General features: G+C 42.8%; 2 protein-coding genes across 3 annotated transcripts in view; one reads left to right on the forward strand and one right to left on the reverse strand.

Annotated features, from left to right (window-relative positions):
- Positions 1–272983: 272983 nt before the first annotated feature.
- Positions 272984–280026, forward strand: ARX (aristaless related homeobox). Its single transcript, XM_030021055.1, is given in 6 exon segments — positions 272984–273234; positions 274376–275102; positions 276304–276349; positions 278360–278584; positions 278586–278701; positions 279774–280026. Coding segments are annotated over 6 exon segments (1548 nt in total). The 5' UTR covers positions 272984–273041; the 3' UTR covers positions 280015–280026.
- A 4952-nt stretch (positions 280027–284978) lies between these two features.
- Positions 284979–288358, reverse strand: part of POLA1 (DNA polymerase alpha 1, catalytic subunit) — a 204317-nt gene continuing 200937 nt past the window's right edge. For both annotated transcript variants that reach the window (XM_030020516.2, XM_030020515.2), the window contains exon 37: positions 284979–286265. In XM_030020516.2, coding sequence (XP_029876376.1) covers positions 286093–286265 — 173 coding nt within the window. In that variant the 3' untranslated portion in view covers positions 284979–286092. The remainder of the gene's footprint in view (positions 286266–288358) is intronic.

Below are 288358 nucleotides of genomic sequence, written 5' to 3' on the forward strand. Positions count from 1 at the left end.
GCTGATGATGCTGCCAAGTAACAGCCCAGCAAAACTTCCTGCGTGGCAACCAGTTAGGATGCTTAATTACTGGTGTTTGGAAGGTCCTGTTCTTCATCTCCAGACTAGGCTTGATGTTAATGAGCAGATTAACCGATGTTCCTGGGGATCCTCTTCCTGCTTACTGTCACGGCTCCTGACCAGCTCATCTCACCACTCCAAGGGGTTCAGGACAGAGGTGTACTGGGATTACGTGGCAAGATTTTGGCAGCAGGGGGGCTGCAGGGGTTGTCTCTGTGAGGAGAAACCAGGGACTGCCCTGAGCTGGACACAGATGGTTCCAGCCAGCTCCAAAGGACCCACCACAGGACACAGCTGAACCCACCAGCAACACTGTGATAACATGTTGAAGAAAGGGCAAAAAAACGCTGCATAGCAGCTATGAGAGGAGTGAGAACAACGTGAGAGAAACAGCCCTGCAGGCAGCAAGGTCAGTGAAGAAGGAGGGGAAGGAGATGCTCCAGGCACCAGAGCAAGGATTCTCCTGCAGCCCATGGAGGACCACGGTGGAGCAGATGCCCACCTGCAGCCCATGGAGGATCCCAGGCAGCAGCAGGTGGACGTGCCCTGAAGGAAATTGCAGCCCATGGCCCACCGCAGAGCAGGTCCCTGGCAAGAACCGTGGCCTGTGGAGAGGAGCCCATGCAGGAGTGGTGTTTCTGGCAGGACCTGTGAGGGACACACACTGGAGCAATTCATGCCTGAAGGACTGTACCCTATGAAAAGGACCCATGCTGGAGGAATTCTTCAAGAACTGCAGCCCATGGGAAGGACCCATGTTGGAGCAAGTCATGAAGGAGTGTATCCCATGGGAGGGACCCTATGCTGGAGCAGGGGAAAACTGTGAGGAGTAAGGAACGATGAAGTTTTATGGACTGACTGCAACCCCCATCCCACCTGCGCTGCTCGTGAGGAGACAAGGTAAGAGAGTCAGGAATGAAGGAGTGAAGTTGAGACCGGGAAGAATGGGGTTCACAGAGGGAAGATGTTTTAGGTTTTGTCTTTGCTTCTCACCATCCTACTCTATTTTTAATTAGTAATAAGTTAAATTAATCTTCCCCAATTCAAGTCTGGTTTGCCCATGACAGTAATTGGTAAGCAATCTCCCTGCAAGCTTTTTCAACTCATTTTCTCCCTTTGTCCTGCTGCAGAGGGGGAGTGAGAGCATTGGTGGGCACCTGGCAGCCAGCTAAGTTTAACCCACCACAACGTGGTCAGCACTGCATTCACTCAGCTATCAACAGAAAGATTATGAGAGGTGGTGCTTCTCCAACTATACCGCCTTTGAGAGAAGCACTGGCTATAACTCAGAAAAGTCCTGGGCAAAGAAAACAGTGAGTTGAGTTCTTTCCCCAACCAGGGGGTCAGTGGGCAGGCTGGTTGCAGCCCCAGGGCCCTACAAGGAAGGGACATCTGTAATTGGGAATGTTTTGGAGCAGCTGTCTTGGATGTTCAATTATTCTCCTGGTCATGTTTATTTTAAAGTGTGGTAAGCGATAGGCAGTTCAGCGCCCAACTACTATGACTGGTTCAGAAGTATGTTTGGATGACAAAAGTTACTGCAGGACTCTAGACATACAAGGCAGCATATGGTTTTGCTAACAGATTGATAACTTTTACTGCATTAATATGTTCAATTATTATATGGCTAGATGAGGCAAGAATGATATTTTACCATTCCATGTTCCTGCGAAACACCGGTGAAGTCAGGCTGTGTTGACACCAAATATTTTAAGATATTTACAAGGCCTAACTTTTTGGTAATGATAGAGCAAACAAGTGTAATGGTATACAAATGTAGAAACAACGTAAATACAAATGCAAGTAAAAGGAGGAGTACTTTGAGATATTTGATCATATTCATGCTTACAAGGTATGTGAAAGCAAATCAAAACCTTTAGAAAGTCCCGCAAGCCTTCTAGAAAGACCTTTTCTAGTAGAGGATGGAGAAAGCATATAATAGCACCTTAGCCCAGGTTACCTTCCAGCTCAGACCCACTGATCTAAGAACCTGTCTTTAACTGCATAACCTTGTCTGGTTAAGTAGTAAACACATGCCACCAAGGATTCACTTGTTATTTTTATTCTTGATTTTTCAAGTTTACTTCATCTGTGATTTTAGTGCTTCTGCCAGGGATCTCAGATACACAAGAGTTTGCTAGTAAAAGCTGTAAGAACTTGCTGGCCATAAGGTTTTTTTGAGAGCCTTTCTTATTTTTGAGCTTTTGAGTATGTAAGCACTGCTGTAAAAGTGCCAGAGACCCTGCTTCAGGCAATCCTCTCTTCACTTGGGCACCAGCAGTGGCTCCTAATGTGAGCTGGAGGTGAGCAGGAGGAATGCCTCCCTGCCGCGGTTGTTTGAAGACCAGCTCAGTGACCAGGCGCTTGAACTACAGCTGTGGTGTGAGCCGACTGAAGGACAGTGCCCTCTCCCTCCCACACTGCTGGAGCACGGGAGAAAGAGGAGGGGTACTCTGCGTGTTGGGTGAGGGCTGGTTAGAGCCATGTGTGCTGGCTGCCTTGGGGAGGAAAAAAAATCTGTTGTAGGACAAGAGTATTTTGGGACACAGATCCAAAGTGCGAACACAAAATTAAAACCTCCTCTTTTTTTTTTTTTCCAACTGCTATTAGCAAAGTTTCTTCTTTTGTAAAAGTGCCAAGGCAAGAGATTATTGCTGGGTGAGTCATGTACTTTTTCTAGTTGTATACAACTACTCGGTAGCCTGCTCTCCACCCCAGCTCCTCGGGAGACTGTTATTACAATCACGTAGCTGCCATAATTGTGAGCCTTTATCTTTCCTCCCTAATAAAGGCAGTCCCAGGCGCAGCTAGCGGGACTACTCGCTCCACCTCCCATCTGCCTCTATCCACACAAGGGCTTCAGCGCCTGGGGTAGCTGGTGGACAGCCTCGTGCATCTGTCCCTGGCAGCTTGCTAACCTACCGGGCAATTGCAGGAACGCGTTCCCTGGGGGACGTTTCAGCCTGTGCCCTTGCCCACAGCCATAATAGAGCACGCGCGGTAGCTGAGCTTGGGCTTGAGGGTGTCTTTACGAACAGCCACAACAAGAACTATGGACAGAGCCAATGAGTCTTGCAGTTGTGGATGTCTTCTGCTTGTGGGGATAAACATGTGATGTTATTATAGCTACTGTTCTCTACCCTGCTGTGTTTTTATGGGAACATAAGGACAGCTGTACTGGGCCCAGTTAGCTCTATAAACCAAATAACTTGTGTCTGACAGTGACCAGTCACACCATTCTTGCATATATCTGCTCTCCTAGAGTTTCTCGTTTTGTTACATTTTTATGTACTTTTTTCCCCCCTTCTGCTCCCTCTCTCAAATATCCTTGAATACTAGTCACTTTTAAAAGCTGAATTTTAATATGGTGAAGGAACAGCAGCAAATCCCCCAAAGTGATGCTTTTCACAAAATCTGGCAAAGCCAGTGAAAAATAGCATGGAAATGTCAGTAGTTAGTGTCACAAAGTGTTCCTCTGTTGCTAGATAATTGTATTTCATGCCAGCTTAAAGGCTGAGATTATATCATTTTCTACTGGCGCTCTCTGTGTGGAGACTAATGGATCTTATGGATCATTGTAAAAGTCCAATAGGCAACTTATAAAACTTCTGTATAATGTTTAGTGAGTAACCAGGGGTCGGATTTAACAGCTGAGAAAATATGATGATACTTTTTATTAAATAAATGCACAAAGATTCTGTTCAGTTAGAGTCTGCTGAGGCTTCTGGAAAGATATAATTCACATTTGACCTGCTCAAAGGGTTACCAAAGCATTTGCCTACCTTGATCTTATTTGAGAAGTGATGCTATCACTATTTCTTTAACCTGCATCATTGTGTAAAGACTGAAATTACATGAAATGCAAGTGGTCAGCAGATCTTGCAACATTTTAAAAAGTGTATTCAATGGTAGTGATAGTTTATTTCTACCTGCATGTATTTCGCTGCCTTTTTTGGGCATTTGTTAACATGATTCATTGCCAGGCATCCACTGCCTTGTAGAAAAAGGTCTTCGGGCTTGTGATGTTGACATTTGTAATGGTTCTCCTCTTCATAACTATTAGTCTTGACGATTGTTAGCCATGCTGATGCTTCTCAGAATTTCTCTAATTCTCACCATAATTCTGTTTGTTTTCTCTCTAAAACCAAAATTTGATTTTTTTTCCCCCTTGGAATATTTGAGAATTATCTACCACATTCATTTCCAAAAGAATATGTATTTTCCACGAAATTGAAACTATCATTTATGTTATAGGTTCAGTGAACTTGCTAACTCATTAGTCTAGACAGTGGGTTTCTTCCTCTGCAGAAGAACTATTTTTGGTATGCATATCTTTTAGTTTTTTCTCAAATGTGCACATTTCTTACCTCTGAATAGCTGGAGAATACAGGAAAGTAAAGACTTGGGACTACATTGGCAAACAGCTAAAATTTTTCCATTGAAGATGCAGTCGATGAGGTAATGAATTTAACCGTAAGAGCAAGAGGTAGACATTTCTTACTTGCTTTTTTCCAGGATCCATAAAAATAATCTGTAGACTCGAGGCTAAAAATCACTGATTTAGCTCCACAAAACAGCTTGGTGTCGACTCTCTTGTCCCTAGTGTGAGATCATAGTTTTGAGATATATAGGTTCCTCACACAGGGGAGAGACTTAGGCTTTTAAAAAGGGATCCACAAAAGTTGAATGGACCAAACCCCACAGTTCTTAGGGACTATTTTCAGACTGCTGGAAGATCCATCTTCTGTCTTCCTCTGAGTAAATTTTATTAACTCATACAAAACAAAGCACACTTTTATATATTCACAGGAGCAGAGAGAGTGAAAACCTCTAAGTAGATAGAAGGTAGATCATCTGTTTACAATCAGAAGTGCAATTAACACAATATATATATATTTAACTGTTCAAAAATCAAGGTGACCTCTCCCTCCCTGTTAGGTTACATGAATAAAGCTTTTTTCAAATTAAAGCAAAGACCTGTGATGATTAGAGGAATGGTGATGGACCCAAGTACCCAAGCTGAAACCACTGAATTACTAAGATCATCACAGGACACTCAAGTATTGTCCCTTGTGCAAAACATGCAAACTGTGGGGGATTATTTCTTAACAGGTTATAAAACCTATTATGTGGTGCAGGGGTGGAAGAGAAATTTGGGATGAGGCAGAAAGACTTGTGGAATTGTATACAGCTTCCTTTGGGATGTTTAGGGGAAGGGGTAAAGGTAAAGAAAGAGAAGAATTGGGGAAGAACCCACATATGAAAATAGAAGAAAAAGAGAGGGATAAATGGGGCAGGTAATATTTAAGTAGGTGGTTAGTCAGTATGCTTGTCAAACCAAGCCCAGCTCTTGATTACTGCAATCATCCGATATTAAATCTCATTTGTAACTATCTTCTGTGCAAGTTCTAAGCCTACATGTGTGAACTTTCAGCAAATTTCAACTCCGCCTCACCAAAGAGTAGGGCAACGGGTCTGGGATCCAGGAAAGCCTCAATGTCCAAAGCTAGCTACTGGTGGAAACCAGATGAGACGGGCAGACCAACTACCCAACTTGAAGATGAACTAACAGTGTAGTAGGAGGACATCAGCGCTTTGAAAGACACAAGATCAGAGCCAGTGACTGAGTGAGAGGCCTGGGATCCAAGCAGGGATATTAGGTGGACTTAAAACCCATTCTGATATTTGGGAGACCCATGAATATGGGAAGGGCTGGAAATCAAGAGATTCGGGGCGGGGGTGTGTGTGCAGATGTACCACGAATACATGCCCACCCTCACTTATTTCAGTCATGGATCAGCATTATATTGCTCTGACAACATAGCCCTTGGCTGACTTAGAATGAGCTCAAAAATATCTGTGAAATGGTATGCAATCAATCCCCAACAAAATGAATTCTGAAGCAGCATCGAAGTAACATCTGAATTCCACGTTCATTAGTGACACTGTTAACTGGAACTCATTTGTTTCTTGCTCAAATATTATCCAAGCCTAAAAGTGGTTACCTCGCTTTGAAGCCACCTGAAGAGCATTTTTGAGTGTTTGAAGAAAGATTCATGTTACGCTTAATTATAAATAACATAAATGTGTCTCTCTTAATGGTATGTGACAGACTGACTTCCTAAATAACTATTTATTCTGAGTACACTGAGATCAGGGAAGACATAAACACTTCAGGAAAAAGGAGAAGAGGGAAGAAAGAATGTAAGGATGGGAGTACAAAGGCAAAGCCTCAGTTCCTAGTCAGTTCCCACTGAGACTTAGAACAATAGAATAATTTTGGCAGGAAAGGACCTCTGAAAGTCATGTGGTTTAATCCCCTGATGACAAAAAGGCCAACTTAGAGCAGGTTGCTCAGGCAGTGTCCAGTCAAGTTTTGGACGTCTTCAAAGACGGAGATCCTACAACCTCTCTGGGTGCCTGCCCCATGCTTGAACACTCTCACTGTGGATGAGGGAGACTGGTTTTTTTTTCCTGGTATCTAGTCAGAATTTCTAATCCTGCAAGTAGTGTCTGTTGCTTCTTGTTCTTCTCTTGCGCATCTTTTAGAAAATTCAGGCTCCATCTTCACTATAATCACTCTTGGATGCATAGTGTCTGGTCTCACAGTTCTAGGTATGTTCAGTTGCCTTAAGTGATCCATGACTCAGTTTTGCTCTACCATAAATAATATTTCACTTTCCCAAACTCAGCCACTAGGCACGAGGACAAGGCCAGAGAGCAAACTGTGCCAGTAAATACCAGGGCAAAAAAGGCCACAAGTAACTCAGCCTTTTCTGTGGTTTTGATCCTTGGGTCCACAGCTCCACTGAGTGTCGGAGACACATTAGCCATACTTTTACTGTTGATGTACTTATAGAAATTATTCTTGTTGCCCTTCATATCCTTTGCTAGTTTAAATCACTGTTGAGCTTTAACTCTCCTACATGTCCGGCCAAGGTCACTGTATTCCTGTCAGGTGAACTATACCCCTTCCACTTTCTGAACACTTCTTTTTTGTGCTTGAGCACAGCCATCCTAGCCATCTGCCCCAGACTTTTGATATCCTGCACATCAGGGTCAACCGTTCCTGTGCTCTGAGGAAGAAGACCGTGACAGTCAGCTGCCTTGGGCTTCCTTGACCTCAGGGAAACCTCCCATATGATCCCACCTACCAGTTTCCAGCATGACTGTACATGGACATATAATTCTTCCTGCTTGTTCCCTAAGCTGCATGTCTTTGCATAGAGGCTCATCAGATGGGCTCTCAGTTGTGCTGCCATCAAGCGAAGTGTGAGAGCTTCCCCATCATGTTGTGCCCTGGGTGTTTTCTCACTGATCCTTGTACTATGGGTTCTCCCCAAGCTTTGGTCGTCATCGCAGAACAACCTAGCTTAAAGTCTTCCTAATTAGGTTAGCAAGGCTGGTGGAAACGGTGCTACTACCTCCTCTTTGGCAGACAGGCCCCTGTCATCTTTTATGAGAAAAGAAAGAAAAGGGGCTAGCAAAGGGAAGGAGGTTGATTTAGAAGGCAGAATATATGAAGGAGAGTGGATCCTTTTAGCCAATATGGTAGAGGACAATAAAGCCTGAAATCTTTCCTCACTGATTCAGGCTCTGGTTTGAATCAACATTCTTAGAGTCAGAAGCTGGTAGAAGCAATGCATTGATTAGAAAGTGAAAGACAAAGGCAAAACAAACACAGTATCTTTTTTTTTTTTTTTTTTTTTTTTTCTGTAGAGGATTACTTCCTGTCAAGTCCAAAAGCCAAGAATCTGGGTTGTGGTGCAGAATAGAAACACACTGACCAAAGTCAATCATCTCATGATCCTACAAAGAGTGATCCTAAGTGAGACCCTTTGCCTTCTCCGGGATTGCAGCAGACTGTGACCCAGTATCCTCCACTGAGTTGGGAGGGCTCTAGGGTAGACTTCGTGAGGATTTCAAAGAGTAGATTTTGCGAGGATTTCCAAGATTGTCCGCTAATAGATGCTGATGAAGAAGAAGGGGTCAAAGATTGTCTGCTGACAAATGCTGACGAAGGAGAATAGTGAGTAATTCACTACAGTTAGATTTCGTGAAGTTTCAGAGATCATTTCGTATCAATGATTTACTACAATTGGCAAAGAGAGAAAAATTTTGATCGCAGGTTAACCTCTGTATCTGTGTTTGTGTGATTTGATTTAGGAAACTTTGTAGTGTTAATTATAGCAAATTTTATTAAATCACTCTGATAATTGGCTGATGATTAAGTATTGTTAAAAATCATATAACCTAATCTTGTGATATACCATAATAGTGCTAACAAATCTTAAATTGCTGCTACCTCAAAGTTGTGTGGGAACCATAATCACTCATTCCCCAAAAAATTGGCATAGTAATTCAATGGGAGGTTTTCCTTACCCTTTGTATACCTTCCATTAGACATAAACCATTGACCAAGTCTGGGACTAAGTCTGGATCCAGCTGCACCTAGACTCCTCTCTGAGAAGGAGTTTAGAAAGCGAAGGGATCCACTCTGAACCTCGTGACTCTACAGGAGGGTCTCCCTTGTGCTTTTTCATCTCTGGTCTCTGTGTAAATAATTTTAAATTGATTCTAACTCAATTTTCCTTTGTATGTTTCTTCCATGTAGTAAGTAATAGAGTGAACCCTGCCATTGAACTTTGTTAAGCCTCACTTTTACAAATTCACATTAGGAATCACTTTTGATAATACATTTGATGGTGATTCTTTAAGTGACCTAAATCACTCATTTGCAACATGGGTAAAATTGGAGGTTTGTGTTTCTCTTGTCATTGTATTCACTGGAACAGTTCAGCTGAAGTCAGTAGGGTAGAAGGTGAAAAAATGTGAGATTTGGGCCTAAAGTTTTGATTTCTGCTCAGGAACAGCTTGATTTCAAACTGGTGCCTGGGATCACTTGGGACAAGCTTGAGGCAGATTTTTGGTAGTGAAAATTCTACAGAAATGAACCTAAACTAGTTTCAGAGAAGCACACCTAACATTAGCAAAGGCAAGACATCATTAGCATGTCTGTTAGCAAGAATAATAAGTTTAACACTTTTTAGAGGTTTAAAGCTTAAACTAACATATTGGCATGTCTGTCTATCCCCCAGTTTTCCTCATAGACATGTAATTGGGCAAATGGTGCTGCAAGACCTTGCCCTGTATGGATGAATGACTAGTTTGGACAGTTAATGGTTACTGAAGTGTTCCTGCTCCTCTGATTCTCTTCATTTCTATGAAAAAGTTCTGTGCCAGGAGCAGAACCAGCCAAGCAGGTCAAGGAAAAGGCAGACCTCCTCAGGGTTCACAGCAAATGCTGATCAGTGGTCCATTCCTCCTCTTTTTGGCTTTTAGCAAGCTTGCAACCTTGCCTTGAAATACATCTCAAATTTGGGAAGGGAATATAGCCAGGTCAGAGAGATGCTTAGAGGCCACGTGAGTTAGACCCTTATAGGCAAGATAAGAAGTGTGAATCGTAAAGTGCGATGCAGAAGGCACAAAGAAGTGCCTCAGAATGGTTGATGACATGATTATAATGTCACCAGAATGGGACAATTTGGGGTTTAAAATTCATCCTTTCTAAAGAAGGAAGCTTTCTTTAAAAATAGCAATTCAAGAGAATCCTCTTAAATTAGGAGACAACTACTGATTGTTCAGCAAGGGACAAAATATACAGAGAGGGGAGAGTTTCCAGAACTACCTATTGTGCTAATAAGGAGGAGAATTTGTACAGCTAAGAAGATTACATATATACCGTACAGAAGCTAAAAACTGTAGTATTAAAAACAGACTGTGCATTTTGTCGTAAAGCAAATTTTGCTATGGCAATTTATTTTTCTATTATTGAAACCATTACTTAAGTGGCATACAGTTGTAAATGGTGCATGTCTTATGTTGCTGGTGTATATTGACATCTATATCACTGTAACAGCATAGCCATAGTAACAACCTTTCAGTATTATTAATCTGACTTCAATAGAAGCAGCATAAATATTGTAGATGATAACAAGCGTATAGCAATGAAGTCAGCATAAAGAATTAAGACTTCCAGGAGATATCATAGACTGCCGGGATGTATCTTTTTTGCCATTGTTATTGCAAACATACATAAAAGGAGGGAAATTAAATTTTAGGGAACAGGAAAATTAGTGAAAATTTAATTAACATTTTTTAGTTCTTATGTATGTGGTAAAATTCACAAAACGGTGTAAGGAACTTGAAGATTCTACCTACTAGACTGAACCTGGATTAGATTTGGAACTGAAATCACAATCTAAATGATACTATCCCAATGCTAGTATATATTTCAGCTATGGCCAAACAATCTTCGTTTGATTGCCATAGAGGTTGAAGCAACCACTTCCTTGTCTTTCACATGGATGTTGTTTAATATATCTTGAAACTTACATTGAAATAGGTACCTTAATAGAAATTATGTGATAATTGGGTTGTAGGGACACAGGCAGCCTGTAATGACTTTAAGATCATTGCAATGTTTTCATTCTTCTTCAGGAAAAAGGAAGAATTCACAGCTGGAGGGTGGCAGTGACACTCAGTACTGCTTAGGGCACTGTGGCTGCTGGGACTCATTACCAACAACCAGTTTAGTGCTGTGTCGCTGCTGTTTCCTGACCAGCTGGACGATTTTTTTTTTTTTTTTTTTTTTGTCACATCAATTGCAAAGAGGAAAGGAAGCAACATAGTTCCTGTGTAAGTCCACTAGACTATCAGGAAGAGGCTAATTCCTGCTACGGTCCTTGCTCAAGTTACATACACCCCAGTGTCAAACTGGGATTAGAAATCAACCTCTCCTCCCTTTTGAGACTGAGAGGCTGTGCCTGTATGTCACTGCGTTCATCCTGAGCAGTGGCAAAGGATCTCCCTGAGTTGTCACCACTAAACTGAGCAGTGATTTAGTTGACAGAACAGTTCTGGTGCATGTAAAACTGTTTCTTTTTCAAAGAAATTAAACAGGGCGATATGTTGCAGGGGGCACCAAGTCTAATCAAAATCCTGAAAGGGCACACAAGCAGCTTATCCAATAACTGATTTTTTCAACAGTTTTAAGTGTATGCATGATAGGGCAGTTTGGATCAAGGAATCAACATCTTCTTCAAAGTAGATTAAATCTAGTTTGAAGTAGAACACCTGAACCACAAATAGTGGAAATGTAGGGACCTCATTAACAATTGTTGGTGTTTACTAACCTGGTTTTTTTGCACCAAATACTAGACATAGCCTAACAAGTTTCTTTTTCAGGGAAAGAACAGCACCAGTTCTCTCAGCATCTCCTCATAAGTCAGATAAATGCTCCAGTCCCTTAATCATGCTCGTGGTCCTTCGCTGGACTCGCTCACTGTACTGGGAAGCCCAGCGCTGACCCCAGCACTCGAGGTGTGTCTCACCAGGAGTGAGTGGAGAGGAAGGTGTACCTCTTTCAACCTGTTGGCAACTTTCTCCCTAATGCACTTCGAGGTGCTGTTGGCCGTCTTTGCTGCAAGGGCACATTGCTGGCTCATGTTCAACCTGGTATCCACCAGTACCTCCAGGTCTTTTACTCCAAAGCTGTCTTCCAGCTGGACAGCCCCCAGGCTGTACTGGTGCCTGGGGTTGTTCCTCCCCAGGGGAAGAAGTTGGCATTTTCCATTGTAGTACTTCATGATGCTTCTGTTGTCCCATTTCTCCAGCCTCTCAAGGTCCCTTTGAAGGCCTCAACTACTATTTCATCCTTTCAGAGGTGGGCCTTCTGTAAAAAAAAAAGCTACCTCATAATTCCTTTTTTCATAAGCCTGTCCCTTGCCTGAGCCCACGCTTCCCTTTTCTCTAAATCTACCATTCCTTATTAAAGTCTTGGTAGCATATTTTATTTTCATTTTAGGGCACCCAATACACCTATGACATTATATGCTATGTGTTTATTTGAAATTTATTTAGACATAGGTCTACACAAATAACATCAGGTTGACCCAGTGGCTTTGTCTCTGAATATAGATTAGTCAGAACAGTAAATAAGATTGACAGAAAACTAAAATCAACTCTAAATTTCATAGCCTTGTCTCCAAAGGAACTATTTAAAAACAGAAACCCAGCAACTGCTTTCCTATATCTCTTGCTCTGGGAATCAGCAGTTACATGTCATTAACTGTACCTGACCAGAGCTAAATATTATCATCCTTGTACTTCATAGTAATGACATTTTAGAGAAAGTGCAAGTGGTGGGAGGCAGAAAGGGAAGGGAGAGATTAAGGGGAGGAAGATAGGGGGGACAAAGACAGAAAGTATTAACTTCCAGGACTTGTGAATTTCCTGTTAGATCTGCGATGGAAGGAGTAGCTCTGCTGAGGAAAGCCAGTAGGCAAAGTAAAAAGGCAAAAAGAGCATTTTGCTGCCTGCAGAATTCAGTCAGTACCCACAAAACTGTCTGACACCCTCCCTTCCTTCGAGGGATCTAAGGGCAGAAGTCTCTCAGAACATCTGTGGCTTGTCAGGCTTAAATCTCTGGACTAGCCAATATGGCTGTATTGCCCCAGAAGGCCTGATGATTCCCGAGTAGATAGACTCAAGCATTTGTCCTTTTGTCTTTCCAAATTTTATTTTAATTTAATCCAAAGATGTAACAGAGCCATACCATTAAGCATATAAACATTCTCAAGGAGTCAACCACGGTGAATGGAAAGACACACTCTTGCCTAAGAACATTAGATATTCTTAATTTATTCACTCTGATTATCAGCATTTCTCTAGCATTGATATATGCTTTGGGGATTACAGTTCAATCAGATCAGTGGAATTGTAAGTGGGGAAAATAAAAACAAAAGTGGCAGCACATTGCTATACTTACTACCATTTTGTAATTTGAGACGATAACGATGATTCTACTGTTAGATCAAAATATCAGCTAACCTCTCTAATATAGTCCCTTTCCTTTGCGCTGTGATATCTTGGATCTCAATAGTAAAATGTAATGTAATGTAAAAACAACAGCAGCAACAACAAAACGATGGCCTCCAGAGCTGATAGACTTCTGCTTTGTGTTGGCTCCTGGAGTTGCTGCCTATGCCCCCTGCTTCAAATAGGTTTTCAAAGGCAGCATCCAAGACAGAATAGGAAATCTTTAACCCCAACTGAATACTTCTCACTCCTTTCTCTTGAGAAAAAGAAAAATCAGAATTTAGATTGTCCTCTATAGAAGAATAAATGCATTTAGTTTGCGATTTGGGGAAATGAGTTTAGGTTTGGGTTTTTAGGAGTGAGAAGGAAGATCAGCATCTTTTTCTATTAATGCTTTTCCATTAATTAAATTAATTTTCTTCCTCTTTTTCATTCCCATGTCCACAAATGTCACCCATTTCTCATCTCCCCAGCAGGATGTCTAATCAAAATTTCCTTTCAAGAGTTGAAAGTTTCAAGAGTTGAGTTCTGGTGTCATATTCTTTGTTCTCCAGTAAAGCCAAAAGGCAAGTCAGCGTGATGTTGTCCAAACATTGAACAGTGGGCAGCTTCCAGGCCAAATAAACTTACAAGATAACATACAAGAGAGACAAAGTAAAGAGAATTCCCCAGAAACCCCCAGATAACTGCATGTTCTGAAAAAAGAACATGGAAATAGAGATTTAAGACCCAGAATTTTAAACATATTTAGCATATCTAGATAACACCCAAGTCAGTATTAAAATGCCCACACAATTTAATTCCCATCTTCAGAAACAATTTAGGCATATATATGTTATGATATTTCAAAAAGTATTTAAGTTAGGGTTCTGGTGATATTTTCAAAAGCACCTGGTCACTCAGCTCTTATTGAAAGCAAATACCTAAATGTCTGACTGTACGTTCCAAGAAAGTTATTGTGCAGTTTTTCTCATGTAATTGTAAATAGCTGCCATCTCAGCCGTGATATGCAGGGGCCCTCCTAGGTACCTTTAACTTGCAGTAACCAAATGGAAATATGGGTTTTCCACTGGGAATTATCAGAGATTATGTTGACTCACAAATTTTTTTCAGCTGCATCGTTTGTTTTCCTCTCTTTTTCATTAAATTCATCAGCCATACAAAGGTCCATATTTTACTGGGGAAATGTTACTCAGTTGGAAATATGGAATTAAAATAACTGAAGTACAAACTCTCAGAAAAATGGACAGATTTTTTCTGTGGGAAGAAAATAACAGGTTAGTGTTTAAAGCTGTACAAGATTGTTGTAGAGAGCATTCAAGATAATGATGGGGGAGAGGTGCAGTGGAGGCCCAGAAGTGTCATGGACAGATTGCAGTCTGCAGCACACAAAGCACTGCAAGTGGCTGAAAGTGCCAAAAGGATAGGATTTTCAGAAATGCTTGTTGAGTATTGAGAAGCATAAATAGGGCCAAGCAGAAAATCTCAGAGTAGGCTAAGGGAAATATCTATTTTGGCTGAAAATAGACCAAAAGGGAAGATCAGATAAGTCTAGGGAGTGTTGCTGAGGCCATAGCCGCGCAACAGGAAGGAAATTGTCTAGAAAATGCTCTTTATGTAAGACTAGAGCCCATGTGCATCTAATGCTTGAACTTTTGAAGGACCCAGTTGATGAAGCTTGCTTGAATGATAAGTAGCTTTGTGCAGCCATTGTTTTTAAATGAGTTTACAGTTCTAGAGCTTTCTCTGGGACTCATCACCATCATGCCTTGACACCTTGCCTCGTGACACCCTGCCATTGACCAGTACCAGCAGCGTAGACAGACGGCCAACACCCTGCCCCCTGAACGACATCAGCAGCGTAGGCAGGATGCGACCCACATTATTCACGTAAGGTGTGATTCTCTCAAATCACACCACCATCGTTGGAGGCAAGGGGTGGCACGACTCTTACCTGCATTCAAAAAACATTTGCATGGTTGGCTGTTGCAGACAGATGACATGGACACCAAGCGTGCCCGGCAGTCCACCAGAGTCCAGCTCAGAGCTGCTCAGAAAAGCAAGTTAATGTGCTAGGCACAAGTTAATATGCAAGTTAATGTGCCATGTTCTTGCCGTAAGTAAGGTATAGAAAAGAATGATCTCGGGTTTTTAATGCCATTTGATAGCTGAATGGCAATTTATATACGCATATGACAAGTTCCAGATTACATCTAAGGAGATTCACATTGTATGTGTGTGTACATGTGTTCTTTAAAAGTTATTCAAGCTTAACTGCAAATTCATGTTAACTTTATAGTTATGTCTGATGTGGACTGCCAGAAAAATATACTTTATGCTAGCAATGTCATAGCAGGCTTTCTTTGTTGTGTAAAAATCCACCATAGTTCCTTTCTGAGTCTCCTGCTTATTCTTTACTTGTTTTGGCTGATAGAGTCTAATGTTTTGTCAATTGAGAATGCTTAGTTACCCACCTCATCCCCGTTCACTACTGTCCATGTTTGGTTAACATCTGTACAGGTGTTTTCTACCAAACCAAGTATATCACGTTTTCTTCAGAGCAAGCAACAGTACATCTTACTTAAAACCACTAAAAGAGAAGTAAATAAATGGCCATTTTCTTTGTAATATATAGTGTGGAAACATAATATTGTAAAGTACCCTCATTTCATCTCTCCTCTCATGTTGTTTAATTTTTTTATCTCTTGATACAGTAGATCTGTTGTAGGCAGTATTTGGTCTGAAAAATCAGCAGGGATTATCCAGCCACTCCAGACACTTATTTTCCAGAAACTGCCTGTTTGCCATTAGCTGTCTTGCTACCGCTGCTTGATGAAGGCAATAAAAACAGTTAAGTTTATGATTCCTAGCAATATCAGGGATTTGGGATGTGAATAAATTACAAGACAGGAATATTGAAATCTTCAGTCAGGTGGCACATTTCTCACATTACTGGGACTCTGTACAGGGAGCCACAGCATTTATGCTCCATCAGTATGTCTTGTTTACAGACGTTTATGCCTGTATTTCGTATGCAGCTTTAAAAGACAAATACTGTTTATGGTTCTTGTTGCTGTTTGAAGCAGGTTAGGTTTTACTACTAAGAATAATGCTGGCTAAAAATCTTACTCGAGCTTATTTTGTTCTCCTTTGCTTTCAGCAAGGGGAAATGTTAAAGACTTTGTGTTACTCGGTAGTTTTACAGTCTCATTTAGTTTTTGACCGAAAGCCTGAACGCTAATGGCACCTTTTAAATTTTATTTTATTTTACTTTTTTGTTTCATTTTGTTTTGGTTTTTGCTACATGGATTGGATTCCTGTATTTCTTAGTTACCATTCCTTTGGTGGAAATGATTTGGACCTCATTTCTAGGATTTAGTTATCTGGAGTGGAAGTTAAAAAGCACTGTTCTGTCCCAGTGAGACAGCAGGGAGCCCATCAATATTTTCTGTGCTGAATGATTTTCAGGGCTGATTCAGTTCTCCTTCACATGGGTATAGATCAAGAACAGCTCCACTGGTATGAGTAGATTTATATTGCAGAAAGTAGATTTGGATCAGGTGGCATCTTCTAGTTAGCTTTTTTTCTCCTGATGGCTGTTAAGAAGTGCAAAGGCAAGAATGAAATAGCCCATCAGGCACAGAAGCCAAGACGGTTTCATATGGCAGCTCTTGATCTCTCCGGGTGCCCGACAAGCCTGGTTCCATGGCAAAGGTGCCCGACAAGCCTGGTTCCATGGCAAAGGTGCCCAAGAGCTCAAATTTTGCCTCTAGTCTTGTGGCACATATTTACAGCTCAGATCCTTCTTGCATTGCAGTATGAAGGGGAAAACTCCTACTGACTTCAAAGTGAGCATGACTGGAACTTGGGATAAAGCCAAATTCAACAAGCAATATATATTCCTAGAGTGACTCAACTGGATATGTCTCAGTGGAGATTTTTCAATCCTAAACTTCTCAAAATCAGAGTGAAGTTGCAATTTTGAGAGAATCTAAATCCCATGTTCTCTATAAGGCCCAGGCTGCCCACATCTCACGGACAGTGCAACTGTCTACACAAAAAGCTACGCACTCGACTCACGTCTTCATCAGGTCCTGAGGACCCGTCTGCACCTCTCAGCCAGACTTGCAGGGCACGTAGCTTGCCTGGGGCAGTAGATCAGAGCTTCCAGCTCCAGATCAGACACTTGAATTAATACGGATATACCCAGCAAGAGCAGGCAGAGAGTATGGAGAGTATGGCATTTGCAGTTCATCACTGAATAATGGGATATGAACCTCTGCTTCAGCTGATACCATCACACTTGCAGAGCTCCCCTTTTCCTTTCCCTACTTAGACAGTGATTACAGTCCTTCTTACAGCCTATTGTTAAAAGTTCAAAATCAGACTTAATCTCTGGCCACCACTTTGTCACTTCAGACATAGGAGCAAAAAAAGGGGTGAGAAAGAGACAAAGAAAATGAGCAAACTCGGCTTTGTAAATGGCAAAAGTAAGAGACTTGGTAAGAGCTAGAGAAGTAAAAGGTGACAAATAATATGAGAATAAACTAAAGACATGGAGTTAAACTGTAAAAGTGATAGAATTCAGGGTGTCAGACCTTCAAAGACAGGTTTTGCCAGACTAACCTGACAACTTCTCTGCTAAGATAACTGATTTTTCTAGAGCAGGGAAATGCAGTAGAACTCATCTATCAGTGCTTCAACAAAGCATCTGACATGGGGACATACAGGAAATAGTTCAGCTGGAGAAGATGGAGAAGAATACAGGATTTATAACAAGTATAAAAAATTGCCTGATAAGGAGGCAATAATGGTTATGCTGAAAGCTAACTAAAGCTGTTGGATAAAGGTTCACAATCCTGAAGAACCTGCCCTTAAAATGACTTGTATTTTTGTTAGATACCTCAGCACAACAAAGCAGGAGTGTGCTAAGAAAGTTGGACGGGAACATAGAGTTAAGAGATTCTGTCTGTGCAGAAGGGGATAAGGGCATCATATTGTGAGATGTGGATTGACTTTAAATTTGGATGATCTGGAATAATAGAAGTAGGCTGAAATTCACTTAAGGAATAATAAAAATAATGTCTGCTATAAGCAGAAAACTCAGAAGATGGAAATTATAATGGAGAAGAAATTACTGTATCTACAATTTGTGTCACTCACGGTCCTAATCAATGAATCCTACTTGGAACAAATGCATGGAGAAAAGCACTCTGTTCCCCTGACCATGCCAGTCTTTATCACATGAAAGGAGAATAAACTAGACTGACTTGCTAGCAAAACAGAGAGGATGTAACTGTTCTCTATGAACATTTGGGAAGTAGGGTACCTACCTGGAAAAGCACACTTCTGAATAATAGTGAAATGTCTTTGAGTAGCTAAATCCTTGAATGGATCTTAAATGCTTCTTGCCTTCTCTATTCAGTTGCTTCTTTTGCACAGACCACATCTGGCTTCAAAAGCCACAAACCTTACTATGTGCTCAACAGAGCAGCATTTGCTCATAGTCCAAAAGGAGACCCGGGTATAGTTAATACTTTGAGTCCCACAGCAGTGTGAACTAAGGTACATTCAACAAATTACAGCCCCTGAACATTTTCATCCTTATCTTGGCCTCACATCAGGTTAAGAAATCTGTCTGAGCTAATATTGAGCTGTCAGTTTACTATACCAAATAGACCCCATCTGTTCCTTCACAGGTTGTGACTAGTAGTTATCCTTGGAGATGGAGAAATTCTGCTCCTACAGTGGTGCTTTTGGCCTTAGCACCTGTCCAATACACCTGCCAAACCATGTTTTGAACAAGAAAGTATCATCAAAAATTGAGGTGCATTGCTGTCTGACTCTGCTAGCTGTAACCAGTGTTCTTTGTAGCAAGATGCAGCGTCCAAAAAAGGCACAATCTTTTTAAAGACTATTATGTTAGGAAATGTAGACACAGTAGTGGGGAAAAAAGCAGGAACAAAACTCATTCAACAGCTGAATAGGACTGAAAAAAAATTGCTTTTGATTTTAGGAATGTTGTGTATCTTTCTCTCTTTCATTTTGGTGAGGAATCACCCTTGAGAAGTCATCAGTGTAAAGAACCAATATTTGAGAGGAAGAAGCCTTATTTTCTCTACCCAGATATCACATCCTGATACTTCTTAGTTTCCAGATTTGCCTTTATGTAAAAGGTCTGATTTGGGCCAAGAAAACAGCAGTGCATGAAGATGAACAGGGACGAATATGAAACTGATGATGAAGAGCTCCTCTTAAAACATTTCACATACTGAACTTTTTGTGATTCGGGTTCAAGTTTCTTAGCAGAAAGTCCTTTCTTTGCCTCCATTGAATTTAAATATCCAAATGTAAACTCTTTTTCACTGTCATTTTTCATTAGTTTACTGTCTAGCTATATATTACCCACTGTTTTTGATTCTTTAGAGTAACTCGAAACTGTTGGTGCCTAAGGATTTAATTTTTAATTTATGTAACTTACTTGAGAAAATATGCTGCCTTAGGACTCTTCAGTTTACTTGCAGTTTCCTTTTTTAAGTGTATATTTTATTGATGTTCATGCATGGGTATCATACTGCATATGAACAGGTCATTTACCCCAAAAATGTATATAAACCCAAATATTCCCAAGCATAAATATTCATTTAAGAAAGTTCCTCTAAAACACAAGCCTTTGAAAAAGTTAAACCTTTCATTATGCCCTTCGATAAATTCCTAGTTTTGTCAAATGTTTATACAAAGGTTGAATCAAGCACAGTCAAGGGCTTTATGATTATAAAAATCTGCAACAACCACCCGGTGCTGAAATTGGGAACATTATTTCCATTATATTATAATTTCATCAGTGACAGTCTTTTAGGTATTTAACACCAATACAGCTTTTCACAGGCTGAAGTGAACATCTTGAAATTTTTCCAGAAAGCAATATGAAGCTCATGCGTCTGGGAAAGAGCTGAGGTAATATTTTATAGCTAATATGATTAAGTAAATATGCAGCTGTGATTTCTATGAGTTGTAACATCTTCTTGGGCTTCAGGGTTAGCCCAGTGTAGAGCAGATGGCTGTACTCTGATCTGATAAGGAGGCTTAGATAATTGTAATGGTAAAATAATTTTTTGAGAGGGCCATTAACAAGTACCTAGCCTGACACAAATGTAAGATGGCATTCTTGGATGATCGTGCCATCTGAGATCCTCAAGTCATTAAAGGATCCAAGAACAACTCAAACTGCAGGGCTTTGGAGTGAGAAATGGAAAAAATGTCCTGCTACTGGGCAGAAAAAACATCTTGATAGAACCTCAGTCTCTTTCCTTCACCTCACTGCTGAAGATTTACCTTGCGTTCCAGCTCTTTTATATCCGTTCACATCCTAGTATCTAAGGAACGGTGTGATAGGAGAGACATTGCATTTAGTTTCCATAAAGGTAGGACAAAGAACTTTGAGTCGTCCCTGCACTGCTTTCCTGAAGTCACACCCTCCTCCAGAAATTTCAGGGAAAAAATATACTTGCTTCTAAACAGTTAGACAGCCACCCCAGTAAAAAATAACGCCAGGCTCTCCACAAAATGGCCAAAGTTAAGTAAGCTGAAATTTCTTTGGTAGAAACTGAAATGACCAACATAATCCAAATGTTGTTTCATTCAAGGAAAATTTTAATGATTTTTTTTTAATTTAGTTTAAAGAGGAGAGCCTCACTGTGGGGCCAAGGAGGGAGGTTGGCTTTGAGGGTGTTTGGTTTTTGCAGCTTTCCCATTTCTGACGAGTTTGAAAGGATGGGAGTGCTGTACACGGGGACTGGAATCTCTTTGGGGGATCATCTATGTGTTAACATAAAGAGTGTCTCAGACTGTACCCGGCTCAAAGACACTCCTAACACTACCAATCCTTAAGCTTCTTTGCTTCAGTCTTGTCATTTGACACAAATTAGAGCAGCAGAAACAAGTTATTAGCCTGGAGGAATGGTTTCTCAAAACTATTTCAAGCTTCTTCATACCTTACAGAGTAGCTTTTCTTTAGTTTTTAAAAATGGCAGTAATATAAGAAATGCATATACAGTGTAGAAAATAGGTCCCAGTTTTGCTTAGTGTCAGTACAAAGAGATTTGATTTGAGGTATCGTGTAGCTGTTGATAATAAAATGATACCTTAGGTGGCATAGCATGCCAGTCTATTGTGCTTTGCACTGGTATGGTAAACTGGAACAGCTACTCACCCTCATAGTACGGTTTCCCTCACCAACCTCTTCTGGAAACAAAGTGGTGAAGGGACCCAAAATATTTCCCTAATTGATGGGACCAATTGGTAAATGGCAGTGGCCTTCAGCTGGTGTTGGTGTGCCACAGTGTCATCAAAATGAATGGTGACTATTCCCCTTTTTGTCTATAAGCAATGCCTCTCAGCTACATCTGCAGACTACGGTGGTCAGAGACATTCAAGCATGAAGTCTTCAGCACTTTGGCAATGCCAATCAGCAGAAAATCTAGCAGCACCTTTTCCTGTTTAGAGATTAAACGCAATGCTCTCTAGAAAGTATATGACAATTTTGAGAAGCGTACAAATCATAACAGAGCAAAATATGAACCAGGATGAGCTATTGAGGGTAGTTTATGGCTTAAGCCATTTCAAAAGTATTGTTGTCTCAGACTTTGACTGTTGCGTATAAAATGCTACTGCTGACTGAATTTCTCCTTTTAACTTTAATAGCTGTGGCACTTCATGTAGCTCAAACTTTCTGCACGGTTCTGCTGCATGTGCCAACTGATGCACATTTTGTCCTTTCTTATGCACACCACTATCTAAGATACTTACTTTCTAAATCTAAGTGAAAATGTGACCTTTTCTTGATTATTCCTGGTGACGTGTTTTGATTACTCTTGTCTTTCTGTCTCGCTCCTCATAACGCTTCTTTTAATTATGTATATACATCATGCACAACCTAGAAACTTTCCTTGTTATTCTGTACAGATATTTCTTCCTGAGATATCTCCACTGCCTTTCCCATTTTCACCCTTTTAATTCTATTGAATCACCTCACTGCTACTTTTCTTGTTTTGCCTTTACCATTTCTATTTATAAAGCTAATAAAATACCAAGGAATCATTCTGACCTTTCCAGGTAATCAATATTAAGGATAGTCATCTATCAGCAAATATTGTTTCAGACAATAATTATATATTGGGATAGAGTTAATTTTCTTCATAGTAGCTAGTATGGGGCTATGTTTTGCATTTGTGCTGGAAACAGTGTTGATAACACAGGGATGTTTTCGTTCCTGCTGAGCAGTGCTTACCCAGAGCCAAGGGCTTTTCTGCTCCTCACCCCACCAGCGAGGAGGCTGGGGGGGCACAAAAAACTGGGAGCGGACAGAGCCGGGACAGCTGACCCCAACCTCCTCCTCTGAGGAATGTAGGAATATCTTAAGTACCTGAGATTTTGCTTCAGAAACATCATTTTTGACACATACCCATTAGCTGGGCTTGGTTGCGGAGAGTGTCGGCTTTAAAGCAGAGCGTTGGCACTATTAGCAGAAAGTGGTCCGTTCTGTCAACTTTCTCAGCGTAATTGCTCCATGGATGACAAATGACTGTTCAAACTACCAGCACAATGGTTTATTGTCTTTTTGCAATGGTGGCACTTCACCGAAATTAAAAGTGAAAAAATGCTATTGGATTTCCAGCTTATTAGCAAAAGAGCAAGGAGAATTTGGGGTGAGAGAAAATGCCTGCTGTTTAGTCTGGAGACTGAAGTATTTCGGAAGCATACTGGTGTAGAGGGAATTATAGTGAAGTGACGAAAATTTCAGAGCAGGAAGCATGGGATTCAAAACAGAAGGGTCATGCTATCCCAAGGGACACTTCTTAAGGTTAAAAGAAACCATTGGTTCTTCCTATAGGCTTCTTTTTTTTGTCTATAAATAAAGATGATGGAGGGAGAATAATATTCAGCCAGCTGGTGTCCTCAGATGCTCCCTAGAGTGGAACAGAAAGATAACCAATTACTGGCGAATAAATGACAAACTACAATTACTACTCAGAGAATGAAATAGATGTCCACAAACGTAAATGGTCCATACTTGAAGGGCTGGGTGGTGGGGTGGGAGGTGTTTAAAATGTGTGACGTGAAAAAATAGAAGGCCATTAAGAAAATTGGTATTATCAGATTTCAAAAGTGCCTGGTCCCTTTGAATCTTAAATTATTTCAACAAGCCTGTGTTTCTGCTTCTCTTTAGCCTTGTATAAAGTCTCTTTAATTTTTACTAGGCTTTCCTGACTCCAAAACTGATTCCTCATAGCTGGCTATATTTTCCAGCTTAACATTTTCTAAACTTAGCTCTAATTGAAAATTAGACATTTTTTTTCTTGAGGAAAGGAAGAAGACCTGGGCTCAATTACTTTAGAAATTCCGGTCTCTGGCCATAATAGTTGATAATGACAGAAACATTTCTGTTGTAAATGCAAGTTGTGTCTGTAAGCTACCTCATACACAGAGCTCCTTTGCCAGGGATGTGAATCCCTCTGCTAATACAGAAGATACTGCAGGAACAAGGCCTTGATTCCTGCTTGTCAGGATCTTTAGAAGAACATAAATATGAGACACGTGAGAAAGCCAGTGAACCTTCTCCACTTTTAGCCATTGAGAGCAGAACTGTGAAATTATTATTTGAAATGCTCAGTGTCTGAAACCTTCAATTTAATTTACCTGCACTGCAAGGTAATTATGATATCTAAACAAAGGTGATCAGGTAAATAGATTCTTCTGTACAAAACAAGCAACAATTCATTTTGCACTGGTCGTGGACTGAACTGGCAAGTGTCATCTCACCAAACTTTAAATATCTTCAAAGAATACCTGTACATCTGAGCTTATCACACAGCAGAGCTCCCTTTATAGTTAGTGCAGAGAAATAGGTACTTGTAGGCCTGAGTCATCTGACCAGTTTTAGAATTTTTCTCCATAGGGCTGTAACAGGAGCCTGGTGCAGCAAGTCTACATGCAAATGTCTACAACATCTACATCCAGAAACAGTCTAAATGGACTTTGCCAGAAATACCAATGAAAGGAAATAAAATGCCATCTAATGTCTTATACTTTGTATATAGAGTTTAAATCAAATTTAAGATGAGAATTGGGTAAGCATCCTCACCCTTTTTAATAAGCCACATAGATCATTAGAAAGAGCCAATCACAAAGATGTGCTTCCCTTAATGCATGTCAACGTGATTCCAAAACAAAAAGGTTTGCTTTTCGTTAGACTGTTGCAATAAATAGATGCCAAAATACACACAGAGACTGAATGGAAGAATCATATTTCTGCAGCAGCACCCAAACTGCAAACTATAAATTATAGCTGAGATTTGCAAAGTTCATCTCAATGGACAAAGTAAACCTGACTTGTTCTGAATTCAGGGCACTTAACACATACACAGAGAACATCTAGGCAGAATACGTGCAGTTAATCCAATGTATCTGTCATTTATTATCTCTTAAGCATTTGCTGTGCAAATGTTCTCTAGTCCAACAAGTGGCCTTTCCTGTACCTGCAGGTCACCTGCACCACATGTATGCATTTGATCAGTTAGAATCGCTACATTTAGATTCATGCTGTATGCCCACAGACTAATCAGAGCAGATTCAAAAATCCAAATAAGCTGTCAAAATCATGCTTTTCCACCCAGGCTAAACTTCTATGCTGTTAAGGGGCTACACAATAACTATAAATAAATGAATCTGAACAAGTTCTTTAAAAAGTACTGAAAAATGGCAAGGTAATTCATATTTGAATCAAGTACATATACTTGCATTAATAAAATACACAACAAAACCTACTCCGAAGTGATGTTCACTGTGCAGCACAATTATTTCTGAGGTAGGCAGGTTTTTTTCCCCATTCTCCAAAAATCCAACAGAATTTGCCATCACTTAAGAAGGCAAAATGCAAGGAAGTATACATTAATGTGAAAGTATCATGAGTAGTGGATGAAGAGAGATTTTCTGTTAAGTATTTTTGCAGTTCATTTTTTGTTGATGCCAACATTTCTTTAAACTGTTTTGTTCAGAGACTATTTGTGGTTCCATTATTGCCCTCAGAGGCACATCTGAACCACAGACTGAGGGATAATGGTAGCTGCAAGAATTCTGGATTTTGAAAGAGGCAGGAAACTTGTGCCTTTTTTTTAACTAAAGCCAAAAGACATCTCAGTGTAAAGTCAAGATAATAACCTACAATCATTGTTACCTTATGCAGCTGTGCATAATCTGAACTTTCAGTTCTCATCAGAGAAATACTCTCACTGAAGACAGACTACTGTAGTAGTTTCTGGTTTCATTTTATTGATTTTTTTTTTTTTTCTCTCTATCTTACAAGTTTTATCCCCTTGTCCATCCTACAGTATGAGTACCATTCGTACGATATTGGCAGTAAGAGCAAAGTCCAGCAAGACTCTGGAACTTCTTTTATGGAAGCAAAATCTCACTTGAAAGTTATTTCTTCTCAGCTTCACAATGTGGTCTCCAGCTTCACGTGGATAAAGTACCCTGTGCTAGCGTTTTAGCAGAGCAAGCACATTTTCATCCATCTCTGCTGGACACCCCCCTATCCTTTGTGTGACCCTCGTTCAGAATCAGAAGCCTTAGGCTGCTTTTTCTCTGCAACGTGAACGTCCTGTGGCGAGGATAGAAGAAGCTGTTGGAGCATTGTGTTTCATAGTGGGCTTGGTTTGCTTAATGTCACACTTTGATCCAGAGACACGTTCCTGCTGCAATATCTGTATTTTATCCATTAGCTATGTCAGAGGTTTCCCTCCCAGGGAAACTTTTTTGGACCTGAGAAGGTTCCACCCCATTCCAACCTCAACCCAGTTTTAGAGCCAAAGCATCACACCAGACTGCCAAAATGCCCCACCGTGAGCTCCTGTTGAGTGGTCTCACCATCCTCCCGGCTGCATGACTCAGAATATGTCGTCTCCTTGATGAGACTTGAGCAAGATGAGAGGTCCTCTCCGAGAGCCAGACCCCCAGGCAATCAGGCCGACAGCAAGCCTTTTCCCGGATAAACACAGGTTTTCCACAGGTTTTGCCACAATGCACAGAAATACCCACATTTGCTCTCACACCAGAGGCTGTATAGATGCCTCTGTGGTGAGGTAAAACCTCTGCTGCTCAGCAAGGCGGAAAGCTGCGCTGATCTGGTAATGCGGGCGATGGGACCCAAGGCAGCATCTCCGCACTGTGCTGAGTCCACCTACCGGTTTCTCCGAGCCAGCCTGGGCATCTGTAACGCAGCACTGCAGAATAATTCGTGAATGATAGAGTCTGTCTGGGCTCAACTGAGATCCCTTTTCCACTGCTCTGCCATATCACTTACTGCAAAACAAACCTGCCATAAACACCCTCACTCCCCCGCACAGCCCTATCAAGCAGATGACAAGATAATTTTTATTTTGTTTCGTATTTCAAACTCTTGAGGAGTATTTACTTTTGTTTAAAAATTTAGGACTAAAATTTTAGGTCTCTTCTAGTATTTGTTCTGTCTTGTTCAAAGTTGCTTTTCGGTTTACAGACTTTTCATTTATTTTTCAACATGGTACACTCCAAGGAATTAAATTAATGCAGTTGTCATAGAGTAGTATGGATTCTTAAGCCTTGCTAAAAAATATTTTAATCATATTTTTTCCTGTATTCTTTAACCAAAAATCTGTTATCCAAGGTATAATTTTATCTAAATTTAATCTTTAGTATAATAGGTAATTAAAAAGAATAGATAGAAAAAAGCTTAGAAATAACTAGGACCCAGGAACTGAGGTAAAATATTGTTCTGTTTTGTTTATAAGATGTTTATAAGACTAAATCACTCTCAGTCTACCTCCAAGATGCTACCTGAGATGTCACGTGGCCTGTAGCAGAATCAGAAAACCTATAAAATCAGGACTATATTTATCAGGTCATTCAGTCAAGGGGTTTCCACATCCTGGATAATAGCCTGAATGGTCCTGAACAAGAGATATTCAAAACTGTAAGACTTCTACAAGCAATTTCTGCAGTAGAAGAAAATTCACCCCCAGTGCCTTTACACATAAACTCCGTATAAGCCTGTAAAATATATGTAACATGTATAGAGGTATATAGAGATACCTACGGTAAACAAGTGTCTAATCACACATTGGATGGCTGGAAATGAAAGTTCAAAAGATTTAGGAGTCAGGAAAAAAAAAAAAAAGGCAGCATAAAGATATGGCTAGTGTCATAGTGTCATAAACTTCCATGCAGCATGATTTTCCAATGGTATTTCAGCTATTTGGTGCTTCACAAAAAAAGTTTGCTTCGTTAAATTCTTTCTTCCTCGTTTGAATCTTTATTTTTATACAGCCTAAAATGAACAAAGTGGACTGGGTGGTAATTTCTTCTTTTAGGGAGAGAAGCTTGTATGGGGAAAACAGTGCAGAAAACTACAACAAACTTACCATCTCTCCTGGTATAATAGGAAAATTGATAAGTTGAAATCTCAGTTACCAGAGAGGAACAGAGCATCAAGGGGAGGACAGCTGCTAAAATGGGCTGGAAATATCTATACGTCAAATGAAATGCACTGGATTTAAGGCCTGGGAAGCAATATTCCACCAGTCTTGAGGGATGTCTTGTTATTTCCATTTTTGCAAGCAGGCATGGCCTCTTCATGATTTTTATGTCTCTAGTCTCTGGCAGTCTCCCTTGCTAGGCAGCAGCAAAAGGAAAGCACCATTTACATATCTGTTTTGGAAAGGTATAGTATAAAAGAGCCAACTGGTGTCTAGATAGCTTAAGTTAAGTGCTGTAAATAGCAACCGTGGGTTGCCGAGTGAAAGGACAAAGGACCATTTCCATCTCCTAAATCACACACTTCTATGGCCATGGAGCATGTATTGAGCAAAAGTGAGATGTTAGCAAACACCGGGAAAGTTCGGTGTCAAAAGTAAAGCAGGACATCACAGTTTTTAGTTCCAGCCTTTGTACTGTTCAAATGCACAGTAGACATGACCAGTCTTCCAAAGTCAGACTGCACGACTCTCCAAATGCTGCCACCTGCAAGTGTACAACAGCTTGGATTAAATCACAGTTGTGAACTTGAACCTTGCCTGCGGCTCAAGTGCAGCAAGGATGTGTCTCAAAGAAGTATTTTATAATTGCAGATAAAAGGGTACAATTTTGGTACAATAGATGAAACTATCAAGGCCTTCAAACTTCATACACAACTCCAAAAAGAACAGTGCCGGCATTTATGTTCACAGAAGAGTCTGATATTCATACCTGGGAAGCCAAACACCGTATATGGAAGCAGAACGAATGGGAACTGTCAGCACTCATACACACTCACACAAATTTTCACCAACCTCCCTACTCCTAACATGAAAAACTACTCCACCCTGTGGTAAATGTAATTCTGCTACGGAAATTGCTAGCTGGCATCCAACAATTTTTTATCCCTTTGTTCAGGGCCATTAAGCTTTTTTCTCCGGGATGGGACAGCTCACTGGATGAATGAGCAATAAACACTACATGCTCTAGTCTGTTGGGAGATGCTGGGAAAACTATTAAGGCTTACTACACTGCTCTGAGAATAAATAAGAATACATGAAGTACCGCCCAAGTTTCGGTGTCCGTCTCAGTCTTGGTGGCGTTCCTCCTTTAGACAGCAATGGCGTGGCAGGAAGCTAGCGAAGGGTGTGATGGTTTGGAGCCAAATTTCCTTTGGCAAGTGTTAGAGTCTTTATGGAATTGCAAGTAATTGGAAAATGGGGGGAAAGGCATGGGGGAGACTGTGACCATGCCAAAGCTGCTGTACTGTACTTTGTGTTTTTATTAGAAAATTATTCAGTAAGCCGACAGTGTTACCATATATTACTCTAATCTGTACTTTGCTCTGCATAAACGCTTCCTCCTCTCCCTCCCTTCTCTTTCTCCGGTATCCTCAGCCAGACTGCCTGGTGCAGTGCAGCAGCTATGTACTGGATTACAGCTACAATTTGCCTGCTCCAGGGGACTTTACCCTGGCGCGCAGGTTTTTGCCTGCTCAGCTGGGGACCCACACACTAAACCTTCCTTTTTACTGGCGCAGATGGGCAAAGGAAAGGCCTATTTCTGGCTATGTTTCCTGAACACTCAAGGCTTTGCAATATCACCCCCCTCAAGATATGAAAAATCAATCATATGTTGAATATCGAATTTTCTTTAAAATAGTTTTATGCTTTTAGCTAAGCTACTCAAGGAAGTGAAACTAGCATCTGCCTGCCCTTTTCTCTGTAAGCCTCTCAGTATCCTTCCCCATAGGTGCTGAAGTCATTAGCCAATTTCAACAAATCTGCCAGAGGAGTAGGGTCTCAAAGGAAATATTGTCACGAGCATGGGCAGTTGAATAGCGGAGCACAAATTAGCGCCTCATCTACCATAAACTTTCCCACCCAAATTCAATAATTATCTATTTTCTTCGCCCTGGTGGCAACTCAGCATAGACACAGCGAGCAGCTGAGCACAGCCACGACCTGGGGGTCTTGGTCCACTGGTGACTAGAGAACAGAGGAGGCTGCGGAGGGGGTGGGGGACACGGTGGGGGACCTGGGTGAATTGCAAGAAGGCAGAGGCATTCAAAAGCCATACATCCACAGGAACTGTGTTTTCTTAATGCCGTTGTTCGCAACAAAATGGTGTTTTGTAGCAGCTCCCTGTAGCCTGTCTTCCGATAATCTTAACTCAGCCTTTGTACTTTGATGGACTCTTTGCATTAACTGCTACCTCCAGGCGTGTGTAACCTCCGTCTAGCTTTTATTTCAACCTCTCTGGCCCAAAGTCCACATTAATTTTGTTTATCCAACATTTCTCTTACTCCAACCCATTTTTATTTCTTCTTTGCACATCAGTCCTTGATGTCTGTCTGGAAATCAGAATATGCAAGTGGTTTCTGAACTTGATAAAACACAATACCTCATTGTTGTTTTTCCTAGAACCAATTTCACTTAAACCTCAGCTGCTTTTTTCATTATTTAAATTAATTTTAAGGTCATAACAATTTTTATTGTCTCTAAATGAGAATGGAAAATAGGATTCTCTGGAAAATACCCTGATAATAAAGTTTTATCTCCCTAGTAAGTAAAAGGGTTGGGGTTTTTAATTTGTTGAGAAACAAACCTTAACTCTTTCAGTGCCATGTTGGCAATGTGGAAAACCTTGGGAAATTATATAATTAAGAGCAAGTTAAGTAACAACTGTTCTTAATTATGAGTATTTTCCTGGAAGGAAAAAAAAAACACATCATTTTATCTGTAGATTCTTCCTTATGCTCTTCTGCAGAGATTTTCTGAGGGTGGCCTACTGTGTTTGAGACTGTAGTCTAAAGAAACTAGGAAAAGAAATTAACTTCATCCTATTAAGATAGCAGCAAGCCCTCTTCCACTCCATCATACATCACTAACATCTTCTATACAAGGACAAGAGATATTGGTGAATCCCATCTGGCAAGTAGAAACAATCATAACTAAGCTTTATCTAAATGAAGACAGTTTTACACCTCGTTTAAAGGTAAATCATCTAAAGAGCAATCCTCAAACTGTCACAGAGATATTAACAAATTTTAATTCATGTTAGATTTCTTTCTGAAGGTTAGATTTTGCCTCCTTTCTAGGAATTCACCGTCAAAAAAGTTTGGAATAGAACAGGATGATCTGTTAGTTGCTTGGATTACAATAGAATTTAAGTATCTGAATATATGCATTAAGAGGCAGGGTGGAAGATTACTTTGGCAGCACTTTTGGGAACTCCATCTCATCAGTGATGCTGAAGTCCCAGCTCTGTCTTTCATGTTACAGAAATAACAGAAGTTGGGTGCTTGCTTGATGTTAAAGCTCTGTTGGCATTTGTGTGCAAGGAGATGTGGAATATAAGGCTATCTGATTTGTAAAGATATTTATCTGGTGAACAGCTGTTCATTATAAGAGGCAAAGACAGAAAATGGGAAAATTAAACACACAGACATGCAAACTGCAATGGTCGGGAGAGTCTCAAGGTTGGCACCTCTCAAGTCACCAGCTGATGGCCCTGGGAAGCATCGCCAAGGGCAGCTGTGGGGACATTCAGCACAAATTTGTAGCTGATAAGGAGGGGGGAAGCAAGATTACCATGAAAGCAAACTCATGGGGGATTTGGGACCGTGTAAAATTTCTTATGGGATGTTTTAAGGGGATATGGGAATCTGTGAATGTGTGTCTGTCTGTAAATCCAGAGAGTGAGGATGTGTGTACTTGCCACTAGCAACCTTCAATCATGGTCAGATGGAGGGGAGGAAGAGTATGTGGCCATCCATGTTGGTCACGTCCATGCAGGTGAGCTTAAAGGTCTGACGCCATAAGCTTCAAATCCACACTATTCTTCTCCTTGGTACACCTCCTTTAAAACGCATTTGTGTTACACAAAAATTTCTTCTCAGTCACAAAAGTTTTTTACAGAGTTGTTTCCTTCTGAAGTAAAGTTAACATCTCTGCCAAACTTGCATCTGATGTTTTAATTAGGAGAAATGTATGCTGTTCTTTGTTAAAACACCACTTGATTTGATTTTCTTTTGGCTGTACACTTAGGAGTTACAACCTTCCCTTTGGGTATATTTACAATTTTCTATTAAAAAATGTCATATTTCAATGCAAAGAACAAATTGTTCTAGCATTTGTTTATAGCTTCAAAAATGTTGTGATACAGAATGTAGTCTAAAACTCTTAAATGTTTAATGTTTCTTCTTTATTTTTCGGTCACATTCAGGAGTAATAAATTTAGATTACTAGTTCAGGAGGTGTTATTTTCCTTGACATTTGAGAACTGTCCATGTTTGACAGAACTCAAATTCTATAAGCTTGAACATTTCACCTAACTAAATAAGCAACTAAAATAAATGAGGTCATCTTCTGTAACCACTATATCAAAAATGTATGCAATTCTTAAAATTCAGCAGGGGCAAAACAATCATACAGTGAAAATAGAGCCTTACAGAGTTACAGTTCTCATGAATCTTTTTTTCTGAGATCCTGGCATTTGTGTCTCTCTTTTTGCAACAGCAAACATTATTTTGCTAATAAATTGACAAGGATTTTTCATTTATTAATGAAAAACTCGTGATGCAGACATCAGACATCCTCTCAGTATTAGCTGGAAACAAATTAGTACAATCATAAGGGCAAGTGTATTTCTTAATTGGAAGGTCATTTGCTTACTTTGCACCATTTTCCCCAGAAAAATATGCTAATTACATCTTAGGTTGACTCTAGAAGTTGAGCTTTATTAATCTCTCCCTCGTTCTGCTTCATTGATTTTACTGGTATTTTGACAAGCTGAGAATAGCACCTGTGTTTGAGGTGAGGTGGTGCAGAAGTGTTGCTATGAACACTAACTACCATTTGCCTAAAACTCTGTGACCAAGGTGTTGGAGAATGAGTGAGATGGACCAGAGTATGACTTGCATAAGAACTTAAAATCAGGTAGTGGCACACCTGGAAATAGAACACAATAGCACCATCACAGACTTTCTGCTTCTTTAAACTTTACCTGCCTTAAGGAGGTGAATACTTTAATGGAATGGAAATGTTGAAATATGACACCTTTAGAAGTGCAGAATTCCCATGTATATATTAAATCCCTGAAGTATAGTGGAGATAGTTTGGGGGGTTAGGTATTTAGAAATATTAGCCAGCTATTGCAAAACACAGAACTAAACCTGGATTCTGAATCTCTTTGAAATTTCAATATATTCATATTGCATGGACAAGTTGAATTATTGCATGCAAAATAATTATCCCTACTTTATGATTCATTGGTTGCACTCTGGCACCATCCTTTTTTTTGCTTTTTCAGGAGATAGGAAAGTAACTATTCCCGGAACATGTTATAACTAGATACGAGTAAATCAACACTTCAGAAACACTATTAGCAATAATTCTTCTCTTAAGCGGAAATCTTCCTCTAATAATTTAAAACATCAGTGAAGGCTGCCCACATCTACACCCTTTTCCACTTGCCAAACCAATTAACTTGAGTGGAACATCGCTGCTGTGAGCATTGTTTCTCACCAGTCCTTATTTCTTTCTACCACGCTGATCACTTGAGGTAAAGTGGTGGTTCTTTGCTGAATGAATGAAAAAAATGTTCAACACAAATATAGAGAGGTTTTTCTGAGAAGTAGGGGTCAAGAGGGTGGGGGACACATCTCATGGTTATACTCACTGCAATTCCAGATAAACAGAGCCCATAAGGAAGCAGCTGTTGAATGCTGCCTGTAAAACTTTGACTTCTAACTACAGAGCAGGATTAGGTGCTGCAGAGAAGAAAGCAAAAATCACCACACCCCAGACAATCTATCAGGGAGGGAAAAGCTCTCACTCACATCAGAAGATGGATGAGTTCCAAGTTCAAGGCCATTGCCTACGGTTTTTGGAAGGAGGAACAGCACATATAAACCTCTACATTTAAATGCACAGGAGCAGTGATCTTCCACTGTATCAACTTACTTAGACTGTTGCAGCGCTAGCAGATATGTAGTCCAGTCCCGCTGAGATATCCCAATTTTAGATGACAGACCAATGTCACGCAGATGCCACCACTGATGGGGAAGCAGAATAATACAAGGGATCAACAACCGTCTTCTCTCTTAGTGCTCCAGACATCCAAAACCATACGCCTGTGACGCTAAAGAGAATTTCATAGTATATCTCTCAGACCTCAAAATTAGTTCATATGTGATTCTGAATGTGAAAATTGAGAGAGACAATAATGGCAAAGAAAGAAGTCAAGCATATAATACACCATTTTATGTCTGAAAGTTGTACAAGCTTCATCTTGTTTCATAATTCAGCAGACAACACCTTAAGAATCAGCTCCTCACATACCACTGCTTGCTTGGAAACAAGTATTTGTCACTTTTCCTGGTTTCTTAGTTCTTCCTGGATCTCTTGATGGCTTTTCATATGGAGAAATTTGAGCAATTTTATGAGCATTGTTAGAAAAGGACCTGTACAAACCTAGTGTTTCGTTACTCAACAGATCTTCGTCCTGTGTGCACTGAATCTGTTCTGCTCATTACCTAACTAAAAAAAAAAAACAAACAAAACCAAAAAAAAACCCAACAACAAAAAAGAAAAAATCCTCACTTGGGCTTCTCTTGATGCTGCATTGCCAGTGCCATCACAAAGAGTGACCTGGATTCTCCTCTCTCGCGTGCACATGGAAGGAAAGAGTTGTTAGCCAGGCTTCATCTGCACAATATTTATTCTTGTTGATCATGAAGTTGATGGTGACAAGTTTAGAAATAATATCATTGGCTTTTGGATCTCTGGCTTAATATTCATGCTGCTACTCAGAAAGCCCATCTTCCTTCTTCTGCACTGCTGGCTACCAAGCTGCCATATGGAAATTCCTGAGTGAATAAATATTGAGCTGACTGAGAGGAAGAATTTATTCCATAGCTCCAGCTGTTTAAAACACATCAAGTCACAACAAGTTCAACATTACCATACCTTTCATAAGCAAACTGTGGGGGTTTTAGCCCTGACCCCAGATTCACAAAGAAAGGAATGCTGTTTAGATACCCACATTCATACATAGATTTCTACAGAAGTGAGCTCTAAAACAGATCAAAAATACAATAGTCTTCAAACAAGCAGATTTTTGTCTCTGCTGGTGAAGCCACAGTGTCTTTGCGATTATGTCAGGCTACAGGACGTGGCCAGCAAAAGCTAGACTAAAGCACGGGAAATCTGCCAGCCACAAAAGCTTTGCAGGCACTTTGTCCTCAACGGGAACCTCTGACTATGTTCAACTGCTTAAACTATTATGCTTGTAGAGGTAAACTGGCTTAGACCTCAGCCAATTTAGCACTTGAGCACTTCAAATTTTATATGCATAAAAATGCTTAAAGGCTGTAGGAGAGCTGTAAGTCACTTTGCCTCTACAACCGTGAAACCTTAAGGAGCTCAGGAGGGCAAAGCACTATCACTCTTTGCTAGTTTAAGCCTCCTAGCACAGAGGAGCCAAGAAATAGCTTCCCTGGCCTTGAGGCAGCCGGGATGTCCCTGATGCCACTAAATTCTTCAAACACAGAAGCAGAGCTAGTTGAAACAATCACCCCGTTAAATGCTTGCGTGCCTTTAACCACTTCATCGTTAATACGAGCGCCAAGTGCTATGCTGTAAGCTCCTTGAAAATGTCTCCCTCCCGCACAGTTCCTAAAGGGCAACAAAATGCAATGCCTCTGGAAGCTGGCTGGCAAAAGCAGCTTTCCATTTCCATCTCATCATGTTGCCTATGAAAATTAATACAAAATTCACTGCAAACACACTTTTTCTGTGATTGCCACGCAGGAGCTTCCTAAACCATATTCTCAGACATTGTTAGTGATAGAAATGCTTTTTTATGCATTTCATATGCATTCTATGCATAAAAATCTCATTTTTATGTCCAGAATTATGTCTACCATCTTTTCAAATCATATTCCATCAAAAGCGTTTGATGTCAGCATGGCGTAATGTGGTTATACAACAGTATAAGTGCAAGAAGATTACAAGCAAGCCACCACACAGAACACATCCACCCCTCTGCCCGGACACCGAGATAAAGCTCTTATCCAAAAGGTGCAGACTTTTACCAGGGACGAACAAGAAGTGGTGTAAGAGCACTCAGGCCAGCTAGTGTAAGCATCTACTGCTCCCAGCTCTGCCTCCAGCTCTGTCTACAAACTTTTCCTGAAGAGGGAAGATAACCCTCTGCTGTAAATTATCTTAACCGTATATATAAGCACTTTTGGAAGGCTGAGGCCACTTTGTTGTGCCATTACTTTGATGTGTTTTGACTCACAAGCAATGCTATAGCCTTAACTATAAGGCCTTATTCTGGGTAAGACTATTCAATTTGATTAATAGTTACACTGATTTAAGCATGGATTTTATACTAAAGCGCTTGTGTTTATTCAGTGCCTAGTGTAGTGTGTGCAGTTTCTTTGGCTAGCAAGCCCTGAGACAACATGAACAGTCACTAATAACTAGCTCTACCATGGATGAGGAGTCTTTTTACTGCTGATATTTGAGCAGATCTTTCAAGCGCATCTGTCAAAATTAATGCATAATGGAATGTTATCCAACAAAGCTGCAGAAAAATTGTGGCTGGATATGGACTATGTGAAGAAACAACATGGGCTGCAGCTGCATCACGGATTGTCGGTTCCCCATTCCCTGGACCACAAACAAGGCAGAGAGAGTGAGAAGAGACAGGGCCCAAAATAGCTGCTTCTTTCTACACAAGGTGGTAACATTTCACAATGCTGTTAAAAATGTCACCAATGTATTTGTAAATATCCAACATTACCGCTGCTAGGTAAATTTTTCTGAACTTTACTCAACTTTAGTGCTTAACTTGGAGACTTAAGACTATTTTTTTAACCATTTTAATGTATGCCTCTCTGCTCTTCATCAGCAAGGGCAAAATCTTCTCAAGCATTTCATTTTCTCTTTCATTATCACATTGAAAAACATCTCTGTGGAATCATAAGATTCAGCATGAAGTTTTACACCAGTTATGCAAGCAGGTAAGCACACACACTCTTACACCGGAGAGTTACTTTTACCAGGTGTCAGCTGATTGTAGTAGATCTTGAACTGTACGGATCTGCACGTGTGAAAGTATGCAATAAGTAGGATTCATCCTGGCTGCTTTATATATTCCTAGCTTTTAACATCAGGAAGGACAAATACATAGTGAATAACAGTACATATTTTAGGGTAGTTATTTCCATATGAACCTCTACTCTAATTCCATATTAAACATTAAAAAAAGCAGGCATGCAAAAAAACTCCTTTATCTTCTTTAAATCACACCAACACAATGCAGCATTCCTACCTGGAACAAAGAAAGGCAAAGTCAGTAAAAAAGGTGCTACTTGCTACTTGCATTCTATCAATATTTAAGAACCTTCTTCCAGAATATATTCCCTATTGCCACTCTGTTTTACAAAAAATCTAACACAAAGAAAGGTCTACACAGCCTATAATCTGTGGGATTAAAAAATAAAAATATATTACAGATGATGATGCTGGTAAGCAATGGATCAGAGGATAAGGCAACAGGTATTTATTCTGGTCTTATCGCCAGAGCGCGGTGGCAGCTCCTGCCAGCTGTAAGTGATACGGCTGTGGTACCTCAACAGCAAGTGAACCCTCGTACTGGCAGCGTTTATAAAGGCTCCTCTCCCTCCCCACACAAACACCATTAAAAACTTTAAGAATTATTTAACAGTAGATTATTTGCTCTTAAACAGCTGCGTAGTAGTAAATTCCATTATTTAGAAATCCCATGAATCGCATGGGAAAGGGATGTCCTCGGGGGGGAGCAGCCGGCAGAGCACCCTGCAGATGCGGCCGCAGCATCGTCTCCGGGACCGAGCGTGGGACAGCTGAGGAGCTCCAGGAGGGTGAACAGAGCCACGCAGGCATATCAGGCTGAGCTTAACCTATATATTCATCCCTCTTCCAGTTCCGCTGGGCACAGCGCCTTGAAGGCACGCTTCTCAAGCACATTGTAAGGGATGAAGAAAAATACAGTGCTGCAGCCTGTCTTGAAGATTTATTCACAGCTCTGTACGTGCAGTTGTGCACATCTGGCTTCTCTTTTCCTCCTGGCACGCTGCAGTAGGACACACACTGCTGGATAAATATAAGTATTACCTTTATTAGCCTTTGTTCCCTGAGCAAACTGAAAATATTACAGAGCTAGAACATATTCATTGTCTCCAAAAGTCTCATCCGTTTCCATGGTATTCCAAAGATATTTATTTTTAAGCGCACACGCCATCCAAAGCCTGAACTGTTAAACTGAAAATAAGACGAGCACGTCTCCAAAGATCTTTTTAACAAGGTAAAACACTCTTCCAGTGTTTTATCAACATTGCCAGCTCAAAACAGCTCAACCTTCTGTTTTCCTGTACTAAAACAAATTGTGTACAATTAAAGGGAAAGGTCTGGCAAAGAGCTGTGTTTTAGAGCAAAACACTGGCATCCAAACTGCCGTACGGCCAAATAATGTAGAGTACGACCCAAACCCATAAAGAAGTAGTCCACTATAGAAGGAAAGCAAGGAAATGGCTTCCTTCAGATGTTGCACAGGAAAGACGTGCCAGGTGTCTGATATCCGCTTGAAGCCTCCAGAGAAATTGTGCGTATCATCTTGTGACATTAGCACATGCTACCATGGTATCAAGCCCTTTGTTTGCAAGAGCTGTTATCTCAGAGCAGATTGTCAGTGACAATGATCATTTTTGCTTATTTTAGCAGAGTAACTGCAGTTACTGGCATCAGCAGGTATCAGACTATATCCAGCAAAGGTGTTTGGCTTCAGAGCGTTAATTTAGTTCATGTCACTGAGACTAGGAAATACATTTTTGTTTCCTGCAGTTTCTGGTGTGTATCAGGCTCTAGTTTCAGCCAGGCATTTTAGGGATTCTTGGAGCTGTGTAGAACTGCACATTTAATCACAGCCTCCTGCCATGACTTTGCTGAATGATTTGTCCAAACATTAAAAAGAGGATTATAGTTTAATGAATCAGAAGAGGACACTCAGCAAAAGAAACTGGCCAGCTACTTACACAATGAAATGCTCCAAACAGCAGTACTGGCCAAGTACCATCTGGTTCAGGTTTTTGGATGAAACATTAATTTTCAACTGGATTTCCAAACATCAGACCTTTGAAGGTTCATTTATAAACCACAAGTGAAACAAGCTGTCAGGAGACAACGTGCTGTCCTGGGTGAGTGCGGGCAGCAGCAGGCTTCCACTGACACCACAGTCTGCTCCCTCTTCTAGGACAATTGACTTCAGTGTTGACACAGAGACATTTAAAGATCACCCAGGCTAGAAGAGACATATTGCTTAGCCATGCCTTATTTTAGCCACTCTGTTACGGATCCTCTCTCATTACCCTCTACTACTCCTTTTCTTCACTCTAGTTACTCCTTAGCTGTGGTGGGTTGACCCTGGCTGGACACCAGGCGCCCACCAAAGCCGCTCTATCACTCCCCCCCTCAGCTGGACAGGGGAGAGAAAATATAACAAAGGGCTCGTGGGTCGAGATAAGGACAGGGAGAGATCACTCACCAATCACCATCACAGGCAAAATAGACTCGACTTGGGAAAAATTTGTTTAATTTATTACCAACCAAATCAGTGTAGGATAATAAGAAATAAAATCAAATCTTAAAACACTTTCCCCCATCCTCCCTTCTTCCCGGGCTTAACTCCAATCCAAATTTTCTCTCCCTCCTCCCCCCCAGCGGCACAGTGGGATGGGGAATGGGGGTTGGGGTCAGTTCATCACACCTTGTCTCTGCTGCTCCTTCCTCCTGAAGGGGCAGGATTCATCACACTCTTCCTCTGCTCCAGCGTGGGGTCCCTCCCACAGGAGACAGTCCTCCAAGAACTTCTCCAACGTGGGTCCTTCCCACGGGCTGCAGTTCTTCATGAACTGCTCCAGCGTGGGTCCCTTCCCCGGGCTGCAGTCCTTCAGGCACAGCCTGCTCCAGCGTGGGTCCCCCGCAGGGTCACAACTCCTGCCAGCAAACCTGCTCCAGCGTGGGCTCCTCTACCAACGGGGCCACAGGTCTTGCCAGGAGCCTGCTCCACGGGGTCCCCGCCTCCTTCGGGCATCCCCCTTCTCCGGCGTGGGCTCCTCCCCGGGCTGCAGGTGGAGATCTGCTCCCCCGTGGACCTCCCTGGGCTGCAGGGGGACAGCCTGCCTCACCATGGTCTTCATCACCATGGGCTGCAGGGGAATCTCTGCTCCGGTGCCTGGAGCATCTCCTCCCCTCCTTCTGCACTGACCTGGGGGTCTGCAGGGCTGTTTCTCTTACGTGTTCTCACTCCTTTCTTCTCTGGCTGCACTTTCTGTGCCGCAGCAACTTTTTTTCCCTTCTTAAATCTGTTCTCCCGGAGGAGCTACCACCATCGCTGATGGGCTCAGCCTTGGCCAGCGGTGGGTCCATTTTGGAGCCGGCTGGCATTGGCTCTGTCAGACGCGGGGGAAGCTTCTGGCAGCTTCTCACAGAAGCCACCCCTGCAGCCCCCCCACTACCAAAACCTTGCCACGCAAACCAAATACACTTAGCTCTTTTATTACCAATACTAATGCCTGAGTTATTAATCCTGTCACGTTTACAAACACTATTCTTCATGTGAAAGCAAGGCAAGAAGGAACACCCTGCTCACCTGAGGAGGCCCCAGCCTTTTCTGTACAGAGGGTCAAGAACCACCATCTGAACTGAAAAAACCCCAAACATCCAGGGGCAACACAGGATCCAGTTCAAGAGTTTTGCTGCCTCCTGAATGAATATGTGTTCGTCTAAATCAATGGCCTCAGTCATGCCAACATTCTGCATATGTTTAACTTGATGAACTTTGAGTAGTCCCATTGTAGTGCAGAATGTTAAGCATTTATTTAACATTTTTCTGATCACTTACACATATAAATAAATTATTATAGGCTGCATTAATTAGCTCTGCTGAGGATTCTAATCCAAGAAATGCTGCAAACACTAGAAGCAAAGAAGCAAGGATTTTGATGCAGCTAAGCATATTTTGAGGGTAATATAGATAGAGATTCATCATGGGAGAAGTGCAGCAGCTCAGTCCATAAGAAACATAGATGATGGGTCAGATGCATGCAGGAACTAAAAAAGACATGAGACAGGAGGTCCCAGATAAGACCTAAGCACACAATATTATAAGGGGGGCAGGGGTAGCTGGGTTACCAAGCACCACGTGTGGTGGGTGTAGTAATGAACTTCAACATATATAGAGATATCGTTGTTCCCCAACACATATTGAAGTTTTTTGGTTTAAAAAATAAAATCAAAGACCATTATTTTTATCTGCATTTTATGGATGAGGAAACAGAGGCACAGCAGAGTGCTCAGGAACATCTGAAGTGGCAGCCAGGGAAAGTGCACAGTTCCTATGCCACATGTCTGAAATTGGGCTGCTGTCATTTAGATTCAAGCTGTGTAGAATTTTGTAGTGATAAACTAAGGAAGAGGTCCAGGAGGCTAAGCACTAACATTCTCCAGTAGGAGCAAATCATGGGTAAGGGAAAAGAAACATCCTCAGGAATATATAAAAGAAATCCAATAGACTGCAACAAAGGAAAAACTAGATTTAGCATCCCGGAGAAAGTAGCTTAACAATCCTCTCTGACATTTTCCACTGAAAGAAATAATAAACAACGCATGACACCTTCTGTGAGGAATAACATTCGTGACGAAGCAGTACATAATGCAGGCATATTATGTAGTAGCTATTTTGTATATTTATTGGTTATGAGTCTGTCATTTCTAAGAAGGTCTCCAGCTCTAATTCCTGTGTAACCTGGAGGAAGTCTTCAATCTGTTTTCTTCCCTCTGTGTTTACATTTACTTTCCATGACCTATTGAGCCTTGTAAAAAGCATTTTATTAAAATGACACAATTAGTTATTTCACATTTGAGGCCTGACGGTCAGGAATGGGTTTTATAATTACAACGATTGTATAACACCGTACCGGCCAGAGGGATGACTCTTTCACGGTCTGTCACGCGTTGCCGTTTCCATCATCGGACTCAGAACCAAAGACCGTCCAGGGATCATCATCAAAGTCATCTAGGGAAGGAAAGAGAGAAGTAAGTCAGGGGTCAATTATGGACAACTCTACTGTTAAATAATCTTACAGAATGTAAAATGCCATAAAGGGTATTTGTTCTGCTTCCAGAAGCTCAGATAATGTCCTTTGAGAGAGTTAATACTGCTTCCATACTCAGATACTCTGTGACAGACTTTAACTGGGACTCATTCGTCTGGAGTGCTGGAACCAGTGCAGCTCTGGGCCAGCCTTTGGTTTAACCTTCTCCTATGCTGCAAGTTGTGCATGATAAGCTATGTATAGTTAAGTGAGCATTATTTTTTCAGTTATTTCCTCATATATCTCCTTTGTTATTCAGCAGCCAACTGTTTTGCACAGGCTAAACCTTATGCTACACTGTACCTCATCCTAAAAAGTTCATGATTACTTAAAAATATTATAAAAAAATAGCATGATATATATTCAGTCAAAGCAAAGACCTACAATGCTTTTAAAAAAAATTATAGCTTTAGTGGTGGCTTCTCGTCATATGCTTCCAGCAGGGATAAATGACTGATTATATTTTTGCCACACATAGAGGAACATTAGTGCTTAGGGGTTGCACACTATGGAAACCATGGGGCTTGTGCAGTACAGCCTTGGTAGTGTATTTGGCCCCACTGCAGGAACACCTTTTATTCTAATTACCATTCAGCACTCCAAGGCAAAAAACAGAGATCATTTTCAAACGAGCTTATAAATTTTCCACTAAAGCTCATTTATAATTAGTATATAACAGGAGCAGGTTTTTTTCCGCTATGTTCTCTATGATTTGCATTATGAGAGGAAGCATTTTTCCACGTAAATTAACTTAACCTTCCAAGAAATACCCTCCCATTGACACTCTGCCATAGACCTTCCTTCTCAAATTAACTCTGGAAAATTTTAAATCAAAAATATTTAAACAGGCATAGAACAAATCAACAGAGAAGTAAGCAAGCAAAGAGCAGCTAAAATATGGAACTAACTCCCCAACCACCTTTCTTGCTCACATTTTCCTGACTCATCCTCTGGTTTTCATCCTTTGTAGACTCATTCCTCAAGCCTAATTGTTAAGGTCTTGTTTTACTCCCAAAAGGGGAGAAACAGGAGTAAACGTGCCTTGGAAAGGACACAGCACCACCTAACACAGTGAAAACTCTTCCTTCCTAACAATTAAAATATGGACCAGCATTAAACTATTCTAGTTCAGGTAGTAGACCATTTACTCACTAAATATGCCTGAATTGAGTTATTTCTTGAAGCAATTGAAACCTTCTCAAAAGAGCAGAGATTCCAAGCTGACTTCCTTCTGCAGCCTGTTTATAGTCATATAAATTCCTCTCGCAGCTTGAGAGATGATCTACGTGTCTATTTTGCTCTCCTTTCATAACCTAACTACCTTAATAAAGGTTTCAAATGTTCATATACTCATACACCCCAGTTCTTCAAGGACACAAAAGCTGTGCAATACAGCACAGAATTCTTAGTAGGTCTAGACATGTGCATTTATAACCTCTTCCAAAAATAAATCACTTCATAATCCAGGTATTAGTAATACAGTAAGTACTAAGACTATGTTTCTATGCAGCTCAATCTGCATGTGATAGCCTGGCAAACTACTGGCCAAGACTGTTAAATGGAAATACCAGAATTAATCCCTTATCCCCATCAATAACTATTTTCTTGTTTCTGTAGTAATTTAATAAAATATGGGGTGTATGCATGGTGTACAGTTTACAAGAAATAAATGGAAATGGTATTGTCTACCAAAATTACAGCCCTCCAGGGGCTTACAGTTTTGGTCACTGTATCTGGAAATGGTCTCTGAGAAGGTCAGACTGTGTCTTCCCTATAGTATAAAACAGTACTATCAGTTAAAAAAATCAGTAGACATTTCTTGTTCTTATTGTGCACATAGGGTGGAGCTGTTACTGTGGTCTTATAGGGCTAATAAAAATCCTCTAGTATGAGACTCATGTATGATTAATTAGCCTCTCTACCATAGTCATTGTTGCTTGGTTTCCAAAGCACATTATTTGGTAGGGAACAGATGACTAGCTGCAAATATTGTAAATGTGTGCTGGGGGAATATTTGGATATATGTTCAAATTTGTCTTAAGATTTTATGCTGCTACCTATCTCCGTACTGTATGAGCACAAAGTTCTCAAAAGAGAATTTTCATTTTACTGTGTTTGCAGTTCTTCCCAAGTTCATTTCCCATAAAGATGAGGCGCTCTAGTTTCATTAATGCAAAAAACTTGCAAAAGGGCAGTATTTAGTTTAAGCTAGCTAAAAACAGTGTCAACTGCCAGCTTTTAATTTTATATCGGTTATGAATTTTGCAGCCAGCACAGTCCTGGGTATTTGTATGATTCATGCTCTGCTGTCATGTTTCCCAAACAGCCAGCACAGTGGAACCTGAATATTAGTCTAATTCATATTTATTGTCTATGTTCTTTAAAAAGGATGTATTTGTAAGTTAGGTTATTAGGAACTAATCAACAGGACCATTTACATAGCTCACAAACCAGGAATTACATAACAAACCACCAACACTTTGTGTAGTTTTCAAGTCCTGGCTGGATAATTCTCACTGTAATGAACACACCCCAAAATCGCATGTCACTTTGGGTTTACAGTGAATTTAATAATGTTTAATCTGAAGTTATTAAGCAGGAAAAAAAATAATCTGACTTAAGATATCCATTACAAAGCACAGGTAACAGTTTCCGGATATGAAGCAGTAAACTGAATGCCCATATTGAACCATTCAGGAAGAATCAATAGCTTTTGTAAATGCGTAAAAGTAATTTCAAATTAGAATTGTGAAAGCAGCTAAAATGGGTTTCAGCTGCCTCAGCACACAAACCCAGAGACATTCTGGATGTCCCCCAGTGTCTGACACATCTATGGGTGTTGGCGAGTATAACCCAGGACCCAGGGGGAACTTGCATCCTTCTGGTAGAGGCGAGCGGGAACACCCCTCGAAGATCTCAACTAGCAATAGGTGTCTGTGTTAAGGCAACTGAACCTCAATCTCGTCATCTTAGATGACAAGCAGTGGCAAAAAAGATGCCAGTTTCTCAAACTGTTAGTGAGAAAGAATCAAGCTTTACTATAGGTAAAATTCTCTTGGCAAATTCTAAATACAAGGTTAGATTTTAATATAGTAAAAAGTAGGCCTGCTCTTCTCTTCTTGCTGCGGTCAAAACTTCACCACTACGAGGACAGTGTTTTCTCTGCTCTCTTTACCTCTATTAACTGTTCATCCTTCTTTTATTGTTACCTGAAATAGAATTGTACCTGAATTACTCAGACTACAAATTGAGAGGATATAATGTGTTGAATAGTCACATTTTTAGAAGCCAGTCTTGAAAATTTGTATGCACGTTAAGTGACTGAAGTACATTTTTCTTAACGCTTCAATGTATGCAGACATCTGAAATTATTCTTCACAAGATCCTTTCAGGTTGTTACATTAGATCATGTCTTTTCTTTATGCAAAATTAGTCGTCACATCCGAAGTGCATTTTCCAATAGTTTGAAAGTTGACAGAGTATTATACTGTACTGAGTACAGAAGACTGAGTACAGGACACGTGAGACCATAAGAAACCACTGCCCTAAGCAACACGCTATATGATGCAAAGATTGGTGTAGTAAATATGTTTTTCCGTTGGTGTGTGGTGGAAAGCAGAAGGAAAGAGAGATGATTTCTTGGGGGATCTTTCAAAAACCTGGGAACTGTTTAAAGCATTAAACAATAGAGCTCAAGAGGGGAATTACTACAGAAAGCCACTGTCTACAAAATATATTAACAAGCAAGATGGCAAAGACTAGGATCCCAGTGTCTGTGTGATTAAATGTTATAGATTAGTGTAGAATGTGAACAATATAAATGTGAGGTGTACCTAGATGTGTGTAGGGAAATCTTTTCCAACTGATCCAAAAAACAAGTCAATTATTAAATTATGTGAGCTTGTTGGTTTAGTATGTCCATTAGACCAAGACAGAGCTCAGATCTGGATTGGAGCTCACCTCCTCAAAAACTCAGTGCATGGAAAGGTTGAGGTTGCTCAAGTTCATTCATCCCTAACTGAAGAGAAATATTGCAATGTTGATTTATAAAGGAAAAAGTGCTACTCCTCGTTTACACAGAGTTACCACCAGTAAAGAGCTCTATCGCATTGACTAACTGTCACAGTAATTAAATTGCTACAGTACATAAAAATGGCCTTCGCGAAGACAGTGAGTTATATTCCCACTCCCTGGATCTTCCTCAGTAGCAAGAACCTTACCAGCATCCTCCTGTCCCAGAGTGAGCGATGTAAAACTGCAGAAGTGATCTCGTAAGAAAAGGGGTGGGGGGGAAGCGAGTCTTACAGAGGTCCTAAATGTGGGTGCCCCAAGGAATGGATGGATGTCACTCCATTTTGCGTCCTTCTGCTGCCCTCTCCCCAAATGATAGAGGACTACAAGTGAGCAACTGGTGAGCTGCCACCGCTTTTGACCATCGGTCACGGAGGGATGTCCTGCCTCTGAAGGAACTACAGTGCATCCCCTTCTACAGCTTCCCTTAGACCTACCACCCTCCTGTCAAATGATACATCTCTCTTTTCAGTCAACTCATACTATTGGCCTCTATACCATCCTGTAGAAAACGGGGAAGTATTTTTAACAAACTTGCACAACAGCTATGAAAGACAGTCAGGAAACAGAAAACTATAATTTGCTCTTGTAAGGATTTGGAAGCACTTTTGTGATCTTGCTGCCCTGATTTAAACTCATTGCTACAAAGCCAGGATCCTGCCAGCTATAAAGGGCTTTGGTTTTATTTTTTCATGCACTTATCACGACCTCATTTTGTAAGTGCCAAGTGGATTTGTTCATTCATAACCCATCTTGATGCAGTGGATGGCAGCAGGGGGTGGTTTTGGGGTGGAGGGGTTAGTTTTAGTACATTTGATTAGTTTAATGGGACATAATGTTCCTTTCTATCTTTTCCTACTTTAAATATTTTAATTCATTCTATGAAAAAAAATCAATGGCAATCTGTCAAGGGCTGCAATTATATTTTAAATCGGGATGAAAAAGTGCGTGTGTGTGTGTGTGTGTGTGTTTGTGAGCAAGGGGAATCATTTACATAATAACTGATGGTAATAATAACTCTCAGATATAGTCTTTATACCCCATACTCTATCTTTTGGTTGTAATTTTCAGAGAGCTGCTTCTTTCTGTGCAGTACAACTGAAAATGAAGAAATTTTAATTCTGCAGTTTTTAGTCAACTATCAGACAGCAAATGCTGGTAGCAATTTTTCCTTAAAAATTTACACTGCTATCATCAGCTGCTATCTGGCAAGGTCTCCCAAACTGAGGGTGATTGAAAACCTCCAGAGCAAATCCATGCTTATGACTAGTGGTGGTTTTCTAGGCTTATGCTGTCTTCGTCAATTGGAACCAGAACGTGGATTCTTCTAACGAACATACAAATTAGGAGTGTTTTTTTCCTAATTTTTAATAACCATATCCAAATATTAAAGTTTTAGAGAGGTACAAATAAAAAACTTATTTTTTAATATTCAAAAGTTTAAATGTTTCAAAATCAAACATTTTACTTCAATATGACCGAAAATATTTTATTTGAAAACCAAAATGTGTTTTTAAACCAGAATTTCTCTTTTCAAATTTGACGCCTGTATAATAGAAAGACAAATGAAAAAACTAAAGTGTCTTAAGATCTACAAATTTTAGAAGTGACTAAAAATCAAAGGTTTTTTATTTTTCCCATTTTGCCAAAAGGTGCCCCCTAAAAATCGTTTTTGGATTGACTTTAAACACAATTTATCTCACAATATCGAAAATGCATTTTTCCTCCTTTTTAGTGTATAACATCTAGTTTGGCACATGACAAGTGTGAAAATAGATGACATTCATTCCTTTTGCCTTTCCAAATGCTGGAGTCAGGATGTTCCTTGGTAGGCCTTTCCACTGTGGGAAGCTTCCACTCAAGAAAGAACATAAGGAGAAGCAGAAAGTTAATGATTTATGCAAACGCTTTCTTTAACATGCAGGTGTCTTATATCCCATAAGAATCTCCATAATGGTTTTTTCCTCTGCCTCAAACTTTCATTCCGTTTCCAAAGATCCTATTCAGAGTCTCCCATATCAGTCAGCCTTCATGTTCACATATGGTTGGACTCGATGATCTTAAAGGTCTTTTCCAACCTAAATAATTCTATGATTCCATGATTCAAAGAACCATGTCTGGCTCACTCTGAACGTGAGTGATAAGAAAGTCTTCCCCAACACAGAGTCTTGGCCTCAGAGGATGTCAAATACAGGGCTTAGAAAGCCCATTTGACCTGGAATGACTGTTATCTTCAAGGAATATCCAACTAAAAGTTATGAGGTTAATGGCATGATAGAAGAGTTTCTTTTTCAGCTAGGCAGACAATTTACCACTGTAAGATAAATTGGACTCTAGACTTCAGCCAGGCATTTTGACAGGTAGTGTTATTTTATGGGACTTACCACAGTTCTGCTGAAAAGGCTGCTCAATATTCTGAGTAGCCAACCCTGCCTTCTTTCAGCTCAAAAATTCACCACTTCAGTTTATGTTAAAATAATTTTTGCAACAGTAATCAGCAGCCACTGCAGAAAATGAGTTTTATCATTAAATAATCACACCCTTGAGAGGCTGCGGGCACACAGCTGGCTCTCAGCTGGCTTCAAACAGCTGAAATGTAACTATTGCAGAGAAACCATACCTCTTGTCTTTGAGTATAAATTAAAAATAAAATAGTAACTTTTTTTCCACATTTATTCTGTAATATTTTGTATATGCGTAAAGCTGCATGCCCATGCAGCTACGTGATACCTCTGCTATGTGATAACTCTGGGGGAGTTATCAAGCTACTTGATAACTCTGGGGGAAGGAGGCACATCTCTCTAAACCTTCTTCTGTCCTGCAAGAAACCTTCTGCCACCTCTTCCCCCTGCGACAGCTCTCCATTCACCGGCTACAAGGAGGGAAGACAAGGTCAGGCGTCCAACGAGAGCGGAGGGCTCTGATGGCGTGATGCTTGTCAGGCTAGGAAAGCCTCTTGCTGCCTCCTCAGACGTAGGCTAAGCTGAAATCTGTACCCTGCACAGCTGCATACTTTGCTTTCTGGACCTCCTGGCTGTCCTGAGGAGCCCGGTTTATCACCGCATTTGAAAAGAGCCCAGCGTGGGCCACCAGGCGTGGGTGAGGATGAGGAGAAGGCGACTATTATTAGCTTCCTAGCCATTCTAATTTCCTAGCCGTAACTAAAGTTTCAGGAAGGTTTACCCACCGGAATGTGCCCTGAAAGTGAACCTCAGAAATTCACATTCCAGAGGCGAATAGGCAACGGGAGAGTCCGGGTTAATACTCCGAGTGGTAACACTGATCCATGGGATTTATGCAGCTCTGCTGTAGGTTCTGTTCAGCCTGCTGAACTCTATCTTTTCCAATATAGAACTACACAGTGTTGTTAATAATGTGCCTGTTCTGAAATTGCAATACGGCCACTGAAGGGAATTTGATTTATCAAGAGATAATCATCTCCTGGAGGGGAATAAAGGCACCTGGCTGCCTTCTGCCGTCAAAATTTAATATTAGCATTAATAACAACCCGTCTCCCTGCCTTACATAATGCTTACTTCATAATTTAATTATCCAGATAATCTTCATACACAGTTTATGCTTTTACCTCTAACTGGATGCCTAATAGAGCTCACATTACTGTTTATGGTAAACACCCAGGAGCAGCACTCTCTTTGCACTGCAAATTTCCCACAGAGGCACAGTGCCATGCTGCGGAATTTGCTTAACTGTGGAAACATCTATCTCACCCCAAAATGGCTTTGATCAAGAAGCACTGTCTAGCTACTCATTTAGGTTGCGTTCAGCGAGATATTTAGACTCATGCCCAGTGGTTAAGCCTTTGAAAAGTCCCACAGAGGTTCCCCTAACTGGTTAATGAAGATTAATTCAGTGCTTCAAAGGTACACTCAGAGCTCTTAACTGCTGAATTAGGACTTTGTTTTCTTAAGGTTCTGCCTTTTGGATGAGTAACTGTACGTGTTGTTATTGGGCGGGGGTGCTGCTCTGGCTCTGCGTGGGTGAAATGAGGACCTGCAGGTGTTCCTTCTGCCATGGATATAGATCTTAATGTTTTGCCATTAAAAATAAAAGAAATTCTTAATGACAGCATTTAGATCCTGATCCACCTCTTTGATATTCTCTGTTCTGACAGTGTGTCAAAATCTAACCCTTCAAGAGAAACAAGGGCCTGAATTGCATACAATGCAGGACTGATGAACAAAGCAATTGTATTCCAAAATTTCCCAAATCAACATAAAGATTACTTACAAATTGATCGTTTTGCCAGTCACATTTCTGCAACAGCATGTTTTTTACGGTGTAAATTGCTTATTTGCTTCCTCTGCTACACTAGGACATAAGTTTTCCTTCTTTTGCAAAGAGTCCTGGCCATTATCTCCAACCAAAAGAGTGCATTTGGACAATATCAATTTGTATGCTAATAATATTGCTTCCAATTGCACCTATGCTAACACACGAGACCAGGTTATAGCCAATTCCCATTTTTTCTCTTTTAAGACACTTGAAGAGTGATAGTTCTAAAGATTATGGAATCTCTTCTCATTTCCTTTCCTCAGCATTGCCAAAGTCTTTATTACCTAGCTGCTTCAGCTTATATTAAAAACTATTCAAAAACCTCAGAGACTCCTTGCACGCACTCATGAAATTTGTATCCAGCAAAAATTGTGTTTGCTTTAGGCGTAACATATGCTTCCTGTTTATTAGTGCAAGCTTTTAGTACTTTTGCTTCGTCTTGAATGATGCTGACATGTTAAGAATACACCTTCCTTTCTTTTTTTGCAGTCCAACCCACCAGCAACCCCACTGGTAGGGTTTCTTTCTTTGGTCATGGCATACACAGCCCAGAAAATACCTTGGATACTTTCACGGATAAGCCACGGGAAGCTGTCCAAACTTTACTCTGGGTACAGATACCCCATCACTGTCCTGGGAATGTGTGTCAACGCTATGTCTGTTCTCCTACAGTCAGAATAATCCATTTCAGAAGATGAAGAACTACTACAAGGATTTGTTTAAATAGGAACTTGAGTCATAATTCAGTGTGAACATGAGATGTAAAGCTGGAAACTGTTGAGGAGCTGGAATTAACTTCGGTAGCAAGGTTTCTGCCAGTGTAATAGTAGAGGTCTTACTGCTAGAAAATTCACCTGTAGAAGGTTGGAAAACATCCATATAGAATAAAATTTTCCCAGGAAGGTGAGGCTGCACTTGTACAATGTGTTGACTTTGTACAAACTTTGGACAGCTTTCACAATCACAGCCTATAAATGAATCTAATAGTAACTTAAATTATCCTTTTTTAGGATAATATTCCTCAGTTTCTGTGGCACCAGTCTTTCACGTAGAACACCTTTGACTCCCTCTCAGCCACCTGGCTCCACTCCCGTGGCAAAATCATGCCCAATAGCCATACTACAGATTTAAAAGATAAGTCTACTTTCATCATAAAAAAGATTTTTTTATATATATATATATCATCGAGAATTTCTCTCATTTTGATATTCACCAAGTTGCTGAACACAAACTGAGTACCAACTTTGTGTCTGCAGTAATAAGACACAAGAAACAACCAGAGCGGGAGACACGACGCTGAGGACCCAACATCCACACTACACTTATTTTGGGATTTCTACATCAGACTAGCTGTAGTCAATTCCCACAGGCTGACTGTGCATTAGTGGCAGGAGCGCATGAGGTGCAATCCTGTAGTGCACCAACTGGTCTGTTTTATCTGAAAGGAACTAATTTCTCTGAACCTGCTCTTAAATGTGTGAACAAAACCGCACAAAATGGACTCGATCAGATTTGTTTCAAAAGCACACTCCAAACCCAAATTAAAATAGCAGCGTAGATGCAGTCTTTGCAATCCAGAGGTGGTTGGTTTGGGGGAGCTGGGCAGAATTTAGGTGCTGCCCCTCTTGGTTTCTAGCCAGCAGTCGGTCATACATACTCTGGGTGTGCTCCACTTATTTTTGTGCCCTCCACTCAGCACACTGCAACTAGTGAAAAGCTTATTTAATTGCTAAAGGACTTCACCGTTCAACTCAGGGACAAAAGCGTATTGGTATCAATGTAGTACTTTATCAGGAGGGGTGCGATGCATAGAAACTAGTAATGGAAAGCACAAGGTTACATACATACAGAGAAAATGAAAATGTGTAGCATTTACATAGACAGATTCCTTTGCTGAAAGGGAAATCATAAACTTCTCTCTTTCTCCTGATAAAACTGACTAAAAATTTAGGATTTATTTCTTCCAAGCAAAGAAGTCTTACTGAAAACACATTTCAGCAGGAATCTTTGCATTTTTATCTAACACAGTCCTGAAAAGCACCAAAATAAAAAGCTTAGTGATCAAAACCGAACACAAATTTTTATCTTTAAAATTCCCCACAGATTTATCTGTAGTTAGCGGAAAAAATTAAAATAAAGTAAAATAAAATATTAAAACAAAGTAAAAAAAACCCTGACCCTCTGGGGTTTTTGCAGCTGTAATCACATAAAAAACTGTGATTAAGAAATTACATGTTTGAGGCTGAAAATGCAAATGATTCATATTTGTTTAAAGCGCAAATTCAAATGACACTGCAGTCTTCTTGCTATTTTATGCAGTACTTATGTTACTGAGTCTGTTTTTCCTGTCTCTTCTCTTTCTCTATTTTTTAACAGCTTTTTATTTCCTGTTCTTGCCTTGTAAGGTAATATTTTCATTGCTTTCTTCTGAAAGGAAACTGCAAGATGTTCACAGTAATCAAGTGTAATGGGGCATGTTCTTTGAACATTTAAAGAAGGAGCTAGCACAAAAGGAAATAGAAAACAATGACAGAAAAGGCTGATCAGCTTAAGCCAAACTGAAGATGAGTCAGCTGGGGCCTGTGAAATACTCTCCAGCATCAGGATCATCTATGTCCAAACCAGGGCATACCAAGAACCAAAATAAAGGCAATGCCTGCTGCCTCGGGTGGTTCAGGTACCTCTTTTCATTTTAAGGAAATTTTAAGTGAAACAGCACAGTCAGAATTTTAACTTTTTTCCTCTGCTTTTATTTGCACCACACTAGCATAAATATGTTCCCCAAGTTGTCCAGTCAACTTCAAACATCAAAACAACATCAACATCAAAATCTGACCTGTAAGGATATGGTCCGATTTCAAAATACTCGGTACTTGGCTCAGTAGCCCACAAAGTCATCTCTGGTGTTTTGTCAACCGTACATGGGCGCAAAACAAGCCCAATAAAACATCGCCTTACCCAGACATGTTAGAAGACCCTGGTCCTCCTCTGTTCCATTTACCATCACAGACATCACATAAATGAGCAGTTAAAAGACAGTCCAGAGCAAGCATGTCTTGCGACTTCAGACATCATAAAAATAACTCAAGCTTCTTTAAGCATAGCCTTTTTTGCTTAGTAAGTATTTTTTCCAATTTATAGATAATATATCTACCAAGTATTAAAAAAACAAGGCTGATATGAATTTTTATGGTAATATATATTTATTTATACATGTACTCAGTACTCTGCAAACATAGATAAGTGTACTTACCATTAAATCAATGGGGCTAAGTTTACCTTCTGGATCTGCTTTAAATGGTGTCAGGGAAGTTCTGTGCATGTGAGCACAATGACAGTCAAAAGTTTGGGGGTTGTTGTTTTTTTTTTTTTTAACTCTTATGCACTTACAGCCTTGATGTCTTTATTTTATTAGTCAGGAACACAACCAGAAATTAAACCATGCTTCCTTGTTGTCATGTCAGGTATGAGAACATAACCGATTTTAGTGTCATAGAGTATGTTTGAAATTACTTATTGTAAATGTCTGACCTTTGTGAGAGCTGAGTCATTAAAGTGTAGTTAATAGCTAGGGTGAAATGCACTTATTTTTGTTTAAAAAATACATTGAAGGACAAATTTTCAAGTTGAAAATTCAGCACAAAGCTTAGAGAAATTGGTATAAGCGTCTTTCAGACTATCCATTTCCAGCAACACTCTGTTGCTCCCCTTAAACCTCTCAGGTCTTCTAATTTCCATTAAAACCACTCCCGGAGGGGGCTAAATTCCTTCCTGCTACTTAAAAAAACTGAAACATATCCCCTTGCTCCCATGCTTCTTACGCTATTTGCTTTATTGCTCTTTAACCGTTGTCTTCTGGGATAATTGTCTTGATTCCAGTGGTTTCCTGACACTGATGGCATTCATCAGAGATGCCGACGGTATCTCCAGCCGGTCCCCTTCCAGTCTGCCTGCGTTTCGCGGCACGACCCAGCACAGGAGCGCAGGTCAGGGATGAGGCAGCGCGGTCCAACGCTGGCTGCGCTTGCCCGTCAAGGCAAAAGGCAGACCGATGTCATGTGCATGGCGTTGTGCTTGAAGCAGAGCTCCTTCCTTGGACTCCTGCACCTCCCCGGCTCTCCCAGCCATAGCTGAATTCCTTCAGTTCTTGCCCGCATAGGCATCCCTGTAGGTCCCATCCCACTGAAAACCAGAGTTAGCTCATCTTATCCATGTGGATGGTAAGGTGCGCGCGATTAGAAGTGCTGAAAGCGTGTCCTACGTCTCACTGCAAAGAGTGCAGTGAGTGTGATCTTTTTAAAAGGCTGGGGCTAAAATATAACAATTTCTAGATTATCCAGTTTAAAAGCAGTTTATCGGTTGGTGCTAGCAGCTGGAGGCTCCTTTTACTCTCTCCCTCTCAAGTTCTCTCTTCTAGCCTTAAGCTCCTTGTTGTAATACTGAAGGCTCATGATTACAGGCTCTGACACAGCCTTAGCCTCTAATCATCACCTAAAATGCTACGTGGTTCAAGAGGTGCAAGGTCAGGAGGCATGGTCCTAGCTGAAAGGACAAGATCATATGGAACAGATTGCTTTTATTATACCTTTTATTAACTTGACACAACCACCTCCAGCTACTTTTCCAAGACAAAATGTCCTATAGTTACAGGTTCCCCGAGTAATGTCAAACTGATGGCAAATTGTGTAAATACATGCTGGTGATTGAATCCTGTGCAAATTGGTCCTTAATATGAAGATTTTATGTTGTAGGAAATAAGAAAGAAAAAAGAACAGTCAAAGAATTCATATAATCAGAATCTAATTATTAGTTTCCTTCACTGAGTTTGAGTATCAGCTGATAAAGTGAACATCAGGCATACACTGGGTCTTTGGTCTGGGTGCTAAAGAAATGTGCAGTGTGGGCTTTGTCTCTGTTCAATGATTTTAATCGCTTCAATATTTAACACTGTATTTTTGAGGGTCGTGTGTGCTATGCAGTCAGCCTCAATGACAAGGAATGAAGGTGAAGAAAGTAACTTTCTTGCTAAATATCAAAAAGAACTATATTAAAATGTCAAGATGGGGAAAAAAAGGAGCTCATAACTGTGAACAGAGGAGGAATGAACAAGGTTAAACGAGTACAGATTTTTCCGGGTTTTTTAGCCTCTGTGTGCACACATGCATACTTACCAAAAGACTTGTGAAGAAGGCACTGCCACTTTTGAGACCATGGGTCGAGTTCAGTGATAGAGAAGGCAGAAAGATAGACGCTGCAAAAAAACTTACCTTAAAACTATCATACTCCGCCTACCCAAGAGGACTGGGACAGATGCCAGGAACAGACATAAACGACCTGTGGGAAGTTGGATAAATATTGAAGAAAAATAGGATAATGTCAAAAAAGGTTAGCATCAAATTCATTTGACAAAGTTTCAGTAGCAAGAGGGAGTTATTCCAGGCTTCTCAAGTCAGTGGAAAAGTGATGGAAGAGCAGTGGGAGGAGAGAAGAGGATTTAGGAATCATTCAGTCTGACGAGATTTTCTAAGGTGACTCTGCTTACTGTTTTGTTGGTCTTGTGGGTTTTTTGGTTGGTTTTTGTTTTGGGGTTTGTTGGTTTTTTGTTTTTGTTTTTGTTTTCAGAAAAGCTCTGTCCTCTTTTCTTTTCTGTTCCAAGCTCAGGCAAAGTTGTCTGAGAGCAAGGTCTTCCCAGTGGACACCATGCATGAGGGTTGGGCGTACGTGAGGATGCAAGATACTGTGCTGTACGCGGTCCTTCGCTGAGGAGTGCCGTTCGCACGTGGATGTGCAGGACACATCACCACATTGCATAGGATGGCCGCGCTTTCCCAGGGACCTCGTGGCCAGTGGGAGAGTATGGAGGCAACTCATTACCCAAAGAATAAACCAGCTGGGCTAAGAAGGAGAAAGAGCAAATGCTAACCTTCCTTTCAGAAGCCCTGCATGTTTATTGTCACCTACAGTTTTATTAATGAGCGTAACTAGCTGTATTCAAACACAGTGCTGTAAAATTTAATTGGGCAAACGTAGTGAGCGTTAGCTGGAGCTGTTTCCTGTCATGTATAATTACATGAAGCTCATACTTCAATAATTAGCAAGGCAAAATGAAATCACTTTACAATTAGAGAAGCTCTCATTTCACCTTTCCTGTCATAGATACTCATTTAATTTGGACTTTTATTTACTGACAGTCCCACTCCATTAGATATAGAAGACATTCCCTCACCCACCAGGATATTTTAAAATGAGGCAATATATCCAAGAAGACCTAAGAAAAGTGAATATGTCTCAAAACGTGTCTGGTTGTCCTGGGAATTTCGGCTCCAGTTTTTCCAACCAGTAGAAGATCCAAGCGGTAGAAGCACCTACTACTGGTGGAAAGCAAAATCCCTCTTAGGGCAGCCAAGGCCCCCCAGTGCTCTCTGGCATTTGCCAAGCTCCGTCAGAGTCTCTTGCCTCCTTCTCACAGCACAGCCAGAAGCCCCTTCCTCTTTTTTCCAGAGCCTGAGCTATGGGTGAAGATGTAGGGTAGTAATTAACACTTCTTCAGGTACCAGGCACAGAAAATTTGTTCTTCTCTGCAGCTACTCCGAGAGTCACACATACGTTGGTCATTGGCTCACTGTGGCTGAGCAGGAGGGCGCGTTGACTGTGACGGATAGGTTAACCTGGTTAACATCACGGTTTCCTCCTCATCCCAGTTCTAGTGAACATCTTCATCCCTGGCATCCCTTCCACTGCCAAAATGCCACACACCACAGTGATAGGCTCCTGCCCTTCCAGCAGTGCCACTGTTCCTCTGCCAGCCTGGGCACTTCTTCCCCAGCTCTCTCTGACCTTTCCAACCAGTGCCTATTTCCCTAACCTATCTCCACAAAGTAACACAAGATAAATAATTGTCATCTTTCATGAGAGCTAACACTTGCCATTCTTCTCTCTTTCTCCAAGACACTAAACATAGAATTAGCAAGTCCAAATAACATTTGAAATATTACCCAAACAGCAGAGGAATTAGAACATTGAAAGCAGGTGTTTTGGGTTTGTGTGGCAGGGTTTTGGTAGCGGGGTGGGGGCTGCAAGGGTGGCTCCTGGGAGAAGCTACTAGAAGCTTCCCCAGCTCCAAGTGGGAACCTCCTCTGGCCCAGGCCAAGCCCGTCAGTGACAGTGGTAACACCTGTGGGAGAACAGATTTAAGAGGGGAAACCTGCACTGGGGGAGGAGATTGGAATGTGAAACTCCTGTGCAGACGCCGAGGTCAGTGCAGGAGGAGGGGATGCCCCTGCAGCTCTTGGAGGTGAGTGGAGGAGCAGATGCCCCCCAAGATGGCCGTGACTCCATGGGAAAGCCTGCGCTGGAGCAGTCTGTGCCTGAGGGACTGCAGCCTGCAGGAGGACTCATGTTAGAGACATTTGTGAAGGACTGTCTCCTGCGGGAGGGATCCCACACTGGAGCAGGGGATGAGTGAGGAGTCCTGTCCCTGAGGAGGAAGGAGCAGCAGAGACAAGGTGTGATGAACTGACCCCAACCCACATTCCCTGTCCCCCTGCGCCGCTGGGGGGGGAGGAGGTGGAGAATCCGGGAGTGAAGCTGTGCCCAGGAAGAATGGAGGGGTGGGGGAAAGGTGGTTTAAGATTTGGTTTTATTTCCCATTATCCTTGGTTTGATTTGATTAGTAGTAAATTAAACTGATTTTGGTTTTTCCCTAAGTTCAGTCTTTTATCCGTGACCATCATTGGTGAGTGATCCCTCCCTGTCCTTGTCTTGACCCAAGAGATTTTCTTTATATTTTCTCCTCCCCATCCCACCCAGGGGGACGAGTGAGCTAGTAGCTTTGTGGTGCTTTGTTGTTGGCTGGGCTTAAACCACAACAGTGGGATAGGACTATGCTCAGAATTTCTGAGAAAATAAAGATACTTGAAATCATAGAAACACGAAATGGTTTACTGCTCCACAGTTTAAAACCATTCTGGAAGCACAGAAGGATAGTTGGTTATTTTTTATTTTATTCCTTCAGAGGCAAGCCTCTGTCTTTTTTTCCTGTTCGTCCTACTACACACCATGCATTCAAATCTTATTTCATTTTGTAAGAGTCATTTAGCGTCTCTTCAATTATTCTGAGAAAGTGTCACTGTAAAGTTCTGTACCTTAACATCCTCTTAATCCAGCCTAGATGACATCAACTATCTATAAGTAAAATTTCCCCTCCAAACTTGCACCACTCAAACTGTGGAAGTCAACAACAGAGAATGCAACACTCCTTCATTTTCCAGCTCATTCCTAGAACTAAATTAACAATGGTCTTGGTAGTGGGTGAGTCAAATTAGAGACGTTTATTATCCTAGTACTCCTCTCAATCTGTATTGCTAAGAGGAATGATAAAGCATGTGGAGGTTTGGGTGTGGGTTTTGGTTACTAAGACAGTTAATATCATAATTACATACATAAGCCCCTTAGATCAGACAGACATTAATTTGTTGTTTCATCCCTTCATTTTGACCTGGTGATCTTCAAGAATATGAATTGTTTGAAATGAGAAGGGATTACCCTCTGCATTGGGGATGTCTGCAACAGGAGATTTAGGGAAACAGTCCCACTAGCTTTGGCAAAGGCGTCTTGCTGAAGGAGAGCATAACGCAGCAAGGGCTATCACATCCCCCCTAATGCCTTTATATTGGACATATTCTCAATGGGTAATATGTGATTAATAGGTATTATTCCCTTATTTCAGACAGGAATATAATATTTCATGGATAGTGACTGCACATCGGTAGATGCACTTAAACCATGATTATAGAGAGTCTATTGACCCAGTAGGCACTAGCAACTGGTAAAATGCTAATTGAAAGGTCTATTTATTATTCATTTGTAGAGCACTTACAAATGAAACCTTGAAATAAAGTACGACTATCTTCCGTCACAGGATGTTAATCACCATCAGAGTTAAGATCCAACAGACATCTTCATGGCTGACAGTGTTTTGGTATTTGTATCTGCAGAAAGCCTTGAGTTTAATTTTAGTCCTGTCATAGAAAAGATACTACCAGCCCCTGTTGCATGTTCATGGAGAATAAATCATACTATGCCTGCCAGAAATTCTGTAATTTCTTTGTCATGGAGTTTAACACTGAATATAAAACACAGTTCTGTTGAGCTATCAAGTATGACTTAATAGAACATTACTGCCTTTATTGAAAATTATTTCTTCTGCTAATTGCTTTTCATTACATTTTTATTATTGGTAAGGGGACATTACACTTTTCTAATACAACAAAAGAAATCTAGTTTTCCTGGCTTGCTTTTTACTACCGTTTGGATCAATTCAGACAAGTCCCATTTTCCTCTGAGAAAGATGATGTTGCATCTCCAAAATGAGTAGTGTAATGAACCAATGAGTAAACTGATGCAAGTCATGAGCAGACCAATGTGATTCTGATTCACTATGAATGCCAAAGTAAAATCAAGAGGATGTTTTTTAAGAGAAGAAGAAAACTCCTCTAATATGACACATGAGTTTGTTGCAGCACTTCTGAAGTCAGCAAGCAATTGGTAGTCAGCAGGCCAAGAACAGCTTTTAAAAATTGCTGTGCTCCAGAAACAATACTTCATTTCCTCCTACTGTTGGTCAGGTCTGTGTTGCTGATATTACAAGATAGATTTTTTTTTTTTTTTATTTCAGTACTTTATACGATAAAGCACTTGGTGCATGGCTATACCAAAGGGTAGAGTTTAGATAATTAACTGGCATCATTAAAGAGTAGAACTAGCAGGAAGCATTTAGACTTAAATTACATTTGCAGCATGCCCAGTGTCCCCTTGAATCTTCAGGACTGCATACATTATTGTGAGAAAGTGACAGGCTACAGAAACTAGTATCCAAACAGCAAGCTTTAAGACATTTGCCGCTACTAACCAAAGTAGCTTAGCAATAGTTAGTAGAGAAATAGGGCAGTTCAGAGCAGGAGTCTTACTTAGGTGCTCCACATCACCCTCAGAAAAACTCCATCCTTCCCCACTGGCTTCTTTTGGGGTCCACTTTACCTAACTAGGTATGCAAGTTAAATGTCTAAAAATATCAGTCAATATCCCCATTCTCCCTTCGACATACTGTGGTTCAGCAGACACCAGACAAGTGAACATGGCTGAAGTTTGTAGCCTCGTACATCTCGGACACCTTGCCCTCTAAAAGGAACACCTACATTTGCTAGAAAGTCAGTGATGGAGACGGACACCTCTGAAGACCTCTGGAAAGAGATCTGGAACCAAGTCCACCAAGAGATTCCCCAGGCAGCTGTTCCTCCCTGGTGTCTGTGAGAACCAACGGACAACGCTGGGCACCAGCCTCAGACTCTGGCAATCCAACTGCTTCATCATCTTCTGAGAATAGACACCTAGTGGAACAGGGGTAGGTCTTTTTTTAGAAAAAATAAAAAAGGCAACAGAGGCAGCAATATCCTACCTGCATTTGTTTCATCATTTGGTGATTAGAATACTTATGTGGGAAGTAAGGGTCATAGGTTTTAGTCTTCCTCAGCTACAGAGTTAGGAGGAGAGGTAACACTCTAATACCTCTACAGAAGACATGCCATTATCAAGGAGGTAAGTCCTGGCCAGAAGTGAGCAAGCGTGATTCTCACTTTTATCGAGAAATGAGCAGAACTGGGATTTTCAGACCTGCTGCATGGAGTGTGTAGGCTTTTTAGGTAACACCAGCTGTGGGAAACATGCAGGGAGAGCCTGATCTGTGGGACCAGACCAGGTATCCTTCCTCCCTGAGGCAATAGACAGTCTCCTTTCATTCTTTCTCCTCCCATTTTCAGCTTATGCAAAGAAAGTCCATTTCCAGCTGCTAGATGTAGAGGTGGCTTTTACTCTGACTGCTCTTAAGCTGGGTCTTTGGGGTATTAGCATGTATTTTGGCAGCACTGTATTCCAGTTCACTTGTCCACAGAAGGCAGAAATGTCCACTTACACCCTTTACACCTGCTGAGCTTCAGTTGCAAAAGATGTCCCTATATCAGGTACGCTCTCCCCCCAGCATGGGCATTTCTTAGCGTGCATTGGCGACCCATGATCACCAACCACACAGTTTTCAAGAAAATAAGCTTTCTGTGCCTGTAACCAAGCCAGATTTCTCTGGCAACTTCTGTGTGTGTGTTGCGTTAAAGTGTAACGAAGTTTGGCAGAAAATAAACCCCCTTGCATTCCAGCTTGTCCTCAGATATCAGAGGGGCTGGGGGGGGGGCTAGGCTTAGGTTCTGGGTGATGGCCAATTCAGCACTATAAGTCCAGTCGCGTTCAATACATTGAATTATCATGATTATGGATGCACTAATAGCACACTGTACTTTCTATTTAGTTGTGCTCAATGAACTACCACGGCCAGACTTAAGGAGTTTGGTTGCATTCAATGAACTATGACGGCTAGATTTTAATGAATAGTACAGTTTATTAAAGCAACAGGAGTACAGGTTCTTTTGGATTGCCGGTGATAAATATACTGTCTGCAAAGCATGTGCAAATAATAATACAGTCGACTACAAGCCCACTAAATTATGGAAAAACTCTACAGAGATTTCTAAGTTTCTTGGGGAAGCACTCAGTATAACTGAGGGTTTGAATGTCACCAAAGAGGCATCCTTATGGGGGGAAGAGAGGTTCAGCCTGTCGACTGATCCCAGAAGTCAGCGATGTCCTCCCGACTTGTCTACAATGGTGTCTTCCCCAGCATTCCTCCTCTCTTAAGCCCTTTTATACTATTTTATTTTTAGGTAGAGCTTGAGTGACTCTAGTCATACATACCTTTACTTTGATTGGTATAAAGTTCTCTTGCTTTGCTTTTAAAGGTATACGCTAGAGAAAATTCAGAGCGCATGCTCAGTGAGGGGTGGTCGCACCTTGAAGGCAGGTAGTTTTGGGGATGGAGGTGTGTTTTGGTGTTATAATGAGATTATAATGAGCAAAGTTCACCCAGAGAACATGATTTAGCGTGTCACTACTCCAGAACTGGGCACTTAGAAATCAGAAATAAGACAATAGCGTTGACAGAACCCCCAATGTTTTACCTCCTTGCTTCAGTGGATTCAGTGCAGGGACCTTCCACTCTTGTTCCGGTAGTTCCAGTTCCCCATCCCTGTGGTGATAACACAGAACCTGGCTGCAGTGTCTCCACTCCGCTCCACCCTCCGTGTTGTTTCTCTCAGAGTCAGCATACCAAGCTCCCCTGGTGTTGGTAACATCTAATGTTGCTTAGGGTTACGTTGGTTAGGGAATTATTATGGAACAGATTCCTTGCATATCCACTGCGTTCCACCCTGGAGGTTTACCTTCCCTTAAGCTGGCGGACACACACACATATCAATAAGTCACCTCCAGCAATTATTGCACAGTGTTTTAAACGTGTAAATCTCAATCTAGCAGACTGAAATCTTCCAGCGAGTGTGCGAGCGATTGTATTATTGCTTGTCCTCTTTCTCTGAACCTAAGTGTGCAGTTTGTGACTCACACCAAAGCTGAAGTCTTTGAATTCCTTGGACTTAGCTCCAAGCCAGCCTTCATTAATTAAGCAGCTGATGTGGTTGTGCTACATGCCAACGGTAGACAAGAGAAGAAGTGTGTTGTAACAATTACACTTGTCCGCTCTTCAAACAGAATTATCTCTGAAGGGGATTTACCACTGAATTTGATTGCTTTCCACGTAAAATCAACAACCACAGTCTAGTGCCTAATAGGCATTCTGAAGTCTCTATTTCTCCCCTTTTTGAGGGCACAAGCATGTTGGTTTTTCCCTTGTAATTGTATTTTGTTAGCTTGTTAGCTTTATAATCCGGTTATTTTTTGCAATTTCTAATTCATTTGACTCAAGTTGGAGAAGGGACTGGAGATGGAGATGTCATTAAGGTTCAGTGAAGGCTTCTTAAAAATTAGACAAACAATTGCAGTCTGCAGAACAATTTCTGAGAAAAGTAAAGAAATGGAGTTCTGAGAAAGAGACTGTTTATTTAATTTCTATTCCCATTAGCAATTGAGAGTTTGCAAGTGATTAATGTTCCAGGAGACTAGTCAGAGCTCAGCAGTGCTCAGCAGCCTGTGGGTAAGTGCATTTTGATTTCTTCCTATGGTGGAAAATCTATATGTGAGAACATTAAGCAGTTCCTTGTCCATTTATACACTTACTACAATTCTCACCAATTGTGCTCGTAACTCTTGTTCTCTTTGTCATTTGGCTTTATGGTTCCTTTTTTAACTTTTCCTCTTTTATGATCTTTTAGATGTGGTTTCTCAGGTGCATAAATATCTTAAAAGTAAATAGTAAAAATATGCCCTAATATGTAATATGTAACAATTGCATTGAACTCTCACTGCAATTACCTTTTAATGTGCTTTACACCTGTGGCTTTTTAACAACAAACTTAGTTGAATACATTATCGATGAAAAGTCTGCTAGCATGCTTTAAACTGTTCTCTTTTATGATTTCTATTATAGCTCAGTGTACTCTAACTAGTCTAACCATTCAAGTGGATGTTGCAAGTCTGAACGTGAATTTTCCTAATATATCATAATTATAGAAGCACTAAATAATGTTTTCATCACCCACGGTGAAAGTAATATACAGTATTCCTGATTTCTTGTTTCTTACACATGAAGTCACAATATATGATTAGCTTGAACGAAATAGAGGCACATCCATTTTTGTTTATTACATTTTAACTGAAAACTTCTGAGAGGACTATGTTTGAACACTGCGTGCAACAGCATATCTACAGTAGGGTAACTTTTTCTACTGGCAGTGGTAGTAAGATGGTATTAAACCATAAGCAGTGTTAAGAGCTGGGGAAAGACAGCTGGATCAAATGTTCTTGAACTTTTTTTTCATTATTCTAGCAGTATCCCAACTTCCAAGATTTTCGCTTGCTCAATACCCTGCTTCAGAACCTTTCTCTTCAGTGAGTGTCCCCTGAACAAAAAAATGTTATTTATTAGAACCACTTTTCCCAATAATATATCCCACAGGGTTAATATTACTAACAGGTAGTAATTCTAGCTAAGTTTCTACAGGGTTCCATTTCAGAAAACCATTTATGCATGTGATTAATTTTAAGCAAAATGTGCCCTATGGAGGCCTCGTTCCTAAGGTTTGAATCATTCTCCAAGGTGAACGACTGCAATATTCTTTATCACAAAAGGCCTGACACAATCCCTTTTGTAACTTCTGAAAACTTCTCTAGAGCAGGTTTGAATTGATCTTTTTTTTCAAATACTGTAACTCCAGGCCTCTTGAATGTCACACACAGCTGCCTCAATTTGATTCATTTACCTGATTGGTTCTGTCTCTTTTCCTACATTGACATGATGGACCATACATATATTTATAAACGGATATAAACCAGTGTCTTTTTAGAAGAAAAATTGCAGTGTTTACTTGAGTTGATGTCACTTTCACTGATACATCTTTCCTTATCCTCACCTGACAATGTTAAGAAAATGTTTCCATTCAAGTTTTAAGTATCCTAAGTTTGAATGTAACAAATTCACACTTTCTCAAAACTTTTTAAATGGAGGAAACAACCTTGTTTGATCACTGACTTGTTTTTTCCATAATTCATACAGGCATTGTTCATTAGAAAGAGTTTCAAAGTCCTTTGCTGCACAGCAGATTTTGTACGTTTCTTGTCTTCCATTTTAAACATTTACTTTCTTATCCAATGAGCCCTTACTCCTTAGACAAAATGTCCTTGCTGGAAAAAAAAAAATCCACTAACAAACTTGTACAGTTTCTGGAATTCTTTTCCTTTTTAGGGAGAGGTATATGTATATACACATATACATATATATGTATTTTTGCGCGTGTATATATATACACATATAAAAGAGTGTGTATGTGTGTATGTATGCACATATATATGTACATGCACATAAATTACCTCCATTAAATTATTTTCTAAACTTTTCCTAACGTAAGGTAATTTGTTCCAGGACTATTCAGACAAATGATAATGTATATGTTTGGTTTAGAAAATTTAGATTTAAAAATTAAATCCCCTCACAGTGTTGACACCCTGTGAGGGAATCTGGAGAAGCCTATGGCTGAAGACAAAGACAGACTCTCTGCACATATGGTGAGTGGTAATGCTGTGAGATGAATTTGAATATTATCCCGTTTAGCTGAAATCACGTTGGGTTGAGGAACTAACATCCTTTCGGCATAGGCACAGGCTCTCTGAAGAGAACGCGAAGCCTCAAGTGCTTCAATTGAGACTGATGTAAAGATGCTTCAACTAAAGTATCTGGAGTCAAGTTTTAAAGGTAGAAAGGTAGCTGAGCAGCCAGAGATAGAAGTCTGCAGTTTTGAAAATCCTTTTTGCAGCTCCTGAATACTCTTTAAAAAGTATTTATAGCTTTACATAAATATGTGTGAGTCTTTTATTGACAAATAACATTTCTGAAGTCAAAAGGTTTTTTCATGAAGACACAAACTCACCTTTTCAGGAATTGGGTTTGCTTCACCTACACTTGTCATAGGAGAGATTTGGCTACCAGACTGTCAAATGGAAAACCCGTTCAGAGCCGATTTAAAATACATACAATGAAATGGAAATCAAGGAGGCTCAAAGAGACTTGGAGGTGGGTAGAACCTGACCCTGAGAATTGAGCAAGAGTAGCTAATAAGACAGCATTGGTGCTCAAAAGAAGCAAAGTCAGCAGATAAAATATGTGGAATTAAACTTTTGGTCTGACTTTTTTGAAGCAGTAAGTGCTAAGAACTTTCCCTTTTTTGTGCACAAAAATAGCTGTCCTCTTTGTTTCCTTTAGCTGACTTTCTAAGAGTTGGATCTGCAAGTATTCAAACTGAATCAAAGAAATATATGGATATGGATGGTGGTATAGATATAGATGATGGCATATATATATATATGATTAGATATAGATTAGATATAGATGTAGATACAGATAGATGTAGATATAGGTTTAGGCATAGGTATAGGTAAAACCCTAATAAAAAAGGCAATGAAGGATCATCTGGAAAAAAAAAAAAAAAAAAAGCAAGCCCTGAATATTTTACATGGTTGATTTTCTTAAGTGAAACCAAACCAATGGACAGTTCTTGACCCACAGATGCAAACTAAACCATAGATATCCTTTATTTTCTCCAATGAAGGAAAGTGAAAGACAGACATCCTAAGAAATAATTAAGTAACTAGGCCTCAATTCAGGTAGCTGAGTCTCTTCCACAGTACTAGATGGCAAGAACTCACAGATTTCTAAGTGGGATAACACCTCTTCTTGATAGATCCTGCCTTAATACTCTAATTTAATTCATGTTCTGAAAAGAAAGCAAATGGAGCTTCTTACCTCCAATGGGCTTTATATTCACTGAACTAGTTTTTCCCTAAACTATGTAGTACAGCAGAGCCCAGAGTATGACAGAATTTAGCCCCCAACTGTAATCACAGGAGGGAGTAAAGTATTATATTTGCAGTGATTAATGTGCACCCATCATTAGATAAGATAGATTTAGCTCACATTTTTTTTAAAAATCACCCTTAAAATCATTCTGAGACAGATTCACAAGCCCTACCTGAATTCCCATGCCCAGCACTTCTATTAGCTGGGCTGTTAAGAGGCACACAATAAGAGAATTGGATTAATTTTAGGCTGGTGCTGGTTTTGTAGGTGATTGCAGAGAGGTACACACTTACAGTTCAGGCCCAAAGACAGTAGGTAGAGGCAGGTGATGGATTTCTGTTACTGGGTATTAACTGTCTTATTTCTCCTCTGGCCTTTCAGTGCTCCCTGAGACTGATTCCTCCATCCGTTCACTTTTCCATTTCTAAGCACTGCCTTTTAGGTGTCAAGTCTATAATTTTTGACCCTCCATTATTCCATAAAAACATTCTGGTCATAGATCCCCAGAGGTTCAGAAACTTAGTGGTGGGACAGTAATTTCTAATTCCGCTTGAGAAAATTGTTAAGAAATAGATAATATTTGAAAGGGGCAGCAGTCTATGGCCTCATCCAAGACCTTCTGTGAGTCATGAGATCTGTAGAGTGGCAAGTCAAAAGAGGTAAAACAAGGAGATTTGAGGGTGAGATAATTAAAATGAGAGAGAGCCAGGCACAGATATTTTATGGACTATGAAAAGAGTAAGCTGATTATATATGTATATATGTAAGTATACTCTTCATCTCTTCCACTCACTCAAAACTCCCAACTTAGTACATAGCCATAGAGACCCCAAGGTATGTGATGGCAGAAGAAATGTTCTTTAAAACAGAGACTGTCTTGGACAGCTTCCGGTTGTGTGATTGATTGGGTGGGGTTAAAATACTCTATGTTAATGAATAGCTATATTAATCAATGAGAAATACAGGACTAGGTTTTTAATATTAATTGATAGGCCCCTTTTTAATACATTAGTTGTCTTTTAGCTGCTTTTACACATATCTAAGTCCCCACAGCGCCTCATTAGGAGATGTTTTTATGGTATAGACACATATGCATAGTGTTTTATATATGTATATATGTGCATGTATATGCACGTGTCTGTATAGAAATTACATGGTATTGTGAGGTATAACAATTGTGCTGGTATGAGAGAGCTTATTCACAGACTGTCAACTATATAGACCATCCTAAGTGAGTCTCCACAAACCCCTTTCCCATATCTCTTCTGTTACTTCAGTCCACATTCAGAAAAAGGGGAATAAACTAAGAGGGGAATTACTAAGAAAAAATAAAATCCACAGAAGATGGCTGTATTTTAAATTGTCACTGATGGTTGAATAGAAGCTTTCTCATCTTCTTGCACTGGCTGCTGTGCTCAGTCATTCACAACTCTACTTTCACATACCGCTTACTCTGTAAAAAGTAGGAGAATGGACTTGGGTCTCCCTGCGCTACTGCAGACCAAAGGCAAACTAAACCACCGAAGCAAGGGCCCTCGGGTAGGGGCTGCCTGTTACATGACAACATTCTTCCTTTCCTGCCATGGACAAAATATGTGGACACCAAGCGCATGGACCGCAACAGTAAAGACAGAAAGATGAAATGCAAAGTTAAGCAACGACTGCTTTCCACAGCACGTTGTGTTGGCGAATTCTTGGCTATTCAGACAGATATCTCCTGACGTGCTGGTGCTGGACCATTTTGTCTAGACCGTGCTTTTGCCAAGAAAAGTTGGACCAGATGATCCTTGAGGTCCCTTCCAACCTGGTATTCTATGATTCTATGACACGTGTCCCAAGGAGCATTAAGATCAAGAGAGAGAAGCCCAGTATGGTGCCACACAAAAGCATAAGACTGGATGATTTTATCCTTCCGCCATGGGAAAGGCCAAATGCTACTTCCCCAATGAAACTGTTTGCAGGTTAACACTATAGGTCAAACCGTGAGCCTTCTCCTGTCTTTTACTTGCAGGGGAAAATTGAGAAGGAAAAGTGCTTCCTTATTTACTGAATTGCAGTGAATGGTTTTCTTTTTCCCTACTTTGTGAATGATTCTCATTAGAGATGAAGCAAAGAAATCCACATATTTTGAACTGTAAATAAAAGGTGGCACCATCTTTTGTGCAATTAATGATTGAATGTAAGGAAAAAAAAAGAGCAAAAATAATTGGAAGAAAGTCAGGTATAGACTGCCCTCTTTTGGGCAAAAGAGGGCAAGGATGTGAAAGAAGCCAAAGAGATGTTTTTTAAATATTACAGTCACAATTTCACAGAACCTTTAAGGCAAATTCATGCTTTATTCATATAAAAGCCAAAATGCTGACTAGAAATCTCCAGTTAGTTAGAGATCATCCACTCACTAAATATTGTCTTATAGATTCAAACACAGTCATACTACAGTGCAGGAGGGGAATTATAAAACAAAAGACCTGAGCAAGGACTGCAAAAATGAGAGAAAGGAAGGTCAGCAAAGGCAGCAATAAAGCAACTGCCCTCAGCAGAGATCAGAGTAGCACTTACAGTGTCCTAGAGGTGTTAAAGAATTTTGTAATTAAATATATGCCATTATGCCATGTAAACACTTTCCCAAATGTTTTAGACTTCAAGATTACCAATTAGTTTGAGCTTTCCAAGGTCTTGTCAAGCTTGAAGATAGGAGTCATATTTCATTGGTTGTGAAGACCGCCAAAGAAAGATTAAGCACTATGATCAAGATATTTGTCAAGGCAGCTGTCACATGTCCAATCCCTCTGCTGTCAGGATTAATTGAGAAAAGGCAGTTGCTTCTCCCCATGGAGAGCCGAGCACCAGTTCTGGAGACTCACAGCTGTCACAAGCCTATTTCCATGCTCTCTGTTCCTGGTCAGTGGTTTGTGAGATAAGAAAAAGTTTAATTTTCTTGGTACACACATGGGTCTGTCCCAGCATCCATGTGCTCTAGCAGATCCCTTCAGCACACAGCAGGATGGGCTTTAAACAGTTGCTTCTAATGGCATGGGTTCAGAAAGGGATATATGTTCCTGGAATACAAGTCTAGCATGACCAAAACATGCAGTCATCAGACATTTGCTGCACTTGAAAGCTGTTCTTGGCATTGGGCTCTTAACGTGAATGGTGAGTGAGGAAAGAAAATAGAAGGCTGAATAAATGTAATACATAATGAGTATGTTAGAGGAAAATATATCAGGTTGGATCCAGCACCCTGACAGAGGTGAGGCTGCTGCCGCTCCATGTCCCATGGTCCAGCTGGTAGTGAGGCTGAAGATGTATTCCCAGCAGGGACATGCACACAAAGCACACACATGCACCACATATATACAGACATACACAAGTATATACGTATTTACATATATACATGGCCAGCCAGCCAGATCACAGACAGACACTCAGAGCACCTGCATGAACAAAGATGACACCAAAGGCCTCATCCTGCTTCCCTCTCTGGCTAAGCAGGATAGAAGCCCACTAGTGGGAAAAAAAAAAAAAATATGCACATGTGTGTGTGCAGTGTGGATCCCTCCAGTCTGCCAAGTAGCTGCCTGTTGATCCCAGCTTCCCCAGTTACTGGCACTCGGACATACAAAATGCTGAGGCTGCAACCCCATCACGCCTGCTCGCACACACACGCACGGAGATGGCTGGCTCTTCCCAAGTCCCGATAACCAGCCCGCTGCGCCCTGAGCCCCAGCCCTTAGAGATACCCAGGCACTCTAGCACTCAGAGCTGGCCCTCAGAGACCGGTTCACCCCCCTGCTCCCAGACCACTTCACCTGCTCACCAGTTTGGTCTTCGCCAGTCGTCACACACGCGCGCTTGCCGCAGTCGCTGGTACCACAGGCACGCAGGCGCTCCGACCCACGGTCTGAGTCCAGTTTCTGCACTCATGTACGCACAGAATAAAGAGCCACTAACCCAGGAAAGAGCTAGAAAGGAATTTAAGAGGGCAGGACAGACTGGGCTGATCAGGCGCAGGGCATGGCCAGATGTGCACGCTGACCAGCCCACTATTTACCCACAACCAGCCCTTTTGACCTGCTTACCCCTCTATTTTCCCACTCTTGTTCCTCCCCAAATCACCTGAACATCTCCCTTTTCCCACCTTTGGATCCTCCCCCAAGTCCTGAGGGCTGCCAAACTGCCTTTCCCCTGCATCCCATAACGTGTCCCACCCCAAGGCGGCAGCCCTTTTAGTCCAAAAGGAGATCCAGAGAGCTTCTCCCGATGATTCATGGTGATGGGTTTCACACCTGGACGCTGGGGCTGAGGGTCTGTTGGGGCAGCCCTGGGAGAGACCCAGAGAAGGTGGTGGTTCCTCAGAGATCCTCGATTTAGGTTCACCCCTGCCTGCCATCGTGCCCCTGTGCTCCTCTGGGCTTTGATGGGCTGATGGCTCCTGGGATGGGCCTGGCAGTAGCTGGGCAGGGTATTATTTGGGCTCCCCCCCTCCATTGCGTCTCTAAGCTTTTATCGCGTCCCTACCAGCAGACAGACACTCTGCTCTTCAGAAACTGCAGTTGCTGCTTTAGACATCACTAGCACCGAAGCGAACGATGTCTAAGTATTTCGGTGCGGCCAGTTCCTCACCTGAGGCATGGTAGGGACCCAAAATATCCTCTTGCTGCTCTCAAACTCTGAACGGGATTAGTCACAGTGAAAGCAAGTGCACTAAGAAGGTGGCAGAGACTTCTCTAAGTCCTTCCTATATCCTCTGAAATCTCTTTCTGTTCCCTTTCCTCTATGGCTCTATGTCCTTCCCTCACCCCTCCATAGAGCTGTCACCCAGTATAGACCCAGTCTACAACGTCACCAGTTTCCCAGAAGGCTAGAGCACACTGGTTCACCAGCACCCAGTACGGAGCACCAGCACCTCTCCACTGGGTTCGGAGCACGGCGCTGAAACAACTGCGGTTTTGCCCCAGTGCAATAGGCGAACGCAAACGGCTGCGTAGCCTGACTTAGCTTTCACTTGGCAGGATTCGTGTCGTGATTTACACACGTAAGATATATAGCATCAAATGAGAAAAATGCGTCTCGCAAAAAAGGGGCTGCTTCTCTTGCTCCTCTCTGATTGACAGCTTGAGCACTCCTCATTCAAAAAGGCGGAATTGAAACATTAAAATGCCACCTGCAGTACAACAAATGTATTTTTGTGATCTCCTCTTCTCAGACAAGCAGGCTTGTGCAGACTTTCACGCACACCTAGCTAGCTCCTTCGGCCTCTAAAGCGATTCGAACTCGCTTGGCCTTAAAAGCTCATTCACGGTAATGGCTGTTCTGCATACTAATCTACTGGAGAAAAAAATCACTTAAGGGGCTGTTTGTAGCTTTCTAATGTTATTTACTAACAAAACAGTCATATTTTCTATAACAACTGCCACTTCGTTGGGTGCATATGTTCTTGACTCAAAACTATGAAGCAGATTTAACTCAACACCATATGGCGCGATGTGAACTTATGTGCTTTTTTACTGTTTTAAAACAGAAATTATATTGCAGCAAGTGGGTTTTATTCTCTGACGTATGTTAGTCTCAGAGCGTATTTCACCCAACACTTTTGAACCCCCTTCCTTCTCCTACATTTATTTCCAAATATCAGCTTACTCCTTTGCTCTGTCAGGCAAATCCTGCCAGAGGAATACTATTTGGAGGAGGAAAGGAGGGTATGGTTACCAAAACAGCTGGTATGTATAGAACTATAGCAGTTGGGTTTGCAGTCATTCCTTTCCTGGTTTGTGCCTGCAGCAAAATGACAGCTGTACAAATGTATTAAGCGGTCCCTATTTTCGGGATGTGCTGAACTCATAATTCAGTCCTAATGAATATGTCATTGGAATCTAGCAGCCTGTTTAGATTACTGCTTCCTCTATTACGGAGGGATTGAATGCAGAAATGATAGTGCTTTAATTTGCAATGAATAAATATCATGTTAAGGGCACGGAAATGGCAGTGGGTTGGGGGCCATGAAGTGAATGTATGGATTTCCTGTGTTCTCTGAGAGCTCTGAAAACACAGATATAAATACACCTTCTTCATTTGTCGTAGGGTTTATATTTCATGTTGGCAAAAACATTAAAACGTATTTTTAACATTTTCAGTTAATGCTGTGCTAGATTAGTCTTGAGTATTGTGCAGCATGCCTGAAAAACTGCTGCTTTTGAAAGGATGAGGATTAAGCCAAGCAAACTGGAATTTCCAGGATGAAAATTAGTCAGGACTGGGAATACACATCTGCAGTCTTCAGTCACACTGTCTGCACTAATGACTAAATGCATCACTCTCCAGTCTGGAAATGAGGAGTGGGCCATTGTTTGCTCTCTTCATTTTTTGTAGACAGTCATGCACCCTTTATGCTTCAAATTCTAAATGTTATTGAAAACACAGTTTAATAACCCCAGGAAACAATTTCCACAGCTTTGCAGTCCACTAGTCATCCTCAGACCACACTTTGGAAAAATCTTATTTAAACCAGTTTTGATTAACTAAATAGTGAAGTGAAAAATAAGACAAATCTCTGGAGCTCTGCGAGTTAAACACAGGACTACATTGGAATCTAGCAGCCTGTTTAGATCGTCAATTTAAATACATATAAATATGGGGAAAATAGGGGGCAAAGTTTCTTCTAAAAAGGTTCCTTTTTGACCAGTGCAAGGGCAAAAGGTCTCTGGCTTAGACTATCCCAGGGCCCCCACAAGAACTGATAGTGAGTCGGAAATATTTATTCCATGGACACATTTTCTTGGTCACTTCTTCCATTATGCCCAGTCCAAGCACATACTGGTCATAATTAAGAAGTTAGAATACAGTCTGTTACTTTTAGTATGAGTTTGAAAGGCTGAGGTATAAGAGAAAAGCAAGGTCTAATGGCAAAAAAGAAATTAACTTCTTGGCTCCAGATGGGATTAAATTACATGTTGAAACGTCCCAAAATTATAGCACTAAAGTCACTCATAAACAGAACATGAAGGTGTCATCCATCAGCACAACAGCACAAGGCATTTAAGGTGCTTTATTTTTACTCCACTGCCCAAGCATCAAATCCAGGATTTGTTCGGTCATTTCTATATAGGAATTTTAGATGATCTTATACCTTTAAACAAGCATTGCCAATAAATAGACTTTTTATACAAAACTCATTTTGTCGAAGTTTTTCGTTTTGAAAAGGTCTCCTAACAAATTTTGTTCTAACTTAAATTTCTGTAAAGTCATATATGAAAGATTAGTTTCATGGGCATTTGTGCTGGAGAAGCAAAATATAAGTACAACACAGGCATCTGTCATTCAGACAGGGGTTACTTTCAGCTTGCCTCTGATCTAACCTCACATTGTTTTTAATGTTCAACTGTCACATCATAAAGGACTTGTATATAAGAGAAGGATTAGACAGAAAGGGCAAGTAGGACACAGGTAATTGACCAGATGTGAGAAGCTTCTCTGCTGAATTTAAAGAACCAAGCATAAACCATCACCGCTCCTCAGTGGAAGTCTGGAAGAGGAAAGCAATAGACAGTGCTTTGAACAAAAACGTTGGCTTTCCACTGAAAGACACGGGGCTACTTTTTACTGCTAGTCATTAGGGGGATTTTCTAAGACAATAGGCTGCAGTACCGTGCCCTTCTGTGTTTAAGAAGCCAAAAATACAGCTACTCAAAATCCAGCGAGTTAAACCACGTATATATCTAGTTAGTTATGTAGTTGTTGTTGTAGTAGTAGTAGTTGTAGTAATAGTAGTAGTAGTAATGATATGACAAAAGCTGGCAGAAATTAAAGAACAATTTGGCCCATTAGGGAATGAATAAATAGCTTTCCCAGGTATTCTGAATTCCTATGAAACAATTAGTTACCTAATATTTTTCTCTTCACTTTGAATTTTTTTACTGGTTGGTCATTTTTGAGTTTTGGTTGCAATATTTGGCTGGATCAATTCCTGCCCAATACCTGCCTCTCACATACAGCTCCTGCTGAATTTGATGGAAGCTCTGTATGCAGAACATTGGTATAAGCAAGCATGAAAGCTTCGCTTGAGGGCCAGTAAGCTTTATTCCTTGCTGGTTTTAGCTTCATCTTGTCTACACTGACTCCTAACTCAGGCAGAAAATAGGTCTTGAACTCACTGACTGAATTTTGTCTGCTTTTTACAGGTTCCAAAGTCTTTCAGATTTTGAGAGACGAAGTCCTACTTGACATATGGGACCGTAGCTCACAGGTAAGGCTTTCATTTTCTTGGAGACGGAGAGATGCCTCGGTAACAAGGGACAGATCTGCAGAGATGCTATGCTTTTATTTCTGAAATGTCATTCTGTGGGTGGTTGACTGAGTGGGGAGGCCTTGATTTAGAAGCGCATTTAAAAATGTCAGTCAAATAAGCACTGGGTCTTTATGAAATGCCATGCCCCGGCTACTGAGATCAAGACCAAGTTCTACTTGCTGTGCTGAGTGAGTAGAAAAGGAATAAACAAGCAGGAGGAAGGTCTCCACTTCTAGAGACAAATGCACTCGTAGTCCTGTACAGTTGAGCTTGTTCTGGCATGGGAAAATCTGTATTGCTGCCAAGACTTATGCCAACAGTCTATCTATAAAAGCAGGTCCCTGCATATAGAGATCTTTAAAGCTACATATATAAATACAAGACAAGACATTAGTAAGTCAAACAGGAAATTGCAACTATTGTGACAAGAAATGGAAAGTGTCCTGTCTCCACTAAGACTCCGTCACAGCAAGAGTAATTAGAGAAGCTGATTCCAATTTCTTTTGCCCTGGTACCGTACCTGGACAGTTGAAGGAAACCACAGAAGGAAATTAGGGCATGATTCACATCCTAAGCATAGACTGCTAATGCTATTTGAAATGTTCTACGGTATCCTGGCTAGCCTTCAGCTGCTACCCCAGAGTACATCTATCTCCCTTCTTTCTCGTGTAATATCTATCAGCCCCATTCAGATGTCAGGGATGCCCTGCAGTATCTCAAATGAAACTAAGTGCCAGTGTTTAGGCAACTCAACTGAGCCCTTTGGATCAAAATTTGGCAGCCATGATGTGTTTCAGAAGATCACATATTTCCTCAAAGAAGAGAAATAAGAAGCAGCCAACATAAATACTTAAACCCCAAGAGGAACAGCTGGCACTAAAAATAGTATATCCTAGAGCATTCGGTGCTAATCCAGCTCTCTCATAATTAAATGAAACTGATTTTTAATGGTCCTACCCGCTTCTGCAAATCCCAAGTTATATATTCAAAACACCTCCTGCAGGAATTTTTACATCTGTGAGCTGAAAAGCCAAACCAACCCCCAAGGAGTTTGATCCAATCAGCCATGAACAGAAATCGCGTGATCATGCCACTTTTTCACTGTGAAAGCTCCAATGCTGCTCAGAACAGCAGATATCTTGGAGTCAGGGTAATTTCAATGTCCAGTAATGCCTACTTTTCACCATAGACCATAAAGGGATTCAAGACGATTATCTCAGTTCTACACACCTAAATCACAGGCACGTGAAGCTAGGTGAAATGAATGCAGCATTTGACGTGCAAGTTACACCACTACCAAACCAATCGCGAGGTTCCATCTTGCGAAAACAATTACAGAAATACCCATAGTCTGGCATTTCCATTTTCCAAAGTACCTTAACTTTTAGTCCATGAGACATACACTTGCATGCACAGTCACTTCTCTGTGAAAAATTTTAAAAGAGCCATGCAAAGTAACAGCAGCATAGCCACTGACAATTGCAACAAATCTAGAGCATATCTATTTTTTTAGGCTTTCAGGCTCTAAATGCACCTATGTAAGCATTCCAGATCCTGAATTCAAACAGAAAGACTGAGACACAGGGCCAAAATTTTCATTTTCAGCTGATGTTAAATGATATATACATGTCTAAATGCGAACTTCGGAGATGGAGAAGTTCCTAACTCTGCCTTTAGCAGAAGACCTAATTACGACATTAAGGTAGTACTATCATTTAAAGAATAAATGCATTTAAGGTGAAGAACCTGGGGAAGAAAGGTCCTTCTCAGCCAGTTTTAACTACCAGTGTCTGGAATCATTCCGTTCTCTGAACTGAACTGATTCTGAGTCTGGCATTTATGGAAAGAAATCCAAATAACTTCTTAAGACCGATGTGGCAATGAAAGCAGTTGCCCTCCTCTTGTTAAGTGGGAAAAAAGAAAATATCAATTTGCAGTTCACTCCTACAGACCTGAAATTATATGTCATTTCTAAGACCAGCTTGTTCAAACTGTTATAACACTGCCTGTCTTTGATGCTCCAATATCTATAAAATAGAGCAAACGATCAGTGACTTTTAACATTGGTCGCTACTAACAGTTTGGCTTTATGCCAACGCAACTATTGACTGATGTCATAACTTACAAATATTGGTAGACTGAAGCATAGTTGGACCCTGATCTAAGGTATGTACTTTGCATATATGAACCAATGATCTTAAGCTTTATTTGAAGAAACAAAATGGCTGCTCCTTTGCTAAGAATATTCATGTTAGTTTGTTCAGTATGATCTTATCCGAAATCACTCAAAAAGAGAAATGCAAAGAAAAATATCATCAGCTGAGTTAAAGCCATGTTACATTTAATAATAATTTTCAGAGATGGGTTTTAACAGTAATAAAAATGGAAACAAGGGATTGGTACCATAAAACCTGTCAAATAAACGTAAAAAGGACATAAACCCCCAAAATAGCTTTCACATAAAATCTCACCACAAGATAAAATACAGCTTTTGGGCAAAAAGAGAGTCATATCTCTAGCAACTTCGATAAATAATTCAGTGCTAGCTTGTAAACAATAGAGAAGCACAGTATGAATGCCAAAGAGGGTCTTTATATGTCATAAAGCCACTCAAAAGTGCACTTGCTGCAGCAAGTCTGACTGTGAGCTTTGATGTGCTAGAAAAGAAACTGCTATGCTGAGGTCATCAGTTAGTAGAAAACAATTTCCCTCATACAGAGAAGCAGACTTACTGCTGGGCTTCTGACACAGACAGATTGGATTTAAAAAAAACAAGACTGCATAATACGGGCTTGCAGGGGGAAAGAAATCTTCTACACACCTTCTAAATGACCAAAGCTGAAAGAAAATATGTCATCTTCCTTTAAAGGCTATCAAAAGTTGACATGATAGTGTGGCAGGGTTCACACGCTGGTGCAGTCACACTTCAAATATGCAACTGGTCTGGTTCGCATCCTCTTTCTTAACTAAACTGCTTCCACGGAGAACATAAGCTGCTTTATTTGTGAAGCATCAGGCTAAATAATTCGAGCGACACAGATCTGGAGGTCATTTCTTATCACGAGTATGTTTTAAAAGGTAACTCCGTCTGTCATTTGAAAAACCTCAACACAAGAGGAAAGCCAAGGCTGTTGCAATAATGTCCCTTTCATTTCTAGACTGATACAGCAAGTGAGCGAAAAAAGCCAATACCTGATAAAAAGCTCTATAAATATTGAATGTGTGTACCAACACTTTTAAGACCTCAGTCCTCTGAAGTGATCAGCACAGCTGACACCATAACAATTACAGTAAAAATAACAGAGGAGAGAGGATGGGCGCTAGGTGGAGAGAGAAATGTAAGCTTTGAAATCCCAGGGAAGACGACAACAATGTGAGGATATATAGTGCATGTGATTCAAGGAGCACAATCAATGTGACAGGAGAGGAATAGGTAGAAGATTATTTCTATATTACAACTCTTGACTTCTTTCAGAAGTCCTCCACAATGCTTTGAATTTCCTCTGTAATTGCTCTGACCTACTCCTCCTCTCAAAAACTTGTGATTCATACTTTTTTGATATCGAAAGTCTTTCCAAAGTGGTTTTGGGGTTTTTTTCATGTGCAACTTTTAAATGCATTCAGAGGGCCAGTTCAGATTTTCCTTTGTTCACAGCTGAGAAACACATTCTCTGGCAAAGGAGCTGCCTTTTCAAAGGGATGGAAGAAAGAAACATCCTCATTTCAAGCAGTGAAGGCAAAAAGTGTGGGCATCACAGGAAGAGGCACAGAAACAATGATTTCCATAGTGCCATTTGGACTCATCACCTGGTTGATGTTTTAACAGAGTGATTGCAGAAAAAGCTCATTTTGAATTCAAATCAAACTACGCCTGAAATCATTCTAGGCCTTTGGAAAAGATACCTCAAACTTTTCTGTTGTCAGCTTGCGTATCTTATTTCTGACAGGAGGGGTAATTAAGACGTAAAGAAAATGCAAAAAGAACAACCACCACCAAAAAAGTTTCCTATTTCTTACCTGAGCCAGGCAAAATGTGAACTTCCACCGTCAAAACAGATGGCCAGTACTAACCTGCCCACGTGCAATCATGCCACCTTGCATTTTCATGTCCATTTGCAATGGAAAGGCTCTTTGTTGCAGCCAAGACATACACAGAGCAGCTCAGCAAGCTGGCTGGCTGCTGTCTTAGTTCCCCTCACGTCCCTGAGCTAGATGGACTTTCTCTTCCCAGCTCAGACCTTCCTATAGCCTTCGCTGCTGCAAGGGAAAAGGAAAGCTTATACCTATCAACGGGAGAGTGTTTGCTCAGCTGTGATGTCAGCAGGAGCTCATTATCACAAAAAAATAAACAAGCAAACATATAAACTTTAAAACGTTAAGAGAAGCTACTTTCAGCCAGCTGCTGGGAAGTCTCATCCCCTCCGCATTCTTGCGGGGTTGTACGTCTGAGATCAAGCAATGATGCTGGATGTGAACTGCTGAGCACTGGAAAGGAGCCTCGGGTCGGTTCCTTCCAGATTCAGCTGCTAACCAGTTGGTATGTGTTCAGTCTCACTTTTGCCCTTCCCTAAAGAGAATAGGAAAGCCAAAAAGTTCAGACCTTTCATGGACACAAGAAAGAGCCTAAGCATTTTGTTCTGGAGCCTCTGCTCCAGGCTGCGATATGTCATCTACAAGGGACTCATCACACACGATTTTCAGACCATGTCCAAACTGCTGCCTCTCACAAGCCCCCTCCAACAACCACATGCCTAAAAGGTGGTAAACATCTTTAAAAACCCACTGTTTACTGTGTTTGTTGTTTGCTGCCTCTGACGTAGTCTGCGCTATGAGACATTTGATGGCAAGAAGTCCATCCTGAGTGTCTTCAAATGTGAAAGGTATGCTTTACCTACCCCTGCCAATGGGACATCCACGCTCCACGTCTCCTTTACAGATATCCTCCAGGCTATCTGATACCCAGCCCTATCTATAGGGCAGACCTCAAACCCATCCCTGTGAGATTAATGCCTGTAAGATACTGCAGCCTTCTCTGGGATAAAATGAAGTCACTTGGACTTCTCTGTGCCAGAGTGAATAAACTTTCAGCCCAATAGAGCTTTAAAATCAACCCTGCTAGAAAAAGAATTTATCATTCACACAGTATAGTTAAGCTTGGCTCCTGGCATTTATTCACTGGGATGCTTCCTTCCTCTCAGACTTCAACTAGGAGAAGGTAGAGGCTCATTAAAGCTTGAAGAAGACTCCTAGACTATCGCCTTGCTTGGTGAAATGCAAGAGAAAAATAGGTCACAAGCCACAGTTTTAACAGCATTCCCTCTAATTTATTCAGTTCAGTCCCAGTTTAAAGGGAGTCCTGCCTCACTGCATTATCTACTCATACCTACCGTACCTGATTGCCACATTCCCGTGCGCACAGCCCAAAACCAGCTGGTACAGCAAAAGCTAACAGCCTTCAGGAGCAGACCTAGCTCCACGCCTCAGCGCAAGAGAGGAAGCCAAAACAAAACTAGTAACAAACTGGAAATAAATTATTTCAAGTGTGAAGGGTCACTTAAGGAAAGTGGTTGAGTTTGCATTTCTCAGAGAAAGTGTCTCTTCTTGAGCATGCAGTGTACATAAAACCATAAGTTCCCTCTCTCGCACCTTCTCTGTCTACCCTCTGATCCTTATTATTTTTTCTGTGCCTTACAGCAAGGCAATATTCAGTCAGCCCAAAGGGCAAAGTTCCAGATTTTGGACTTCCTTGCAGAGATCAGCCAGTCAGTTAGAATCAATGTAAGCTTTGCGACCAAGCATTGTCTGCACTTAGCACCAAAAAGAAAAAAATATCAGGATGGCCAAATTAACTCTTTATTAAATCTAGCCACTTAAAAATCAATTACTTCCTCACTGTTGCTATTTTACTAGCATTTGCATTTGCTGATTTAATCAGTTGTAAAATGACTACTTCTGTAACACAGAAAAAAGGCAAATGTGATCCTCTGATGAGGTTCAGGTGAAATATTTCAGTAACAAGGAAGCATTAGGGCTCTGTACAAGGCACTGCCTTGGCTTCATTTGCAATGCTTTCAACATCAGTGTTCAAAGAAGATGAACACAGGCTTCAAAGGACTAATGTAAGGGCTGCAAAGTTATTTGGGGGAATCAAAAGCCTATTTTATTAGATGAGAATAAAAAAGTGGGGTTTAGGCAAGTTTATAAATTTTGGGAGTAGATTTGGTTTGTGCTTTGTAAGTATAACATGCTTTGTGATAAACTACAGGAAGAAGTGGAGTTCTTTAATTTAACTGTCTCTGTAGGTGCATGAATTAATGAGTATAAACTGAGCATTAACATTTATCCAACAGCTCCATTAAGAGAAGAAGGCTCTATTCTTCAGCAAAGTGAGAGTGCAGAATACTTTCTTGAAGAATAATGCGTTCCAGCAAAACTAGAGAGCTTTAGCATAGGGAATGATGAGATGAAAAAATGATGTTATATAGTGTGGCTATCCACAGTAGCAGAGTCCTGAACTCTGTGACACAGGAGGCCATTTCCCACCATAACTCTCTTTTTCTCAGGATGATCAGCCACCACCAAGATAGTAACAGGCATTGGGGGTAAACATACAGGGATGCCTACAGGGTGAATAGCAATATCAGAGGAGCTGTGTGTTACTGATGGCTTCATATAAACAGTGACTAATTATCACCTTTAACTCAGAGAAATGCAATATGCCATTATTTTGCTTGACAAATCTCTCTTTAACAGAGCTATATATTCTCATTCAGAGCCAAAGATGCCAGTATAAGCAGGCACATACATATCCTCATCCTAAAATGAATGCTTTATGTGACCTAGTTCTAGGAAATATAAATCAAAGGCTTTTACTGATATATGTTGAACACTGTATGTCTTACTTTATATAAATTCAAATGTGTAGTACGAAATGCCACCTTGTGAAAATTTCTGTTTGCATAGGGGAATAATGTAGTTTGGAGGCAAGATATAATGGCTTAATATCTGAAACAGACCTATATAAGCAAGCTTCATAATAAGGATTTATTTTTGCATTTATTCATCAGACAGATAATAAGTGCATCCTTTTTTCCCCTGTCAAGCGTACTCAGCGCAGAAAAGGACAAGGCATTATAGTAGATTATTTTACATTCATTTTAATAATGTAGTTTAAATAAAGATATAAAACTCTTTATACAACACTGGCAGCATGCAGCCATCCTCAGAGGTTGCCCCATGTGCTATAATAGTTTCAAGGACATGCTCTTCCAACACGTTAAGAATTTCCGCCGTACCATTTCTGAAGTTTTCTTCTTGTTGCATGTCTGCTCTGTGCTTTCTTTTGGGGGGGGCTGCTGCCTTCCCTAACAGGGAGGGAAAGGGAATGGGGAATAGGGAGGAAGAAGGGCAGGGAAAAGCAGGGAGGAGAAGGAGGAACACAGCCATCCATATCCTGAGGTCGGTGAGATTGTCATCTGAGAAGGCTCCATCATTTCATGGTCATTTCTAACCCTGCTTCCTTCATCACTGAAACTCCTCCTCAGTAACGCCATCAGAAGCGAATGTTTCAGGATAAGAACCTGCCGTGGGCAAAACAGTTTCAGCATGGGGAATTGCACTTAATGTAATTTATTGCCAATTAACATCAATTTTTAATTACCGATTCAAGTATTAAGAAAAACAGGAAGACAAACAATTAAACAAACACTGAGGGAAACACCTCTCATCCCCCTTCCCGGCGTTCAGTTTTAGCCCACTGCTTCTCCTCCTGCCTTCCCTTGCTCTTACAGCACGCCGTGCCGGCACCCTTGCTGCCTGCGGGGGGACAGCGGGCAGCCCAGGACGGTGACGTCCCTGCGCAGCCGTTTCCTTGCACTGCGGTTTGGCGAGACCCGAAAAAAAAGAGATCAGGAAAGAAGGACATCTGTAACTCCTCCACCAGAAGATGGACCAAAATATGAAGCCCCCTGATTGCCATTCCAGCAAAAGGAAGGCTGCGGGATGGATCTCCGAGAGGCACTGCTCCTTCCCAGTGCCCAACAACTGGCTCGCTCCCTTGGTAACTCCAACAGTTTCCTCCACGGGCTATGAAAAAGAACAGGTGAAGTGTCTTACCCACCCCATTTTCTGGGATTTTCCTTTTCACTCAAAACACAATGAGCTGTCAAAGTCGTCTAGCTATAAAAAATGTCACCGCTCCGATTTTGTTGAAGAGTAATAACACAAGAACCAAAAAAGCAGGGGGTGAAAACTGTCTGGGTCCGTTCATATTTTTGTTTAGCTTTCAAACTCTTTTTCTAAAATTAGTTTTTTGTTCTTGATAAATATTTCTTTTGAGCCTGAACAGCAGAATTTTTGGTTTAGCAAATACAAAAATAAAATTAAAAACAACATTAAAAACATCTAAAAGGTTGACACGTGGAAACCACGTAGGAGCTCCATCGGCTGCATCAAGTTTTGGTGTCCACTGTCGCCAGCGGGTTCTGGCAAACACCGCCTTGTCTAAAAGTTTCTGCGTGTCTCCACTATTTTTTGTTAGTGCAGCTTTCCAGCAGGCACTGAACCTCCCGCTCAGAAGAGCCCCTCAGCATTTCCTACAAGATACTTCAGGGTAATCGCCCTGCCTGAACTGCCGTGTGCGCCTGAGCACCGACACTGGTGTCAACGTCCAGGCTTAGGGGTACCCTCTCTTTCTGATAGCTGGCTCTGAGAACAAAGTTCCAATGGTGCTTTGGTCAAATTTTTGGTTTTCCACTCAACAGGTTAGGCACACATTTGAAATAGTTTTGCACAGCCAGGGATCTGCAGGCAAGAAAACATCATGTTTTGAAAACCCTGCTTTTCTTTTCATCATTCCCTTTGCGTTTTTTTGCATCTGGCCTTGAGCAAAGTATAATATGTTTCCTAGCTATTCCTCAGGACTGCTCCTCTATTTTTCAGTTCATAAAATTTGGTAGGTTGGGATCATCTTGTTTTGTTTTGCATTTAGTATAGGTAGTCTAGATATAGTTTTCCAAACAGGCACTTCAGTGACATTGCAAAATCTCTGCAAAAGGACCAAGAATGCAATAAAAGAAATTGCAACCCTGTTGCATTTCAGTGTGTTACAATGGGTGGAATATCATCACATCAGTTTTGACTAAGTCTTTCAAATCATGACTTCTTAGTGCAGCCTTGTGTATACATATTGTTTATTCCCCGGTATTTTTTGCCTAAATTATATAGTGGACTCAGAATATGTAAAACCTTGTATTGACATATATATGGAGATAGGATGTTTGTGTGTGCTTTGGGTACAGGGGAGCTGTGTCGTCACCTGTTATTTCTTCATACACCAAGAAGCAAAACCAGCACAATCAGATTCAGAATCAGAGTGGACTGTCTGCAAACACCTTACAGCATGAAAGTTATTGTGTGAATGCTGGTAAACATATCACTTACATTCACAGAAATAAAGATCAATTCACTAACATTTTCAACTCAGATGTTAATTTTTTCACAACAAACAATTTAAAAATTTATCTACTGGAATTAAGTAAGGGATAGTGAATGTGATTTTCAGAAATATTTAATAATTTTAACTCTTTGGAGCAATTTGAAGAAGAGACGCTAACATTTTTAAATCTAGATCTCACTTATAGAGGCTACCTTCAAGGACGACATGCTTACCTTTCGTCCATTGTCACCAGTCACTAAAACTTGGTAACTGTTTTTCTTGATATGACACAACAAGACAGCATCAGAAAATGTTTAGATTTTATCCTTTCACAGCCCGATTTTTTCACTTTGGGAGGTAATTGTATTTTTCTGGAAAGTTCTCCGTCGTCATTTCATTTCTTCTCTGACTAAATGACCAAAAACTGTGCCTAGATGGTTTTAGTGAAACACAGCTCCAGCAGTGCTATCACTGCAACACCTCTAGTATTCATAAAGAGAAGATAATTTACCACAAGACATTCAAAATTCACTGAGGAAACTGTGCATGTTTTTTGTGCCTCAATTGCTTTTCTGCGGAGGCCTTCAGAGGTTTATCATTCCACTCACCTCTCTGCAGAGCAGAAAGCTCAATTCTACACTGCGCGTCAATTGTGTTTGCACAAAGTTGCACAAAGGTAAGGAGGGTGGCTCCTTTTTCTGAAGAGCTGCTTATATTTACTTATAGTGTTAAATAAGTTTCATGCTGCCATGACAATATAGCAGAAAGTGGTGAGAAGGACAAACAGTGGAGAGTTTAATTTGTTTCAAATTTGGTTCATTGTGTAGGTACACTAGCTGGCCTCTTCAGACTTGAGAAACGATCACATCAAAATTTTAAGCATCCATACAAATAAAAGACAAGAATGGAACAAACTGTATGCAAAAATATGATTTCTGCCAGGAAAATGACATCATGTTTATATGTAGGTATATTAAAAATAACTGTTATTAAAATAATAGCAGTTTAATATACATAATTCATGAGATAACATTATATTAAAGCAATCAAAGAAATACAAAATATTTCATTTAGATGCATCTTTCAAATTTATGTAGTTCAGAACTCCCGTATCAAATGTTGATTTCACATTGTTTTAACTATTATTAACAATGACTCCAAGGGAAAACAAGTTTATGTGCTTAAAGTTTAATGCTTAACATAAATCATGGCTGCACCAAAGGCAATGGAAAAGCTCTCATTATGTAGAAGTGGAGCAGCATTTCACCCATCATATCCACTCAGTGTCATAAGCCTGAACCAGTATTTAGCTGCACTGACTGAGCAAGACTGTAGTATGGGAGTACTCCCCCGTTCCTGGGCAGTTGTGCCCTTCAGTACGTTATTAAAAAAGCAAAGAGTTGTTTTGCTGAATTGGAGTTGGTGAAAAGTAGAGTATCCCTATTTACAGTTTGATTGACTTGCAGTGAAGAGAATCTCTGACTCCTTTCTACAATTTCATTTTATTAAAAGACAAAAGTCTGATCACCTAAAACCAGTAGATGTGCTTAGAGCTGTGAAAATTAACTCTCACTGGGCAGTTGGCAGGCATCAGTCTAAGAACCAGATCTGGGATTAATTACAGAACAGTTCCCAAAGCTTTCTTTGCCTTACCTCCTTCAAACCTGCCACCTTGTCAACCAAGCCTGAGCAAGGAGGTTGTCCTTGGAGCACAGCGAAACCCTCCGATTGTGCTGGTGGGCTGGCAGCAGAGCTGCTCCAAACCACGGCAGAGCCCTTGAGAAACAATGGGAGCTAGGAGAGGTCTGCAGGAGGCAAGGCAAAGCTCAAATAGCAAAAAAATGTGGGAATGACAAAGGATGTGAGACAACTGTTTCGGAGAGCACCAGTCACCTCTGGAGCTTGGGAATTGTCACAACCCCTTATTGTCCGTTGACTGAATATGGGTTGGATTACGACCAGTAGTCTAGCTCTTTTGTGATCATTTTTTATTCAGTTTTCAGCTGCTTTCCTATACTTAGCACATTCTAATATGCACTTCTCTCAGTTGTCCATAACCAGTCATGGGAGGGTAAAATGCCATCCTCCAACTACTAATTTACACCTGTATCATCATATTAGTAGCTGGCTGCTGACTTTTCAACTTGACTGCTGCAACACATGATAGTTACAAATCAAAACTCTAAGTTATAGCCAATTTAAAATGTGATGGTGCTTTTCTGAACATGAGAATAGACGAGCTTGGCGTTTCTGTTGAATCCTGAACCAGGACCGAGGCTTGAGTCCATTCTCTATGAGGGTTAGTCAGCGCAACGAAGGCATCTCTCACAGTGTGACATCTCTTACAACGTGAATGTACCCCAGGCAAAGGAAGAGTCACCTCCTGAGATCCGAACCTGGTGAGCAGCCCACAGCCATGAAGTTTTTCCCCAATGAGGCCAGAATGATCCTGCATCTGTGTAGCTTCACAGAAAACATTATAGCATCACACCCTCAGAGAGCTTTCTAAAGACATTAAACCCTCCTGCACACCTCCATAACCTCACCAAGGGGGTATGGAAAGATGAAGAACCTCATGTGTTTACTTTAAGAAAAAAACTTGCGTGGTGATCAAGTACTGGTAGCACAGGAAAAGCTCTTTTCTCACCACAAGCATGATAAATACAGGCACTGAGCCAAGACTCAGAAGGTGTAGCTTCTATTTCCAGCTCTGCTGTTAGTTCACTGCATAATTTAGGGAGTAAGTCACTTTTCTCATTCTTCTTCTTAGTTTTTTCTGACCTGGAAGATGGGTGCAATAATACATATGTGAAAGAGTTTTGTTAACAGCATCGAAGAGCTAGACCACCTTAAGACAGACAAGCAATCAGAAGCAACCGTACTCAGACAAGACATTCTGAATCTTTTTCCCTTCAAGCTTGTAGCTATTCAATTTACTTTATTATTCTGCTTCCTTCCATTAGAGTAGCAGATGAGCCTTCTATTGAGGATGGATCAAAGACAACGTGAGCACTACTGTGTCTTATAAAATCACTGGCTCTTTTCCCCTCTACACCTCAGAAGCCCTGTTTGCATGCAACGTTCTGGTTTTCTTTCTTCAGATGATAAGATACTTTGGAAGATTTGGTTAGGGATTTATATTCAGAGAGAAACCAGTTTGGAGTGTCGGTCTTGCTACAGTAAAATGGCTTTGTAAAGAGGAAAGTCTCACAGGCTTTTCTAACGGTGGTCCAAATTGAGATTTCCTAAGTCTCAGAAAGTTTGTAGGAGTTAGTATAATTTAGTATCAAATTTCAGCACTCCTTCACTTTTTAAAGGCTGTGTTGGTCTTCCTTTACCTGCTTAATTTACTATATCCTGCATGTGCAGCATCATGCAAGTCTGTTGACTGCATGCAAAATAATCTCTCTCATATGCTACAATTACCTTTGATTTTCTATCCTAATACATACAAGTCATGAGGTTTGAGATATAAGCAGGCATTTTCATAACATACATTCTGTATTTTTGCTGCTGACAGAGGCTTAGATTTTAAGAGAGGGATTTCAGTAACCAAAGGAAGGAAGATATGATTTGGGATTGGAATGACTATAATTGTGTTTACCATGCAGCTCGTCCCTCATAATTTCAGGGGGAAGGGAACCATTTGACTTCAATACCTTCCTCAGGAGTTTTTCACCACACTGTTGATCTGCAACATTAATTGCACCAGAACTGTATGTGCGGTCGTATCATAGACACTGATTATTTAATGAAAGAGCATACATTGCTATCTGCTCCCTTCAGTCAAGTTCTCCTGACCTGTTTTGGGTCTCTGAGGTTCATGGGGTAAAGGTACCGTGCAGCGGTTCCTGCATTGTTCAAAAGCAGTAAAGATGAGAAGAGAGAAAAAAGACACTGGCAGTATGGAGGGCCTGAACACGCTGCTCCCATAGCACCAGGACAAAGGTAAAAATGATAGGAGACAGCTGGGATGAGAAAGAACCTCACAGCGGGTGCGCTACAGAAAAAGGCAGTAAAGGAAGGGAAAAAAAATTAAGTTGGAGTGTGTGGTTGTGACAATGGCATATTCAAGGAAAGGGGCTAGAGAGGAGAAAAAGAAAGGAAAAAGTTTTATGTTGTTCCTATTAAATGACACATCTTCAGGAAATTTCAATAATATAACAATATCCCAGAAAAACCTTAGGAACTGTAGAAAATAAAAATAAAAGTGAAAATTCAAACAATTTGTTTGTTTATTTAGGAAACTGTGGGATACTATAGGATCCCAACCATGCTGAGCTACTTTGAGTAGAAAAAAAAGGAACATAAAAGAGATTGAAGATACATTTTTAAGAGCACAACCTGCCTACTGAATGATTTAAAATACTGATATCCATGAAATAATTTATCTAAGAGTTGGAGTGCCATCAAACACATTACACAGATGAAACGCCTGGGAAATTGCTAATCCTGCTTCTCAGTTTGGGACTAGATTGTGCAGAGCAGAACCTGGAAAGAGCTGCCATGCATCTGCTTGTCCCAACAGCATCAGGACACCCGTGAGTTTCCCAATATCCCCCCCTTCAGACAGCCTATGAAAAGCCTTAGTTTATTCCTCTCTGCTTTTTCCTCTGTTAAGGTGACAGTGCTTTCCATTTCACTTAATTAATAATCAATGTTTAATTTGATTAAAAGCTTATGGATTCAATTATGTGTATTAAATAATCCTTTATTTTGATCAGTTTTGTTGTCTTTAATGAGGTAATATTCTATAATTAAATCACTGGATACAGAAAGTTGCTGTATAATTAATAAGACCGTGGTCCTAAATGACTTAGAATAATGAACCCAGGCAAGACCCAGATAATTAAAAACGCTCACAACTAAAATCTGTGACATATTTCCTAAGCACATTTGGAGTGCAGGGGTGATCTTACCAACGACACATTGCAACAGGCTCTCTGTGTGACCTTGGACAAGGTATATAATCTTGCTGAGGCAAACTTCCTTATCTGTAAAACAGAAAACCTTTGTTTTAACAAGGTCTTCAGGTAAGCACTTCATGGCAAGGAGAGGCACTCGCTCTCGGAAGAAGGGATTTTCTTGGTATTATCAGAAGACAAATAATATGAGTTAGGGAACAAAACATAGCTGTAGCAGGTAAGAAGGGAAGTACACCTTTCTCAATATCCCCTCAAGGACAGCTACGACTGGCAGATGGTTAAGGAAATATTAAAAGGCCAGGCAAGGACTGTGTGGCATCTCTGCCTCTGTGTCCCCCCAACACCCTGCGGTTGACGGAATTCACGAGATGCATCGTGGTGTTTAATAGCTCACGCTCTCAGCAGGTTTTGAACCCAGCTCTACAGCTGATCACCACAACTTTCCCCCGTAAGGAGTGGTGCAATTTAATTACACACAGTGTAACAACGTTACTTCCTTTTGTTTATTTTCTGTCTCTAGCTGCTACTTTTACTTCATGCCTTTTTTGTAATGTGCTACGAAGACAAAAGAATAAACTTTCTCCGTACATCTTCTGTATGACATACATTATTTTATATATATTTTTATATATGTGTGTGTGTGTGTGTGTGTATATATATATATCTCATATATATATATATATATATATATATATATATATATATATCTCTCATATCATCCTGAGTCATCTCTTTTCCAACCTGTTTGCTTTTCCTGGAAAGAAGCCATTCCACCTCTGTGATTACATTCCCTTGACCTCTTTTGTTTCACTTTCCCTTTTTCAAGAAACATAAACAAGAACTATACACACTCGTCAAGATGTGGTATACCACACATTTATAAAGTGGCATAATTATATTTTGTTCTCATTTCATTTCCTAACCATTCTTACCATACTTTTTGTTCCTCTGACCAGTGCTGAGCATTTAACTGATGTTTTAATAGCACCAGCTACAATAATTTCAAGATTTCTCTCTTGAGAGGCAATAGCTAATTTAGGACCCATCATTCTGTATGTACAATTAAGGATGTGTTTCTCCATGTGCATCTCTTTGCATATATTGACCTTGAATTTCATCTGCCATTTTACTGTCCAGTCATTCAGTATCATGAAATCCTCCTGTAACTCCTTGCAGTCAATTTGAGAGTTGAATACCTTAAAGAATATTGCAGCTGCAGCAAATTTTGTCACCCTGTATCTACTTTCTTTTCTAGGTCATTTATGAATATATTGAATAGCAAACTCCCTGAACAGCAGCATCCATTGTAATGCCTCTCCTTATCTGTACCTTTTGTTTCCTTTCACATAATCACATAATCACATTTTCCTATCTTCACATTTCCTATCATATTTGCTTTTATTAAACCACAAGAGGAATTTATCTTTTATCTATCTCAAGACAGCTTAGTTTTCTTAAAACCTTTCGATGAGGGATCATGTCAAAAGCTGTTTGGAAATCCAAGTAGACCAGCTTGGTAATTATATTCATATATGACTGACTCCTTCAAAGACCTCTGGGTTATTTGTGAGGCATGACTTCCCTATATGAAAGCCCTGCTAATTCTTTGCCGTGTGTCATATTCTTGCGTCTATACAAGAAAGACTGCATTCCTGAATTCTGTTTACTTAAGTCTGTTATTATGTTTTTATATACCTAGTAGGAAAATCAAAGTCTAGTCTGTAATCCTCTATATCTCCTTTGTCACCTGCCACTTCATAGTCCCCTAATGTTGGAAATTATTTGGGCAACCACACTACCGTTGTCTACTATTCACAATTTCATTTTAAAGTTCTGTTCAAATGTTTGAAAGAATATCACCTGGTTCTTTTATTTATTACTATTCGTTTTATCTATTTGTCTAAAACCTTTTCAGCTTGAGAAATTTAACTTGACACTTCATTTGGAAATGGTTCCTCATGCTCTTTCTTTGTAAAGACTTCCCCATGTCCTCTTCAAGAAAACATCGAGGCAAGTAACTCATTTGGCTTTTCTGCTACAGACTGACCAGGTCTGAGCATTCCCTTTACGCCCTGAGATCTGTCTGTCCTACAAGCTCGCTCTCTGGTAAGCTTCTTAATTTCGATTAATTTGAAGGAAAAAAAAAAAAAAAAAAAAAAAAGAAGTGTTTATTTTACCCTTGGCAGCTTATTCAAAATCTTCTTGCTTATTCCACTCTTGCTTTTAATTTGGCCTAATTCACGCTCTATTAAAGACTTCTTGATAGAATACAGTTGGTATCTCTGACTGTCTTTCAGCAGTCACCATACCAACTGCAAGTATTTTATCCTTTTGCCTGTAGCTTTTAATCTCCTTTTAACAGGCTTCTTCCATTTTCAGTAACCATCATTATTATATAAATCATAATTCCTCTCAGTCCTCAGCTGGTGTTCAAAACTGAGAAATTATTGTGAGTACCTTATTTTGACTTGCTGAATCTGGAAGAGGCCTGACCGTCCCAAAGGGGATGGAGAGGAGTATCCCAGCCATGCAGTTACGCCTGTTCTAGAAAAAAGAAGTTAGCGGATAGGTTACAATGCCAGACACCTGGGAGGAGATGGCAGGTATGACCCAGTACTTACAGGAGACCAGTGCTTTTCGAAATGAGCAGCTGGAGGGCTGGCAAGACATATCAGAACATCTAAAATGGTACCTCTGTTTAAGTACCTAAATCACACAACCTGGAATTCATCTCTTTATCTTAACAAAATGGAAATTACATGGTAATTTGAAAGATAGAAGTGCCTAAGAGAAATTTGACAATGGTTTTTCCGTCTAGCTGGCAGTGATACAACAAGATGCAATAGCTGGAAATTAAAATTGTCAATATGTTATGGCAAAACTTCTGAGCTGTACTCAGAAATGTATAGGCAACCAGTCAGTGTTTTCAGTCTATTGGTGCAGTGAACATGTCGATATTGGACAATTTTAAATCTAGGTGGGATGTACTATTACACGATATTGTCTCCAGTTCCTGGCTTTCTGGAATAGTCCATACAGCTTACAGCCCATCCCAAATTGCCCACAAATGAGGGCGATGAGCTGGGAGTATCACCAGGCTGAGCACACCCGCACTAGGTGCAAGGGAGATTCCTCCGTTCAGAGAAGTCCTGGGGCAGTGCGATGTGCTGCAGGTGATCGCAGATCATCTCTTAAGGCCTGATGGGTGCTGAGTTTATGAGTATTATATATCATACAGTGGACAATTCTTTTTAAATTATCTCTTTAATAGTCCGCAAAACCATCTTCCTAAAATTTTGTTGCATAGGTCACTGAGGATATAACTACTATGAAGCTGATTACAATTAAAGCAATAAAATTACCGATGAGACAAAGAAAGGGTGGTAGTTATTTTTATACAGTATATAAAAATATCAGCTGCTACAGAATTTTCTGCAGTGCTGGCAAACTGATTCTTACCTTCTATGGTCTGTGAGCATCAGCACATTTTATTTCTATTCTTGCGGTCATTCTTCCTTCCAAAGGAGCTACTGTTTATTGGCAGCAGTTATTCACAACCTTTTTCTCGCTCCATTAATGTTGAAGTTTTATTTTTGTGTGGCTTTCTAGATGCCTAGGATCTGTCATATAATGCCCATGGAGTGCTATATTCTGGCTAGTCATAGGCTTCTTTAAAAATTTCTCGTGACTCTAGTTGAATGAGTGATAGTGATTAGTTTTCTAAAATAATTTCTGATGCTTGGACAGAACTCGCTGAAACTCCTTTGTCCATTCCAATAGATGCAGCCTGAGAGAAGGATTTCTTGAGGCAAAAAGAAATCTGAGGGAAGGGGTTGGAGAGTTTTTGGAATACAAGACTTGAGGCCACTGATAGAAAAAAAAATTGATGCACAAGTACTGGGCTGAAGTTAAAAATACTTTGTTTGAGACTTAGAATGTGGAATTTCAGATTATGAAAATCCATTTTTATAGACTCTTAGTGACAGCCTGAGAGTTTGCTGTTTATGTCATGCTAGATTAGAACGTTTTAAAGGAAAACTATATGAAATTGGATTATCAATGATTCTGTCACTGCAGCCTAGGTGAATCACCTTGCTTCTTGAAAAAAAAAAGTCAAGCCAATTACAATGATTTAACTGGTGGAGGAATGAGATGCCACTAAAAGATTTTCAACCCGTTTATCCACAAAGTTGGAGACAGCTTTTTTGTCATTCATTAGCAGAAACAGGTTTGGGTGACGGATTCTCATGTGCACATGGTGCATCCTGAATGTATTCCCTCTTTATCTTTTTGCAAAGAAATACCATGATTTGAGAAATCCCTGATCAAGCCATTTTCCGTTGTTCTACCTTTGATCAACAATGTTGACAATATAGATATTTGGTTACTTTACCTTATGATGGGATTCTTAGAAGTGGTGCAGGTTGAAGCCCGCACATACAATGTTTCCCAAAGTGTAATTCCTTTGCTCTAACACTCCCACACCTTTCTCGGACTACGACTGCAAACCATGAAACAGACTGAGTCTGCTTGGGATATATGAGCATTCCAATCTCCTCTCTATCAGGTGGATCTGCATGAAAAGATCTAGAGATAAAAGGTAAATGAACAAACCATTGCATAAGCCTTCAATTTCAGTCAACATTGTGGAGCTCGGTTGCACTGTAGGATTGAGGGCATGACAGATGGTGGGCTTGTTCTGTGTATTACAGAGACTCTTAGTACTTTGAGGAGGGGGAGATTATTTTGTCTTTTAACAAAAACAAAATTAAACACATCTCTGAAGACTGTTGCCCTTAGAGAGGAGGTATGTGCTTTGAAGTGTCATACTTTTGCATAGTCTTGATAATCAGTAATGAAGAGAGAGTGCAGAAGATTACAAAACAACATAATCAAGTGATAATAATGAATATTTCAACAGGCAGACATTTCGAAGTTTTAATTAAAATTAGTAGTGCTATTGATATTGTAATGTCTTCGGGTAACATACAGGCAAGCAATCACAGACCTCCCAAATGGACTGCATTACACATGCAATTAATTATGGAAGATGTTGCTGCTCAAACCACCCTGGGATGTCTGAGATTTAAAGCAAGTGCTCAAGCATTTCACTACAGAAGGCAGCTCCACTAACACAGCCAGCAGATTAACTATTATACTTAACCCAGATGCTGCATTACTGCGGTGCAGCTCAAATCTGTTCTGCTAGCAACAATCTTTACTCATCTTCTTTAATAACACAAATGGTTCTCCTTTTGCCTAAAGTAAAAGCTGATATTTTTAAACACAGACTGTGAGAGCTTGGGCAACAAAAAAAAATCCCACCTACAGAGATGTTCTTTTCACAAGATGCCCTCCCCGCTGCAGGGGAAGAAAAGTTTAATCAAAGTACAATGCTCGTTCTTACTTTTCTTTCTCTTTGACTCTGCCTCCACCCAGTGCTCCCACTCTGATGTTCTTTCAGGATTCTCATTTTTTTCTGAAGTTAATTTTGTCACTAGGGAGCAGGTCTGAAGGCTCCTTAACATAAGACGAGGGATTGTAATAGTACCTCCAATTCACAACATAATGGCTTCATTTAGACCATGGAGGGGTTGTTTAGAAACTGCCCAGAGTGTACTTTGACCTATTGCTACCTGTGGAACTGAACACACATTTTAAAAGATCTTCCATGCCCCTCAGTGAAATCAAATGATTATTTTGAGAACTGAATCTCATACTGAGCTATTCTGAATAAACCTCTCTGTCAGTTCAATCCACCTAAGTCCCAAAGCTTACTGTCAGGAAAAGTAAGAGTCTAAGAGCATGCTTGTTTATGGATTTGAGGCCTCATGCACAGCAGGATCAAATATATTTAAAATAAATGGGAGCAGGGGGGGAGATTGTAGCTCCTATGTGACCTTTTCAAACTCTTTTCCAGCAAGGCAAATGCTCCACTCTTTGCTTGACAGGTGCCTTTCTCCAAATGGACCCCTAAGCGCTTTCCAGATTGCTTGCTGGATCAAAAGCTACCAGGCAGTTCCTGAGCCCATTACTATTAATAGGAGTTCTGTTACAGGAGGGAAGGGGAGGATTACACCTAAGGCCTTCCCCCTTCTCCAGACTCAAAATGTTGCTACTGCTTTAGGCTGTTTAACAGACCTGATAGTGCTGGAGGGTTGTCGTGTCCTCAGCACCATAAGGAAGGGAATGGATATAGGCGTCACTTTGCAAACCAGAGAAATATCCTACAAGCCTATCCAGGCTAATTTTCTGCTACAGGATTGGGTCTGGCCACCACTGATCTCAGCAGCTGGTCTGCAGGACAAGGCAACTTGGCTAGGAATGTCACGAAGGAAACAACAAACTAGTTTGGAACATTTATCAGGGCTGTTAATGTAAGTAAACCCCACCTATTACATTGAAAAATAACATCATTCATCACGGCTTGGTAACTTTTAAGCTTTTTACATAGCTTAATTCACAGACTGTACCCCAGCCTCCGGGGCTTTCTTCATCCCTTTTGAGAGAACTGAAAAGCCTACCCTCATTCGTGTCAGGCCTTTGAAATGATACTGTGAGGGGATATGAGGACTGACTGCTCAAAAAAGGAGGAAAACACTTGGCTGCAGCCTTCCCCTTTCCAAATACGGGGGGAAAGGCTGCTCACAGCCTGTCCCACTACAGCGACACGGAGGTTTCACCCAGATCAACCATCTTTATCCTGCGGGAAGATGTTAAAGACCCATATGGTTTCGGAGAGGTCTCTGTTCTCCAATAAGACCGGTGGCAGGATTCAATTCACGTTGACAAGTTCTTTAGGCAGACCAAAACATTCAGACTAGGCCTGACTTTTAGCATAAAGTGAGGAAACTCCAGCCATATTTTCTGAGGGGAGAAACCACAGATAAATAGATTTGCTTTGAAAGAAGATAATGGTGATTTTTTTTTTTTTTTAATTTAACCAGTCTGTAAGTGAATTAGTTGCTACTGATATCCTTACAAAATTTAAATGCTTGAGTTATTGCTAGGAAAATACATAGACTATACTTGCTCTCCATTACGTTGCTGTTTTAATATTAAGCAAGAATTAAGGGTGGTACTCAAACATTGCATTAATCTGCATAAGCTGCTGAAAACTACTTTTCATTCTTCTTTATATTCTTTTTTTAAAAGCATGACTTCCCTCTTATGGAGCCCTTTAGAATGATTATTGGAACAAAATCTACTGATTTCAGCAGAGCCATTAGTTCTTTTATCACCAGTTCTCTCCACCGAAGCATGTTAATACCTGACACAGATGTGTTAGCGATCCCCAGGTCCATTAAGCCAATCCACACCTCGACAGAACACCTCTGACTAGTTCCAAAGGCACCATGAAAGAGTTTTTGTGAATGATTTCCAGGATACCCACAGTACTCTAATTCTATCCACGTTGTATTTTCGTACTTAATGAAGCTCTTCCTGCACGAATCAGTTGCATACATCAGATTTTATGATGCATTTTTTGTGTATTTAAAAAGCTAAGGTACTGAAATTACCTTTGTAGTAAATATGAAAAGAGAATTGCAAGACATTTTAGTCTGCTTGTTCAACGAGGAGTCTGAGCTCTTAGCTGTTGCCAGTAGTGGGAGAAAAATCCAAAGAGACAACATAGTAAAAGAGATGTGACCCACCAAAAAATATTGTTCCACCTCTTTGCCAGCTTGAGAATACACAGTTTGAAGTGAAACAGTGCAAGACATACAGCATACCAGCACTTTTTAATCTCTGCAGTCATTTGAGGTAAGATGCTGCAGTTATGCTTTGTAGCAAGTCTGGGTGTTCAGCTCAAGTCAGGCACCACTGCCTTTCAGAAATGCAAGATACCTCTGAGCAACACTGAGAGGCAAATTCTTCATGGTTTTCAACCCTGAATCATATGCCCGCTGGTTTTGCCCTCTAAGCCCCGAGAATACATGAGTTAGCATTATCCACAAGAATATATGTCTAACTCATGCTATTGAGACTCAGAGTGCTTGTGGATTACGGGTTGCTTAAGGAAACATCACGGGGGAAATGGCAGAGCACTACTGCAACTGAACTTCTCCTGCACGTAGCAGAGAAGAGAAACTGCCCCTGCTTCTAACTGCATGCTGAAGGCCAGAGTTGCTCAGACAGAGCTGCATGCACCGTGGGACACACTTTTCAAAAACAAATGCTTAAGCTTCAGCTCCTAAGTGCGCATTTAGTTTCCTAAATAAGCAAATTGATTTTTTCAGAAAGGCTTTTTATTTCTCAGGAACTGCTACCATTGTCAGTGACCCTACACTTGTGAAAATCAGGTGGGGTTTTTCGGTTTGTGTTTCTCACTCCCCCTTTACTTTCAGACTTTCATCCTACTTAATTGACTTAATACAGGTACAGAAACCTCTGTATTAGCAGCCATTTGCCGTTTCAGAGCCTGTAGTTCTTATACACACTGATATTCACTCTGGCAGCTCATTGAACCATCTCTTTACTATCCAGGTTTCAAAAGACAAAGATATGATTCCCACTACAAGGTTATGAAGACCATACAGGAAAATGGATTTTCAGCTTATTGGTCAAAATCACAACTGTCATACTGTTTATTCATTTTTCTATAATGAATACTACTACACCGCATATTAACGAACAACACATATGGTGCACAATTACCTTTCATCTCATTGAAGAACTTGAAATTTAAATGGAAAATAGGCTGCCTGTGAATGGCAAGCAAAGACACCCAGGCAATATCTGGCTTACTTGCTCCCTCTTACACACATTAGACTAGCAGTTCCATGAAGACAAAGCTGACACCAACATAAAGACCAAATTCCTTGTAAGAATTTGTTACTGAACAAATTTTGAGATAACTAAGTACAAAGACAAGAAACCAGTCAGGGATGATAAGAAGTTTAAGCACACAAACTGTATAATTTAATTCTCATGTGACCTCAGTGATTCAATAAGGACAAATAATTTTACAGGCTTCAGCGTGGAGGAAACATCCTTGGAGTATTTATGGGGAATAACTCAGAAGGAACATTGTTAACATCTCCTTTACGGTGTCTTCCTTAAAGGGCAACACATGTGTAGCTATATTCTTTCAATCATATTAACATTTGAAACTCCTGGGAGGCATTTTAGGGGAGATTTGAGATAGACCAGGCTGAGATAGTTAGTTACAAGGCATAACTTAAGTAGGATTGTCTGTGCCATACCAGTGTTTCAGTTTCAGCCAGAAAGTTCAGTGGAAAGAATTCAGATGAAAGCGTGAAAAAGTAAAGGGGAAAATAAGCTGAACTGCTACAGAGTGCTTACCATAAGCACTTTTCCATAGCAAATGGTCCTTAATGATATTTGCTTTACAATATTTCTGCTCAAGTGAGAGTTTGCCATACTCATTTAACACAGGATATCTCAGTGCCGAGTGCACTATTACTAGAATGAGCACAAGGTAAGCTGGGGGATTCACTTAAATAAAAGATGCCATTATTAAAGGTCAAGTTTTTCATTGTTGAAAACCTGAAGAACTGCACTCCTAGAAGATGCAAAGTATTTCCCCTACTGAAATGGAAAATTACCATTTTTCCCATAGTTTTCTTAGAAGGACAGATACCTGACATTTATTGTTAAAAACAAACTAGGTATCAGTGCATCAGGGAATAAGCATGACCTGTGTCATTCCACATCTTCTCCTGTTCTTATCTCCTCGGTGCTGTAAGAAAAATCTGTTGGGAGTTGAACACAAAAGGAGAGTGATCCGCACCAAAACCAAGAAATTTAACCATGCCTGCTTGTTCATCAGCCCCAAAAAAAAAAATAATCTTGGGATTATTTTGCAACATGTAGATCATCAAAAACTCATGATATGTTTTGTGTGCATGTATTTCAGCTGGCAGGCTGCACCAGTGAAACCAACAGCAAAAGAGAGTGGAAGCAATCCCCACAGAGTTCCCTGTTAGGAGGTACAAGTATAGTCTTGAAATGCCTCAGGGTAGAGAGGGTGACTGGCTGTGAGCATCTCCTGCTCTACCTGAGCATCCTACCGTTGGGTAGAGGGAGATGTCACTACTGTTTCTGGAATGATGCTTAAGTTATGATGCTCCAAATAAGATTGAAGCATTTTGCGTTTCTAAGATAACAGAAAGTCCGCTAGCCAAGGTATTTCATAGCCATAGATTGACTGTTCCGTTGACAGTTCATAGCAACATAGCAGTCAATAATGCCACTCTAAAAACAACCTTGGAAAGGAGCTGCAGTTTTCAGGGGCAGACATAGCATGCAATGCCACTGAAACAGCTTTTTTCCACTGCTGCTAGGCCATTCAGGTGTCAGAAATATTGAGTGTCCCTCATTTTTATGATGACATAACCCTCACAAAGTAAGAAAGTTCATATAAACATCTTGTCCATGTGTTACGGCTATCGTTACCCAAAAAAACCCTTCTATTAGAACAACATGCAGAAATAATCCTTGCAGTCTGTCATCAACAACTTTAGTACCATAGACCTCATAAAAGGGCTCAGAAAAAGTGGCTGGCAGAATAAGCAAAAATGCTGTTATATATTACCTATTTCCATATTTTAAAAAGTCCACAGGAAACCTTAACACACAGATTTTCTGTTTTGAATAACTAATTTCACAGCTCCATTACGTTCTTTATTACTTTTACTGAATTCTGGTAACATTCCTTGTTCAGCGCTGGAAGAAAGCAATTCTCTCCACCTCTCTTTGTCCTTGTCCTATGGCAGTCATTACTGATGTTGTGTCTGTCATATCAGAAATTGGACACTTTAGTAACTTTCTCTAACACGCTCAGAAAGTAAAAGCAAAAAAAAAAAAAAAATGGTATTATGAATAGATGGCATGGCTCTGAATTCTTCTGTGGATGACAGAGAGAATGAAGTGTTTGACAGGACCCAGCATGTGAATCCACTAAAGTCCTGAATTCTCAATTTAAGTGGAAAACATAGGGATATTAACGCCAGGGAACTTTTCCACTGAACAGAAGGGATTTGCCAATCTCTTTTTGGAAGGGGAAAAAATCCTCACATAATTATGTGTCTAAAAGCTTAGGTTAGGCCAGATTTTAGAAGTTTAGCTAAATAAAGTTAGTTTCAAGTTACAGGAGGTTCACTTCAGCTGCTTCAGCATCTCCTCATTGCATGTGCTTGCCCTTTCTATCCATATAATATGTACATGAAGCTATTTTACATGCATTTGGTTGCTAATCCTTTGCAGTCCTTACTGCATTTAATACCTTTAATGTGGAAGTCACACTAACATCCTTGTGAGGCGAGACTTTATGATATTTTTTGTTCTGCAAGATGTTTACCTGTTGTTCCCCCTTATTTATCATTTAATGATGGAGAATGGCAAAAGCAGGCACCCTAGGGTCATGTTTTCAAAACTGCCCAGTGTTTACAACTGCCTTCTGTCAAGATCACTGCTTCAGAGCTTAGCTGAAACTGCTAGGAGAGCACCTGAGGTCATTCACCCTGGAGCAAATATTTCACTGTTACTACAGCCTCTTTATCCAGGTAGGGCATCTTTTTCTTCTTCTGCAAACAAACTACTATGCCAAACAGTTCTCCATGTCCAGCTGGTTTTACTGCAGGCTGCTCCCACAAAAATCACAGAGCATTTCAGAAAGATGAATTTCCTAAAGAGAAAAGCTACAGATAGAAGGCACTAACTCAACCCATTAAAGCAAAGACTACCTGACAGTCTAATTCCTTTACTTTCAAGAGAGCTGGATCTGTGAAAGCTACTCAATAACAAAAACAGACAAAGAGAAAAAGAAAGCCTAGAAACTACCAAGCACCTTTCTTTTTCTAATCTAGTAGAGACAATTCTAAATGCCAGTAAACTGGACATTCACAAGCTGGAGACGTTGTCAAACCCGAGCAATGAAGGGTCTAGAAATGACAAGGCGAATGCACAGCAGGAATAGGACATAGGGAGCCTGACTCTCTTCGTGCTCCACCAGTTCAGATCCAGTGTGATCAGCCCTGCTAATGGACATTGATTTACTCTCAATTTATAGCAGAGCAGTTGGAAGCTGAATGAACCTCCAACTGGGGCTCACCTCAGAAGAAGTTACTAATCTTGGACTCCGCGCCATTCACACCGATAGAAGATGCAGGCTTTAGACTGAAAAAAGAGGTTGACAGGTGAAATATGTGGGGGGACCTCACGAGTGGGAAGAGACTCTTAGTTTAATCAATATTGCATTAATGTCCAGATGTCCCAAATGAATTGCTAAGGCATTCATTGCATTATACCATCCGTAATTTCTGCTTTATGAGAGCTAACACTTTTGGGAGGGAGAGGAAGAAGGGTGGCAAGCTTTTCTATGAAGGCTGAACCTTCCAACTTTAAATTTGGAGACACCTGGCTTGCTTCTGAATCATCTCACCTTTATAGTGTCTCAATTTAATGCCTCATATAATGTTTATGTACTGTAATCAAGCAGCAAACCGACTAAGAACTGAATCTGTCATAGTCAAAAACATACAGACCCTCTTTTTGCCTGCAACTTTTTAGACCATTTTGCCTTCCTTCTGTGACCTAGAGTGAAGATCTAACAAGCCAAGGCTTTCTGGAAGCAAACACCAATTGTACCTCGAAGTCTGTAATTCTGCCAGAGTCATCAACAGCTGCATTTGCTAGCAGAAACGGCAATGTCTTTAAGGTCCATCTACTGTTGTTCTCTCCATGGTCTCCATGGACACTGACTTGCTAAGATGAAACTCATGAAGTGGTTCATTTTCAGCGGCATTTAGTATCGGCTTATTACCTTATGTCCCCTTCTTCTTTCCACCATCTCAGAGAGAATGGTTTGACCCTGCTCAGCGTCTCTGTCAGGGATGGATCTCTTCAAAAAGTGCTGTGATCTAAAGGAAATACGGCTCTGCAGTCATGCTGATGCATATGCTGATCATCTGTACCACTGGTACTGACAAATCTGATCCAAAAAATGAATACTTCATAGCACAAAATAACCCAGGGACCTTTTTAAATCTCAGGCTTCTTTACAGCTATTATATGGCTTGACTCGCTCTCACTAAGCACACACAGAGAATGGCAATGTGACTACTGTGCTAGAAGCAAGGCTAACAGTATCCATGGGGATTTATTTAGCAGCTGCATTCAAGGGAATAGTGTATGAATTCACATCTGAGATTTTTCCTGGTTTTTATGTGACTCCTACACAGCCAAACTTGAACCGAAAATAACGTGACAAACCTAATCAGTGCAAATCTGTCCCAGCTGAAGAGATGTTTTCTCCTTCAGCAGGTCAGAAGATATTGAGGAGGTTTAAAAGTTTGCCCTGCAAAATAAATCCAACCCATGACTTAGTTTGTTTCTTCGGAAAAGCAGTAACCTGCGGAACTGTTATTTAGAATAGAGATATTCTTCTAACAGGAAGACCTTATTGTTACATGAGTAGTTGATCTGAAGTTAATATGAATCAGTGGCAGTGCAAAAGCACTGAAGAACTGGCTGTAGGAGAGCAGCTGTGGTTAACGACAGGAAGAAGCATTTACAACTCACTGGAGAACATGGATATTTTCCATTTTTTAATCCTATTTTTTTTAACAGCAAGCCTGATTAACTGGAAAAAAAAACTAGTGCAAAAAAATCAAGGGAGGGAGAAAACCTTAAAGAATTACCTGTATCTACAGTGGTATCTCACATTTTATAGGAGTATTTTAATGCTGTCTTTTTTTCCCCTGTTTATACCGAATTTAAATGGCTCCTCTGAGTTGGCTGCCTCATTGCATTCACTACCTTCTGCGATAAATTAGAGACTACCTAGCTAGGAATTTACAGTCCAGAAGTCTCATTCAGCTCCAAGAGAAAGGCATGAATTTCAAACTAAAAGAGGGCAGATTCAGACTAGATCTAAGGAAGAAATTTTTTATGCTGAGGGTGGTGAAACCCTGGCCCAGGTTGCCCAGAGAGGAGGTCGATGTCCCATTCCTGGAAACATTCCAGGTCAGGTTGTATGCAGCTCTAAGCAACCCGGTCTGGTTGGAGATGTCCCTGCTCGTGACAGGGGTGTTTGGACTAGATGACCTTTAAAGGTCCCTTCCAACCCAAACTATTCTGTGATTCTATGAATTTCACCCATGCCCCATGCCAGTGCCCCCAAAAACTGAAGGGCTGAAACACAAAGAGGCATACAGAACCGAATTCTCTTGATCCACACCTAGTGCCCTATCCAGTAGAACAACCATGAGGTCTCTCATATTATGACAAATATGTCATATGCACTATTCACTTTAATTAAATAATATGCCATAATAAATGACATCATTGAAAAATTAAAGTTTTGCATTTAAATGCTTTAAATTTAAAAGCTTTAAATTTAAAAGCTTTCTAATGACTTGTCAACCCAAGAGTTTTTGAAGTGGACAGTTCAGATGCCCAAGTGACATAACATCAGGACTTCTTTCTGCTTCCTCTTAAGTTTGTTATTTGATATCTAAACACCTAAATATATGGTATCTACACAACTTTCTGGACACTTCAGCACAACACAGGAATGTCCAAAATAGTTCATAAAACATGCTTAATGATGGAAATTTAAAAAAAAAAAAAAAAAAAAAAAGCAAAGCATTGGAAGCGCAAAAGAGGAAAAAAATGGGAAGAAATAACAGTATTTTTTAAATTATTTACGTGACTAAGACATCAAAGGACCATTGTGCAGACTAAAAGAAATTTAAAATAATTTAGCCTGAAGACTAAATAAATCCTGCAGAATAAATACCTAATTGATTTAGGAGCCTGAATCTAAATGTGGGAGCCTTTCAGGCTTTTTGACCTTTGCATTTATAATAGTATCTACACATACCCAAAGAAGTCAAAGGCATAAGTATTCCTCAACAGACTCAACTGCAAGAAGGGTGAAACCAGGAGACGGGAGCAAACATTAGCTCTGGTAGCCCACATGTTTTGTCTCCATGAGCAGACAACTCCTTATTCCAGAATTCCCAGTAAGATAGCTGGGGATACCCATGTAAATAACTGCCCACAAATAGGAATACTCTGGTTGGGCCAGCACGGTTGCACTAGGTGATTACACCGTTATTTATAGGTGCCTCGAAACAGTTTATTCAACATTTTACAAGAGAGATTGTGCAAGAGGGGATTCTGTTCTCATCTCAAGCAGCTGGATGTATAAATCAATGGATTTTACACAACATTGACGGAGATTCAGAAGCAACTTATTCGTACTCAGTTATCTCCTCTGCCCGTTTGATTCCCACCTTCACTTCTAGCTCTGTGATAGGCAATCACTGAAGGCAAGGAATACAACCAAATATTTTAAGAAAAAGAAATCAGAACTGCTCTCAATGTGACTGATGTTTTCAAGATTTTGTCTCTTAATAAAAGATACTGCTTTATTTCGGTAGTTCTTTCCACAAGATATACAGTGAGACAGTTTTTCTGAGTAGAAAACATGTTTTCTGGAAGAAGATTACTGAACTGTAAAGGAAAGTTGAAAGTCCAACCCCCTCCCATTTCTAAAGGAATGACTGCACCTCAGTTCTCTTACATATCTATCAGAAACACTTTTTTTGTGTTCTTGGCTGCTAGTGCAGACAATTTGCCTAGGGTCTTACATGAACTAAAACCTATAAGCCCAGAAGGCTTTGTTCTTTATGTAGGAATAAAAAAAACATATCAGATTTTTAAATGGAGTACAGCTGCAAAAATTGCTTCTGTCACCTCTGAAAAACAGCGACGGGTGCTGTGCACTGTGAACTATAGCTGCAGAAAGATGCCAGCGGGAGCTGCGTTCACTGCATTCAGGGCACTCAGCAAGGAGTGCAAGTCATGGGTTCTTGCTCCTACTCGAAAGCTTTGTCACTAGACAGTCACAGAATTAGAAAACAGGAGGAATTGCTTGAGCAGACCGGTTGCCAGCATCCTACTCCCTCTGTGATTTAGATCTCATCCGGCCTAACTGGATGATACACTGATGCCACGTCTGAACCATACACTGAAAAATTGAAAAGGAATTCACTGGTGTCGGTAGTCCTCCCTAACGTTGAATAATATCTTTATAAAGTTTTAATATATTGGAAATTCAAGGGGAAAGATGGCATGCAGTGCTCCCATATATTGAAATGTGAAACATAACCAGGGCGTTGTTATGCTCATTTCAGTGTAATTGCTGAAGAATTGTCCCATTAGTCTCTGGCAATTTGTGAACAGTGAAAAAGAGCCATATGAAGTGAACTGAAAATAACATCATCAAATAACCTACAAAGAAAAATGGAAGAAAAATGGTGTGAATACAAGGTCAGCGCTGGACAATAAACATCTAATGTGTGTGGCTGCAATATGATTGCTCACATTTAAATATTTATTTGTTTTAGGGATAATTCAGTCCAATAAAATTATAACTCTTTTGCAGTCCTTCTTATTTGAGCCATCCTTTTTTCCTGTGTCTATGTAAATCCAACAAGATGAATAAAGTTGATAAACAGCTTCTAGATGAGCTGAAATTCTCTGTGGACACAGACTTTCCTTAGGGCTTCATGGGTTTCATGGATCATAAAGCTGAGTCCTGTAAGCACTTTGGGAGGGAACTGCTCACGCTGGTGTAAGACTACTCCCCCTGTTCACAGCGAAAAATATCGCAAAGGCTATTCCTTCTGCAACGTGTTAAAAAATACAGACTTAAACAGCTCTTTGGAAGCTAGTTCCTGATCTACTCTTCTAACAGCCCCCGAAACCTCTGATGGTCCTAAGAGGCGATCACACGTAGGGTTGTGCTTTGCCACCCTTTTAGGGCACTTTATAAAGAGTTATATCTCTTGCTGCTCCAGCTCAAGTAAACACGGCAGGGTAGTGTTTTCCTCCAGTAACAGCAGTGCCTATATCAGGTTTGTAAGGTGGGAGAAGGGGAAGAGAAATGGTGGCGAGGATTTGAGACAGGAAGGGAGTGTTACGGACTCCTGTGGGCTTGCGACCATTTAAATTGTTCACCGAGGCCTGAAACAGTCAAATGATATTCATGGCTACTGCACTCCAAGTAATTACTGCCAGGCTGAAAGAGCTCATTGTTCCTACAATGCCATCCTTGATCGACTATAAATTTCAGGCCTGTTTTGCAAGGGTCGCGGTAACATTCAGCAGCATTTTAAACCCAGTGCCTTTCTGGAAGCCGGGCGCAGCACGGCTTGTAATGACGCGGTCAGGCACCGTTTGTCACCGCTCCGCCGTGCAGAGCTTCTGTGGCTCTCGGTCTCGATGGGCATGTCGTAGCTGAGCAGTGTGACAGCCTCAAGCACCTGGGAGCCAAACGGCGTGTTTGGTTTTTTTTTAAGTTTTGTTGTGAACCTTCAGCCTTTTGGCAGTGGAAAATGCTGACGCCGACAGGAGCTGTGTTCCTCTGAAGAGCACTCGGTCCAAGTGCTGTAGTTTTGGCAGCTCTGGCTTAAGGAGCTCTGAATCTCAGTGCCATACAACATCTTAGATGCTTTCGTTCCCCCCGTGCTCTCAATGCACATTTGCATCTATTACAAAGTGTTTCTTTCCAGCTCTCTGTGGAGAAGTCATTGTTAACTCTCAGTGAAGAGCATTAATCATTTGCACTGATTGTATTTATTATTTGCTTTTCCTCATGTTGTGAATGTACAATATTTTGCTGTGTTTGTCAATTACAAAAAAAAACTTGAAAGCAACCAAACCCTGGGCCCTTTCTTTCACCCCAGTGTGGCATTAGTTATCTAAACAATGACAACAACAATATATCCCATTAAAAAGTCATCATATTCTTGCTGCAAGCACTGCATTTACAGAGAAAAGGAAAGGGAAAAGTAGGTCTCCTTTTGCATTCAAGAGAACCACGTTTCTAATTATCGAAATGGGGTGGCCAAAAGGAGGGACATAAGCAAGTCACTTAACCAACCCTTCCGGATGAGCAATGTTAAATGCCCTTTCCCAGTAATTCAAGCCAGGGACTTTAAGGAAGGATGCTCCAGTATCTCTCGTCTGTGGAAAAGGGTAAATGCTACAAACACTGCTCTCAGTATGGGGGCAGGAATCAACTCTGGAAGGAAGAGTGAGGAAAGAAGACCGTATGTAAATGGAGAAATCATGAAGAAAACTTTAACCAAACTATGGACAATTTAAAAAAAATATATACATACAAATTTATTGTATTAACAAACTAAAATAAATGAAAATCATTAATTAAAAAAAAAAAAGGAGTAACAGGAATGAAAAGAACCCAATCTACTTTAGGGAAATATCAGTTTAAGGCAGCGATGCATAACTAGTAAGGATGGCTGTGCAGCAGTAAGGGCATCACCTCAGTGGTTTGTATCCAAAGCTTCCGACCCCTGAGTGAAATCTGCAAGGCATTTGTTAGACTTCAACTATGTCTTAGAAGCCTAGCAGAATGGGGTTTTAGTTTTTCCTAAGAATTTGTAACCTAACTTCTTAAGACTAGTCATGCTGAATTCAGCGGGCACTGCAGGTGCTTTAAGCAGGTCACTAACACTGAAGTGCCTGCGTATGTGTTTAGTTACCGTTCCGCTGGCACTCTGATTTGCTTAGCTTTTAAAAGGTCTTAGATCTTAGCGTCCTTTGAACTGGCACGAAAATGTAGCAAAGTTACGGAGGTGACTGCCGGTGCCATACCTACACCTACGTGTAGGGGCCGGAAGATACAGCACCTATAGATAACTGAGTACTCCTTAGGAGGAGAGTCCCCTCCACTTGTACTGTACGTAGCAAATGTCAGAGCTCCAGAATACGCTGAGTATCAGCAGTTGGGAATCACATTTTTTTCAAAATAAAGCTATAGGAATCCAGGCGTTCAGGAACTTCTTGGCCCTCCTTACTGTGATCTGAGCAGATGCTTAACAAATAAAGAGCTGAACTTAATTCTTCTGAAGAGTTAATTAATTTATCCCATTTTTAAACCCCTCGAATCATCAAGTTTATGCCAAGTTTTTACAAGCTGTTCCAATGCCCATTGATTTTGATATATATTAAGCTGTGTAAACCAGCGTGTAGAACCAGCATGTGTGAGTTAAACTTATAAACGACACCTTCCCCAAGAAAGTAAATGAAGATGCACTTGAAGCATCATTCAGATGTGCTGTTGAGAGTCACTGTTCAATGGCTGTTTCAAAACTGCCTTTTATTCCTCTTGCCCAGTGTTAAGATATCTCACTCGATCCAGGATCCACCTCTCTCTTTTTCTTAGCTGGCTGAAACTGTGTGTTGGCTTTAAAATGCACCCCCAGCTTTTAGAAGTGATAATTAGATAAGCTTTCAAGGAAGTCAGGATGTAATTTTGGAAATCTGGAACATCCAAAAAGCATGCTTCAAGATCAAAAATAGATAAAATAAAATATTCTTTTTGCTTATAATCATGCAGGTGGAAAAGCAATAGAAGGATTTTTTTTAATTTTTTCCCCTTTCATTCTATTTGTTCATTTAGTGTCTGAGGTTTTGCACTCAGTCACAAAGACCACAAATTCCTTTTTCTTCTTTCTTTTAAATTATTGTTACTATTGCTGTTGATTTTGTTTTGGTAAAAGCTAGGCTTCTCACAAAATCAAATTAATCCTCTGACCGGAGCTTTAAGAAACCTCCAGGGTATGAGGTCTGTTGGGGGAGCTGGCAACAATGGGAAGCTCATACAGAGAGGTGAAAATGAGATTAAAACAATTCTATTTGAAAGTTTCAATTAAGGTGTGACATGAAGATCTCTTTTTTTTTTTTTTTTCTTTCTTTTTTAAACTCAGAAATAGAAGGAATCCAGACCTTGTAGTAAAAATGTTGAGAGGCACCTGAAGTCACTACTCATGTGAGTGACTGGTTTAGAGAGGGATGGCTGTACTAGAAAGCAAATCCATTACTTCTATTTACTATTTCCAGTGAGTCAAAAATGGACAAAAAGATACATTTCTTATGTAACGAATTGTTGTCCCACAGATGACAAGAGCTACAGAGGCTTCCTATGGAATATAGGCATATTTATATTGGTAATTTAGATTTATATCATTTTTATCATTGCATATCATTGTTGGACAACTCAACAGGGTTAAAGAGGAGGAGATGGCAGAAGAAGGACCAGATGACACAGAGCATCATGTCAAGACAATAATTCAGAAGTATTCCTGTTACTCAGAATAAACAATTCCTGGAATAAGAAATATCATTTACTACAGACATATTTCCCTTTAGACTCAAAGTGTCTTCTGAACTGAGATCACTACCTCATACATAACGAGATTCATCACATTGCCAAGTAAATATCAAATAACAGTGGGTGACCTATATTTACACAACGTATGTTGGCATAATCTAATGTGCAGAGAAAACAGCTTAATACTTTGCCCAAATCTGGATCCTGCAAGAAGAGGCATTCATCCCAGCCTTTCCAAGATAGCCACTGTTTGTTTAAACATGTTGCCTCCTTCTTTTCTGTTTTTATTTATTAACCCCCTAGCACATTCGTGGTGTAATATAGGAGACAGGGAAGCTGTCTGGGGGAACGAGAAGCAGATTTCCAGCCGCCAGTTAATATTTGTCGTATGCACAATGGAAAATCAGCACTGATAAGAACAGAGCAAAGGCACTAGTTAAATCCTAGATGAAAACAAGAGGTTGAAGGGCACAACGGCATACTGATGACTTCCAGGTAGACCTGGCAAATATTTGTGATGTCACACAAGCATGAAACACTGTTTTCTTTATTGGACAGGCAAGAGGATTTATGGAGCCCTTTATCCACCACAGGTGTAGTCAACCCACAAAACACAAATATTTCTCTTTCTACCCACACAATGCCTCTGTGACACCAGGAAAAAGAAGCTGCTCGGAAGGCATCAATCCTTCTTTTTTTTTCTTGCCCTGCCTCCCCACCCCCTTGGAGAACACAATTTATCCTCTCTGTTCGAATGAAGGAGAGCGTAGGCAGACTTTCTCCAGCACTGTTCAATACCTTTCCCAAGACTGTTAACTTTTCCAGGCAAACGGCTGTTTTTCCGCAGGACTGCTGTGTGCTATTTAGATTACCCATGCTGGGCCAGGCTTGGGGCTTGGCGTAGGGAAGGCACTTCTTGTAAGCCGGCTTTCACTCCTATTTAAAAAGGACTAAAATAAAAATGAATGTAAGTCAGTTTGCTCATGTGCAGGTAGGGAAATAGGCAGATGACGGTGTAGTAGCATGTATAATGCATATTCGACAGTCTTTAACAAACCTTTTTAATAAAAGCAGCACTGTGAGACAGGAGCCTCCGCAACTTGAAGCTCTTTTTTTTTTTTACCTCTGGTACTTGAAGCACACATTTGCAAAGGTACCTGTGCTCTCATTCCCTCTGAAACACACCCAATAAATCCAGGGTCGTTGGCACCATAGCTCTGAGGGGCCAGGCCAAGCACACACGTTCGTAGGGTCAACTTGAGAAACCGCTTCAGAAAGACTGGGTTTGCACAAGGCAAAACGGTGGCCTAGGCCATAGTTCTCATTACTGTGCAAATTAAGTCCATGTGTTAAACAAAGAGCTCTATTACATGCTTGCTGTGCATAGGAAGTCATGACCTTGTACCCAAGAGCCTGCCATACCTTGCAATAAAAATATGTTTTCATCATTTAAAAATCCCTGCTCAACCAAGTAATACTCCTGCACGGGACTTCTGCATTCTTCTTCCAGCCTGCCTCTCTAAGTGCAATGTTACCTGGGCGGGGGACTCGCAGACTCTGAAAATGAAGAAAATAAACCAAAAAATACAAAACATCTTGTGTACATATATCCAAGAATTAATTAATCTAAAATATATGCATGCAAATTGACGGAGCTAAGAATGGTAAACAGTTTTGTAACATGTATTTATAGTTTATCATGTAAACGGGATCCTGGACAATATTAATAAAAAATGCATTTCTTGCTTCCTACATAAACAAATACTGTAATTTTACAACAGTCATGTGCTACCTAGAGTAATAATTTACAGTCTACAGAGTTTTCTGTTTTCCTATTCAGAATGCCACCTAAATGCCGATGGTAAATATTTAATTATTTAAGGTAAGTAATCAAGGAACTATTTTCTTAAGCTGTTAGACAGGGATCCAGTCCGCCCGAAGCTGAAGTGTCTATCTTGGGTGGACTGGCGCCCACCAGGGACCCCCCCTTCTGCCAGCCCCGGCCCCTGGTAGGGCTGCTGTGGAGGAATGGGCTGCACTGGGGAGTCTGGATCCCCCCAGCTGCTTGCTTGCTTGCTATTTAAACCATTTGTATACCTGATGCTTTAACCTAAAAACTACCTCAGAAGGGAACACGACGCAGAGGCAGATCTTCAATGGTTGCTTAGTGTATTCACATATAATGCTGAACTTCATGATTTTGAGTGCGTGATTTCTTTAAGATGAATGTGTGATTAGTACCTTCCACGGAGATTTTACAGCATATTCTGTTTTAAGCTTACCAATGCACACAACATATAAATGCCATTATATTAAAATGGTGTTGCTTTAGTTGTCGAGGACAATTTCCACATGCACATATTCTAAGTAATTGCGTGTGTCTTTTTTTAAATCAATTTTTCAAAGAGCTGAAATGTGGGTAAAGTTATTCAAAACCTACACACTGGGAAAAGGAGACCATGAAGAAGTAAACCAAAAATTAGTTATAATATTTAATTAATAGTCAAAAATTTTGCCTTTGTTCTAGAAAAAAACGACATACTTATTCATTTTGGACAAAAGTTATTAACAGCTAGAGTTGCAATGGTCTGAAAGTTTGGGGGCAATAGTTCTTATCTCTAAAGCATAGACGTGGAACAGATGAGTTAGGTCCTCTCCAAAGGGTCATAGTGAGCCCAGAAGGATGTAAAACTATACATGCAATGGAGCCTCCTTATATGTCTTCTGTTTATTTCCTACATTTTGTGTAATACTACTGTAGATTTAGATAAGGATATTTAAAACACTTTTCAGGGAGACAAAATAGAGTTCTGTATTTTGTCTGCTCATGGAAGGAGAAACAATCTGATTTTTGTTCTTTGCAGTAAGCTAGATGCCACAGCCTATTTACACTGCCAGAGACTCTCTGACATTGTATTTCTTTGATTCTTCCTCACTCAGGCTCACATTAGCTTCCAGCTCTGCATACACATATGTGCACGCACATATATATGGATTTATTTTATCTTAAATTTATCAGATGCCTTTTAGTACCCATGAAAAAATGCTCCACTAACTACAAATAAACATGAAAAATACATTTGGGAAGCCTGACATATTTTGCAATCAAAGCTGAATTTTTTGCCTGTGATCATAAGAGCTATAAGAAACCAAGTAGAAGAAACCTGTGAAAGAGATTAACCTTGCACTTGGGCACCTATTTCTTTTCTTTATTATGCAACATACCTGAGTAATGTGCAGTGAATTCTCTGCCTATTACATTACCTGGGACAGTTAATGCTTTCTCTAGAAGTATGAACAGAGCTAGCCTGAATTTTTTTTCCACCAAGGTTTTGTCAAAAAATACCAGTTTGCTGCTATCCAAGTATTTCAAATTTCAAGCATGCTGGGTTTAAAGCAAATATTACTAACCCTGAGCAAACCTTGAGACCACTCTTGTCTAATTGCCTCAGAGTAAGGGACCTAATGCTTCCTGGCTCCAGATTTCGGGACCAGCGCAACAGGAGCCTCCCTCACTCCCGCCGTCCCAGTAGCGCCGGGTAATTGGAGCTAGCACAGCCCCGTAGGGTGCAGGACAGAGGAAAGCCTCCCTCCCTACGCCGGGAGCCTAGAGCCTGGGTAACACACCCCAAGCAGACACCGGGGGTAGTTAGGACCTTTTATGCCTGCCCAGGACTCGGTTTGTGGTTTCACGACACATGGAAATGCTGAGGACTTGCCTCCAGGAGAGCTGCTTAACCCTTCCCACTGAAAGGAGAATCACAAGTCGGAGCAAAACTTCTCAGCTCAGCGGTGGGGCTCTCACCTGGGCTCAGGCCACCACGCCAGCAAATCTTTGCCAGGATCTGCCTGTATATTTTATCCAGCGGTTACGCTATGCGTTGTAATGCCAAGCGCTACCCCAGGCAAGAACCAGCAGGACAGACGTAGCCCAGCTTGTTCCCTCTCTTTCTGGCCCAGCCAGTTCTTCCCTCTCTCCTTCCAGCGTCACCGCTGCAGCCACGGTGATGAGGTGGCACGGTGGGTCCTCCAGGAACTTAGGTGACATGACAAATAAGACCCAGGTGCCTACAGATGTGGGGATGAGGGGGAGACGGTCCTCCTAAAAAGCAAGAACAGTTTATTCCTGTGTCTCGAGACACTGTCGGAGGAAAAATTACTGGACGCTCCAACCCCATAGCTGACACTGGTTACACCACTGCACAGGAGACTTGGATCCACCTCGTGCAGATTCAGGTTGAGCAGATTCAGACAAGTATCCTACTCACCGTTACATTAGAGGGTTTCCAGAAGGAGAATTCTTATTTCTTTCTGTAAAGAACTCTTCCACTTTTTAAGTAGTAATTAAATATTGATGCCTCCAGCGAAAGAGGCCAAGTGGCCCTCTAGTCCTGGCTCTTGCTGAGGAAGGAGGAGAGCTGCACCCTTCTAACACCAGAAATCACTCACTCCAAAATTTTCTATGGAGCAGGTAGGTATCCGTCCCAATTCCCATGACAGTGCTGGGTAGTCATGTTCTTTTTCATACCTGGGTGACTGTATATATAAAAAAGGGAATAGTTTCAACAGGGTGGACTGATCTACCATCCCACCACAGGGAAGAGCCGTCACACTGCTGCAGGATCGGTGCCTGAGAGATGGGCAACGTAAGCACGAACACGGAGAGAGGGGAAGCCGTCCATGCCCTCTGCGGCTGCTCTCTGACCTTGGTTACCACGTGACGTCTTAGGAAAGGCAGGAGCAGAATGGAAAATACTCATGCCTGCCCCGTATGTCATGGATAATTGATGAGGCATGTGCTGTAAATGCATTAAGGCAACAGGCAAGGTGGGTGGAATAATGCCTATTTTGTCCTCCACAAGAGAAAAAGACAGCTGCTGAAAGCCGAGGTGCATGTGGGCACAACTAGGAGCAAGAAAACTTAAATGTAAGAAAAGTAGGTGCTTTCAGGCTGTGGCAGTAATGGAGCATCTTTGATGCTCTGAGTTCTGGGTACAGACAATTAAAATGGCAGCTGAGTTCCCAGGAATAAATTCCTTTGTGTGTCTAGCTATAAAGCACAAATGGTGTTACTTGTCACCAAAAAGAGAATAAAAGTCATAGGTTTAAAAAAGCGACATTGTTTTTAAAAATTCAGTTTCAACTATAATTTTGGTTTTGTACACAAATAAAAATATTTTTTAACACATTTCTTGTCATACGCTTATTCATATGGCATCAAAGGGAGCAGAAGACTAAGTGGATATTAAGTTCTTCCATAAATATAACTTGTCAGAGGATGAACTAATGTAGAATTAGTTTTTGATGAAAGGATATGTAGGGTTAATTTACCATGCAAGGCTCATGCCTCCTTGAATAAAACAATAAAATCCTACTTGCACTCTTAACTAAGACACTCTCTGGCCTCATGAAAAGGCTCTGAAACTTTCTCTATAAACATGTTACTGGAGGAAAACATCAGAGGTCTGGTTTTCATAAGTGGCTGCTAAACTGCCCATATAATACACAGGGAATATTTGCTTCTAAAAGGCAAGTAAGCATGGATATTTGTAAAATCAGATGCTACTGATAGAACTACTTATTATTCCTTCCATACAATGTAAACATGCAGGGGAGGAGTATTCTGGGTACTAAAAGCATTAGAAAGTAATACAAGGTATTCTTTTGTCCTTTTTTAGAATTAAAAATTATTCCTACCTTTTATTGAGTAATTGGGTTTTACTGGGGGGGGGGGGGGGTAGAACACTACCCAAAACAAACTTACTGATTCAAAAGCAAAACAACTCATCAAAAGTTTTTCAAAGTTTCTCTGGTAACTGTCAAATGGCCAGTGAGGAAAAAAATTCAAATAACCCCTCATATTATTTCCCTGTAGCATCACCCTTCTTCTACAGTCTCCCAATTCTAGTCATGAACCTTAATTAATTTTAATTACTGACACTTTGAAGGATAGTTTAACACTCTGCATCCCCAATTTCCTCATCACATTATTATTTCTTCCAATCATCCTTTAATTTCCAGGTGCCCTCAGGACTGCTTAATAATTTAAAAGATTTAACAGATACAAACATTAAGTGCTGTTTTGCAACCAGACAAAACCAATTTAAAAGTTTGAAACTTTCCTTTATATGTAACTTTCCTGCTTCTTCGTAACACCCTGGATGGAATATTGCGAGGGAGAGGTCTGTCACTGCTGTCTGGGAACCTAGGACTGAAGAAACCTGAATTCCCCAAATGTGAACATTTTCAGTTAACTGGTAGAAATATCAAGAGACAGGGGAAGAAGGTAATTTCTCCTACCGCAGCCTAAATCCTCATGGTCACATATTCACGCTGTTCCTCAGAATAACAGGATGAAGGAGGAATGCCAGGGATGCAAGGACAGGCAACTCAGGTGAGCATCAGGGCAGAATCGGGGCAATGGTCTTAACTCTCCAGAGGACACATCTGCTGTCTTAGCTAGAGCTCATTAGACGTTATTTTCTTTTCCTGTCCTTCTCACCCTCCAAAAAATTAGAGGAAGTGATTTTTCATTATCATCTGTCTATAGTCTTTCTTGCCTCACAAAACTAAGACTGTGAATGTGTAGCCTATCCGTCCTAGAAAAAAATGTGGTCATAGCTGAAATAATACAGTTTGAAAATGCAGCTGCAATGCCTCACTGCAACTTTCATTCGAACTTCTCCAATTTCCATTCTCCCCTACATCCCTGGGTTTCCAGCCAGATTGCCTCTTCTGTGATGCACAATGTCTCCCAGGAGAGCTCCTGGTCGGCAGGAGAGATGTAGTCTAACTGGGAGTGTAAATGCATGGGGAAAAAAAGGTACACGATGAAGCAAAATTAAATCCCACAAGATCCCAGGGCAGTGCATCCAGCAGAAATACTTCATCTTTTCATCTAAAATACTTTAGCTTTGGGACTTTTTTTTTTTAAAACAATAACAACTTTCTGAGCTATGCAGATGCTTTTCATGATATGTATCCTTTTGTTTAATATTTTGTTTTCCTTTACAAAACAATACTTTAATGGAAAATGTTCCAGCACCCTTAGCTTGAGCCTCCGTGGGGAAGCCAAAGCCACCTTTGTGTGACTGAATGCTGTTTGGATACACATATCGTGGGGAAATCAGGACCAAAAAGGAATTTTTTTTTTTTTTTGCTCTGAAAGTGTCAGTGCGAACTATATGTCTTATTATAGCCATCTGCTCCTAGTGTGTATTCAGTAGTAGTATCTGTTTGCTTTACTGGCTGAAATATACTTTTATTACCTTTACTACTTCTTGTTAGCACTGCAGAGTCCCTTATGTTACAGGGGAGTGATGTGGTTTTTAATCCATCTTGCACACCACAAACAGAATTGCTAATGCCCAGAAAAGTGCATTACTGTTAGTAAACTGTGAATAAGAAAGGATGCATCTTGACTTCCACCTTCTCAAACTATGTGTGTAAGGTTGGCTGACAGAAGAAAAAAACCCCATTGTTTTATTTAGGAATTGAGCAGATGAGGTTTCTCATTACTGAAAATTCTCACGAAATCCCCGTGAGACCATTTCTGCAGAGTAATTTTTTTTGAGTTGAACTTTAAAAGGTAAATGGCCCACAGGGACTGAGCAGCACTGTTACTAATAGAAGATCTTTTCAATTTGGAATTGAGACTCAGGGGCTCAGGTGTTGAGAAGGTGTTTGTGGGAGCTTTCTGTTGCACATGTGAGGTCTGCACAGCATGTAGGTCTCCATTATTATTCTCAAGTAATAAATGCTCTTTTTTCTTGTCAAAAACTCTTTTTTTGTCTATTGAAGAAGTAACAGAAGTTTTCAGATAACCTTGCTGTAACTTCTGTTCAAGAACAGAAAGGCATATATGTGATGATAGTAGTGTTGACAACCAGGTTAGCCAGAAACTTGGCAGAACTAAATGGATATTTGTTACTTCCACCAGATGCATATCTGAACATTTATATCAAAATTAATGCAGAAAATTACATGCTTACTTGGGCAGGAATAAAAAGGCAAAACTAACATTCTTCATTACTGCATTTTAAACAAACATAAACTTAATAATGTGTCAGCACATTTATACTTCCATCTTCCATCTGGCAGAGCAAGTTGATCAATAGGCAATAAAGGTGTCATCGTCGAGAAAAATCTAATGAATCATTTTTCAGACAAGCCCCTTTATCATTCATACCAACAAATTCACATACCCACGTAAGGCTGTATGCGATCAGCTGTCCCATAAAACATGTAGCCTCAATGCTACTGGTGAATTTGGCTTTGAACAGTTTGCTTTGCCTTAATTTACATTCACATTATTTCCACATTAAAAATATCATTTGGATCACAGTGGCTTCACAAATACCTCAGCAAAATTATTTTGGTCAGAACATCCCAACCTCTAAAGCATCTATCAGGTCTCCCTTGTCATTTGAGTATGTTTCAGTCCAAAGGATTTTTGGCCGTGTTACAATTAAAGCAATTAAAATCCAAGTGCTTTCCTGCATCAAAGATAAATCATTTCTATTCACATTTCTTTTATTTCTGCTAACAAACTTGTCAATCAGCTGGGGTGTTCAGGAGCCCAAGTTCTTTCCAGGTACACTCTTCCAATTACAAAAGCTTTGATACGGTCAAAGGTGTAGAATGGGATCCAAATTTGATTGCCATGTGGGAAAATAATCATGTAAACTGTAATGAGCTGCTTTCTTTCCCTTTTTTTCCTTCCCTAAAAGGCATTTAGAAACATTTTAAAGCCCTTCTTATAGCCCTTTGCCAGCATATAGGACTGTTGCTAATGAGGATGGTAATAACTCCGTGTTCCGACCCAGGCTGGAGGTGTGTGTCGGCACGCCGTGCCTTCAGCTCCCCACCACTTGGCATGGTCCCGAGGGGGGAACACCGATGTTTTGAGGGAACTACCGAGTGTGACCGTGCAGGATTTCCTGACCTTGTCAGAAAAAGGTATGGAGAGGCTGCAAGATCATTCCAGCAACTCCCACGTACAAACCCAAAGCACAATTTTAATGTGCAGAGGTTAAGAACCTTGCTTCCTGAAGTGTTTTTTAATAGTGCTTGTATTTTGCACTGAAGTAAAGGAGGGAGTATTTTATTTCTCAAAGAAAACTAGGACACAGATGCTTCCAGTCCCAGAGGCCTGGGGTTTAGCACCGGGTGCCCTGCTGCTGCTCTTGTCTTCCGTCCCCTTATGAATTCCCCCAGCCTGTGGCACCAGGACTTAGAGAACAAATTCTACCGTTCTGAGGCAGAATTACTTTGCCATGGGTAAAGGCAACTAAGAAGCCTCAGAGTTTTGTTAGACCCACCATGACACTCTCAAGGACCACAAATTAATTCAGGCTTTGTCTATAACAGAGCAGATAAAACAACAGTAATGTTAAAGTTTGACATAATAGTGGCAGAAGACTAAACATGTAATAACTGCTGTGAAATAACATATATTGTTTCATGGAAATTCTGGTAACTAAGTAGCAACTCTGTGAGAAACAGAAGTATTAACAGGGTAATCTACATTAGTGCTACCCCCTTCTTTCTTTAATAAGTGCACAATTAAGTCCTGACATTACTGTAATAATGTTTCCCCATAAAATCAATAATAAATTCCACTTCACTGGAAAACAACATTAAAAAATTAGAGTGATAATTATAGCACCCACTTTTCCTTTAAACACATTTTCTGTTCTTGGATCAACGACTGACCAAGGGAATAACAGCAAAACTGGACTGTTAATAACTAAATTTCTTTTGCAAATACAGAGATTTCCAAGGTCTTCCAACAAAATTTCCAAAGAAAATATATTTCTTCTTGAAGTCTATTCACTAGAGTCATCACCTGCAGCCCCAGGCCCAGCCATAGGTCCCCCCCCCATCCAAGCAGTGTTGTTACTGTCTGGTCAAGGTCACGAACATGCCATTAGCCTCCACTAACTTCCCATGTCCCAAGCGCTCTCCACCATCTTATTTTCTTTTCTCACCACCATTAATCACTGGTGGGAAGATAAGGTGAGTGATGGGAAGAGATCATGACTAAAACAAGTCAATTCTTGTTCTGACTGCTGCTAATAAATCTAAACATTTAATGACCCAGTTATTGGGGTGTCTGCCTTAAGAGACCAGTAAGTCTCCTGCACTCTGGCCGGCAGAGCGAATAAACAAATTGTTTTACAAGGTCTCATTTAACATAAATAATTCAGTTGTGGTACAACCTAGAAGTAATCATATCAATAAAATTAGTTATGAAGAGATGCAAGTTCATATCAGTGATTTTTCCTCTTTGGGATGCCAGCACTAGGTTTCACCCCAGCACCACAAGCTATAATTTCTGGTCTAAAACAGCTGGCTGGCCAAACCCAAAATTACAGAGCTGGTTTGAAGGTCCAGAAGTGAGAGACGGGAGGATGCTGAAAGAGTCTCAAAATGATAACCAGGAATAAGCTTTGTTTTCAACCATCAGTTTTCAGTAAAAAGACGTGTCGAATCCTACCAAGCCTAATTATAATGCAAGATTTTTTCACTGTTAATACTTAGTAGTCTACAGCTAAGGAATGGAGTTCAGGGTCTTGTAGGAAATGGTGCGAAACTCATATCCTTCACTGAAATCATGGCCAGGCAGTGTGTGTGTCAGGGGAATTGCTGCTCTTGGACAAAGTCTTGCCAGAGAATATAATACTACTTCCTACACTGTTCCTACATTTTATATCAGTATAATTCCCCTGGTCTCAATGCAATAAAAAAGGCTTTCTCTTCAAAAAACTAAATTAAACTTCCCATTTGTAAATGTGATGATCTTCATATTTTGCATAATTTTCATTAAAACTTAGCTGTAAAACAATGCTGATCATACATTAAGGGGCATTCTTCAATATAGTTATTTCAAACCTGTAATTTTTCTGTACCATTCATGTTCAGGGTTTTTTTATTGTTTTGTTTAATGGCTGAATTACTATTAGATGAAGCCAATCTTTAGTTCATCAAGACAGGTGCCGTCTTCAAACACAAACTTGAAAAGCATTTTCAATCAAAAGAAAAAAATCTGAAAACTGATTTTTCATCACCATTTCTGATTAGTTTGAAATCTTTGTACTCTTTTGCCAAGGAATCATTTTTCCTTTCTAATGGGGTCACTATCAGGAAACAGCCGTAGAAGTCTGAACACTTAAATCTACACTGCACATTTTCACTTAAACCTGCTAGTGCAGTACAAGAACGCACGACGATAAAACCCAAAGGTTTTCCTTGTACTACATGTCAGAGTCATGCACACAATAGTAACACCGGGGTGTATTTTGGATGAGTAAGCAGCAAGTGTTACAAATTCCCCTTCCCCTCACTGTGGTCACAGAAGTCATTATCTCTCGGGCCCCGCGCGACAATGCGGGCTGTGCTCAGAGAGATGTAGTGGCTCTATGTACACACAGTGATAGGTTTAAAATGGATGAGATTTTCAGGAACATAAAGTTCTTGGAAAAATAGGGCATGATCTTTGCAGCCATGTGGAAACATAGGCAGAACCTTGTAATAGCTTGCTAATTGCCCTGAGTAAAGTAATTTGTTTTATCTGTCTGCCACTTGGTTTCCTGCAAAGTGCAAAAAAAAACTATTATGGGATTTTACTGAAACTAATTACTACTATTTTATCATGAAGGCTGCTGAAGCATAATCCTCTCCTTTCTTTCTGTGTTTCTCTCACACACTATGCCTCCCCCTCCTTCATCCTGAATTTAAAATCTTGTGGAAAGTCAAGAAGTATTTTAGTCATCCAGTATTGTAATAGATCCTGCTGATATTCAGCCTCCCTCTATAATAATATGGAGTGATAGCACAGTACAGCAATGTAAACTCTAGTACACTGCATCCACCACTGCTTATTTGTTCGTAGGGAACCTGCAGCCCACAAAATATGAGATGTGCTCTGAGGGTATCGCCTGTCTCCCCGCAGTAATTGAGTGGCACAAGCTCCTGAATGACAAGCTGAGCGGAGGATTATTTGTTTCCCTCTTTTCCCAGCCAACTTACGCGTGCAGGAGCTCGTAAGTATTTGTTTTAAATACTGATGGCTTGGTGAATAGTGACAGTGTACCCCGCTATTAATGCAATATCTGGTTTATAATCATAATTTGTTAGAAACCTTGAACTATCTCATTTTGATCATTAGCATGAAATCCTGCTAATGTTGAGATACCTCATTAGAATGGTTGGCAACTTGTCTTTGATTGAAATTATTATTCTTTTGAAATGAATGACACTGCCTGAATGTGTTCTGTCAAATCTTGATAGTTAATTAAATTGATTTTATCAGAATAGTCAACCACTCAAAATGCAACCCATTAAAGAATGTATTTGACAAGAAAATAAATTGATCATCAGGCTCTCATTGATATGAAGATGAAGTACAGACACTATCAGCATTTCTAACCCATTATAACCAGTGACAGTTCAACAAGTGTTGATGGTACTAAGGAATTATGCTGCACTTTAAAAAAAGTGCCCTCCTGGAAGGTTAATTTTTCTGTCCAGCAAAGTAAATGAAGATTGATAGTTACAAGGCATAGCAGCAAGAGGATCTTGAAGTAGGAGGCAAGGTGAAGGTTTTCCTTTTCCCAAAAAAAGAAGTAGGAAGAAAATAATAAGTTTTGCCATTGAATTGCTGAAAATGTAAGGTCAGAGCTGCTCCTAACGGGAAGACTCTCACTCATACAAATGTTTTACCTACCCAAATGCATGTGCCTTCAGATATCCTATGGAAATGACACAAAACCAACGATAGTCACAGATGTGCTATGTATTACACTTTCTTTTTCACATTTCTTGTGGTTTCTTACCAAGTATGTTGTGGTTTTTCAGTTGTGTTCCACATTGGCATGAGATCCAACCCTGTGACATTCTTGCTGGCTGACTTTGAAGGCAATGTTATTAAAGAAGATCTGAATCGAGCCTTCAGTGTGTTAAGTATTCAAGCCCATATTTTTCTGACATTTCTAAGTCTGCTTATTGTAGGTAGGTGGATACTTGACAGAGCTGGCCAACGAAGCAAAAATATTCTATGAATAATCATTCGCACGTATGAACAAATGCACTTTCACTGTGTTTCCAGTTATACGGTTCCCTCCCCAGCAGCACACACACCTTAGGAAGACAAAACCAGACAGACTGAATCAGATCCCCGATACCTCTGTGGCAACGGCCAAACCCAGCACCTTCACAGAAGGAGCCTAAAGTCCATATCGTATTTAAAAGTCGCAAGCTACAGCCCATAGGTACTCTCTTGGGGTAACGTCTTCAAAAGGGCATCAAAGCAGATTTTTTAAAAGTAAACTTTCAGATGCACATATCAAGGAGAATTAAATCCTGCAGAAGACTTTTTCATAGTGCTTCTTGCAAAAGGCAACAGGAAACTATCTGCATATTTAGGCATCTAAATGTCTTCTTAAAGTCTGCCGTTAAGTAGCTTAACTGCAGTTCCTCTCATCCAAGTCACTGGGATTAAAAGCCTAAGCACCTCTGAGTGTCCTGACACTATATCCTATAGACTTAATGAGAGAGAAGCTCCTAAATCAATTGTGTGGGGTTTTATTATTTTAAGGGTGGTCTGTAAAATCAAACAGAGCAACATTATGACTTTTCTTTAGCCACAGGAAAAAAAAAAAAGTTACGATAAGGATGAAGAAGTAACCTTGTGCTCTATTCCCTAATCACCATTACTGCTGTGATCACGTTACCCAGGTACTGACTGCTGCTTGCTCTCCATCAGGAGCTGAACGTGCAGTGATAGACCGGAGCCAGCTTCCCACCAGATACGTACGCGGAGCTAACATGGTTCCAATGATGAGTAACTTGTACCTTGCCACCACGCTGTGCCCTGAAAGAGGGGTACTACACTGAGGGTGCAGGCACGGGTGGCCCAGGCCTGTGGGACTCGGGCAATGAGATACAAAGTTGTGGAGATACTGAGTGGGAGTGACACCAAATACATGTTTCTGCCAAACATCTTAATTTTTCAAGAATGCTCCAGCATGAGTTCAACCCTCAGCTGTCCCCCACACTGGGCATGAAAGAGAGCAGCAAAAGAACCAGAAAAAAAAAAAAGAAAAAAAAAAAAGAGAGAACCATACATGGGAAAACAGGCCCAGTTCACACCACAAGCAAAAAGCAATTAGAATAAATGGCTAAAGAAAGGACAATAGCCGCTTCCTTTTCCTAGGCAGGCCCTTTTAATCAGCATCAACAATGAAGAGAGAGGAATGAACCCAGATAACTGAATAAATAATGACCACAAAGCAAAGCAAAGTTTTTAACAGCACCGAAACCAAGGAGCATTTCCTAAAGTATAGTACAGATCAACTACGTGGTGTTTGAATGAATAAGATAGTCATTCAGTTGAAAGAGCCTTCTTCATTCTCATGGCTTATGAAGAGCAGCAGAGCCCTGAAACTGAATTATAGCTTCAGTGTTCACTTTGGGACCTTAGGCTGATACCTTAATATGGATTAAATTATTCCTGCAGGTTTTTTAAACAAGTAAGAAACAGATGCCTAGATCACACAGGACTCAGCAAGCGGGGCATCACATGCATGAACCAGCCAGGGAACCATATTTCAAGCAATTGGAGATTGTGTCAGGCAGCTACATCTACCACTGTGGCTCCTAAGGAGGAGGTAAACAGCAGGGGGACCTTTGAGACAAAAACACAGCTTCGATCATTAATCTTATCATCATTCTTATGGTATAGATTGAATGCAGATAATCATGGGGTTTCATTTTCCCTTGAAACGGAATGCCAAGGAAACAGCTGGCTTTGACAGATACACTACCTACTGCTCTGCTAGAATTCGTCTCTTAAGATTTGTGAAGTCTCTGACTGAAACATTACATGATTCCTTCCTTCCTGATCACATTTTACACCTTAAATCGGGATTTCTTGCACAGCGCATGGAGACTACTGTATCTACCACTGTGTAAGTGCAGAAGAGGCACTGTCCTTAATGTCTCTAAAGGAACCCTGTCCCATTCCAAGATGATATTGTGAAGATTCAGAGTCTTCATTTAAACCCACTGATGCAGAATATGGGTTATTGAAGTGAGAACTATCGTGTTAGCAATATAATAGGAGTAAAATGTCCATGTTTCTGATGTAGAAACAAAAGGATTATTCTTTGGTAATGTTAAATAAGGATTACAACTGACATGAAGCAGAAAACCTATTAAGTGACTAATGAAGGAAGAGAGAGTTTATTTCATTACCAACGTACAGTAGGTCAGGAAAATTCATTATTTTAGTGATGTACTAGGGCAATTTCACTGTGCGGGTGCACATTACAGAGGCCAGTAAACTGAATCCTGTGACTATACATTGTATGTCACCTTAATGGACTATACAGAGTCCGTATAGAATTAGAGTCAAAAGGGGAAAAGCTCTATTTCCACAGCCTGAAGGAACATCATTGCTAACGAGTTGGTCGTCTTTTGCAGCTCCTCTGCCGAGCCTCTGCAGGGTACAGCCCAAATGAGTGGCCAAAGTGGGTAAGGGGCACTGCTGGGTTGGTAGGAAGAGCAAAGGAAGAGTTGCTTCTGCAATATCGCTGAACTATTTGTCTTCAGGCTCTTAAGCTGGTCTGCTATTTCTGAGCTTCAAACGCCATCTGAAAAGCCAACAACTATTGGAAGCAAACGAATGTACATTTCTTGTCTGGAATTAACAAAAAGTTGTCGCAGTTAGACCGGACTTGGAGCTGATTTGCTGCAGGTAGCTGTACCTACCATGGAGGTCCTACAACCTGCTCCATCTGGTATAAAATGCAGTAGTCTGCTTAAAAAGGTCACAAACAGGCTGAGCCATGCTGTCATTCGCCCCAGCTGAACGCTGCCATACCTGATACCATAAAATAGCAACTGATACTGCTGCTGGATGACTACAGCGATTAATCGCTTAGAGAAAAAGCAGGGAGGGGAAGAGAGACCAGATCCAAAACCATGCTGAAATCATTTGGAGGCTGATGTCACCCTTCAAAAGAAAAATGAATATTTCCCTCCTCCTTTGTCAGACATGCGCTCTGTATAGCTAATGCTGAAAAAATGTTGGTTTTAAATTAGAACCATGTTCGTTTGTTTACCTGTCTCTGCCACTATACACATTGACCTAACCACAAAATGAGTTGTAGCAAGGTGCTCTGGGAATTGACAGAAATAAAATCTCCCATAATTTCACAACAGCTCTCCCAGTTGCTCCTAGATTTAAAATCATGCTTTAAAGAAAGGGGGGGAGGGGGGGGGGGGGGCCCTGTATATTTTAATATAGGGTTGCCGAATATCAGTGTGCAGGCAGGTGGAATGAGGTAGCTTACAGGCAGCTGTGAGCAATATGCATTTTTTCTCACTGCAGAATTAATGCTGAAACATAGTGAAGGCAATGTATGTGTAAGAAAATCAAAGCACTGATGACTGCAGCTTGTGCTCCAAGTGAGTGATCTTACGCATTGCTAGTGGGCACAAAGAGGACAGCTGGGAAATCTGGAAAATCTGACCTGATACTTTACAAAAGATGCTGGTAAAGGCTTCTGAGCAGTTGCTAGATGTTCTCTCCTCTCGTCCTCCTACTGACCTCCCCATGTGCAGTTCCTTACTGTAGTAAAATAACAGCAGGAGTTCAAGAGTGATGCTCAGACTGTGTCCAGGGAGAAGGGGAATGCAGTGAAAAAGTCAGATTGGTACTGCAACGTAACGTGCGCGGCAGACAGTGCTGGTCTAGACACAAAAGCACTGGTTCCTGGCCCAGAAGAAGCTTACCTGATCCATGGCCAACGTACATCGTAACCGCCCCTGTTTCTCAGTGCAGACCTACGTGGCAATGTTGACAACATGCAGGAAGGTAAAGGGATCAGACTTGTTTGTCTAAATTATCATCGTATGCTCTATTCAGTTGGACACATACAGCACTGCGTTAATTGGTAGTATGAATGTAACATCACATGAAAGCATCATCATTTTTAAGGTCCTTTTCTTAGGAAAATTCTCATCACCTTACCTGGAAACAAAAGCTTTGTATTACCATTGTTTCCAGCTGTCGTTAATATGTCTCAGCAAGCTCCTGATGAGCCATGAAATATTATCACAAGATGGAAATCATATTAATGGAACTGCTTAGGTTTGCGGTGAAAAATTAGATAACCTAATTTGTACTTCAATTTCCAAGGCACCTATTTGTTAGCTAAGTAATTTACCACCATCTTTCATCATTTAAGTCCTTTTCCTCTCTGAAGATTTAATTAGTTTCCTTCTCTGTCTCACAAGCGATTTTCTTGAACCATTTCAGGCAGTCCCAACAACCCCCCAACAAATGTTCCTGTGAGCACAGAGGAGAAATCAATAACTTCCATGCCTGTTCAGTAAAAGAACGCAGCATTTTCTGATAGCTGCAAACAAGATGGGATTTAAGCCACAAATGTTTCCCAGTCAAGCATGAAAACAGCATTGGTACCTGCTGGTGAGCAGCCCTGCAGCCCTAGATTGACCAGTGGCAGAACACATCCAGGTTCAGGCCTTTTGAAAACGATTTGCCCTGAAGAAAAAACATAAATAATCTAATGTGGAACAAAACCGTGCATTGCATCTCTCATAATAAGCACACAGCATGATGTGAGAGATCAGTTCATATCAAACCGCTTCCAAGATGAGCTCAGTTCAATAAGTTCCCGCTTATTTATTTGTCTGTGGTTTCTTTTTCTATTATACATTATCAAGTTTCATTAAACTGCCTTATGAATATGTCTCTAAATTAACCTCAAGTCTACTCCTACTCACTTTCACAGAGGTCAGCGTAAACCTGTCATTAAATTCAGTAGGGATAGGTTTGGGTCCAGAATGAGTAACCTTTCCTTACTTTCCTTGTTTGCTATCTTTATTTCACCTTGGTCTAACCTTAATTACACAGTAACTTAATATTATCCTTCCTATTCACACAACCAAGTAATTGCCCTCTTTCTGTCATCTCTGCTATTTTTAACACACCCTTTGTTGTTTTTTGAATACTAATACAAACATTGATACCAATCACAGAGTATGCAAACAGGCTACTGGGCTTGCACTTAACAGCTACTAGAGGAGGACAATAACTGGGGACTTGGGGGACAAAGTGTCATTTCCTACATCTTTACATGGTACTCAGCACTCCTGGCCCCCAGTGTGATGAATGCTAACATCTGTGCCTAAGGGATTTTTTTTCAGGATTCCCATTATTTTAGTCTGCGAGCATCTCAGGATCCTTTATAGATTGTTTCCTGTCTGTGTGAGCTAAGGAAGTTACTGCTGTTCCCACTTTATACTGAAGACGTTACATGGAAACTGAAATGTAGGAATGTTTCTTTTGACTTCAGAGCAAGAACCATTTCTATCCCATTTATATCTTTTCTTTCCACTGGAAGAAAATGTTGGTAAACCAATTAAATGAAGAGTCAAAGTGAGTTTGACTCTACACCCAGCTGTGGGGTAGCACCGGGTTATGGCCCCTTCTGCTAGGACTGCTTTACATTTACCCATTGCACCCATCAAACATAACAACGGTTCTGCATGTTGCCCCTTTTGGAGCTCTTAAGGGAATGCTTAACTCTCCCTTGGCAGATAGAGGAAGCTTAGGCACGTATATTTGTTGCATATATTACGTTAGGACAGATAAACCAGGTCTGTTCAAGCATCCCTCAAGCTCATTCTCTGAGGTTTGCTGGAGCCTCATGCTTAATGAGAACAAGGCATGCATGGAGTGTTGCTTCCATCGTGCTCTCACTCAACATTCAGAGGATTTTGGACTGTTTCTTAGAGCCAGGCATGTAAAAGACTGTTGTTTTGGCATAGAGTACTAATGTGCTTAACCCTTTCATCTTGGGTAGTTTTGGTTCAGATGGTAGGAAAACCTTACAGAAGCATGAAACCAGTACTCAGGGCGGCTTGTGACCAGTACACTTGAGTTGCAGGTGCAGCCTGCAGGGACTTGCCCAGACTCCACAAGAAGTTGGAGAGTGTTGGTCTACTGACATTCATGTCCTCCTAACTGCTAGCCTCTGAGCCCTGCTACAAATTAAAGAAAAGTGAATGGCAGCTAACAATAAATTGCAACTTGGAATGGAGCTATGGTCATTATGGCAGGTATCATGGCCGATGTAGAGCAAAGGATTTTGGTAAGGGCTGTAAAACCTTCCCCCTCAGGAATGCTCAAGCACTGTACTGCCATCAACATGATTTATGGGCTATATTAGCACTCCGCTCATGAGCCTCACGCTCCCCCGAAACTTTTGGAATTGGGAGGGTGGAAAGATGCTCATAAAATAACAATATATTTGACATGCTGTTCAGTAGGATCAGAAAGCAATCTGCAGAGGTCTGACTGCTGACAAGGAATGCTGTTTAAAAAATCACCGTAACTGTCAAACTTACTCCTTCTACCATCCAGGATACAAGGCCAATTTACAAAAAGACCTTGAACAGTCATCCATCACCCAACACATCTGACGGTCACATCAACTGTATAGCCTGGGCAAGCATTTCATGTCCTCGGAGGCAGCTTGATGGTTCAAGCTTCAGTAACACAGGGGTAGTTAGAAAGGCTACCAATCTCTGCAAGAGTTAGAGGTTTCCCTACATGTCAGGTAACAGCTCTACCTCCTGCTTTTTCCTTTTTCTCCCTTCCAGTCTTCTAATACATCAGGACTCAGTTGTGACTTTGCCTCAAGTCCCAAGGAAGGTATTTATTTGTCACGTCTGCATGTAAAAGAAAATGTCTCTAGAAAGGCTGTTCTCCCCAGCATGCTGCATGTGATATTAGAAAGTCCTAGGGAAGTCTTCAGCCATTTCTGTTGGCCTCTGCAGGGCTGTGCCACAAACATCACGTTCTTTCCTCGGTCAGCACAGAGGCTGGTGTGGTTTTGAGCTAGCCAAAAATAAAATGCTTCCTTGGCATTTACCTCCAGTTGGAGACTGAATGTCACATCCCACATTTGTTAACCTTCACAATGGCTTGCTGCTTTTCTTTTTCTTTCCCAGTTCGAACCACTCTTTTTCTTTCAAATTGTAAAAACAAATTTTGCCTAAGAAAATCCACTTTCATTGTATAAGGCATTATACGGAAAGGGGGTATATCCAGGGAATAAAGCCATTCCTGCATCTGAGATCATTTCACTAAAGCTAGGGAACTCATGTGAATCCCTTTCCAACTCTTTTCCTTTCTTTTTTCTTTTATTTACTGCTTTTCTCTGAAATATTACTGCCATCACTTATGCAAGCTTCACAATACTTTCTTTGGTGCACCTGCTCTTAAACCCTTTTCCTCTCTCTGGGACTGCTTCTCCCACATATATCCAGCACAGGACAAAAGCTCCCTGTAGTACACAAGCAGGGAATGCCCCAGATCTCCTACAGTATTCCTAAATGCCGCTTGCAAACTCACATGCATAAAGCCTGTTAGTAAGTTCTCTTTAAACTTCTTTTGAAAATGTCCTTATATGCAAGACAGAAGCAAATGTGTCAACATACACTGGGCCCAGAAAAATTGATGCCAATGACTTGCAGATTTTGGAAAAAGTCCATTTCTCCTTCCCTTTTCTTTATTATGTTCCCTCTGAGACACCTGTACAAAGCTCATTCTCTTTAACTGTCTCCTTGCAGTCTTGGAAACACTTTTTCTCAGTCCCCTCACAGTTCCTGATGTATGAGCATCTGACAGTGTTCTCAACACACCTGCTCCAGCAAAGAAAAACCATTTCTTCACAGGGGGAGATTTGTTCTTAGCTATTTCAGGTTACAGCCTCGGCTAAGCTCTGTATCACACTTGGAAATAAAACAATTTTCTAAAAGGTGGGGAGAAAAAGAAAGCTGTGCCTCCACCCTTTGGGATATACCTTCATTTCATTCTAGGTCAGTAGTCTGACCTGGACATACCTCTCCACCTTTCACTTCCTCTTTGCCTTAGCAATATGGCCAATATATTACAGCATTATTTTTCATCCTCCCATTTAGTTACAAAATGTTGTCCTTCCTCTGAAAGGTCACCAGCACTTACTAGCAGTTACCTCAGAACAATAGCAAAGCCAGAGCAGTATTTTTCTTATACCTATGGTGCAAAATTCTCATTCTGAGATGCAATGCCTAAAACCCGTGTGACTTCAAGATACTGTGCCCTCATGATATTTTCTGACATTACTGTGCAGCAGGAAAGTCTGTCCTCCCCTGGACAGAGAGAGGTATGCCCACACACGTGTGCACATATACTTGCTTTTAAATAAACTCATTACATTTTACTTTCCTTCTAAAATACAACAGTCTTCAGGTCCGCTCTGCTCTTGCTGGGCTAATGCTTATTGCCAGAAACTTGAAGTAAGCACAATTCAATCCATTTTTCACAAACAGAAAGGTCAAGATCTGCTTTCTGGCACACAGCTGCTGCTGCAGCTACCACAGATATTGCTGCTGAAAAGGGGTAGGGCTTTGCCTGTGACTATAAGGGCAAGAATAGCTGCTTTCCAACACCACAGCATTTCTCCACAGCTGAAAGGCTAGTTGTGCTTATTAAGACAACTATATCTCCCAAGGAGAGGCATTTGAAAAAGTGTATACCTGCCTGGTTTCTAAAGAGGCTGGCCAGTTTTATTCCAGTACACTGGTTTTACTTGGGCACAAGCCATCGCTTTCTTCTTGCATATATATATCCAATACTGACGTATTGAAACATGCGGAGGGCAGGTGTCAATCTCATGTGAAGATGCTGAGCCATGATTTGCTTGTCTCTAATATATGATTATATTGTCATGTGAAATCTCACAGTATCCGCAGAAAACAATTCCAAAATTGACATTTCATCAGCTCACTTGACAGGAATAGAGACAGGGAAGGAACCAGGTGCGTCGCTGAGTTGTGGCTTCTACAGTCATATGCACAGCATGCTTAATTCAGAGGTGTCTATACAGCCTTTTGGCCCGGAATACCTATAGGGCCTAGTTCATGCTTTTCCTATAGCTCTTCCAATTTGCAGAAAAATCTAAATTGTTCCTGGAGGGGTATAAACCATACCCAGAAAATGTTATTTGTAACAGCCACAGGTACTTAGCTGTTGAGAAAAATAGAAGCACTCTCTTGGTTTTGTCTGTATTCTGCATATTTCCCGGCTCTACCTTATTGGGCTCACATGAGACTTTCCATTTAGGGTGTCTGGGCACGACATTCTCATCGCACAGAGATCCATCAGCAGTAAATTTATCATTAGCTTGGTATCAGTTTTCAGCTGATCAGAAAAGAGATATGAACATTGCTACCATTTCTCAAGAAAAGTCATAAAGTCAATGGTAATTTTTACATGTGCAAGGCCATGCACTCTAAAAACACAGCATTTATCATATCCTGAAAGCCACCAGCCTCTGTTTTACCAGGAGGATGCCTATGTTTTGAAGACTGCAGGATATTCAAGAGAGCTTTATAGGTTAATATTTTGCAAACTTAACTTCTAAAGCATCTGCACAATTCTGTGTTTTATGAACAGTTCAGGAGATTAGAAGCCAAAAGAAAATGACCTTTGAACAAGAATTTCCAGGTGTAAGGACCATCAGAAAGAATGAATTTCATGGTACCTTCAGAAATAAGAATTAAATTTCCATTCCCTGTCTGGGTACCAGCCCAATTTCTACAGCTGTATAGTAGCAACTACTAAGAAGTGTCTCAGGCAGCTTAACAGTGAATTTCCAGCCTCTCTTAAGCTCAAAGAGATAATTATTCATAACATTAGAGTTGCTTTTTGAAAGCCTCTCTCTTCAGTCTTCATGAATTATGCCCAAGAATATCAACAGGCTTGAGTTTCCCAACAGGTTCTCTTCCCAACCTCTGCATTTCAGCAGACAGTTTTTTGTGAGGTAAGGTCAAATTCCTCAGCCTACACATCAAAGTTTCCAATAAGAAAAGATAGCTCTACAGCAACATTAGTGGAAACACATAAAACTACACGGCCCTTTACAAAAGAAATAGCTTTCTGGGACCAATGCAAACATAAAGGGCTGAAGATCTGGTGCAATTTGCAAATGCAAATCAGGTTGGCAACAGAGATGCCAACTTTTTTTGTAGATGTATCCTTCTCCTTTATGCATAAACACCTCTTGTTGTACTGCTTTGTCTTCAGTACTCAATAGGCCAAAGCCTCTTTCAAGTAATGTGAGTTCTATGTTTTTTCACTAAAAATATCCAAAGTTTCAGAAATAGAATGAAAAATAAATATTAATTTTTTTTTCATTATGGAAATCCTGTTCTCTGTCTATCATAAAAAATACCAATTGTCTTTCATGCAAAACAGCTTTCTTCAGAAGAAAGATCTGCATTGCCCCTCCAGTTTTTTTTCTTTCACAGTATTTGGCAGGCAGAGGATAAAACTTTACCGTGTTGCTAAGTAAGTAGGTGCTTGCCCAGGTAGTGGGCAAGAATTAATGGCATTGTGGAACCACCTGTAAAATCTTAAAAGCTTGCATAACCTTTTGCTCATTTAAATTGATTAGAAATAGCAATAACTGATACTAGTGATGTGGTTTCAGAAGAACATGACACAGAAGTTTCCTCTCTGTGGTTTTGACTACAGCACTGCAAGCAGTGTTATACTGGCTCCAGTCTACCTCATTTTATTTTGGCTGCAAATGCGTCAAAATGAAACCACTTCGTCTGAGAGAAAAGCAGGAGAAGATAACTAAATAAGCAGCTAATTTTCTCATTCCGTGGAGTAAATTCCAATAAGACCTCCAGAGGCAAGTCCGTCAGATGTCAACGGCAGATGTCAATGTCGATGTCTGCCTCGCTCCTCCAGCGCAGGGAGCCAGGGAGAAGTACTGGATACCTGCTTGGAATCCAGCCCTCCTCCAAGGAGAGGCGACCCATGGAGCAGCACCGCAGGACAGAGCCAGACGGCTCCCCAGCATCTACTCAACACCCCTTCGCGCAACGCAGGCAAGAAGAGTGCTGCCTGTTTCTTAGGCCTTTCCTCAGGTTGCAAAGGTTTGACGTTGTATCTACCCTCTTAGAAAGGCATCCAATCTAGTCATCTACATCCAACCTCTATGAGAGCTGCACCCAGGAACGCAAGAGCTATGGGTCAGAAGGTGAGCAGATCAAATGGAGTTTGACCCTCACCTGTGATGGGCAGAAGGGGATACAGAACCCATTCCCTAAAATGTGCAGGCATTTTACAGTAGAGCAGTATCAGTTTGGTTTTTTAAGTAATTGAAGGAGCTGTAGAAGCTCTAGGAGAGACTAGAACCAAAGATTTTCCTTCTGCCCAGCTGAGTGTCCTAACCCCGAAATTAAAGACAAGCTGGCTGTTCTCCTTCAGGTCCCATGATGTTTGCTCCTTTAAGCGCACAGAAGCCCAATGTTAACAGAAAGCATAAAGAATGCTCTTTGCAAGGTAGTGAGGACCTCACTGGCTAGGGCATCTCCCTGAACCATGTGTTGAGACACTAATGAGCTCCCAAAGGAGCTCTTACCAGATGTTATTATACAAAAAGCGGGCATCCTTATTGCCAGTAGTAGTCGTAGCTATAAGTAACTTCTCCAAAGGACTGTCTACCCATATCTGACTGAGAACGGATCTTGTAGTCCATAACTGGGCATGCATAGCTGCCTCACCAGAAACATCTAAGAAACTTTCAGAACAAGACGGAAAGTGTCTTGTGAATTTATGAATCTAGAGTTTTTCTCAAGACATCCAAAGGGAAGCCTGTCTGCCTCTGTCCACTGAGGAATTGATGAGAAATACCAGATATCTGCACCAAAATCACTGCAGAAAAGTTGATGAGCTTTACTGCTGTCATAGGTTTAGGAAGCATTTTTTTGTGTCTCAGTCACAATTCAGCACAATTTATACAGGCTCTCTCCTTCTACTGGGTCCCGAGCCCTCTGATGAGGTTCAACAAGAATGTTAGTCGAATTCTGCTGCAAATCCACTGTAATGTCTCTGCTGCTGCATCACATTCCGGAATGATGTGACCATGATTGTAAAACCATTTATAAATCACACTGAGGAGAATATTTTAACAATAGAATCTGAAATATATAAAACCACCTATACACACATGCATACATGTTTACACACCTGTACAGTGACCACCAACATTTACAAACAACACCCATGACATTTCAAATGGCAGAATAAGCTCAGCCTGTCTCTAGACTGACATCTCATGAAGGAATTACTCCACTTCTGGGGTGCCTAGGAGAATAGGCTAGCAAAATAGAGACAGGTACCAGTGGATTAAATAACACCCGGTTCCAACACTGTCTTACAGCACAGATGTTACTGACTTCTTGTCTACAATTGCTTTTGCTTTTTCTAGAGCTTTATCCTATGTTCAGTGCCATCTGGCGCACACAAGCTGCTCAAGGCAAAGCAAGTGACCACCTATAGAAGCCAGAAAGAGGACAACATCTTTCCCCTAAGAAAAACCTCACTTAGACAAACTAGAAGATAGACTCCCTTGAGAGGAGGAGTAGGCACAGCCAACATAGTTTCTCCAATGAATGATGTATAGCCAGCTTTGGAGAGAGAAGTAGTTTCCATCATTCTGAAGCACAAAAGATCAGCCATTGTTCCCAACATGATATGGTGGGTACACTGGTCTATTCATGCCTTGGTGGCATTGAGTCTGGTGGCACTGATGTCTTGGCTTTGTGTGCCCTGTCCATGTGCTCACAGCTAATTCAGGCAGAGATGGGGAGTTTTTCCCCTGGCATGATGAGAGTGTTGGAAGAATATTTTTGCCCTGATTTGCATGGTGAGGAAACTCCACTTGCCAGGATCACCTAATATTTCATCAAGGCAGGTCCTGTCACTGCAAGAACCTGGGACTTTGTCCTTGACCTTTTCCTGAAGCACAACTTAGTTGTGGGGGTTTTGTATGTTAGTCCAGGTCATAAGCTTGTAAAGAATTTAGGGAAATGTTTTGTGGCCTGTTGTGGGTTGAACAGACATTTCTTGGTTAGATATTTGTTCATGATTCTTCACAATATCTTGGGACTGGATTCAAGAATTAGGAAGCCCCATAAGTTTCGTTTGTGCTTTCTACTCCTTGGTGCTCGATTGGTCGATCTCCCATACAGCAATCCCACAGCCTGCAGAGCAAATGTTACACTATCCTCAGGCTTAAAGCAACCTCTTCAAAGTTTTTTCCAGAAGGAAAATGGCTGCAGGCTACATCTGATCTCATTTACCTCCCCCCAAAAGAATCTTTGTGCAGGCCATAGAGTACTGAGGAGCTGGATAGCATGCTTTCTAAAATAAAACCATAATTCTTGCCCTTCCCCACCTTGATGTCTGTACGTCACGAGTGCTGCTGCAGACCATCTTCTCGCTACTGACTGAAAGAACCGGATCAGTGTAAGGATCATTCCTGTGTCATTCATACAACACCCTTCAAGGTCTCTGAGTGATCAACACAATGATTTGAAAGCTTCTGAGTAAGAGGACAAAAGAATATTTCAGCCACAACTGTACAATATTCAGCAAATAGCAGGTTTCAATCCTGGACCATCTAAGGGAAGAAAAAAAAAAAAAAGCAAGCAAGCAAGCAACAGATGTAGCATTGGATAATAATGATTCAGAATTATTTAATGCATTGTTTTGACAGACTTCACATCATAAAAGTAAAAGCAGACCTTCTTAATAATAAAATATAGATAGAGACAGAAACACAGCAGAGCAACAAAGAATGTAATGGAAGATATTTGAAGCTATTTTGACATTTTTTTTTCTCTTTAAACAATAGAATTTACGTAAATTTGTAAACTAGCCTGAATATATTCATGAGATGTGGGAAAACAACAAGAAATAATGTTAAACTAACTCTTTGAACAACTTAACACCAGCACTAATTGAACAAGGACATGAAAATTACTGTATAGCAAATATCGACTAATGGCTATCATGAGATCATCAGTGTTGGTGGACAGCATCCCTTCAACTTCTGTAGGATGAAGATATATTTGACTAGCTGTGGGGTGCTGGTGTACTACTTCTACTAGAAAAGAAATTTATTTATATTTAAAGATGATTGCTATGAAAAGTCTTGGAACTTGAAATACAGCTTTCTGAACACAAGACTAGATGTAAAAATACAAATTCAGGGTGACTTTAGTCAGCTAACATTTACATCTCAAACTGTGAGGCGTCATAAGTACCTCCTGTTTAACATCCAAATTCAGAAGACACCCCAATATATGCATCTAAAAGTCCATACCTACCTAAACTGCCCATCTTGCAGATCTGCAGGACTTACCATGCTGTCCGCTGAATCCTCCGTTGACCCCCTCTCCACTTCTTGTGCCAGCCAGCCAGTTGTTGCCCCACTGCCTGGGGAGCCCTTAATGTTGCCCACCTCACCTTAGTTATCCCAGCCAATGGCTGGAGAAACTACACTGCTGGGAAAAAATGGAGCAACTGGGATCCCCTACCAGTATAAAAGTACTTATTTATCCCACGCTTGATCTTATTCAAGTGTAGGAAAGGACACACAGTCCGTTTGGCATTCTGTTTGCCAGGAGCGTGTAACATTAGGGTGGGAGTTAGGAAAGATAAGAATGAGAAAAAAATAGTATGATTAATAGGGTTATTATTGAACAACAATAAGAATCTGCCCAGGGAAAGGTTGAGCAAATATTAGTGAGGAAGGGCCAATAAAAGAATGACCTGAGCTACAGAACCAGGAGGGGCAACAGGCAGAGAGGGAACAGGCAGGCAGAAACGCATACAGGTGAGGACAAAGGCAGATCTGGGTAGGAAGCTCCCATATTCTCATCAAATTCATACAAGAGCAAGGGGGACTTCAGAGGAGCTGTGGGCGCATGTCTGAGAAGACAGTAAAAGACGCAACATCCACACATCTGTGCTCCAGCTGCCACGATTGTATGTACTCGTCCCACATCAAGCATTGCCTCAAACTGATCCTACAGTTTTTTTATTCTTGGAGATAGGCTGGACCCAGAAATGGCACTGATAGTAAAACCATGCTTGTAGTTTGCATGAACACTATGCTTAGCATATTAACAGTTGTTTTCCCCAGTAGATCTGTCCTCTAAGTCATTTTAGTGCTTCCAGGATCAAGACAGAGGTGTGGATGGTTTTGGACTGCATATGGAACAGTTTAGCAAGTTCTCAACCAGTTCATGGATCCAAAGCGGCTGTAGTGGCTGTGCTACACGGCTTGAAAAGATGAAGCTGGAGATCTGGAAGGGCCAGTGACAGCAAAATTTGGATATCAATTGAAGTGGCTGACCTGGCAGTGAAGGGAGAAGTGAGCAGGAATTTAAGACAATCTGAGTTAAAAATGCAAAGTACAACTCTCTCTGATATGAAATAAAGGACAGGAAAGGCTAACAAATGGAAGGAAAGCAAAACACAGGTTCCATAGGATGTCCTTTAAAACAGTTTCTGTGTCTGCGCTTTTGGGTTCAAAGCAGACCACGCTAAGCAGCAAGAGAGAGAGCACTGAGGAGTGCTGGACTGCAAAGGCTTTGAGAGCTTGTGACTCTTCCCATCATTTTCAGACTTTCCTGTATCTCAGAAGAGGGCACTGTGGGATGGAGAGCTACTAAACATGAGAAAATTCAGCCGAGTTCTCAACAGGAATTGCTATCACCATGTAATTTGCAATTAATTACTTCTTTTGTTTTTATCCAGAGAACCGTGTGATCTATTTGCTCAAATGCATGAGCATTCAAATGCAGAGCTTGCTCATTCTCTGATGTTAGAGGAAATTCTCTACCATTTTGACATATCACCATCCCCAATTACAGAGAGGTTTACAACTGCCAAGGGGTTTTATTTCCAAGGAGAACACCTTTTTTTTTTTTTTTTTTTTTTTTTTTTTTTTTTTGCACTTTATTTCTTATTAACTACATACAAAGAAAATGGTCTTTATCCTTGCTGAGACATAATGTCTCTTTAGCAATTAAGGTGAAAGTAGGTGAACTCTCAAAACAGATGAATACCAGATATAGTGCATGGACAATTAAACCCAAATTATATGAATTCTACATTTTCATGGATAACACAAATATTGTACCTGCTTCCCTACTGCCTTGCTCTTTATGTAGCTATTTACACCTGTACTGCATGGATCTAAACAACATTCTTAATTGTACGTGCCTGGTTTTGTGTATGTCTGGGTATCTTATACTTTCTGTCCATAAATGTAAATGAATGCACAGTAGCAAAAAGCAGTCGTAAATCAGTCACTGGGTTTTTCCTCTGTGATCTTTCCTTCACTGAATCAATAACAAAGCTGGTCAGTTCCTGATGAAGCAAATTTCCACTGCTGATAAGTTGAAACTAAATGTTTTGTAGAAACATAGTTATTTCTGTGAGCATTTGTTTGGGTAGGGAAAACAGAATGCTTTTAAAGGAAACATTTTGATTTTTGTTTTCAAATTGATCTTTCATTTCATTTTACTTATAGCATTGTAGAATGTTTCGTTATATCCTGTGGCACTGTAAAAATTAATAATGTAAACATTCACCTGAAGCATATCAATCAAGAGGAAACAAATGCTGAAGACTGTAGTGTTCCACAGAAACTTAAAATTTGGGATGTTTATTCCATTTCAGAATGGAAGATGAATATCAATAACAAAACTGGGAGCAAGACATGCTGATTTAGAACTAGCCAGGCCTAATTACTAGTCCACCATAAACTACTAGGACCCCTCTGATAATTGGGGGTCTTCAGCAGGTCTTCCACTGTCCCTGTTCTGTTTCTAGAACATTAAATTTCATTTGTCTTTCTGATCTCGGGAATGTACGTTCTACTTCATTTCTGGCTTGCAGCTTCTTATTCAATTATATTTTTTTTCTTTCTCCCTCCCTTATAATTTTTAGTTTCTGATAAATCCAGCCTGGATTTCTTTCATTTCTTTTCTATCCATTTTGACCTGTCTGTCATCTTACTTCCACCTTAGCCCACCAAAAGTGATTTTCTTTGAACACTTAAGCTGCAGTTATATCCTACCTACTTATCCCGTAGCTGTACAGTCATACAGAGGTATATAGCTATAGCAGTGTTGTGGGACCAGTGGCCTCCTCCTTAGTCCATCCCTGTCGCTCTCTCCTCTGGCCTTACCCAGGTTTGCTTCCCAGTAAAGCAATGAAGGCGCGCTGGAGGTGCTGAGCACCTGGGTCCATCCCCAGCACGGAACCAGGAAGACCGCAAAGATTTAAAATTGCTTGTTGCATCCAGACAGTTAGACAAAGCCATAATGCCAATTCCCAACATTTCAGTTCTTGGACCAGAGGCCAGACCCGGGTGATGGGCGCGTGTGGCAGACAGGAGCCGTAGACACCATAAAAATGCATCCACCAACCCCAATGAGCTGAGTTTTTTTGGTGGTGTGCTCATGCTCCTCTCTCCTTCCTCACCTTGAGGCTTCTAAAGGATCAGTACCAGGGGCTGATCCGTGGGGCATGATGTCCGATCCAGCCTCCCGGGGCTGGCAGGCGAAGGATCACCCAGTTTCTGGATCCCAACAAGGGAAGCGTGTGCCTGTTTGACACTGGCCCAAGAAGTGGCTTCAGAGTTTGGAGAAGAGTAGGGGTGTCTGCGAGGTGGCCTCTCAGAGCAAGCTCTTTGGTACTTGGGGACGAGGGCAGCAGAAAAACAAGGCGTGAACTGGGAGCGGGAGGCCTCAGTTAGTTGTTCTTTCATGAACAGCAAGAGCCATAACTCATTTCAGAGCCTGCTGCCTCTCCACAGAAGATTCCCTGAGGATGCATGTTAAAATTGGAAAAAAAAAAAAAAAACAAAACATTCTTGAGTTTTACTAAAACCGGGAAGCTTGTGTGATAGCATAAGTGTGTAATGAATGCTGTAATTAAGGCTGAGGGCTGCTGCTGCTTTGGATAATTTATGAGAATTTCTTGCGTGGAGCTGTTTTTTGGAGCAAAATGGACAAAGCTTAATCACACCTCATATTAGGGTCCCATTTATAAATGGTTAAGAAAGAATGAATAAATGATTAAGAGATCTTTTTGTGAATGTTCAAATAATGTTTAAACCAGTAGGTCAATAGGGGTTAGATCTACATGATGTATAAGTCCAAAACCTCAGGCTAGCATCTATCTAAATTAGCTTTTATTTACATTTCTCCACATCCTTGCATCCCTACCCATAAAATTCCCCCGGTACATGATTTCTGCCAGTAGGTATGCCGACCGTCACGTACGCCTTGACAGAACCGATCATCTCAGCGTAGCCCGGCTCTGCGCACGAACAAGAGTGACAGTCTGCCAGATTTCAGCTGCAGCAGCAGCTCACCTGGAAAACGTCCTCAAGCTCCTTCTAAGCCTCTATCAAAGAGCAGAGCCTGCTCCTACCTCGTAACCCGGCTGGCAAAGTACTTGCTTGGGAAGCAAGCAGACAGGTTGCCCTCCCAGCCCTGTGGGAAGCAAAACTAACCCGCAAAACCCAACCCCAAGGGATATTGGTGGAGGAAGAGCTGCCCTCTGCCTCAGGAGGAGAGCTCTCGGGGTGCGGAGGTGAGCAGACTTCTCCAGAGGACTGGAGCTTCTGGGAATGGGGATTCAGCTCTGAGGCTCAGGGGAGGGCACGGCAGTACAAAACGAAAAGCAAGCCCAGGAGTTCGATGTGAAGGCAGCAGCCGAAGGAGACGAGCACTGGGACTCTTTGAAAGGACATCCACCCCTTCTTAACTGTCCTGGTTTCAGTTGGGATAGCGCTAATTGTCCTTCCAGTAGCTGGTACAGTGCTATGGTTTTGAGTCAGGTATGAGAAGAATGTTGATAACACACGGATGTTTTCAGTTGTTGCTAAGTAGTGTTTAGTCTAAAGTCAAGGATTTTTCAGCTCCTCATGCCCAGCCAGCGAGAGGGCTGGAGGGGCACAAGAAGTTGGCACAGGACACAGCCAGGACAGCTGACCCCAAACTGGCCACAGGGGTATTCCATACCATGTGATGTCATGCCCAGTATATAAACTGGGGGGAGCGGGGTGGGGGGATCGCTGCTCGGGAACTAACTGGGCGTCGATCGGTGGCTGGTGAGCAATTGCACTGTGCATCATTTGTATATTCCAATAATAAAAGGTTATTATTACTATTGTCATTTTATTAGTGTTATCATTATCATTATTAGTTTCTTCTTTTCTGTTCTATTAAACTGTTCTTATCTCAACCCACAAGTTTTACTTCTTTTCCTGATTTTCTCCCCATCCCACTGGGTGGGACGGAAGTGTGTGAGTGGCTCCGTGGTGCTTAGTTGCTGGCTGGGGTTAAACCACGACACTTAACCTACATCTTTACTGTTCTCCAGATCAAACAGTCTATATTTACTGTGAAGCAGAATACAAGGCTTGTTCCCGGCCTGGTCTGTACGTGGTGTTTAATCCTTAGGCTGTTACACAGAGGAACACGAAGGGCAGGATTTGCAGGCAGTGTCGCTTTTTAGACAGGGGTGCTAGGTTACACTTTGCAGAAGTAAATCATTAGTAGCCTTCATCTAATTATCTGCATCTTGCTAAGCAATCTCCACATTAAATGCCTTTGATCAGATCTTCAGATGGTTTAATTAGCAGACTTCAGGAGCCCATGTCAGTTGTAAGATCTAAAATTCTGCCCTTTACTAATCATTAATAAGTACATCCTTCTGCCTTCCTCCATCACACCAGAGTTACCCTTCACTGCACGGAAAGAAGAACGGCAGCTGAGCCATTCTAACCTACATGCATTTATTAAGCAGCATCTTTTCTGTTGCATGGGTTTTGTCTGTGTTAGGTGGCATTAAAAATAAATATTTAACATATGCCAGGAAAGGTGCCAGTGAAATAATAAATATGATCTTCCACAACCATAAGTCTATGCTCATAAACCTGCCTCCCCCACCTCTATACTCTCATGTCGTGTGTTTTATCAGTTGGAAATGTGCCAGGCCAGTATTTTGGATCTTCTTCTCTGTAAGCTGGCTTTTTTGTCTCTAGGTGACACTGAACACAATGCCACTGTATCAGATTTTAGCGTTTCAACCCAAAGTTGCCCAAAAGTGGGATTTGGAGGAAGATAGATCTGTTTTACCGCTGTGGAAATGCTTCCTCTAATGCGAGTATCTAATCTGTGTTTGACAGTTAAACTCACAGAGGTTTCGTCTTCCCCCTTTTATAGGCTATTGAGAGAATTTAAGCTCCTGAACTTGATCCCTCCAGGCCAGATCCAAAGCATGGGACCCTGGAGCGCCTGCCAGGGTGTGCTCACAGCCAAGGCGAGCAATGCAAGAAACCCTGGAGCAAATCAATTCCCCCTCATCATCCATCCCCTGGTTTTGCAGCAGGGGAGCTGCCATCCTCTCCCACAGATCCCACGGCCTCGACAAGAGGGCATCAGACCTCTAGAGAGAGCCTGCCCCACAAGTTAAGCTGAGTTACCCCTAAATTAAATCCCTGGCATTGTGCAACACAGACGTTTGAGAATTCCATCCTGCTTCCTGCCTATAGTTTCTTTTTATCCTAGCGTTCCCCCTGGAATTGCACACTGTCACCAATATTTTTTTGTTTTGTTAAATAAGATTTAAATCAATAGGCCTATTATTCCCTTTGTGCTTGTTCATTAGACAGTGTGGGAAGTTATGGCACACTAGTGAAATCACAGTCAGAAGCAGATTTGTGTCTGCAGGTTTTATCAACATATATAAAACTGACATTCAAAAGTGTATCTAACTCTTTTATTACGAAAATCTACTTATCTTCTCCCTTCCTCCCACATACAACAACAACAACAGGGAAGAGGTTTTCTTAGTCAAACAACATTTGACACTCCAAAGTGCAAAATGAGCTTGTGAATGATACTAATTTACCCAACAATCACTGCTCAGGCAGTTTTACTTGCCAAGGAAGTGTGACAAAGAAAATGCAATTGTTCAGGGAATTGTGCAAGCAATAAAATGTTATTTTACTGTACTTAAAGAAAATTAACAAGAGCAGGCATAGAATAGTTACACTGATGTTTTTAAAATTACCTAAGTGCAATAAGTGAACAGGGATTGAGGTCGGGAAAAGAAGGACTCTTTAAAGTTGACTACTCTGATGAGCAATTTTGTTCTTCAGCCCATTTGTTTTGGATAAAATGTCTGTATCTGCATCTCTCTGTGTTTTGCTTTCCCATATTACAGAGATACACTAGCACTTCTCTAGCCTCTTTTGCCAGGACAATATGTTTTGGCGGATGGAAGACATTCCAGGGTCCTGCTTTTTAAAATGCACCGTTCAGCTCGGCAGCGCGGTGCCCAGACCTCAAACTTGTGGGGCCCACTGCCTCCCCGGAGTTGTCAGCCCCAGGACAGGCTTTTTGTTTCCCAATAAAGCGCATGCAAGGAAAGGAAAATCCAGATACTGAAGCAGAGCCAGAGTGTGCGCCGACGATGTATCAGTGAGGATGAGTGCCTGCCAGGGACTGAGCCCATGCCTGCTCCCGTTTAGATCAACAGGCAAAGCCTCCGACACCGCCGGGGCATACAGCTGAGCAACCCTCTTCTGCAACTCCATGCCTCTTGATGCTGTTCTCACACTGCCTATTTGTCACCCACCCCTCCTGAGATCATCTAACCATTAAATGTCCCACATGCCCATGCGCTGGCATGTGAAACCTGTGATCTACTGGACCGACAGCTGAACTGTATTAAGATGAGGGTTTAGATTGGAAGAAATTCATCTTTAATTTAAGTGAAGGAATTTGAGACTGCACCAGAACCTGCTTTTAATGTATAATTTTAATGTATTTTCTCCCTTTCCTCCCCCGGTCTGATAATGATAGAAATAACAAATATCTTCAAAAGTTGGACTGGTCGAAGGATAAGGCTTAAAAGGTAAATTTACTTGCCCAACTTGTCTTCCTTTCCTTCACTGGACATATCCTTAAATCATTTCAGGTAGTCCAGATCAGTGCGTTTATGCTAAGTATTACTAAATTTTCTATTTGCAAAGCCAAAGCAATTCTTCAGCATGTAATAACCAGTCTATTGTGTAGAAAGCAGCCAGGAGCCATTCTGATGGGTGAAAGAAATGAAGTGCTTTTGTAACTACGAAGGGTAAAAAAAGAGACATGACCTCTACGTTCTGATTTTCCTAAACCTGAAAGGCTGCCTGCTGATTCCAGGTAGCAGCCTGTTCTCACAATCTGGACAAATATATTCTCTTTCAAGTGATTGTCTCTGAGAAAGAACAAAATGCTCCTACTCTTTAACAACATATATATATATATATAAAAAATATATAAATATATATAAATAATCCTTTGACAGAGGACAACTATCAGCTATTATTTTCCAGGTACCAGCACTTCATAAATGGCAGAATACTGGGCACCGCATCTCTTTCAGACAGGACAGAGCTGTTCACCTAGTATTTGCAGAAGTGTCTTTACCTCTGCACTCTTTTTGTAGGCCCTCTGATATCGTAGATCTTGGTATAGTCATCTAAAATACACAGCTACAACCACACACTATATCCCTGACATGTTTTCTGGCTGCTGAATTCTGTTTTGCCTCATGAATTGCAATCAGCTTTCAAGGATTTGCTACTGAGAATACAGAGCTCCTTGGGCTTTGTATTGATGGCACAAGTGCTTCCCTTTCTCAGGGACTTTCCCATCTATCAAAGCCTCCAATTTCTCCCCAGGAAAGAGATGCGCATAAAGGTACAATTTGGTTCCTCGGTTCCATTCCCATTATTGTTCATGTTGGGAGCCTTTCCTCACCTGGAGCCACACTGGAAAACCTCTCTACCCCCCCAGCCCCAGTAACAGCTTACCTACTCTGGAGATGCAGCAGAATAGATCCTCTTCTCCTCATTGTAGTGTCCCTTCTCAACCTTTCCTTTGGGAGCTGTGCTGGGTCTGGCTGTGGTGGAGTTCACGGCAGCCCATATGGTGATGTGCTCCACAGCCACGGCTCAAGGCACTCTGTTACGGTGGCAGTCTCCCCAGGAGGCGTGGGTTTGCATCCCACTCCTGAAAGGCATCTCTATCTTGACCCCTTTTCCTGTGGATCCATGGTGCCAGGCCATTGGATCCACACTGTACCAGACACCAGTGGGCACTGGTGGCAGGGCACCCTAATGCCATATGGGTATGGAGGGTAGAGTGCTGTACTGGACATGCTAGGACTCCAGTATGAACTGGAGTCAGAGGCAGCCAAGCGGTATGCCACAACTGACATTTCCAATGTGTTTTTCTCAATCCCTTTGGCAGGAGAGTGCAGGCCACAGTTTAGTCTTACATGGAAGGGTGTCCACCATGCCTGGAATCAAGTGCCCATGGGGTGGAAGCTCAGCCCTACCATTTGTCATGAACTGATACAGGGTGACTCCCCTGAACATCTGCAATACATCAGTGACACACTGTGTGGGGCAACACAGTGCAGGAAATATTTGAGAAAGCAAAAGGAATAATCCAGATCTCTCTGAAAGCTGGTTTTGCCATAAAATACAGCAAGGTCAAAGTACCTGCAGAAAAGATCTGGTTGTTGGAAATAAAATGGCACGGCAGACGTCCACCCCTATGGAAGTGAACGATAAGATATCAACTATGTGCCCACCAGCTTACATCAAAGACACAAAAACTTTTCTAGGTATTGTAGGTTTCTGGAGAATGCATTTTCTGGGTTACAGTCAGCTTGTGAGCCCTCTCTGTCCAGCAGTCCCAAAGAAGAACTACTTAAGGCAGCATTAAGCCTTTGAACACATCAAACAGGAGAGAGCTCATGCAGCAGCTCCTGGGCCTGGACCAGCTTTGAGACAAGCGCTCTACGCTGCAGCCATGGAACATGGTCTCACCTGGAGCTTCTGACAGAAAACACCATGACAAACACAAAGTCAACCTCTAAGGCTTTGAAGCCAGGATCTGAGGCCCACTACACCCCAAATGAAAAAAAAAACCAAAACCAGTGATACTAGCAGCATATGAGGGGGTTCAAGCTGCTTCAGAAGTTGTTGAAGCACAGCTCTTCTTGGCATCCTGACTGCTATGCTGCACTGGATGTTCAAAGGGAGGGTTTCCTCTACACATCATGTGACCGATGCTACGTGGAATACCTGGGTAGCATTGATCACACCGGGGGCTCAAATGGGGAATCCCATTCCCGCTGGAGCAGGTTTTCTGGCAGGACTTGTGACCCCGTGGGGGACCCACGCTGGAGCAGTCTGTGCCTGAAGGACTGCAGCCCAGGGAAGGGACCCACGCTGGAGCAGTTTGTGAAGATCTGCAGCCTGTGGGAAGGACCCACGTTGGAGAAGTTCGTGGAGGACTGTCTCCCGTGGGAGGGACCCCACACTGGAGCAAGGGAAGAGTGAGGAGTCCTGTCCCTGAGGAGGAAGGAGCAGCAGAGACAAGGTGTGATGAACTGACCCCAACCCACATTCCCCATCCCCCTGCGCTGCTGGGGGGGAGGAGGTAGAGAATTCAGGAGCAAAGCTGTGCCCGGGAAGAGGGGAGGCGTGGGGGGAAGATGTTTTAAGATTTTGTTTTATTCCTCATTATCCTACTCTGATTTGGTTGGTAATAAATTAAATGAATTTTTCCCAAGTCAAGTTTGTTTCACCTATGACAGTAATTGGTGAGTGATCTCTCCCTGTCCTTATCTCGACCCACGAGCCCTTTGTTATATTTTCTCTCCCCTGTCCAGCTGAGGGGGGGAATGATAGAGTGGCTTTGGTGGGCACCTGGTGTCCAGCCAGGGTCAACCCACCACAGCTGTGGAGGCACATCTTGTGGATGCTTACAAACCCACGAACCGCATCACCAAAGAACATCAAAGCAACAAGCAGGTAGACCAGGCTGCCAGAATTGAAGTGGCTCCAGTGGACCTGTGCTGGGAACATAACCGTGAGCTATTCATAGCTCAGTGGGCCCAAGAAACATTGAGACATCTAGGGAAAGTTGCAACATACAGGTGGGCTCATGATCAAGGTGTAGACCTGACCTTTGACGCCATCGCACAAGTCACTCGTGAATGCAAAACACGTGCTGTGATCAAGTGAGCCATGTGAGTAAAGTCTCCCTGGAACAGAGGGCTGTGGCTGGGTTATCAGTATGGTGAGGCTTGGCAAACTGACTACTGTATCGCTGCCACAAACCCACTATGTGCTCACCATGGTGGACACAGCTACCAGTTGGCTGGAAACATACCCTATAAACCATGCTACTGCCCAAAACACCATCTTCGGCCTTAAAAAGCAGGTTCTGTGGCAACACGGTACCCCCAAAAGAATTGAGTCAAACATCAGGACTCATTTCCAAAATAACCTCATAGATTCCTGGGCTGAGAAACACAGCATTGATTGGGTGTATCACATTCCCTATCACCCACGAGCCTCCAGAAAGATTGAATGAAGACTGTGCTGGGAGTATTGGGCACTGGGAAATGAAAGCAATGGGATGTAAATTTAGCAGAAGCCACTTGGCTGGTTAACAACAGAGAATCTGCTAACCATCCTGGTCCTGCCCAAATGAAGCCCCTACATATTGTGGGAGCAGATAAGGTCCCCATAGTGCACAGAGGGAAATGGCTGGGAAAGGTACTGTGGGTTGATCCTCCGGTGGGAGAAGGCAAACCTATTCGTGGGTTGTCTTCATTCAGGGACCTGGGTACACTTGGTGGGTAATGAGGAACGGTGGGAAAAACCAGTGTGTACCTCATGGAGATTTAACCAGGGGGGAAGGTAATGCATGATTTGAACTGTATAGGAAGCACTATAGCAGGAGGCACTTAAACCAACAGAGAATGAACCTTGTTGAAAAAACTAAAAAAATAAAAAATACTAGCTTTTCCAAACAACAGTATCTGGAACACTGCCAGAGAACAAGCCAGGCTGAAAAGTCCTACTTATATCTAAAAGGAGCACGCAAGGAAGATGAATCTGAAGGAGAAAAGCTAAATTAACTCTTTCCCATGGTATCTCTTCCGTACAAGCCATAGGAGTCACTGACACAAGAGCCATTCTTCATGGGAACGAGCCAAGGGAACAATCCCAACCTTTAGTGTCATAAATAAACAGAAAGAATCATAAGAAACTGAGATGATCAGATGATCTTCCAGGGTGAAGGAGCAGAGGCACAGCACTGCTAAACTATGAAGTTTGGTAGCTTTTAATCTATGGTTTACGTGGGAGTCTGTAGAGGGGAAATAAAAGGTAGAGAATCGGACCACGATTTCTAAGAGCTACACTGATGGTGACAGCTACCGTGCAGTGAGCCTGGATGACATAGTGAACTGAACAGTGTTTAGTTTTGTAATAAATAACACATAGATATATTGGAGAAAAGTAAGATCCGACATGGCTTTTTAAGGGAAAGAGATGCTTCAAAAGGCTATTGATGCTCTGCTAAGAGATCAGTGAGCATGCGGAAAGGAGTGACATGGTTATATCATGTACTTGAATTCCCAAAAATCTTTTGAAAATTTTGGGCACTAAAAGCTCTTAAAGATATTAAGCTGTCACGGAAGAAGAGAGAGGGAGCCCACTAATTAATAATTGTTACTTTAAAAGCTGAGCAGTCAAAAATTGTGGCTCGACAGTTTTTACAGTGGAGGGAGGTTACCCCCCAGGGAGTAAGTTTCAGGGCTAGAGCCAGCTCTGTTCACCATATATTCATAAATGAACTGTACAAGTCTGTTTGTTACTATTAAGGTAATGAATCTCTTTTAGTGAGGTGGCAAATTTTCAGCCGGTAGAAAAGTGTTCAGGAAAATCAAACCTAAAACTGACCTCAAAGACTTGCAGAAAGCTCTCATGATACTGAATGATGGGGTAATAAATGGCAGAAGAGATTCAATGTCAATAAATGCAAAGTAATGCACATGGCAAAATAACAATCCTAACTATACATATGCAATGATGGGTTCTACATTAACAATTCATGAAAGAGGTCTCAGAATAACTCTGGATAATTTCCTGAAATGTCAGCTCAATGTTCAGTAGTTGGAAAGGCAAAAAGACAGTTAGGAATAGAAGGAAGAGAATGAAAACAAGCACAAAACATCACTACGGCATAGCGCAAAACCACCATTCACCCACAGATTCCCCGACGACTCCATCCCAAAACGAATGGGGCAGACCCAGGAGAGGCACAGAGCTGTTGGAGGGCACAGACACTAGACACCATCGGCCACGTCTTGAAGGAGAACAGGTCTTTCCTTGATGCCTGGGCCATCCCAGCTGAGCTTCTCCTTTCTGCTTCCCGTGACAAAGAAACTCATCTGCTATGTTCAAAGCAAGGGCAAAATAGTTAAAACGTTAAACTGCAAAGCCATTGCTCGTGGTTTTAGTGCCCTCAGGAGCTGTGTTGTAAAGATAAATCATCCACCAGAAATTTAAGTAATCAAGAGTCACTTTCACTTGGTGAACTTGCTATTCTAGTTTTGTCCTTCATAATCTTTCATGTTGAGACTGAAGAAAAAAGAGACAAAGAGAAGTCACAAGTTAATGGGAGAGGCTAATAAGATAGGAATAACGTTTGTATGCTGTATATTTAAGAACTGTAAGGCCTTTTCTAGTTTTAACTTACATATTTAAATTTTATCCTGTCACCCTTGAAGTAGTTCTGAAGTTATCTGCAAGTTGTGAGTTAATCTTGTACCTTTACTCTGATCTCCTTCTACTGCAGATAGTTGCAAAATATTAGTGACCGAGTGACAGAAAAGACTTATAACAACATAATCATCATCCAAAGTTGTTGTTTGCTGAATAAATACAACAGTAGTATGCAAACTAGAAAGCTGATCTTGAAAAAGATCTTGGCCGAAGAATAAGTACCTGGACAGTCCATAAAAATTACAAGACATACAACTACATGAGAGGGACCAACAAGGAAAATATCTGTTGCTGAGGTCTGTAAGTCCTGTTACTGGGTAGATAGCAGTGCTGGTAGGAATGGCCAATGTACATATAGAGGAGGATCATGGAATTGCCTCCATCAACATTTCAGGAAAGTAAAGCCAGAGGCAGAAAGGAAAAGGACTAATATTTTCTCTTTGTTAAATGACAAAAATTTATCTATGCTGTTCACAAATGCATTTCTTTTCCACTTCCTTTCTCCCTTCTGGTCACACCCAAATACCAGCTATTTTGATACTGAACATGAGAGAACTGTATCACAAACAGCATTGCCAGCAGGAGCAGGGAGGTGACCGTCCCCCTGTACTCGGCACTGGTGAGGCCGCACCTCGAATACTGTGTTCAGTTTTGGGACCCTCACCTCAAGAAAGACATTGAGGACAAAATTTCTTCACCGAAAGGGCTGTCAGGCATTGGAACAGGCTGCCCAGGGAAGTGGTGGAGTCACCATCCCTGGGGGTATTTAAAACCCGTGTAGATGTGAGACCTAGGGACATGGTTTAGTGGTGGACTTGGCAGTACTAGGTTAACAGTAAGACTCAATGGTCTTAAAGGTTTTTTCTAACCTAAACAATTCTATGACTGAAAACATTTATAATTTCTGCATAAATGTCAGTTTTATTTCTACAAATTAACCTTTGTGCATCTGAACAGACTTTGTGTGCTTACAATTCACACAGCCGGGTGCTGCTGCACAATTTCTGTGTTTACCTAGTCCACAGGTTTGTCTAACCCCTCAAGAAAAAAATAAAAACTTGCCTTCTGGAGACTGAGCAAATAACCTACCCTTAACTATGAGAACATTAGCACTGTATTCATTTCCACATGACATTTAAGACTGTAATCCATGCTGTGCGGTGTCTGGGGGATCCTCCTTTCCCGGTGACTCATTTTACTTCCTGCTTGGCCTCTGAATCTAATTGACTCTTCTAGCTAATTTCATTTGGATTGTCATTATGATTATGACATTTAACAAGATTCCTTTTATGTTTAATACATTTAAATAGTAAATTAAAATAAGAGCTAGCCACTAGTGACATTTGCAGAATGTAGGCACTTGCAGTTATATTTTCCATGCACTATGAATTCAGAGGGTTGGAGAATAGTTTTTGGCAGGGGGAAAGTACTTTGGGGCGGGGGGCTGTCATTTCTTATCTACTTTGTCTCTGTAAAGAACTTACAGGCAAGACATGAGACTAAAGCTGAGATGCCCCTTGTGCAATTTGTTGACCTCCTTAATCACTGAATTAAGTGATTGAATCTATTTGATTGCAATTACAGACTCTCCCTCTCTCTCGTTAATCATGGCAATAAGACCCTGATTTTCAAAGGTATGGGGTGACTAACTTTTTCTGAAATCAATGGCAAGAGTCTTCTATATAATTTATGTGGGCAACTTTAAGATGTCGTTTTGTTTTCACACAATTCACATATAACCCAACAGACACAGGGGTTTAGCTATGGCTTACTGACTCTGCACAGTTGAAGAAATCCAAGGATTTATGCATGTGTACGGATGAGAGGCTGAAACAGAGAGAGAGAGAGAGAGAGAGAGTAACTACACAAAACATACGTCCTAAAATTGCTTCCTCTCAGGAATAACATTTTGACTGCTAGATAAATTACACTGAGTTTGCACTTTTGTGGAGCAATCCTGACATCCAGTGGGCATCCCCCTTACTGCAGGGCACCAGTACCTTGACTTCACCACAGCAGGCCAGGTGATGGGTCACGAGTGGAAAATACCAAGAAAATCTCCAGGGGAAGAAGATTTTCATTTCTTTTTTTCTTTTTTTTTTTAATGCTTTCCAAGTATTCCTCGGATACATTTCTAATTATTAGTCTTGCTGATTGCATTAAGTGTCAAACAGTATTTCAAGATCCTAGGATCACAGCACAGAAGGCTGCCTGGCATGCTGAGCCCTATGGACTGGTACTTTTGCCACAAGCTTGGAGTAAAGGGCAGTCAGTGCTGCCCAGAAGTAAATCCAGCACTCACAGGGCTCTCACAGGTGGTCCGTGATATTCTAGTTTGCTGTGAGCTGGCTGTAATAGCTGCTGACTTTGTACTGGGTATTTCTCGTCTTTCACTAAAATACTTCAGTGAACTCACCAGCATTGGTGCGGGGGCAAGAAAAAGAAGAGGATTTTGCCTTCTGCTTGGGACAGAGGGTCACCGTCTCTATGGGAACAAAGATTTGGGGCATCAGGCATCGTAATGAAGAATCCATCATATCTTGTGGCTGGCATTGCTATAGCTGAGGGATAAATTAAACTGGGTGTGGGTGAGCTGGTGAATGTAAAGGCCTTTAAACATTAACTTTTTTTCTTCTGTAATTTACAGCACCATTTAACGCGTGAACACATTTGCCCATCTGTAGCTGCTTCTACATCCTTCACTTCCTATTCTTTTCTTGTCCAAAAGTTCGCCTGTGTTATTGCCACCCCTTCAGTAGCACACGGGTGTCTGCAGTCTGCTGGCCATTCTGCGACAGATTCTTCCCCAGAGAGAAAGACAGCCATCTCACTCCTAGGTTTTTGCATTACTATTTTGGTCAGGGTCAGGTCTGGAGCGAAGCACCGGGCTCAGCTCGAGCCCGCCGCCCTCCCAGCCTGACCGACTCCCTTTGAAGTGACTGAGGCTGTGCTGGGGAAAGTTATCACTTCCATAGTCATCAGCTGGTTTCAGCTTTAATTCTGAAAGCAAAGCGACTGCGCACGCCTCTCAGATACAGCTCAGAAGAAATTCCCAGGCTTAATGCAGCTGAGGATCCACTCAGAAGTGGATTTGACTCATTTTTCTGCCATCTGGCAGACGCCCAGTTTGACATTGCACTTTACTGGTTCCCGTTCAGAAGGTTATCTTCCCAACCAGTCTTAGGCACTTCATTAAAAATGTTATAGCTTAAATCCTGAAGAAACTGCTGGGTCCACCAGAGAGGTGTTGGCAGGAATCACAGGGCACTGGCTCCAGCTAATCCCTGCGGACAAACCTGCCTGCTGGATGCCGCTTAATTGGGAGGACGGGCGAGCCTTGAAGGGGAGAGGAACAGTGACGGCGCGGCGGCAGAACGTGCGAAGCCCATTCATTTCTCCCGGCCCGCTCCATTTCACCGTTTCACGCGGCCGGCGGTGGAAGCCCGAAGGCCACGCGAGCAGCGACCAGTACACCCCGCACGCGTACCCCACCACCGCGACACAGCCCCGGGATGCTCGCACGCACGCTGCGTGCGTAAGGAGAACGATAGCGCTAACTAAAACCTAAATTCGGGGGCTGTCGTTTCATCAGTAACCAAGCAGCAATGGCAAGAGACACCATCCCTCCTCTCCGCTCACACCGGATTAAATGACTGTGCACCTTTCCAGCGCTCAGCATTACTCTAAAGCCTTCGGAAGAAAATGAGAGTAACCTTTTCTTCAGCCTGCCAAGGGACTATGTAACCTTGTAATTATCCGGCTTTAGATAGAGGAGATACATTGTAATTGTGTACAAAAGAGGTCACAGGTTTATGCATCCTCTGACAGACCGCGGGAAGAGAACTATGGCAAAACCTCTCCAGCAGACCTTTTCAATTTATTTTCCCCAAGTGCATTAAATTTTAATGTCATCTTTCTGACCTGTATGTTAGCATATTTATGAACATGTGATTAACTGGTACCACGGCAGAAAGCCCAAAGTGTCAAAAACTGTTTGGTTTTAATTGATTTTGGCTCTCTTTTCTACAAAATCAATATTGCACAAAGAAAAACAGATTACAGAGTTGAGAAGGAAGTCAAACTTAGATGAACTCAAATCAGTGACTGACATTCAATAAAACCAGAGCATGGTTAAAAACCTATCAGCTTCCCTGTCAGTAAATCAAAGCTGTTATTTTTGTTTTACAGACCCAGCTACGGAGCAAGATGTACAGCACAAACACGAAACAAAAAAAGGTGTTTTCCCTGCCCCTCGGAGCAGACACCAGAATAACACAACACTTGTCATGCGGTGAGTGGGATCATCCCAGACAAACTATCGTCTGTGTTAGCCCCCACCAAGTTTTGGTGGGTACCCAGCACGTGGCAGTGCTAGAGAGGAGCTGGAGGCACGTACTGTGGTGGCCTGAGATGACTCGAGAGAAGCCAAAGTCTCTCGCAGGCTCACCACCTTCAGAGGAAATTTCTGCTGGCGTACGGAGGAGCAATGCACTGTACGCTCACAGCTGAACCTCGGGCTGCACCACAAGTGAAACGGGTTTTGGTGATTCCCTTCCAGCCCACAGTGAAGACTTGTCTTACCTCTTAAGATAGGGCATTTCTTGTTCCCCAGGAAAGAAGCAAATCCTTCCTTTGCTAAGTGTGCCACTTGTAACTGCATGGTGAAAACAGTTCTTCAGGATACCTGCTGAAATGGCCCTACCTGAGACTATACCCCAGGAGCATCCTCATCTCAACCTACAGGGGACTTGGGGAGAGGAAAGAAGACTCTCAGTCTTCCTGCTGAAGAAGTTTGGACACTCGTAACTACATACAGATTCACAGGGCCACAAAAAAGGAGAGCAAGGGGACCTCAGTGGGTAAAGCTCTTACTAATTTTGGATTTGTATGAAGCAACCACTGCTTAAAATAACCAAGCAGGCATCAGAAGAGGTTCTCCCAGTGATTAACTATACTTATATAAAAGGACTTTACTGAGAGAACATCCTTATCTATCTACTGGACAATTTTTAACAAAAAACATATCACTTCAGGACTTCGCACTTCAGAGATGCGACCACTGACAAAGTAAAGTGATCCAGAAGCATCATAGTGACTCCAAGTTTTAAGGAGGTGTCTCGCTGAGAATAAGAGCCACCCTTAAATTAAGTCTAAATTCTTCTCCCACACAAGAAGGTGTATCAGAGGTCTCGTCAGTCCACATGAGACCAACAAGTTCTTGCAGCAATGTAAGGCTAAGGACCAACTCCAAACCATTTGAACTAAAGTAGACTTCACTCGTACACTCTTGTAAGTGCGGTGAAGGGAATGGGCCTCCTCTGTGCTCGTGTAAGCTGTTCTGGGCACTATTCTTAGCAGATACTGACAGCAGGGGAGAAATAGCTGAAGAACCCGTAGAAGGCTGTTAAATGTGTGACTGGAGGACCAAGCAACCTCAGCCAGAAAAGACATGCCCCGGGCAGGCACAGACCAGAATCCAGACGGCGAATGCTTTTGTAGGGACAGAGTTTCAAAACAAATTCCTCCCTGCTCTCGGTGCAAGTCCCACACGCTGGACAACTGAGGTGCTGCTATCCTCTCCAGTCCTATTTTAAACCTCTCATGCCACCTATGCAATTGAGGTATGTCCTGGAAAGAGGTTCTAGAAAGGACTTTGTTCAGTCACTTGCACTGGCTAACTAAGAATTAAGAAGATATTTCATTTAAGTTAACAGCCTGTTAATAAGAGCTACATAAACTTTTGAATCTCGATTCTTTTACTTTTTCTAGAACTCAGAGACTGAGATGCTGACACTTCAGTATTTGTCATCAGCTTAAATTAGGATGAAAACCTGGAGTTCTAGTTTTGCCTTTAACAGAAATGGATTCCCTGTGTTAACTGTGGGGGGAACATCCCTCCCCACCCTCCTCCTCCCTCCATCCACCTCCTCCCCAACCCTGCCCCATTCATCTTTTCCCAGGTGGGAAACACCGAGGGCCAGGTACTGCCCACTGCTCTCCATTTGCTGCCCTGCAACTCCCACGAGCACAGAAAAAATACATTCTTAATATACTGTCCTTTAATTTACCTTTGGAGGTGTGTTTAAATTACCTTTAAACAGATCAAAGTGGCCATGGAGCTTAGTAAACCTGTCAGAAGTCAAAGCCTTCGCAAGCAGCCTCTGGATGCTCGCAACGCGGGACCGCTTCACCGCCTTCCACTTCCGAAGCCGGAGAGCAGCGTCAGCTCCTGGGTGGGGGAAACCGGGCAAGCTGGGTGAGTTGATAAACTCTGTGGGCCATGGGGAAAGAGGGAGGGCTGGGCTAAAGAGAAAAGTGAGGCAAGGGCAGAAAAATCCCCTGTGGAGAAAAAAAAAATCTAATTGCAAGGCACGGTCCAGGCTTGCCATGTCTTTCTCTTTTCTCCTCCCCCCCCCACCCCAGCATGATTTCTCTAACAGCTGGGTTTTCAAACACCTTTTTTTATGTGCCTACAGCAACATTTTCCTGCTGGGGAAAGTGAGAGAGTAAAATGTGCTAAACAGCATATACACAGCTGCCTCTCAGGTAAATGCCCCCTGTATAAACCATCAGGAACAAAACAGCAGCTTCTTTCCCCTTCTTTTCCACTCCCTCCAAAAAAAATCCCAAACCCCCAACATTAAATTCAGCAGGTGCTACAGTGGGTGCGCTTCTTCCTTCTTGTACAGGCTATCAAGGCCTTTCTGCCATGTTTGCTTTGTATGTGGTGGGGAGACTGGGCAGCTACGGGGAGGTGAGCGTGTCCTGCCAGCTGCCTCCAGGGAGACGAGGCTGGGGAGGTTTAAACAACGTGTAAAAAGCACCTTTGCTTGCTTTGAAAACCTCTTGTATAGTCTCCTACTCTTGACCGTCCAGCTTCCTCTCCTAAGCTCCAGAGGTAAATTAGGGTTTAAATACGCTTGACGAGGACAGTCTGATATGCCCCATGCTCTGATTCTCGAGTTCTGACTCTGTGGGGAGACGCGCCTTGCTCCTTTGCAAGGTCTGTGCAGTGGGCGTTATCGGATGTTCCTCAGCCGGCAACAGCCATTTCCCACAGCCATCTGGGAGACTGAGAAAAGCAAACGTTTCCAGCTCCAAAGCACCCTTGGTCAAGGGGCAACCATCTGATCTTCGTGTTATTTGGGGAGTGTGAATGCAGCACACAAGAAAGAGCCTTCTCGGGAAAGTCTGGTGAGAAAGCGTAAGTGCTGGTAAGAGCCTAGCACAAAGGAATGAGTGGGGAAGATGGTCCAAATTTCCCTTTGTGCCTAATCACTAATCAGAAGAAAATTTCTCCAGCGCAATTTTCTCAGTGGTTAGAATAAACAAGACGGAGAAGGGTAAGTGATCATGATAGAGAGAGGCAAAAAATGTATTATAGCTCAGATTGGTCTGGTTTTCAGCAAGAGAATTGGCTTCACTTCTGCCCCCAAAACAATTTGGTCGTTTCAGGGGAGACAATTTTGCATTCCATTATCCTCCTGAGCCGGGGAAAAAAAATGTAAAATTAATGCCTGAAAATGGAAGGTCTCACGCAGGGCATTTGAGGGAGTGGGAAGATGAAGGGCAGGAGAAACAGGGCAACATTGTACTGCAGCTGGGTCTCAGCCAAACTTCTCTGCTTGTTACTTTTTTCAGAGCCTCAGGGAGTTTGCTTTTCTGGCTTTATTGTCTAAACTGAATTGTAAAAAATAGATTATTTAAAGTTTTATCTCCTTCTCTAATACTATTCACTCTGAAGTCTCTTTCCCACATATAAATTCTTAATTTTTTTCACGAGATCTTCTATTTAAAAATAAACAAACTGTATGCGAAAGGTGGCTTTGCTTTTGACTTTAAGCCTTTAAAAGGCAAACCAAGTCTGCTAAGGTCTTCTCTGTTAAAATATGGAAAGGGTTTCTACTTTTTTCCAACAATTTAATAAAGGTTCCTCTACCCTGCTGGGTGCATTTGGAAGTAAAAAGAAATTATATAGAATATATTATTGATCATTCCTGGTGGAACACCAGCAATGATAAATCATATGGAACTGCACAGTTCATTAGACATTGACAGGGTGAGGTACTGCCCTTCTGGAGCATGTGCTGCAGACAGCAAGCAGATGCATTATAAAATACCCTCTTTTTTATTTAACTCTTCAGAGGCCCTGAAAACGCAAAGGAATTGCTTTCAGAAAAGTTTCACTTTCTTTAGTTTGATCAGGCACTTGTGCTACATACACTGACGACTAGGGGAAGCTTTGCTTATGGAGGGAATCCACTAGAAAGCAAAGAGCTCACTTTTCTGGAAAAACTGAATTGCCCTGTATTTACCAGGATCATTCCCTTCCCGTTTAAAATCCATCTATACCAAAGCGTTCAAAGAAACAATAGCGCAGTTTAGAAGTTCAAAATCTGATGCTAGCGTTGAAAATGGAAAGTCACTGTTGGCTGTGATTATTTATACATCTAATAATGCCATTGTCGGCATTACTGATGTCATTCACCAGTAATTGTTACTTGCTTTTCCTGCCACTACACAAACAGTAGAAGCAGGCACAGGCTCGCATACATCACTGCAGCATGTGACGGCCACAAATGGATTAATCAGCTCTCATTAGTTGCTAGGTAACAGTGCCTTGACCTTAGTGTCTCTTTAGCCAAGGAGGGACGGGGATGTGGGGATGCTTCGCATGTGTGCTGCGTGGCCAGACGCACATCGGCACCGCATCTGCCGCTGGGCAAGCTGCACGGCTCGTCCCCCTGCGAGTTGCGCTACACCGCGAAATAAATTAGAAAATGAGATGACTGTTCACATCGTGGCATTTCTTACGATTTCTGTCGACACATCTTGCAATCCTCTGCATCAGAGTCGGTGAGACGCAAGGCTCCAGGGTCACTCCTGGTTTTCCAGTTGAGGAGTTATTCTGGTTCCACCATATCTGGTATTACCTGTTCTTAATTACACAATTGCTGTTACTGATTTGTACCACACAGCCCTTCAAGATCCCAACCAGCACTGTAGAGATCATAAATGCAGGTGAAAAATTGTCTCTGCTCTGACACATTTACATCACAAACAGATGAAACATGTAAAAGGTGAAAGGAATGAAGTGACATCCCCATTTTACCTGGGTCAAGAGCAGGCAGTGAGGCACAAGGAAAGGAAGACACTTGTGTGGACTCTTAGGATGAGCTATAGCAAAGCCAAGAACTCGGTTTCTGCTTCGTTCCTTTGCCATAGTCCAGAGGGAATATTCATGGTCACCATCTCCTGACCCAGAAGCTGCTTTTTCACACAGAAGCCTTTACATGGATTGCATGTAGTCTTTGGAGTAGGACCTCCAGATAGAGTAATGGGCTAAGAACAATGTAATGGACTCTGTTTATTTTAGTAAAAACCACAAAAAATATTGGGTAAGTCAGTTGTTGGCTCAGGATTAAAGCCTAATCTGTTATATTAAAAAGATACAGCTCTCTATACTTCCATGAGTTTTATTAGAATGAATAAAGACATTAAAATTCAGCAAAGACGTAACCACATCTAAAACTACCACTCTCCTTTTTTTTTTTTTAAACTAAACAGTCTTTAATTCAATAGTGACATCAAGATGTCATTAAAATTGCATCAGGAAATTAATGGAGGAACATTAATAATAGGTTAAGCCACCAATTAGTCAAATCACCAAATTAATGCAGCAGGAGATTGAATCATGAGATTAAAATAACAAAGAATCTTTACTTGCCAATTCTTCAGACTGAGGGGAAGTAGCATGTTTGCTTTAGCTTAAACCCACAACTAGACAATTTTGCCCAAGGCAATAAAAGTAATTAATTTGGTCTTAAGGAGTTACAAAAATCAAATTATGGTTTATTTTGAGTGATGACTTAGTGCTAACTCAAGAGTTTTCCTTGAAGCTCACCATTGTCATGATGACAAATATTTCCTTTTCCTACCCACACTCTCAAGATGTAGATTTACCAGCTTATTTAGAAGGAGAAAGTTTGATGAATGTAAATAAATAATTTAAATCTTGTGTTCCTTTTGCTAACCCAGGAAAATACCTCAGTGAAGTATACCATGCTAAAGCCAAGATTTGTTTTTAAACACCTTCCTTACATGCACTTTACAGAGAGGTACACAAGGACAGTCAACCCATGCCCTAGTACGTGAAAGACACATTTCTTTTGAAAACCAGTATAGAAAAGGAAGAGAAAAAGAGAGAAAACATGATGGGTTGAAGCTATCCTGTTTTCTGAATGTGCACCAAGGGGGAAACACAGCTCACAGATATGACTTGCAGCTAAAAGAACCTAAAGAAGACCCTTCATCAGAGAGGATCTTTTCGGACAGCAAGAGTCCAGTCAAACCGCTGGCTGCTCGGGCTCTTCACCAGCTCCCTCCTGCTCTACCTCCACAAGCCTCGTGGCTGTCCCTGCCAGCCCAAAAGACTTTGTGGGCCTTGTACTTTGTCACCCTTTTTCTCGCTGTGCCACTCTCCGTGCGCCGGGGACAGCCCACCGGCTGCAAAGAGCACGGCTCAACCTGGCTGAATGGGAACAAGCTTCAGTCCATGGTCCACCACAAAATTCCCATCCAAGGCTCCTGTTGTCTGGAAATATCTGCCCTTCCAGTTCCAGGCAATGAATCGGTTTCCCCGATCACGGACTCGGAGGGACAGTCCCTTGACTATTCTCTCAGGCAGGGGCAAGGAGATGCCGTACGGCACCAGTGTCTGGAAACCAGCCTACGCGTGTCACACGAGCGGCTGGGGCCCCGGCGGCATTCCTGAAATGGGACAGCTTGTCATCACGTCATTCCTCAGCCCACAAGATAAGGGAAGTGAGAAACGTGACCATATCTGTGCAAATATATCTGTCTTCTAGTGACTTCCACAAAGAAGTGAAAGCATCTTTGATGTAAATACCAGCTGAAGGTTTCTGAAGAGCAAGTTTCACCAAACCATGCCAGGAGATCACTAGGTAAACTGAAGTATTTGTTAAACTCTTTTCTCAGAACAGCCATTTCTGTAGTGTACCCACCATCTGCAGCAGTCATACTGAGTTTCAAAAGGTATTATGAGGATAATTTCTGATTCAATATTTTCATATAAGTCATTTTGATTTTCCTCTTTTCTACGGGCAGGATCACTCGCTAGGTCTTCCCGTGTCTATTTTGCAAAGTGCTGGCAGTTTTTAATCACCATCAGGACAAACCACAAGGAGCACAATTGCTCTAGAAAGAAGGAAGCTTGCAGGGTGGGTTTGTTTGTTTTCTTACTATAAGTCAGATACACCTTGGAACTTGGTAATATGTGGGCAAGTGATCAAATGAATTAATAGAGAACAAATACTCCATTGCTGGACAGAACTGTTTACTAATGGGGTTTTTAAGATGCTGGAAGACTCTACCTCAAGGGACAAAGATAAGACTAAACAGATTTGATTTAGAGAAGGAAGTCAGTGAAAAACAGAAGGAGAAAGGTTTAAATCTCTTTGGTGTGCTTAAAAATAAGGATAAAAGTCTAGTTCATTATCTCCTTAATATAAAAGTCTGGGAAAACAAGAAGCTAGATTGGGGAAACTAAATCCAGCTAGCTCTCTTTTTTGTTTTTTAAGATGCCCTAACAATAATGCAGCAGGGTGAAAAGATCAGGACCACTTTATACACATTGTGCTAATTACTGCAAGTACTTAAAGTTGTAATTAGCTTATTATACTGCAGAGAACCTAACATGGCATGTCTTTCAAAAAAAATTTCTCTCCAGATCATTAGTGGGAAAGCTAACAACATCTGCTTCAAATAAAATCAACCAATTAGCGCAGGCAACTTCGCATAGTTTGCAATCAGAGAATTATATTGTGCCAAGTGCTAATTTCAATGTGAATTCTATCTCCTTCTTATATCCCACGCTTATCTGCCAGCACAGCTGGTGTTTAACACCACTGACTTCAGTGAAGTCTCCAAAAACTTATGTTAATTTGAAGTAACCTAATCAGAAGTGTGCAATACAGACTGGGCTTGATCTCAGCTTAATTAAAACTGACCTTGTCATTTCACTGCATATAGAACACCAGAATCTCACCATTTATCACTCAGCTATGATAAATATGCAGCTTATGTAAGAATCAAGGAAGACAAGCTCCGTACCAAAGGAGCTATTTTCAGATATCAAAGCTTGATTTTAACATACTGTAAAATGCCACTCGCCTGTGGCTGCCAGCAAATCATTCAAGTAGCTCAGAAACCCCAAAATAATCTCTAAACATCCTTCCAAAATTCCCAAACAGGGCACCATTGCCAGACTTTCTCTTTCGGTTCACTATCCGAATCACACATCAAAAGCTGGCTATTGTCACTGACAGTAGATGTGAGAGACAGCTTGCTTTTTAAAATGAAGGTTGTCCTTGTTCAGTTTTGATGTTACAGTTTCCCAAGCAGATGAGGTGAAAAAGATGAACCTGAAAATGAAAACAAAGGGGTTTAGAGAGAACTTAACATAGCAATCAGAAACCAACTTGTGAAATAACTGATTTATTTATTGCACTTTATGTTTTAAATCAAATAATGACAATTTAGTGTACTTGACAGTGTTTATCAGTTACGCTTGCTGTCAGGTGGACATGGTTGCCAGGCTCGAGCTTTAGATATCCAATATTATGATTCCTGTGGAGTTAACACTGGTGAGTAAGTTTGCAGTGCGTGTTTTGCTTTACTTTCTGAAGGAACTCTTCCCCTCATCCCTCGCCCATCGGATGCCTGATGTTCCTTGACTCCCCTGGGATCGCCCCAGCAGATCCCTGCAGTGATGCCTCCACGGGCCCCACATCAGAGCCTGCACGCAAGCCCAACTACAGGGACAACTCCTAGCATAGACTTAGCTTATACCAGCAAAAAAGCTAAACTACTTTGCCACTCTGGCTGATATTGACTCACGTAGCAGAAAAAGTAGTAATGGAAGCACTTTTCCTGTCAAGGTAACTGCATCAGGGCTGGGGAGACACGACAGCTCGCCTCGGTGGAACACTAGTGACCAGCCATGCGTGCAGGCGTAGCCCACTACAAATGCAAAGTAAATTACACTAATTCAAACCTTTCACCGAGACTGCAGGCAATATAGCTGACCTCATGCTTACTGAGGGCAAAAGTAAGCACAGCCAACTCCCAAAGCTCAGCTGAGAGTCATTGGATCCAGCGGAGACACCTTCAGCGTGTGCTGGAGACGTCGGCAGGAGCAAGGTGCTCACCGCGGGGAGCGGAGAGGAGGGGGCACAACCAGAGCACCGCTCATCGTAAAGCAGACACCTAAACCGAGCAGGTAGACTGAACTCCAAAAATGCCTCTGATGTGAAGGTGGAGCTCAGTGTGACTGACTCGAGTAGATCCGTCCATGCTGTGGCTGGCGAGGTGAGGTGCACCCAGATCTTACGTTGAGCAACTTGTCCTGCCTGCCCCAGCTACGAAAGCAGTTGCCAGAAAAAAATAGACAAAAAACCAAACAAACCCCACCCTTACTCCTAACTTCTATGGCTCTAGCCTGAAGGTTTCCAGTTAGGTCTGGTCTAGTTTGCTAATTACTGTGGTTCAGTCTCACCCATTTATAAACTGCTCCCCCCATACTATGATCTTGTCGGTGGGTTATTTCCTGCTTAACAGTTCATGTACTTGCAGAAGGTTAAAGATAGTCTCTTCTGGGGATAGCTATTCAGCTTCCCATTTCAGGTGAGCTTTTTTTGACTTGCCAGCATGTCCAGAATCAGTCTTTCCTCCTCCTCTCTCACATCATGTTGCTCTTGAAGTTGCTGGTTTAGCATTGGAAAAGGCAAGCAGCCTAAGTGACTATGCAGGAAGGATAGGGACTGTCTGAACAACCTTGTCATATGCAGCAACAGGAATAAATAATGAATAATAATCATGACCAAAGATACTGTGCTTCCCCTTGGCAGCATCACAACGGTTCCTTCTCATCCTTCTGTCTCCAAGCCCCTGTGAGTCTGTATGCATACTAATGCAAATGTATATTTGTGTGTGAATATATGCACTCATAGGAACAGGTATAATTCTATTACAGTATGTATCTGTTCTTATACATGTAAATTTATCATCCCAGGTATTCAATCTATAATAAAAGCTCCCTCTAGAACAATGACTCACACAAAGCAATTGAAAACATATCCAACAGCTCTTTTGAGTGAGGCTGCATATTACATAGACAAGTCAAGTAGGTAACAGTTTATGACAAAACATAAATTAAATTGATCATCATGGACTCATTGTTAGGACTAGATCACTTAGAGAATAAAGCCAAGAACAATTCCTTCCCAAGTTAGACTTCACTGAATACTGTAGGTGGCAAGATAAAAGCAGAGAAACCTGGAAACCTACTTCTAATAAAGACTCTGTAAATACTCTCACAAGTTAAAGAAGCAATAAAAGAAGCTCTAAAGCTACTTAATATGACATACTGCAATATCAAAGCTACATCCTAGTCAAGCCTTTTTATGAGGTCGGCCTGGTACAAGCCCTGTATGAAATGGCTGTGAAGCCCAATGGTCCCAGATTTAACCTTTTTTTAAGAAAGCCTTATTGATTAGAAAATATTCTGAGGGGCTTCTTTGATCTTAATTATGATTTAGCAGATGCCGCCTTCTTCCTGTACACTACACAGTAATGGGTTTGAGCTAGAGAAGCCCAAAGGTGTTTGCTATCATTTACCTCTCCGCACAGGACCATACAAAACATAGTGCCACTCCTAGCCCAGAGGCACTTGTTCAACACTGAAGTAAAATGGCTGTAATGAGGTAAGACAATAGTTTCAGAGTTAAATAAATTACCTTTTGGCTCAAAACAACACCTCAGACCATAATCAGGGGCAAAAATTTAATGTTACAAAGCTTTTTATAGACTGCTAATTATTATTCTTTATTCATTACTTCTTAAGCAATGGCTACATAGTTGGGTTGCAGGAAGAGTGCACATCTAGGCGAGGTTGTACTGTAGGCCAGGCAACCAAAATAAGGGTGAGAGAAGCTTAAGAAGTGGCACGGATAAAAAGCATGAAGAGATGAACAGGAGAAATAAAAAAGAAAATGTTTCCAAAGAAAGTTAAAGTGGAGCAATGAGGGAAAGAGAAGCAAGAAGGGAGTGGTAGGAAATAGAAGTGGAGATGGAACAACAGTAGTGAGGTGGAAGGAGGTGAAGGGGACAATAATTTACTACTCAGGCAAAAGAAAGTTAAGTTAATTCTCATGGTTCAAAGAGCAGAGAATTAGCAAAATTAACAATTAAAAAAAAAATCTACAGCTTTGCCAATAACTTTCCCACCTCATCCACAATTATGACCTCTACCTCATCGAGACACTTGTACACAGCAGAAAATCTGTTAACAGAAAGTCAAGTAAATGTTGCATTTTTCTTTTTAAATCTAATTACCTCACAGAAGGACTCAGCTGTCATCCAGTTGCTGGAGCAAATCTGGACACTTGACCAGAGAAATCTAAAATAACTTAAGTATCATATGAGAACTGACCCTGGAAGGGGATAAAAGTAATGAGCACAGAGGTGTCTTGCTGACAAGAATAGGAAGAGACATATGACTGAGGGAGTAAAATTCAGGACAACACTCCAAAACTGACACCACCAAGCTCATCTACCCCTTACACACCCTGTTCTTCCTCTCCCCATATTTGCAGACTCCAGCAAGCCAAGAGATTTGTCTGGATTCAGATAAAAAGGAAAATAAGCAGACTGTTGGCACTGGTGGAGCTGCCTCACGTCATGTCTCCTTGGTTTTTTCCTTCATATGGTGGATTGCAGAGGAGAGAAATGACGTCTTGCTAAACGTATTGTTTTCTACTGCTTTGAATGCGTAATGGAAGAGAGAAATTACTGCTAATCATATCTATAATGATTATAGACATATTAATCCACACATTTTAAAAGATTAAAAAGCATGCATCCCATTTCCAAAGGAAAAAATACAGCCCAGATGCAAATAAAACTATATTTATATTTTTATATAATGTATATGGAGATTAAATATATTATACCCACTATGTTTTTCTGGCAGGCAGAAATCCTTTTCCTGCCTTTTAAGCAAGTAATAAAACCACTGTGTCATGCATCTCTCTTCCTCTTCACCTCCCCTCCATATCGTCTAACTTCAAAGGAAAGAAATGGCACCACCATCCTGCGCCCTCCCATTGAGTTTTTTGGAAAGCCTGATCCTAGGTCGTACATTCAGGTAATACCTACCAGTCTGGAGCTACACAGAAGATAAGGGTCATGTGCCCTGTTTTGTAGATCCCATCAAAGCTGGCAGCTGAACTAGGTAATAATACAGCATTTGTCAATTTTACCACTAAATACTTAAAAGCCTATTTCTAAACAGGTGAGTAACTTTTTTGAACACATTACCTTCAAGTTTGTACAGCTGTTACTTTAGCCCAGAAAAGGAAAGGGCTTAATTTTTTATTCGAATATCTGCAACAGACAGTGACTTAAACTGCTGTGTCTTTGTGAAAGAATGGTTTTCATTTCTTGCAAACTGGCATCATAGTCAACTGTGTCCCATAACAGAGCATTACGAGAACGCTGCATTCTAAAATCAAGTGCTACATTTACTTGAACTATCTAGCCAGAAAATTAAGCCTATTACACAATTTTCAGAACAATAAAATTAAACTCTCTGTGAAATGTATATTGGCAAAACTGGCTATTTGCCAGTTAACTCCAGTTAATTAACTGGCAAGTAATATTGTTGCAGGGTATTAATGAGTTTGGGCAGGAAACAGATACTGAAGTTGTGCAGGGACAATGATGCTGAAGCCGGCCCATGTACTGGGCTTAGACACGAATTCTCGCTCCTGCCATCATGCACTTTGTCTAGGTGAACCCTTTTATCCTCAGCAAGGATGCAAGCCGGTGCACCAGCCAGCTTGGTCATCTGAGATGGCTGCGACATCCCTTTAAGATGCACACTTTTAAAGGAAAGGACCCCAACACAAGTTTTGAGAAGCACTGCCCTAGGACAGTAACCACCCTGAGAAACCAGGCTCCTCTGCCAGCTGCAGGACCTTCTCCAGGCTTCTTGTAAGACCTTAACCTTAAAAGTAGTCTGGTTACCCCCGGGTACCTGAGACCAGTAACTGTGAGGAGCATCCCAGCACGAATCAACACGACTTTCTGCCCAACCTTCCTGGACCAGCAGTGACCTCCCTGCCAGGTGAACATAGTGTGGGGAGAAGCAAGTGAGTGAGTGTGTGAGAAAATCAGGTGGGGTAAAAGTTGTGATCTCGTTTATTCTTAAGTAAACCCCAGGATCCAGCTCCATCTCACATATGGCAAAATCTTAGACAAAGTTTGTACCAAATGCACATGACTCCATGCAAATATAATGATGTTGGCTCTGCAGGTCTCCTTATCACATCCTTGCAGAGTGCTGAACACCAGAAGAGTTTGATCGCTGAGCAGCACTGTCATACTTCAAAAAAAGCCAATGCACCACCACGTCTCCTCAGCAGCAAGGAGACCATAAGGCTCACAGTGTTGTTAAGGAGTTACTTAGTGTGCTGAATGCCTTGAGTTCATCAGACTTATTTTATATGAACTCATTTTATATGCATTAGGCTTCAGCTTAATCTTGTCATGTGCTTATGAGCCATATGTTTTATTTTACATGGCTTAGCTTATTATAATAGTTTATATTTTGTTTATATGCTTTTAGTTTCTACATCCAAACATCATTTCTCAGCTGTGTGCAATCTAGGATGTCTTGGTTCCCCAAGAAAGTTTTTCACTGTCTCCCTCTTTTAAAGTGTTTCTTACTCTTTTACTCCATGATTGAATTCAAGTGGCTCTGGTGTCTTGCGATAACATGAAATTAGACAGGCAACGCTCACAGCTGTATAAAAATGTATCATTGACATTCAAGTATCGTGACATATTGAAAAGCTTGATGGAAATTATCAGACCTACCAACTCTTGGTTCAATAATACAACATGAAACTGTTCTCCAATGTGATATTGGAGTTGATGTACAAAACTGGTAGGAGAAGTCTAAACCTGTAGTCTTTTCATATAAATACAACTCAGAACAAGTTGAGCTCTAGTACATAACTGTTAAAATTGAGCTTCAGTCAGTTGCTGGCACATGCTCCAGGATTTTAAAAAGTACAAAGGCAATTCTCCAAATTACATACCTACTGACAGCTGACATTCTTGAATTATTCAAAAGCAAAAGCTTTTGGGAATCAATGCATCAATCTAAACAGAGTTTAAACGTACAGTACTGAAATTGTGAGATTTAAAATGTATGTAACCTTAAAGTGTATTGCCCCTGTGCCATACCAAAAATGCTTGATACAAAACAGTGTAAGTCAGTCAAACCGGGTGAGAGTTGAGGGCATCTGGGTAACTTCCAGTGCCCAGAGCACCAGCCTGAGGGTGGGCAGGATGGTGAGGGGGAGCTGTATACAGTTCTTCCTCAACTTTAGCCTGACTTTCCACTGGCTACCTTTATTTTTAAGAAATCCTTTTCAATGTTATTATTTCTCCTCCTACATTCACAGATGCTCAGTTTTATCCTTCAAGTTTTGGCACAATTCTGTCTTATCAGAAGCCATAACCTTCTAAGACAAAAAACATATGTTCGGTTAAGAGACATTCATATAGCTGAGCCCCCTGCAAAGGAACGTAGCATCTTGGCTTCCAGTCATACCATGTGAGGACAGCTACAAGAAAGATTGTACTTTAGCAGCACAGAATGTTTATTGTTACAATGTCATATCAAAAAAACAATTCTAATTGCCCTATAGTTATAGTAACACAGTTTTGACTGTGGAGATATGTAGCGTTTGGGAGGAGTTTTATTTCCTTTTGGTTACTGCTTTGCCCCCAGGTTCAAAGCTTCTCCAGTGTTTCATGTGACATTAATTCATGACATTTTAACTAGTCTGTGCTTTTACTAAAACTTAATCTCATTCACAGCATACATTTACAAATGACATAAGGAGTGTGACCCTGCAGTGATTCAAGTTTTACCCCTCTGGGACAGAAAACAATATGCAAAGAAGCAGCAGCGGCAACAAGATAGGAACACCACACAGTGGGGATTTACTTGAAGATTTCTTCCTTTTTCTTAAAATACTGTCATCAGGTAAATACATTCATTAATGGCTATATTTTCATTGATCTTAAAATACTTAAAATATCTGCATTATAAATGACTATAAATAAGCTTTGAAGGTTCTTAGGTTTGAAAAGCATTCACCCTAACCCTTTACTTTTCATCACAGAAATGGAATTGGAGATCCATGATCCTACATCTGGGTTTTTGTGTTCTCACAGTTCTATAAATCACTTGCTACCTGGAACTGCAACAGGTAAAAGGAGTGCCGTACTAGGACGATGAGGCAGTGCTCTGAGCCAGGCCTCTCAGACTGGCCAAGGCTTTTAAAAGCAGGCAGCAGCCCTTAAAATGCCAGCTCTCTCTTAGGTGACATCCCGTCTGCAGTGACGACTGCTGCTGCAATTCCAATTCAGCAGCAGCTGTGGAGCTGCCAACAGGTGTCCTGAGCCAAGTTCTCCTTGCATCTATTGTTGCTTAATGGGAACAAAAATGATTACAAAGGATCTGCCAACATGACAAAATGCTACAATTATCCTAACAGAGTAATACCTATAGGCACTTTAGCAAGGGAAGCAAGGGAATCATTCTCCTGAAAAGCTAACCTCAGTACATGATTTACATTTTTCTTTTCTGTGGTTGTTTTACGTATTAAAGAGAAATAGAAATATAAAAAGACTAGATTTCTCCAGAAAATAAGAATAGATGTACCACAAGGAAGACCAGCCCAAATGCAATGTTTCCTATTTCTCCTTCCTTCCTTTGTTTTAGGACCTTTACCTCCCATGCGTTATTTTCCTCATTCCTAAGAGACAAGATTATGTTTGGGAAAATATCCAAAGTCTCCCAAGAGACAAGATCATGTTTGGGAAATTATCCAAAGTCTCCCAAAGTTTGGGAATACCCAAATATAGACTTTGCCAGGATTCTTTCTGCATTCATGATGATTATATATACTAAGTATTATTTTAATAAAACCTGTTAATGGCTGCCAAACCCAGTAGCCCAATAGAGGCAAGGCTGCTGCAGCTTCATGCATCCAGATCCAGCCAGCAAGTAGCATGACCATGTATTCCCAGTAGGTACACGCGCACACACATGTATGTAGCACATATATATGTATACACCCAGCAAACCACACAGAACAATACAGACAGAAGTGCTCAGCACCCACGCAGACTCAAACATCACCAATGTCCTCTCTGGCTGATCAGGATGAAGGTCTGTTAATGGAAAATATATCCATATGTATACAATATGGATCCCTCCAATAGCTGGTCTTACACTCGGTCCATCCAGTACCTGGATGTTGGATCACAGGTCTCTCCAGCTGCCAACATGTGGTGTGCAAACCCCACTCTGGCTGCTGGTACAGACCCCTCACTTCACAGACAAGCACGTACACACATTCACATGCAGACACATCAGCCTCACAGTAGCTGGCCACACACACCCCCAGATGGGTCTCTCAGGCCATGGTCAGACCGCACGGTGTCCCTAGTATTTGTATTGGAGCTTCTGGTCCCTCCAGTAGTCAACTCTGAGCCCCTCTGGTCTCTCTAGTATCTGGACCAGACTTATGGCTTCTTCAATACCTGGCTCCCAGGCCATTTATCCATCTCACCAGGTAGACTGGCTTGATATTTGCTAGCGATCACACACTGACACATGCGTGCTCACATGCCCCATGTGCTGGCACCTTATGGCCTGTGGCCTTACTCCAGTTGCTGGAGCAGACCTACGCACACACACATGCATGAGGAATAGAGTCCTTCACCCAGGAAAATAGGTAGAAATGGAGTTTGGTGAGAAGACAGGACAGACTGCCCTGACCAGGAGCCAGGCATGGCCAGACAGCATACTGACCAGCAACCTTTTTACATGGAACCAGCCCCTTACCCCTCTATTTTCCCAAATCTTTTCCTCCCCAAATCACCTAGATCCATCCCTTTCCCTACCTTTGGTTCCTCCCCAAAACATGCCATAAAAATCTTGCACAGTTCCAAAATACTCCTCCCGGCTTCCCATAATAAGTTTCTTATCCCTGCTGTCCAAAAGGTGCTCCAGAGACCCTTTCCACTCAGTCATTGTGATGGGTGTCACCCTCAGACCATGGGGCTGGTTGCCTCCCATGACAGCCTGGGAAGGCGTTAGAGAAGGGTATTATTCAGGTTCCCCATTGCCGTCGTTCCTCTGTACTCTTATGTGTGTGTGGAGATGAGCTTTTTTTAACATTACCCAACAAAACCTATTAATGCCATGTCATCAGAACACATAAGGTAATGTAGGCTGAGGCAGAAAAGATGTTCAATACTGCCAGCTGTGTGATGAGTCTGTATTGATCCTACAGAAAGTACATCCATTATACAAGATGCATTTGGCTCCATGCTGATAAGTCATTGAGGAGAACGCAATGATATACAAGAATCAATGCATGCCCCTCTCTCTTTCCTGCATGGTAGCACAACAGTATCATACCCTCCCACACCTACTCAGCTCTCCTTCAGCCTCCCACCTTCACTTCCTAGGAATGACCTTCTCTTTTTCCTCACACACAATCCTCACCTTTTTTCTTTCTACTTTTCCCACATCCTTCTAAGACACATGCTTCACTTTGGCCTGCTCTGGGAGCTAAGAACTATACATCACTGTACCCTCCCTCAGTGCCACCTGCCCCTGTCTGATCACTAGTAGGTTTGTTTTTTTTCCATTTGTACTGTAGAATCATGTACAAACCTGGACAAGCTTATGGTATGTTTGGCTTTGTACCTAACAGCTATCAGCTTGCACCTATCAGCCTCTACCTCACGAAAAGACCACAATGTAAACATTTATGGCAAAGGTGATTGCTTGTAGGTTTACAGAACTGGTAAGCATGAAGCGGTCTTGACTTCGCAACTCAAACTTAAGAGAACAGGTAAGAATTTTAAGGTGTCTGGGGAAGGAATAATGACTACGATAGAAGATGACATCAGAATCCAGATTTTTGTTCAGAGTGATATAACTTCCTGAATAGGTCATTATGCACTGGTCACCATGACCCTTTCCTACTGATGAGACCATACACACATCATCCACATGCACCAAAATTCAGCTGTTACGTCACATAGTGAGAGAATCAGAGATTTACTGATTCAAATGAGTAAAGAATTTATTGCATCTGCTACATATGCTCTTCCCCAATCATGTTATAGGTGTCTGAGTGTTCACCTGGCAGGCATGAAGCAAACTCTGGTCTTATATCTACAAACAGTTCTGTATAATTCCAACACGTAAGTAGATATAAAGTCACATCCAGACAGTGGACAGAAGTGTTTTGGTTGTGAGACAGACACACACTTGATCATGTCATGAAGACTGTGATGACAGTGTTCAAGAGACAGACTAGATGATATCCTAACTAGGTGTTACTCTTTTGTGAAAAGGGACCACTTAGTTCTCCTTGGGATGTATTTTTAAAGATCTTTCTCCACATTTGCTCCTTTTCTGAAATAAAAATTTACTTTCTAACCAAGTTTAAATCAAACATTGATCAAGACACAAGTTTAAAATTTCCTGAACCAGGTCTTTCTTCCGTTGTCAGCCTCGATTCCATTTTAAACTAGTCAATGTTTCTCTCTCTTAAAAGAACTTGACTTCTCGTAAACAGTATGTTTGAAGGGGCACAGAGCTGACATTCTGTTCCCAGAACAGGCAGGCACATAGACAGGCATATCGCTTTGGGGGCTGAGAAAACTATTCCCCCTCCACACTTGTTCTTTCATTAGTTTTCTTTCTGTGACTGCCAACAACATTGCCAATTAGTGCTAATCATGCTATGGACACCTGTCCACAGGAAAGAAGGCTGAGAACAATTACACAGTCATTTTACAAAGCTCATGGAGCAGCTGTCAAACAGTAATGACTCTCAGTCACTGCTGGCTTTGGCTGTATTGCAACAGGTGGCCAGAAGGTGAAATACCATTTATGCCATTATCTGCTTTCTTAGTTATTCTAGCCTGGGTTTTCATTCTTGACTCTCCATTCCACAGCACTTAAGGTTGCAATGAGGATTGACAGCTATAATGTCTATAAATGTATATTGCATGCTCTTTTACTGAGCATAAGAACTTTGCAAATATGTAGAAATTTATATTTCCCAACACTTCAAGAAGATGAAGTGGTAGAGATTTAAGCACAGGGAGTTTGAAAATGGAAATTGGAAGTTGTAAACTGGAAGTCCATTTGAGTTTCACGGGAGCTAATTTTTCATAATCGCTACAGTTATGTAGCACCTGACATGTTCCTAGAATCCTCTTTTTATGGACATGTTCCAGCGAGCTCAGGTGGTGCTGCTTGTGCCAAAACCTCTGGAAATCAGGAATCACAATCACTTCAAATGTGGGATAAGAAAATGTAGACTGTCCAAGTAGTGGCCAAATGTGAAAATCCTGGTTTAAGCAATTTTCCCATCACTGTAGAGGAACTCTTGGGCAGATACTAAAAACCCGGTTCTCCATGACAGCACATCACCTGTTTCACATCAAGAGTGCCCTGTCTCTTCTTGCAGTCCCTTGCCTCAATTACTATACTTTTTTTGACTTTGACAAGTCCTACAGACAACCACTTCCTTAACATACCTGACTGATTGCCAGAACAGCTCCATGCTATATATTGGATGAGCAGAGATCCTGAGGAAAGATAATGTGCAGGAACAGTAGGAGAAATTAAGCTTGTGAATGAAGACTTATTGTGGCCTATGGTAACTACTCACTATTAATCTTTGCTAAGTTAATGTTCTTTCTGCGGAGTCTTTGTGTGTCATTTCCCATACTTTTAAAAAAAGTGAAACACAAACCCCTCTCTGCAGAAATCTGCAGGCAGCCACTCAGTGATCACAAGCAGGGTCAAAGCCATTAGCTGCACTGCACAGATCTCTGGAAATTTAGGGAATAGGGTACTTCTACTATGAATTATTCTCATGGAGTGGGATCTGCACCAGAGAAGGGTGAAGAAGACCCTTTGTAGGGTAGTACTGGATTCATTCCGGATCCTGAGGTCAAGTACCCCAAGCCTTGCTGCTGCACTCTCCCAGGCTGGACCCCTTTCAGCTCCATCTCCTCCGGTCTGGCCATATCCCAGGCCTATCTCTTTCCCATAACACAGACTCCATCAGGCAATGCCCACTCTCCGGCTGGCTCTGCCAGTTCTGTGCTTTCTCCAAGGCTCATCCCAGCCACAAAAAGACTCTTCCTTACAGTCAGATCAGCACCAGCGGCTTACGGGTCTGAGCAGTCATCACTTCGGCGGACAAACGATAAACAGCTGCCGTCACGTCTTGTTCGCAGGACCCGCCCGCCCGGCGCCGCTGGCGCTGTCCGTGGTCCTGAATCGCCGCCGCCGCCCCGGGCGCTGTCCGCGGTGCTGAAGCCCCGTCCCTCCGTGCCACCCAGCGTGACGCTCCGGCTGCCGCCACCCTCGGGTCTGAAGGCTGCAGTTGAGGCAGCGTGAGGCCTCTGCAGGAAAACCATTTCTGAAGCAGTTTCCTGCCCATATCTCTTTCCAAACCCATCGGCCAAGAAGCTGCGTGATATGGTTTTGCTCCAGCAGGAGAATGAGAACAACGGTTAACGTAAAATTTACTTCAGAAATGCCTCACCCACGTCCTCTCTTTCTAAGGCTTGATGGACTTCCAAAAGCCTCATTAAGTTGTCACTTCATAATCCTCAAGTAGCCCATCTGTCATTCAGATTTGGCTTGGGGTTTTAGCCATCTTTATCTCAGTGAATCTGGTGATTTCAGTCCTATTTGTTAGAGCTGGGCTGTTTGACTTCTTGACAACAGCGGTCAAACTACATTGCACCACCTTACTCAGGGGCAGGATTATAATCTGTATAAAAGTATTTCATGGCAGAAAAGGAGGTGGGAGAGGTGGCAGGAGGAATGACTAAACTTTTCATGAGGCAGATCTGATGCCTAGCTAATCCACAGATAGCTCAGAGTTTATGAATCACTGAGTAAGTCTTTACAAAGCAAACATGGTGAAAACAAAGATATTTAAACATCAGCATTAATGTTATCAGTTCTCATAAGTGCAGGACAGATGATTCCAACCAATACTATTTAGTTAGTTTGGAGTCTGGTAACTGTGCATCATAGCCTGCTGGTTATTAAGAAAATACTGGTACTATCAGTACTTCAAAATGATTCTTAGAAAATTGGCTTTACTTCACCTTAGATGTACATTCTGGTTGCCTATTTCAAAAACTACAGGTGAAGTCAGCATCGTTATTCCCTCTGGAAAAGAATAGCAGAGAAACTGACCGATTCTGACAATTAAAAATAGGAAGCAGATTCTTACACCTCCAGTTCCCTTACTGGATTGTTGGCCTTCAGAAACCACTGGACAAATGCACATATCAGAAAGCTATTTGCATAGAATACTACAAAAATTAATTGATGCCTTTAGACTCCACCTCAGCAAAGCACTCGGGCATTTGAGCAGGCTTGTTAAACTTAGCGATACTGCTCAGAAACTGAATACTACACCCAGGCCCAAGTACCTTGCTCAGTCAGGATCTTAGACAGGTCTAACTGACATAAATATAAACTCCATGATAGCCAATGTCCCTTTTGTACTTTCAGCAAAGAGACCTCTCCTAGAGGCAGCTATGCAGGTATTGTTAAGGTAGAAAAGTTTTCCTTCCTCTACCAAGTTAGTAAAAAATGGAGGATTTCAGTTTCCAAGGCTGCTAGTCTAACTCTGTAATCAAACCCTAAATTCCTTTTTAAAAGCATGTTGGAAACAACAGTTACTTTTACCATATAAAAGATTTCAATGTGGAAACATGTTTTTAAAGGAGTATATCTCAATTTGGCAAACCAATAGCGACTGTATGCCTTTAAATTCAATCAATTCAATGAAATTATCCAATGAGTTGGGGAAAAAATGAAAATTGCACGACAGTTAAGATGATATCAGGCCTAAAGCTTTCCAAAATGTGACTGTTGGCTGAAGACCAAAGAAAAAAGTTCTGACAAGCAGTCTGATTTGTTTTAAAAGTTCAGTTATTGCCTTTTCTCTAAATCCTGCTTTGAAACAAAACATTATCAAGCAGAAATAGTAATTTCACAGTTGGCAAGGCTTGGCATTCAGCAGCAGTTCTTATAGCACTGCAGCAGTACAGAATCTGACTCATCACTTGTCCTGAGGCAGCACAGGCTCATACTCATACACCCAGCAGCTTCTCCTTTTTCTTGGTTGGGTAGGAACATTGAGGATCTCAATGTTCCAATGTACTTGAGAATGGTTTATCAGTACCTGAATTTAGCAAAATTTCGACACTGAGACTGGGTGCACTCAATCATTCAACAACGAGTGGAAAACTGACCAGACACAAGAGACAGTGATTCTTATAGTTCATTGCTCAAACACTTCATGCCTTTTTCATACAGTAAAGTTTAGGAAGCAGGCCACTTGTTCGCAGGATAAAAAAAGGTCACTGGCATCTGTTCATGTGACAGATTTTTTGCAGTGCACAGTTATACTCCAGAAGGAATCAGCCAGGGAGTCAGCCAACAGAGCTTTGAACAACAGCCATATATCTAAAAAAAAAAAAGGCCTTCTGAGATCTTTCATCATCACATCATTTCATGCTAAATGATTTTGTCCTTTTGAGAGAGTTTCTCAGATGTTGGGTATTTTCACACACAGCTATGGCTACCTCTGGAATCGCAATGGGAATCTCTCTCTTCTGGGAAGGATGAGTTCATTTGATCTCTTTTAGGTCAGCTTTCACAACTATGGCATACAAGTGTGCATTTCTCACAAATGACAATCAGAGGTAGTTGAGGGAGAGCTCAGATGAAGACCTCAATGTTACAAAGTGAAGTAAAGCCAGATAGACAAATTCCATCCTGGGATCCTTCAGACTGGAGATGGTTTCCAACCAGATCTAAATCTGCAAAATGTAAAACACACTACAAAAAAAAATAAAAACATTTTAGATCACAAGAACACTACTGAAACTTCCCTTGTTAGTAGCGGTTCCACTCTCTGTACAGCTAGAGCACAAATATGATTATGCAAGGAAAGGCAGAAGCAATAGGAGAGCTTCTGTGCTGCTTACTTGCACAACATTGAGTGCTTGGCACAAATCAGCTCCTCCAAGTTGAAGCTATTCAACAAGTCCCATCATTCACATTAATTTAAGGGCAAAATTCCCCTTGTCAGTAAAGGTCACAAGAGCTGATCATTCTGAATCTGCACAGTTGTTTGGAAAAAATTAGTTGGCTCAGTGCATAACCAAGGAATATTTGAATCATTAGCAGCACTACCCTGGTAATAGAAATGTGATTCTTCTCTTTCATGCCTTCCAATACAGAGACAGCTTGCCCCACCCCCAGCTGAGAAATTCTTTCTAGCTTCTCCTGGTGATGTGCTAAGCATTTTAGTGTTAAAAATCTATGAACCTAAAATTGATTATATGAGCCAGAAGGACTGCTGTGAGCTCCCAGTTTGTACTAAAACTCAGCAGCTGAGCAGAGATCATTGGGACCATCAACATGGCTTTAACAAAGTAAAACAGACCAAAATGGAGGGGAAAAAACTATCCAGATCTGCAAGTTTGCCTGCAGAGAGCCCTGAAACGATAGCACATTGAAGCAAAGGATGCCTTTTTTCTTGAAATTACTGCAAGCTGGCCTTATTCAGAGTATGAGAAACACTGCAGAAAAAATAAAAAGATGGCACTCCACAAAATAATAACACACAGTACAGAAAATTAGGGGAGAAAACAGTTACAATCACATTCTAACCACATTTTCGTCTTTGATACAACAAATAACTTCCATTTTCAACAATGGGAGTTACTCACATACAACAAATGGAAAATAGGCCCCAGTCTGCTCAGAAATTGGTGTGAATGGGAAACACAGATTACAGGCAACAGTAAAATATATTTCTACTGATAGCTCACTTTTCTTCTGCTGTTCTGGTTCAGAGTCAGGATATATGTGTCTCTATCTCTTCTTCCCTCTTTCTTTTCGAGAAAAGCATATTTTCCAATTTTTCTATACTGAAATTCAAATCCAAAATACACACATTTGGCACCTTGCAAATTCTGACCTTTCAAATTTTGGACAGAAAAGTGGAAGATCTCAGCTTTTTCACAATGGAGCGCTAAAAAAGCATATAGGAAATAATGGAAGTCATTATCAGAATTCTTCACCTTACTGTTTATACTTCCAGAATGCAAACATATAAAATGAAAACAAACTATGCTTTGATAATACATTGTACGTATTTCAACAAAACTGACAGTTTCCATCAAATATTTTAATTCCATTTAAAAATTTTAGCTCTAGATTCAGTGTTGCCATGCATACAGTTCATAACAAATATTGTGATCTAAAGGGGCACAACTGAATTAAAAATCCTCGGATCAAAAATCTGCAGATTATTCTTGCATCTTCCCTGTCCCAGAGAGAACCCTGCCAGTCAGAAACATGGTAGCTTTCTCCCTAGGGAGATGTCAAAGTCTGGACAGAGCTATTCAGGAACAAAGGCAGCTCTCTATGGAAGACAAGTGTGTCAGCCAAGCTCTCCCCTGCGCTTGCTCAAGCTCTTACATTGTTTTTTTTTCAACCCCGAGCATGGCTACCCCCCTGAAATTGCTTCACAGTATAGCCAAGGAGACATCTATTCCCTGTCTTGGAAACACCCGGTTGATCTGCTCTGGTGAGGATGCAGCTTTGTCACTGCACAGTAAATACCAGGTTGAGAGCAGCAGATGAGACACACCACAGCCCAGCTATCAGAGCTGAGACTTCTCTCTGACCTAAAAGGACACAATTTTTCCAATGTGAATACACTTTTCTTTTTCATTTTAACTTTTTCCTTAGTCCCACACCTGTTTCATCTTTGCATGTAGCCAGTTATACTTCCTGAGTCTAAAGAAGTCATGTTGCGAAGTCTGTGGTGTCAACACAGCATGATATCCAGACTTAACTGAAGAATAAAATCTCCTTCCATTTAAATTAAAAAAAAAAAAAAACCCACACTTAGGAAATATTCCAATTAGCTTTAGGCATTAGAAATTTTCTCAGAAGTAACCTGAAATGTTGAGGCCCAGCTCAGTGCCTTCAAGTGTGTCACTTTTAAGGATTTATAATTTAAAGGTCCCCACAATCTCACAAGATTTAACCTTTTTGTTTTTCATTCAGACATTTCCTGCCTTGCATGGTGTTAGAGTAGACTAAACTGTCAAATCTTTTCTGGTCCCACTTTCCACTTTGCTTTATTCCAAGAAATGCTTAAGCATGTTATGACATGCCTGTGACCACTGATGTGATGAGGAAAAAAGGAGAAAGAATTCATCTGCTAACAGGAGAGACTAGCTCAGAAAAATAACCAAAAACTAAGTAAAGAAATCTGTAACAGAACAACTATAATTGAAGGGAAAGCTTTTTGGAAAGTTAGACATGAAGAACAATTTCTTATTCTGAAATTTTCCTGTTTCAACATCTCATTACTAGTCCCTTGTGGCTGTCCATGTAATTGCTTAGAGACCACACTTTGTTATCGCTAACTTGGCTGTTGGTTCAATAAATCATAATAATTTGATTCCAGTCATAAGCATTTAATATAACAGATTAAACTATTCCAAAAGCATATTGATACAAATATAAAGAAAATTATTTGTCATTTATACGTTTGCTATCAACTATAAAAGAGCTACAAGGGCTTTTTAAAGTTTTATGGCTGTTTTTAAAAAGATGCCATTGGTGAGCCCATATATCATACATTAATTGTGATCCCTATTTGGCCATCCAAGGTGAAGTGTTAACTATGGGTCTATGCCAAGATTTACAGTCATTGTCAACAAAGTCTGCGGATTACAGAGATTGGTGGAGTAGCAAATAATGAGGAAGATACTTGCTCTTACAGAAGGATTTCAATTGCATGGCAATTGAAAAAATATTTTGAAATATGACAAAGTGCGGAATGCAGATCCCACCTACTGGGTAGGAACACAGAATCCAGGGATGGTACTGGGAGTTGTTAGACTGAGCAGCGTAAAGGGTTGCTTCAGTCCTTGACATCAAAAAAGGGGGGGGATAGCAAACAGTAAAGAAGGGATTTTGCTGCTGTTCAGGGAGCTGGCCAGTTGGGAATACCAGGCCTGGTCCAGTTGTCCACAGTGATGTGGAGGAGCATGTTCACAGGAAGACAGGAAAAAGCACCAAAGGCTTGGGAGCTGAGTTTGTGTTCTAAGCCTTATGGGCTCAAAACATACCTTCTGGAAGACAAGAGAGAGAGGACATAGGCCTGAAGGGGCAAACAAAGAACGGACCTGGTAGAGGGCAACTCTTTAGCCTTGCCAACAAAGAAACTGTTGACTAGACACAAGGTCAGACAAATTCCACTTTGAAGTAGGATCTGACTTGCTGGCACCGAGAGGTAATTAACTATCAGAACAGTTTATCTTTAAAATGAGATGTGTTGGTTCTCTGTATTACATATTGAAACAAAGGCTGGGCTGAACATCCAAGGTGGTGCTTTCTAGTCTTGGCACTCGTGTTCATTCCCACACTTCAATGGGAAAATCAGAACCAACTGTAATAACCTTGCTGGGAAACACACACAAATGGTATTGTTGGACATTTTTAAGAGAGTTGTCCAAGCAAAGTACATAAGCAGGCAGCCAGGCAGGGAGAAGCAGGCAGCCTCAGCACTGTGGTCTGAGCTTGACATCTCCCAGGAAGCATTAAGAGCTTCCACATAAATTTTCAAATCACAGCCTGCAAGCTGAGGTATTAGAGGACCATATTCCAAGACACAACAGCAAGATATTACAAGGTCCCCAGAGCAAAGGTCCAAGGGTATGATAAAGTATCACTCCTGCTTTGTCCTCAGCATCTGCAGAACATTAAACCAATTGTTTCTAATCAAATCTTGTACTTCACCTGGATGGAACAGTCTTCTCAGCTTTTATCCTAGTCTTTTACACCTTCACAGGGACATTGAGGATAAATGACCCTTGGTAAACTTTTTTGAACTGAGTCATCTCAGATGTAACACTCTGATGCCACTCAGAATTTCAGTGAAGACATGAATATGAAATCCAAACTGAAACAGCATTGCTAGAGTTACAATACAAATTAATTTGGCCCAATTTTAACTTCATTTTTATATGTGGCATAAACAACCAAGGAGAGTCCCAGGAACATGATGCAGGTTGAACCATTATTGTAAGATCTTTGGGACAAGGATTTTCTTTTGCTAAAATTACATCCTGCAACCTGATAGTTGCCTTATGGCTGCCAGTCAGAAGACCAATAATAACACTGAGTCTCCCTTGCCATTGAACAACTTTAACTATTAACATGGTAAACTCTTCGCTGCAAGTAAGATTACAGAACTCTTATAAGCAATGTTCCAGAACATATGGGCTTAAAAGCTGAGCATTGTCCCAGAAATCATTTTTAAGTGTTCTCAGCTATCACACTTTTATCGCTACTGTGGATTACCTGGAAGATAGTCCCAGGAGATGACTGGCAGGGAGAGATGCATATGCAACTCTAACACAACATAAGCAGGTTTCTTATCTTCTGAGCAATGTTCAGGCAACGATCCTCCAGTTGGGATTCATCTCATGGAGCCTGAGATGATAGCTGCAGCACAGATGTCCATCCATCTCTGACCCACTTGTCCTTTCTCTGCAGTCCTTCCAGGACAAGATTCCTCTGATCACATGAAGTAGCTGCTTGACTCACACCACAGAAGTGCTTACTTTTCATTTCTGCCTGCAGAGAGCTGATGGTGATGGGTAAACACCATGTGTGTACAGTGTAAATGGCTGTATTTGATTAGATGAATCCCATGCCTTGTGACTTTCAGGTTTATTCTTTTAGATTTGTCTTTAAATGTGGTCCCAGGGCCAGGGGAGTGCAAATGTCACCAACCCAAAAAACCACAGGGAAGGCAGAGTAATTCTGAAACAGCTGTATAATAAATAATTACCCCAGCCATACCTGCTTCTGTTTAGGACTAGTATTTTCCTGCTGACCTTTCCCAACAGAAAACGTAACAAATGCTACCCTGGCTCCTCTGTGCTAGCAAATTTGGCTTGCACTTAGGTATCTCTATTTCTACGTCAAAGAATAATAGGGTGTTTTTTTTAAATGAGGACTATGCAAACAAATGTTCACAGTCATGAGTAGCATGGGCCCAAGAAGCCAAGTATTTAACACCCTGTCGTGGTTTCAGCCCAACTGGTAACAAAGGACCATGCAGCCACTCACTCACTCCTCCCGCCCGCCTCCGGTGGGATAGGGAGGAGAATCAGAGGAGAAAAAAGGAGAAAAAAAAAAAAAACAGAACCTCGAGGGTTGAGATAAGGGCCATTTACTGGGACAACAAAAAAAAAAAAGAGAAGTTACAACAATAACAACGGTACTAATAAAAGAGTATACAAAAGGAGTGATGCACAGTGCAACTACTCACCACCAGGAACCTGACGCTCTGCCACTTCCCCCACCAAAAGTCAAGAGAGCTCCCCCTAGCCCAATCCCCATTTATATACTGGGCATGATGTCACATGGTATGGAATAGCTCCTTGGCTGGTTCAGGTCAGCTGCCCCAGCTATGCCCCCCCACCTCCCAGGTTCCTGTAAAAATTAATCTATCCCAGCTGAACCCAGGACACACCCTCATCCTGTGACCTTCAGTGAAAATGAAAATGCTCACCACCTTGCAACAGATCCCAACCAGCTTGGCAATCCCCACACCACTTTTATTGCATTATTTTATTAAACCGAGAGTAGGGTTTAATAAAAAATGATATTTTGTTAAGGAATGTTTAAGCTGCAAGTAGGGTTTTATTTTAAAAACAATGAAATATCAGTGATCCAAGGATACAAAGGTATAAGGCACAATGCCCATGTCTTAGCAAAGGAAACAGGAACAGATGACACTAAATATGCTATAGGCTGTTAGTTAGAGAAGCGTGCCAACAGCATAATGTGTTACTACACAGGAAGCCTGAGTTCAGAAGCAACAAGAACTTGTTGAAACTGCTCAGCTGAAATGGTGTTCCACAGAAAACAGCTTTTTGACAAAACAGACCTTTCTGGAAAAAAACCCACAACTTTCATTATAAATTTAAAATACATCAGGAATGAAAAACTATTCTCTAAACAGAAAAGAAGCAGGTTTTGGTGTGCTGCCAAAAAACAAAGGGGTGGGGGAGTGTTGCATTTATTTGTTTCCTGGCTTGAAGGCTTTTCTTGTCAGTGATGCTACAGAAATTCAAAATACTACCATTTCTCAGCTTTTTATTTTTGGCAAGTTTCTGCCCTAGCAATTTGTTTTCATCACAACATTTCAACAGGAAGAGGTTAATTTTCAAATAGCTCTAGCAACATTCACATGGCTTCCTCCTTTCTCTTGTTACTGGATACCACAGTAGTACATAACACTTAAACCAGTAACAGCACCAAAGGAAAAATTCTGTGTATTGTTTTTCTTCAAACTACCTGCAATCATGGACAATTCCATATAGAATTACAAACAAAGCAGTCTTTAATTAACTACATTTGAAATATACCCTGCTCTCAGGAGCTCTGCTCAGCACAAAAAGACAAAAAAAGCCCAAAACCGGCATCTTCGTGTTACTTTGCGAGCCTGCCTAAAGTAACGGCGCACCTCCCGCCTCTGCATATATATCATATTTTCTAGGTCTTATACCGCATTCTGATATTCACAATTCCTCCAGAGGAGCAGCAGCTTGCAGCACCTTTATAAAGGCCGGTAAGGATAAATTTAGCTCCCCGAGCCAGCTTCCCGAGCTGGCTGGACCTGAGCCACCTCTGAATGAGGAAGAGGCGACGGCGGCGGTAGCGCGGGCGATGCGCTCGCGCAAGACGCGTAAGCTCAACCGTAGCATCGCGCCCACGGGGCTTCTGCATGGCAGCTGGCAAGAGCACAGGCCTCTCAGTTCACATCTGTGAAGAAATCTCCAAAATCAAGGGGTTTGGGTAGCTGAATCCAGCCCTACCCTCCCGTCATCCCATCCATGGGTGTCCAGCTCCGGGGTCGGCTTTGGCAGGGGGGGCCTGCTTTTTACTGCCCATTTCTCTACTCGCCTGCTCCCCTGAGTGTCAGAGAAAGCTTACTGCTTGACTAGAGATATTAATTGAGCATCACTTGTAAAAATATGGGAAATGTGTTTACTAACTATAGATAACTAGTTATAACAATGGAGACCATGTTTGTGCATCACTCTAATATATAATATGCTCAATTGTAATGTATAACATCTAAGATATTGAGGGGGTGTGTGTGTGGTTTTTCTTGGGGTTTTTTTATTTGAAACCTGTTGTCTAAGAGTATGTTTAATTGTATGGTAGCAATTATTCTGCCTGCTGTGGAAGCAACAAAGATACATTCAGATGAAGAGGCATTTATTTCTGAAAATAAATGCATTAACAATCTTGATTTCATAATCCTTACAATGTGAAAAATGGTAAGCTCTTAATGGCCTAAGTGCAGGTGAGAGAAAATTAATATATACAAAATAGGGATGGTGCAACTAGAGACAGTGTATCTAGTTAATACTTAAACCGAATCAGCAAAAACAAGATATAAGAAAAGCATTCTGACCTTCTACATTCCCAGAACTGTCACTACACCTGTGAGAAGATACTGCACTATCACATTTTTTTCCCAGTGAACAGCTGTGTCTATTGTTTCAGAAATAAAAAAAAGCAGAGTCAATAAGAAAATCTTACTTTTTTTTTTCATTTTCATAGATTAACTCTTTTTTTTTTCTTTTTGCAAAACCAAGAAAAAGAACTTTTTCTGTTGAAGAAGTCGTAAAATGATTTGCAAGCATTTCCTCAAAAACAATTTAGGAAAAAAAAAATTAAAAAATCAATCTGTTTGCAGGCTCTGATTAAGTTACTGTTTCCAGGGGCAGCATTTTCAAGATTAAAATGAAAAATGCCATTTGGAGCCCCAGCCATGACAGAGCTATGATCCCATTATTGTAGCTTGCCTGCCCCACTCAGGGCTCTAAATCACCGGTGTCTAGATTTCCTGCAGAATGCTAAATGATAAGGAGCATTAAGGAAAGAGGTTGCCAGTTTGAAGTCAGTTGCCTGCTGTTCCAGGATCAGTTGCTTGAACCTCTGCAGCATCCTTTTAACTGGGCCTAGGGTTTCCTTGCAATCCCTTCACCAGGAAAGTATTCTCCTTTTGATTTGTTAAGCCTACGGGCTCTGAAATTGCCCCCACACGTAGGATACCTCCTCTATCGTTGGGGGATGCCGAGCAGCCACAGCTCCTCTGCTCTTCCTGAGACAAGTGGCAGGTCCTTTCCATGGAAGGATTCAAATAGTGGACTTTTCCAATGTAATAGGATTATGGGATTTTTTTTAGTGTCATTCTGCGATTCTGTCAGGTATTAGGTGGAGATAGATACAACTGGAAAATAACTGAGCTTTTAAGCTGGGAATGTAGAGCTCTGACTTCTCACAAATATAATTACTGCATATTTATAAGATAGCTTTAAAGAAGTGAGTCAACAAAATCTATCCCCAGTGTGCTTATTATGATGGGCTGATTTTAAAAAAATGGGCTGAGAGACAATCTGAGGACTGGAAAGCATATTGTACAGAAATGAATAGGTCTGTTCAGACAAGTAGATGCAAGGTGCATTTGTGGTGATTTCCTTCTATTTGGGCCTAGGCAGGTTTTCTTTCCACAAAGAGGCATATATTCTTTTATTCTCTGCTTCATTCAAGTAGTTGTGAACCCAACTTGTCCTTAGTATTGTGTGACAACCTGCTGAGGAAATGGCCCCAAAATAACGAGGGATGGGATTCAGCGAAATATTGTTCATATTTATACCGCCATACAGATCTACACAAAGGCTCCGCAATAGCGGCAGCATTCTGCTGATCTACTGATTTTCTTCTGTGTAGACCCCGCAGAGGCACAATAACAAGAGAAAAATAATAAAGAAGCCATTTAAAGATTCGCGACCGTGCTTGGTATGAATGTTTCTTTAAATGAGGCAGACCATGAGAACATAATGTGTCCATACAGTGCTGCATTTCATCTGCTCAGACGAAAATAATTCATGAAGAGAGCATTTCAAATCTATTAAAATATTCCCACTTCCTCTTCCACCAGCTTCGGTTAAGAATAGCAAGAAAGGTTAAAGATTTAATGGATGTCAAGACTGAACTTGCTGTCCTTTTCAGACCCTCCTGAACAGAGCCAAAGGCCACCGCTCATGCTGTGCATTACCACTGTCTAAATAAGCTTCCTATATTTTACCTGACTTTTGGATAAACAAAGGCTTTCGGTTCCTAAGGCTCTGTATCCCAAAACATGAAAACATTGTGTTATTTTCTTGTTTTCAATAGCAAAAATACACCCTGATTTACTCCCCTCTTCAGCCTGGGGAGTTCAGTTTTTAAAAGCTGCATTTCCAGATTTTGCAGAATCGCGAAAAGCTCTTAGGAATACCCCTGGTCTGAACGCTGGTGTTCTTCCATCTCCCACCAAGGCATGAGATTCAATTGGAATGTGAAATTTTCAAGTTTTGAAGAAAATGTCAGCATGTTCAGGACTCTGAAACATTCCAATCTGAAACTTAAAAGCCGGATATCACTCCAGTGAGTTCTGGCTCCACAGAACTCAACAGACTGCTGTCACATTATCCGAACCAGCCAGGGAGACCAGTTCCACAGAATAAGGAGTAGAGCATCCCCCGAGCCCCCTTCTCAAGGCAGGTTTTGCTGGACTTCCAAACTCATGGCAATTCAATCTGGAGCAAATCCCAAAAGCAGAAACCTTCTGTAATTCACTGAGAAAGCGTCAAAGAAGAAACGCATCTGTAAAGCATTTAGATTTTACAAATGGGCATTTCTCAACAAAGACCTGCTTTGTCAGGAAATTCCTGGCCAGCTCTAATCAGGAATGCATCTGGGAACCAAACGTTTTGTCAGATCTATGGGCAAGATGGATTTAGCCAAGGAACGAAAGGGACATGACACTCTGATCAGCGATCCAGAAGATCAAAGGACATGGCAAATCAGAAGAGGATGGAATTAACCAGCAAAATTCGTTACTTGCAATTAAACAGATTTAACATCACATCTGATGAGACTTTCTACAAGCACAGTGTTTACCAGTGATAGGTACAGTTCTGGACGAAAGGGGCTGCAGTACTGGGAGCAGAGGAGACCTATGCAACCATAATCACAGTGCACAACTTGGAGTACACCCTACGTGTGCCAGAGGTAATGGGAAGAAAGCAGGGATTGTAATCCCTCCTTTTCCACTACCAATTCAATGCTCAATTACCAATGCGTGAGAATATTTATCCTCGGTAAATTTAAGTTTGCTTGCAAAGACAGTTTCAAAACCAAAGCAAACAAACAAACAGGACCCTATGGGTCTTGGGGAGCAGCCACAGTTCGGTTGGACAGTAAATTTCATTTCTCAAAAGTAAGGTTGTTTACATTAAGTCTCCGCATCAGCCTCTAGAAAAAATAGAAAATAGGAAACTGAGGTCCCCAGGGCATTATTTACAGGAAAGCACAGTGTCAACGGGCAATAGTTCAATTCCTCCTCTGAGCAAGAGGATTTAGAACGACATCTCCTCTTTCTCCAGCCACTAAGCGATTGACACTTCTGGCATAAGACTGAAGATGTGGTTTCAAACCCCCGCAAGCAGAGGAGGAACTGAACTTGGCTAGGTGACTGCCTGGCTACGTGACTGGCTGGGTGCCTGCCCTGTTAGCCAAGTTACTATACAACGGAGAGGATTTGGGCCCTTACTCCTCCAGTGGCACCCCAGCCCTGAGGCTTCAGCCACCTTCTCAATAAAAAAGGCTCCAAAACAACCACCTTCCCCAGCGCTCCCCCTGTCCCCCCCCACCACCAGCTCCACGGTCCCTGCTTTCGCCCAGTGCCGCCCAGCTCCCTCAGCCTGAGCCCAAGCCACCACCCAGCAGCCGGTTACGACAGTTTCTCTGTCTGGAGATAAATCCCTCTGTGGAAGTACTTACCTGAGCCACAGGATAAACATTCCCACCCAGATGGTTTTTAGTTGCCAGAAACTACTTGACTCAACTCAGTGACCCTGCCATAAATTCACAGGCTAGGGAATACCAGTCTGAAATTCTCCCCGTCCCACCGGTGGTGCGAGACTGGGCTTACACCAGCCAAACACTAGACCTACTAGTTTGGCAGGGAGGAGAGAAAAAAAACTTCATTTCAAGAGAAAACAGTCCATGCTTAAAACACACACTTAAATGTTTTCCCACATGGAACATCTGATGCACCAGCACTGCTGACACACCTGCAAATTTAAAAACGTTTCTTACCAAAAAAAAAGAATTCTGTAGACATGGCACTTTCTATTTAAATTGAGCATTCAACCAATTTTATCAATTGTTATGAAGACTTGAGGGAAGAGTGAGGTAGTGTGCGTTTTTCTTGCTTTTTTTCCCAGCCTTCAGAATGACACAATGTCCTTCACTACATTCTCTGTAGCTGGAAAATCCAGTATCTGAATTGCAAGGACTGGTCTACTTTTCAGCCAGCTATTTAGCAATTCTGGCACTCCAGGATCTTTCAGATCCCAGTATTCACAGGTACCAAGTCTCTGGTTTGTCACCTCTGGAACAAAGGGAGCTTTGTACTGAACTGGGTATGAATAATTGTAATACGTGACGTGTAGTAACGGGTAGCTGCAGAGCCTGTGCCACTTGGAGAGGCAGGGATTTACACAAGGTTTTTTGTGGAAGCAGAATGAAGGGAAATTTTCCCTGTAGGAAGAAACCTGAATCTGCACAGGCACGCAGGATTCAGATGAGCCTTGCAAGTGAAATACCTTATATGAATGTTTGTAATTAAGAGACTTAGTGCAGTACAAGCCCTCGCAGATACCGCTGTCACATACTCTAAGCTGGACCCAGTTTGAAGCAACACGTTCATGCTCACCTGCTGGCTGATGGAAATGACTGACGCTGGGAGACAGACAGTAAAATCAATTATTCACATCTTCTGTGTTGCTGCTACCCACACAGCTACCGGCAGACTTGGAAAACCAAGAAGGTTTGGGCTTGATTTTAACACGTTCATGTGGACTACCTTTATCTGTCACTTGGTAGAAAAACTTTAAAAAGAAAAATCACCATTCCAGTTTCAAAAACAGACTTACAAATAATGTTTAAATCCTATCAACATATCTTCTTCTGATGGCCTGTTTCTATTTATTGTACCTCCTTTCACCAACATTGCACCTCCTTTAACCGATACAAATGTCACTTGGGCCAACAACAGTCTGAGCAATCAGTACGTTAACAGATTGTTAATTCTGGTTGATTCCTGATGTATTTAATATCAAGCTACAGACCCTTTTTTGACTGCAAGGGGATTGGTTACTCTCCTGTTTATTTTACCTCTACCCTGGCTGAACACTGGGCATTGACAGTGAGCTGAAAATGAAAGATTGATGGAGACTCATCTCTTCTGTTCCTGCTCCGATGCATCTATCCCTGGTATACCTATTCCTATTAACACCCACCATCTAGCCACCTCCCAGAAGAGTGCACTTCTCTAGGGCACTGATAAAAGCAAAGGAAGTTAAAAAAGGGATAAGACTTTCTGGAGCTGATGTCTAACAGAAAGAACAGGTATCGAGACACCAAAGACGAATCGACTGTACTTCAAATAATGTTCCCTGGCAGAAAAGAAATGAGAATAAGGACAGGGATGCTGGAGGGTGGAGGATGCAGCACAGGCAGCTGCTGGCCGCTGCTCCCACCGCAGCCTCCCCTGGCTCCGTGGGAGCGTGGGAGAAGCCGCAAGGTGTGAACACGCACACCACCGGCGCTGCAGAGGGAAGGAAAACTACATAAGACAGCGTCAAGCGGAGATGCAATCCCTCCCTGGAAAGCCTGTGTGTGAAAAACAGCGTAGAGGTGTTTCTCGGTTCAGCACAGAGCTGGGGGCCTCTCGTGGTGTCTGCAAAGGGTGGCTGCGTTGAGAAACAGCTGAGAGAAACGGCGGCTGCTTGCTTTCATCGGTCATGGCTCACCGAAGGGGGCCAAGCTGTGAAGAAGCCAGCTCACAACACACACCGTCCGGGACGAGGCGCGCTTCAGCTCCCAGCACGTCATGGGGAACCGCATCGCATACTGGGGGGAATCGAGGGATTGAGGGACCACACGCTTGGTGCTGCCAAGCTGGGGTCATCCCTTTGTATCGATTGTCCGGCTCGTAGTTCACAAACGAGTTTCACCATGTCTAGTGCACACAGGCAACTCATGGGGGGATACAAAACCCCCCTTGGATTGCCCACCCAACCCCGCCTTGGGTTGCCTTGTGTCTCTGTCTCTCTGCAGAGACAACTCACGGGGAGCTGTGTAGACAGCTTAGCCCTGGGTTGTCTGATAAACCCTAAACTAAACAGGGCGGTGGCTGCGCCATTCAAAGAACCAAAACCTGAACTGAGCCTTGAAATCCCTTAACAAATAGTATGCCCTGAGTCTCAATCCAACCACTATTCAGTTGCCTGAGGAAGCAAGGTAAAAAAAAAAAAAAAAAAAAATGAAGGGTTTCAGGTTCAGTTTCAAATGACAACCTTGTGTATTCAAACAATCACAGGACCAGCAAAGGAAAGATAAGGGGAAACTCCACTCAGATATACATAATATATATACATAATCCGTTTAGGCATATATCATAATCCACTCAGACATAGTCATACACACCATTCCACAAGTCAGGGGATAAAAACCCTAAGATTCAGGTTGGAAATCGGGGAGTCACTTCTCCAACTGCACAGTTGGCTTGTGAAGGAGACTCTTCCCCCCTTGATTGGGACACCGGCCGAGGTAGCTTCCCTGGGACTGAGAGCCCTTACCTGGAGGGGTAAGTGAATATTGTTTATGCTTTAAGTTTGTAAACGCATGTGTGCTTGTGGTTGTCTGTGGATCGCTTGTGGTTGTAATAGTGTACTACTCTTGCTTTAAACATTGCAATAATGCATTCCTCCACTGTATCTGTAAAACCTGCAATAGTGGGGTGTCCAGCCCGGGGCTGCCCGGCAGGAGAGCCTCAACCAGCGCTTGCAAACCAACCTGCTGCCTCTCAGGCACACGTAAAGGGAAGCCGATGCTGATGACATTTGCTTATTCACAGCTGGGGGAGCTTAATCAAAAGACAACAAGAAATGCTGTTCAGTTTTGCTTTTTATTCCCTTCAGTGCCATTCCACTTACTTTAAAAATAGATGTCATAGCAAAGATTTATATTTAATGCTTTGCTTGTCACAGGAGGAAGGAGAAATGAGCTGCTGAGAGTAAAAAACTCTGGGAATAGGGAGGGGGATTTATCCAGGGATGAAGACTTTGGGGACTAGATCCGTCTTGAACTAATTTAACTAGAACTGAAGGTGTTACTCTATGCTCACTCAATGCAGGGATTGTTCCACACACCAGACCTTTTTCTGCAAGACTGTGGGGTGAATTCAGTCTCTGGAGGAAACCAGTTGAAGGGGAAGGAGGGAGAGTGTCCAGTTCAATTTGTCTTTAGGCAATTTTACCAGTGGAACCTTTCCAGTAGAAGGACATTAGGTATTTGTCCTGTATAATAACTGACAGCCATTACTTACCAGTGGCTTGCTGCTAATGAAATTCACATAGCAGTGTTATTAAAGTAACAGTGATTTTAAGCAATCCGTTAATAAATGCAAGCATTTTTAATTTCTGTTATGCACTTGAAGACCCACTCCAGTTCTTTTGCCCTCCCTTGGGACTACTAATGGCAATGCCCCTAACACAGTATGTCCCATCCAGCAAAAGAGGTCAGGCACCCTGATTTACGTAGGTGAAGACCGCTGAGGACATACTATTGCTTGCTTTCCTGTATTTATATATTTCTATTTCTTTCCCCTTGCATGCATTTTTGCAAACTTTTTCCCATTTTGGATTTCATCTCAGCTGCACACTGATGAGACAATATTTCAGTCCCCCGCCCCGTTCATTTTGGAGGTAATTTCCTTGCATTACATCGCCAGTTTCATCCACATTTTCGAGAACACGATGTGGAGCAGATTACCCAGAAATCTCCAGCTCTTGCCTCGGGCAAGGCTGGTCGTGTTTGTCACAGCCTACCTGTGAAGTCCAGATAAGCCTCTCCTCACTGTTCAGAACAGCACATTTCTTCAGGTACACTAATGCCCGACGACAGTTCACCTGTGGTTTATTTCAGACAATTCTGTCCTAAAATATATTTCCCACCGGCCTTGTTTTGACTCATACATGCCGGTTGCTACTGAGCCAGTGCTCTCTGCCAGCGTAATACTCTGAAACAGATACTGCAAGCAATAAAGGAGTTATGGAAGGCTTCAAAATAGAAGCTTTGGGAAAAGATCCATGGATAATGCAGGCTTTATAGAACCCATGAAGGATATGGTTTTTAATGAGATACCCTAAACTTAAGATGCTGACTGGGAAGCCTGTGAGCTCCCTGGTCTGGCTTCCATACCTATCACAAATGTTATATCTACCAAGGAGGTCGTGCTGTGCCTTATCCTCTTGTTCTGTCTGCAGGATTGTTGCTAATTTTATTTTAGTATGCTTCTGGGCTAGTTTAATAGGCAACTTGCACCTACAAAAATATGTATGAAGGAGCTCAAAGTGGCTAGCGTTCACAAAAAATAGGAAAAAACTACAATGTCGTGGTTTCCTTCTGATCCTCAGGAGTAGCACCTATTGAGTGTGACAAGGCAAGCAATTTAATGGGAGAATTGACCCTCACCTCTATTCAAAAAACAAATGTCAGTCTCTCTTTGGGTCATACTGCCTTTTTTTATGGACAGTTGTAACCAAGTTGCTGATTCCTCCCATCAGCTTGTGTAAAACAGAAAGTTGCAATATGATATTAAAAACTACCACAAACTGGGTCATTTACTGAACAGCAAGGGAAAAAATGCACCTTGTTCCCTAAGGGTACTGCATAGTTATGCGACCTGCTTTGTTTGGCTAGCTTTCACAAACCACCAAGTGACACCCCTTCTCTTCTCTGCGCCATCCAGAAGACTTTTATCTCCATACATCTCTCCTGCTGCAGTGGGAATAAAAGCAACTCAGTGGCACGAAGTCAGAATCCAAAGTTGAGATGGGCAAAGCACAGCCTAAAGCAACTTCACCTCTGTTTCCCTTACGACTCTGTGAAGCGCAGTCATCAAAGCAGCACTAATACGACCACCCGACTCGAGGCGTACGGCATGCGGCTCTACTCATGTGAACGCTCTGTGCTCTGAGACTGCACAAGGACGTGTCATCCGAGGACCTGAATGAAATGAAAATTGGGAAAAGATCCCAGCTAGCTCTGCTCATCTTCCTGCAGACTTGCATCCCCCGAACACTGAGCGCCCTGCCTTTGGGCTCTCCGGGAGAGATGTAGCTCCGGGGCACGGTTTTCTGCTTTAGGGCTTTTTCTTGTGGAAAGGCAGCTCTAAACTAAAACACCGGTGTTGTGGGACAGGACTGCCTGCTGAATCAGCCTCGGCCACCTCCTTTCTCTGGTTTCTCCTGCCAGTTTCTTATCCTCTCCCGGCCGCCTCCAGCCCCCTCGGAGGGAGCGGGGCTCACACCCCTCGCTCTCCATCATCTCTTGGGGCAGGGGAAGAAAAGCAGAGGAAGCTGAGCCCCAGACAGCCAGGGGCAAGGACCTGCTGCCAACACCCCGTGGGGATGTGGGGGGCAGAAGAGACATCCCCCCATTGCATCCAGTGGATGCGGTTCCCTGCCACAAGTCACTGTCCCCCCCCCCCAGCACCCGCAGGCCCCACTGTGTGCCCCCCCCCACCACCCCTCAAGGCATTCTGTTTTCACCAGGGCAACAGATCATGAAAGAATTTGAACTGTACAGTGCTGAGTACCTCGGGGCAGATGAATCAAAACAACAAAAAACAGGGGGAATTGCCCCACTCTCAGGGAAAATTCAGCCTCTCATTGGAGAATTAAGGCCAAGAGTAAGACTGGGGCTGGAAGTAAGGAGAGGAGATTTGGACACAGCCAAGGAAACACAGAGAAGCAAGTAAAACCACACCACCACTAGACCTTCCTTCAGCTAAAATTTTCCCCTGACCACCAAATGCCCCCAGGCCGCAGGGAACAGTTGCGAGCAAGTGGATCCCGGCCGTTGCAGAGAGCGGGGAGGTCCCGATGATAAAGTGTCTCTTGCTGAAGTGGCAATGCCCTGCGGTGACGGGACACCACTGCTACTTCTAATGGATGCCCACTTTGAACTGCACCTGCCCTCTGCTTCTGGTGGGGCTTAGAGCTGCTTTGCGGATGCTGTACCAACCTGGGCATCACCAGAGCACAGCTCGCTAAACTGCTGCAAGCGAGGTGGCTTGCTGCGCCAGCAAATTCTCATTGCTTTTCAAGATTAAACTCTGAGTCTCACCATCATCTTTCCTTGGGGATTTGGCTCAGCTCCCAGTCAGATTCTGATCTCTTATCAGCGCCTCAGCCTCCAAGAATTGCATGGTTGTGACTAGTCTGAGGTTGCAGATTCAAAGTCTCCATTTCCACCTTTTTTCTTGTCGTTTTTCTGTATTTATTTTTTCATGTGAAGTAAATGATTCTTCACATTTCCGTAATGCAGATGAATAATTCTTCTCCATCAGTTAGCTGGATTGTATTAAATGTTCTGTGCTTCAAAATCAGTGGCAGCCAGAAATAAAACTCCCTCCTGACTTTTTGGCTTGTGTTAAGACTTAGACACAGAAAAGACCAGTGGTTAAATCTTCTCCAGTCTTAAATCTTCTCCTCCGTATTTCCAGGAGCTTTTACCTGCCGCTTCTTCACCATTTTTTACCTCTTCAGTGTTTTCTTCTTTTGTTTCCTTCCCAATTCCAGGAATTCAGCAGTCTCCCAAATCTGATAGAAACCTGTATCAGTCATGTGAAGAGCACCCACTGCCAGTGCCACACACTACTGTACCTTAATGGTGAGGTCCCTAGAGCCTGCAAGCCCAGCACACCTGGGCGCTGGAGCCAAAGCACTTCAGAGGTGAATCATTCAGGCTCCTGGCCAGCCCATCTGGGACTTAAGGCACACAGACATCCCCCTGAAACCACATTTCAGATCTCAGAAGTGATGCATCTTTGGGCTCCCAGTGAACCACAGAAGACCAGAGAAGCTCCGGGACACATAACAGTTGCCAGCTCTTAGCTCTCACAAGGGCACTAAGCACCAGTGGCCCAGGGACTCGGGCATTTCCAAGAACCACTTGCCAAAATCCAACAGACTTCTACTAGAAGCTGCCCAGATTAAATGACAATTTCTTTCTGATGGAACAACCATCTCCCAGAGAAGTGCTAAGTTTGGTCAGTTGGGAAAATGCTGCACTAGAGAATTTATTACTAGACCTTCTTCTAACCAGGAACTCTTCCTTTTGTGCTCTGTTTTTACTCCTTCCTCCTCTGACCCTGTCATATATGCTTGCCTTTAGCATCCAAGGTTCCCTCTAACAGTCGACAAAGTAGGCTGTCAATGGCCCAGCAGATTGCTGGACATCGCAGCAGGCATGGCCCAAACAGCCAACTTCTGCTTTCTAGTTCTCCTGTATCCATAGCCTTCCTGTTTCAGAGAGGAGGGCAGAGTCCATGGGCTGGCAAGAGTGTGGGACAGCACAGGGACTTCTCCCACCTACAGCCCTCTCAGACCCAGCTGATTCCTGCAGGTCTCCTGAAACCTGTCACGATGTTTGCAGCCTCTCTTACCACTGACCTGAAATACCTACTGATGTTCCCAACCCTCTACCATGTCTTCAAATCCCCAGTGATTTTGGTCCACAAAATCCATCCTTCTGTGACAGCAAGGTTTGGTTTTGCCTTTACTTCTGCCAACCAAATGTAAGTTGTTCCTTTCAAGTTTTCAGTGGCACGGCAACCACGTGGATGTGTCACGATGGATGGAGCATCTGTATGTCCATTATAAGATTTCATATAACACCCCAGATACCCTCCCACAAAACACTAGGGTAGGATGTTCTCCAGGACAATCTCTTAGCTGCAGCACTTATATTAGATCCTTTTCATTTTCTTTTTTCAGGCCCAGCCGTAAACTTGCAACTGAATATAATAAAGATCATTTCAATGTCACTGAAAGAGCCAGATACCGCGCATACACGCACGGTTCTGCCTGAACTTGCTGCAGTGCAGAGCCCACACTCACAACACATACAACAGAGTCACTCAGTGGGTACACACCAGGTTAGATCTGCAGCTCCCACACAACGCCCAACACATCTGGCCTCAGCCATAGTGGTCCCAGGATGGGAAGCTCACAGCCTGACCCCTTCAAACCTGTATCTGTAGACAGGGCTGAATATAAAACAATATTGAAGAATGAAACACTCACAATGTGTGATACCAAACAGCTCAAAAAGGTGCTGAGCATCTTGAATTCAGTGACCCTTGCTTAGTTTGAGAAATGCACTTCCTTACCCTCATGAGTCTCTTTTATTATTTTAACTAAGAACTACAATAGTTACTAACTAGAAATCCTATGGGATACGCTGTAATGAAAACTCACCTGGTTTTTGTGCTTCTTGTGCCACCCACTGGAACAGGCTAAAAACCCAAGTAAAAAGAAGCATTCAGGAGATTTCATATCCAGAATATTTTAGTATGTTTCATGAATTAATACAACAACAGCTTGTAATATGCTCCAACAGTTGTAGTCAGTTCTCATTAATTCAAAATATCTCAAAAGAAGAGCCCAAGTTTGCTAATCTCCTGACCAAATGCCTGCAAGCCGCTAAAACAGTCTGACTTTGAGGAGAAAGCCAAATGCAGTTCCATGATGTATTGGTATTGATGAATTCTCCAGGCGCTAATGACATTGTACAGGGCACAGAGAATCTCTCATCTAACATAGTCCATCCACCTCCAGTCACCAGCAGGTGACAAAGCTAAACTGAAGTAGTTGCGGGGAAGCCGTTAATCTTAGGTGAGGAAGGAGGAGCTTACTAGACTAAGGAACTACAAGAACCTGTCTTGTTTAGTCAGGCAAAATGAAGGCTGAGTGAGAATATTCCTCTCTCCAAATACCTCATGGGTATATTTTCCAAGGCAGTACAGCCTCTAGGACAGTGTTCACTGTGATTAATAAGTGCTTATAAAATTAATCAGGAATTAATTTAAGCTGAATACCGAGGAAAGTTTAAGAGCATTGCAACACTGAGCAAAGCCCTCCATTAGGACAGATAATAGCAGACAGCTTTACTTTTTTCATAAAAAAAGAGCTCGAAAGACTTCTGAAAGCCATTGTATGATAGGATTGTTTGCAATAGCAAGATATCACATGTAGGGACACAGCCTCACATTTCTGTATTTTTACTGAGGAGGCGTATCCATCATCTAGAAAGAGTGCAAACGACAGGAAGAGCTCAGTGTGATAGCATCATTAAGAAAACAGCATTTGGGTTTTGGTTATTTTTCTACCCTAAAAATGAATATGGAACAAAATACAACAAAACCTGCACTTGAGACGCTCTTTAGTGCCACCCCCAAAGGGCCATTTTAAGTAACTAGCCATTTAAAGTACCCACTAGGTTTCCAGCACAATTTTATTTGACCTTTTAATGAAAGACTAACATGTATAAGGCAAATGATTTCAGCTGATCACCTGCATGACTGCTTAAAGCAGCCTTCTATATAACCTAACCAGCCCATTGTCCAAAGTGTAATGTTAAGCTTTGTCTTTCATAAATGTATGCCTCAAGTACATTTTCTGATTTTGAAGTTTGTCTTTCTGCCCAGTCTGACTGCTTACATTTTTTAGTGAACACACAAGGTCAGATGTTTCAAATACCTAATAAGGAAACCAAGTACCCCCAGAGATTAAAAAAAAAAAAAAAATTAAGATTACTGATTACTGAATATATATATTCTTCTATTTATAGAAAATATAAGGAACTCCATGAAGTTCCTTAGTTTCCAAAGGTAACATATCAGATATTGCTGGAGACCATAGCTGTTCACTTCCTATTATGTAAAACGATTAGGACCTTAATAAATCTTTTTCCAGTTCTTACTGTAACACAGAGGGCTTTATGTGTGTGTGTGCATTTATTATGACACATGAACACAATATGACTTCATAATAAAAAAATACAGCCGAAGAAACCGCAACTTCCCTTGTGCCAGAAAACGTGCCGCTCATTTTAACCAGCCAGGGAGCAGGAAGCCCATACCCAAGGTGCAGAAGACTGAAATGGAGGGCCATGATCTAAAGGGCACTGTGTGACAGACGCACTCAACCCCTTAACCAAACTAGCGTAGTTTGGTTCAGGTTCCAAAGGAGGTAAAGGCCTAAACCATAAAGGGGCCAAGAACTCTAATTTCAATCTGTTCTCTGAAACCCACAAAGGAGCAGAGTGACCCAGTGAGCACCAAGGCATATGAGCTTGGAACACCAACCATGCGATTAACACATGAATAGCGGCTGGCTTTTCCAAGACTCATTTATCAAGGAACAAAGAAAGTTGTGGGTACAAGGAGTCTCATGCATACCTTTTCCATCACATGTAATTTGGCTACATGCCAACCACTTTATTCCATAAATATGACAGCCTACGTGAGCCTTCTTTGAGCTTTCCCAGCTAAGCAGCCTGGCTGCGTGGCAGTGATCTCCCCTTGAGCTGGGACACCTCTCAAGGTTGCCTCTCGAGGCAGAGAGACCTTTTGCCAACAATAGATCTTTGGTAAGCGACCGATATCACGCATAACCTTGTAGCACGGTAACTTTGATTTGTGACTTGGTAACTTCAATTTTGTCTTGGTAACTTTGATTTGTGTCTTGGTAGTTTTGAATCATTGTTCAAATGATTGTCCCATACAGTAATAGAGTGGACCTTGCCATCGAACTTTGTGAAGTCATGCTTTTACATCATATTAAAACCACTTTTGCTAATACCTTTGACAGCGGTTCTTTAAGCGATCTAAATCACCCATTCACAACAAATTGGTGTAGTCAGCAGGATATCATCCACGAGAGCCTTACCCTTCATTTATGGCCAGCCAAACAGGCATGTGCTATGGAAATGACTGAGCTGCGGTGGGAGGCTCATGAGTGCAGAAGACAAAACTGCCACAGGAGCTAAACCCACCTTTGAAATAACAACTTTCCACACATCACTTCCCAAATTAAAAATCAGATTGTTTTTTCACCTGCATTTTCCCTCAGGGACTTCTTTGGGTGTATTAGCGTATCCACCGTCAGGCAGACACAGCACACAAAGAGCCAATCTCTGTGGGCAGGAAGTATCTCCACTTTGTAGATGTTTGACAACAACCATAAACAGTAGTAACAGGTATCATCTAGATTTACTGCCTGTAATTAAACGTCAGGGCAAGTGCCCCAGCCCATTTGTCATGGTCCTTCATCATCCAAATGAAGGGTCATACTGGCTGAACAGCACTGAAGCTCTGTCTACTTTAGCTTGCAGTGTGCCACAAAGATCTAAGGAGCAAACTGGTGGTACTGGGGACCTGATATCCACGCTACAGGTGTTTATAGGAGGGTTCATCTGGACAAGTGTCAGCGTAGTTGTGTGGACTGAGCATCCCTGAGCAGGCAAAGACCAGTGGAAACCAGGAATCTGTGTCCTGGAACTGCTCCCAGGGCCAAACCACAGCACAGCAAGGCAGAAATTTGGGAGATTTGCTTCAGAAGTGCTCTGCTGATCCAAAATTAAATGCTAACATAAGGCCACTCTGAAGCTCTTTCATGTCTCCCTGCTGTCTTGTGCTCACCCCCAAAGTAACTGAACTGCTCTTGTTGTATGAATTTATTCATTAGCAGCAGTAAATTTCACTGGCTGAACCAAAAGCCTGATTGCATTCACACCACTCCACCTCCACACGCATGTTTGTCTTCTGAGCTTGCGTTGTTTGAAGTAATGATCCCAACAATGGAAAAATAGGGAAAACCTAGAAGGACCAGAATCTTAAAGTCCTTGTTGCACTATAGGTCTGTCTCTGAGAGTTAATCTTAGCAGGATTAATTTCATTTAACACCTAGCCATGCCACTGCTGCCAAATTAGGTAAGTAAGTATATGAATTCAACTGAAGAAAATGTGGGAGCACACTCTACATGACTCACCCATCATGCATAATTAGAGGTATTAGGCTAATAAATGTTATTTTGAAATACGTAAAATAACTGTAAAAACATTTTTAAAACCTTCAGCTGAGAATGGTTATAAAAAAAAAGAAATCGGAGGAGGGGAAAAGACGCTATTGTTCATTTCAAGCTCCTGGGAAAAGAAAAAATCAATTCATTCACCTCAATCTGTTTTCAGCACCTCAGGTCAGCAACGTCTCTTCCTCAGAGGTGAGCCCAGAAGATTTCTCAGGAGCTCTTCCCATAAAAGGCGGTCCCACGCGACGGAGAAGCTCTGTCAGCTCCCACATGCGATGGTGCAATATTCCTTGTTTTCTTCACATGCACAAGATCTTGTGCTGCTGAGACCAGGCACAGATGCCAGTACCTCAAGAAGAAGAAAAAGCACATAACACTTTGCCTCAAGCAGCTTAGAACATGGGTATTATTATTATTATTATTATTATTTATTTTTATTATTAAAGAATTCAACCCTAACTGCCAACTAAAAGGAATTGCAGAAACAGTTTGGTAATTATTTAAGGAATACAATTACATTGCTCATTCTGACACTTAAGCTTTCTTTAAGAGGATCCAACAGAACCTTACAAAGTGCTATAGGGACCATCAAGAACGGTATATTTAAAATGAATTTCAGCAGAGTTCAGGGCCAGGAAACTGCAGGTTATGTTGAGTGACTTGAAAAGACAGAGAGCCTTGCCGGGAGGGAAACCCTGAGTTCACCTACCAACACATGCACCTGCCAAGAATAATAGAAATAATAATAAAAATAAGAATGCAAAAGCATGAAAGTTAGCACTGTGTTGACAGGGCCTCAGTAAAATTTCAAACAGAGGGGCTCTATCACTAAGTCTTCCCACTGAGCAACATTTATAGTTATTACTTTCTTGCTGCTGGCAGCAAGCCTTTATAGACGTTTTGAGAATACATCCAATAGAGGAAGTGGCCTGTTGTTTTTTCTTTCTTCCAGCTACATTATTGATATTTCAGGAGAGTAATTGAACTTCTCAGCACCAACTTGTTTTCTCCATGAACTACTATCCCCTGTAGATACGCATGTTTTCAGGGCATATGCTAAAGTAATTGTAAATCCTATGTCTAAATGGCACTTGTATTTCATCAGCCTTTGTAGGAGAAAAAATGGTGTCCTAGCTGTAAAGCATCTGACAGCGTTCAAACTGTACTATGTTTCATCTCTTTCTCACACATACGCACACTCTCACACACGTTTCATTAGTCTTTCTTTAAAAAAGACATTTAAAAACCTCATTATCATCACTGAGTCTTTGTTCCACCCCACCCAAGCCAGCTGTTTTCCTCATCTTACTATGAACGCATCGTACCACAAGCAACGTTAATACTCAAACAGCTATCCATAATAAAGAAACTAAACTAAATAATGCAAAAAAAAAAAAAAAACATGGTGGAAAGCACAGTCTGGAGGATCACAGAGACATGGCTCCACTCTCAGCACACAGCACCCGGCGAGTGTCTCCTGGAGTTTCAGGAGGACAGGGTCAGTAGCCAATGCCCGCTCCCCGTCTTGGTTTCTGCAGGCATTCCCGCTGGGACCACAGCTTCTTCCAGCGTGTCCCCAGACAGGACAAGTGAGGGACAAAGGTTCCCATCAAGTAAGTACCAGTACATTCACAGCCAGCTTTCTGCCCCAGCCGCTATATATTTAAAGTGGAAAAGTCAAAGGGCTAGTTTCCCTACTGCTAGTTAGAGAACAGAAACCCTTCCCTTGGAAGCTGGCATGGAAAATTAAGAGGGGCGCTTCTGCTGAAAAGAAAAAAGTTAAAACTTTCCAATTAGGTCGATTTGTTACACGCCATGGCTGAGGTACAGCAGGATGCAATATCACCACATGGTGCCTTAATTTCAATCCTCTCTACAGAGCCAGAGGCCCCGACCACAGACGTGGTGACGGAGAACCCTGCCTTGCAGCAAATTAGTAGACTACAGGTGGCAAAGGAATGAGTCACCGTACCAGGAATGCATGCCTTGGCTGGATTACCCCCACAAGGCACATTATAGTGGTACTGACACGCAGTGTCCTCAGCCCCCAACTCTCCGGAGTCCTGGTAGCAGATAGGCTGTCACGAAAATGGAGCAACCATGGAGCAGAGCGCTTGGCATCTGCCACGCTATGGCGGACTCTGGAATCTCATGTTTACACTCTCCACGTTATCTTTGGTCCTGGTTTTCTAGAGCTTTCAGCAAAAGACAAGCGATATTGATGCACGTTTAAGATTGCTGCCTGCCAATTGCATTTTTTTGCTCAGGTCATTCCATTTAAGCTGCTGGGAAAGGGTTATGATTTCCTGAACCCAGTGACAACGGGTTACAGGGAAGAAGAGAATTTTCAGAGCTTATGATTGTTTTCCCAAGCTTTAAAGCTAGAAACTACGGCAGGACAGTGAGGGGTTTTATGTGTGCTGTGCACATGCAGAATATGAAAAGCCTGGTGCTATTAAATGGGAGTGGTGAAGAGGGACTTCGACACGGTGGGATGAAAACAGTCTCACCTGGGGGCTGCAGGGCAAGGATGCTGCTGAGTCGCAAGTGTTTGAGCTGGCCTGAGCTAAAAAGAGCCTGAGTGTTTTGGCATCTACATGGGGATGGATTCAGCACGCAGACTGTAGTGCTGCAAAATGGAGGTAACTGCTGAAGGAGACTTGCTGCTTCCTTAGGAAGTAGTGGGATAGCGCTCGTGCATTTAGAGAGAGGGAGAAGGATGTCAGAGCTGAGTGGGGAAGAGGAATCCTGGGGAGAAAGTGTGCAAGAAAAAGGAGATCATGGGGAAGATCTAACAGAAAGAAGAAGGAGCTAACAAAGCAAAAAAAAATACTAATTTTCTTCCATACTTTAAAGGGTCCCAGTTTTCCAGCTACAAGGATACATAAAAACTGAGAAAAATTGTCTTTGTTTTTCAACACCTCACTAGTACTTCCTCTCTCCTCCCCAAGAACACGCCTACCACCAACCACAGTGCTGTGCTCCTTCTATTGAAAAATACAATTTCTATTCAGTGAAGAGACCACAGAAGACGTCCTCATGCAGTCCACCCAGATATTGTAGGTTTAGCCAGTGCCAAAGGAAAATTGTAGTATGGAACCAACTTACCTAGCATGATCACTCTGAGGATTGATTAAGCAATATTTTCCTGTTAGTTTGAAAACAGGAATCTGCCATTTGGTTGGTATGTCCAAATCTACACATTTAAATAAATGTCATGATTTTTACAAATCAGAAAGCTTGACAGTTTCCATTGGATATTCCTACATCAATTTTTAGATGTCTAATTAAAAAAGAAAAAAACCACACATGAAATACAATTGCTCAGAAATCTTGGTCAGAAAGCATAACACAAATGCTCTGTTTATTATCTGTGGACCTTTTTAAAGGATTCATTTTGTGCTTGCTTTCCATTAAATTTTCATGGGCTGATGCTAAGCACTTATGGAAAACAAATATTCAAAATTAAATGTACCAAAAAACTTTATAAATCTTATTTTCAGCCTACACATGCAAAGGAAGAGTTTGCACACCTGTCCACTCCTGGAGTGATCTGGCCAAGTTATAGTTGAGCAAGCAAGTCAGAAAAATAAATCTAAGAGAAAGAGATAGCAGGAACATTTAATAACAAACATAAGAACATTCTGAACTACTCTTGGACTTACTGGGAGCAGATAATGAGGCTAAATACTTTTAATAAATTACTCATTCTGAATTACACATTCACCTGCTGTAGAAATCTACTGTGATCAGTAATGTCTTTCCTTGAAGTAAATTAGCACCTTGCTAAGTGGGTTTCCTCTGCAGTGAAGACCTGACCTTGCATGTGCTGAGGATTGTGGCGGTCAGACAAAAGCTCCGTTAAGTGTTGTAATTTACTCAACCAGTCTCTTAACCACCTGCCAGTAAGCATAAATATAGAAAACAAAAGCAGATTTTCTTTGGGGGAGGAACAAAAAAACCCCAAACAAACAAACAAACAAATGTTCAAGGAGAAAATACAAACGTAAGAAGTTGGGAGTATGAAGTCTCATTTCCATCCTAGACACGGAGAGCAAAGGACATGAAGCCTGCCTACATCCCCCTAAATCCTGAGGACGGCAAGCAGACTAGAGCGTACCCAGAGCACCAGGGGAGCCCTTGCACCCTGCACCCCTTTCTTGCACACCCTCCCCATCTTCAGGAGGGATGCTGGAAACACGCCGGGAACAAAGTGGTACCTGCCAGCCAGGGGAGAAGTCTTCACCAAGGGGTGACTCAAGCATGCTCTGAAATAAGTGTGTTCTCACCCCCTCTCTTCCACGGAAGCAGTGAGAAAACCCAAGACAAGATTATCTTTTTGTTTGCTTTTGAAAGATTTGATCTCACTAAACATCACCCAAACCCAGGATGGCCCCTGCTCCTCCTTCGCATGAGCTTTGTGTCTGGGCTGCACTTGGGTTATTAATTCTTCCTGGCTAAAAGGCCATCACATCTGAGAGAGCAGAGACCAGAGCAGCAGATGGGAATCCATGATCAGATGAGACAAGCATCTACCAGCTAAAACATCTGCTGCTGCCTGCATGGTATGTCACCACAAGCCCTGCATATCCATGGACCTCACCTGCTTTTGCAGGCTGTAACAGCCACCAGCAGAATTGAATGAACCCTGCGCGCTGGGTAGGACCTCAGGAATCATCAAATGTGAGCAACACCCAAGAATACCAAGTAGAAATTCTTGGTCAAGGCCAACTTCAAACTTCCATGACATAAGTCATAATATCCTTCTGAGTCATCAGTCACCACTCTGTTGTGTAGTCCAAAACAAGAAGGTTGTTTGTAACTTGATTGTAGCAGCCAAAAGTCGTATTTCCTTGGGCTGGCAGAATGGACACCGTGCTTGTTAAGGAAATAAGTACTTAAATCACATCATGATGGCAGTTTTGGGGATCAACATGCCTCAGGATCTGAAGCAGAACCCACGCTCTTCCTTGTTTCTCTATAATGTCTTCTGATTAAATTTTAGAAGTCACTTTCCCTTTAAGGTGATCTGAAAGTTATTAAGACCCATTCCAAGCTCTCTTCTATATTAAAAGAAAAAAAAGCATTGCTGTTTCATTAGGCTAAACAAGGTGTAAAGGAAAGCAGAGTCGACTCCTTGGCTTTGTGAGTGTCAGACAACTTCACGCCTGAGAGGCATGAAATTAATGATTAATTAGTTCATTCACTCATTCCTTGCACAGGAAAACAGGTACCTATGTCCCTGTAGTGCACCGTGTAATGAAACAGCTCCTGCTCTAACTCAATGCTAGAGTACAGTCCCAAGGACCACCCAAGGACTCATTGCCTCCGTACCTCTCCAAGGACTCTTAAACTAAGCTGCCGTATCGGTACGTATGAGAGCTGCCAATACATACGCCATCAAAACACGAGAGCTGCTGCTCTATGTTGGCATCAGCTGAGACTGGAAAAAGAGAAAAAAACTGAAGAAAAGCCCTTACGCGCGGAAAGGATGGTTGTATCTATGTGCACCTACTAAACATGCAAAGCAAATGCTGCTATTTGACTGCATTGCTATAAATCTTCAAGGCTTCTGGGGAATGCCATTGCCCATTTTCACACCCTGGCTTATTGGGATAGCTGAGAACTACAATGCTTGTTTGGGAGACAATTGCAACTGCCTTCAAACAGTGTTTTTTAAAGGCTGAGAAGTGTCAGCTTGCAAATTTTCAGGTGCTGATTTAGAGGGCAATCTCTTCTGGAAAATTGGTTTTATTCTTCTCCACAAAAGAAGGGAACCCTGTGCTGGGGTAATGATTCTAAATAGTTTTCTAAAATCCTCTCACTCCATCCCACCCAGTCTTTTGTCTTTTGAATCTTTCTATAAGTATATAGCATTCAATCTGAAAAATCTCTGTATGTGAAACAGGACCTTTTGGATACAGCATAATTTAGCTACATTCAACTGGTGTTACTTGGATTTTTTTTCTTAATTTTCACCTTCAGGCAAACAGTATTAGTTGGCTTTTCCTTTGGGTAAAGATGTGCTGCATGTAGTCACAGACTTAAATGATAGTTTTCATGTGCTGCGTTAAGGTGAGTTACTTAAAATTTGTCTAGAACAAGCCTTTTAATGAATTTTAAAAAAGAATTCCCACTATGTATTGATGTTACTGTGAGAACTCTGCTATCAAGCAACCTGCATAAAGTCACCAGCTTCAGGCCCTGGATGTAAGCGGCTGTTTATTTTTACTGATAGTTCTCGGGAGTCCCCAAGGCAATAACCTCATACTGGCTCCTGTCAGTGTGTTTCATCCTAGGCTCAAAGTAAGTAGCAGTATTTAAATTTCTGACTGTTTAGAAGCCTGACTAGAATAAGCTGGATTCTACAAGGTTTCCTTATTTTCATGAGTGCCTATTTAGTTGTTCATATTACTTCATAAATGAGCAAAATACAGGAATTAACATCACAGAGAGTTTATCATTTTGAAGAAAGTATTTCCTTCTCTTAGTATTTGTTGGTCACAAGATTTTGACACCTAAGTTTGTCACTGAAAATTGCCTTTCTTGGCAAGAGAGTGGTTTGAATATATATTACACATCTGGAGAAACAAAACAGAGATATTTTTTCTAAGTGTTTTTTGTTGAACTGGCAGCCCCTTAAAAGCTGATCAGAACAGAGAAAGTTAGAACAAATATCAGAGAAGATGGATTTCTAATCCAAATACATGTGATGGAAAAGTAATGCCTATAGCAGATTTACGATTTCCACATAGGATTTGTGTCTCATAAAAGAGAGTGTATTTATTTCTACTTTTCTACAAGCAAACTCACCATAATGAGTATCCTCATTATTTTCATGAGGCAAGTCCTCTACCATTTTCACAGTATAAAAAAATCAAACTACAATATAATTTAGTTATATGTTTTAACAGTGCTGACATGTATTAGAACCTTTTCTAAAATAGTTTCTGTCCAATATCCCTGTTGGTATCTTGTTCAACCATTGCACACCCCTCTGTTTGAATAAAATGTCCTGAGACTTCTTGATCTTCCATTCATCTCCTTCATTCACATGAAACATTTTTTTTTCTGCCATTTCGAGCACACTCCAACCACACCTCCAGGCTCTCTCTTTCACTCAAGCCTAACCCAAACCCAAACCCAAACCCAAACCCTACTTTCCAGCTCAGGCTTGGCCCATGACCCCACCTCTGACCCACACCACAGACATCCTCTGAGCACAGATCTCTTGGCTGCCCCAACTTTCCTTTGGATGCCCGTTTCCAACCCCACTCCAACCGCACCGCTAGGCTCTCTCTTTTGCTGAACCCTAACTTTAACCCAAACCCTACTTTCCAGCTCAGGCTGTTTGTGGCATGCGACCCACAAGGGTCTAGCTGACATTCAACAATTTACCCATTTAGTATTGAATTTATGGCTAGTAATTCGGCAATAAATATTCATCATCTCTCAGTTTCGGCTTCCCTTCCAAGGGGTCATGTTTATTCAACTTCTGAGCTGTGAAAAATGTTTACTACTATATGATTAATTATGAACAAAGCTCTGGCTTAACTTGAGCAATAAATAAAACTCAGGCTTGACCATCTGTGAAATCCTGTTAATGGGCATACTGTCAAGCAAGGATCCTTTAGACTAGCTGTTCTTGGAGACTCCTGTTATGGCTGCAATTGCTAAAGCATTTTAAAATACACAGCAACATACTAACCACAGGCCAGAACCACTAGTGGAGGTACATCAGTTTATACTTGCATAACTTGCTCTAATTTTTCCAAGGGGAAGTTACAGCAAAACTTCAGAAACTCAAAGGCCATATAAGAATTAAGATGTGGCAGTGTTTACAGATCTCCGAAGGGGAATAAGAAATAATGAAGTAAGGCTATGAAAGGCATTATTTAGCCTTGAAAAGCTGTCATTGTTTCTAAGGCTAGAAAGTGACTACTGGTACTTATATTGCAGTAGAAGAATCAAGGGAGAAACAAAATACACATGAACATACATATGAAATACATATGAACTTCCAATTTTGAGGGGCAGGGGGGGGTGGCTTGGCCATTGCAAACTTCAAAAGTATGTTAGGAAAATTATTGAAACTGGCATTATTTGCCCCTGAAATTTCAGGCCTTCTTTTTAATTAATTTTCACAGCAAAATCACTGCAATTTGATAGGCTAGTATTTTCCATAAATACTATATAATGCTGCACAGACCTTCAAGGACAGAGTGTTTACTAAAATAAAAAAAAAAAAAATCATTTACTGGTATCTTGGTTAGAGCAATGCTTGCACAGGGAATGAAATCTCCCAGACGGGACACTCAGCCATGGTTGGGTGGTGACAGAAGCCTCCACTGCAGCATCTTCAGCTGGATCAGAAGAGACTGCCCAAAGCACTTCATTCCTCCCGATATACCCTGACTGCACATAGGCCATCTCTTAAGTACTTTAACTATGTACAAATACTGTCTTACTGTGACCATTTTTGCAGAAACCATTTCCTTTGACTATTTACAAATGTCTTATCTATGTAGGATTTGATCACTTTTGCAGTGGGAACCACCTAGATGAGTCTTTGGGACACTCCACCCAGGTTGTTAATCAACACACTTAAGCATAAAAATTGGACTACACACAGCAGGAGCTGCCTCAGGGGATTTCAGGAATTGTCTAAAATTCTCACCTGGTCAGCCCTCTGTAACAGTCAAATACTCAGTCCTGAAGGTTTGCCTGTTCCAAGCTGGCCCAGGGCCTCAAGCCATTCCGTACCTCATCTATGCAGAGACTAGTTGTGATGTTCCTGGAGCATGAGAGGAATTAGGAATTAAGTGTACTGGGTGTGCATACAAGCACAGCCCCGACGCCCAGCTGCACCACAGTTGTAACTAAAGAGCAAACTTGATTTTCGTATTTATACCCCATAATTTGGGTCCCATAAGTCTTGCCACAGTAAGTGCTCTGTTGTTATCAGCAGCCCATTCCACAGCTCTCCAAGTGAGGTTTCCTTTCAGTAGCCTAAATGTGAAAGAATCCTCTCAAATTCAAGTGATCTGCTGAATGTATGTGTCTTCATTTGTTAGTTTTCCATTTTCTGGTATTGGCTAAGTAGTCTAGTGTCCCAGATTGCTCTCTTCCTTACTTAGTAGAATTCATTTTCTTTTTTATTATCACATAATACAGCTATTTTATGTCTTCATAGGCTATTTTATACGGCATTACATGTCCTTAGAACTCCTAATTTGCTTTCCTTGCATCTCTGCAAAGGGGAAGAACAAGAATAGAAAGAGTTTGGGAATCATGACCTGAAAGTTACAGTAAAAAAAATGGGTTTCTTTTCTGAATGAGGTTATGGAATCGCTGCAGCTGTTAAGAGCAAATTAAATTAGCATTGACATTATCTGATTCCAACTCTAAGGTGGGGTAGATTAACTGAGCTCTTCAAATCTCCTTCAGTCCTGCATTTTTTTAATTTGAACAATCTAATTTAATTTAATTTATCATCAAAATCTTCACTATAGCAATGACAGAAAACAGTGCAACCACAACCCCTTCTGGGAATCTCCTTTCTGAGAGACACACATGACTTTTTAGTATGACACTAATTGATACATTTTTTGGATAGTGTGCCTAACTCTCAAAATTAAAGCTCACTGTACACCAGTGGGATGTAGGCTCCCAACTCATTTCAGGGAAATTCCCAAAAGCCATAACAGGATGGCTTTTAAGTTGAAATGATGGTCATAAGGACTCATGCTCTTAAATCCTTTGGATGCTTTTGAAAATCCTTGCCTTAATTTTCATTCCTGCAGTGTCGCAGTGACATCCAGTGGTCAGTAGGATTACTCTTAAATTGGGCTCCAACCCTACCAAAATTCAAGGGCATCCTTACCTGTGTACACTACAAGCCGATGCATGTGCTTCACGTCTGTAAGTTTTCACAGAACTGGTGCTTGATTAAGCATTGACTCAGCACTAGAAAAAGTCAGAAGGACTGTCAGAGGCAAAAGAAAGGTCCCCCATATTTCAATATTATGGATCACCCTCCTTCCCTAACTCCCTCTTTCCAGGATTCCTGTTTGGGCTGCAAATTATTTGAGACTGCTCCCAAATTTACATAGTTCCTAAATGCTAATAGAAAGAGCAATTAATCTAATGTTTGTACTGTAGCAGCAGCCTGGAGGTCTACCCAAGTAGACCTAGACGAAGATAAGGACTCAGGCCCTTAGGTTCTGCACTGAACATCTGTAAAAAACCATGTAAACCGACCAAGCCATAGCGGGTCAACTACAAGACTACTAGTCTAGGAGTCGTCAGAATAGTTGTGCACAAACACTTTCATCATGATCAGAAGAGATCTCTGAGGCTAAGGGTAGAAACTGGTAAAGTAACTTTGTCCAGAAAGAGAGGAACAAAACCTCCAAGGAGAAGTTATGGTGCAGCAGCCAAGTAATCAGTAACCAGTCGCTGGAAGAAAGGGCAGAGAGCAGATCAAAAGACTTTGCCACAGGTACCCAAAATATCTTGAAAATGCCAAGGGTCGGTCTGATCGGCAAGACTGAAACGTGAGAAGCTGGTTAGAGAGAGGGTCCCCAGAATCTGGGGATGGTAAGAAGAGGCAGCTGGAGACTCAGGAGCATCAAGCAGAGGGAAAGGTTGAGGGAGAGGACTTGAGTAAGGAGTAGCTGACTGCACCACTGAGGGGTAAAGAGCTGGGCTGGGGCAGTGCTGCTAGGGGGGAGAAGGATGGATCAGAAGAGAGGGGTGGGAGAGAAAGAGAGTGAATAGCAAAAAGCCCAAACCCACACAGGGCAGAATCCCCCAAAGGAATTCTCTTAAAACTATCATGCATGGGGGTGGAGAAGGCTTAAGTTTACACCCGCCTCTAAGACTTTAGCCATGTGTCTTCAGAACAGGCAAATAGGGAAAAATAACCTGTAGATGGGAAGGGGCTCCAAATATAAAAGATGTGATAAAATAGATAAATCCCCACAGTGCCGTGTCAGCAGTCACAACAAAGAAAATATCCTATGGGATGAGCGAAGGGGGCATTTGAACTCCGGCTAGCAAAGCCATACTGCTCATGTTAAGCTCTCTTCCTTTTCCCAGGCTGACAGCAGAAGCCAGAGGCACTCCACAGCACAAAAAAGAGAGGGAGCTGCCAGCATGATATGAGAGAGATTGAAGCTACCAGACACGCTGACACTGCCAGAGAGAAGCTTTATTTTTCAATATAATCATATTAGCACAACCTTTCCTATACTCCATGCCTATGCTACTGTGGGAATATATGCCTTTATTTATTTTTCTAATTATTTATTCTGAAATCACGTTTATTGGCAAAGCTGGGACAAGTGATCTGGTCTAGAAGAAGATACTCCACCCTTATACATAAAAGGCAGGAGGAGAGATGAGCAAAAGCTTAGGAAAAATGTCAATAGCAGGGATGGGGAAAGGGGAGTGGGATAGAGGGAGGGATGGGTTGGGCATATGCTCTCTGCTGTTGAAGGAAGAAAAGGAAGAACACAGTTGTGATGGTAGATGTGGGATTTGGACTTATGTGCAGGAGAGGAGTGAAAAAGGAAGGTGGGGTGGGCACCTTCAACAGCCTGAAAATATCAAGGTAGGGAAAATGGATCCATCCAAATGGAGGGAGAAAGGAGAGAAGGAGGGAAACCAATGCAGAAACAGGAAGTGCAAAGAAAAAAACAGTATAACGTTGAGAGGGAGAAAAAAAAAAAAACTTATTCTAAAAAAATATAGATCACTTCAGAACATGAATAAATATATAGGTTCATATGGATCTTATAGAGTAGATGATGTTAGAAATTGGAAGATCAAGTAAGGAATCCTAGTTAGAATCACAGAATCACAGACAGGTTGAGGTTGGAAGGGACCTCTGGAGGTCATCTTGTTCAACCCCCTCCTCAAGCAGGTCCACCTAGAGCCACTTGCCCAGGACCGTGTCCAGACGTCTTTGAGTATCTCCAAGGACGGAGACTGCACAACCTCCCTGGGCAACCTGTGCCAGGGCTCGGTCTCCCTCACAGTAAAAAAAAGTGTTTCCTGATGTTCAGAGGGAACCTCCTGTGTTTCAGTTTGTGCCCGTTGCCTCTGGTGCTGTCACTGGGCACCACTGAAAAGAGCCTGGCTCCGTCCCCTTTGCACCTTCCCTTCAGGTATTCATGTGCATTGATGAGATCCCCCTGAGCCTTCTCTTCTCCAGTCTGAGCAGCCTCGGCTCTCTCAGCCTTTCCTCATAGGAGAGATGCTCCAGTCCCTTCATCATCTGCATGGCACTTCATTAGACTCCCTCCAGTATGTCCATGCCTCTCTTGTACTGGAGAGCCCAGAACCGGACACAGTACTCCAGGTGTGGCCTCACCAGTGCTGAGTAGCGGGGAAGGATCACCTCCCTCAACCTGCTGGCAATACTCTGCCTAACGCAGTCCAGGATACCATTCACCTTCCTCACAGCAAGGGCACATTGGTGGCTGATGTTCAACTTGGTGTCCACCAGGACCCCCCAGGATCTTTTCTGCCAAGCTGCTTTCCAGCCAAGCAGCCCCCAGCATATACTGGTGCCTGGGGTTGTTCTTCCCCAGGTGCAGGACTTTGCACTTCTCCTTGCTGAACTTCATGATGGTCCTGTCAGCTCATTTCTCCAGCCTGACGAGGTCCCTCTGGATGGCAGCACCTATCAGCCACTCCCCCTGGTTTTGTGTCATCTTCAAATTTGCTGAGGGCACACTCTGCCCCATCACCCAGATCATTAACAAAGATGTTAAACAGGACTCAACCCAGTATTGGCCCCTGGGGTACACCGCTGGTTACTGGCCTCCAACTTCACGCCACTGATCATCACCCTCTGGGCCCATCCATTCAGCCAGTTTATAATCCACCTCACCGTCTGCTCATCCAGCCCATACTTCATCAGCTTGTCTATGAGGATCCTACGGGAGACAGTGCTGAAAGCCTTACTGAAATCAAGGTAGACAACATCCACTGCTTTCCCCTCATCTACCAAACCAGACATTTCATCATAGCAGTTTACCGAGTTGGTCAAGCATGAGTTATTATTGTATTCCCAGAAGTGTTATAGACATGCTCTGTGGCTAGTTTACTCCCTGATAATATGACCATACTAATAATTATTCTGCTCACAAGGGTCCTATGTTAATTAACATTTGAAGATGTGCCTTGAGATCTTCAGAGGAAATGCTGCTACTCTAGGTATGTAAGAAAAAATTGATTCTGTTTTCAAATGCTCTTTATATCACTTGGCTTTATAAATCTTTAAAGTATTGAATCCCTAGACTAGCTATAAAGCAAGATACATACATATAATAAAATGAGGATGTGAAACATATTTATTTCTCAGACTTCTCTTAAATAAATGCACTTTTACTGAATAAACTGTGAAACTCAAGGTTTTATCATCACATTTTTCATTTTAGAATGTGATATTATTTATCCTTTCTCAAATGAATCTTAACTTTCTATAAGAACATTCAAAGGTGTCAATACTGCCAGTATAACTATCAAGCATGTATCAACTCAAAGCAGAACAACACTAATCACTCAGCAAAGAGGTAGTCCTAGCACATTTCAAGGTTTGGCAATGATTCCCAAGTTGCTTGATGTTGCAATAGCAATGAGGAAATAATTATTTTCCACTGTAATCACAATTAGCTTTGCAAGAGATTAATAACAAAACCAATATGCCTTTCCCTCCTCTTCCTTCACAGGACTTTCTTGCTTTAATACAGTCATATTGGAATATCAGGGAGAAGTAAAGATTAAAGAAGAGAAAGACTGGGTAGTGGGTCAGGTACTGGTTTGCTTTATAGATTCCTACAGATTTCATCAAGAGATCTTCTCATCCATTTCCAAGTCTGCACAAGAAATTAGTGTCAGAGCCAGGGCTAAGCCTGCAGAAAGCCCTGGTGTTGTAGCTCCTACACTGAACTAGTAGATGAAAACTCCTTTGAGGAAGTGCGGTCAGCTTGGGTAATATAATGAGCTCTTACTGCAGTTCCTGGAAGGAATATTTCTGTGAGTAACTTTAATGTCAGCTCCTGTACTTAAAAGAACTATTGCTCTTTTCTTCATTCAGTAAATCCCTGTTACCAACTTTCTCTTCCTGCCAGTTTCACTCACTGTCATGAAGACATGTAAGGGCATTATGGGGCGAACTGTGTATGCTATAGGAGTTCCCCTCTAGCTCCTCCACTGTGCCTTGATAACACGTTTCCTCAGGAAATCACTAATTCTTATCACTCTGGATCCCAGTGAAAGGGCTTTATATATGTTGGGCTGAAGAAACATGGAGGTTAAACTGTAATGTTATTTTTTTAAAACCGGACACCCTAGATATCTGCAACAGTATATTTGTTTGATGAAACACACGAATAATTGTCATTGGTTTATACATCTCCTTGCAGCCTTTAAAATTGCAAAGAAGAAGGAGGTGTTTTCTTAAAAGGGGAAGGGAAGTATTGATTGTGTACAGAGGATTGTCCAGAAGAGGTAATAGTCAGGCTAAATGACTTGCTGCCATCTATTGACCATGTACCTTACAGTGTCCAAGGTTTTCAATAAGATGAAAAAGCAGTAAAATCTGGTAGCACAGTCAATACAGGCAAACCTACCTTTATGTGAAAAAGTCAAAATAATTTGTATATAGTCTATTCCTGTCTTAGCACATTCCTGAATTTTCACTAAAATCTAGTGCCAGCTGCTTGCACATTGCCTTTCTCAACGTTTGAGATTTAAAACAGCAGCCTCTCCTCCGTATCAGAGTATGTAAGAGGTGAAGCAGCGTACTTTCAAGGACATCACACTGATGCCAGCTGAGCTTGACAAATGACTTTGTATAGATTTGTTGCTCACGCCAAATTCTGTCCCCTTCTCTAAAATAAAATGAAGTAAACCAGCATCATAGCTTCCTACCCAGAATTATTGCCATGTCTCCAAATGAACCCTTTTTTTATGTGTTTATTTGCCAAGGCTTTAAAATAACAAATCACTTCTTTATAACAAAATTGTCTCCTTGGAATAATAGGCTTAGGCATGATTTCTGATAGAGCAATAGCTCCTCTACATGATAGCAACAGCTTGCAGCAAGAAACAGAAGCCCATTCATTCTGGAGGTTTCCATTAGACAGACCAGCACTGCTGTAAGAAATTAATTCATTTTTTGCGTCATTGAGGTATTCCATTTAAACAATGTTTTCCTGCCTTTACTACACCAAAAGTAACAAGTTAAAAGATAACTATTTCTTTTAAGATTTGAGCAAGCAGATTTCTCAGGATACAATTACGCATCAGCCAAGCTGTGTTTTATAAAGAGCAAGTTCAGGCGGCCAGCACATTAAGGCATTCATTTGTTTCCAATAAACATTTCTTCAGACAACGCTGAGCTCCAGCAAGGGTGCTCACCAGCCCTCCTGATTCATCTCACCTCAGGCCTGCATCTAGAGATGGACAGGGGCACAACAGACCAAGCAGCGCTGATTTGATATCAACAGCCAAAACCCAAAGTATTCACGACTCTTTTCTTCACACTGTTACGTCAGAGAGACAGCTTCCTGGACCATGTCTTGTTCTCAGTGACACTCCTCTTCATCCAAAGTAATACTGAGGCCTTTATTAAAACACAAACATGTTCAAAAGCAAATTCGTCCATTTAAGTAAAGCCTCTGAATCTGTGCACTACTGAAGTCAGTAGAGGTGAAAGGCACGAAAAGCAGGATAAAGGAGCAGAAAATCAGGATCAGAGCTCACCAATCCAGGCACTTATTTCACCAACTCTAGTGATATAAAGAAGCAAATACACTGAATTTTCTACAGTGGAAAGACTCCAGTGGAAAATAATCGTGGTGCATAGTACAAAGGATAATTCAACCTCTGAAAATCAAGTATTTCCATCAGCCGGAATGGATGCATATTGCTGGATCAATTGCTTTGCAAACAAGGAAAATTGAGGTTTTATTACTACATGTCCCTGAAGTTTATGAAGTGTTGTTTTCTCCTGTCCTTCATGTATGACTGTTTGTATGAAGCATGTATGAAGCAGTATGAATGAGTGAAACATAGGGGACTTCAATATTTGGCATTAGGTGTTATGTTACTAAGTCCATAAATCACTCTCCCTGCTGCATTTACAATGCAGTTAAGAAAGCAGAAACCCTCTTTCTCCCCTCCCACCTTTAAGTTTATGCAGAACACTTTAGGACATATGAAATGATTGAAACAATTTCTGTTGGCTTAATTGTCTTGTTTTCCATCCATCATCCTGTTCCATAAACCGGTCACTCCATACATTAGTGCCTCACAACATCTTTGAGTAGAACTGGCCTTTTCCGCTAGTCAGCTGCGAATGTTGCCCTCCCTGGTGAAAGAAAATAGAAATCTCCCTCTTTGTAGATGGAAGATCAAGTCCAAATTTCCAATTTTACAGCACTCTACCAATTCCCCTGATTATACCAGACAAAGAAATAAGGAACTGGAAGCAGTTTTCATCTCCCAAAAACAGACAGTCAAAGATGAGCCTCCAGAGATGGAGAGGTGCTGTGGTAGCTAAATATGAGTCTGTTTAAAAGCCTCCAAGAGTCCCAGCAAGCAGCAACTTTGAAAAACAGCCGTGTGCCACAAAAACAAACTTGGCAGCACATATGCATTGCTTCCTAAAGCCAAGATTATGGGTCACTTCTTGAGACACACACTCGGAAAAGAAAGACTTTCTCTCAGCTGTCTGCCCATCCTAGAAGGCACATACTTTTTCTCTCGGCCACCTGAATAGCCTCAAAGAAGCAAACTGGGCAGAGAAATATCTCAAAGTATTGGCTTCAGTCCTGTAAATTTCTTTGGAGGTGAAATGATTCCCAGCCAATAAGCTGGACTAGATTTGATCAGCTCATATTTATGAGGCACCTGTCAAAGATAACACCACAGTTAATAAAATTACCTGCTTTGGTATATCAGCAGCTTCACCTGGAGAGTCAGAAATCTCTCAGTGTTTATGTCACACACCTTTGAGGTGATTTTTTTTTTTTTTAACCAGGAAGGCACAATGCACCGTAGTGTATTCAGAAGCGTCATCAGCTCGGTCTCAGCTAGCACAATAGCCTGATCATTGTATGACTCATGAAAAGTGCTATTTCCTTTCATTTGCTCTCTTCAGAAGTCATAGGTGCTATGGAGGTTTCACTACCATAACACAAAGTGAATCTTGAATTGCCATAGTACCTGAGAGCAGTAGGAAGTACCCCTTTATACGGTACCTTTCTAGTAAACCAGCCTGTGCTATATAACTGAGCAAAGGGTCACAACATAGAATGTACAGCAAACCAGTTCAGTTCATGCTTGAGAAAAAGCTTAGTTTCTAAGTGACTGGGCTGAAAAACATCAACACTCACACTCAAATACCCTATGCATTTGCTTTCCTCAGATAATGCTAAGCAGCACAGCTCTCAAAATGGTTATAATTTAAAGTGAGCATTCAGAATGTAATGTTCTATATTGCTACCATTGCTAAGGCTAAACCTTAGGTGATAATTATAATGTTCATCACCTGAGATGAAACTGTATCATAAAAACTACTCAAAAAACCAAACAATTAATGTGTAAAACCAAAATCTTTTCTAAAACTGTCATAAAGAAAACACAGCTATAAACATGAAATCTTTACTTAGAACCAAGAAATTTAGCTTCTAAAATGTTTAAAAAAATAACTCAGAAATTAATTGCTATTTAGGACAATATTTTTGAATAATTCTTTACTTAATTTAATGAAGCTCTGAAATTCTGCATCACAGGAAAAAAAAGGGGGGAAATGAACATATTCGCCTTCTGAAATTTTTTTCAATGAGAGGTGAAAATTCCATTCATAATATTCAATATTTGTCAGTCCTTCACCTCCAAAGTGTAAAATACTGGCTATGTCAGAAAGTTGTTCTGGAAATGTTAGTCTCCGTGGCTTATGTACTGTTCAATTTCTGTTATCCTGGACTATCAGGGACGGAAGAGGCCATCCCTCCTCTTAAAATGTAGTCAGGACACACCCAGCAAACACAGCCAGACATAATAAATGAGCCCCATATGTTTGTGGGCCCCAGACTAGATACCACTAGACTGGATGAGACTCCAATGCACAGCTAAACCTGGGGAATTTGGTGGCTCACACAGTGGAGGTCCTACCTGATATCAACAATGGCCAAAGAATCTGACCCTTAATGAATATTGTTATTATCCAGCAGTTAATTTATCCATTAAACCTCGTTTTACCAGCCACAGAGCTGGCTGAAAACTGCAAAATAAAAATTGCCTAATAAATCACATGAACTACAGCAATATTCACTCAATAATGCATTTGAAGAATGATATTTATCCAGGTGCAACGGACACCCACAAGTTAGTTCCAAAGGGTAATGTTTTAAAAAGTATCTAAGTGAACTAAAAGCATTCATTTCTGAAAATGTTGAAAATGCTTAAAGAAATCAAGATACAGCTTCGATGTCCATGTGCTCTGTTGACCACAGTGGTCTGGATATTAGCCTACTGTGACTCAGTGGTAGCAAGAGGGATTACTGAACCACACTGGATTTGCAGATATAGGTTAGAAGGGGCTAAATGTTGACTCTTGAACAAAATGGGCTTCAAGAGCAGTTCCAGTGCAGCTCCCATATCAGAGTCCTGCCACAGGGTTGTGCTGGTGACAAGGTTCCTGGCAGTTCCAAGCCAACCCACCATATGGGGGAAGCAGGGGGGCAGAGAGGGATGTATCCGCATCTTCCATCTCTTAGCCATTCCTGGAGACCCTCCTACTTCCAGTTCAACTGAAAGTACGCCTTGTGCATCTTGTGAAGCTCCTGGTTAAATGAAGATAGGCATTTGGTAGGCATTTCACCGACACAAGGAGTGCAGCCTTGAGTGAGTGGGTATCAATCCCATGTATAAAAAAGACCATCATATTAACAATGAAAGCCAAATACAGGTGGAAAGAGCCTATTGCCCTGTATACAAAATCCAAATCTAGGTATGTGATATATGCACCAGTTAAGGAAGTGAACTGGCCTTTCTGTGAGCTGGGCTGCAGGACTCTCATCCCCTGAACCACCAGGTATGCTTTCTCAAGGTACACTTCGTCTTGTCAGTCATCACCGGTACTAATGCATAGTAAATCTCTCCCTCTGGTTCATGGGTACTGAAGAGCTGAACCTCTAATCCAAGGCTGAATTCTCTCCACTGTCAATGCAGCTGAAGGAGGGACTGGCAGAGACGGTTGCTCCAGTCAAGCTTTCCACGGCTTTTGCATGTGAGACTTGCTTTACTGATACTATTCGAAAGACATTTGGCTCCAGAAAGCTGTAAGTATCTACTTACAGTCTCCTTTGCACCAAGCCAAGCTTGTGCTCCAGTTCCTGCCAAGAGGTCAAATGAGCTGCCAGCCAGGCAAGGGGCGAAGGGGACATAATCCAGGCAAGAGGAGCTATTAACTATTGGAATTCTCTGTTTACCTCCTACTTGGTAAATGGCATAAATACAGTTGCAACAAAAGACTTTTATTGGGCAACAGTGACTTCTTACAGTGGAGCCTCAAGGTGTTTATAATTTTATTCCAGTATGTAATATTTCTTTGGATTTATCTCGTTCATAAATTCTTAAGCTAAAGAACAGAAATGTAGAATTCGTCTTCTCATCTTGACCAGCGGGTGATTCTTACTAAAGAAACAGCTCACCCTGCTGGTTAATCGTTTTGAAAGCTTTCAAGTGATTTAATGTGGCATTGAGTTCGACTCACTTTATTATTTCTGATGGAAGACGTTATTTATTTCAGAGCTAATGGGTGAGAGTTAACTCACCTTTCTCCATCTCCAGTGACAAAAAATAACTTACAATTGGTTTATTTAAGAAATACAGTGAAAACAAAAAAATGGAATGAAGGACCAAAGTATAAATCATGAACAGGATTTATGGCACAGAAAAGTGATGTTCTTGCAAAAGAAAAAGAAAAAAGGAACCGCTTGCCTCCAGTAGCTAAGATAGTGTAAGTGCTATTCATAGAGCAGTTACTGCCTTTCTGCCAGTACTAGAGCACCTCCATGCACAGTCTGAAACTATATTCTACTGTAAGTGCCTCAGTGATTAAAACCCCATTGTCCATAGAGTTGAACAGCAGGAGATGCTGGTTCTGAACATGTAGACAGGTTATCTGTTTGACAACAGCTTACAAGGTGTAGCAGACACAAATTATTACTCCTTTGGTACTTACTGTCATAAGAGTTACTGGAAAGGCAAATTATTTGGTAACCCTGCACATATGATTATAGCATCATGTTAGAAGCACTCTCATTACAAAAGAAGTGCTTTCTTGATCATAAACCCTTATTTGCAGATACTCATGACACTTTGTTGGGAGGGGTGAACCACTCGAGGGATTGAAAGTTACCATTCTTCACAGATTGATGGCAAACTCTTTTTTACAGGTAACACAGTGATTCTTGAGATACATGAACATATGAAAAGAATTTTTTCAGTATTTCGGAAATACCATGTTTTGTTATCTTGGCACTTGAGTAGACAAAAACAGGCTTAAATATTCCAGGTCTGATTCTTGGGTCACTCACAATTTTAATTCTGTTCCAAAGTGGCAACGAAGGACTGCTTTAGCTTACAGGGAGCATGAGATGGAGAAACCTGAGAGGAAAAAAAAACCAAACCAGGTTGCTCTAGTTTACACTGGTGACAGCCTCCAGGCAGAGCTAGGTTAGAGGCAAGACTAAGAGGAAAACAAATTACATCTGCATCCAATGTGTCAGGAATATCAACATCAGCTCTGCCACACCTGAAAAAGGAACTCTCAGAACTGGCCAGAAATTCAAAACCATTCAAGACTGGTTTCTCAGTTACATGCCAGGCACTGGTTTCATCTGTCATGGCATCAATTAGCATTGAAACACTGTGTACATTTAAATATATACACAAGAAATATACATACTTAAATCCCATTAATCTTTGCCGTACCCCCTGTCATCAGAGGTATAAAATAGAGCAGGTAGATGGGACGGTAGCAAAGACAAAACACAGCTTATTGCCTGCCCTTAAAAGACTGCTGGATTTGACAGCAGCAGACCAGTCAAAAATTAGTACATGACCATTAGATTAGGATCATTGCTGAAAGTTACCTTTAGGTTATTAGGATTACTGTTAAAAGAAGCTTGAAAAGCATCCACAGCTTTGACCAAAAGGATGGGATTTATTTACCATTACAGAAAAGAGAGTATACATAGCATCTCCATGCACATGGCAGACTCTTAAAAGTTCTGGGTCAGTATGGAAGCAACCAGAGGCATAATGCTCAAAAAGTGTGGATAAAAAGCATTCTTTGTAGTCCCAGACAAGGTGCATGTACACACATGTGTCTGTATGTGTGTGCAGGCACACAGGTGTATCGGGCAGGGAAAAACACATTCTCTAATTTATGTTTCCAGGCTAATTCACTCCTAGATTTTGGGATGCTACTTTATCCTAACTGTAAGCTTGCTGAAGGACATTAATCTCTCACAGGTGGCTTTTCACCCTAGAGACCACTCATTGTGTCTTAGCATTCATGTACTATTATTTTCCTGCAAAATCTCCCAGCAATTCTAGTTTTCTTTCTTCTTCCCTTAATTCCCATGAAATGATAAAAACCTTTCTTATGCAAAATGTCATACATATAAAATTCAGCTCCGAAAAATAAGGAAAGAAATTATGATAATTCTAACATTCTATAGTAATATAATTAATAATACCATTCTGTTGCATCAGTGTGTCTGACTCTCCAGCACAGACCTGGTTACTAGTGGAGAAGGCTGGAGGGTGCTTCAGGAATAGGCTGGGTGTAGAAAGAGTAAGAGCCACAGCACATTAACACTTCAGGTGGTTGTTACCAGCACAGCCACCGTGTACTCTGACCCTTTCTCTGTCAATGGCAGAACTTCACTAACGTGGTGGTCTGCTGACTTGGATGCTGACATAAATCCCACTGGGCTAAAGTGAATTTTTTTCATTGCCACTAGTTGGTAATAAAACCTAGAGAAAGGACAAGTGGGAAGATGGAGTCTCTGCTTTCAGTTTCAGTTCTCAAATGAATCTCCTTTTTAATTTGTATTACAATTTCTGTGCTTGATTTAGAAGCACAAAAGGAAAACAGATCTTGTTTCTAAAGATCTCAGAGTACTTTACAAATGATATATTCACCATCACCATCTCCAGTTCACCGATGGGGAAGCTGAGGCATAACAAGGGGACATGATTCACCCAAGATCCCAAACACCTGGCAGTACCAAGCCAAATTCTATCACAGCAGCTGGGGTCAGACAGAGAGTGTGACCAGCATGGTAGGAATACAATCTGTACCTACCGCCTGCCTGGACACACTTGCTGGACTGCGTTCCTGCATTTAGCTTGCTTAGCTCAACCACAGGTAGGAGGGAGAGGTGTCCATGTTGCTCCAAAGAGTGCCAAACAGTCCCTTTCTTCAGCAGGTTTCCAGATCAAATTCTTCCTTGTCTTGCAGCTGGGAGTGACTGCCGTCTATTCATCTACCTGTCACCAATATCAAGACATTCAATTCATGCAGATCATGTGTAGTATGTTTTTTAAAAGCACACAGTTTACTCTTAGAAAGGCTTCTTAAAAATAATAAAAATATTGTCATTTTATTGAAATGTCACCAGATAACAACAGCATGCATTTACTCTTCCTTTTTAATCAGCCTTTCCAGCAGACAGATGCAATAAAGCACTACAGGATGCAATGCCTGTTGCAGAATTGAACACTGAAAGCTGAAACAGCAACTCACTTTCTCCCCCTTGTTCATGGAAGGGATTTGCTTGTTTTCTCAGCCCTTTTTTGACGGATTGCTTGTTCTCCCACTCTAAGAAGACACTCTGTATGAACCAAAACTGAAAAGTGTACACAAGCTACTGAGCTTTGCTCTGTATTTGGGATGTGGAAGATGGACAAATGGCTGGGTAGACAGACAGACAGATTTTGTGGAAGCTTTATTGTCTAACAGACATTTTATAAAGGGAGAGTGATAATAAATGATGCAGCACATGGGACAGCAAGCAGAAACTCTGGTTATATTTCATGTCATGTTCAAAATGCATCTTCAATTCTGAAATGCTTGAGCTATATAGGCTTTATAGGACATGATGACTACAGCAAGAAATGAATTGCAGCTTGGCATGCTGTGAAGAATAAATATCCTGAAAAATAAATACATTAAAATGTTTCAAGCAGCAAATTAATTAAATTTTCCAGCTTCCTACTTCTAGGGCAAATTATTTTACTGTGAAATGACCAAAGGTAAAGGTACCACATCATTATTTTCACAAGTTTACTGCAACAATTAATGCCTGAGAGACAATATGATTTTGCTCCTGAATGGACTCTTGACACATATTTTCTGTTCTCCAAGACCAAAACCATCTAACAAGACATCAGGTCATTAAATCCTCACAGAGAAAGAAAGAAAGAAAGAAAGAAAGAAAGAAAGAAAGAAAGAAAGAAAGAAAGAAAGAAAGTAAGAAAGAAAGAAGGAAGGAAAGAAAGAAAGAAAGAAGGAAAGAAAGAAGGAAAGAAAGAAAGGAAGAAACAAAGAAGAAGAAAGCAAGCTTCTCAGGAAATTTTCTCACCTGGAAGAGATACTGAGAAGCCAATAATCAAGAAGATGTCTGAACTGAAATGTAGAGTCATTGAGACTCCTGCTTTGGAAGCAGCTTCATCATAGATGTAAGAGAGTAATCCAGCAAAACCTGAGCAGTTTTACTGTATATTTAGCAAGTTACTGAATGTCTGTCTCAATGGAGACCATTCCCAACTGAAGGGCCTGTGGCCAGCGGCTTCCCCACTGTCAAAAGTGTGTAATCACACTGGCCTACAGCGCATCTCCAGACAGGTTACTTTTCACAAGAAAATCTGGCAAAGAATGGGAAATAAACAAGACAAAAGCACAGATCCAATCTACACATCACAGGTACCACCAGCAGCAGCCAAAATTTGTTATTCTTGTAGTTCTGTGTAAAAATGGAGACAATGTTTTCAGTCACATGTTTGGGTTCCTGGTCCTAGGCTGATTTTGAATTCAACAAGTGCCACCTATTACAAGAGATATCATGCCATGAAGTTTTAGGCTGGTTTCACAAAACAAACAGAAGCCAGGAGTCTGGGACTGGAGGAGTGTGATCTTTCAAGGCTTTTGAGAAGAAAAAAAAATGTTGCTATAATTTTGACAACATAATTTAGAGGCTTTTATATAGAGCAATCTACACCTCCGCCCCTCTCCACCTTGCCTCCCCCTCCGGTATTGTCTTGCCTGTCAATTATTGGAAGAAGAGCCTGTTCTTTAAAAGGCTTTTAAATTATTAGAAATTATTTGGAATATCATCTAAAAGCTCTTGAAAGAAAGAACACTACCCCCACACATACACACAGCAGAAAGTATTTATTTGTATTGTCAACTTAAATGTGCAGGAATAACGTGAGAGTTTACCTGGCTAACGACATCGAGGATCATTAGCTGTGCTGACCTTGGGTTTGAGCTGTGGGGATATTAGAAGGTAAACCTAATGCTCCAGATGCCTAATAACGTGACACCGCGATGCCCAATTCCTTCGGTACGTATAATACTGCGAGGATTGTATAGAAAGACTGAGGGAATTTGGGGCCGTGACAATACAGTAAGCAGTGTTGCTGTTAATATATGCATACCAGCAAGCAAAGCAAGGCAGCTGCACCATTTCGCCAAGTAAGCAACTTCGTTGTTAATGTAGGGTTTGTTTGCTCTGATACACAACAGACACATTCGAGTTCCTTCAAACCATCACTCTGACTGGCATTGAAAGATATTGTATTATAAATTTTACATTATAATAGTGTTTACTGGCGGAATAAATTGCATACCTGTATTGAAGTGATGGAAAAAAGACATCACTCATTATCACATTCAGCGGCATGCTGAATATACAGCAGTGAACAGTGATAATCATGCCAGCTAAAGCAATTTTACCTATGAAAAGTTGTTCAGACGTAAGAGTGAGAGGCTGCTAATGTCTTACACGAAGCACAGCTATTTCCTATTTGTTTCTGAGAAGAACCTTACAATTCATTGATAACTCACAAGTTTCCTAAATGCAATATATGTTAAAGGTATAAAAATTATTTCTCAATTTTCTTCACAGCCCTCTTTTATCTCCATAATACCTATCTTGCATGTTGCCAGCTGCTGTTATTCCACCTTTTAAGTGGCCTCACACAAATTAGAAATAAGCATTTTGTTCAAATGTTGCTATAAAATTCACTCCCAGTCCCTCTGATCTCTCCTGAAATGGTTTCTGATACTGCTCTTCTCCAGACAGATCCATGTATAACCTAAAGAATTTTCACCTCCAGATTTAGCCTTCAGTGGAGCCGGAGGAGGAAGAGCCGATTCACTTGCCTTCCTTTAAATTTTCTTTTCTCATTGTTAGCATCTCTAGATGAGTTTCATCTTGCTACCTCTGCCTACCAGTGGATACTTAGGGTGAGCTTCACTGCCAGCTGGGACACCTTATTTTAGGCACCAACATGCAGGATTCTATAGGTGGGTGAGGTCCCCGAGCTCCCAGTACAGTCCGTGCAGATCTAGTCAGGGGAGCCTAGATGCAGTTCATCCAAAGCAGGTAACAGGGAACCTCAGCACATGCTGCCTGGCTTCCAGCTGCTGAGGGAAATACGTCTCTCTAGGGCCTCTGTCATATGTGTCAGCCTCATGCAGGGGTCTTCAACAACATAGAGATCTTGGAAGAGTTCTCAAGGCATATGTTTAGGCAAGTGAATTAGGTCCTAGACCTCCAGTATCCGTTGCGGAAGCCAAGACACCTCGCTCATAGACACCCACATGCATATGTTTGAGTCTCCCCTTGGAAGCTGGGTGAGATGAACCCCATTCATAGCCCTCAGTTTCACTATCTAACTACATCTTTGAAGTTAAGTACAATTACACAAAGCTTTTAGGACCCAGTTCCCATTGTTAGTTAGACTTCATGCCTTTGAGGATCCGGTCCCTAAAAGCTCTGCTATGCCTGTGGCTAGATTTAGTTAGCAAAGAGTAGGAGAGCAAACAGAGCTGATCAGGTTATCTCTGTTTAACAAACTCCTGAGCATCTGTGGACCCACAGGAATATTTCATATTCGCCTTGCAATTGACCCAGGCAAAGTGGATGTTCAGGCTGGAAAGGAAGGTCTGGGTACCCAACGCAGGCGCAGTATTTCTGAGGAAGCACTGCTGCCGCGGGGAGCAGAGGGACAGAGGGACGCAGGGAGAGGACGTGGCAGCTCCGGCTCTGCCATGCTGCTCTACTGACTGCACGGAGCCGCTCCTGGGACTGGCAATCTGCTTTGCCAAGGAGAGGATTTTGGGGGTATAAATTAGGTGATGACAAAAAGGGAATGAAACGGGCTTTCAAGGGGCTCGTTCTGCAACTGATCATGCATCTAAAAGTGCCAGAGTCTCGGGGGGAGTGTTGTTGTAATTAAACAGATGGAAACAGATCATGGGAGATAGAAAAAGTGTAATGAGGGATACTAATCTCCCCAACATTGTGGTTCTTCTAAATAATATAGAGGAATTATTAAATATCTTTCAGATTCTCTATATTCCAGCAGAGGACCCTGCTATGTATTGGCCAATATAGCAATCTGCCACCTCTTAAGAAAAAAAAAATCTTTTTCTCATACCAGTTTGTCCTGTTTCTTCCAAAAGAATCATGAAATGGGAAACAGAAAGAGAAGACTAGTAAATAAAATCAGCACTGTTCTGTGAATTTCCTATTACTTGGCAATGTTGGAGAAGGGGGAGAGTGTTTTTAAAGATTGATGATCATCTCCTTCCCCCCGCTCAAAGGACACTGCCTTCATTAAAAAAAGTTCAACTTGCCTGCCATAGGACATACATTTCTCAATTCAAATACTGCAGTTCAAGCCTGTTGCTGGTCCTAATATCAAGCTTCTGTTGACAAACAATACAAAGAACGGCATTTCTGTGTGACTGAGTTGATGTTCAATACCAAAACACTCCTCCACAGAATCACAAGACAGACTTGAAATTAAAATAATTTTCAAAGCAAATTGTAGGTGAAAAACAAAAGGAGATAGATTGAAAATTGGAAGTAATGGGAAAATAAAGATGAGGTGTTAGCGCTACCTAATTGTTTTCCTTTTTTTCATAATAAAAATTATTATCTCTCTAAATGTATGTCACCCATGCATTTATCTACATTTCTGTTTGTCTATCATTTACCTGTCTTCCACCTGCCTGAAAATAACTACCTATTTGGAAAAAGCAAGTTAAATTGTCTTCCTCAGTGAAGGGAGGGGAGAGAGATAAAAAGGAGAGAGAAAAATGATGAAAAATCTTGGTGTAATCTGAATAGCAATGAAGCAAAAGCTACTCCTTGATATGCCTATGAATCCTGTAAATGAAGTGGCCCTTGAATTAAATTAATTTAAAATCTGGCAAATATTACTCGGCATGTTTGTCAATGTGCTGTATAATTATTAATTTGTTCATTGAGGCAACTATATAAATAAATAGAAAGCAGAATGCCATGATTAAACTAACACTAGAAATCCAGGGTCAAGGAGCCCTGTTATACAGGGATCTAAATAGCTTTCCCAGGTCCTATTTTTACATCTCCATACAGATCTGCAGGTCTGTAACTGCGAATTAATTGGCACACATTTAGATGCCAACAGAGCTTTTGTATTCTCAGTGCACATTTTGTCTTCTCAGAGTGAGATGTTAGTAATGGAGGTTTTAATATTACCCCTAGGGGAGCACCAGAAAATCTTAACAATTTCCTTCACTAGAGTATTTTCATTAGAGCTAAATGCTGTGCAATTTACATTTGAAATCAGGTGTAGGGTAAGTATAATGTGACAAGACATGTTGCAATGTTAGGTTTTTTTTGTTCAAATGCTCCTTATTTACTGCAATATACCCTCAAAAGATAAGCACGCAATTAAAATAAATATCTTGATTTTTAACCACTCCTAATTGAACTGTTATTGGGATAATAGGAGCACAAAATAGAATCAGGTTTAAAAGGACCCAAAGCACAAGATTAAAATATTACTCTATTTAAACAAAAACGTTTCGGGTGAAATAGGTTCTGTGCAGCAGAAATGAATTCATCATAAGTAAATCAGACACAAAACCCTTCCTTTGTAGTACTAATTCAACCTAGTGGTGCTTAAAATGCCAAGACCTCTGCATGACTCACAGGAAAAACCATAAACCCTACCTTTTCCGACACAAAAAAAAAAGAACTGAATTGGTATTTAAAAAAAAAAAAAGCATTCATTAATAAGGCCCTGATGCAGTAACGAGCTAGAGGACTAGAGCCAAAACGGGACTGACATGTAACTGAGGCTGAATTTCGGTGCTTGGTCTAATATGAAATTCTACTCTGCCATTGCCCGCATCTCAGAGCACATATATTCCATCACTGACTTGCTTTTTCAGAGCAACAGAAGAAGAAACTGCACACCTACAACACCTTCAATCTGATCAGGGCTTCCTTCATGCCTAAACCTGATCACAGGATCCACTGCTTAAATGTTTCTCCATGGAAAAGCCCTAATAGGCTCAGTGAGACCAGGGTTATTCTTGAAGAGGGTCCTTACAGAAGGGAGGGGATTGCAGCACCTGCCTCTTAGCCAGCCTGGAGCCTCCTAAAACTGTGGAAATGAAACCACTGCAGAAGAGACCTGCCAGCAGCAAGAAGAGAAGAGGAAGCAACAATCCTAGCGATCTGCCGTTCTGTAAAATTACAGCCAGCCACAGTGCAGCAGCGAGCCACGTTATGATGAAGGAGGTCTAAGCACAAGGAGGGTCAGACCTGGCAAGCTGGAATGGTTACGGGAGTGTCCAGACATGTCCTGCATGCAACACAGCCCCCGTGGGCTGAGTAAAGCACTGGACTGAGGTAACCTTCTCATTGCCTTCTTCCTTACATAGCCAGGCACAAAAATACCAAATTATTTTGGAGGTCAAAAATTCATTCCACCTTACCGAGCTGTCTAGGTTAGGCACATGGACACTATTGTCTCCATACCATCAATGAAGAAAAGAAGGTCCTACAAAGGGTGCTTTAGATGACAGCAGGGTTAGCCACCCATCCTATTGCCTCCCTCTTGTCACTGGATATACCAGGGAGTCTAAAGCAAATTGGCACCTAACTGAGGGGAGAGGAATCAAGCACTGAGGCTCACGCCTTGGCTGGATAGGACCGGGTTTTCAAAGCTTAGCCAGTACTCATAAAAAAGGCTAGCAACCACAGCAGTCTGTCATAGGCTCACACTGGAACACATGAAAAACTAGGTCCCAGATTTTCTGGTATTACTGTAATTTGCAGCCTTCTGCTGTTAAGGGCTCTGTGAAAAGCCCTTTATAAATTTTCATTAGAAAACTTGCTGAATACAAGACAGACTGAAACAATAGAAGTGTTGAAGGCATTTCTTCCAACCTTCTGAGGAAGGGCGATTACAAAAGTTCAAGTTACCTCTGAAGCTTAAAAAGTAGAATTTAGTTCATGGGTCATTTAAGGACATTTTTGAGAGTAGCAATGCTTGGTTATGAAATCTTCATGACCTGATAGATTTTTATGAAGTTCTCATTGCCATCTGAATGGCCATGAAATCTATAAAGAGCAAGAAGCAGGAAAGCTTTGCATATGGCCTTGCCCTTGCAAGAACCAAAGAGGCTGGTGAGGTGCCAGGTTACCAACTGACACCATGTAGTGGTAAGCAGGACAGGGTGAGCAGTGAGAAGAAAAGCAGACCCTGAAAAGCTTGCAAATATTAAACAGCAGGGAGAAGAGGGAGAAAAAAGAGAGGGACTAAGAACAAAATGTTCCCACTTCAAAGAGAGGAGATGAGGAAATGAGGACTCAAGAGGTCCTGTGCTTTGTAAAAGCCTCAAGCTGTTAGGCATCTTGCCTCTGTAATATGTAAACAACAAAAAAACCCAAAACCAAAACAAATATTGTTGCAAATATTGACTATGTTTGAAATGCAAGGAAAAGTAGAGTCGGGTTTTTCAAGCCATTTGGAAGAATAGAAAGCATAGAGATTTCTTCCCCAGGGAGGAAGAGGCATTAAAGGGAAAACGAGGCAGGAGGGAAATGACCACATTGAATTTTAGAAGCCTACAATGTAGATTTCCATTCTTACCTATTTTATGGTCAAAGGCAAAAATGCACATTTCTAGGACAAAATTATTCTGACCTATTCTAGACTTTTGTTTCTAGGCTGTATATGTGGAAAAGCATGTGCTAAGTCACAGATAGCTGGAATGAAGCAATAGAGTGTCTCTAAAGAACAGGAAGCCAAATCTCATATCATGCTTTTCTTGGGTAAGTCTATTGGCTGTGTCTTAAAAGTGGTATTAAAATAACTTGTAGTGAAAAAGAAAACTGCATTTGTGATATTAAACGGCAAAATTTTCTGGTCCAGGTTTTGAGCTTAGATAATGATACAAGAAAATAACTGAGATTAATTCTTCTGCTGTTTAACGTCTAAACTATTTAATCCTTAATGCTTGCCAATAGCACACAAAAGACAGAAATCCATGTTCAGGTGAAATATCTATCACGTATGACCTCATTTGAAAGTACTGTGAAAACAGATGTGATCACAGAGGATACATGGGACTCTGGACAAACAGGTGCCCTGAACTAAGGACATCTAAGGAGCATTGTGCCTACGAAACACCCAACACCACAAGCTTCTTATCCAGGTATCCTTGGCTTACCGCTGCCTTCAGTGTCATCTGAGGGAGCTTCTACCCCTGTGACAAGAGAATAGACCTATTTGCATGAAGCGCAGAGGAGACATAAATTAAAAATTGAGCAGAAAGGAGACAGGGTCAGGCACAAGATCCCAAATGAGGCTGAGCTGTGTGCTGCCATGGCCATAAGCACGAACTATATTTTTGCCAAGAAAGGTGTTTCCATGGTTGATACAGGTGAGAATCAAAGAACTAATTGTATTAGAGCATTAAAGTATTGGGCAGCTGACACTGCAGGTGACTTCATTCTACTGGAAGTCAAAAACCTGTTGGCCAGCAGCATATTACCCATGTCCTCATCTCCTGAGCTCCTACGGCCTCTCCAAGCAAATCAGAACCATAGCTACAGCCTCTCAATGTTCATGGGATTTAAAAAATTGATCGGGGCAGAGGAGACAAGGCAGCTCATAACAGCTGGTGTGATACCTGCTGGAGGAATATGCCATCTACAGCAATGAGGGAGATGCTTGGATGGGGAAGAGTAGGGTGGCAGTGGAGGGATGACGTGGACACTGCTTGCAAGGACTACATTTCTAGCTATCCATCAGCGACCCATAATGCCTTCAAGAGCACAGTCCCAGAGGAGCTGCAGCCTTCCTGTGAAAGTATCTCTCTTGGAGACATTAACAGCAGGCCCTTCAGTGTCTACCAAAAGCCATCAGGACTGACTTTTCCTACCACTCTTGCCTGCTGCTTTGGTTGTAAGCTACAAAAGATCATCCTTGTGCATTGCAATTGTGATCCTGAACCACAGTTTGGACTCCTCAGGGCCATAGTAATACAAACAAAAAAAGAGGTGAACACACAGAAAGCCTGCGCAGGCACAAGAGCATTTATAGTAGCAGACCCTCTTAGCTGTGCAAAGCTATTCACAGTATGTTCGCTGTGCATGCAGCAGACATTACGTCCCCAGTAGGACACAGGCAACCATGCAACTCAGCAAGACAGTGAGAGAAAGGGCTCCCTCCCGGTGGACAGTTGAGACCAGCATGGGCTGTGAGAGGTTTCTGCAGCCCACTGTCCTAGTCTAGTATCAGCCAGGGCATCTGAAGCCACAGAGGGACCACGCTAGATGTATTTGTCCAGGAGCAGAGCAGAGGAGAAGCACCCACACAGCTGCACCCATTTCAACTTAGACATGATTGTTAAGGCTAATGCTTGCTGCTTCCAAGTTGTTGGGTCCTGGTCTTATGACATTAATGATGCTTCTCCCCTGCTCTGCTCCACCTGTGGAAAAGGAGGTGTCTTTATAGTCATTGTCCCGCTACTAGACAGTCATGCAGTGTAGCTTAAACCATCAGAGCTCTGAGTAGGGAGAAATGCTGGATCAAGCAGGAACAAGCACCGGCTGCGAGTCTCAGAGGCCGTTGCATCAACTTGTGCTTCTCAGGTGCTTCTCCTTCTGCCCAAGTTCAAAGTCACACCAGTTAGCCTAACAAATTAACTTGGCTTAATTTCAAAGAGTTATTCTTCTCTGAAAGCACACTGAAAAATGCTGTGCAGTTTTTCTTCCTTTCTGTGAGCTCATTTGCTTTAATTTAATAAATCCAACACTTTTGCACTGAGTTTGTTCCTGCTCCCTTTAAAATTACTTGGAGTTTTCTCATTGTCTTCAGTGAGAAGAAGATAGGATCATGGGTGCCTATCCAAACAGGATTTCTGATTGGGAGCTGATTAAATATTTAAGCAATTCTAGATAGAATGCTTATTTTCAGGGACTTAATATGGCCCATCTAATTAAAGTTAAGTGATTCCTCCATGCATAAGTCCTCTTATGTGAGTAACGAGGAGCACATAGTTGAAGATAAATAATTCTTCAAGGTTATCTGAAATGTGGACCCATTAGTAAATAATATGGCATTTAGTTAAGTGAGAAATACTCTTGACGATATAATCTCCCTTATGGAAAGGAACGTCTTGTACCATAGGCAGGCTTGGTGAGATTTGAAGTCTATTTTGTAGTGGAAATTGACTTATTTTTGTGTTGTCCATACTAAGGTTTGGCAATAATATCTAACCAATCTCAGCCTCATAAGATGACCAAAAGCCATTAGTTAGGAATGCTGACTAGCAGAACAAAGGAGGCGGACAAGTTGGGACTGGAGCAGACACAAGGCTGAAATGCACCAGAAATTAAAATAGAATTTGGGAGGACGGGAGGAAAAAGCTAGCTGAAATTGCCCAGACACTATTATACATTCACACTGCCAGCTTTCCTCTCCTCTTCCACTGCTCACAGTCCATAGGAGAGAGTAGCATTACAGGGCCAGAATATTTTGAAATTTATGTATCTTTACGGATTAAAATTGAAGCTTACCACGATGTCTAATTCTAGAATATACCCAGTTCCTACTTTAAGTATTTATATACTGCTATTTATTAAGTATCTTTTGTTTTCTTTTTTAATGTAGTTGTAATAAGAAAGTCTAATGAGAAGGAATGGAACAGAAATTTTTCCAATATTGAATATTTCATTGATCTTGAATATTAGAAATCTTTGGTTTCCAAAGACAAAAAGGTGGTTTTTTCCTTTCAGAAGATATAGCAGAAAAGCATGAAAACTTCTCTTCATACATTTGAAAGAGGAGATATACATTTTTTCAACTGACAATGAAAACTTTGTTTCAATCAATACAGAAAATCTAAGAACTAAAGTTCTAGTTCAAATATTTTTCTTTCAAAAAAAATCAGTTCTCACTCCAACTTTTCCACTAGCACCATCAAACAACATGACCTCAACTTTGCAAACTGCTGAATCCTCATCCTAGAAAGACATTTAATTCATAATGAGAAAGAATGATAAACTCTTGTTCAAAATATTTTTCAGTAATGTTAGACTGAATTTTCTAGAATGTCAGATCGTGGACATGGACACAGTCTCTTAGACCTTCTTCTTGTAGATAAATGGAAGAAATGTTTCGATGCCACAAAGGAAACCATCTCAAGTCTCATTTTTAAAGGCAGAAACATGCAAATGATAAACACTGGTTATCATGGAAGCTCTGTACACACCGTGCTCTTCTCTCCATGTAAGGTCCTCGGGTATTAGGGTGCTGTTCCATGTCTTCCTGGCTGATTATTCTATTCATTATAGCTCTATATAGGAAGAGTTTAAATGGATTTTTTTTCTGGGGTAGTACCTTGTTCAGATGGAGTGGGTCCTTTTCTCTTTTAAAGAGTGATGGGGATATTTTGCTTGTGATTAAGGGTCTGATCTTTAGTCTAGCTTTAACCATTTCTCATGGGCACAAAACTTGCAGGCACATTTTGCAACGTAATTATTTGTGTCTGCAATCCAGTTACTTAGATGTCTGAGTCCCTGATTGCATCCATAAGTCAGGGACTTGGACATCTAAGTGATCTAAATTGCACCTGCAACAATTTGCACCTAAAATGTCAAAAAAGGATGTAGCAGATAGAAAAAGAGTTCAGAGATGGGTGATGAGAATAATTAAGGACATGGAAAACCTCAGAAATGAAACAAAATGGAACAGAATTGGACTGTTTACTTAAGAGATGAGATGAAATGAATAAAAGAGGAAATGATCAAAAGTAGAGGTAATAAGGAGCAGGATAGAAAAGATAGATGAGGTACTTTTACCCCACACACACTTTTATCATAACGCAAGAACAAAGAGACATTTCACAAAATTTAAGCATGGAAGATTCAAAATGTATACAAAAGAAGACACACTTTCACACAATTAGCATGCGAAAAGCCCGACAACATGACGTAGTGAATCCAGCAGGACTCAGCAGAGGGTTAGGCACCTCTTTGGATTTAGAAATGCTCAAAAACATTTAAAAGGCAGTAATTTCAGAGAAAAACTACCTACCTTCCTGCTTCAAGGCTTCGAATTTTTTTTTAATTTTTTTTCAATATTGAGGTGGGGGAAATCTTTGTTCAGGAGCAGATTAATTTAGACATGCCTGACACAGGTTTCCTTGTACCTTCCCCCCGAGGCATTTAGGGCGGCCTCTGGTTTGTGACAGATTGCTGGGCAAGGTGGAGCCTCCAGAGGAGCACACACAGATCCAGAAGCCCTTTCAGAAATTGTCGCAGTAGGACTCAAGAGGGCTGTAGATTGGAACCTTACATCTTTGCTACCTGGGTAATAGGAAATGTGACTGAGAAGTTCATGGATTTCATAACAGATTAGGGAGTGTCATTATAATATCTGAAGAACTAGAATGTGAACTAGTGCAGGGACATATTTTTACAAGAAAATCTGCACATGAGACAGGTTATTGGAACAGCCATCAACTTGGGCTAGCTAAAAATATGCACTGTATTCCACACCAAAGAGGCAAGCTGTTAATCTACTTTATTCTCACACTGGATTTTTTTCTTTCTTCAAAAAAGAAAAAAATGTGAGAGGTACATCCCCCTCACAGGACTGGATAATATTTTGTAGGCCAAAGAAGAATATAAGGAAGAATTCAAGAAAACTTGTAGAGAAAGGGAGGTGGCCAGGACATTCAGAGGTACACAAAGGAATACATTAGGTACTCCCCCAGTGCAGGTTTCCTGTGTTTGAACCACTAATCATGCTCAGGTAGATCCTACTTTTCCAAGAAACTATGTTAACAAACCAGTGCATTTTTATGCCAAAGACTGTTTTGCTAAAAAATTGCTGATCTGTCCTATGAGTTCCTCTGCTTCAAAGCCAGAGCTTACCTAGGCTGGTATCTCCTTCCATACAGTTTAATTCGATGGTACAGCTGTGTTAGGTCTTCAGCAGGATAGACAGAGCGCCATGCACCAAAAAACAGATATAACTTGGGACTTAGGACATTTCCTGAGCTGTAGGAGATGTGTGTTGAAGTCTCAGCTGGAAAACAGGCAGGGTGCAGACTTAGAAAATGGTCTTTCACAATCTTAGAGGAGCTCCCTAGAGACCCATACAAGAAATGACTTAATGATCTTAAAGGTCTTTTCCAACCTAAATGATTCTGTGATTCTATGATTCTATGACATGGTTCCAGGCTTGACCACCAGAAAACATAAGACCTAAAGCCAGGCTACTTTCTTGACCACCTTGGCCCTACCTGGTTTTCCAGTTAGTCTTGAATCAGGTCTATAAAATCCTGGGAGCCCCAATGCACTAAAAATATCTCGCCCTGGGTAGAAATGGTATTCCATGTGTTGATGCAAATGTAGCAAAAGCCACAAAGATGGAAATGTAATGCAGGCGGGTAGAGGACTGACTCCAGTTCCTAGCTAAATACAGTCAGAACCCTTCTATGGCCATCCGTGACCCTGGAACAGGATCCAACAGAGCAATAAGAGGTTTAATAGGTTATGATAAAAGAAGAAGACAAAGATGTTCATTTGGCTCAAGATGTGAGGGAAAGAATTACAGAATAGGAAATGAGTAAACCAGGAATTAGAGGAGAGATTCAAAGAGCTGAACTATACAATCAGAGCAGTAGATAAAGTAAGTGATTTTGACAGGTCCAGGGTCAAGGAACAAGAGAGGGAAGAAAGAAAGCGGATTAAAAGTCATTGCAGTGTTCAACTGCAGCTGAGACAATGGTGGCGTGAACACACACTTTAGCTTCTGGAATTAAGAGTTTAGACAGCATCTGAGATGTAGAGACAACCAGCAGAGTTTGGCAACTGTTTGGATTTCATAGACAAGGCGATTTAATATGCAGTATTTACTACTTCTGATTTCTTCCCCTTTGTGTGAGTGAATAGGTGCCAGATTGTTTGGTCAGCTTAAACTTCTTTGAAACTGAAGGGCCTAATTGACAACTTTCATTTAAAGGCAAGTGTAAGAACCCAGGATGGTCCTTTTGTCTGCCAAGATGTTGAATCAATAGCCACGCACTGACAATATGTGTGACAGGCCAAACAAAGGGGTGCTTCCAAGGCTGAGGAATTTGTTCTGATTCTGGGAAGGTTTGAAAGTCTGTGAAACAGAAAAGACAGCATAGTTGTTACAGCAACCTGCAAGGAAACACTAGACACAGGCTAGATATGTGGATCTCAGAAAAAATTGGGAGAGAAAATATTCTCGGCTGATTGATGGTTAAAAGGCGCTTGGACCTGAAAGCAAGGAAACTGTCTAAAAATTGTTTGAGAGAATATTAGTCATCCCAGGTCAAAACCGTGCCAGGGACCACTTTCTAAATTTAACAGCACAATCAAGCTCCTGTGTCAGGAATGCTCTCAGTACTATCCCACATCACTAGAGCAGATGTACCCACACTGACCCTGAGTCTGGGGCTGCTGCGTCTAGATAGGCAAGGCTGCAGCTTTGGGCTGAATTTATGGGGAAGGGGGGAGAGGGGTAGTTTCCCTCCTGAAATTTCACTGTGTTGGAATGCAAGTGTCCAAAGTAGCCGTCTCTTCTCATACTCTCCCCCCAGCTGTACGGAGGCATAGGCTGTTTTCCGGAGAAATGCAGGGCAAAGTGAAGAGGAACACGTAACGTGCTGGATGCTAAAAGTGCTTGTTACATTAGAGTATGCTTGTGCAGTATCAAAGGCGGCACTCAGCTGAGCAAATGATGTCTTAAGAAGATTTCAACATTCACCAGTTTTCCAAGCCCTACCACTGTGCTATATTCTGTTGCAAACAAGCGGTCCCCTTCCTCTTTTGGCCAGACTTCAACTAGCGCAGTTACAAGAAAACACCTAGCCACCTTTGTTTTCTCCAGCCTGGCCCCAGCAAAGGGAAAGAGCTAAACCCTTTTTTTTTTGTCTTCTGGTACATTCCTTCTTCCTCCCCTTTCTTCTTTTCCCTTTTCTATGAATTCCCTCACCCCTTTTGCTTTGCAAGCATTTGTCTTTTCCTTATTATTTTTGGAAAATATTACCTCCTGTTCTCTCCTCCTCTATTCTTTCATGTTTATTCCTAGTTAATGTTCAGTGGCCAACACCAGGTGAATACAACGCAGACATTTATAGCTGAGCTAGTAGTCTATAGTCCCTTGTAGAGAAATTTCTCTAAGTTACAATTTACCTCATCCTAATGCAGCAGCTGAAAATGGCCCAGATGAATCACATCCAAGAAGTATCTAGTTCTCTCTCTTACTGTGGAAGAGCTTTGGAAAATAGGCCTTTTTTTCCTGGTTAAGGAGCAAGTGAGCAGCCCAGATGGTTTCTCACTGAAAATGTGTCAGAGAGGAACCTATCTTGGGCCAGATCTCTGTTAGGCTAGGGAAGCAAGTCTTGAAAATCTCAGCGGGAAGAAATGTGGCAAAACCAGAATTTATTGCTTCACCTCATCCAAAATAGAAACAGACAGCTCAAAAATTTCCACCTTTCAAAATAAAGCAAAACAACAAGACATGATTCAGCTCCAGGCAGACCAAGTCCTTCCTCAGGAATTATGTTTGAGAGAGCGCAAGAAAAAGATTAGCAACATGGGGCCTTTGCATCCTCTTTTTATAAAAAAAAAAAAATAGACTTTTCCAACTGCTATGAAATCAGCTTTCATTTCCATTCCTTTGTTTGACAACTCTCAGAAAAAAGCAGTAAGCAAAAAGGTGGTTCATGATATGAATTCTGTTTTTACTGACTTCCATGTACACACATTGCTTCAGTGGACTTACGTTACATGCAGTTAGCAGTTTCGGTAGTCACACAGGAATTGTATTTGCCCTAGCCTCCATCTCCCACTCACTTACAGAGGTTTTTGAACACACCAAAGTAAGGTCCCAGGAGCCAATTCTGCTTCCCTTGAAGTCAGGGGTTTGTTCCCAGGGCCGTTGCGCCAACGTGGAGAGGTTGAAAGCCTGCTTTGAGTTCTGCGAGACAGTGGTCTGAGAGGCTTAAATACAAATATCATTCTCTATCAAGAAAGGCACAGTCAATTACCTATTCAATCCTATCGTGTCTGAAATGGGAGAATTTATAAAAATTGAGTGCGTCAAGTATAAGCAATGGCTGCAGGAAGTTGCTCCTCCACAGAAAAATGGAGTAGCAAACTAACAGGGGCAGACAGACCTTTTATTGGGAGTCAGTTCCCTCACTTTTGACCTACATTAATTTTTCCTCATTTAAGTTTCTCAGCTGTTGTGTTTAATGTGACAATACAGCTATAAATCTGTGTTGCTTTCACTGAGAATGTGAAATAACGCAACAGAAGTTAAAGAGGAGTTTATGTTGCAAAAATATTTCTGTTATGGAGTTAATTTCATATCATTTTATTCTTCTCAAACTTATAATTTTCTACTGCTCGCACATTTTTATGGCCAGAAGTGATTGTTAGCATCATCTAGTCTGACATGCAGCATAGCAAGGGCCAGAGAAGTTCAGCCAGTAATTCTTGCATTGATCCCAACAATTTACATTTGGATTAGAGTATATCTCCTACAAAGACATCCAGTGTTCATTTAAAAACTTAAAAGCAATGGAAAAAAAAATGTGCTACACCTCCTGGCAATCTGTCTGAATAGTTAATTAAATGTTAAAAATCCACAACTTATTTCCAATGTGAATTTTGTTTTGCCTTAACCTTAGCCACTGGGTATCTTTGCCACAGTCAAGAAGCCTGCAGTAGTCCTCACATTTCCCACCACCAAGGTGCTAAGCGTCTTGCAGTTGGGGAATTTCCCATTAAATATTCTTTCACTCAAAGGTGTTGATTCGTTAGAGAACTACACATGACTCATGGCCAAGTCCCATCCCTGCAGTACCCCCGCCACCCTCCCTAACGGAAAGTATGCCCAGCCTACACATGTGGGAGCGTTCAGCAATGGGGACGCCAGCTCTGCTCCATAAACTGGGCTCACCTCTTGCAGAGCGATCACGCCTCCAAGCTGAGCTGAGGCCCCGTCACACAGAAAAGCCTACCTGGCTCCCCCGGAGCAAGAGCAGAGGCAGCTTGTGGTTATTAGCTCCTGACAAGGTCACTGCAACCACAGCGTAACGGATGCTAACCCCAAGGATAAACGCTGAGGGGGATGGAAAAGATGACCAGAGCAAGAGCGTACCCAAATAACCAATCTGTGGATTAGGCAGCTGTCACAGAGACCCAAGGGTCTCCCTGAAAAAAAGTCTCAGAGGTAAGCAGGAACTTGAAGCCATGTTTGCTATTTACAGCTGAAGAATAATTGGGCACTTGCAAGCTGGCCACTTAGAAAGCCAACTTGCACCCGTTCCATCTTCACATCCTTGCTTAATATATGGGTTTTTCATCTGTAAAATTATTTTAGACACTCACAAAGTGGCCCTAATGTAACCATCATTGCTCATCCTCCTTCCCCGCCACTCTTCCACAAAGCCTGCTGTGCTACTGTCATGCTATTAACATTCCTCCGAAGTCACGGAAATGCTAGGATGTACCTGATGCATTCAGAAACCCAGCAGGTGCCTTCTGCAGGTACCGCGCGTCCAAGCAATGCCAGGAAGCAGTCGTAAAGTTAACTCAGTAGTAAGCTATGTAATTTTTAGATAACAGCTACTTACATAAGTACAGAAATTGCTACATTTTATATGTACAGATTGCTCACAGTCCAATTACAGACCAAGACCCAGTGCATGCAAATAATTAGTATTTAGGAGCAATACATTATTTTTTTCCCCTGCACGCCACTCTGTGATCTGAAAATGCTGGTCGATTCCTAAGTTACTTTGCATGTGTCAGTGCAATTTCCCCTCAGTCCCAGAAGCTTCTGGAGCACTTAAGTAATGTTATAACAATACAAGGGCCTAATAATTGTGTCCGGGAAGCTTCCCATACAATTTTCATCTTTTATTATATGGTTAGCTTATTTATACATCAGTATCATTTGGCAAATTGCATCTAGAACACATGGGGAGGCCGAAGCTTAAAAATACACTCCCGCGCCTCGCGGCAGCCCCAGGTGCAAGATATTATCCTTTAATGCCACGGAAAGTCTCCAGCTACCTGACATGAGGACAGGCGTACAGCGATGCCGATCGAGTCATTTCAGCCTTGAGGGGTTTTTTTGCTTTTTTTTTTTTTTTTTTTTTTTTTTTTTTTGGCAAGACCGATGCCCTCGCGTCCCAAGGGCGACGTTTCACATCCTCGAAATGTGGTGTCGGTGGCTGGGCGCTGCGAAGGGCGAAGCCGTTCTCCCCGCGCCCCGCTCGCCTCGCCGGCAGCCTCCCCTCCACTCACGGCTCCCGCCGGGCCACGACCGGCTCCCGCCCTCCCCTCCATGGCCGTGGGGGGGGACACTCACCTCAGCACAGGGCCCCGCGGGGACGGGGGGGGGAATCCCGGGGCGCTGAGGCAGTGCCGCTGCCGGGGCGGGTGGGGTGGTACACGGACGCGGTAGCACGGCCGTTAACGGCCGCCGGGGGGCAGCGCGAGATCGCCCAACCGCCGCCGCCATCTCCGCCGCCTCACCTCACCTCACGGAACCGCTCGGCCCGGCTCGGCTCGGCTCGACGCGGCTCGGCTCGGCTCGTCTCGGCTCAGGCTCGCAGGCAAGGCCACCGCGCTCCATCCGCCGCCCGTTTCCCCGCCGGCAGCGGCCCCGGTGTAGCGTGGGGTGCCCGCCGCGGAGTGGGCGGCTGTTGCCGCGGGGCGAGGCCCGGAGGAAAAAGCGGGAACCCCGGTTCCCCCCCCCCCCCGCCAAACCCCGGCCCCGGGCTCCCTCAGGCGGCCGGGGCGAGGCCCCGCGTTCTCCGCCACCCCCGAGGGGGGAGGCCGCGGGGTTTATTTATTTAAGGAGATTTCACCTAGGAGCCGCTGATCAAAGCTAATGCAAAATAAATGTCTCCCTTTAATAGACTGATTCTTCTAAGCCCTTGACGCTGGGAATTGGGATTTCCCAATGCTATTAGCACTTAGCAGTAGGCGCTCCAGACCAGCCAAGAACAAGGGATTAAGAGGTATTTGTCTAAACTAATTTCTCCCTCTATACCAGGTCTATAGAGACTGGTGTTACTCTGCTGGAATTGTGCAACACGGCTAATTGGCTACAAATTTAACAGTGGCAGGGCTCCCACCGGAGGCTGCCGTGTATTTATTCATTACCCCCGTTCTCGCCTCAAAACGCCCGCCGGCGTTGGGTGCCCGGGCCGGCGTTGCCCTGGGCTGGCCGGACACTGCCCCAGGGAAATGGTCGCCCTCCCGTGGGCTGATCCGGGTCAGGATCCCGGCTCTGGGGAAGGTGAGGGTCCTCTCGTGCCGGCCTGGGGAGCCTTGGGGAAAAGCGAGTCGATCGAGTAAAACCATAATTATGGTAGAAATGGGGTGTATGTAGCACAGGGCCCACAAACTTTTATTTATGTGAACGACTGTTCAGGATGGACATTGACTTTTTTGGAGAGATATTATACTGCCGCTCGTGTCCCTTCCAGAGCAAGGGAGAAACAAACTTGTGGTATTTGGCTGGGATTCCTTGATTCCTTGGGCCCAGGTATCCTCCTATACTGAGAAAAACCCATGAAAATTCACAGAATGAAATTCTGGCTTTAGTGAGGTGGGTGGGAAATACTCAGAATTTCAGCAGGGCCAGAGTTTCACTGGAGGAGGACTTAGAGCTTCAGCTGCTCAGTGGGTTGCCCCAAAAAGCCACTGGAGCCAAAGCCAGGTTGGCAACGTTTGCCCTCCCTCTCCCTTACGTAGACGCTGATGAAAAGTTAACAAGTGGTGTCTGTTGATGTGGAATACGCTATCGTCCTGCAACAACCCAAAGATAGCATCAAGTTTAATCTCAGTCTACAAGATAACAGTAAAATGCTGGCCAAGAATCAAATTAACAGTACCGGTCCATGAAGAGACAGGATTAATTCTGTTAATAAACTGACTTCTAAGCTGTCATCAATCAAACCTTTCAATCTAGAGATTACATGGCCTTAACCAGAGCGCTTCATGAGATGTGCATAGAGAATACGACAAATTAGGTAGGAACAACTTCAATATGAGGTAACACAGGGGTACGGAAAAAGGCGGCAAAAACCAAGGTGAAGATTATTCAAGGTGTTCCGCTTCTGTACGAGATATAACTAAAATACTGTCATGGCTTACCAGGAGCAGAGGTTGTCTGCCGAGGCAAGAAGTACCCCTGCTAACTTCATACAGCAGCCAGAGGCCAAGCCGCCTAGCCCCCTCTCATTAAGGGAGAAGTGCCCCATTCAATGAGGCACTTCAACAGTTGTCTACCTTTGAACGTGCAAATACCCCCATTAAATCTGGTGGATCAGGGCCAAAACTAATTAATTTAGTGATGCTTTGCATCAAAATCTCACTCGCAATACATAGCACTCACAATCAGAAAGACACGGGATTAATTAAACTAACTATTTAGAAAGCTGAGCAGGTTAAGACTGGGTTAGGACTAAAGAGCATAATGATATCCTTAGTGGAAGCCAGAGAAGCAAATGACCCCTGTGAAACTGATAGGAATTTGCTGAGGATTTTTTTCTGTTTGGTTTTTTTGTGAGATAAATGAATTAGGACTGGCAAGCCAACCAATTTTGGGTCCAAGAGGCCATGCACTTTTATTTAGATTAGTTCTTTTAACCTGTCCCTACCAACCAGGCTCAACCCAAACTGTATCACAAGCAGCAGCTTCATAGTTCTTCCAGGTATCAAAACAGGCCTTAAAAAGCCTCTATGGCCTGTGATTAGGGGAAAAAAAAAAAAAGAAGAAGAAAGAAAGGAAAGAAAGGAAAAGGGAAAGAAAGAAAAGAAAGAAAGAAAGAAAGAAAGCAAACCACTGTAGAACTTCAGACATGATTTAAATGTGAACCTAGATGCATTCAGAGCATGTCTTCACTGTGCCCAGCTTAGCAAGCAGGCTGGACAGAAAGATATGGGCTTGATAATACGCTGTACTGCAGTGGACAAAAAAATCAGATTCTGATGGATTATACTCACTAACAGAACAAGAAAAAAAAATTAATTGAATGAAGTTACTGGAATGATATTTGAGAAAGTAAAACAGTAATTGCAGCGCTGCAGGCCCTCTGGTTGAGCCTAATTCTCTAAGGCTCCTTGGGGTGTATTGGCAGCTCCATCACTCAGCTGATGTCAACTGAAGGGTGCCAGTTTGCACCCGCTGAGGATCTGGCCTTTAAACTCACCCAGCTTGTGTCAGCAACCGAGTGGCCTCTTACAACCTTTCCGCAACACTGCAAAATCTTTAATGGCTTGGCAGTGCTCAAAATCATTCCATTTTGTAAGAGGAAAGTAAGTGGTATTTCACCTGCCTGGGAGGACCCTTCTCTTCCAGCTGATTAAGGAGGAAACACTGTCATAACCTCAGTTCTTCTAATATGACAGGCAGTAATGAATGGCTGAGATGACTGTGATCTTTGTATCCTATGGCCAGTCTATTTCCTATAGGTGTTTCCTGTGACTGTAGGAAATTATGGGCAAGGCAATGAAAGAAGCATGCCAGACAATGATAAACACTCCAGAGTCAGAGCAACATGAAACCGGCATGCCCGTATTTGCTATTTATTAGCACATATGTGTTTATATAAGGTTCTGTCCTCTATCAAGTGGCAGTGAAGAACTGCACAACTATAGGCTTGAATTATTTTTTCCCATCAGGAAATCTTGCATGTATGTAAAGAACATTGTACACAAATACATTGTCTGGGTCCATGTGCCAAAAGACCAAGAGACTTATGGGCATCTTTGCAAAAACAAGTCCCAATCTCCTTTTAATTTTAAAACATAATAAACATTCATTTGTTCAGACAGCCGAGTCTCTCTGAAACAACTACACATGGTCCTAATTAGGAAATTATATAGTTTGATAAACCTCCAGAACTGTAGAAAACAATCCGGACTGAACACAGGGTTTTGACATTACGCAGCAAAATGACTACTTTGCAAAAAATAACATCTCCGTGCCTAAGCCCTCAGCTCCAACAGTCATGTACATTCATGCATGGAAAAACCTGTAAGAACACTGACATGCCAGAATGTTTGCAAGATCACTGCCTGTGAAAGGTTATTCACAGACACAGTCTCAGGCAAAATCACGCCCTCAGAGATATTATGACCCTGCCAAAGTCATGGAAAGCCAACAGTTTTCTACTGTGTGAGGAACAATAGAGCTATTCTGGACAAGATTTATTCTGAAAAGTAGAGGTTGAGGATAGTCATAATTTTCTTTTCAGAGCACCAAGAGCTGCTGTGCCTGACCATGAAGGTTGCCACAGGACATACCCTACCCACCAGAAAAGCTAAAAGAACAGAAATCAGAGGCTGAGGGGGAAAGCCCAAGCTTTTCCTTCTGTATTCCCCGCTCCACAAGTACACTCCCGTGGCTTGTACATGTTTCCTTTGCCACAGATGGCAAAAATGAGTCCTGAAATCATTGGATTTACAAGCCAGCAAGAACACCTGATACTGCATTGTAGTCACAGAGGAGTCCACAGCGGCCGTGTGTTCCATGTCCTGGGCAGCAACTGTGCCTCCGGGCTGCCAAGCCCCCTGTGAAGGTCTGTAGGGAGGGCACGTCCCCAGGGAGGGGGGTCACACACTATTTGGTCATCCCTGATTTTCTTCAGCAATGATGGTAGCTCCACGGCACCTCAACAGCCTGTGATAAAGACTTTTTCTTTCCCCTTGTCGGTATTACCAGCCAAAGGGATGTGGACCCAACTCATCAGCTGCACTTCAAGATGTCAGAGACCCTAGAGCAAGAACCAGGTCCTCCCTGGGCAGGTTCTCACCTTGAGGAATTTGAGCCGTTGTAGGCAGAACAAAAGCACTTGGGTTCTTACCCCAGCTCACTCTCCAGGCAACACGATGTACCCTTCTCCCTGACATCCACATCTACATTGATCTTCTCCAGCTCCCTGCCTGCAGTGCTCTGTAAACCCTCTTTAATCTCCTGCCAGGCACTGCAGACCTACCGCCTGCCTTCTCATGCAGCCCAATGCAAGCAGCCTGCTGCCCAGTGCCCAGTTGAAGGAGCAAGACTCAAGAATAAAAAATACAAGGTCACCATGGACCTACATTAAAAATGCCTTTCTCACACATGATATCCCAGTCAGAAGTTACCCATCAGTGCTGGTAACACCAGCACTGTGCAGGGCGTCACTGACAGGCTGGGAGCACACATCGGTCCACAGAATAAGAAATTGGCCTTGAAGAAGTGTCAAGACATTGGAAAAATGAAGACATTTGAAACACTTGCTACTAAATAAATTGGTGCGGCTTGAAGCTTTGGGCGTAATCTTACCAATACACCTACCTCATTATAGCTGAGATGTCATCTTGAGATTTACACGTCAAAAAATTTGGCTAAACATACCAGAGTAAGAGGACTAGGAGGCAGGTTGCCTAAAAGACACTCTGAGCTCTAAAGCAGCTGCTTTAGAGAGCTACAAAGCCTCCTCTTAAACGTGGTGGAAGAGAAGACAAAGATGAGGCAAAACTCAGGCTAGATGCCTGTGATCTAATAAAATCACACCCATCTCAGCAGCAGCCCTGAACTTTGCATTGGGAAGTTCCATACCTGAGCAGTGGATTCCAATTGCAGTGAGATTTTCTCTGAGCTCAAGGCACTTAAAATACCACTTTTCTCATATTTTTACTTTTTAGTGTTTCTCATATTTTGGGTGACATCCCAACTGCAGATGACACAATAATTGCAGGCATTTGCCCCACGAGGTATCTGCCTGACACAAACACGTGTTGAGTCCTTTGACAGGAATGGGGCTGTATCCATTCCACATGCTAACATAATCAGGGACATCCACTATCATTCACAACTGTTTACACTGTCAGTAATAACCCTGGAAGAAAGAGGTTTTGAGCTGCTTTTTATTGACACTCACCTCATTCCAGAGCTCAGCAGAAATGTGCGTAGTTGATACAGCCAGCCACAGAGATTTTTGTTTTCTCTAAATAAGTCTGAATAAACAATGAAAGGTTAAGTGCTATTTTTTTCAGAGCCTGAAACACAGGCAAACAAATTGAGGGTAGAGAACTCAATTATATGAAGCAGAAGCTACTGGCAGTTACACTCAGCAGAGCTGAATAATTTTCAATTACTCTGGGAAAAGAGGTCAACAAAATGTGTTCCCCAATCTGTACATTCCTAAACCCAGACCTCCTAATGTTACCAGTGCCCTTTGTCAGGGTAATTCGGAGGGGGGTCCCCAGCAAGCACCCTTTTCCCTACTTTGATCTATCAAGTCAAGTTCTTTCCTTAGGGCACCTACATTAAATGTATCCTAAATATGTGCTTGCAACAGAGAATGCATTTGAACCCCACTTTCTGAAAGCCAAACTTCACCGCATCGCAGCCAAGCACTCTGCCAGAAAGATGACGGGTGCTGCTGTGAGTACGTCTCTGACCCAGGGTGCTGAGGGTGTTAACCCAGCAAAATGAGGAGATGGGCCCCATCCCAGGGTCACCTGTGCACATGCCTGAGCTTCCCGGCTGTGCCGGCACATCCCAGCTAAGGCGGTGGGTTTTCTCCCATAGGGACTGCAGAAGCTCAGCGGGGCTGGCCAGCTGTCCCAGTACAGAAGAAAAATCTCTGGAACATGGTATGACTACGCCTCCTACCAAAAAACATCAAGGAGTTCTGAGCACTGCACACTAATTTTGTCATAGCTTCCTGGCTTTGGCACTCCATCTCTGTTACCATCATTTTGCTACACTTCTAGCTTCAGAGTTTCTTGCTGCCATTTTTTCTTGGCTCTTCTCTCAGCAGTTGTTGTTTTGGGGTTTTTTTATGTCACTTTTTCTTTCCAAGAGGCAACAAGAATGGAGTTACATTTTATGTCACAAAGCATCTCCATCACCACATAAAGAGAAAGGAAACTTCTGCTTTGGTGTACATCACACACACATATATATAACAAACAACATATGCAGGCAGGATGGTAAGATTTCTAACATATGGAATGAACAAGGCCATTTTCTATGTACTTCTGTTTTCACATACAGCAGCACCTAAATGTGGCAATTACGGTATCAGGAAAGATGCTCAAATGTTTATTTCTCCATTAGCACTTTACACTGCTATCTGGTCTAATGGTGCAGTGAATCCCAACAGCCGGAGCTTTTATGATGATAGTGTCATTTTTGCAGCAAATATAAGGTGATGATCTTCAGTGGAAGGAGAAAGCCACTAAAAATTGACTAACCTACTTTTTAGGCAGAAAAGAGACATTTTATTTAAAACCTTTGTGTGAGAGAGGCAATCCATTTATCCTCAAATACCTGCCCATAATGTTGCTAGTGTATGTGGAGAGAAAGTAAAAGAAGAAAAACAAACCCGTTTCCTTATTTCCCACACAACATGCAAAAACTGTTCTCTGTGTATAAAAGAGGTTTTGAACTGGCTACGAATGAAATGGATTCTGGAGAGAAAACCTCCCTCACTCTTAGATTCAGTCCTTCCTTGGAGGTCTGCAATTGTTGTTAGCTTCCCAGTGGGGGAATTTTCTCATTCTAAGCCTGGCTTATATTTCATAGAACCATACAACAGCCCAGGTTGGAAGGGACCTTGAAAGATCATCTGGTCCAACCTTTCATGGGAAAGGGAGCCCAGATGAGATTATCTAGCACCCTCTCCAATCTCATCTTGAAAACCTCTAGTGATGGGGACTCTACCACGTCCTTGGGGAGGTTGTTCCAGTCATTGATTGTGCTCACTGTAAAAAAATTTGGTGATCTTGGAGTTATCTGGGGGCAGAGAGATGGTTTGTTTTCCTTATTCTGCTCACTCTTGGAGGATTGTGGGAAAATTGCTTCACCTCTGCAAGCTATTCCTTGCTTCTTTATAAACTGAGTATAAATCATACCACCTGACAAGGAAGGTTTAACAAATTAATGCCGCCAAGTAGCATCTTCTACTGGGGGATTTCCGAGACCTTTCCTGAAAGTCTTCCTGGGAGGGATGCAACTATACTTTTGCTTTAGTAGTCATGGACCTTTGGGGACTTTTGGTTTTCTCCTCAGCAAATGCAAACCACATTCTGTCATCTCTCCACCATGATGAGAATCAGCAGGAGAGTCTTGCTGCAGGATGATGGACCCCATTTGGACGCCTCGACTGTGTAAGGAAAAGGGAAAAAACAAGGTAAATATATAGGCTTAAAAAGCCTTGCGAGCTTTGTAGACATAGCATGTACCACACCAGCAACTCAGTACACCTTGTATTTTAAGAAAGCTGAACTGTCAAACACTGCTGAGCTGTTCCCATTGCCTCATTTTTATTATGTGGAAGAAAACAGTCCCAGATGTAAGAAAAAGCAGTGATAAAGAAGTGGCTATTATCTCATCCCAGTCTCTCAGTTGCTTCCTAGTTCCATTTGGTATTCCCCTCCACTGCTCACCCTCCCAACGCTGTCCGCTATAAGGTTGCTCTGATGTTGCTGTCTCTCCTACCTAGCTAAACAATCATGGTTTTGAGGTGGGAGGCCTACAGATTTCATAGAGTCTCAAATACCTAATCCCTAGCAGGGTATTCTTCAGTGGAAACACATTACGGAGGTACCGCATTGCTGCAATATTCAGGAAATAAAAGCAAGCAAAGAAAGAAGTCAGTAGCCTATTCTTAAAAAGCCATTTTGGCCACTCTTGCCTCCGCTCCAGCTCTGCTCTTAGCACCCCTGTGCAACAGAGGAAGCTCCTGGGTGAGCCTCAGCCCCCTTGTGCTTTGAGGAAAGGAGAAATCAAAGATGTGGCAACTAAATTGTTCTTTGCCTCAGTTTTCTGCTGTACCTAGCTGTGCTTAGGCCTCTGCGGTTTTGCATCCTCAGGAGCACGCTCAGAGCCTAACGTGGAAGGCAGGTCCTCAGTACTGTTTCTGAAAGGGAGGGATTGGGGCGGGTTGTGGCTTTGGGGTTCACAGCACTCAGCACTCCATCTAACATTGAAAAGTGAGCAACGACTTCACCGGTGACTTTAAACATGTGGGTCCCCCATCTGCCAAACCGCTCCTGGCCATCTGGTGTGCCTATGTCCTGTGCACGATCCCTCGAGTGGAGTTTTATCATTTTTACTCCTTGTTCCTCACCGAAAGGTTCAAGTTCTTTTTCTGGCATGTTCAAGAATTCAATACATTTTATCACATCAAAAAAAACCTGCCAGACTTCACTTCATGCCCCCTCATAGCTGACTGACACATCAGCACCACCTCTTATTAAGTCACAAGAGGTCACCTTCTGCTTTTATTGGCCAACAGCTCCAACCTCTGTCATCTACCTGATGGCATTTCATGATTCTTAATACCATCCTTCACACTTTGAAGGACCCCTGATAATCACCCACAAAGCAATCTCACCATTCTCTTTCAAATCCCTTTTTCCCACTCTCTTGCAAAACACAGCCAAATTTGGGGTGACTGTTGTGCTACAACGTACTGCACTGACCAACATCATCCAAGTACTACAGGTGTTCCCTGCTCTGGCTGTTGTCTTGCAAAACATGGTAAGCGGTTGGGCATAGGAGACCCCCCTTGTTTCTCAGTGGGTTCTGCACAAAGGTGTCCAGATCCATGGCTAGGCTCCAAGTACCATGCTAATAAAAAGCAAAAGAAGATGATTCCCCGAGCCCTGTATGTATTATCATTCAACAAAAAAATTTCAGGTCAAATTTAAGCAATTTCCTTTTATTTACTTCCATTTTATTGACAATGAACAACTCTTAGCGGGTAAACCTCAAAATATACCTCCAATAACAATTGTTTTGCCTCAGGTACTTATGCAGCATTCTAACTACAGCATCTATATAGCATTTCTTTTTCCCCACGCATACAAATACACACTCATACTTAATACATTAGCATTTCCACTATACATTTTTACAGTGTATCCAGTTAAGCAAATTGCTCAATTAGCTGAATAGGGTTTTTTCTTTTCATTGTGAAAAGACAGAGTCTTGCAGAATGGAATGGCGTTCTCAGTAAGAGGTCAGTTGGGTGTGATTTTTGGAATAAAGGAGAGAGGATGAGTGGGTTGTAAAAGATTTTTTTAATTATTCACATTTTATTTCCTTAAAAAGTCAAACAGAGAGGGCAAACCAACACATGTACTGGTTCATGCTGGTATGTAACAGTAGCGTGTTGTAGAGAAAGACCACCATACTTACTGGAATTTTCCCATTATAGCGTGTACCTCATGGACATAGAAAAGATTGTGGGACTGTCAAATACCGAGTGTCAGGGAATGGTATATCCCCTCGTTGGTAAAATAAGTCAGTTAATTTGGCAGGTAAGTATTAAGTAATCATATTGTCAGAACAAGGCAAGTGGCTAAGAAAGGAAGACAAAGAAGAAAAGAAAAAATATAAAGACAAGGAAATAGGAAGGAACCAAACAGAAAAGGGGGAAGGGAGAGGATGCGGGAGTTTGATGGCCGAGCAATGAGAGAGTAAAAGATGATAATCCATCCATTCCGGATGGTACCAGGTCGCCTTGTCCTCGTGTCTTACGTTGGACTCCATTTCTGACTTTGTGTTGCCGGGAGAATTTGAGCATCATCCCGCCTGGGTTTTGTTACATACAGAACAGAACAGCTGAGAAAAACTTAAGCAGATTGGATATTTTCTCATCCACATTTGTAAAGATTTTTTTAAAAAAATTTACTATTCTCATGCTCTCTGTGGATTTTTCTCATTCTTTGCTTACTCAAATCTTAGCAAATGTTAGTTTAATATTTTTCAGGAAATATTGTTTCATCTTGATTTGGGCTTTCCCTCATTTGGTTTCAACAGAGCAAAATTTCAAATGAGCTGAACGAGTTTTTTTAATTTCATTACATTTTCCTGGGGTAAAAATGTCTATGATATTTGCCTAGGCAAAGTGTTACATCACGTACTCTATTTATGTTTCAGCATTGCAGTGACTTTTAAAAGCTCACAGCAGGAAATGAAGAAAAGCCTGAACTCATAATTATTAAATAATAATAAAAAAATGTACTCTGCTAAGGTTGCATTTATTCAAAATGGTACAATTAATATATCCCCATGTTTCCATTAATATACGTTCCGGTGGAGAAATTGATAGGAAATGTGGTCATGGCATGAACTTTACAGCAGATTTGTATAGTCTCTGCTGAGCAGAGTTTAATTGAGCAAAGCAGCTTGGATACGGAGTACTGTACAGAAACGAGATTATCCATCATCCACCATCTAAATGACCGATATCCGAGTCCTCCTTGCATTGACAGAGGTGGAAGGATGCTTCTTGGCATGATCAGACATCACAGGCAACGGGGAATTTAAATGTCCCCCTTCCCGTGGCGGGCAAACCGTTCCTCTCTTAAGCTTCCTCCAGCCTTTACTCTTAAGTCTGCTCCTTGCTGCTGAGATGGCGATACATGCAGCACCTAAAGCCAGCCCAGGGCAAGGTCGTGTAGGGCCTCTCCCCAACCGATTTCCCTCCTCGTGCTCCTTTATCCTCCCTCCAGCTCCCCCCTGCAGCCCCTGGCACTGCCTCCCTTCTGCCTGTCGCAGGCACCTCTGCCTGCCTGCTGCCCGGGGCTTTTCGCCCTTCTCAGCTGCTCACCCACACCGAACGCTGCACCAGCTCCCGCTCTCATCCCCAGACGCAGCGGTTGCGCCGCAGCCCAGATTTCCCTCGTCGCTCTGACCCGTGCTGGTGTTAAGCCCTTACGCAAGCAAAACCTTCTTTCACAAAACATCAGGATGGAGCCTCAGCCCCATTCAAGGCATCGGTGGCAACGTCACCTTTCTTGGTTTGTCATTGCAACGGTGAAATTGCAACGTCTACTGTCACCTGTCTTCGCCCATTGACCACAAGTTTTTAGTCCTCACCTTTAGGGATCTTAGCAGCACGTAGCTCATCCTTCTGTGTAGCACCCAGTCTCTTATCTCATGATTAATTCCTGCCTTCGGTCTGCCAGCAGTGCTACCTGACCACCTTCTCATCTCCAAAGCAAGTCCAAGTTTTAATCGTTGCACACGAAGAGCTTTTTCATCGGCTTCTGCAGAGTGACTGCTTTATTTCTCTTTACATTCCCTACAAAAGCTGCCTTTGCCAGAAGGGCCTGCAAAGCACAGCCCTTGGACAAGGGCTCAGCACGCCGCAAGCTACGGCTGCTGAGTACCACACAAGTCCTGCTCTATGATCACATATCTGTTTCAGATAATCCTGTCCTGATACTTTGACAAATTCCTAGGCAGGCAGTTGTTATGCTCTGAAGTCTTAATCCTTGGTGGAATCCTGGAGATGCTACTGTAAAAGACATAGTAAACATCTAGAACACAACTCCATCTCCTCATCTATTCTCCATCATTTATCTTTCTCTACTGAAGACCAAGGTGAGGGGAATGTCCCTGGAGGAGCCAATGCATGGGTCTCAAAAAACACCAGAGCTGAAGGAATAAGTGCTCAGACTCTCACATAATTGCGGGAAGCTTTAATTTTATTTTCTTTTTTTAATTTAAAGAGCATACCCAACACTGTGAATAACTGGCAGGAAGCAAGACTTAAAAGGAGAAAAAAGGTTTTGTTAAGCTTCTAACTTTAAATTGTGTTTATGCATGGAGACCAAATTCACACGGTATTTATTTCTTGAAAGCACAGAGAAAGAAAAACGTGTTGCTGCTGTTGCAGACAAAGAATGAGATGTGCAGATCTTCCACAGCACCTGGCAGAAAAAGTGTCGCTGTGATTCTTTACACACTAGTCTACGTCGTAATACAGCAAATACAGTGGCTTTTCTGCCTCCTCAAGCAGGAGGTGCAGCCCAAAATGCCCCAATCCCCTTCCCAGAGCTAAAAGCCTATTGCTAAATCTTCATCAAAATCGTGCCTGAAAACAAAATATTCAGGAGATAACGAGCACAGCCCTGCTGCTATAGGAAAACATCCATTCTGGCTAATCAAGTACCGCGTCGAAGTGCAAGAGGAAAAGCAATTCTAATCATAATTTTATCTCCGTTACCATGAATATAACCAAAGGTTTCTTCTTTAAAGTTACAAAAACCAGCCAGCAATATTTTTATTTCACAAGGCTTCATTGACAGACTCTCTTGTCTGCAACAATTCAGAACTCCAGCTACTGGAGCTCATCACTTTTTTATTTGCCTCCTTCAGTGCCGCGGAGATATTTATAACTGTTGCAGTCAGTCTTGAAATAAGTATACAGCGCAAGGGTGCTGCATGTTACCAGTCAAGCAGAAGAAGACAAAGACAAATAAAAAGCAATGAAAAGACATGATATAGATATAGGGAAGATTGTGACTACCAAAGAGCTAATTGTTTTGTGATGGTAAGAACTGAGCTTAGAAGAATACCTGGTATTAGTAACGGTTACGTTGAAAAATCTCTTCAGACCATTAAAGTATTAAGCTGTTCTTTATCACACTTTCCCTACTTCTTCTTTTCTTTGCTAGTTGGTATTTTTTTAATACTCTTCCTTTATATCTCTCCTACTGGACTGAATAGCATTGAGCTGCCTTCACCACACAAAATCACAGATGACTAGATTTTTGTTTCATTCTAGACATAATTTGAGACAATTGAATTTGAATAGCAATCTTGTGTTCACATCTTTTATTTATTAAGGGTCTTCGACATACAGGAAAAGGGAAAATACAAAAACCAGTATATACAGGAAATGTCAAAGTGGGGAAAAAGCAGGCACTAAAAAAAAGAAATATTTTTCTCTTTGTTTTTTCTTCTAAAAGATGAAAAGCTAGTGAGCCAGATTCCCTCCCTTGCAGGGATATGCTCCGTGCGAGAGCCTGAAAGGATTACAGCAGGATGCCACTTACAGAGCTCTCACCATCTGTCCTGAGCAGCTCTGGTTTAAATTACAGCTACCTCAGGGTCCCCGGATCCCTAACGGGCGTGCAGGGTGCCCAGCTGGGAGGCAGTGGAGGACGCCAGCGTCTCCCACGTGGATTGCATCCCGAGGAGGGGATGCAGGTGCAGACCAGCCCTGTGCTTGCAGCCCCTTCTCCCCGCCTTTGCATCCTCCCAACCGAAAGCTCAGGTGCCGGGATACAGGTATAGATAATGATATGGCATCTCTGCTATCTCAAAAGCACAGAGGGAGAAGAGTATGGGATGGGGTCTGAGCTGCTCCAGAGCCACGAGTTTTAGTGCTGGGCTAGGCGAGAACTTTCCACAGGTAATAGGACTGGGAGCTGCCTCAGGCCCCAGGGAAGGAAACGCACGCTTACATGTCTTCTGACTTTGCCCAAAGTTTTTATTTCATTATTTCAAGCTGTTTAAAAGGTGGTTGTGCTGGACAAGTAACGAGGGCCTGGGATCCATCAGAACAGCAGACGCATCTTCAAAAGTTAGACTGCGCTGTGCCGCCAGAATCTGCTGGGAAAAGGTGGTGCATTTCATAACTGCTTTCTATTATTAGCCCATCACTATAGTCCTGGATTAAAAAATCACTTCAGATGAAAGCGAAGGAAAATGTATTCTTCTTTCTATATGGCTGGATTCTCCTCCTTGCTTCCCCTTGCAAAAAATATTTTTAAATTTAAATGTGAAAAGAAGTTATGGGTATGGACCCCTGTGTTTGAAGAAACAGAAGGAAGTTTTGCTTGAAGTTTTAGGGTGATTCTCACTTCGAAAATATTTTTCAGTAGTGTTAGATTATATAATGACGGCTATGCATCCTGCATCCGTGACTTGCTTGACTTGCTTTCCTCATCTTCTTGCTAGCTGGGGTCGAGGGCTGCAGGAGAGGTTCCTAAAATTACATTTCCCTTTCCTATATTTCAGTATATGAGTAAACACCCAATTTCTACAAATTCTGAGCAATTTTTGGAGTTGCAGCCCCCTGGGGCTGCACCCTCCTTCAATTTGAAAATCAAGATCTAGGACTCAAAAAGAAAGCAGGCGCCGAAGGTTCCTTCGGTAAGGGATTTATGCCTGAATCACTAACCTGCTCAGTAGGCTTGCCAGCTTTCTCCAGTAACAATGCCTCACATTAGTTATTTGAGCTTGAATGCAGCATTTGCAGAAGAAAAACATTCTGCAGTTTACCATTCTGGAAAGAGCTGATTGTTGTGTTGTCAATAAAGAGAAGGATTACCGAGTAGGCGAATTTGTTACGTACACGTATGGCCCATGAAATACATCCCTCTATGAATCTTTAAATATTATCAGCCTACAGTAATTGTTACTTACACTCCACCCACTTCATCCTTCTTTCCTTCCTTTCCTCTGAAGAATAATTTGACAGTTGTTTTCTTTGAAAAAGTTGAACTACAAAGTCTTTCTATGTCTAACAAGGACACAAATATGCTGGCGTAAGTACAGTTAAGAAAATGTGGACAAATTTGAAACCCTCATCCATATGAAAGCAAAAACCAGAGTGTTTTCTAGAACTGAGATGGCCTGGAGAAACCTGAGGCTGTGGTGGAAGGGAGAAAGGCAGAGGGAATTAAACCCTCACCCCCCAGCGCAGACCCAGGGCTATCCCCCTAGCATTGTAAAATGGAATTTATAGCTAAAATCAGTAAAATAGACCCAGGCATTAGGATCACAGGTGCTACTTCACTGACAGCCTATTATAAAGCTCCAACTGTGTCCAAAGTTATAAAGCAATTTCATAGTTATATTTATCAGGATGAATAATGTGCAAATCCACTTCTCTTTGCCTTTTTTTTTTTTTTTGATACATCATTATTAAAAGATTCCTACTGCACCTAGCAAGGCTTCCCCAGATGTTCAGCCGGTGCAGCAGTGAATGGCAAATGTAGATCCTACACCCAGGGATGCACACAAGCCCTGCAGCAATGGGAAGGAGAAGGCTTCTGCCACCCAGTAAGAGGGAACGAAGGCAGAGCACTTACATACTGTCCTTACCCACATGACTCCCAACAGTCAGCAGAGGCCAAAGAGATCCCAGTAAGCGGAGGTCATTAAAAAAAAACCTGCGCAGAACGAGATACAGAGGCCAAGAAAAAAGGCCATTTTCAGCAGACCTATTCTGAAAAGCGAGGTGGGAAGAAGGGGAATGCTTGGAAAGGGTGAAAAACCAGCCATCCAGACCAACAGCCACACGGAGACTCCAGCCAACATGGGATGCAGTTGTTAACAGAGTCTGAGAAACTGGAGAAGTCACAAAGTCTCGGCCTTATGGTATCAGCGTGTTAAGAGCAAAATTTGGCTATTCCTGGGTACCTTCAAGGAAATGAGTCCAGGGCTATTAGAATGGTGGGATCAAAATCAGAGACCACATTGTGCATTATGGGCAAAAAATAAACCTGAGTGTACTGATCTACATCCAAACAGATAGGGATGTTTTACCAACAGCTCACATGTGCAGGAAAAAATAAAACAAAAAGCTTTTATTTTTTTATGGAAAACAGTCTTTGCTGAAAAAAAACATAAGCTCCTTACTTGTGACCAAACAGGCTTGGCTTATTCAAACCCCATCCTGAGATTCCAAACATGATTTTTTCTTCTAAAGCCCAAGTGAATAATTTTTAAATGAAATGCAAATTTAAAGAGCTGAGGAGATGAAGGAACCTGCTTCAGAGCATTGGCCCAAAGCACAGTGGACCAAATTTCAGAAAGAGGGACAGGAATCTCCAGAAGGAGATGTTGTGGTTTAAGCATCATGCTTCTCAATCCTACCCAAAAAAAACCGAAACAAATTAAAAAAAAAAAAAAAACCACCAACCAAACAAAAAACCCTTAGAGAACTTGCATGGCACATGAACAGGACAAAGAGTTGAGGATGAAACTCGGGGTCATGAAAGCAGGGTATTAGCAGGGCACAACCAGGACAAGACATTCCCAGACTCTTTTATTAGCTCCCTGGAGGCTGATGGGGGTCTGTTTAAAGGCACTATAATGGTGCTTTCAAAGGTCTTCCAAAAAATATATGTATAGCAGCCAGGGCCCAGCAGGGGAGAGAAAATTGTCATGGGAATCAGAGTCCTAAAGGAGCTCAGAAAAGGTTGCTGCAACCCATGAGGCCACTGAGGTGGCTGAAACTAGGCCTGAAAGCAAAGTGTCACCTGCAAGGATATTGTGGAAAATGGGAGATTGGTTTACAAAGCTATTTTATTTCTAGTCTGTCTTTCCCATTCATTTTATGCTTTGCTATTTCTATAAGTTACTTACTGTACTTGAGTATTATAATAGAATCTGGAGTTTAAAGTTCTTTTGCTCCTCTTTGGAGAACTCACTTAAGGCAAAGGTGCAGCCAGATCCACCTCAATGCCCTGGGCCACTCAGGGTCCCACCACAAGTCCATACTGCTAACAGGCAGTAGAATCAAGCCCTGCTCCATATTTAGCACTATTAAATTAGGACACCAGAGAAATACATGTAGCTACCAGCTTATATTATATTTAACAAAAAGGCAGAAAACAGGACTACCTCTTGTGTTAGGACCTGGTGTCAGAAGAACATGGGATGATGTGTGGAAGACAGAACTAAAATGAGCCAAGCAAAGTCAATGTCATTCTGTAAATCTCACCAGTTCAGGATAGATAGCCTGGGGACACTTAAGGGGAGCAACTTGGGAGCTGGAGAGAAGACCAGGGCAGTGACCGTCCCCCTGAACTCGGCACTGGTGAGGCCGCACCTCGAGTCCTGTGTTCAGTTTTGGGCCCCTCACTACAGGAAAGACCTTGAGGTGCTGGAGCGTGTCCAGAGAAGGGCGACGAAGCTGGTGAGGGGCCTGGAGCACAAGTCTTGTGAGGAGTGGCTGAGGGAACTGGGGTTGTTCAGTCTGGAGAAAAGGAGGCTGAGGGGAGACCTCATCGCTCTCTACAACTGCCTGAAAGGAGGTTGTAGCAAGGTGGGTGCTGGTCTCTGCTATCAAGTAACTAGTGATAGGATGAGAGGAAATGGCCTCAAGCTGCATCAGGGGAAGTTTAGGTTGGATATTAGGAACAATTTCTTCACCAAAAGGGTTGTCAAGCATTGGAACAGGCTGCCCAGGGAAGTGGTGGAGTCACCATCCCTGGGGGTATTTAAAGGACATGTAGATCTGAGACTTGGGGACATGGTTTAGTGGTGGACTTGGCAGTGTTAGGCTTACAGTTAGACTCGATGATCTAAAAGGTCTTTTCCAACCAAAACAATTCTATGATTCTAAGGTGATGGCAAATGGGACTGAAAAAATGGGGCAGCAGAACTGATTTGGAGGTGCTGGGGAGGAGTGAACGAATTGCACACCAAGAGCAAGGGTAGAGGCTCTGCCTCGCAAAGAAGTGCTCAGAGCACTCTGTGGAGGAAAAGCCAGATCCAACCACGACTGCTCCACTCGGAGCACTAAGGCGTGAATACATTTGGGCCCAGATTCTCTCCTGAGCTAACTCTGCAGTGATACCAGAAATTATGCAAGTTAAGATGCATGTCTCTTATGAAAATGATGCAATAATCAGTGTCTACAGTTCGATTATGAGATAATTAATTTTAATTGCATATTACATTCTCATTGAATTAAAAGATTTGAAGAGTTTGACTATTTTTATATTCCCCTTGCAATACATTTTGTAGTCTGTGCTATTTAGAGACAGAAAATTGCAACTATTTTAAAAACACGACAATGACTTTCACCTCCCTGAGGGAAATCCTGAATTATTACCTTTGATGGCATCAGGGTATCATCCTTATTCTGTTAAAGAAAATCATCTGAGACCCCTTCTTAGCTTTGCTTTCCACCGTTTGAGAGCATTGAGTTCCCAACACTGAGGTGAAAACGCTTGCTATTTATTAGGTGGAAGAGAAGAACTTATGTTAGAGTTTTTTCTTCACCAGAAAATGTTTGAAATAAAAAACTTCCTTTTTGTCACACCTAGTTAGTGCCACCCATTAAGCAGGAGGGTTGCCTGGGTCCTTGCTCACCTCCCTGCCAGGGGAACGGGCTGGCACCCTGTCCCAGCGCGGCGAGGGTTAGCCCAGCCGCTCGTCCCCACAATGAGCCCAGGTCGCACCTCACCGCAGCAGCTCCGTTCCTGCCTTCAGCATCACGTTTGCCAGCTGCAAGGGAGGGTGACGGAGGTCGGACATTGCCCTATCCGGCAGAGACGTGTTTTGCCTGTTCTGATTTTCCATTTTTTAGCTCCCGCCAGCAGCAGAACATTGAGCAAAATGTCCCTGCTATAGCCCTAGACAATTCATCGTAATAGGTCACCGGCTGAATTGCGCCTTGTGGTCCCACTGTGAGGGAACAAATCACCAACTTCTTCTCCAATTGTCCAAATATCTTCTCAAATAGTTGCTGAATAAGTCATGCCAGTAATCGGCAGTTTGTAACTTCCCATCCAGCGGTTTGCAGCAGATATTCAAGACCTGGCCTTTGAAGCTGACTGGGTTTTGGCTACAGGAGGCTATAGGGTAAGTTCCTAGCGATTTGGACGCCTAGCCAGGAGGCTCTGCTTTTGCAAGGGAAAAAGTAAGAGCTTTCCGAATTGGCCTTCAGCAGTGAAAAGATAGCATTTTCTGTGCCATGAGCAGCTCCAAAGGGGAATGAGGAGGGAGAGCAGACACCTACGCTAGACCCTCGCCATCCCTTTTCAGGGTGCAATACGTACTCCTTCTCCCAGTCTGACCCCAGCATGCCTGCCTTTCCCAGTCAGATCTGAACAGCCCTGCTCCCACAGCAGCCGTCTCCAAGCATTCAGCAGGCCAGCCCTTGCTTAGCCAGGCACCGGTGCTGCCTGCGGGGGTATGGCGGTGGGACATCTTCCCATAAGCAAGAGGGGACAGATCCTGTGAGCCCCAAATGTCCAGCCAAGGAGGCTCCATGATTGCCTGACATGAAATGCAAGATACTGGGGATGTAGAAGGGAAAGAATAAAAACTGGGTTTGCAAGCATATCCCCAGTTTCATGCTTAAATACATAACCTTGCCCATGCGGAAGGTTTTTCTTCTAGCATTAACGTCCCCCTGTGCCCACCCTTTTGTGCCAAAGAGGTGAGCAAAGCTGCAGAAATCTCACCAAGCGCCAAGATTTACGCTTTATCCTTCCTCAGATCCCAGTATTCGAGACTCAAAGAATATGTGACAACAAGTTTTACACGTTTCTACGATGTTCCTACCTTATACCCCTTACGTCTCAACCTTTTCTTTCCTAGTCTTTCTTGTTCTTGCATGTTTTAGTCTGACTGGAAGCCTGAAGGTGTGAAGGTATTGATTACACATCTCTTTCTGACACACCGCGAAATATGCCATCTCTTGTCTTCACGCCAGTGACTGGCTTACATGGCAGGTTTCTTCTCTATGTATAAAACACATCAAAATTGTATTACATGCTGCTGTTGTTCTTAATAGAAATAGTATTCAACTCACCCAAGTTTTCTTCAGGAGATATTTTTTCATTTCACTTAATGCTTAACCTTCTCGGGTTTTGACAGGTACACAAATCCTCCCGGAGACTGCTGTTCCTAGGCTCGCTGTGTTGTCTGTGTTAAAAGTCTTTTATCCTGAGATCACTGGTCCTGGGGATGAGAGCAAGCGATTAAGTTCTGCAGTGTACCTTGCAAGTAGGGACTGCTCATTTATTACTTAGCCATGTCTGGAGCCTCTAAACTAAGGCTCATCCAGTTCGATAAGTAGTGGAACAAAGGCTACTCTGGCATGAAGGCTGTTTATATTTCACAGGGGATTTTTTTTTTTTTTTTGGATCATTTTTCCTTAAACCATTGGAGGGCCTTGGAAGGGTGTTCCTACAATTCCGCTGCCGGTCCATCTCGCAGAGCGGTCCTAAAGCCGCAAGGCACGCGTGTCGACATATCATCATACAGAACAGGCCGGCATGAAACCAGGCTCTTAAACAATAGCAAGGGGCTTTTTATGCAAGACAAAAATATATTAAAAATACATAATGTAACTTGTCTTAATATACTTTTCTGAGTCTAAAAATATGCCAGACCAAAAGAAACATATTTACATAAAAAGCAGACAAGGTCAAATAACAAAGAAAGCCCTTAATTAGTTGTAATCAACTTTAATTTGCATACCGTATATAATTCCTAAATGATTGTTAATAATAACTTTATATAATGGACTTCCAATTTTCATGAAAATGGCACATTTTGATAAGCAGACACAAAACCCTAGTACTAATAAGGTTTAATTTGCATACATTAGACTGATTATCCAAACAAAAGGATTACAGTATTACTTCTCCATACCTTTATGTCCTTATTATGCACATTTATTAACTTCACAAAAGCTAGCTGTTAGTGACAAACAATAGCCGTGGCTGGAAGAGAAATCTACAGTATGAATAAAGTGCATTTTAATGCTAAGGAGCAAAGTTTATACCGCATAAATGTTTTGTTTAACTCTTTCTTTTGCAAAAGGCATTATGCTCTATAAGGCAGGCACTATTAGATGGATACATCACTTCTTCATTATGTGATTTTTTTGGTAAAGAATAGATTTTCTGTAAAAATTATAACCTGCTCATGTTCCCAGTTTCCCAATGTGAAGTTAAAAAACATGGACGGTGCTTGAACATATCAGGAAAAGTGTTTACAATCACAGGATTAAGCTGTTAACTCATGTGATTCCAGGGCACGGTGTTAATAAATATATTGCCACAAGCTTCATTTTCACAGCATAAATAATAATACAGGTGGCAATAGCTGTTCCTAAGGGTATTACATATACCCCACAATTAAAGTGTGAGCAAGGGGGTGGGAAAAAAAAAAATCATTAGTAGATCTGCTATCTGAAGCAAATGATGCTCACAAGGGGCTGAAAAGAAAGCCAATAGATGCGAAGCTTAAACTGAATGCCACCCTGGAGCTCCCTCTGGGCTGTGACACGGGGCTGTGCCGATATGCAGCGGTGACAGTGATGTGAGACAACGATGTCGTCTCTGCCGCATTTTGTGCCCTTCTGGTGCAACGCGCTGCCTTCGAACAGAAACGCTGCTTTTGGAGCTATGTCGTCAGCCCCTGTGTTTTGATACCCCACGGACCAGCTGGCTCTTCAGGAGGGGTGGCTACAGTTGTCCTGAACCTCGAGTGACTTCTCAGGGGTGAATTGTTTCTCGCACAATTTTTTGACCAAGGTCTGCATGTCTACATGCAACTAGTTTGCTTAACACAGCAGAGCAACCCGAATCAGTTTTTAGTGTGAGACAGAAGCCATCCAGATGATCCCTTGAATATACAGCGAGCATCTGGCAAGGTTACCAAGTACTGACAACACGCTTTTTTTTTGCTTCAGCATCATTTCTATGCAACCACTTTGCAATGGGCTGTAGGAACCGCTGTGATTTTTTTTCACCTGTGCAGCTCGAGGCAGCTGACTTCTGGCTCAGTCCTGGTCAGTGCCGCAGGGTCAAAGCTCAGGGTCCTTCCCCCAGCAGGAGCCCACGGATTTCGTTGGGAAGCTGTGAATGAGTAAGGACCTCGCAGTGCAGCCTGGGGTCTCTAGCTGTGTAACCACCACGGGTGTTGCACAAAGACCACGTGCATTTGTTGGTCTGGAACCACAGGTGGGAAAAACGCATTTCAGAGGATACAATATTCAGAAGAACCTTTAAACCTACACAGAAACTTACATAAGCTATAAAGATACTGATGTTTCGAAAGGTGACCAACATGCTTTTCCTCCAAGGAGACCCCAGAGAGAATGGATGGCCAAGGAGAAGTCTCTGGAGCCATGTTCCTGGACCAGCAGTTTCTGAATCAACCCCGGTTTATTCTAAAATACTCAGAATAAACATACCCAGAAGATTTAGCAATGTCCATTCTGTGTCCAAAGTGACACAGCCACCACATCCTACTGACATCCAGAAGGACTTGGTTTCCTAAAAGCACTGTTGAAAACGAGAGTTGGTATCCTACATCATTTAGGTATTCTTAAAGGTATCCCAGGTCACAAAGCATATTGAGTTTTACATAGCTTTTAGATTAGTCAAAAAGCTCACGCCGACTGAACGTGGATTTTTTTTTTTAACCAGAATGCAAATACAAACCTGATTTGCTTTTTCCTACCAAATCAGACCTCTGTTTCCATCAAATCCTCCCTGGGCTTGATCTGGCCTCACTTCCCTGAGCAATAATCCTTACACATGACTCACTAAGGCTACCTTTGGATCCAGATTGCAGTTGTCAGCCTGTAAATAAGCAGGTTTTCCTAAGTTCCTACCGCTATATTCGTATTCTTCTCCTTCATAGCCCTTCATGGCAATTCAGTGAGGTGTGCCTGATTCTCCCTGGAATCCTTTCCTTTTCCTTCGCAAAAACTGGGAACAGCCTACAAAATGCCTTCTGCCTGGTTCTGCTCCCTGACCCCCAGTCCATCTTCCTGCTATGTACTGCAGAAAGATTTAAAAAAAAAAAAAGTATTTCAAAGTATTTCATGTTACAGGCATTTGGGTTTCTGTCTGCCGTACTGCAGGTCAGAATCCACCTTCAGTTTTGAAGATCCCTTTGCCCATTGAATTTGTACAGCCTTCTCCCAGGTAAAAAACCAAAAATATTTGGGCCCTTTTTATGGGATAAGGAATTAGAATAAGTGTAAATGATTGTCCAGTTATTCTCACTGGTAAGCTTGCATGCAGTGAAGGAGGACGTGCAGTACCGTTCCAAGTGATGGGTCCACAGAAAAGCCTCTGACACATAGCAAGTTTTAAAAACCAGAAGCCATGTTCAGTTTTAGAAACCCCGGGGTCATCCGGAACCCTCCAGAAATTTTGATAATATTAGAACAAAAACTGAAACTGGAATAAAGCCAAACCACCCCTTCTAGGTCTTGTTCAAAGGGAGGAAAACTGATGTTTTCCTGAGCATTGCTATACAACATGGGTGATAGCACACCCTCTGCTGAAGGAAGCAAACAGGCTTCTCAAGGAGCCCCCAGCTCACCTGAAAGCCCAGCCAAAGTCTTTTGCTGCGATTGCCTGGGTTGCAACACAAAAACCATCGTACAAATGTGCTTTCACTCGTGCAAAAACCCCACTGACTCGAGGAATGAAAGGTTATGAGTAAGGGTTACAACACAGGAACAACAATTTAGTTAAATCCAACATCTTTTGTTTAAAGTTAGTTTTTCTGTGGTTCCATAATACTATTTTTAGTTTTCAAGAACAGAAACAATAGCTGAGCTCTGTAAGTGCCAAGTCTTTTTCAAGGTTTGATAAAAAGCTAAAAGACAAGAAGGTGCATTGATTCCAAATAATAACTTTTACCCTGTGATTTCAAGATTTTACAATCTGTGCACATGACTGGAAATACCTGTCTATAGAAGTTCCCAAGAATTATGTATGAAGGGGAAATCTTAAAACACATACTCTTTTTTTTATTTTATTTTTGAATGGAAAACTTCAAATCAACAGTCCAACAAATTGCAGCTGTTGGAATTGCTGAGCCAATTTACAATCAAATTGAATTTTTTTCTGTTAAGAAAAAAAAACCCTTTGAATTTGGAAGGAAGTGCTCTGCTCCCTACCAGCCCACTCATACTTTTCGATAACGTCACTCACACCCGCGGTCCCAGCTATCATGTTCTTCAGGAGCGTAACTAGTGTTCACACAGACGTTTTTAAGAATACATCTCCATTCTTAATTATTTCAGAACATCAGATTCTCCTCATTTTTGTTTTCCCATTTCAGTCTACTTTACAAGTCTAATGTACAACTGTGCCTGATTTGGGTACCTTGGAAGAAACTCTTCCATCTATTCACTTCTGCGTGCTTTGCTGCTATTAGCTGCGTTGTCGACGGATTGTCCTCAGCACAGTTTGGGAGATCTCTACTCTGTGTCTCCCTCAGCGGTGTTACACCGGGGAGACAGCAAGTTCATTCATACCTCAGCACTTACACAACACAGTTTATTTCCAGAAAACATCCCTCTTCCTACAGAGCACGACAGAGTACTTTGAATCTTACCTTAAGGGAGATGCAGAATATTAAACAGATAAACATGGATGCTATATCAGAATAGATCCTTTGACGATCTGACTGGCATTCAGCCATGATCTATAGCACAGATGCTCCTCACGAAGGTGCCCACACCAAAAAAAGCCATGAGAAGCACAGACAGACAGCCTCTTAATGTAAGGCCATTGAAGAATTTTCTCCCTGTGTCCATGAGCATCAGCCTCCTCCAGGAAAAATGCCCATTCCCTTCTGGGGAATGCAGATTTTTCCTAACCGAACATCTTTTTTTTAATCTTTATGGGATAGCGGTGCTCCCTAAGTGACAGCCAGAGGCAATGACGTCCACAGATGTAGAAAATAGTACACTAAACGTGGTTTTAAGGTCAGGTTGGCCGAGGGGAATGGTCCAACAGAGCTTCACAGGCAGTTTGCTGTCTCTTCCCTCTATTACCTTATTACTCTATTACCTCCATTCCCCTTCAGCCGTGCTTCTGGATTAAACAACCCTGATCTCGTGGATAACATCGCCCAGGCAAGGAAACGCCAGACCAGCTCCAACTCATGCCCTTCTCCAGATCATTTTGATTCCTGCTCTGTCCCTGTGCGGCTGCATTTACTGAAATAGAACATAGCACCACATGAAGGTCACACCGGAGCTAGTCAAAGAGGGGGAAAAATGTCCTTTGCTCATCGAACGCTCATTTGAATTTTTAATGGCTTTGCTACAGCTATGTTCACACCCCCTCTGCGGTTAGTTGAGCGATCTCATTTCAGTGGTACGAACGCTGGCAGAAAACCCGTGTCGAGAGTTGCCCACGGACGAGCTGAAGAAGCCCAGCTGTTACATTCACACACACACACCTATTTGCACAACCGGTGTGTTGCTGGCGCAACAGGCGGGTAATGCAATCGATACCAGGGGATTTATTTGACCGACTGCGGCTAAACAACAGAAACCATTTGCAGCCAAGACCTTCTGTTATTCATTTAAAGGAACCGCTGGAGCGTTTTAGATAACAAATGCATTTGAGAAAGCGATGCTCTTGCTCATGGATATTCCATAAGCAGAAGAAGAGAATACGTTTGACAAATAAATTATTTGTTATGAAGCCTTTGCTCGGTTCTAGTCAGCACATACAAAAGAAAATAACACAGAAGTTATAATGTTAAATAAGCCTATGATCACCATTTTAATTTTTTTAGACCACTGCACCTTAATGCATTAAAAATTTCACTGCGGTTCTAAGGATTACTGCAAGAAAGCTACTTGGGATCTTACCCATGGGTTTTCTAGGGTCAGAAGAACCAGATCTCCATCCATCACCCAGCCTCCTGGAAAACGCAGTCATAGGGCTGTAGGATGCAGAGTTCCACCCAGTTCCTCTTATGTTTAGTCAAACGATCTACTTTTTAGGTGAAAGTATGTCTTCCAAAAAAGCACTGGTCTTGATTTGCAGCCACACAGGGCCAGGGAATCCACCACTCCCTTGCAGAAATGCCGCTGCAGTCCACAGGGCCAGCCAGAGCTTTGGAGTTGTGGGGAGGCTGAGATCCCTGGGAAAGGACAGTCATGGAGAGGGGATGGAGAGGAAAAATGGGGAAGTTGGAGGGCTCCCAGGTAAATCTAAAAGGCTAGAAAAGGTCTCTGAAGAACTTGCAGGACCCCAGATGACAACGTGATGGGACAGGAAGGTGGCAAATGGGATGGAGATGGTGCTGTTGGCATCCCAGCCTCAGCCAGCACACTGCCAGCCCTGACGGGATTGCATGAAGCCGAGCACTTAGGAGCAAAAAAAAACCAAACCAAAAAAAGCGAGCAGTGAAGTACCAATAAGGTTAATGACCTGGAGGAGATGACATGCCAGCAAAGGACACACACGCCTCTGCCCAGCCCCAGCTCCCACAGCCAAACCTGAGGCACGAAGGAGAGGAAGGCACATGGCTCACAGGCTGTGGAGGGTTTGCACCACCCAGCTCCGTTTTTCCAAATCATTTCCAGGAGCATTGGCTTGGTGACAAGGCTCAAGGAATAAATAAGTTAAATGCAGTAATTAAATCCCACAGAGTTATGGTCAGTGACTGGGTTTCTCCGAGACATCACTGCAGACCTGTTCTGGTCTCACGGTCGTGCAAAAAAGTGCCAACCCAAAAGTGAGCTGGGAGTGCTCTTGGGGTGTGGACCAGAGAAGTTTTGAGTTATTAGAAGCAGGGAAACAGCAAAAGAGAAATAAAGGTGAGACACATTCACCTAAAGCTGACTGCTGTCCTCTGTCTGTAGTGAAAACCATATTAACCGAAAAATAAGCCACCACGGAATTAAAAAAATGACACCTGAATAAAAAAGGATTTCAAAAATAGTTTTTTGAATTAAACCTATGGAACCAGGCCCAGCTTCTGCCTACACATAGGCACAGGCTAAATATTAAGTGTGTGACTAATTACCCCAGAGACACCACCATTGCCGATGTCAAGCCTCTGTCCAGATGCAACTTAATACAGAAATTGCTCCCTGAGCTACCACCGAAACCAAAATGAGCAACAAAAGCTAGGGCTGCTTCACAGACAGGGAAAACCAGCGGCACTGCAAGCCACCATGTCCGAGCCAAACCGAGCCTCACTGGTCCAGCAGACTGTGAAGCGAGGATGTGGCTACGCACATCGTAGCTCATCTCCTGCCTGCTTGCTTGGGGCGGGGGCTGCCAGGTTTCGGCGCAGGTTGCCTGACCCATGGGTCAGCTCCGGCGACCTGCGCCGAAACCTGGTAGCCCCCCCCCCGCCCCTTCCCCGCAGGGTTCCCTCCATCCACCCCTTGGGCAGAAGCTAGACCTCCAGGGGCACAGGCTGAAAACGGGCGATGGGAGTCCAAAAAAAGCAATACCTGCAACACGAGTTTTTTTCTTGGGTGGGAATTCAAAGGCGCTTAAGTCCAACACCACTCCGTGAAGCAATTTTGGTGCAGTGCCCTAGTGTTCGCCGCTGGGTAGAGATTATTCAATGATTAAACTGGCAATCTGCAATAAGGGGATAATATTTATCCTACCTTAAATGAGAAGGTGGTTAAGCCATTGAACCCAGAGGTGTATTCAGGTGACCAGTGACTTGGCAGAGGGGACACACAGAGATGCTGGTTCTGCCCCAGCTGTCTGGGGGGGGGCTGTAGGAGATGTGCAGCTGCACTGTGATCCCTCATTACTATCTGTTGGTGTTTAGCCAATTATTTTTTTTGTAAGTGATTCACAAGACCCTTGCAGAAGAAGTGAGCAAGGTTGCTTCTATGGTAGTTCTAGTGGTTGCAGTCAAGGGCAGTCCTCTGCCCATCTCCACTGCTCAGGGCTGAACTGTGCAAAGTCAGGGCTGTGCCCACAAGAGGTTTTGGAACACCATTCTCCATAAAGGTGAAAAACATATCTTAAATATGAATTAAGATAACAATGCCATGAGGTTCGCGAGGGGATTCATGCCAGTTCAGCACATCTAAACGGCACCAGACATTTCTCTACTGCCTGGTACCAAAGGAGAATGGGGATCTCGCCTTCCCTATGCCCAGCTCTAGTGCTTTTGTGCACAGGACCATAACCCTGAACATCGCGGGGGGGGGGAAAGTTGGGGGGGGGGGGTGGGAATTGCGACTAAATCGCATCTGTAGAAGCCCAAAGGTCTGTGTTTCACTCTCCTGTGTGCCCGGGTGTGTGGCCCTTCAGACTCTGCCGTTCTCTGCCGCTGACCCCGGGTTACCCAGGGGCTGTGGCTGCTCCAGCACGGAGCTGGGAGCAGGTTGGGGCCAGGATGCAAAGCACGTCGAGGAAAGGGGAGGAAACCACAGAGAAACACGAGAGGACAGGTAGAGGAAACGCAGAGTTTCTGTACCTGCCTACAGCTCCCGCACAAGCCCTCTTATTTTTATTTTTTTTCCCCCATAAAGTAAATAGTGATAAATCAAGCACTGGATGATTTTAAGTACTTGTTATCGTTTTCTTCACCGTTGCAAAGAGAGTGACAAAATCCCAACCACCCCAACCCCCGCCGGTGTTAAAGCCCAGCGATGGGGGGGCGGCAGCTCCACCCGTGCGGCTCCCGGGGAGTGGGAACCCACCGGAGGGGTCCCCGACTTCAGGGGGGCTGCGGGATGCAGCGGGAGGGGGGGTGGGATGGGCACGAAGTGCTCACGACTGACTTCCAAGCCGTCCTTTGCTCAGTCGGTGACAAAAATGACAAAACTTGTGCCGGTGGTGGCAGCCGCAGGGAGGGGAATTCCTCTCCGGCCGAAGGCAGCAGCTCTTTCCCTGCAAGGTGAAAACAATTTCGCCCCCAGTCTTGAACAGATCTTGCATCTTTTCAACCGCTGAGGTTAAAACCGAGCTTAGCCCTCTCGCCGCCCTAAGATCAAACGCCTTTCCCCAAGCGTTGACAGCGAACTGCCATTTTGCAGCCACGTCTCCTCGCAAGGATGCTTTCTGCGAGGGGGGGGGGGTGCTCTCTGTAACGAGAAAGGAAGCTAACCCAGGAAAACCCAATAAATAACTCAAAGCCCACTGCAAACTGGGACACCGGGGCCGCCGGAGCGTGGAGCAGGCCCGGGAGGAGGGGATGCGCTTGTGAGGGGGGCCGGCCGGCCTTGGGGGGGGGGACACGGGGGGCTTTTTGCAGAGAGGGGGGGTGGTCCCGGTGGTCGGTAGCCGTTACCGGTTCGCCCGGGCTCGGTCCCGCTCCCCGGCGGGTAGGTGCGGAGGACCGCGGAGCCGGAGGGGATATTGTTACGGCAGCGGCAGCCGAGGGTGTTAATCTAGGCCGGCTGGAGTGAAAAGAGGCAAATATTTCCGTTTGTGCCCTCCTGCCTCTCTCAGCACCGGCTGTCAGTCCCCGGGCTTGTTATCCGTACACGGCATCAGTTTGTTTGGCTGAGCTCAGCAAGGTTTTCTTCTCCGAGCAGAACTATAATTGCTATAATTCTACTGTATCATTTGGATCATTGCAGTATTGTTGTTTTCTCTCTCTCGTTCTCTCCCCCTAACACTGCAATAACGCGCTCCAGTGTTAAATTAGCAGGTTGCAGGGGGAAGGGAAAGGAAAAAAAAAAAAAAAAGGAGAGGGAGAGACCATAAATGAATGAAAGTTTGTTTAAAAAAATAAATAAAACAACAAAGTGACTTGGCAGCATCGCAAAGCATCCTCGCCTGCGAGCGGGACTCCCGCGGCCCCTCTCCCCGGCTCTGCCGGGGCAGCGGGGTGTCCCCCCCCGGCCAGGGCACAGCGGGGCGAAGGAACGGGACGGAGAGGGAGCGAAAACGAGATGCAGAAGGGCCGAAAGGCCGCGGCAGGGCTCCCTGCGCTCCGCCCGTCCCCGGTACCCGCCGGTACCGGCCGGCCGCGGCCCGGGCTCGCACCGGCGACAGCCACCGGCGGGTCTCGGCGCTGCCGGAGCCTTCCCAGCCGCCTCCCCGAGGGTCCCCCCCCGCCGTTCCCCTCCGGTTTACCGCCTGCGCCCCGGCGGGCTCGGGTCTCCCATTCCCGGGCAGCCCTGCCCGTCCCCGCTTTTCCCGGCAGCCGGCAAGGCAAGGGGAAGGCAGATGCGGACCGGTGTCCCCCCCCGCGCCGCCGGAGCTCCGTTCCGCTTCTCCCGGGCAAGCCCCGGCAGGGAAGCCCCGGCGGAGCCTCCCGGTACGGCCGGGGCGAGAGCAAGGAGGCGGCAGCTCCTCTGCTCGCCGAGCTTCCCCACGGGTGCCTGTGGGTCTTCCTTTTTCTTCTCGGTGTTTTTTTTTTTTTTTTTTTTTTTTTTGGTTCCGTTGGTTGTTGGGGGTTTGGTTTTTTGGTTTTTTTTTTTAGTTACTGAGTTCATGAATTAATGGCCACTCGTACCGGGGCTGGCAAAAGCTCCCGAGAGCTGAGCAGCGACGGCAAACGGCAGCTTTGCGTCCTGCGAAGCCCGGCCGGGCCGCGACCGCCCCGCCGGGGAGCGCAGGGTCCCCCGGCCGCGCACGTCGGGGCTCTCCCCGCCTCGCCGTGGGCATGGCCCCGGCCCGCGGGGGACAGGGGAGGAAACGAAGCGGGAGGAACGGGGGGCAGGAGCCCTGCGGGGGTCCGTTCGCAGGGAGGGGACGGCTCCGGGAGCAACGCTTGGCCCCGCACGGCACGTAGGGGGACACACACCCATAGAGCCTGGGAGCGAGTGCGGGCGCTTGCTTGTCTTTTCTCTTAATTCCCGCTGGTTAAGTAATGAGGAGATCCGCAGGGGAATGGCGGCAGGAAGAGGGGAAACGGGGCTGTCTCCCCTCCGGCGCCCCGGAATCACCCCGGCGAGCGGAGGGCTTCTTTGGGGTGACCGAGAGCCGTTCTTCCGACGTGCCCGCGTTTGCGGCACCAGGAGCCGGTTAAAATCGAGCCCAAACCGGGGAGCCTGAACCTGCCCGGGACGTGCCCGCTGACCAGGGAAGGATTAAGGCTGGGGGGAATAAAAAAATAAAATAAAATAAAAAAAACCCAAAAACAACCCTCGGAGGTCTTCCAGCCCCGAAGCGGCCCTGCGGAGGGGAGACGTCCGTGCGGGGAAAGGCGGCGGCCGGCGGGGCAGGCCGGTAGCACCGCGCCGGGGCTGCCCTACCCTGCCCGGGGGATGTTCTCCCCCGGCCCCGAAGCCTTCTCCCGCGTGTTCGTTGCGGTAAAGGCCCCACGGCGGACCCCGGTATTTTCAAACACCGGCGGCGAGTGCGCGGCGGGCCCCCCCCCCCCCCCCGCCATCTCCCCCGCCAAAACCCCGCGCAGCGCTGCGCCGGGCGGGCGGGTGGGGGGAAAACCCGGCGCGGATTCCCCCGGCGGGACCCATCCCGCCCCGCTCAGTCACCGCCCGGGGGTTAAGAACGGGCCGTCGGGGAGGGAGGCGGAACCGGGGCGAGGCGCGGGGGGGTCCGCCGCTCATCCCGGCCGCCCCCCGCGGGGTGGGCGTGTGCGTGGGGTGGGGGCGTGCAGGGCGATTCGATCGGGGGGGTCGGAGGGAGGTGGCAGCGCGGCGTCTGTGGGCGAGCTCCGCTCCGTACTCCCCGTCCCGTCCCGTCCCGTCCCGTCCCCGGAGCCGCGTTTTCGCGGTCGCCGTCTGTCGGCGGCCGCCCGGCCTCCGGCGAGAACCAATCAGGGGGCGGCTGGCCGCACGTGGAGCCGAGGGGACTCAAGAGCGCCGCGGCCGCCGCTCACTCCCCCCGTGACGGGCGTCCCGGCGGCACAGGGCAGCGCCGCGGGGGCGTCCACCGCCGCCACCGCCATGAGCGGCCCCTACCCGGAGGAGAGCTGCCCCGAGCGCCCCGAGTGTAAAAGTAAATCGCCAACTTTGCTGTCTTCCTACTGCATCGACAGCATCCTGGGACGCCGGAGCCCCTGCAAGGTGCGGTTGCTGGGAGCCGCTCCCGGTTTGCCCCCCGTCGCCTCCCGCCCCGACGCCGACAAGACCGCGCAAGGTAAGCCCCCGGCGGTCCCGGACCGCTCCTTCTCCCCGCCGTCGGGGCGGGGAAGGGCCGGCTGCGACTCCCCCCTCCGTGTCCCCGTGTCCCCGGGCAGCCCACGGCTCGGCCCCGGCCCCGCTGCCCGCCCGCCCGCCCGGCCTGGAGCCGCGGCCGCCGTGATCCCGTTACCCCGCTCGTTAGCGGCTGCCGTGTTGCCAGGGAGCGCGGCCAAGAGCCGTGCCCGAAATTCAGCCCGGTTAATTCCGTGCGGGTCGGGTACTGCCGCTTTAGGTTGCTCCTGCTTTCGATATACGTGTAATTTTTTTTTTTTTTTTTTTTTCCCTAAGCTAAAATAAATCGCGCTGAGCCGTGCAGGGAAAGGCTCTCCCGTTCGCCTTAAACCTCTAACGGATCTCGGGCAGCGAGCTGGGTGCCGCGCCTGGCAGCGGGCAGGGCGGCAATAACGGGGCACCGGCAGCCGCCGCCCCCGGCCCCAAGTCGGGAGCAGCCCCCCCCCGGGACCGCGGGCAGCCCCCCCCGGACCTCGTCCCTCCCGTTTTCCCCCGCCGTCCGCAGCCGGCCGGGGTTCTTTCCTCCAAAACCAAAAGGAAACTTGGGAGGGGAGGGGAGAGAGACGAGAGGATGGGGTGGCAACAACAAAAACAAACAAAAAAAATCCCAAACGAACGAAAAAAAGCGGAGCAGCCCCGGGCAGAGGCAGCGGGGCCGTTTCCCGGTGGTCGCTGCCGGGGAGGTGTCGGCGCAGGCCCGGGGGCTGCCCGAGGACCACCCCCCGGTCCCTGTCCCGCCGCTGAACGGGACGCCGGACCGGGCTCGGCCACCGGGAGGAATTTCTTCCCAGGCCGGGAGCCTCGGCGAGGGCAGGGACCGGGATGAGGGTAACGGGGCCGGGGGGGGTATCTCGGTGCGGGGTGGAAAACGGTGCCCGAAGGGGGGCTGTGGGGTTGGGGGCTAGCCCTGGGCTCTTCGCGCTGATCCCACTGACCGTGTCTCTCTTTCTCTCTCTTCCCCCCCACTCCCCTCTCTTCCCTCCGCACCCGTCTCCCCCCACGCCTGCCCGCCCCGTCCGACTGCTGCGGCCGCCTAACCCCCCCCCCCCCTCCGCAACCACCACCCCCCCCCCGTCCCGCCGCAGGGTCCCCCAAGGGCAGCCCTCCCTTCGAGCCGGCCGAACTACACCTCCCCCCCAAACTGCGCCGGCTCTACGGCCCGGGCGGGGGCCGGCTGCTGCCGCCGGGAACGGCGGGGCCGCGGGGGGACCGTCCGGAGGGGCGGCCGGAGGGGGGAACCGGCCCCGTGCCCGCCACCGCCCCGTGGGACACGCTGAAGATCAGCCAGGCCCCCCAGGTCAGCATCAGCCGCAGCAAAAGCTACCGCGAAAACGCTCCCTTCGTGGCACCGCAGCCCACCCGGGACGAGCTGGGCAGCCCCGCCGCTCACGTCGAGGAACGGCCGGGCCCCGCCGCGCCGGCCGCCGAGGAGGAGGAGGAGGAGGAAGAGGAGGACGAAGAGATGCTAGAGGAGGAGGACGAGGAGGAAGAGGAGCTGGAGGACGACGAGGAGGAGGAGGAGCTGCTGGGCGAGGACGGCGGGGGGCTGCTGAAGGAGGCCCGCCGGGGCCCCGCCGCGGCCCCCGGGGCGGAGGGAGGGGATCTGTCCCCCAAGGAGGAGCTGCTGCTGCACCCCGAGGACGGGGAGGGCAAGGACGGCGAGGAGAGCGTCTGCCTCTCGGCCGGCAGCGATTCCGAGGAGGGGCTGCTCAAGAGGAAGCAACGCCGTTACCGCACCACCTTCACCAGCTACCAGCTGGAGGAGCTGGAGAGGGCCTTCCAGAAAACCCACTACCCCGACGTCTTCACCAGGTACCGGCGCCGGGACACCGGCCGAACGCCGAGCGGGACAACCCCGGGGGAGACGGGACGGGACGGGGCCTCCAAAACGCATCCCCCCCCCCTCAAATCACCCCGGGGGGAATCCTGCCGCGGGCTGGCAGGGGACGGGGAGCGGGTCCGGGAGCTGGGGGGGGGGGCGGGGAAGGCTATTTTTACCCGCTGCCCTCCTCCCCCTCCCTCGCCGCGGCCGCCGCCGGGATCGGTTACGTTCTCCCCGCGGGGCTGGAGCCCGGCCCGGCCCGGGGAAGCCCCGGCAGGGACAGAGATGAAAGCACCGCTGCCTAAAAATACCGGCCCGGCACGTCGGGGCCCCTCGCTGCCCGGAGCCGCCCCCCCCCGAGGGGCCCGGCCCGGCTCTGCCCGTCTTTTCGGGAGCGTTTTCCCGTTGAAAACGGGAGCCCCCGGGGTCGCCGGGCTCCTCCGCGGGAAGAGCAGGCAGGGAGAGAGGCAGAACCGCCTGCCCGAAAATAACACACCGCCACCCCCCCCCGCCTTTAGCCCGGAGGAGGACCGAGCCCCCAAAACGGCACTTTTCGATCGAGGAGACCCTCCCGGTTTCTCGTTCGTTTTGCCGCGGGGGGGTGGGGGGTGTTTGTCCCCCCGCCCTCGGTGCCGGCCGTCACCCGTGGGGCTCCCCTCGGGAGCATATCACCCCTTTTTTTGTTGGTTTTTTTTTTTTGGTTGGTTTTCTTTTTTTGTTGGTGTTTTTACGGCTTTGGCTTTTCCTCCGGGGCTTTTCATGCCCGGCGGCGGGGCGGGGGGGGGGTTGCGGCGGGGGTCCCGGTTACGCTGGGAGGGCTCCTCTTTTGGGTTACAGAGCCGATGAGCGTTTTTCTAACCCCTTAACGATTTCCGATTTGCCTTAATTGTGGCACGGCAAACCGCAGCGTGTGGCGGCTCGGCTGCCGGCCCCCTGCGCCCCGGTTGCGGCGGGAACCGGCTGAATTTGGGGGGGGGGGGGGGGGGGGGGGCCAAAACTCGGGGGGGGGAGCCCCGACGGGCGCCCAGCTCGACGTCCCGGAGCCCACCCGCCGCCCGGCCCTGCTTCCTCCTCCTCGGGCACCGGGATTTCGGTGCACAGAGTCGCGGGCTGGGGGAGGTCCGGGGGGGGGAACGACACACACCGGTTCGGGGTGCCCCGGGCTGACGGCGGCGTGTGTGTCTCCCCCAGGGAGGAGCTGGCCATGAGGCTCGATCTGACCGAAGCCCGAGTGCAGGTGAGTGGCGGCGGGGCCGGGGCGTCCCCTCGACGGCACCCGGGGGGGGGGGGATCGGGGATTTGGGGGGTGTCCCCGGCCCCGGTAGGGATGAAAACGCGGGGGGGGGGAGGGTAGGGGGGGGGCCCCACGGGGCTTCGGTCGTTACCGAGACCCGCTCGGCCGCAAGCCGGGTATTTGGCTGCCATCGAATCTCCAATCGGGCTTCATAAAAGCCCACTTAGCGCTTAGAACAAACAGGGCCATTTGAAGGCAAAATGTTGTTTGATTTCCTCTCCGCCTGCACAAGGAGCTGGCTAATGCTATTTGATTTCCCATTTTTGATAGCAATAAGCCTGCATTGATCTAATAGCGAGTGAGTGCAATGCTATTAAAGGTGTTTGCCGCCCCATACCAGAGTGCATTTCCCAAGCCGGGTCTCATAACCAAAGAGACGATAAACATTGGGATGCCCTGATTGCCAACAGAAAACAGATGTCTCTGGGTCTGAAGCCGAGCAAATCACTTTACAGTTAAAATCGGGCACTGATAAAGCATAATAAATTCCATATGGCTCATTTAATACACAACAGCTTCTTGCATTAGAGGGGCTAATGATGAGATTTGTCCCCTCCTTTCTGTTGACACATTTCTCCATTGTCAAACAGAGATGTGACAGCAAATCAGTATTTTCAGCTCAGGGGAACAAGTCGTGGGAAAGTTAAATAACTTTAAAAAAAAGAAAGACACCCCCTTTCTCTCTCCTCTATTCACGGGAGAAGATGTAATTAAGGGAATATGAATTATGAGAGTCCCTTCGTTTACCTTTGGGTGTACTCAGACTTATTAATTCAATAAGGGGGAATTGCGAGCGAGGAGAGCTTGCTAATTGAGTTTTAGCTGGGAGAACGCTCCCCCCACCACCACCACCACCCCATGCCGGGCTGTTGGCTTCCCCGCGAACGTGATGCCTTTTCCTGCGTGGGTACCTCGAGGGGCACGCGTGGAAATCGAGTCTCACTCTACGGCTACGTGGAGAGATCCACAGCGCTGCTGCCTTCCTCGCTTCCCGGAGAGAAGGCATCTCACGCTGAGCTCACGAAGCCAAGCCTAAGAAGGGGAAAAAAAAAAAAAAAAAAAATCAAAAACCAAAACCCCAAAACCTCAGCCCACCCCAGCCCGAAAAAATTGTGAAATGCCTGTCTCTCTCAAAGTCTCTCTCCTTAGGTGCGTGTGGTGCCTCGCACTTGGTTATTAAGCGAGTATTTTCTTTCCCTTTGAAATGCGGTATTTTATTTTTCTCCCTCTCCCTCTCTCCTGCTTTAAGCTCCCGTTAGTTCACGATTTTTGCTTCGCGGGAGGTGGAGGAGAGGCAGGGGACGGCAGTGCCGCGGCCTCCTAACTAACTTTCCTAAAACAGATCCTAAAAGGGACGCCTGGAAACGTGTTTGCTGCTTTGGTTGCCTCGCAAATTATTTCTTCGTTTCAGACGTTAGTGAAATCACGATTTTTTCTTTCTTTTTTTTTTTTTTCTCTCCCCGTCGCTCTAAATCTGAAAGGGGAGGAAAAAAGAAAAAAATCCATCATCCGCGAACGATATTATTTGTAAAATAAAATTTAAAAAAAAGAAAACAAAAAACCCTAAAGAACAACAAGAAGGAGCCGCGCAGCTCGCGCTGTGGGCGCGGAACAAAAACGCGCGGAAGCCCCACGGGGGAACCGCTGTCCCTGCGGAGCAGACGGGGCGGGGGGGGTCGGTGTGGTGTGTGTGTGTGTGTTAAACTGCTGTGACCCCCCCCGGGAGCCAGGGACCCGGAGGGGGGAGAGGGGGGCGACACGGACCCCACGCAAAGCCCCGTGCGGACCCGCGGGGCTGTTGGACCCCGCTGCTGCCACGCGTGGCCCCTTTCTTTCACCCTGCCTCCCCCCCCCCCTTCTTCCCCTTCGCCCCCTCCCTGCCAGGGCTGCGGGGTCAGCCTCATTAAATCCTTTTTTTTTTTTTTTTTTTCTTCTTTTTCTTTTGCCTTCCAGGTATGGTTCCAGAACCGTAGGGCTAAGTGGCGGAAGAGGGAAAAGGCTGGGGCTCAGACACACCCCCCAGGTTTGCCTTTCCCTGGTCCCCTGTCAGCAACTCACCCCCTCAGTCCATACCTTGATGCTAGTCCTTTCCCTCCTCACCACCCAGCTCTAGACTCCGCCTGGACCACCGCCGCCGCCGCCGCCGCCGCCGCGGCCGCCGCCTTCCCCAGCCTCCCGCCGCCCCCCCCCCGGCTCCGCGGCTCTGCCCCCCGGCGGGACCCCCCTCGGCCTCGGCACCTTCCTGGGGGCGGCCGTGTTCCGCCATCCCGCCTTCATCAGCCCCGCTTTCGGCAGGTAACCCGGCCGCCTCAGGGACGGGACGCTGAGGGGAGGTGGGGGGGGGGGGGGGGTGTGAGGATGAGGGGAACGGGCCGCCGCCCCACGCGAGACCCGCCTCGCCCCGCCGCTCGAAGTTTGGCGCCTTGAAAAAGGGCCGCCGGCGATTGGGCCGCCGCGCGGGTCACGTGCGCGCGCCCCGGGCTTCTCATTGGCCGAGGGCGGATCTCCTCACGTCTCTGTGTAACCCCCCCCCCCCCCCCCCACCTCCTCCTCCTCCGCCGCCACCGGCTCCTCTGAGGGGACGGACGGTCGGTCCGCGGGCAGCGCGGCCGTGGGGCACCGGCCGGTCTCTGTGAGGAGACCCGGGTCTCCCCGCGGGGCTGCGGGGACCGCGCAAGACGGAGGAGGGTGGTAGAAATCGGTGCTTCCCCCCACCCCACGCAGAAACAAAACGGGGGTGGGTTGCCCTCCACGCACGCACGCACACACACACAACCCCCCCGGCTTTGCTGGACGGGGCGGGCGGTCGCCGGTTTTGGGGACGAGCTGAAAAGCCGTGACAGCCTCGTGGGGGTCCGCCACGGGCAGGTGTCCGCGGTCAGAGCGGGGGGAACCCCCGAGCTTGGCGAGGCCGCCCCGTCGGGGCGGGGGGAGAGGCCCCGTTAACGGACGGGGCGAGCGCAGCCTTGGGGGGGGGGGTGGTGCGTTATTTATTTTTTTTTTAGCGCTAGCTGTGGAGAAAGGCCCCCCCCCCCCCTCCCCCCCCCCCCCCCCCGCCGCCCCGACGGCGGCAAGTCGGGGAGAACCAGCCTCGGCGGGTTGGTTTGGGGTTTCTTTTATTTTTTCCCCCTAAAAAAATCTTTTCCCCTCCGGCGTCGGGTTGGTTTTTAATTTTCCAGCGTGTTTTCGTGTGTGTGTGTGTATGTCCGTGTCCCCCCTCCCGCGGCTGTCGGGGCAGGAGGCGACGCTCACCTCCGCTCCCCCCCCCGGCCCGGGCTCAGCGCTTGACGGCGTTTTGTTTTTTTGTCTTTTTTTTTCCTTTTTTTTTTTTTTTTTTTTTTCCCTCCTTTCCCCCGTCCCTCCCCAGGCTCTTTTCCACCATGGCCCCCCTGGGCAGCGCATCCAGCGCCGCTGCCCTGCTGCGACAACCGGCCCCGGCCGCCGAGGGGGCGGTGGGTTCGGCGGGGCTGGGGGACCCGGCCAGCGCTGCCGCCGACCGGCGGGCCTCCAGCATCGCCGCCCTGAGGCTGAAGGCCAAGGAACACGCCGCCCAGCTCACCCAGCTCAACATCCTCCCCGGGAACAGCACGGGGAAAGAGGTGTGCTAAAAGAGGCGGGTGTCGGCCTCGGGGGGGGGGGGGGGGGGGGGGGGGGCCGTTGGGTTGGGTTGTCTTTCTTTTTTTTCCTTTCTTTTTTTGGGGTTTGGGGTTTTTTTTGTGGGTTTTTTGTTTTTTTTTTGTAGGGGAGGGGGGAGGAAAGAGGAGAGTAGCGACACGAATAAATAAAGGTCACCTCAGACGGCACGAATCAAGACCAAACGGGGCGGGGGCGGGGGGGGAGAGCGGGGAGTAATAATAATAATAATAATAATAATAATAATAACAACAATAATAATTAAAAAAAAAAAAAAAAAAAAAGGAGGACCAGCAGCTGAGACTGGGGTAGGTTCCAGAGTTAGGGACGCGGAGGCAGCGAGCGCTTTTTGCATCACGAGTGAAGCGACACTCGCGAGCTCCTCCATAAGTAACTCCTTGGCCGGTACGTTTCTTTAAATGTACGACGTGTTCATTTCCTCGCTGAGCGTTAAGGGGTTGGGGGGGAGAAAAAAAGAAAAACAAAAAAAAAAGCCCTAATAAAAGTTATTATATATTAGCGTTACGTACACTAAATATTTTTCCTTCTGTTTATCTGGCAAGAAAATTAAAAAAAAAAAAAAAGGAAACAAATAGAATTGTAATTAAGAAAGAAAAAAAAAAAAAGAAAGAAAGAAAAGCAAAGGGAGGGGGGCACAGCTACCCACATCTTCTTAAAATAACATCCTAGGATGTTAAGTTGGTCTGTCAGGAGCACTGGAGAACTATTTCACACGTCGATGCAGCGAGCTGCATACGCTAACCAAGGATGCCGCCAGTGCAGACCGAAAGTAAATTTGATGCTGTAAGATAACCAGTGCACTTAAGGGAAAGGGTATATCTTTTTCTTGTTATATTCTTTATCACTACACCAACCAAGGTTTTTATATCAAACCAAAGGGAAATACACTGCTAGAATATGGACTGTTTAAGTCACTAAACTGTGATTATTGATTCTGTACATACCATTGTTATAAAAAAGAACAGAGCTTTGTATATTTGAAATGTTATAAAACAATTGCACTCAGTGTAGTGTTGTAAAAGTTTGTCATTCTGTAGATTCTTACTGTGTTGTAGATATAATAGGGTTCCTAGACAAATATTTATGTACAAACCCTTTATTTAACTTATTAACTGTAGAGGTTTCTGAAACCCTCAAGAGGCGATGGTACAGTACTTTTTCGTGTAATGTCGTTATTGTTAACACTTTTCCTTGCTATCCGGTGGAGAAGTGCCACGTTCAGAAAATAAACAAAAATATATGTTTAACAAAAAAAAAAAAAAAGGAACAAAAGACGAAAAAAAAAAAAAAAAACAAAGCGGGAAGGGGGGGGGAGAGCTGCGGGACCGGGGCCGCCCGGGGTTGCCGAACCCCGCCGGGGGCTGCGCACCGCCTCCCCCCGTCGCCGGGGAACCCCCCCGGGTTTTTTTTTGGGTGGGGGGGGAACGGACACGGGTGGCTTGGCCGGGGGCGATTGCTAGAGCTTGGCGGGGGGGCCACGTTTGCAAGGGGATTTGCAGATTTGGGGAGGGGGGGCACTGCCGGGGAAGGTGCCGGGGTCGCCTCCCGGTCCCAACGACCCCCCCCCCGCGGATAGCCGCCCCACGCACCCCCGGGGTCGGGCCGTGGGAGAAAACCAAGGATTTGGGGGAGCGTTTCCCTTGCTTCCCCCCCAACCCCGCGCATCCCTTTTGGGGGGCAGGAAAGTTTCTCCGCGCCTGTTCCTTGCCTCTGCCCCCCCCCCCCGTTCTCCCCGAGATGAACTTCCTTTCCCCCCCCCGCTTTCCTTTATTTCCCCCCGTTTTTTGTTTATTTTTCCCTTTTTTTCCGGACGCAGCTCTCCTGCCTGCCTTTTCCACGGAGCAGAAACGCGTGAAACGCCCCGCAGGGACGGCAGGAGCTGCCGGCAACCCCCCGGGGGGGGCAGCGGCAAACCCCGCTCCCCTTCCCCGGCCCCCATGGAGCCCGGTATTCCCCCCACCACCACCCCGGCCAAACCCCGGCCCCCCCCGAGGGCAGCGGGCCGGGGGCCGGACCGCCCCGTCGGAACGGCGGGGTCCTTGGCGGATTTTTCGGGGGTGATTCGGTGAAATCGCGGCATCGCTTTCACAACGGCAGTACCGGGGAAGAGCCCGGTGTGTGTCCCCCCCGTAACCCCCAGCCACCTGAGCCCACCGAGGACCCCGTCCCGTCCCGTCCCCGGGAGCCGCCGCCCGTGGGAGCCCCGCCGCGACCCTTCCCCGCAGGTTTCCCCCCCCCCCCGCTTCCACCCACGGCGTTACACAGCCCACCTTTCCTCCCCCCCCGCCCGCTCCCAAGCGTATTTTTGAGTTCTAAAACCCACCATAGGCGCGGGAAAAAAAAAAAAAAAAAAGGGAAAAAATAAGGCTTGTTCCCTGGACATTATTAACGGTGCAGCCTGAAATATACATTTTTTTGCCTTAAAGAAAAGGGAATCATTATCAAGCCATTACGCATTAAGAAATGTCATTCAGTCATTTTTATTCATTCCGCTGAAATCTTCGTAAAAGCCCGAATCATACTTCTGCAAGCAGCAATTTTGTTAATCCAGGGGGTTATTACTCTGGTCCCTTATTAGGATCTATACTGCTGCCAAGCAATCCTATAACCTTCTCAAAAGAAGTTTACCTCCGTGTTATAAAACCAGTAGTGGTATTTATACTGTGCAATAATTAGTGTATTACTTGAATCCACTAACAGGTTCATTTTATCTCCGCACAAAACCCCTAGTCTGCTTATAGAAAGCTTGTGCCTCCTTTGGCGCTGTTAAAGTGGTGAAAGAGTGAATGAAGGCTGGTAGCACTTTCTCCTTTCGCCGTGCCTTAATTCCCATCTCTTTTTGCTCTCATCCAATTAGTGCAGTGTATTAAGCGGTTTATCATCTCATAGTCAGCTATTGAGAGAAACAAGGCGAACACTTTGCAATAGAGCCTGCTCTCCTTTGACACCCTCAGGTACTTACATATTCCACTGTGCTATGAATAATAGAGGAAGAATAGAGCGCTAATTCCCTCATCAAAGAATGCCTTGTCTGCTGCTTTGCTCAACAACACCATTCTGATCAAAAGAAAAGCAATAAAGCTTAGCATAACAAAACGAAACCTACTTATTAGCTTAGTGGTTAAATTAATGCAGAGCCGCTGCTATTCAAAACCAAGGTTTGAAAACAGCCTCCAACAACCTGATAATGCTGCCTTCGGGATGAAGGAATTTTAATCTGAAATTTGAAGCTGGCACAGATGAGTTAATCTATTAAACTGCTATAAGGAGGGTGCGGGAGAACTATTCAATTAAGGCGCATTTAAGGTGCTCTGCACAAGACGGGGAAGGATGCGGGAGGGAAGATGGGCTCCGGTTCGGCGGTAGAAAAGTGCCTTTGGACGGGGAAAAGAGGAGGGGGGGGAAAGGGGGGGGGTTTGGCACAGCAACAAACCTGTTTGCGGCTGGGAATTGGTTTTCATATCACATATGTCATCGGCGAAACCTGGCTACCGGCTCCATATAGCAACACTCCTCTTCCTCAGCTGCGAATAAATACAAATAAACACAAACCTTCATTTTAACAGCGTTGCGGGGGGGGGGGTAGGAACGAGGGACAAGAGGAGGGAAAGCGCTTCGGGCCAGGTCAGCCTCCAAACGCAAAGCCCCCAACTTTAATCTTTCCCAAATTATTTACAGCGCTGCGTTTACCAGCTCCCTTTAATATTAAATGCTATAAAGATGATTTTGCGTTTCCCAGCCTTTCTCCGGGGCCGAGATGAGGCACCGTGCCCAGAGCTTGTTAGGGGCCGGGGCCGGGGCGGGGGGGGAAAGCCAGTTTACTCCTTGCCAAGACTTCAGCTCTGAGCTGACCAACTCTGCTGAGAGGAATCAAAAATTGCCTTAATTCGGGGCAAAAGCCCTCGTTTCCGATCCCCCCCCCCCCCCCCCCCCCCCCCCCCCCCCTCCGGCTGGCTGGGGTTGCAGGGGGGGGGGCTCCGGGATTTTGCCCCCCCCCGCCGCCGCTCCCGCAGCAGAGCGGGCTGTGCCGGAGGGAACAGCCCCTCGCAAGGCTACTATATGCTGCTGCGCCCTACACAATCATTCCACAACACTCTCATTTAATCTAAACATCCCTAAACTTGCAAATTAACAGGCTCTTCAGCTGTAATTATACAGATACATACAAGTGCCACAGGGTCAGGTTATGCCATATCTATCCATTTTATTTGTATACCTAACGTTTGGAGGAGAAGGTCACACTTTTCGCTTTCCTAAGGCATTCTACCCGGTTAATATCAGTAATATCTTCATAATCCTAATTGGGTTGGACACGAAAAAACTAAAAAAACCTGCCTGAAATTACAGGAAGCCAGGATCTTTCAAAGAGCTGCAACATCAACGTGCCATCTAGGCAGCAACACCTTCTCTCCCAGACAAGCCTCCGAAGGAAGTCTCTTTTACGATAACCCAGCTGAACGCGTCGGGAAGGAACGACGGCTCGCCGGGGGTGGGACACGACCAACGCAAACCCGGGGATCGAGCAGGTTCCGTTTCTCAGGCGCTGCGGCTCAATGGGAGTAAAAACGAAAGGGTTTAGCCCCCAAAGTTGCTCAGAAGACGACCGTGCGTTCGGGCATGTGTGAACAGAGGTTACCCGTACGGACACACGGCGTCTTCCGATGCCCGTTGAGGGACAAACGAATGTCATAAAATACGCATCACACAAACAGACACGTGTATCCCTTCGGTGCCCAACACGTTCGCGTTGATGCTCCTACTTTTTCTTCAAGCTCCCTTCGTTACTGGCTGGCCGGCCTGAAAAGGGACACACAGGCACTCCTGTAAAACCAGAAGTTTGGAGCAATACGACCTCGCAGGGAGTGCTGTCAACAGTCAGATGATCAAATCGCATTCTCTTTTACTAGAAAACTTTATTTTTTTTCCTTCAAGTGTTAAGAAAACTTTACATTTTATACTGATAAAGATTTAAAAGAAAATTTTTATAACCTTACATTAATATATCACATTGCAAACTTAATGGCGAACATGAGTACAACAGTATTTTGTGTACAAAAGCAGGCACCCAAATTTATGCTCCTTCCTTGTCACATCTGCTTGTCATTTTATTAAAAGGAAATGAAAAAATACAATTTGTTTATAAAACTTTTAAAACCTCCAGTACAGTAATGATTACAGAACAGCAACAGCGATTCTCTGCTTTCCCTTCCCCCGTTACTGGTTATGATGCTACCCCAACCTTCTTTTTCCCTATCGACTGCTTACTTTCAAATACTTTGCATGGAAAGAAAGAAACGAAACACATTTATCTCCTGTGTGCATACGAAACGGGTTTTGTACATGTGCATGTCTTCATGTCCACGCAGAAATTTCCAACATGGCAAAGTGCTATGCTTAACGACTCTTAATCAAAAGATGGTCCCTATTTTTAGCACCTCCAGGTTTCAGTCCTTCTTTACCCTTAATAAATTTGCAAGTAAAGCGTCCCCACCTCTTGTTCAGAAGGTACTAGGACATTTAAAGGCATTTAGGTTTAGTATTGTTTTTAATTGGTATGTTTATGATCAGGAAGAAGATAAACTGTGAAAAGGCAAAACATTAGTGCTCCTACTGAGACCTCTACTAACCTCTCTTCCTGAGAGCACCTCTACTAAATACCCTGGAGCAAAGTCTAGGATCACTTACATTCCAGCAACTCTCACTGGGAATTATCCAATTAAAGCAGCAATTCCCCCACCCCCTCTTCCCTCATAGGTCTAAATACACAACAAAACATATTGCAAAAATCAACTACTCCGTATTTTAATAACTCTGGCTTCCCAACGAAGAAAAGATCGGAAGATAAAACCACCCCGAATGTTTCATGTCCACATGAATCATACATCCTGTTTTCATCTTCCGTTTCTCCTCCTCCGAAGAGACGAGACTATTAAAGCATCATTGTGCATACTGAAATAAGAGTATTGCTTAAGAGATCATTACTGTTAAACAAGGAACTAGCCTCTCGTCTCCCCCCATTTTTAATCAATCAATCACTGCCTTTCATTATTGGACTCTCCCACAGATCTTCCTATACTGGCGGTAAAGAGTTTGCCGAGGTTCACTTCTGAGTAGCCACTCATGGACAGACATTTGTCTACGGTGCTCTTCAGTCTTTTGTAGGCTTCCAAGATTTCCTTCCTGAGTGGCTTCTTCCTCAAATACTCTAAAAGAACAAAGGGAAAAAAAAAGAAAAAAAACAAACAGAGAAGGATTAAATGACCACAAAAAGACAGTACTTTCGCATTCACTCCTACCGCGAACCGTGGTATTTTAAAACGAGGTGAATGTGGTAGCTAGCAAAGACGACATTTGCGGCAAGCTCTCCCAACGTCGGCTGCCTTCCCCCCCTCGCCCACCGCTCGCAGGGGCCGTGGTGAACCTGCACAGGGTGGCGATGCTGAAGCTCCCTCAGCCCCACCGGCGCCCGGTGCAGCGGCTCCTGCCAGGAGCTGGCAAGAAGCACCGCTTGCCCAGTTATATCATCTAACTGGAGCGAAATGGGGGTTGCCTAAGTCACCGCAGAGAAAACAGGCGATGGCAGGGCTGGCTGTGAAAGGACCTCGTTTAAAAGGGGCAGGCGCCTTAACTTAGCGAGAACTACGCGGAGGCCCCAGGGGTTTGGAGCAGGGAGAGGTTCTGCCCAAGTCTGGCTTCAGAAGGGAAGGAAACCAGGCTTCGCTCCTCTCCTCCCTGCTGCTGCCAGTACTGGCACCGGCACAGCCTGGGACGGGTTTATCACCCGTCTCGTGCGTCCTCACGTGCACCCTGTCTGCAGGATGGGAATCGCGATGCTCAGCACCACGGAGGCGTTGGAAGGGAAAGGGCAGTGGCACGAACAGGGGAAATTCCATGCTATCCCACCCTAAAAAGGAGACACGACGCCCAGTATCTCAACCAGGAGGCAGCAGGTTCACCTGGCACACGAATGAAGAGAGCCATTCCCAAACGCTCAATCAATACCTGCGAAGAAATGTCTGCAGTGCAAGACATTCATTTACCCACTTGTACATTTGGATGTGTGCAAACTGACACGCACGCGCATGAATCTGTACATATTTCAGCAGCAAAGCCCAAACCATTCTATTTTAAATTTGGGGGTTTGTTAAATTTTATGCCATCCCCCAAAAGTCCAGGGATTTTGTTTGGGTGGTTGTCCCGCTTTTGCTTTACAAAGGCTGTGGCCAAAGAGCAGAATATTCTACTGATCCACACCAACGCCAGCTCGATGCAGATCCGGTGCAGTTGTGCTCCAGCTCCGTGTTCTAGAGACACCAGCTCCTACCCAAAAGCCTGCGTCCGCAGTTACACCTCGGAACGGGCAGCGCTGGACAGTCTGCGTTACTGAGCACGCGAGAAGGACGGATTGCAAAACGAGGTGCCCTCCGGGACAGCTTCAACCCGTTAGGCCGGAGGGACCCCAGGTCGAGCAGAACTACAAGAGCACGGCACCGGTACTTCAAGGTTGAGCTTTCAAGCCGTTTCGGCGCAGCGTAAGCACGTGTCTTGTGAGCAACCGACACAACCCTTCTGCTGCTCCTCAGCTTTGTCTGAAAGCTGTTGTCTCATTTCTTCTTCGCAACAGAGGTGCTGCCCTCCTCACGCTCTGGACACGTAACAAAGGAGCCTCCATCCCCTCTAGAGCGGCTTTTACTGCACAGAACAAGTTAAGATGAAAAACCAGTTGCCTCTAAACCAGCTGAGTTTATTTAAGAGAAGGGTTTGGAGGAGAGGGACAGGCTGGTTTTCTGAGTCCACCCGTGCGAGGGAAGAAATGGCTCACACTCGCGACAACTCGTTTTGCGACATGACTGGGATGAAGACGTCCCATCGGATCCACCTTCGTCTCGAGGTCTGCCTCGAGGAGATGGCAGGGAAGGGAGGCACGGTAACAGAAATAGCTAGTACAGGTTTGGGGTTTGTGAAGTTCTCCTCCCTGAGGGTTTACGGATTTTTTTGCAGAGCCTCAGATGAGCTCAGCAGATTAACTACTGGATATGATACAAACAGTAATGTTCTACCGAGCAATTGCCACCTGCTTAGGTTTTCCATATTATTCACAAAGTTCCACTGAACTCAATTGCTCTGCATGACGCTATCAAGTCTTTAAAAATTAAATTAAAATTTAAATTAACGACGCCAGTTTGAGTAACTGAATATGTTGATTAAAAAGCACTTTGGTAAGCACCTTTCATGCATCCTTGTGAAGAAGGTATGTATTGTGCTGTCACGTTCAGTTTGGGGTATTTCTATTGCCAG

This window comes from Aquila chrysaetos, chromosome 7 (assembly GCF_900496995.4).
Source record: "Aquila chrysaetos chrysaetos chromosome 7, bAquChr1.4, whole genome shotgun sequence".
Lineage (NCBI taxonomy): Eukaryota > Metazoa > Chordata > Aves > Accipitriformes > Accipitridae > Aquila > Aquila chrysaetos.